At 49.4% G+C, this 255,863-nt stretch overlaps 1 protein-coding gene and 1 pseudogene across 2 annotated transcripts; both read right to left on the reverse strand.

The window, feature by feature from the left end:
* Positions 1–77,228: 77,228 nt before the first annotated feature.
* Positions 77,229–77,466, reverse strand: LOC139279632 (U2 spliceosomal RNA; annotated as a pseudogene).
* Positions 77,467–143,360: 65,894 nt separating this feature from the next.
* LOC139274824 (UDP-glucuronosyltransferase 3A1-like) lies at positions 143,361–235,397 on the reverse strand. 2 transcript variants are annotated; one of them, XM_070891632.1, is made up of 8 exons: positions 235,312–235,397; positions 193,106–193,274; positions 179,672–179,773; positions 176,129–176,249; positions 163,224–163,758; positions 158,562–158,793; positions 151,151–151,370; positions 143,361–144,017 (listed from the first exon to the last, which is right to left on the reverse strand). In XM_070891632.1, exons 2-8 carry the CDS (start codon positions 193,197–193,199, stop codon positions 143,741–143,743), a joined length of 1,581 nt encoding a protein of 526 aa, XP_070747733.1. In that variant the 5' UTR covers positions 193,200–193,274; positions 235,312–235,397; the 3' UTR covers positions 143,361–143,740. The 2 variants fall into 2 exon arrangements, with proteins under 2 accessions (XP_070747733.1, XP_070747656.1); XM_070891555.1 differs by having other exon boundaries at positions 193,106–193,277; positions 235,312–235,390.
* Positions 235,398–255,863: the final 20,466 nt, after the last annotated feature.

Consider the following 255,863-nt stretch of genomic DNA (forward strand, 5'->3'; position numbering starts at 1 on the left):
CTCAGAGCACTCTCCAGACCACGCCTGCGCACTGGGCTCCTATAGGCATTGATAGGACATAAAAACATAAGAATTAGGAACAGGAGTAGGCCATCTAGCCCCTTGAGCCTGCTCCGCCATTCAACAAGATCATGGCTGATCTGGCCATGGACTCAGCTCCACTTACCCGCCCGCTCCCCGTAACCCTTAATTCCCTTATTGGTTAAAAATCTATCTATCTATGACTTGAATACATTCAATGAGCTAGCCTCAACTGTTTCCTTGGGCAGAGAATTCCACAGATTCACAACCCTCTGGGAGAAGAAATTCCTTCTCAACTCGGTTTTAAATTGGCTCCCCCGTATTTTGAGGCTGTGCCCCCTAGTTCTAGTCTCCCCGACCAGTGGAAACAACCTCTCTGCCTCTATCTTGTCGATCCCTTTCATTATTTTACATGTTTCTATAAGATCCCCCCTCATCCTTCTGAACTCCAACGAGTAAAGACCCAGTCTACTCAATCTATCATCATAAGGTAACCCCCTCATCACCGGAATCAGCCGAGTGAATCATCTCTGGACCCACTCCAAAGCCAGTATATCCTTCCTTAAATAAGGTGACCAAAACTGCACGCAGTACTCCAGGTGCGGCCTCACCAATACCCGATACAGTTGCAGCAGGACCTCCCTGCTTTTGTACTCCATCCCTCTCGCAATGAAGGCCACCATTCCATTCGCCTTCCTGATTACCTGTTGCACCTGCAAACTAACTTTTTGGGATTCATGCACAAGGACCCCCAGGTCCCTCTGCACCGCAGCATGTTGTAATTTCTCCCCATTCAAATAATATTCACTTTTCCTGTTTTTTTTCCAAGGTGGATGACCTCACACTTTCCGACATTGTATTCCATCTGCCAAACCTTAGCCCATTCGCTTAACCTATCTAAATCTCTTTGCAGCCTCTCTGTGTCCTCTACACAACCCGCATTCCCACTAATCTTTGTGTCATCTGCAAATTTTGTTACACTACACTCTGTCCCCTCTTCCAGGTCATCTATGTATATTGTAAACAGTTGTGGTCCCAGCACCGATCCCTGTGGCACACCACTAACCACCGATTTCCAACCCGAAAAGGACCCATTTATCCCAACTCTCTGTTTTCTGTTCGCCAGCCAATTCTCTATCCATGCTAATACATTTCCTCTGACTCCGCGTACCTTTATCTTCTGTTGTACCCTTTTGTGTGGCACCTTATCGAATGCCTTTTGAAAATCTAAATACACCACATCCATCGGTACTCCTCTATCCACCATGCTCGTTATATCCTCAAAGAATTCCAGTAAATTAGTTAAACATGATTTCCCCTTCATGAATCCATGCTGCGTCTGCTTGATTGCACTATTGCTATCTAGATGTCCGGCTATTTCTTCCTTAATGATAGCTTCAAGCATTTTCCCCACTACAGATGTTAAACTAACCGACCTACAGTTACCTGCCTTTTGTCTGCCCCCTTTTTTAAACAGAGGTGTTACATTAGCTGCTTTCCAATCCGCTGGTACTTCCCCAGAGTCCAGAGAACTTTGGTAGATTATAACGAATGCATCTGCTATAACTTCCGCCATTTCTTTTAATACCCTGGGATGCATTTCATCAGGACCAGGGGACTTGTCTACCTTGAGTCCCATTAGCCTGTCCAGCACTACCCCCCTAGTGATATTGATTGTCTCAAGGTCCTCCCTTCCCACATTCCTGTGACCAGCAATTTCTGGCATGGTTTCTGTGTCTTCCAATGTGAAGACCGGAGCAAAATAATTGTTTAAAGTCTAAGCCATTTCCACATTTCCCATTATTAAATCACCCTTCTCATCTTCTAAGCGACCAACATTTACTTTGGTCACTCTTTTCCGTTTTATATATCTGTAAAAGCTTTTACTATCCGTTTTTATGTTTTGCGCAAGTTTACCTTCGTAATCTATCTTTCCTTTCTTTATTGCTTTCTTTGTCATTCTTTGCTGTTGTTTAAAATTTTCCCAATCTTCTATTTTCCCATTAACCTTGGCCACCTTATACGCATTGGTTTTTAATTTGATACTCTTCTTTATTTCCTTGGTTATCCACGGCTGGTTATCCCTTCTCTTACTGCCCTTCTTTTTCACTGGAATATATTTTTGTTGAGAGCTCCTTAAAAGTCCTCCACTGTTCCTCAATTGTGCCACCGTTTAGTCTGTGTTTCCAGTCTACTTTAGCCAACTCTGCCCTCATCCCACTGTAGTCCCCTTTGTTTCAGCATAGTACGCTCGTTTGAGACACTACTTCCTCACCCTCAATCTGTATCACAAATTCAACCATACTGTGATCACTCATTCCGAGAGGATCTTTTACGAGCAGATCGTTTATTATTCCTGTCTCATTACACAGGACCAGATCTAAGATAGCTTGCTCCCTTGTAGGTTCTGTAACATACTGTTCTAAGAAACAATCCCGTATGCATTCTATGAATTCCTCCTCAAGGCTACCCCGTGCGATTTGATTTGACCAATCGATGTGTAGGTTGAAATCCCCCATGATTACTGCCATTCCTTTTTCACATGCCTCTATTATTTCCTTGATTATTGTCCGCCCCACCATGAAGTTATTATTTGGGGCCTATAAACTACACCCACCAGTGACTTTTTCCCCTTACTATCTCTAATCTCCACCCACAATGATTCAACATTTTGTTCATTAGAGCCAATATCGTCTCTCACAACTGCCCTGATATCATCCTTTATTAACAGAGCTACCCCACCTCCTTTCCCTTCTTGTCTATCTTTCCGAATTGTCAGATACCCCTGTATGTTTAATTCCCAGTCTTGGCCACCCTGCAACCATGTTTCTATAATGGCCACCAAATCATACCCATTTGTAGTGATTTGTGCCGTCAACTCATTTACTTTATTTCGAATGCTGCGTGCATTTAGGTAGAGTGTTTTATTACTCGTTTTTAAACCATGATTTTTAGTTTTGACCCTTCCTGCAGCCCCTTTACATTCAGTGGGCCTTTTTGTTTTTTGCCTTGGGTTTCTCTGCCTTCCACTTTTACTCATCTCCCTTCTGTCTTTGCTTTTGTCTCCTTTTTGTTTCCCTCTGTCTCCCTGCATTGGTTCCCATCCCCCTGCCATATTAGTTTAACTCCTCCCCAACAGCACGAGCAAACACTCCACCTAGGACATTGGTTCCGGTCCTGCCTAGGTGCAGACCGTCCAGTTTGTACTGGTCCCACCTCCCCCAGAACCGGTTCTAATGCCCCAGGAATTTGAATCCCTCCCTGCTGCACCACTGCTCAAGCCACGTATTCATCTGAGCTATCCTGCGATTCCTACTCTGACTAGCACGTGGCACTGGTAGCAATCCTGAGATTACTACTTTTGAGGTCCTATATTTTAATTTAGCTCCTAGCTCCTTAAATTCGTCTCGTAGGACCTCATCCCTTTTTTTACCGATATCGTTGGTACCAATGTGCACCACGACAACTGGCTGTTCACCCTCCCTTTTCAGAATGTCCTGCACCCGCTCCGAGACATCCTTGACCCTTGCACCAGGGAGGCAACATACCATCCTGGAGTCTCGGTTGCGGCCGCAGAAACGCCTATGTATTCCCCTTACAATCGAATCCCCTATCACTATCGCTCTCCCACTCTTTTTCCTGCCCTCCTGTGCCCTGAACTTGGCTGCTGCTGCCCTCCCCTGATGAGTCATCCCCCTCAACAGTACTCAAAACAGTGTATCTGTTTTGCAGGGGGATGACCGCAGGGGACCACTGCACTACCTTCCTTGCACTGCTCTCCCTGCTGGTCTTCCATTCCCTAGCTGGCTGTGGACCCTTCACCTGCGGTAAGACCAACTCACTAAACGTGCTATTCACGTCATTCTCAGCATTGTGAATGTTCCAGAGTGAATCCACCCTCAGCTCCAATTCTGCAACGCGGTCTGTCAGGAGCTGGAGGCGGATACACTTCGCGCACACGTAGTCGTCAGGGACACCGGAAGTGTCCCTGAGTTCCCACATGGTACAGGAGGAGCATAACACATGACCGAGCTCTCCTGCCATGACTTAACCCTTAGATACACTTAAATTGGCAACAACAATGCCAAAGTTTACTCACTGTTATAGAAGAGAAAAAAGAAAAACTACTCACCAATCACCAGCCAATCACTTACCCCCTTGGCTGTGACATCACCTTTCTGTTTCTTTCTACTTCTTTTTTGGACACTTTCTTTCCCGTGGGGGATCCTGGGTAACACTACTGCCATTGAAAACCCCGCAGATCATTCACTGGTTCAGATTGGGCCTGTCTTCACGACCTATTGGGGCTGGCAATAAATTGTCCCAGTGTCATCAAACGGCAACCCAAACCATTAAGGCAAGTGACGTAGCTCAACAGATTAGGAAAAGGGGAGGTGCAACGAGACCTGGGTGTCATGGTACATCAGTCATTGAAGGTTGGCATGCAGGTACAGCAGGCGGTTAAGAAATCAAATGGCATGTTGGCCTTCATAGCGAGGGGATTTGAGTACAGGGGCAGGGAGGTGTTACTACAGTTGTACAGGGCCTTGGTGAGGCCACAGCTTTGGTCTCCTAACTTGAGGAAGGACATTCTTGCTATTTAGGGAGTGCAGCGAAGGTTCACCAGACTGATTCCCGGGATGGCGGGACTGACATATCAAGAAAGACTGGATCTTGTATTCACTGGAGTTCAGAAGAATGAGAGGGGATCTCATAGAAACATTTAAAATTCTGACGGGTTTAGACAGGTTAGATGCAGGAAGAATGTTTCCAATGTTGGGGATGTCCAGAACCAGGGGTCACAGTCTAAGGATAAGGGGTAAGCCATTTAGGACCAAGATGAGGAGAAACTTCTTCACCAAGTGAGTGGTGAACCTGTGGAATTCTCTCCCGCAGAAAGTTGTTGAGGCCAATTCACTAAATATATTCAAAAAGGAGTTGGATATAGTCCTTACTACTAGGGGGATCAAGGAGTATGGCGAGAAAGCAGGAATGGGGTACTGAAGTTGCATGTTCAGCCATGAACTCATTGAATAGCGGTGCAGGCTCGAAGGACCGAATGGCCCACTCCTGCACCTATTTTCTATGTTTCTAACACACGTCCAATAATAAGTATGTACAAAGAGTGACACACGCTAATAATAATTCAATCATTATGTGATTGTGAGGATGATTATCACCTCTCTAACCTGCGGTACCCACCGGTCGAGGAAGATATCAAGTGTATCGGTGGACATCAGATTCTCCCTCTCCAGGGCCATCTGGGCATGGACAAGACTGCGAAAGAGAGGCATGCAGCCAGATCCACCCCCACTCCATGGGCCCTGGCCATCCTGGACCATCAAATTGCTGTTTCGGCCAAGCCCAGAGGGCCAGGAGAAGATCTCCAACCTTACCCACACCCCTCTGTACCGGGCGGCCTAAGATTAGGAGCATGGGGCTCAAATATAATTAGGAGTTGAGGAACAGGCACTTCAGGGTAATAATAAAGGGGCTGCAATCTCTCACACTGAAAATATATATAGCCTGTGGGCTGCTGTCACTCGTAAAAAACACCTGTGGCCTCAGAGTCCGGAAGGGCGATCTATGCAATACTTTCCAGCCAGATCACCAAAGGTGCAGAGAAGGGCTCCCACACGTAGAGGCATCCTTTGGGAACCCCTGCTTCCGCCGGTCACCAAGATCACCCGCCTGTCCGATTCAGCTTACATAGAAACATAGAAAATAGGTGCAGGAGTAGGTCATTCGGCCCTTCGAGCCTGCCCAACATTCAATAAGATCATGGCTGATCATTCAGATCAGTACCCCTAACCTACTTTCTCTCCATACTCCTTGATCCCCTTAGCTGTAAGGGCCATATCTAACTCCCTCTTGAATACATCCAATGAACTGGCATCAACAACTCTCTGCAGCAGGGAATTCCACAGGTTAACAACTCTCTGAGTGAAGAAGTTTCTCCTCATCTCAGTCCTAAATGGCCAACCCCTTATCCTAAGACTGTGTCCCCTGGTTCTGGACTTCCCCAACATCGGGAACATTCTTCCCGCATCTAACCTGTCCATCCCTGTCAGAATCTTATACGTTTCTATAAGATCCTCTCTCATCCTTCTAAACTCCAATGTATAAAGGCCCAGTTGATCCAGTCTCTCCTCATATGTCAGTCCAACCATCCCTGGAATCAGTCTGGTGAACCTTTGCTACACTCCTCAATAGCAAGAACATCCTTCCTCAGATTAGGAGACCAAAACTGAACACAATATTCCAGGTGAGGCCTCACTAAGGCCCTGTGTAACTGCAGTAAGACCTCCCTGCTCCTATACTCAAATCCCCTAGCTATGAAGGCCAACATGCCATTTGCCTTCTTCACCGCCTGCTGTACCTGCATGCCAACTTTCAATGACTGATGAACCATGACACCCAGGTCTCATTGCCTCTCCCCTTTTCCTAATCTGCCGCCATCCAGATAATATTCTGCCTTCGTGTTTTTGCCCCCAAAGTGAATAACCTCACATTTATCCATATTATACTGCATCTGCCATGCATTTGCCCACTCACCTAACCTGTCCAAGTCACCCTGCAGCCTCTTAGCATCCTCCTCACAGCTCACACCGCCACCCAGTTTAGTGTCATCTGAAAACTTAAGCAATAAACTGAATGATTAAATAAAGCGTACAGAAACCTGAGAGCCCGGGTCCTCTGCCCTGGTGTGAAGCACGCTGGCCACCACTTTTCCATTACTAACTCACACCTCAGGCCTCGCCCAATCTGATTAAACTGCTAAATGTTTTCTAACTGTGTTTTCTAACATGACTGAAGGGCTGTCATTCTGAGAGAAACTTACGATGCTTCATTATTTGTCTGTCCCACCCCAGAGGCTTTCAATGTCTGTAATAAACTGGCAACAAGAATATTTTAAATGGAAACGGTAAAAAATGCCACGAGTGATGCTTCAAACACACGGGACAGAGACATCCATTTCACCAGCCCTCCTGCCACAGGTCTCAATATCCAGCCCCATCATTGGCACACTGTGCCTGAAGTATGTACTATCTTACAAGATGACCAATGTCAGGCCTTGTGGAGTTAAAGGCCGGGTCGCAGAATGGATTTTTTTTTAATTGCAAAATATATACTTTATTGATATAAAAATGTGCACTATACATTGGAGGCAGTTCAGTACATTTGGACGTGGTCAGCAATTCCATACAATCAATACATTTGGATGCTGACGGCAGTTCCGTTCAATACATTTGCTTGCTTTACATTTCGAGGTACAATTCAGTACAATCCAGGATACATTGTAATACAGTCATCAAATTACGTTACATGTGCCACTATACAGTACACGGAACGGGTGAAGGTACAGCTACATTTCTTTACAACATGCATTACTAAACAGTTGCTGAACTTGCATTATACATAGCTCTGGTGTTTTCAGATCATGGTGCTCTATGTATACAAAGGTTTACAGCCCAAGAATGGATGGCAAGTTGGCAACAATCCTTCCTTAACTCCAACTTTCTGATTTATGTTTTGTCGCCATCTGTCCATCCATTCTGCTGCCTGGCCCTTCACTCCACACGGCCCAAACTTGGTCAGCTTCTAGATTGTACACACTGTTATAGATAGCAAGCTGGTTACAAAACAGAAAACAGAGTGTAGCGAGGCAGACTGGCAAAAGGTGGGAAGTGATGTTCCACAAGGATCGGTGCTGGGAGCACTGCTGTTCACAATCTACATAAACCACATGGACTCGGGAATCGGAAGTAGCATTTCAACATTTGTCGATGACACCAGATTGGGAGGTACGGTTAATACTGAGGAAGTCTGTGACAAAATTCAGTGAGACATTAATACACTTGGAGACTAGGAGAGTAATTGGCACCTGAATATCAATGTAGACAAGTGTGAGTCAAGTGTCAGCTCACCTTACCATCCAGAATGTCTCTGCTAGCTTTGGTATCCAGGGAAATTATCAGTAACATGCCCACCTCCCTCCACACACACACACACATCCCCCACCCCCCCATCACACACACACACACACATCCCCCCTCACACACACACACACACACACCGCCCCCCCCCGTCACACACACAGCTCCCCTCCCACACACACACACATCCCCCCCTCACACACACAGCTCCCCTCCCACACACACACACATCCCCCCCTCACACACATCCCCCCCTTCACACACACATCTACCCCCTCACACACACATCTACCCCCTCACACACACATCTCCCCCCTCACACACACATCCCCCCCTCACACACATCCCCCCCTTCACACACACATCTACCCCCTCACACACACATCTCCCCCCTCACACACACATAAACTCCCCCCACACACACACAAACTCCCCCCACACACACACACTCCCCCCCCCCCCACACACACACACTACCCCACACACACACACACTACCCTCCACACTGACACACACATCACCCCCCGTCACACACACACACACACACACACACTCCCCCCCGTCACACACACACACACACACACACTCCCCCCCCCCACACACACACACACTCCCCCCCGTCACACACACACACACACATACACACACACTCCCCCCCCCCACACACACACACACTCCCCCCCCACACACACACACTACCCCCCCACACACACACACTCCCCTCACACACACACACTCCCCCCCCCCCACACACACACACTACCCCACACACACACACACTACCCTCCACACTGACACACACACCACCCCCCTCACGCACACACACACTGACACACTCACTCACACACACACTAACACACACACACCACCCCACCGACCCCCCTCACACACACACACACACACTGATGCACACACACACACACCACACCACCCCCCTCACACAGACACACTGACACACACACTCACTCACTCACTCACACACACACCACACCCCTCACACAGACACACTGACACACACACACACTCACTCACTCACACACACCACACCACCTCCCCTCACACACAAACACCGAGTGACACACACACACACACACTCACACACACCACACCACCTCTCCTCACACACAAACACCGAGTGACACACACACTCACTCACACACACCACACCACCTCCCCTCACACACAAACACCGAGTGACACACACACACTCACACACACCACACCACCTCTCCTCACACACAAACACCGAGTGACACACACACTCACTCACACACACCACACCACCTCCCCTCACACACAAACACCGAGTGACACACACTCACACACACCACACCACCTCCCCTCACACACAAACACCGAGTGACACACACACACACACTCACACACACCACACCACCTCCCCTCACACACAAACACCAAGTGACACACACTCACTCACTCACACACACCACACCACCTCCCCTCACACACAAACACCGAGTGACACACTCACACACACCACACCACCTCCCCTCACACACAAACACCGAGTGACACACACTCACACACACCGCACCACCCCCCTCACACACAAACACCGAGTGACACACACTCACACACACACACACACACACCACGATGACACAGCTTCAGTCCCCGGTCTGTGCTGAGTTAGTTAGCCTCAGGCAGAGTGCCTGTAGGGGCGCGACACTTAGCCTCAGTGCCCCAGGGTGGGAGACCTGAGGACCCAGCCCGGCTTGCTGATCCTGACTGCCACCTAGTGACCCCCATTGGAAAGATGCCTGTGTGTGGAGAAAAGAGGAGGGAGCGAGGATGAAGACGTGCTATGAAGCAGGAACAGTTGGACATTGTGTTCAGACTTTAAACAAGTTGAGCAATGGGCTTTCTGCAGCACTGCCACCTGGCGGTAGCCAAGTGCACTGCATGGATGGCTCTGTTTTCCCGGCGAGGGAAACACAGGCTCCTGAAAGACAAGGGAGCAAGCTGCTGGTTGCCCGCGGTTACCACCCACTGCATCGACCACCTTAAAAGCCCAATTCTCCGCTTGTGCCAACTCTCCCACACAACCCACGGTGAGGATGCCATCCTTGTAAAGTTGCTCCACCGCTGCGCACAGCTCCACGGCAGGATGGGTCGGCTGCTCCACCAGGACAGCATCACCTTGGTCCTCCTGGTCAGTCAGGTCCTGGTGGTGAGTGTTTACCGCGTCACGCCCCATCTTCTCCTTCCAACTGCTCAGCTCCACCGACAGGAGGCACAACAGCAGCGACACACATCGAGAAGGAAGGAAGGGCCGAGGGCTGCAATCCCAAGGGCTACAAGTTGTGCTGCAGTTATAGAAAGCTCGGCTCTGGGCCCACCTGGAGTCACTGCACTCAGTTCTGGGCTCCGTGCCTCAGGAAGGACAGATCGGCCTCGGAGAGGGTGCCGCACGGATTCACCGGAATGTTACCGGGAGCTGAAAGGGCTCAATGACGGGGACAGGCTGCACAGACTGGGCTTGTAATCCCTCGAGTAGAGAAGATTGAGGGGCCATCTAACCGAGGTGTTTCTGATCATTACAAGATTGGACAGCGCAGATAGAGATAAACTATTTCCAGAACAAGGGGGCATCACCTTCAAATCAGAGCCAGCTTTGTTCAGGGTGATGTCAGGAAACACTTCTTCACACAAAGGGCAGTGGCTGTTCATTCCCTCAGTACCCATTCCCTGCTTTCTCTCCATACCCATTGATCCCTTTAGCCGTAAGGGCCACATCTAACTCCCTTTTGAATATATCTAACGAACTGGCCTCAACAATTTTCTGTGGTAGAGAATTCCACAAGTTCACAATTCTCTGAGTGAAGAAGTTTCTCCTCATCCCGGTCCTAAATGGCTTAGCCCTTATCCTTAGACTGTGACCCCTGGTTCTGGACTTCCCCAACATCGGGAACATTCTTCCTGCATCTAACCTGTCGAAACCCGTCAGAATGTTATATATTTCTATGAGATCCAGTCTTTCTTCATATGTCAGTCCTGCCATCCCAAGAATCAGTCTGGTGATTCACTGCACTCCCTCAATACCAAGAATGTCCTTCCTCAGATTAGGAGACCAAAACTGCACACAAGGTGTGCTCTCACCAGGGCCCTATACAACTGCAGACAACACTTCCCTGCCCCTGTACTCAAATCCTCTCGCTATGAAGGCCAACATGCCATTTGCTTTCTTTACTGCCTGCTGTACCGATATGCCTACTTTCAATGACTGATGTACCATGACACCCAGGTCTCGTTGCACCTCCCCTTTTACTAATCTGTCACCATTCAGATAATAATCTGCCTTCCTGCCACCAAAGTGGATAACCTCACACATCCACATCTGCCATGCATTTGCCAACTCACCTAACCTGTCCAAGTCACCCTGCAGCCTCATAACATCCTCCTCACAGCTCACACTGACACCCAACTTAGTGTCATCTGCAAACTTGGAGATATTACACTCAATTCCTTCATCCAAATCATTAATATATATTGTAAATAGCTGGGGTCCCAGCACTGAACCTTGCGATACTCCACTAGTCACTGCCTGCCATTCTGAAAAGGACCCACTTATTCCCACTCTCTGCTTCCTGTCAGCCAACTAGTTCTTTATCCACATCAGTACATTACCCCCAATCCCATGAGCCTTAATAGTGCACACTAATCTCTTGTGTGGGACCTTGTCAAAAGCCTTTTGAAAGTCCAAATACACCACATCCACTGGTTCTCCCTTGTCCACTCTACTAGTTACAGACTCAAAAAGTTCTAGAAGATTTGTCAAGCATGATTTCCCTTTCATAAATGCATGCTGACTTGGACTGATCCTGTCACTGCTTTCCAAATGCGCTGCTATTACATCTTTAATAATCGATTTCAGCATTTTCCCCACCACCAATGTCAGGCTAACTGGTCTATAATTCCCCGTTTTCTCTCTCCTTTTTTAAAAAGTGGGGTTACATTAGCTACCCTCCAATCCATAGGAACTGATCCAGAGTCCAAGGAATGTTGGAAAATGACCACCAATGCATCTAGTATTTCTAGGGCCACTTCCTTAAGTACTCTGGCCCTAGACTATCAGGCCCTGGGGATTTATCGGCCTTCAATCCCCTCAATTTTCCTAACACCATTTCCTGCCAAATAAGGATTTCCGTCAGTTCCTCCTTCTCGCTAGACCCTCGGTCCTCTTGTATTTTCGGGAGGTTATTTGTGTCTTCCTTAGTGAAGACTGAACCAAAGTATTTGTTTAATTGGTCTGCCATTTCCTTATTCCCCATTATGAATTGACCTGATTCTGACTGCAAGGGACCTATATTAGTCTTCACTAATCTTTTTCTCTTCACATATCTATAGAAGCTTTTGCAGTCAGTTTTTATGTGCCCTGCAAGCTTACTCTCGTACTCTATTTTCCCCCACCTAATTAAGAGAACTGCACAAGTCAAAAATGTTCCTTTTAATATTATTAAACCATCATTCCTGTACCAGCTCTCTGAAAGACCTATCTAATGAATCCCACTCCACCTGCTCTGCCCCCATAGCCCGGCAATATTTTCCCTTCAAGTATTTATCGAATTCCCTTTCGAACTTTACTGGTCATTTGCTTCCAGGCCTTTTCAGGCAGTGTATTCAACATCACAACAACTCACTGCGTGAACAATGTTCCTCATGTCACCTCTGATTCTTCTGTCCACCTCCTCTGCTCTGAGCAGAATGATCCCGGCTTCTGCAATCTCTCCACCGAACTGAATTCCTCATCCGTCTCATCCATCACGTAAATCTCTCGAAGGCCTTGACTTACATAAGAACATAAGAATTCGGAGCAGGAGTAGGCCATCCAGCCCCTCGAGCCTGCTCCGCCATTCAACAAGATCATGGTTGATCTGGCCGTGGACTCAGCTCCACTTACCCGCCCGCTCCCCGTAACCCTTAATTCCCTTATTGGTTAAAAATCTATCTATCTATGATTTGAATACATTCAACGAGCTAGCCTCAACTGCTTCCCTGGGCAGAGAATTCCACAGATTCACAACCCTCTGGGAGAAGAAATTCCTTCTCAAATCGGTTTTAAATTGGCTCCCCCGTATTTTGAGGCTGTGCCCCCTAGTTCTAGTCTCCCCGACCAGTGGAAACAACCTCTCTGCCTGTATCTTGTCTATCCCTTTCATTATTTTAAATGTTTCTATAAGATCACCCCTCATCCTTCTGAACTCCAACGAGTAAAGACCCAGTCTATTCAATCTATCATCATAAGGTAACCCCCTCATCTCTGGAATCAGCCTAATGAATCGTCTCTGTACCCCCTCCAAAGCTAGTATATCCTTCCTTAAGTAAGGTGACCAAAACTGCATGCAGTACTCCAGGTGCGGCCTCACCAATACCCTGTACAGTTGCAGCAGGACCTCCCTGCTTTTGTACTCCATCCCTCTCGCAATGAAGGCCAACATTCCATTCGCCTTCCTGATTACCTGCTGCACCTGCAAACTAACTTTTTGGGATTCATGCACAAGGGCCCCCAGGTCCCTCTGCACCGCAGCATGTTGTAATTTCTCCCCATTCAAATAATATTCCCTTTTACTGTTTTTTTTCTAAGGTGGATGACCTCACATTTTCCGACATTGTATTCCATCTGCCAAATCTTAGCCCATTCGCTTAACCTATCCAAATCTCTGTGTCCTCTACACAACCCGCTTTCGCACTAATCTTTGTGTCATCTGCAAATTTTGTTACACTACACTCCGTCCCCTCTTCCAGGTCATCTATGTATATTGTAAACAGTTGTGGTCCCAGCACCGATCCCTGTGGCTCACCACTAACCACCGATTTCCAACCCGAAAAGGACCCATTTATCCCGACTCTCTGCTTTCTGTTCGCCAGCCAATTCTCTATCCATGCTAATACATTTCCTCTAACTCCGCGTACCTTTATCTTCTGCAGTAACCTTTTGTGTGGCACCTTATCGAATGCCTTTTGGAAATCTAAATACACCACATCCATCGGTACACCTCTATCCACCATGCTCGTTATATCCTCAAAGAATTCCAGTAAATTAGTTAAACACGATTTCCCCTTCATGAATCCATGTTGCGTCTGCTTGATTGCACTATTCCTATCTAGATGTCCCGCTATTTCTTCCTTAATGATAGCTTCAAGCATTTTCCCCACTACAGATGTTAAACTAACCGGCCTATAGTTACCTGTCGTTTGTCTGCCCCATTTTTAAAAAAAGGCGTTACATTAGCTGCTTTCCAATCCGCTGGTACCTTCCCAGAATCCAGAGAATTTTGGTAGATTATAACGAATGCATCTGCTATAACTTCTGTCATCTCTTTTAATACCCTGGGATGCATTTCATCAGGACCAGGGGACTTGTCTACCTTGAGTCCCATTAGCCTGTCCAGCACTACACTCCTAGTGATAGTGATTGTCTCAAGGTCCTCCCTTCCCACATTCCCATGACCAGCAATTTTGGGCATGGTTTTTGTGTCTTCCACTGTGAAGACCGAAGCAAAATAATTGCTTAAGTTCTCAGCCATTTCCACATTTCCCATTATTAAATCCCCCTTCTCATCTTCTAAGGGACCAACATTTACTTTCGTCACTCTCTTCCGTTTTATATATCGGTAAAAGCTTTTACTATCTGTTTTTATGTTTTGTGCAAGTTTACTTTCATAATCTATCTTTCCTTTCTTTATTGCTTTCTTAGTCATTCTTTGCTGTCGTTTAAAATTTTCCCAATCTTCTCGTTTCCCACTAACCTTGGCCATCTTCTACGCATTGGTTTTTAATTTGATACTCTCCTTTATTTCCTTGGTTATCCACGGCTGGTTATCCCTTCTCTTACCGCCCTTCCTTTTCACTGGGATATATTTTTGTTGAGCACTATGAAAGAGCTCCTTAAAAGTCCTCCACTGTTCCTCAGTTGTGCCACCGTTTAGTCTGTGTTTCCAGTCTACTTCAGCCAACTCTGCCCTCATCCCACTGTAGTCCCCTTTGTTTAAGCATAGTACGCTTATTTGAGACACTACTTCCTCACCCTCAATCTGTATTACAAATTCAACCATACTGTGATCACTCATTCTGAGAGGATCTTTTACTCGGAAATAATTTATTATTCCTGTCTCATTACACAGGACCAGATCTAAGATCGCTTGCTCCCTTGTAGGTTCTGTAACATACTGTTCTAAGAAACAATCCCGTATGCATTCTATGAATTCCTCCTCAAGGCTACCCCGTGCGATTTGACTTGACCAATCGATATGTAGGTTAAAATCCCCCATGATTACTGCCGTTCCTTTTTCACATGCCTCCATTATTCCCTTGATTATTGTCCACCCCACCGTGAAGTGATTATTTGGGGGCCTATAAACTACGCCCACCAGTGACTTTTTTCCCTTACTATCTCTAATCTCCACCCACAATGGTTCAACATTTTGTTCATTAGAGCCAATATCGTCTCTCACAACTGCCCTGATATCATCCTTTATTAACAGAGCTACCCCACCTCCTTTCTCTTCTTGTCTATCTTTCCGAATTGTCAGATACCCCTGTATGTTTAATTCCCAGTCTTAGCCACCCTGCAACCACGTTTCTGTAATGACCACCAAATCATACCCATTTGTAATGATTTATGCCGTCAACTCATTTACTTTATTTCGAATGCTGCGTGCGTTTAGGTAGAGTGTTTTCATACTAGTTTTTAAACCATGATTTTTAGTTTTGACCCCTCCTGCAGCCCCTTTATATTCATACATATTGTCCCTTCCTATCACCTTGTGGTTTACACTTACCCCAGTGCTACTCTGCTCTGTTGCCTCCTGCCTTTTGCATTCTTTCGTCTGAGCTCTCACCCACTCTAACTAGCTCAGAGCCCTCTCCTGGGTTCCGAATACTCCTCGCATTGAGGCACCGAACTTTCATGCTTGCCTTTTTCTGACACTTTGACCCTTTAGAATTTTGCTGTACAGTGGCTCTTTTTGTTTTTTGCCTTGGGTTTCTCTGCCCTCCACTTTTACTCATCTCCTTTCTGTCTTTTGCTTCTTAACTCCATCTGGTTTCCCTCTGTCTCCCTGCATTGGTTCCCATCCCCCTACCATATTAGTTTAACTTCTCCCCAACAGCACTAACATAACACTCCCCGTAGGACATTGGTTCCGGTCCTGCCCAGGTGCAGACCGTCCGGTTTGTACTGGTCCCACCTCCCCCAGAACCGTTTTCAATGTCCCAGGAATTTGAATCCCTCCCTTTTGCACCACTGCTCAAGCCACGTATTCATCTGAGCTATCCTGCGATTCCTACTCTGACTAGCACTGGTAGCAATCCCGAGATTACTACTTTTGAGGTCCTACGTTTTAATTTAGCTCCTAGTTCCTTCAATTTGTCTCGTCGGACCTCATCCCTTTTTTTACCTATATCTTTGGTACCAATGTGCACCATGACAACCGGCTGTTCACCCTCCCTTTTCAGAATGTCCTGCACCCGCTCCGAGACATCCTTGACCCTTGCACCAGGGAGGTAACATACCATCCTGGAGTCTCGGTTGCGGCCGCAGAAACGCCTATCTATTCTCCTTGCAATTGAATCCCCTATCACTATTCCTCCCTAAAGTGTGGTGCCCTGAGTACTCCAGCTGAGCCTAACCAGCGATTTAGAAAAGTTTGCATTACTTATTTGCTGTTGTAGTCCAGGCCTCCAGAAATAAGGCCAAGGATTTTATCACAGTGTTTTTGTAGTGTGGTGGTTATCACGTTCAGCCAACATGTGCAAAACCCCCAGTTCGAAACGGCGGAAACTTTTTGAAAACTTGTTCAATTAAATATTTGAAAATATTAAATAAGTCACGTTTGTGGTTAATATTTAATAAAGTAAATATTTGAAGTACAAATATAACAATGTACAAGGGGCAGTACTGAGGGAGTGCTACACTGTCAGAGGAGCGGTATGGAGGGAGTGCTGCACTGTTGGTAGGGCAGTACTGAGGGAGTGCTGCACTATCAGAGGGGCAGTACTGAGGGAGTGCCGCACTGTCGGAGGGACAGAACTGAGGGAGCCCCGCACTGTCGGAGGGGCAGTACTGAGGGTGTACCGCACTGTCGCAGGGACAGAACTGAGGGAGCCCCACACTGTCGGAGGGGCAGTACTGAGGGTGTACCGCACTGTCGCAGGGACAGAACTGAGGGAGCCCCACACTGTCGGAGGGGCAGTACTGAGGGTGTACCGCACTGTCGGAGGGGAAGTGCTGAGGGAGTGCCGCACTGTCGCAGGGACAGAACTGAAGGAGCGCTGCATTGTTGGAGGGGCAGGACTGAGGGAGCAGCGCACTGTCGGAGGGGCGATGTTCCCAATGTTGGGGAAGTCCAGAACCAGGGGTCACAGTCTAAGGATAAGGGGTAAGCCATTTAGGACTTTAATGAGGAGAAACTTCTTCACTCAGAGAATTGTGAACCTGTGGAATTCTCTACCACAGAAAGTTGTTGAGGCCAGTTCGTTAGATATATTCAAGAGGGAGTTAGATGTGGCCCTTACGGCTAAAGAGATCAAGGGATATAGAGAGAAAGCAGGAATGGGGTACTGAAGTTGCATGATCAGCCATTATCATAATGAAAGGTGGTGCAGGCTCGAAGGGCCGAATGGCCTACTCCTGCACCTACTTTCTATGTTTCTATGTAAGTCAGGAGTGTGATGGAATACTCTCTACTTTCCTGGATGAGTGCAGCTCCTATAACACTCGAAGTGTGACACTATCCAGGACAAAGCATCCCGCTTGATTGGCACCCCATCCAGTACTTTAAACATTCACTCCCTCCACCACTGGCGCCCCCTGGCTGCAGTGTGCACCGTCTAAAAGGTACACTGCAGCAACTCGCGAAGGCTTCTTCGGCAGCACCTCCCAAACCCGCGACCTCTACCGCCTAGAAGGACAAGGGCAGCAGGCACATGGGAACACCATCAGCTCCACGTTCCCCTCCCAGTCACACACCACCCTGACTTGGAAATATATCACCGTTCCTTCATCGTCGCTGGGTTATAAATCCTGGAACTCCCTCCCTAACAGCTCTGTGGGAGTACCTTCACCACACGGACTGCAGCGGTTCAAGAAGGCGGCTCACCATCACCTTCTCAAGGGGCAATTAGGGATGGGCAATAAATGCCGGCCTTGCCAGCGACGCTCACATCCCATGAATTAATATTTTTTAGAAACACTGTATTTTAGGAGTCTGGTTCAAAATGTTCATTGCTGATGACACCAGGAATCTGGGGCAACCGTTGTCAAATTGAACAGGACCGGTTATTCCTACCGTGCACAGAAAATAGAATCAGTAGTGAAGATAAAATCCCACGGCGCTGATTTTAAGATTCAACACAGTAAGATTTGAAATAAGGAGAAAGAAGTTGACAGTGAAAAGATTTGGTTTGAAGTGTTACTTGTATTTGTGTATTTAATGACACTTTGTGACGGCTGTCTCCCGTGCATGTCTCTTCTTGCTGTGCTGAATAAGAAAGGGGGGTTTGATGTTGAGCACACTGCACTGCCCCTGATAGTTGTGAGCTGAGTGGTTATATTGAGTGGTTTCTCTCCCTATGATCAGTGCCAGCTTTAGCTCAGCGGTTACTTCGCAGCACCAACTTCAGGAGAAGTTCCACTCTGTCTCACTGCGGGCGCTGCCTGGTGCTTTTATTGTCATGTTCAATCAACTTTTACACCCAAACAAGTTTTAATCGTGTTTTTAAATTAGCAGTGCGAGATATTTAAAGGGCACATTTAAACGATTCCCAAAACCATTCTGATGATTGCAGCGACCCGGGTTCGATTCCCGGTTTGGGAAGTAATTTTGATATCAACGTTTTAAATTGAAGTGAAGTAATGTGATGAGTCACATGGATGTTCCAAAGCCCCACACAGTGCTGGCAAAACAAATAGGTTCCTCATTTAAAATAAGGAATGTCAGATTGGAACCCACACCTCCAGAGGAGACTGAGCTGAACACAGAGCCTTTTTATATTAATATTTATTGAACATTAAGAACATTTACAACATTGTGATCATTCCACTGTTTCACACAAATCCATCCCGCCCCTCTGCACAGCCGTTCCTCCAACACAGATTAACATCACAGCCTGAAGTTTAATTTGTCTCCTGTAACATATAATAATCTATTGTCCTTTAATGTGTTTCCTTGTTGTTTAGAGGTTCGGTGCCCGCAGAGGGAGCCCAGGTTCAGAAAGTAAGATTGAAAATGTAAAATATTTTAAAATAATTGCATGCAAGTAATTAAACGCTGATGGGGAAAGGATTAATTAATATGCATTAACCGATAGCGCTGTTTAGCAGAATGAAAGAAATGCTAACCTGGTTACTGAGGGAAACTTCAACAACTGAACTTTAATCATTTGTGAAAGTTTAATCATTGATAAAGATCTATCCCCTATCTGATTTTACACACTCTGTATTTTTGGAGACTGATTTAAAATGTTCATTGCTCATGCGACAAGGAACCTGGGGTACTTTGTACACAGGGCCCTTGGCTTCATAAATCGTGAAATAGAGTACAACAGTGAAGAAGTTGTGCCGTACCTGGGCCTCAGTTGGGGAACAGTTTCCAGTTCAGGGCACCACAATTTAGAAGCGATATCGAGGTATTTGATATAAAGGAAAGATTTTCTGTTTTTGTTGACGACACAAAAACGGGCTTTCGTTGAGAATCAGCCTGCAGGTAGCAACAAACTGATTGAAGAGAGCCAGAGAGACCGGCAGAATCGGGAAACACCGGCAAATAGAACACGAGACATTGACAAGGACTGACAGTGTTTTGTGACCAGAAAATTGCCAGAACCCCTGTGGTTTATGAAAGGGCTTTTAATGTTTGATTTCCTTACACACCTTGGAATTCAGGAGAACCTGGGCCGCGGTTTGGAGAAATACTACCTTTAAATTATTTTCTGAGCCTTATAATGAAATTTTAGATAATATTTAATGTACTATTTTAGGTTTATTCTCCTCCCCTTACACCGCTCAGCTCCTGACTGTTAAGGATTTTAATTGCAACTTATCTCTTCCGCATGTTCAGTGTTGCTGGAAGATTTTGGTCCATACGTTTGTATCAGTCTTTATTGTAGAGGACACAAACAATATCCCAACAGTGGATAGTCAAGGGGCTATAAAGGCCTTTGACACTGTCAACCGCGAGGGTCTATGGAGCGTCCTCTTCCATTTCGGATGTCCCCAAAAGTTCGTCAACATCCTCCGCCTGCTCCACGATGACATGCCAGCCGTGATCCTTACCAAATGATCCATTACAGACCCCAATCCACGTCCGGACCGAGGTCAAGCAGGGCTGTGTCATCGCTCCAACCCTCTTCTCAAACTTCCTCGCTGCCATGCTCCACCTCACAGTAAACAAGCTCTCTGCTGGAATGGAACTAAACTACAGAACCAGTGGCAACCGGTTCAACCTTCTTCGTCTCCAGGCCAGGTCCAAGACAACCCCAACCTCTGTCATCGAGCTACAGTACGCGGACGACGCCTGCGTATGCGCACATACAGAGGCTCAAACTCCAAGTCAGCGTCAACGTATTTACTGAGGCATACGAAAGCATGGGCCTTACGCTAAATAGCCATAAGACAAAGGTCCTCCACCAGCCTGTCCTTACCGCACAGCACTGTCTCCCCAGTCATCAAGATCCACGGCGCGGCCCTGGACACCGTGGACCATTTCCCATACCTCGGGAGCCTCTTATCAACAAGAGGAGACATTGATGACAAGATTCAACACTGCCTCCAGTGCGCCAGTGCAGCCTTCGGCCACCTGAGGAACAGAGTGTTTGAAGACCAGGCCCTCAAATCTGCCACCAAGCTCATGGTCTACAGGGCTGTAGTGATACCCGTCCTCCTGTATGGCTCAGAGACATGGATCATGTACAGGAGACACCTCAAGTCGCTGGAGGAATACCACCAATGATGTCTCCACAAGATCCTACAAATCCCCTGGGTGGACAGACGCACCAACGTTAGTGTCCTCGACCAGGCCAACATCCCCAGTGTCGCAGCACAGACCACACTTGATCAGCTACGCTGGGCAGGCCACATTGTTAGCATGCCAGACACGAGACTCCCAAAGCAAACGCTCTACTCGGAACTCCTTCACAGCAAAGAAGCCAAAGGTGGGCAGAGGAAACGTTACAAGGCCTCCCTGATAAAGTGCAATATACACACTGAAATCTGGGAGTCCCTGGCCAAAGACCGCTCTAAGTTTAGGAAGTATCCAAAACGGAAGAGGACGCTCCATAAGCCCTCACGGTTGACAGTGTCAAAGGCCTTTGTAAGATCGAAAAAGGCCATGTATAAGGGCTGGTGCTGCTCCCTGCATTTTTCCTGCAGCTGTTGCGCTGCAAAGATCATTTCCGTTGTGGCCCGTAGGGGATGAAATCCGCACTGTGATTCCGGGGGAGGAGCTCTTTGGCCACAGGGAGAAGACAGTTGAGGAGAACTCCAGCGACTACCTTCCCAGTGGCTGAGAGCAGGGAGATTCCCCTGTAGTTGCCGCAGTCGGACATGTCCCCCTTTTTAAGGATGGTCGCGATCACTGCATCTCTGAGATCTCCCGGCATGCTCTCATCCCTCCAAATGAGAGAGATGAGGTCATATATCCGCGCCAACAGCGCCTCTCCACCATACTTTAGCCCCTCAGCAGGAATTCCATCCGCACCTGCAGCCTTGTTATTCTTGAGCAGTTTTATGGCTTTGCCTAACTCCTGCAGCATTGGGGTTTCACTGAGTTGGTTGTGGGTTGCATGCTGCAGGATGTAGTTGAGAACACTCGAGTCAAAGGCAGAGTCTCGGTTGAGGAGATCTTCAAAGTGCTCCATCCAGCGGGCCCTGACAGCCTCAGTGTCCTTGATGAGTGTTTCCCCGTTTTTGGCCAGGAGTGGGGTAGGGCCTTGGAAGTTTGGACCGTAGGTGGCCTTGACTGCGATGAAGAATCCTCACATATCATGGCTGTCGGCCAGTTGTTGTATCTCCTGTGCTTTCTCCATCCACCACCTGTTCTTTAGGTCCTGGGTTTTTTGTTGGACCTCAGCCTTGAGCCGTCTGTAATGTTGCTCTGCAGCTCCAGAGTTGGATTGTTGCTTGAGACTCAGAAATACTCTGCGCTTACGATGTATTAGTTCTTGGATCTCCTGATCATTTTCATCAAACCAGTCTTGGTGTTTTCTGGTTGAGTAACCAAGTGTCTCGTCACAGATACTGATTATGGAGAGCTGGAGGGCAGACCAAGTGCTGTGGGCATTCAGCATCTCAGGGTCATCAAGGCACGCCAGAGTAGCTGTGAGGCGCTGGCTGTATAGGGCTCTCTTAGTTGGATCTTTAAGTGCCCCGGCATTAACTTTTTTGCGGCACTGCTTCTGCTGTCCCCTCTGCTTTGGGGCTATGTTAATATTGATGACGGATTGGATTAGGTGATGGTCCGCCCAGCAGTCATCAGCTCCTGTCATGGCGCGGGTGATGCGCACATCCTTGCAATCCCTGGCTCGGACGATGACATAGTCGAGCAGGTGCCAGTGTTTGGAGCGAGGGTGTTGCCACAATGCCTTATATTTGTCCCTCTGGCGGAGCAGGGTGTTGGTGATGAGGAGTTCATGTTCTTGTCAGAGTAGGGTGCCATTGGAGTTGGATTTCCCTACCCCCTCTCTGCCAATCACACCTCCCCAGAGGGCTGTGTCTTTGTCGACCCTGGCATTAAAGTCACCTAGGATGATCAATTTGTCACCCGTGGGGTCGCGGATGTATCGAGGTTGGAATAAAAACCCTCATCCGTTGCATCGAATGTTGGGGCGCACACACTGATGACTGTGGTGCATTGGTTCCGGGATAAGGTAAGGTGAAGAGTCACGAGGCGTTCATTAACCCCGCAGGGGGAGTCTTTGAGGCGGCCGACCAGTTCATTTTTGATTCCAAAGCCGACTCCATGAAGGCGGCGTTCTTCGTCTGGTTTTCCTTTCCAGAAAAAGGTGTAACCTCCACCATGTTCCTTGAGCTGGCCTTCCCCTGCCCACCGGGTCTCGCTTAGGGCGGCGATGTCGATGTCAAAGCATCTAAGTTCCCGGGCAACTATAGCGGTGCGGCGTTCCGGCCGGTCGCTGTTGGAGTTGTCCATTAGCGTCCTGATGTTCCAGGTCCCGAACTTCATATTAGATGAGTGGAAGATGCCTGTGCATGAGTTCTTTTAACGTGGGGTGGTAACCACATGGGCTTAGCTGAGCAAGGTCTTGGTCCAGTGGCAAGGGAGTGCAAGACGACCGGGGATCAGGCACTGCTATATGAGCCGAGTTGCCGATGGCGAGATGTTGGCCGCAGGCTCGGCGTTGAGTAGCGCCCTTAATGGCAGGTGGTCTGCTGCTTGGTTGGGGGCAGGCATTGGAGTTCAGTGTGGAAGGTCAGGGTGGTCACAGCCATGGTACACACCACGTGCTGGGGGAGAAGAGGCCAGGTCATCAGCGGGGAAGGAGAGGCCCAATCGTCGCTGAAGAGGAGGAGGCCCAATTGCTGCCGTCGCTTGAGAAGTCCCAATCGCCGCTGGAGGGGGCCCGGTCGTCATTGGGAATGGTCCGATCGTCGTTGGGAATGGTCCGATCGTCGTTGGGAATGGTCCGATCGTCGTTGGGAATGGTCCGATCATCGTTGGGAATGGTCCGATCGTCGTTGGGAATGGTCCGATCGTCGTTGGGAATGGTCCGATCATCGTTGGGAATGGTCCGATCGTCGTTGGGAATGGTCCGATCGTCGTTGGGAATGGTCCGATCGTCGTTGGGAATGGTCCGATCGTCGTTGGGAATGGTCCGATCGTCGTTGGGAATGGTCCGATCGTCGTTGGGAATGGTCCGATCGTCGTTGGGAATGACCCGATCGTCGTTGGGAATGGTCCGATCGTCGTTGGGAATGGTCCGATCGTCGTTGGGAATGACCCGATCGTCGTTGGGAATGGTCCGATCGTCGTTGGGAATGGTCCGATCGTCGTTGGGAATGGTCCGATCGTCGTTGGGAATGGTCCGATCGTCGTTGGGAATGGTCCGATCGTCGTTGGGAATGGTCCGATCGTCGTTGGGAATGACCCGATCGTCGTTGGGAATGGTCCGATCGTCGTTGGGAATGACCCGATCGTCGTTGGGAATGGTCCGATCGTCGTTGGGAATGGTCCGATCGTCGTTGGGAATGACCCGATCGTCGTTGGGAATGGTCCGATCGTCGTTGGGAATGGTCCGATCGTCGTTGGGAATGGCCCGATCGTCGTTGGGAATGGTCCGATCGTCGTTGGGAATGGTCCGATCGTCGTTGGGAATGGTCCGATCGTCGTTGGGAATGGTCCGATCGTCGTTGGGAATGGTCCGATCGTCGTTGGGAATGGTCCGATCGTCGTTGAAGGGGAGGCGCCCGTTCTCCGCTGGAGAGGCCCAATCGCCTGGTCAGAGACTGACTTGGTTCATCAGACATCGAGGATCGTCATTACTTGTAGTTGTGTGGGGAGGCCCAGCTGCACCGTTGGGAGGGGCCCAATCGCCTGGTCAGAGGCTGACTTGGTTCATCAGACATCGAGGATCGTCATTACTTGTAGTTGTGTGGGGAGGCCCAGCTGCACCGTTGGGAGGGGCCCAATCGCCTGGTCAGAGGCTGACTTGGTTCATCAGACATCGAGGATCATCATTACTTGTAGTTGTGTGGGGAGGCCCAGCTGCACCGTTGGGAGAGGCCCAATCGCCTGGTCGGAGACTCACTTGGTTCATCAGACATCGAGGATCGTCATTACTTGTAGTTGTGTGGGGAGGCCCAGCTGCACCGTTGGGAGAGGCCCAATCGCCTGGTCAGAGACTCACTTGGTTCATCAGACATCGAGGATCGTCATTACTTGTAGTTGTGGAGGAGAGGCCCAGCTGCACCGTTGGGAGGGGGCCCGTTCGCCGCTGGAGGAGATCCGATCGTGGTTAGAGGGGTGGATGCCCGATCGACTGGTCGGAGGCTCACCTGGCTCGCCGGCATCGTCGAGGATCGAGGATCCAGTGGGGCACCTGAGTAAACGTTGAAGAAAGAGGTCCAGGTCCAGGTCGCCGTTGCAGGAGGCTTGGTCGTTGGTAGTCTGGTCATTGTCACCGGTGAGAGGTGTGGCCGTTTGGAGGGGAGGTTCACGACTGAGGTAGGCCCAAATTTGTGGGATTTGTAGGATTAGGATGTGAAGTGAAGTATTAAGAAAAATGCACCCTGTATTAGGGTCTATTAGGGCCAGGGAAAGTTTAGACAGTGGGATGCGGGAGGTTGAGGGTTAAAATTGGCGGATGGTGGGAGATGACGAAGGTAAAGTTGTTTTGGTCGGGGAGCTCCCTAGGGAGCTGCCATCCCGGCGGCCACCTTTTCCATAATGGCCTATATGTGACTCCAGACCCACAGCAATGTGGACTCTTAACTGCCCTCGGAAATGGTCCAGCACCCAGTCAGTTGTAACAAACCGCCCCGAAAAACAATAATAAGAATAAAACCGGACGGACCACCCGGCATCGAACTCAGCATCCACTTCAGACATGACAATGGCACATCCAGCCCAGTCAACACTGCAAATTCCTCCTCACTAACATCTGGCACTTGTGCCTCAATTGCGAGAGCTGTCCCACTGACCAGTCAAGCAACAGGCTGACATGGTCATACTCACACAATCATACCTTTCAACCAATGTCCCAGACTCCTCCATCACCATCCCTGGGTATGTCCTTTCCCACCGGCAGGACAGACCCACCCGAGGTGGTGGCTCAGTGGGAAGGAGTGGCCCTGGGAGTCCTCAACATTGACTCCGGACCCCATGAGGTCTCATGGCTTCAGGTCTAGCATGGGCACGGAAACCTCCTGCTGATTCCTGTAAAGTCCTTACACAATACCACAAACCCACACGAGGCACATTCTATGGACAAGGTCACTCCATGACCTGAACCTTTATTCACAGGACCAAGAAGTGATGACCCTGCATGGGACCTCCCTTTATATACCTGGCTGACCAGGTGAGGAGTGTCTCCCACAAGTTCACCCCCTGTGGTCAAGGTGTGCATTTCTTACGTATATACAGTATTACAGTGTTGTTACATAAAGGTTACATACATGACATCACCTCCCCCTCAAAATCTTATTGGGATCACAGGTTAAGTCTCTCGGGTGGTCTGCGCTCTCTCGTGGAGTGCCGCAGTTGAGGCTCTGGTTGTTGAGCCTTGGCGTGAGTGTCTGTCCCCTGTGGTGATTCCGGCCTGTCCGGGCTGACCGCAGGGACTGTGCATGCTGCTGAATGTTCTTGTTGCTCCTTCACTGGCGGTGGTGTGAATACCATCCCATGATCTTCCTCAGGTTCCTCAGTGTCCACGCTGAACCTTTTTTTTAAGTTGGTTCAGATGCTTGCGGCATACCTGCCCATTGTTAAGTTTAACCACTATGACCCTATTCCCCTCTTTCTCTATTACAGTACCCTCGAGCTATTTGGGCCCCACGGCGTGATTGAGAACAAATACGGGGTCATCAATTTCTATACATCTCCCCCTTGAGTTTCACGGTACTCGTTTTGGAACTGCCGCTTGCCCTCAACAATGTCGGACAGGACTGGATGAATGAGGGACAGCCGAGTTTTGAGTGTTCGTTTCATGAGTAGCTCCGCGGGCGGGACCCCCGTGTGCGAGTGCGGTCGGGACCGATAGGCCAGCAGGAGGCGCGATAGGCGGCATTGAAGGGAGGGTCCTTGAATCCGGAGCATGCCTTGTTTTATGAGTTCGACCGCACGTTCCGCCTGGCCATTGGAGGCCGGCTTGAACGGTGCTATCCTGACATGGTTAATGCCATTACCCGGCATGAACTCCCGGAATTCGTAGCTTGTGAAACATGGGCCATTATCGCTAACAAGGATGTCCAGCAAGCCGTGGGTTGCAAAGACCGCGCGATGACTCTCCGCGGTGGTGGATGTCGTGCACAAATTCAAAATGATGCACTCGATCCACTTCGAGTACGCATCAACCACAATGAGAAACATTTTTCCCATGAACAGGCCCGCATAGTCTATGTGAATACGTGACCATGGCCTGGTGGGCCAGGGCCACGGGCTGAGCGGGGCCTCCCTGGGGGCATTACCTAGCTGGGCACACATCGTGCACCTGCGAACACAGTGTTCCAGATCTGCAACAATTCCCGGCCACCACACATGTGACCGGGCAATGGCCTTCATCAGCACGATGCCTGGGTGCTCGCTGTGGAGTTCCCTGATGAATGCTTCCCTGCCTCTCTGGGGCATGACTACCCGGCTGCCCCATAGTAGGCAGTCGGCTTGGATGGAGAGCTCATCCATCCGTCTGTGAAACGGCCTGACCTCCTCAGGGCATGCTCCGTGTGCGGGCGCCCAATCCCCAGTCAGGACACATTTCTTAATCAAAGATAGGAGGTGATCTCTGTTCGTCCAGATTTTGATCTGGCGGGCTGTGATGGGGGAGCCTGTGCTGTCAAAGGCATCGACAGCCATGACCATCTCAGCGCTTTGCTCCGCTGCCCCCTCAGTGGTGGCCAGTGGAAGCCTGCTGAGCACGTCAGTGCAGTTTTCAGTGCCGGGCCGGTGCCAGATGGTGTAGTCATACACAGCCAGCGTGAGAGCCCATCGCTGTATGAGAGCTGATGCATTGGCGTTGACGGCCTTGCTGTCTGACAGCAGGGATGTTAACGGCTTGTGGTCCGTTACTAATTCGAACCTCCTGCCAAAAAGGTACTGATGCATCTTTTTCACCCCATAGACACATGCGAGTGCTTCCTTGTCAAGCATCCCATATCCCCATTCAGCTTGAGAGAGCGACCTGGAGGCATAAGCCACAGGTTGTAGTTGCCCTCAGCGTTACCCTGCTGCAACACGCACCCAACCCCATATGACGATGCATCATATATCAGAATCAATTTCTTACGGGGGTCGTACAACTTATTTGAACAAAGTAGGTTCCGCGCCCGATTGAAAGCCCATTCCTGACAGTCCCCCAAAAACCAATCACAACCCTTACGCAGGAGCATGTGTAGCGGCTCCAACAATGTGCTTAAGTTCGGCAGAAAGTTCCCAAAATAGTTCAAGAGTCCCAGAAATGAACGCAACTCCGACGTGTTGCAGGGTCTGGGCTCTCGTCGAATCGCCTCCGTGTTGGATTCGGTGGGCCGAGTCCCATCTGCAGCAACCCCCCTGCCCAGAAACTCGACCTCGGGAGCTAAAAACACACACTTAGATTTCTTGAGTCGCTGGCCTACCCGGTCCAGTCGGCGTAGCACCTCCTCCAGGTTGTGGAGGTGTTCCTCAGTGTCACGACCCGTGATGAGGATGTCGTCCTGAAATACGATTGTTCAGGAATGGATTTGTGCAGGCTTTCCATGTTTCTTTGAACATAAGAACATAAGAACATAAGAATTAGAAACAGGAGTAGGCCATCCAGCCCCTCGAGCCTGCTCCGCCATTCAACAAGATCATGGCTGATCTGGCCGTGGACTCAGCTCCACTTACCCGCCCGCTCCCCATAACCCTTAATTCCCTTATTAGTTAAAAATCTATCTATCTGTGATTTGAATACATTCAATGAGCTAGCCTCAACTGCTTCCTTGGGCAGAGAATTCCACAGATTCACAACCCTCTGGGAGAAGAAATTCCTTCTCAACTCGGTTTTAAATTGGCTCCCCCGTATTTTGAGGCTGTGCCCCCTAGTTCTAGTCTCCCCGACCAGTGGAAACAACCTCTCTGCCTCTATCTTGTCTATCCCTTTCATTATTTTAAATGTTTCTATAAGATCACCCCTCATCCTTCTGAAATCCGACGAGTAAAGACCCAGTCTACTCAATCTATCATCATAAGGTAACACCCTCGGGAATCAGCCTAGTGAATCGTCTCTGCACCCCCTCCAAAGCTAGTATATCCTTCCTTAAGTAAGGTGACCAAAACTGCACGCAGTACTCCAGGTGCGGCCTCACCAATACTCTACACAGTTGCAGCAGGACCTCCCTGCTTTTGTACTCCATCCCTCTCGCAATGAAGGCCAACATTCCATTCGCCTTCCTGATTACCTGCTGCACCTGCAAACTAACCTTTTGGGATTCATGCACAAGGAATGTTTATGTTTTTCAGGTAAACTCAAAAGAGTTTCATGCACAAGGACCCCCAGGTCCCTCTGCACCGCGGCATGTTGTAATTTCTCCCCATTCAAATAATATTCCCTTTTACTGTTTTTTTTCTAAGGTGGATGACCTCACATTTTCCGACATTGTATTCCATCTGCCAAACCTTAGCCCATTCGCTTAACCTATCTAAATATCTTTGCAGCCTCTCTGTGTCCTCTACACAACCCGCTTTCCCACTAATCTTTGTGTCATCTGCAAATTTTGTTACACTACACTCTGTCCTCTCTTCCAGGTCATCTATGTATATAGTAAACAGTTGTGGTCCCAGCACCGATCCCTGTGGCACACCACTAACCACCGATTTCCAACCCGAAAAGGACCCATTTATCCCGACTCTCTGCTTTCTGTCAGCCAGCCAATTCTCTATCCATACTAATACATTTCCTCTGACTCCGCGTACCTTTATCTTCTGCAGTAACCTTTTGTGTGGCACCTTATCGAATGCCTTTTGGAAATCTAAATACACCACATCCATCGGTACACCTCTATCCACTATGCTCGTTATATCCTCAAAGAATTCCAGTAAATTAGTTAAACATGATTTCCCCTTCATGAATCCATGTTCCTATCTAGATGTCTCGCTATTTCTTCCTTAATGATAGCTTCAAGCATTTTCCCCACGACAGATGTTAAACTAACCGGCCTTTACTTACCTGCCTTTTGTCTGCCCCCTTTTTTAAACATCGCAGCCGCTGATCGAATGCCGAACGGACACCTGTTGTAAACAAACAGTCCCTTGTGCGTAGTGATGGTGGTCAGTAGTTTAGATTCGTTGGCCAGTTCTTGGGTCATGTAGGCTGAAGTGAGATCCAACTTGGGAAACAGCTTGCCGCCTGACAGCATGGCAAAAAGGTCCTCCGCTCTCGGGAGCGGGTATTGGTCTTGTAGGGACACTCGGTTGATAGTGGCCTTGTAGTCGCCACAGATCCAGACCGAGCCATCCGCTTTTAGGATGGGAACGATGGGGGTCGCCCAGTCGCTGAATTCAATGGGCGAGATGATGCCCTCTCTCAGCAACCGGACCAACTCACTCTCAATTTTCTCCCGTATCACATACGGCACAGCTCTGGCTTTGTGGTGCACTGGTGTGGCATCCGGGATGATGCGTATCACTACTTTGGTACCTTTGAACATCCCGACGCCAGGTTGACTCAAATTGCTGTAGGACTTGTGAGCATGAACTTCACTCCACAGATGACATGGCGTGCACATCCCATCATTTCCAGTTCATCTCAACTAACCAGCTCCTCCCCAACAGTGTGGGACCATTGCCCGGGACAATCCAGAGCAGCAGCCGGTTCACCGATCCATTGTCTGTGACCGCCAACATTGCACTGCCTAGCACTGGAATGATTTCTTTGGTGTACATCCGTAATTGCGTCTCAATGCATTCTAGTTGAGTCTGCTGGCTTTGAGTGGCCACAGCTTTTCGAATTCTTGAACACTCATGAGTGACTGGCTGGCCCCCGTGTCTATCTCCATGCATATAGGGATGCCGTTTAATAGGACTTTCATCATCATAGGTGGCGTTTTCGTATATGAGCTGTGAATGTTTGCCACATGAACCCGCTGAACTTCAGCATCCAATGATTTGCCCCAAGCGTATACCTGCCTCACAGACCCCTCATATGGTTCATCCGCCTCGTATATTGGCCTGGTTACAGGCTTTCTGCACATTCTGGCTCAATAGCCACCGAAGTTACAATTTCTGCAGACGAACTGTTGAAACCTGCAAGTCCTGGCAGTATGTTTGCCCCCACACCTCCAGCATGAACTGAGATTCCCATTGTTGTGAACAAAACAGCTGTTACCAGGCATTCCTCGCTGATTGTCCCTTTGACTGCTCTTGAGCACCCTGTTAGTGGGTGTTAATGGCCCCATCCCGGGCCGCATTGTCCACTGGGGGGCTGTAAATGTCCGTTCAGCCTGCCATTGTCCCTGTTGGAGACTCACTCTTGGGTCTATTGCTGCCTGGGGTGTGTCGAACTGCCCTTGCCTGCCTGCGGGGCTCTGTGTCGTGTTTATGATATTGACTCCCTGATCCATCGCCACGTTGGAGGCAGAATTGCGCGCGTATATTATCTTGGTTTCCTCCTCCCCCGCCAAAAATGTCTGAGCCATCAACGCCGCCGCTTCCAAGGTTAAGTCCTTGGTCTCAATTAGCTTTCTGATGATCCCAGCATGACCGATGCCCTCAATAAAGAAATCCCTTAGCATCTCCCCCCTGCAGGCATCTGTGAACTTACAGAGGCTGGCCAATCGCCGGAGGTCCGCAACGAAATCCGGTATGCTCTGTCCTTCCCGATATCGGTGTGTATAGAATCTGTGTCGGGCCATATGTACACTGCTCGCCGGTTTGAGGTGCTCACCGATTAGTTTGCTGAGCTCTTCAAAGGTTTTGTCCGCAGGCTTCTTGGGTGCTAGCAGGTCTTTCATGAGCGCGTAAGTCTTAGGTCCACAGCTGGTCAGTAGATGAGTCCTTCACTTGTCGGCCGCTGCGTCTCCCAGCCAGTCCTTTGTGACAAAACTCTGCTGGAGCCTCTCAATGAAATCATCCCAGTCCTCACCAACATAGTACCGTACCTCTGTGCTACCCGTGGCCATTCTCGTGGGTCGTTGATTCCCGTTTCTCGTCGCCAATGTAAAGTCCTTACACAATACCACAAACCCACACGAGGCACATTCTATGGACAAGGTCACTCCATGACCTGAACCTTTATCCACAGGACCAAGCAGTGATGGCCTTGCGTGGGACCTCCCTTTATAGACCTGGGTGACCAGGTGAGGAGTGTCTCCCACAAGTTCACCCCCTGTGGTCAAGGTGTGCATTTCTTATGTACATTACAGTCTTGCAGTGTTGTTACAAAACGGTTACATACATGACAATTCCCACCTACCGCCCTCTCTCAGCTGATGAATCAGTTCTCCTCTATGTTCACCACCACTTGGAAGAAGCACTGAGGGTAGCAGGGAGATAGATAGATTTCTAGAAACAAAAGACATCAAGGGGTATGGGGAAATGCGGGAATATGGTGTTGAGATAGAGGATCAGCCATGATCATACTGAATGGCGGTACAGATTCGAAAGGCGGATAACCGGACCAGGTGAGTTCAGGTGCGTGCTTCTCCTGGGTCCGTGCAAGGTCAGGGGTGCACATCTTCCGGTGCCAGCCTGTCTTTTAAGCTGCTCAAGGGCTCGCTGCATTGAAGGCGCTCAGTACATTGTAATCTGAGCGTGTCCATGGTTTCAGAGCCACTCTTGTATCATTCACAGTGCAAGTTATTTCGTACTGTCGATAAGTGTCTGTTTGCACAGGTTTCACACCATGTTTAAAATGCACCTCTTCAAACAGAAGAGAAGTTTGCTGTCGCAACACCTTCCCACTGAAAGAGGGCAGCAGTGCGCTGAAAAAGCTGAATTCATCCCAAGTCTGCAGCACATGGTGAATGAACCCTTCACTCCAGGACACTCGAAAGGCTGTGAATGAAAAAGTAAGGGGTAAAAAATAGCACAGGAGTACCATCAGGTACAGCCTGACACAGACAACATTCAGGAAGGATAGAATAAAAGGAAAAGGAGGTGGGGTAGCATTGCTGGTTAAGGAGGAGATTAAGGCAATAGTTAGGAAGGACATTAGCTTGGATGATGTGGAATCTATATGGGTAGAGCTGCAGAACACCAAAGGGCAAAAAACGTTAGTGGGAGTTGTGTACAGACCTCCAAACAGTAGTAGTGATGTTGGGGAGGGCATCAAACAGGAAATTAGGGGTGCGTGCAATAAAGGTGCAGCAGTTATAATGGGTGACTTTAATATGCACATAGATTGGGCTAACCAAACTGGAAGCAATACGGTGGAGGAGGATTTTCTGGAGTGCATAAGGGATGGTTTTTTAGACCAATATGTCGAGGAACCAACTAGGGGGGAGGCCATCTTAGACTGGGTGTTATGTAATGAGAAAGGATTAATTAGCAATCTCGTTGTGCGAGGCCCCTTGGGGAAGAGTGACCATAATATGGTGGAATTCTGCATTAGGATGGAGAATGAAACAGTTAATTCAGAGACCATGGTCCAGAACTTAAAGAAGGCTAACTTTGAAGGTATGAGGCGTGAATTGGCTGAGATGGATTGGCGAATGATACTTAAGGGGTTGACTGTGGATGGGCAATGGCAGACATTTAGAGACCGCATGGATGAACTACAACAATTGTACATTCCTGTCTGGCATAGAAATAAAAAAGGGAAGGTGGCTCAACCGTGGCTATCAAGGGAAATCAGGGATAGTATTAAAGCCAAGGAAGTGGCATACAAATTGGCCAGAAATAGCAGCGAACCTGGGGACTGGGAGAAATTTAGAACTCAGCAGAGGAGGACAAAGGGTTTGATTAGGGCAGGGAAAATGGAGTATGAGAAGAAGCTTGCAGGGAACATTAAGACGGATTGCAAAAGTTTCTATAGATATGTAAAGAGAAAAAGGTTAGTAAAGACAAACGTAGGTCCCCTGCAGTCAGAATCAGGGGAAGTCATAACGGGGAACAAAGAAATGGCGGACCAATTGAACAAGTACTTTGGTTCGGTATTCACGAAGGAGGACACGAACAACCTTCCGGTTATAAAAGGGGTCGGGGGGTCTAGTAAGGAGGAGGAACTGAGGGAAATCCTTATTAGCCGGGAAATTGTGTTGGGGAAATTGATGGGATTGAAGGCCGATAAATCCCCAGGGCCTGATGGACTGCATCCCAGAGTACTTAAGGAGGTGGCCTTGGAAATAGTGGATGCGTTGACAGTCATTTTCCAACATTCCATTGACTCTGGATCAGTTCCTATGGAGTGGAGGGTAGCCAATGTAACCCCACTTTTTAAAAAAGGAGGGAGAGAGAAAACAGGGAATTATAGACCGGTCAGCCTGACATCGGTAGTGGGTAAAATGATGGAATCAATTATTAAGGATGTCATAGCAGTGCATTTGGAAAGAGGTGACATGATAGGTCCAAGTCAGCATGGATTTGTGAAAGGGAAATCATGCTTGACAAATCTTCTGGAATTTTTTGAGGATGTTTCCAGTAGAGTGGATAAGGGAGAACCAGTTGATGTGGTATATTTGGACTTTCAGAAGGCGTTCGACAAGGTCCCACACAAGAGATTGATGTGCAAAGTTAGAGCACATGGGATTGGGGGTAGTGTACTGACATGGATTGAGAACTGGTTGTCAGACAGGAAGCAAAGAGTAGGAGTAAATGGGTACTTTTCAGAATGGCAGGCAGTGACTAGTGGGGTTCCGCAGGGTTCTGTGCTGGGGCCCCAGCTGTTTACACTGTACATTAATGATTTAGATGAGGGGATTGAGTGTAGTATCTCCAAGTTTGCGGATGACACTAAGTTGGGTGGCAGTGTGAGCTGCGAGGAGGATGCTGTGAGGCTGCAGAGCGACTTGGATAGGTTAGGTGAATGGGCAAATGCATGGCAGATGAAGTATAATGTGGATAAATGTGAGGTTATCCACTTTGGTGGTAAAAACAGAGAGACAGACTATTATCTGAATGGTGACAGATTAGGAAAAGGGGAGGTGCAAAGAGACCTGGGTGTCATGGTACATCAGTCATTGAAGGTTGGCATGCAGGTGCAGCAGGCGGTTAAGAAAGCAAATGGCATGTTGGCCTTCATAGCAAGGGGATTTGAGTACAGGGGCAGGGAGGTGTTGCTACAGTTGTACAGGGCATTGGTGAGGCCACACCTGGAGTATTGTGTACAGTTTTGGTCTCCTAACCTGAGGAAGGACATTCTTGCTATTGAGGGAGTGCAGCGAAGGTTCACCAGACTGATTCCCGGGATGGCGGGACTGACCTATCAAGAAAGACTGGATCAACTGGGCTTGTATTCACTGGAGTTCAGAAGAATGAGAGGGGACCTCATAGAAACATATAAAATTCTGACGGGGTTAGACAGGTTAGATGCAGGAAGAATGTTCCCAATGTTGGGGAAGTCCAGAACCAGGGGTCACAGTCTAAGGATAAGGGGTAAGCCATTTAGGACCGAGATGCGGAGGAACTTCTTCACCCAGAGAGTGGTGAACCTGTGGAATTCTCTACCACAGAAAGTTGTTGAGGCCAATTCACTAAATATATTCAAAAAGGAGTTAGATGAGGTCCTTACTGCTAGGGGGATCAAGGGGTATGGCGAGAAAGCAGGAATGGGGTACTGAAGTTGAATGTTCAGCCATGAACTCATTGAATGGCGGTGCAGGCTAGAAGGGCCGAATGGCCTACTCCTGCACCTATTTTCTATGTTTCTATGTAACATAGAAACATAGAAACATAGAAAATAGGTGCAGGAGTAGGCCCTTCTAGCCTGCACCGCCATTCAATGAGTTCATGGCTGAATATACAACTTCAGTATGCCATTCCTGCTTTCTCACCATACCCCTTGATCCCCCCAGTAGTAAGGACTACATCTAACTCCTTTTTGAATATATTTAGTGAATTGGCCTCAACAACTTTCTGTGGTAGAGAATTCCACAGGTTCACCACTCTCTGGGTGAAAATGTTTCTCCTCATCTCGGTCCTAAATGGCTTACCCCTTATACTTAGACTGTGACACCTGGTTCTGGACTTCCCCAACATTGGGAACATTCTTCCTGCATCTAACCTGTCTAAACCCGTCAGAATTTTAAACGTTTCTATGAGATCCCCTCTCATTCTTCTGAACTCCAGTGAATACAAGCCCAGTTGATCCAGTCTTTCTTGATATGTCAGTCCCGCCATCCCGGGAATCAGTCTGGTGAACCTTCGCTGCACTCCCTCAATAGCAAGAATGTCCTTCCTCAAGTTAGGAGACCAAAACTGTACACAATACTCCAGGTGTGGCCTCACCAAGGCCCTGTACAACTGTAGTAACACCTCCCTGCCCCTGTACTCAAATCCTCTCACTATGAAGGCCAACATGCCATTTGCTTTCTTAACCGCCTGCTGTACCTGCAGGCGGTTAAGAAAATCCTTCACTTTTGTGTCTAGGGCGGGGTTGAAATGGTCGCACCATCTGGCTATCAGAATACAATACCACACGACACAAACCCCAGGGTGGAACCCAGGATTATCCCCCTATTACTATCCCAGTCTTTATCAGGATAGCTGAAGTCCCCCATTATTACTACTCTATAGTTCTTGCAGCTCTCTATAATTTCTCTGTAAATTTGCTCCTCCATATCTTTCCCACTATTTGAGGTCTATAGAATAAACCGAGTGGTGTAATGGTACCTCGACTATTCCTTAACTCTAGCTATATAGATTCTGTCCTTGACCCCTCCAGGACCCTCCCTCTCCAGCACTGTAACATTCTCCTCAACCAATACTGCCACACCACCTCCTATCTTTCCCTCCCTATCTTTCCTGAACAGCTTATAACCAGGAATATTTCATCCCCAATCCTGCCCTTTCCTGAACCAGGTCTCAGTTAATGCCACAACATCCTATTCCCCTGCGGCTATTTGTGCCTGTAGCTCACTGACCTTGTTTACTACGCTTCATGCGTTCACATACATACACTGGAAGGCCAGCTTAGACCATCCTGTGTTCTCTCTGAGGTGGCCCCCATCTCCCCATCCCCTGATCCACAAGGGCACCGTCTGATTTGGGAGATGTTTGACTGTCCATGTGGCCTCAAGACACACTGCTTTTGATTACTCCACGATCAACTTGACCTTCCTCATCGTTGCGATTGAGTTTACTTCAGTGTCCAGGACACATCGAACCCGCCATTGGTTGCTGCTGGGCTTGTCCCAGTATCTGAGACACATTGAACCTCCTCATGGCTGGGGCTATTTCACCACACACTTTCTCTTTACCTCTTTATTACAATCCCTACGTGTTTCCTCTGCCCCGGTGAACGGAGGCGAGGATTCCAGTCTCCAAATCCTGGGTTGATGTCCAGCGAGGTCCTGTTGCCGATGGGAGCGGACTGTCAACCAACATTCCCTGGATTCTGGGGTGGTCCCAGCAGATTGGAAAACCACAAATGTAAACGCCCCTATTTAAAAAAGGAGGCAGACAAAAAGTAGGAAACTATATACCAGTTAGCCTAACGTCTGTCGTTGGGAAAATGCTGCTGCTTCATCCAACTTCTTCCCAGCATCGTTGGACCATCGTTGGCAACAATCCACAGTGGGAGCTTGTTCATCACGCCGCCCTGGGAGACCTGGACACCCACGCTGCCAACGACTGGGATGGTGCCTTTGGTGTAGGTGAGCAGTTTTGCCTGGACAGGAGACAGTTTTGGTCGTTTGACGGGATTGAACCAAAGTTTTTCAAATGTCATCTAGCTCATCAAAGACTGGCTCATCCCTGTGTCGATCTCCATCAAAATTGGAACTCCGTTGATGTCCACTTCCATCTTCCACAGGGAACTCTTGGTGGAGCAGGTATAAATTCCATATTCTTCTTCCAGAGGTTGAACAGCTTCACCTTCATCAATGTCGGAGCCCAGGTGATCAGCCAACTCTTCAGCGGTGAGTAAAGCTTTTTCTGCACATTCTCTGAAGGTGACCTTTCACGTTGCAGCCTTTCACTTTGTAGCGGCACTGATGGGCCCTGTGATTTCCTCCACAGCGCAGCATGGGGCTAGCCGGCTGGCCCCATGTGACAGACTCAGGGTTGCGGGACTCGGGGCAACATTTCTGCCTTTGAAATTTGCCACTCTATTCACTGCGCTCGTCGGTTTAGACTCCTGGGTGTGGGTCATCATTCGTTTGGAGTCGCCGACCGAAATCATGTCGGCCTGGCTCACTTTAATTGCCTTCTGCAAGGTGACTGTGATGTCTGCAGAGAGCAGTTTGTGGAGGAGGCCCTCGTGGCCGATTCCAATAACAAATATGTCCCTTAGCGCTTCAGTCAGCTGGTCGCCAAAATCACACGGTGCAGCCAACCTTCTTAAATCTGCAGAGTACTTAGCAAATGTTTGGCCTTCGGGTCGCCGGTGAGTGTCAAACCAGTGCCTGGCTATGAGGGTGGTCTCTTTGGGTTTCAGTTGCTCTTGCATTAGGGTTAAGCGCTCGCCATAGCTCTTGGTTGTTGTCTTCGCTGGGGCTAGTAGGTCCCTGATGAGGCCTTGGATCGTGGGCCCACAACTGCTAAATAGGATGGCCCTGCGGTTCGCCAGTGTGGCCGGTGAGTCCCCATCCAGGTCGTTGGCAATGAAGAAGCGTTCTAACCTTGCCATGAAGGCGTCCCAATCTTCCCCATCGGTGATTTGTTGGACATTGCTGAGATTCGACATGTTGTGCCCTCGTCGCCAGTTATTGTGTATGTAGGCACTCTGTTAATGACTCCACGAGGCAGGGGTATGGCACTTGAACTGTACAGACTGCAGTCCTTTATTGCAGCTGCTAAAGTGAGGACACCAAGAGGTGAGCTCCCTTTTATACTGGGTTACCTGCAGTGTACAGGTGACCCTTGGGTCTGCAGCAGCAGCACCCTCTGGTGTACAGGTGTGGTATATACAGGGTGAAGGTACATTCAGATCTAGTGTTACAGTACATCATTACATCATTGGCATGCATACATAACAGTAACGAGCAGGGTGGATACGGGGGAACCAGTGGATGTGGTGTATTTGGATTTCCAGAAAGACATTCGATAAGGTGCCACATAAGAGGTTACTGCACAAGATAAAAGCTCACAGGGTTGGGGGTAATATATCAGCATGGATAGAGGATTGGCTAACTAACAAAAAACAGAGGGTCGGGGTAAATGGATCATTTTCCAGGTGACAAATAGTGACTAGTGGGGTGCCGCAGGGATCGGTGCTGGGTCCTCAACTATTTACAATCTGTATTAACGACTTGGATGAAGGGACCGAGTGTAATGTTGCCAAGTTTCCTGATGATGCAAACATGGGTGGGAAAGCAAATTGTGAGAAGGACACAACATTTCTGCAAAGGGATAGAGACAGGCTAAGTGAGTGGGAAAAAATTTGGCAAATGGAGTATAATGTGCGAAAATGTAAGGTTATCCACTTTGGCAGAAATAATAGAAAAGAAAATTATAATATAAATGGACAAAAATTGCAAAGTGCTTCAGTACAGAGAGACCTGGGGTCCTTGTGCATGAAACACAAAAACGTTAGTATGCAGGTACAGCAAGTGATCAGGAAGGCAAATGGAATGTTGGTCTTTATTGCAAAGGGGATAGAGTATAAAAGCAGAGAAGTCCTGCTACAACTGAACAGGGTATAGGTGAGGCCACACCTGGAGTACTGCGTGCAGTTTTGGTCTCCGTATTAAAGGAAAGATATACTTGCATTGGAGGCTACAGCTATATTATATTGATCAGTTATGGATAAACAAAACCTGATGAGATTTAATGTGAAATTATTGCTCGATGTTGTGTTGTGTAGAAAAAACTGAATTTCGCCCATCGCAGATAAGGCCGTGTACGAGCACTTCCTCGTATCACTCTCCACCACATCCCCCTACCGCGCCCTGTCCCCCCAACCCTACTTTCTCCTGTATCTGCCCTTGGAAAAAACTCACTCCTGGCTCTCATATCATCATAGGCAGTCCCTCAGAATCGAGGAAGACTTGCTTCCAGTCCTGAAGTGAGTTCTTCGGTGGCTGAACAGTCCAATACGAGAGCCACAGACTTTGTCACAGGTGGGACAGACAGACGTTGTGGGAAGGGTTTGCCGCACGCTCCTTCCGCTGCCTGCACTTGATTTCTGCATGCTCCCAGCGTTGAGACTCCAGGTGCTCAGCGCCCTCCCGGATGCACTTCTTCCACTTCGGGTGATCTTTGGTCAGGTGTCAGTGGGAACGTCGCACTTTATCAGGGAGGCTTTGAGGGTGTCCTTGCAACATTTCCGCTGCCCACCTTTGGCTCATTTGCCATGAAGGAGCTCAGAGTAGAGCGCTTGCTTTGGGAGTCTCGTGTCTGGCATGCAAACTATGTGGCCTGCCCAGCGGAGCTGATCAAGTGTGGTCAGTGCTTCAATGCTGGGGATGTTAGCCAGGATAAGGACACTGATGTTGGTGCGTCTGTCCTCCCAGGGGATTTGTAGGATCTTGCGGAGACATCGTTGGTGATATTTTTCCAGCGACTTGAGGTGTCTACTGTACATGGTCCATGTCTCTGAGTCATACAGGAGGGCGGGTATTACTACAGCCCTGTAGACCATGAGCTTGGTGGCAGTTTTGAGAGCCTGGTCTTCAAACACTCTTTTCCTCAGGCGGCTGAAGGCTGCACTAGCGGACTGGAGGCGGTGTTGGATCTCGCCATCAATGCCTGCTCTTCTTGATAGGAGGCTCCCGAGATATGGAAAGTGGTCCACGGTGTCCAGGGCTGTGCCGTGGATCTTGATGACTGGGGGGCAGTGCTGTGCCGTGAGGACAGGCTGGTGGAGGACCTTTGTCTTACGGTTGTTTAGCGTAAGGCCCATGCTTTCGTACGCCTCGGTAAATACGTCAACTATGTCCTGGAGTTCAGTCTCTGTATGTGCGTCCTGTTGCTCGACGACAGAGGTTGGGGTGGTCTTGGACCTGGGCCGGATTCTGGTTCTGTAGTTTAGTTCCACTCCAGCGAGGAGCTTGTTGACTGTGAGGTGGAGCATGGCAATGAGAAAGATTGAGAAGAGGGGTCGATGATGCAGCCCTGTTTGACCCCGGTCCGGACGTGGATTGGGTCTGTGATGGATCCGTTGGTAAGGATCACGGCCTGCATGTCGTCATGAAGCAGGCGGAGGATGGTGACAAACTTTTGGGGGCATCTAAAACGGAGGAGGACGCTCCATAGACCCTCGCGGTTGACAGTGCCAAAGGCCTTTGTAAGGTTGAAGCAGGCCATGTATAAGGGCTGGCGCAGTGCCCTGCATTTTTCCTGTAGCTGTCGCGCTGCAAAAATCATATCCATCGTGTCCTGTAGGGGACGAAATCCGCTCTGTGATTCCAGGAGGAGTTCCTCGGCTACGGGAAGAAGACGGTTGAGGAGGACTCCAGTAACTGCGCTTATGAATCTGAGCAGTCTTTGGACCTCCATTCGCCATGACATTTCTACAGCTAGCAATCTGTTCAATCACATCCTAACAATACCTTTGCTCGAGTCCCGATTAAAACTATTACTCTCTCTCACCCTGGCCGTTTCCCCTGCTACAGCCCTCATCTTCATTCCCATAAGCCCAAGGGTCGCAGACTTGAACAGATATGGCGGAGAACTGGTTTAGCCATTCATCGCCAGATCTGGCTGGAGCACGTAAAGCATTATCGGGTCCTGCTCTCGTCTGCCAAGAACTGCTCACTATTCCAGAATCATTCTGGAATGCAAAGATAAACCCCGGTTACTATTCTCCACTGCTAACCGTCTTCTTAAACCCCTCTCCCCTGTCTCCACCACACTCACCTCCAACAAGTGTGAGGAGCTCATGGACTTCTTTGTCTCAGAGATTGACACCATTTGATCAGCTGCCTCTGTGAGTTCCCTTCCTTCCCCTAGCCCACCGGGCCAAACTTCTTCTGAGGCTCCCCCCTCCCCTAACCCACTGGGTCAAACTACCTCTGAGGCTCCCCCCTCCCCTAGCCCACCGGGCCAAACTTCTTCTGAGGCTCCCCCCTCCCCTAACCCACTGGGTCAAACTACCTCTGAGGCTCCCCCCTCCCCTAACCCACTGGGCCAAACTTCCTCTGAGGCTCCCCCCTCCCCTAGCCCACCGGGCCAAACTTCTTCTGAGGCTCCCCCCTCCCCTAACCCACTGGGTCAAACTACCTCTGAGGCTCCCCCCTCCCCTAACCCACTGGGCCAAACTTCCTCTGAGGCTCCCCCCTCCCCTAACCCACCGGGTCAAACTTCTTCTGAGGCTCCCCCCTCCCCTAACCCACTGGGTCAAACTACCTCTGAGGCTCCCCCCTCCCCTAACCCACTGGGCCAAACTACCTCTGAGGCTCCCCCCTCCCCTAACCCACTGGGCCAAACTTCCTCTGAGGCTCCCCCCTCCCCTAACCCACCGGGTCAAACTACCTCTGAGGCTCCCCCCTCCCCTAGCCCACTGGGCCAAACTTCTTCTGAGGCTCCCCCCTCCCCTAACCCACTGGGTCAAACTACCTCTGAGGCTCCCCCCTCCCCTAGCCCACTGGGCCAAACTACCTCTGAGGCTCCCCCCTCCCCTAACCCACTGGGCCAAACTACCTCTGAGGCTCCCCCCTCCCCTAACCCACTGGGTCAAACTACCTCTGAGGCTCCCCCCTCCCCTAGCCCACTGGGTCAAACTACCTCTGAGGCTCCCCCCTCCCCTAGCCCACTGGGCCAAACTACCTCTGAGGCTCCCTCCTCCCCTAGCCCACTGGGCCAAACTTCCTCTGCGGCTCCCCCCTCTCCTAACCCACTGGGCCAAACTTCCTCTGAGGCTCCCCCCTCCCCTAACCCACTGGGTCAAACTACCTCTGAGGCTCCCCCCTCCCCTAGCCCACTGGGCCAAACTTCTTCTGCGGCTCCCCCCTCCCCTAGCCCACTGGGCCAAACTTCCTCTGCGGCTCCCCCCTCCCCTAACCCACTGGGCCAAACTTCCTCTGAGGCTCCCCCCTCCCCTAACCCACTGGGTCAAACTACCTCTGAGGCTCCCCCCTCCCCTAGCCCACTGGGCCAAACTTCTTCTGCGGCTCCCCCCTCCCCTAGCCCACTGGGCCAAACTACCTCTGAGGCTCCCCCCTCCCCTAGCCCACTGGGCCAAACTTCCTCTGCGGCTCCCCCCTCCCCTAACCCACTGGGCCAAACTTCCTCTGCGGCTCCCCCCTCCCCTAACCCACTGGGCCAAATTTCCTCTGAGGCTCCCCCCTCCCCTAACCCACTGGGCCAAACTTCCTCTGAGGCTCCCCCCTCCCCTAACCCACTGGGTCAAACTACCTCTGAGGCTCACCCCTCCCCTAGCCCACTGGGTCAAACTACCTCTGAGGCTCCCCCCTCCCCTAGCCCACTGGGCCAAACATCCTCTGAGGCTCCCCCCTCCCCTAACCCACTGGGTCAAACTACCTCTGAGGCTCCCCACTCCCCTAACCCACTGGGCCAAACTACCTCTGAGGCTCCCTCCTCCCCTAACCCACTGGGTCAAACTACCTCTGAGGCTCCCCACTCCCCTAGCCCACTGGGTCAAACTACCTCTGAGGCTCCCCCCTCCCCTAGCCCACCGGGCCAAACTACCTCTGAGGCTCCCCCCTCCCCTAGCCCACTGGGTCAAACTACCTCTGAGGCTCCCCCCTCCCCTAGCCCACTGGGTCAAACTTCCTCTGAGGCTCCCCCCTCCCCTAACCCACTGGGCCAAACTACCTCTGAGGCTCCCCCCTCCCCTAGCCCACTGGGTCAAACTACCTCTGAGGCTCCCCCCTCCCCTAACCCACTGGGCCAAACTACCTCTGAGGCTCCCCCCTCCCCTAACCCACTGGGCCAAACTTCCTCTGAGGCTCCCCCACTCCCCTAGCCCACTGGGCCAAGCTTTCTCTGAGGCTCCCCCCTTCCCCTAGCCCTGAACTTGCATCTTTCTCCAGTTTCTCTCCGATCTCCCCTCATGACCTTTCCGAGCTCATCCTGCCCATGAGACCCACTTCCTGCTCACTTGACCCTATTCCCACCAAAATGCTCACCACCCAACTTCCATTTCTGGCTCCCATGTTAGCTGATATTGTTGTCAGTTCACTCTCCTCAGGTACTGTCTCCCTCTCCCTCATATCTGCTGTCATCAATCACCCCTCCTCAAAGAACTAAACCTTTCCCCCTCTGTCCTTGCAAGCTACTGCCGACCTCCCTTTCCTTTCCAAAGTCCTTGAATGTGTTGTCACCTCCCAAATACATGCCCATCTTTCCTGCAACTCCATGTTCGAATCCCTCCAATCAGATATCCGCCCCTGTCACAGTACCGAAACCGCTGTCATCAAAGTCACAAATGACATCCTGTGTGACTGTGACTGTGGTAAACTCTCCCTCCTCGTCCTTCTCGACCTGTCTGCAGCCTTTGACACAGCTGACCACTCCACCTTCCTCCAACGCCTCTCCACCATCGTCCAGCTGGGTGGGACTGCACTCGCCTGGTTCCATTCTTATCCATCTAATCATAGCCAGAGAATCTCCTGCAATGGCTTCTCTTCCCACTCCCACATCATTACCTCTGGTGCCCCCCCGCCAAGGATCTATCCTTGGCCCCCTCCTATTTCTCATCTACATGCTGCCCCTTGGCAACATCATCCGAAAACACGGAGTCAGTTTCCACATGTACGCTGATCACACTCAGCTCTACCTCGCCCCCTCCTCGGTCTCTAAATTGTCAGATTGTTTGTCCGACATCCAGTACTGGATGAGCAGAAATGTTCTCCAATTAAATATTGGGAAGACCGAAGCCGTTGTTTTTGGTCCCCGCCACAAACTCTGTTCCCTAGCCACTGACTCCATCCCACTCCCCAACCTTTGTCTGAGGCTGAAACAGACTGTTCGCAACCTTGGTGTCATATTTGACCCTAAAATGAGCTTCTGACCACAAATCCGCAGCATAACTAAGACGGTCTATTACCACCTCCATGAAATCTCCTGTCTCCACCCCTGCCAAGCTCACCCGCTACTTAAACCCTCAGCCATGCCTACACTAGACTTGACTCTTCCAATGCACTCCTGGCTGGCTGGTTCTCATGACTCAACATAACCTTAAGTCATCCAAAACTCGGCTGCCCGTGTCTTAACTCGCACGTAGTCCAGTTCAGCCATCACCCTTGTGCTCACTGACCTACATTCGGTTAAGCAACGCCTCTATTTCAAAATTCTCATCTTTGTTTACAAATCCCTCTATGGCCCTCGCCCCTCCCTATCTCTGTAATCTCCTCCAGCCCCACAACCCCCCGAGATATCTGCACTCCTCAAATTCTGCCCTCTTGGGCATCCCTGATTATAATCGCTCAACCATCGGTGGCCGTGCCTTCTGTTGCCTGGGCCCCAAGCTCTGGAAGTCCCTGCCTAAACCTCTCCGCCTCTCTACCTCTCTTTCCTCCTTCAAGACGCCCATTAAAACCTATCTCTTTGACCAAGCTTTTAGTCACCTGTGCTAATTTCTACTTATGTGGCTCGGTGTCAGTTTTTAATCGCATAAAACTCCTGTGAAGCTACGTTAAAGGCGCTATATAAATACAAGTTGTTAATCTGAAATCATTGTTTGACGTTGTATTGTGTAGAACAAACTTTGAATTTCATCCATAAAAACAGATTGCTATTGTTCCCGTTTCACTTCACTTATTTTAGATAGCAGTTCTCACTCTGTGATCCTGACCCATTCCCTAGCAGTAGGCTGTGTCACCATTATCTGGGAGCTATCTCTTTACTGTAGCCTGCATTTACAGAGCAGCATGGACTGCAAGGTTAATAATGACCCAATGTGTAATAAGCTGCAGACTGAATGAGCTGTAGTCTCCCAGTGCAACATTGCTTCAGAAATGGCAGAATATTGAACTGAGGAAAAGGTTTTTAAAAAGATGCTGAATTGACTAAAATATATTTACAGGTATTTATAATTTATTAATACCATGAAGCAGAAAATATTTATCTAAAAACTAGAGATACAACACAACACAGAAATATAATGAGCAAGGTTCATAATGAATGAAATGATCCTTTAGAGCACAGCCTCTGGGAAATGAAGTCCCTGCCTTGGCAACATTTGCCTGCCTGTGTCCTTTTAGTGTTAGTGTGAAATGGAACAGAATTCTGATGTATGGAACACAAGCCGCACATTATTACACATTGACGGGCAGGAAAAGACCAGCCGGTCCATCAAGCCTGGCCCACACCATGATGGCCAGAGCATCAATGACTGACCACTCCTTCCGTCCCTCACCCCCACACCACCACCATGTAATCTCCTGGGGACCATCATTTGTTTCAAAGGCTCCAGGCTAAGTGCTTCCTGCCCAATGCTGTGGGGCAAGGGGATATAAAATTGAACAATGACAAGTCCTGCCAGTCCCACAATATTGTTCTCTGGATTTGGGATAAGTTTGAAATGATAAAATAAACAAAAATGCATTGCTGACTTGGCCCAAGTTGGGAATGAACTCTTATGTTTTACAGGTTGATGATAATATTGTGTTGGACAGTAAAGTTCCTCCAGAGCTCAGGAATGAGACAAAATGGTAATTAATGGATTGAGTAAAATGGTGTGAGAGGCAGTGATTGACGGTGTGTGATGGAAGCAGAGAAAGTGCCCCACCAAATGGGGTCTCGGGGCATTGTCCTCGGTGACTGACAGACGTGTGAGAGCACCTACGGGTACATTATAGTGAGAGGCAGGAAAGTGCAGGAGAGAATTGTTAATTGGCAGCTTTCTCTTGGAGATGTTTGTGTCCTTGCCTGTACTGAACAATGAGAACAACGCATTAGAGAGCCTGGTCACTACTGGAGATATCGGGACCACACAGGAGGACATAAGCACAGACTTGCAGAAACCCCCCGATCTTCCCAGATAACCTGGAGAGATAAAACCTTTCAATCAATACACAACAATAATAACTTGCATTTATAAAGCGCGTTTAACGTAGCAAAATGCCCCACTGTACGAAAAGGAGACATCTACTCTTGGGAACCAAGCATGGTGGGAGATGGTTTACAACACAGCTCAGCATCCAGAGCTAGAATAATATCAGTGAGTTTTGTCACAGCCCAGATAATTATCCTTATCATTCGAATTGGTGCAGGGTGTCTGTTCAAACCGTTCATTCAGAGACTTTTACAGAAAAGCTAGAACCTGGAATTGGCTGCTTTGATTAAATGATGAGGGAGACTTCGAACATTCATAAGACATAAGAACATAAGAAACTGGACCAGGAGTTGGCCATCTGGCCCCTCGAACCTGCTCCACCATTCAATAAGATCATGGCTGATCTGATCATGGACTCAGCTCCACTTACCTGCCCTCTGCCCATAACCCTTGACTCCCTCATCAGTCAGACATCTGTCTATCTCCACCTTAAATATATTCAATAACCCAGCCTGCACAGCTCCCTGGGGTAGAGAATTCCAAAGATTCACAACTCTCTGAGAGCAGAAATTCTTCCTCATTTACATTTTAAATGGGCGACCTCTTATTCTGAAACTATACCCCCTAGTTCTAGATTCCCCCTCGAGGGGAAACATCCTCTCTGCATCTACCCTGTTGAGCCTCCTCATAATCTTATATGTTTCAATAAGATCACCTGTCAGTCTTCTAAACTCCAATAGGTATCGGCCCAACCTGCTTAACCTTTCTTCATATGACAACTCCGATATCTCAGGAGTCAACCTCGTTAACCTTCTCTGAATTGCCTCCAATGCAAGTGTATCTCTACTTAAATTAGATCGAAACTGTACGCAGTACTCCAGCTGTAGTCTCACCAGTGCCCTGAACAGTTGTTGCAGGACTTCTCTGCTTTTATACTCCATCCCCCTTGCAATAAAGGCCAACATTCCATTTGCCTTCTTGATTACTTGCTGAACCTGCATACTCACTTTTTGTGTTTCATGTACAAGGACCCCCAGATCCTTCGGAGACAGAGACAGAGAGAGAGCCAGAGAGAGAGACATTCACAGAGACAGAGAACGAGAGATACTCACACACACACACACACACAGACTGTCTCCCTGAGAGGAAGAAGACACGGATAAGAGCCTTTGATCGATGCAGCGAATCTTATTTCTGAGCAATGGCCGTTATTCGGACAGCAGTTTTACAGGGTCGGGGGTTGCGGGGCCTACACAATCAAACGGAGCCTGAATTAAAGTTAGCTTTTGTGGGGAACCTCGGTCACTTCTATTGTGTTCCTAACACAGATGAGACTGCACACAGGGAGGTTAAAGTAACAGTGACCTCAGTCTTTAATAAGACACTCTAGAGTGAGGAACAGGCCTTAGAGGATGGCTTATTTACAGTGCTCTCAAGTGATGCTGGGATCCCTTGGGACTTCAGGGGATGAGCTCCCTAGTGACGGAACATGGGAGTGCATGCTTTACAGATACACAACATCACCCGCACCCCCCAAAGTCAAAGTGAAAACTATTTACAAGGTGAAGCGGTCGGGAGCCTTTCTTTCCCTGGTGGACCGCCTCGGTACAAATGTCTGTTCTGGTGTGTTGGCTGTGCCCTCGCTGGGCTGGCGTGTTGTTGGCCCTGCAGGGCTGCTGGGTGAGCCTGGCCTTGCAGGGCTGTTGGGCGTGATGGGTTTGATTTCCTGGTCCGTGGTGGTGTCGTTGATTCTTTGGATGTGTGTTGTGGGCTCGAAAAAGGTGGTGTCTGCTGTGGGTTGTTCAGAACAGTCTGTGAACCGCAGCCTCGTTTGGTCCAGGTGCTTTCTGCAAATTTGTCCATTGTCTAGTTTGACTACAAACACCCTACTCCCTTCTTTAGCTATCACCGTGCCCGCGATCCACTTGGGACCATGTCCATAGTTTAGCACATACGCAGGGTCATTCAGATCAATTTCCCGTGACACAGTGGGCGCGACCATCGTTTACATTTTGTTGCTGCCGCCTGCTCTCTACCTGATCATGCAGGTTGGGGTGAACCAGCGAGAGTCTGGTTTTAAGTGTCCTTTTTATGAGTAGCTCAGCCGGGGGCACCCTTGTGAGTGAGTGGGGTCCCGTGCGTTAGCTGAGCAGTACTCGGGACAGGCGGGTTTGGAGTGAGCCTTCTGTGACTCGTTTAAGGCTCTGTTTGATTGTTTGTACTGCCCACACTGCCTGCCCATTGGAGGCTGGTTTAAACGGGGCTGAGGTGACATGTTTGATCCCATTGCGGGTCATGAATTCTTTATATTCGGCACTGGTGAAACATGGCCCGCTGTCACTGACCAGTATGTCAGGCAGGCCATGGGTGGCAAACATGGCCCTCAGGCTTTCAATGGTGGCGGTGGCAGTGCTTCCCGACATTATTTCACATTCAATCCATTTTAAAAAAGCATCCACCACCACCAGGAACATTTTACCGAGAAACGGGCCCGCATAGTCGACATGGATCCTCGACCATGGTCTGGAGGGCCAGGACCACAAACTTAGTGGTGCCTCTCTGGGCGCATTGCTCAACTGAGCACATACGCTGCATTGTCGTACACAGGACTCTAAATCAGAGTCGATACCGGGCCACCACACGTGGGATCTGGCTATCGCTTTCATCATTACTATACCCGGGTGTGTGCTGTGGAGATCCAAGACGAACGTCTCCCTGCCCTTTTTGGGTAGCACTACGCGGTTACCCCACAACAGGCAGTCTGCCTGAATGGACAGCTCGTCCTTTCGTCGCTGGAACGGCTTGATTGGCTTTTGAATTTCAACAGGGATGCTGGCCCAGTTCCCATGCAGTACACAGTTTTTTACTCGGGACATCAGAGGATCTTGGCTGGTCCAAGTCCTAATCTGGCCGGCCGTGACAGGTGATTTATCATTTTCAAATGCTTCCATGACCATCAACAAGTCTGCGGGCAGCGCCACCATCAACAAGTTTTCAGGCTGCGCCATTTCCACCCCCGTGGTGGGCAATGGTAGCCGACTGAGAGCATCCGCACAGTTCTCGGTGCCTGGCCTGTGGCGGCTGGTATAGTTATAGGCTGATAGTGTGAGTGCCCTACTTTGTATGCAGGCTGAGGCATTAGTATTTATCCCCTTGTTTTCAGCGAACAGGGATGTGAGGGGCTTGTAATCGGTTTCCAGCTCAAATTTGATGCCAAACAGTTTCTGATGCATTTTCTTTACCCCGAACATACACGCTAATGCCTCTTTCTCAATCATGCTATCGGCCCTCTTGGCCTTAGGGAAGCTCCTGGAGGCATAGGCAACAGTTTGCAACTTCCCTGCAACGTTAGCTTGTTGTAATACACACCCGACTCCGTACGACGATGCATCACATGCTAGCACAAGTCTTTTACACGGGTTATACAACACAAGCAGCTTGTTGGAGCATAAAATGTTTCTGGCTTTCTCAAAAGCAATTACTTGGTTTTTTCCCCATACCCAGTTCTCACCTTTGCGCAATATCACATGTAAGGGCTCTAAAAGGGTGCTTAACCCCGGTAAGAAGTTACCAAAATAGTTGAAGAATCCCAGGAACGACCGCAGCTCCGTGATGTTCTGTGGCCCAGACGCGTTCCTGATAGCCTCTGTCTTGGCGTCTGTGGGCTGAATGCCATCCACCGCGATCTTTCTCCCCAAAAACTCCACTTCTGTTGCCATGAAGGCGCATTTCGACCTCTTCAGCCGCAGCCCTACACGATCCAGTTGCTGGAGGACCTCCTCCAGGTTTTGTAGGTGCTCGGCGGTGTCCCGACCAGTGACCAATATGTCGTCCTGAAAGACCACCGTGTGTGGTACCGACTTGAGTCGGCTCTCCATGTTTCTCTGGAAGATCGCTACAGCCGACCGAATTCCAAACGGGCATCTGTTACAGATGAACAATCCCTTGTGAGTGTTGATGCAGGTGAGGCCCTTCGAAGACTCCTCCAGCTCCTGCGTCATATAGGCCGAAGTCAGGTCGAGCTTGGTGAACATCTTGCCCCCTGCCAGCGTCGCAAATCGATCGTCTGCCCTAGGTAGCGGGTATTGGTCCTGTAGCGAGAAACAATTAATAGTTACTTTATAATCGCTGCAAATCCTGACCGTGTCATCACTTTTGAGTACTGGAACAATCGGGCTGGCCCACTCGCTGAATTCCACTGGGGAGATGATGCCCTCGCGTTGCAGCCTGTCCAGCTCGATTTCCACTCTCTCCCTCATCATGTGAGGTACCGCTCGTGCCTTGTGGTGAATGGGTCATGCCTCTGGGACCAAGTGGATCCGCACCTTCGCCCCAGAAAAGTTTCCAATGCCTGGCTAAAAAAGTGAAGGAAATTTGTGAAGAACCTCGGTACATGAGGCCTCATTGACATGTGATAGTGCTCGGATGTCATCCCAGTTCCAGCAGATTTTGCCCAGCCAGCTCCTTCCAAGCAGTGTGGGGCCATCGCCCGGGACAATTCAGAGTGGCAGTTCGTGCACAGTGCCCTCGTAGGTGACCTTGACCATGGCGCTGCCCAGGACAGTGATAAGCTCTTTGGTGTACATTCTCAGTTTCGTGTGGATGGGGCTCAGGGCTGGTCTGAATGCCTTGTTACACCACAGTTTCTCAAACATCTTTTTACTCGAATGGATTGGCTAGCGCCAGTGTCCAGTTCCATGGCTACGGGTAAGCCATTCAATTTTACGTTTAGCATTATAGGTGGACATTTCATCGAAAATGTGTGCACCCCATGTACTTCAGCATCTGCCTCCTCTCTCTGAGGCTCGAAATTGCTTTGATCCACCATGGACCGATTTTCCTCTGCCACATGGTGGTTCGCAGGTTTTGCAGAGCTTGCAGCTCACTTGCAAGCTCGTTGCAGGTGCCCCATTGTTCCACAGCTCTTGCAAACATACCCTTTGAAGTGGCATGAATAGGCTGAATGGAAGCCTCCACAATGCCAACAAGGTGTGAATTGCCTTGCATTCATCCTTTGTTGGGGATTCTGAGTCATCTGGGTCACCTGAGGCCTGCTGGCACTTGCAGACTCGTGGGTTCTGCCCTGTACATTTCTGCTCGCAAACACAGTTCCAGTTAATTTATGAACATTGCTAGCACTTGTGTGCTGAGAGATTTGTTTGGTGTTAACACTGATGGACATAAACGCCTGTGCTATCGCAATGGCCTTACTGAGGGTCGGTGTCTCTATAGTCAAAAGTTTTCATCGGATGGTCTCGTGGCCAATGCCCAGTACAAAAAAGTCTCTGAGCATTTGCTCCAGGTAGCCATCAAACTCACATTGCCCTGCAAGTCGCCTTAGCTCGGCGACATAGCTCGCCACTTCCTGACCTTCAGATCGCTGGCACGTGTAGAACTGATACCTCGCCATCAGCACGCTCTCCCTCGGGTTAAGATGCTCCTGAACCAGTGTACACAGCTCCTCATACGACTTATCTGTGGGTTTCACTGGAGCCAGAAGATTCTTCATGAGGCTGTAGGTCGGTGCCCCGCAGACTGTGAGGAGGACTGCTCTCCTTTTTGCAGCGCTTCCTTCTCCATCCAGCTCGTTGGCTACAAAATATATAGGCTTTCCAGTCCTCACCCTCCGAGAACTTCTCCAAGATGCCCACAGTTTGCTGCGTCTTTGCGTTGGATTCGTATACTCGTCGCCAGTTGTTGTGTTCCTAACATAGATGAGGCTGCACACAGGGAGGTTAAAGTAACAGTGACCTCAGTCTTTAATGAGACACTCCAGAGTGAGGAACAGGCCTTAGGGGCCGGCTTATATACAGTGCTCCCAAGGGATGCTGGGATCCCTTGGGACTTCAGGGGATGAGCTCCCTAGTGGCAGAAAATGGGAGTGCATGTTTTACAGATACACAACAGGTTCCAGCAGAGGGATTAATGGCTGACCATTCATTTCCTTTCACTCTGGGATGCAGCAGCTGAAAGCCCAGGGACACAGGCCCCTTACATCTCTCTCAGTCGGCTTACAAAAAATGCTGCTGCTGCACACACCTCCAGCCTGAAATCCAGAAAGGATGAATTGATTAATCCATAGGTCTGTGGGGGGAAAGAGGGAGAAGAGCAGAAAACATGCCAAGCCGAGTCTGTCAGTGTTGCACTCACAGCGGGAGTGTTACAGACTGCTCCAGAGAAGTAACACAGGAACAGGAGGAGGCCATTCAGCCCCTCGAGCCTGCTCCGCCATTCACTGAGGTCATGGCTGATCTGCGACCTAACTCCATCGACCCGCCTTTGGCCCATATCCCTCAGTATCTTTGATTAACAGAAAGCTATCAATCTCCGATTTAAAATTAACAATTGAACTGGCACCAATTGCATTTTGCGGAAGAAAGTTATAAACTTTTACCACCCTTTGTGGGTAGAAGTGTTTCCGAACTTCACTCCGGAAAGGTTTGGCTCTAATTTTTAGACACCCCCGCCCCAACCAGCAGAACAGTTTCTCTCTATCTACTCTGTCTGTTCCCCTTAATGGGCTCAAGTTTTGGGCCCCCGCTAGAACGGCGCACATCGGAGCGGCTCGCCTAATTTGTAGAACAGAAATTGCGCCGAATACTGACCTCGCGATCCTCCGATAGCTGTCGGCCCGTTTCCAGCCCGGCGCGGCACAGCAGGAGCTGCTGGGGACGGTGCTACAGCCCTGCGCCAAAAACAGTGCCGGCAACTGTGCGCGTGCGCGGTAGCTCCCGGCCCTCCCAGCGCGTCCTGTCTCCAGCCGATGGTCTTATCCCTGGCCGAAGGGACGTCACCCCTATCCCCGGCCGAGTACTTACCTCATCGGCGGCAGGACCCGCCCACCCGGCATCTCGCTGGGGGCGGGCCCCGCCCGAAAAGTCGGTGGTGACGGTGGCCCGGCAGCTGCCTGAAGTCTTCGGCGGGTTCGGCTTCTTCGTTTCTTCTCCTCCTCCTCCCCCCAACCCCCGCCCATCTCTCCATCCCTTCGCCTGATTTCTAAGTGTAGGCAAGGTTTTTCTGAGCGTACAAAAATCTACACTTACTCCATTCTAAGTTAGTTTGGAGTAAGTTTTCACTGCCTAAACTTGCAACACAGGCGTAAGTGGCTGGACACGCCCCCTTTTGAAAAAAAAATCTGTTCTGAAATGGAACGATTCTAACTCACTAGAACTGGAGCAAACTAAATACCGAGAATTGCAATTTCTAAACTAGTTGCTCCAAAAAAATAGGAGCAACTCAGGCCGAAACATGAGCCCAATATCCTGAAAACTATGATCAGATTCCCCCCTTAACCTTTTGAATTCCAGGGAATACAACCCTAAGTTGTCTAATCTCTCCTCGTAACTTAACCCTTGAAGTCCAGGTATCATTCTGGTGAGCCTACGCTGCGCTCCCTCCAAGGCCAATATATCCTCCCGAAGGTGTGGTGCAGGGTTTGTACAGCTGCAGCATAACTTCATGTACTCAAGTTCTCCAGATATAAAGGCCCGCATTCCATTAGCCTTTTTGATTATTTTCCATACCTGTTCATGACATTTTAATCATCTCTGTACCTGAACCCTCAGACAGAGAGAGAGAGACCGAGAGGGCAGGTACATCACAGTGTTAGATACAAAGTAAAGCTCCCTGTAACTGTTCCATCAAACACTCCCAGGGCAGGTACAGCACGGGGTTAGATACAAAGTAAAGCTCCCTGTAACTGTTCCATCAAACACTCCCCGGGCAGGTACAGCACGGGGTTAGATACAAAGTAAAGCTCCCTGTAACTGTTCCATCAAACACTCCCCGGGCAGTTACAGCACGGGGTTAGATACAGAGTAAAGCTCCCTCTACACTGTCCCATCAAACACTCCCTGGGCAGGTACAGCACGGGGTTAGATACAGAGTAAAGCTCCCTGTAACTGCCCCATCAAACACTCCCCGGGCAGTTACAGCACGGGGTTAGATACAGAGTAAAGCTCCCTCTACACTGCCCCATCAAACACTCCCAGGGCAAGTACAGCACGGGGTTAGATACAGAGTAAAGCTCCCTGTAACTGTCCCATCAAACACTCCCAGGGCAGGTATCGCACCAAGTGCCCATTCTGAGGAAAATGGTGAGCTTGAACCATTTAATGTGATGATATAGTTTTGCAAGTACAAATACAAATGGATCATACAAGCTCTTGTTGTTGAAACGGAAAGATAGTTTAGTTTTTTAAACCCCAGATTGAGTTGTTATTTTGTAAATATTCAGCTGGAAAAATTGTTTGAATGGTGTGAGAATGAAAGAGTGTGGCTGTGATGTAGCGAGAATGGGAAGTGTTTACAGTAAAGAAGCTGAGACAATTAAATTGTGAAGCAATGTCTGCCAGTGTGCCCTGGGGGTGTTGATAGTCCTGAAAGACAAGCGGGAGATGGGAAAAGATAGATCCATCATCATCATCCTAGGCAGTCTCTTGGAATCGAGGAAGACTCTTAAAAATAAGTCCCTAGGTAACTGAACAGTCCAATACGAGAGCCACAGTCCCTGTCACAGGTGGGACAGATAGGTTGGATGAGTGGGCAAATGCATGGCAGATGAAGTATAATGTGGATAAATGTGAGGTTATCCACTTTGGTGGTAAAAACAGAGAGACAGACTATTATCTGAATGGTGACAGATTAGGAAAAGGGGAGGTGCAAAGAGACCTGGGTGTCATGGTACATCAGTCATTGAAGGTTGGCATGCAGGTGCAGCAGGCGGTTAAGAAAGCAAATGGCATGTTGGCCTTCATAGCAAGGGGATTTGAGTACAGGGGCAGGGAGGTGTTGCTACAGTTGTACAGGGCATTGGTGAGGCCACACCTGGAGTATTGTGTACAGTTTTGGTCTCCTAACCTGAGGAAGGACATTCTTGCTATTGAGGGAGTGCAGCGAAGGTTCACCAGACTGATTCCCGGGATGGCGGGACTGACCTATCAAGAAAGACTGGATCAACTGGGCTTGTATTCACTGGAGTTCAGAAGAATGAGAGGGGACCTCATAGAAACATATAAAATTCTGACAGGGTTAGACAGGTTAGATGCAGGAAGAATGTTCCCAATGTTGGGGAAGTCCAGAACCAGGGGTCACAGTCTAAGGATAAGGGGTAAGCCATTTAGGACCGAGATGCGGAGGAACTTCTTCACCCAGAGAGTGGTGAACCTGTGGAATTCTCTACCACAGAAAGTTGTTGAGGCCAATTCACTAAATATATTCAAAAAGGAGTTAGATGAGGTCCTTACTGCTAGGGGGATCAAGGGGTATGGCGAGAAAGCAGGAATGGGGTACTGAAGTTGAATGTTCAGCCATGAACTCATTGAATGGCGGTGCAGGCTAGAAGGGCCGAATGGCCTACTCCTGCACCTATTTTCTATGTTTCTATGTTTCTATGGTTGAGGGAAGGGGAGGGTGGGACAGGTTTGCCGCACGCTCCTTCCGCTGCCTGCGCTTGGTTTCTGCATGCTCTCGGCGATGAGACTCGAGGTGCTCAGCGCCCTCCCGGATGCTCTTCCTCCACTGAGGGCGGTCTTTGGCCAGGGACTCCCAGGTGTCGGTGGGGATGTTGCACTTTATCAGGGAGGCTTTGAGGGTGTCCTTGTAACATTTCCTCTGCCCACCTGTGGCTTGTTTGCCATGAAGGAGTTCCGAGTAGAGCGCTTGCTTTGGAAGTCTCGTGTCCAGCATGCGTGTTTGTGCATCTCTTGGGTATGTTTATTGACATCCCAGACTGTGTCAGATGTGTTGGTGTTGTGGTGATGTTACCAGAGGTGTGATCAACCTGCATTAGTTCTGTGAAGTTCAAATCCCAGCTTGGGCTCTTGTAAAGCTGAATTTTTTTAAATACTAAATAAATCTGGTATTAAAAAAACAAAGCAATTTTCCCTCTCGGTCTTTCTCTCTATTCCTCTCTCTGGGCTGGAAATTCCATAGCTGTACCTGGCCTGGGAGATATCTGTACACTGTTTGGTGTACCCTCTCTCGGAGAAATGTCTGTACACTGACTGGTATCTCTCAGTCCCTCTCCCTCAGGAATATCTGTACACTGACTGCTGTGTCTCAATACCCTCTCTCTCGGGAACATGTCTGTACACTGACTGGTGTCTCTCAGTCCCTCTCCCTCGGGGAGATATCTGTGAAGCAACAGAGGGCTATCGGGAGAGAGTGGGGCAGTAGGATTAGTTTGAGATTGATACAGAGCTATGCGGAGAGAGCGGGGCAGTGGACTTAGGTTTTGGCAGACACTGATATATGGGGAGAGTATGGGGCAGTGGGATTAGTTTGGGATTGATACAGGGCTATGGGAAGAGAGCGGGACAGCGGGATTAGTTTGGGATTGATACAGGGTTATGGGGAGAGAGCGGGGCAGTGGGATTAGTTTGGGATTGATACAGGGTTATGGGGAGAGAGCGGGGCAGTGGGATTAGTTTGGAATTGATACAGGGCCATGGGGAGAGAGCGGGACAGCGGGATTAGTTTGGGATTGATACAAGGCTATGGGCAGAGAGTGGGATAGCGGGATTAGTTTGGGATTGACATAGGGCATGTGAAGAGAGCGGGTCAGTGGGATGAGGGTTGTACCAGGGGTAACGGAGAGCGTATTATTTTTAATAGGGACTAGGGAATCAAAGGTGGTGGTGGTGGTGTGGTTGAGCAGATCGGTGGCTGCAGAAATGCCATTGTTAAAAGAGGGCCAAAGATTGGACCGTTTTGAGTTGATAAGTGCAGTTGTAAGAGAGTTTGGAGAGAGTTTTTTTTCCAGGGACTGATGCAGAAGGAAGTAGGTTTGTCTTGGGGAAGGTAGGTGTGGGTCTAGAGCGATACAAGGTAATGGTCAGAGATGGCCTCATCTATAATTGACACTGTTGGAGTAACAAGGCAAGGAGAGATTGCAAGGTCAAGGAGGTGTCCATGAATATGGGTTGAGGAATTTACATGGAGGGAGTGATTGAGGGAGGACAGGAGGGTCATGAACTCAGAGTGAGTGTGAGATCATATGGTGAGTGTGGGCTCACTACAGACCTTTAAAAGGGGAAGTTGAAAAGTTTCTGAGAGGACATTGCCAGTTACAGGGAGTAAGTGGACACTTTAGATTGTGATGTTACCGGAGCAACAGTGCTCTCCCTGGAGCCTCAGAAAGTTGGAGAGCAATTGCCCGGAGGCTTTTCCTGAATTGGCCACGTTTCTTTGTATGTTCTGAGAGATAGTGTTACTGGAAGGTGGGACAGGAACATGCGAGGTTATTCTGTCAGAGTCTTTCTCTACTGATAGTCTTTTTGTACATTTGTATGTACAGACTGGGAATTGTCTCTGGGACCTGCCTGGTGTGTGGCTCAGAGAGTTCACCCAGTCAATAACTGAGCCCAAGGACAATCCCCAGTCAGAAGCTGGCAAGATGGTGCAGTTTATTGATTGGATCTGGCGCTGGCTCCCATGGAATACACTCACTTTGATCAATTTGTCCTGGGGGCCAGAGATTCTGTTCCCTTGCAGGGTCCGCCCTTCTCACCCTAAATTCCAGTTGGACAATGGACAAAATGTTGGAATGAAAAATAAAGATTGCCTAAAAAATGTAAGCTCGTCTTTAATCTTCAAATGACTCCTGTGAGCTTCTGAAGTCAGACCGATGACCTCCCCCCCCCCCGCCCCCCACACACCCTTTTTACCCCCCCTCCTTTCTGTCTTGGCTAAAAATCCTATATCCTGTAACCAGGAATCTTGATCTGCCAAACCTGCCCCTCTTTCAGCCATGTTTCTGTAATAGCTATAATGTCATACTCCCAAGTGTCTACCTGTGCTCTTATCTCATCTGCCTTAATCACTATACTCCTTGTATTAAAGTATATACCATTTAGCACAGGAAGACCTACTTGATTATTACTTAGTAACCCTTGTTTCCTCTGCCTTACAGATTCGCTTTCTAAATTCTTGCTATCCAATTTCTGCTTTACTTCCTTCCCTATTGAATGTGTTCTCAGGTTCCCAACCCCCTGCCAAGCTAGTTTAAACTCGTAAAGTGGAAAAACTCTATCTGCATCCGGTCTATCAAAACCTTTCATAATTTTAAAGACCTCTATCAGGTTACTCCACAGCCTTTTATCAAGCAAAAAGAGACCCAGCCTGTTCATCCTTTCCTAATAGGTATACCCTCACATTTCTCGTATCATCCTTGTAAATCTTCTCTGAACCCTCTCCAGTGCCTCTAAATCTTTCTATAATAAGGTGGCCAGAATTGTATGCAGTATTCCAAGTGTGTTCTAACTAAGCTTCGATACAAGTTTAGCACAACTTCAATACTTTTAAATTCTATCCCTCTGGAAATAAACCCTAGTGCTTGGTTTGCTTTTTTTTAATGGCCTTGTTAACTTGTGTTGCTACTGTTAGCAGTTTGTGTATGTGTACTCCAAGATCCCTTTGTTCCTCTACCCCACCCAGACTCCAAGTAATAAGTGGCCTCCCTATTCTTCTTACCAAAATGTAATACCTCACATTTAACTGTGTTGAAATTCATTTGCCAATTAGATGCCCATTCTACAAGTTTATTAATGCTTTCCTGTAATTTGTTGTAGTCCTCCTCAGAATTGACTACCCTGCCAATTTGGTGTCATCGGCAAATTTAGAAATTGTGTTTTTGATTCCAATGTCTAAATGGTTAATATAAATTGTGAACAGCAGTGGTGCTAGCACCGATCCTTGTGGAACACCATTCCCCTCCTTCTGACACTCTCTGTTTTCTGTCTTGAAGCCAGCTAGCTACCCATTCTGCTACTTGTCGCCTGACCGCATTCTCTGACCTTGTTCATCAGTCTATTTTGTGGTACCTTATCGAAGGCCTTTTGATAATCTAGAATCATAGAATCATAGAAGTTTACAGCACGGAAGGAGGCCATTTCAGCCCATCGTGTCCGCGCCGGCCAACAAAGAGGCTATCCAGCCAAATCCCACTTTCCAGCTTTTGGTCCATAGCCCTGCAGGTTACGGCACTTCAGGTGCACATCCAAATACTTTTCAAATGTGGTGAGGGTTTCTGCCTCTACCACCCTTTCAGGCTGTGAGTTCCAGACCCCACAACCCTCTGTGAAGACATTTCCCCTCAAATCCTCTCTAAACCTTCTACCAATTACTTTAATTTTATGGTCCTGGTTGTTGACCCCTTTGCTAAGGGAAGTAGGCCCTTTCTATCCACTCTATCTAGGCCCCTCATAATTTTATACACCTCAATGACCTGATTGAGGATTGTGAATCATTAGCTCTTGCATTCCTGTTGGGATGAAACTGAATTGTTCCTCAGCGAACTTCTGTAGTATTTCTTGTTGCTTCACTATCAATGCGCTTTCCAATTTTTTCTTCTGTGCAAGTGCAATCATACCCTCAACCTCCTCTGTTCCAAGGAAAACAGACCCCAGCCTATCCAATCTGTCCTCATAGCTAAGACTCTCCAGTCCCGGCAACATCCTCGACAATCTCCTCTGTACCCTCTCCAGTGCAATCACGTCCTTCCTGTAATGTGTTGACCAGAACTGCACGCAGTACTCCAGCTGTGGCCTAACCAGTGTTTTATACAGTTCAAGCATAACCCACCTGCTCTTATATTCTATGCCTCAGCTAATAAAGGTAAGCATTCTGTATGCCTTCTTAACCACCTTGGTCCCGATATGGACCATCTCTCCCCAGAATGCCCTGCAGCCGCTCAGTGATATCCTTGACACCGGCACCAGGGAGGTGGCATCACGCCTGCGGCCGCAGAAACACCTGTCTGCTCCCCTGACTATCGAATCCCCTAACACTATAGTTCTTCCATTCTTCTTCCTTCCCGCCCTGTGCAGCTGAGCCACCCATGGTGCCGTGGACTTAGCTCTGGCTGCACTCCACAGAGACACCACCGGTACTCAGATGGTCCCGGTGGTGTGGACTGGAATGGCAGAGACTGGCTGGCTGGTGGCCTTAACCAACCTGTCCCACTCTACACCATCGGGGCAACAACCAGAGCGTCCACTCATGAGACTTTCCTGTTTAGTCCCAAGGTGGACCTCTGGCCAGCATTGCTTGGAGATGACTGCACAGACTGGGCTTTGCCCAGTGCCAGTGCTGTTAACTCAAAGCAGTGCCGAACTGAGCCTGGAGTTGGAGCAGGGTTGGTGCTTGATGCCGATGCAGGGACATGAGGACTAGATGGGTCTGTGGAGGTGGTGGGGGGGGGGGTGAAAGGGTGGGGGCGCATATTGGTTATTGGTCAAATTAAAAACAAATGATCGGATGTAGAGTTGGCACTGAGAAATGGATGGGACACAGAGGGATGGTGTGAGGAGAGTTTCAGTTGCATTGTTCCCCTTTTGGACTGTACAGCCACCTAAGAACTCATGCTAAGAGTGGAAGCAAGTTTTCCTCGATTCCGAAGGACTGCCTATGATGATGATGTTCCCCTTTTGTGGTATCTCTGCTGGCTTTGATTTGATTTCTGTCACAATGTGCTCTCTCTTGTGTATCTGATCCACTTGTCTTTGTGGTTTCATTACTCACAACTTTTGACTGTAAGTACTTTGATGAAATCATCTATTTCCGCTCTCTCATTCTGACGCCAACCGTGTACCTCTAGCAGAAGAAGAAATTACAGATTTAAAAAACCTCTCAACATCGCAAAAAACAACTACAGGTACTCTAGAGCTACCCTTGTATAGTAAACCATTTAAACTGTAAATGCTTACAAGAGATTCTGGGTGCAAAAGCCCAACTTGTTTCTTTTCATGTAATGTTACTGGTCACACATTCTGATGCCACCTGAGTATTAAAGGTTCTGGAGTTGGGCAATGTTCACCTTCAGAATCCGCGAGATGGTCCAGAATGGGTGCAATGCCATCAGGTGAACCAGCATGACTGCCACAACGAGCTTCTCTGACACCATCGGAGGGATTTTGGTGGCAGTACCTGAGCCAGCTGACCTAGGAGGAGGTCCTTGGCAAGGATCCAGGGATTGGCAAGATCAGAGGACACCAGTCACACCTGGGATAAGACTTCCTCATTGAGTCCTTGTCCCACAGATTATCCCAGGGTCTGGGACCAGCTGATCAGATGCACCGTCTACAAGATGCACTGCAGCAACTCGCCAAGGCTTCTTCGGCAGCACCTCCCAAACCCGCGGCCTCTACCACCTAGAAGGACAAGGGCAGCAGGAGCATGGGAACACCACCACCTCCACGTTCCCCTCCAAGTCACACACCATCCTGATATGGAAGCATATCGCTGTTCATTCATCGTCGCTGGATCAAAATCCTGGAACCCCCTCCCTAACAGCACTGTGGGATAACCTTCACCACACGGACTGCAGCGGTTCAAGAAGGCGGCTCACCACCACCTTCTCAAGGGGCAATTAGGGATGGGCAATAAATGCTGATTTTGCCAGCGACGCCCACATCCAATGAACGAATTTTAAAAAATCAGAACAATGAACGTGCACTGATCTGGTTTTAGTTTGCAGGATTTGAGCATTGATGTCTGCACGGTCACTGCAGTGGACTATGCTGTTACATACTCTGACTTTAATGGGGAATTATACAAGCTGGAATAAACAAACTTTCTATACCAACAGCCTTCTGACTGTCAGCTGGTTGGCCATGATTCCATTGTTCACGCTCCCTTCACCAGGTCTTCTAGCCGGCCACATTCACTCCTAGAGAGATCACAGTCAGTGCAGCTCGCTTTCCTTCACTTAAACTGGTGGTGCCTCAAGTTACCGCTTTTAACAAACCTATTGTGAGGTCTGATCTCACTGTGATGCACAGTGTAGGGTCAGGCTTACCCTGTGATGTACGGATTGACCCATCCAGTTAAAGGGGCCCAACCTTGATGCAACTGTGTTTGGCAAAAACCCTTTGGCTTTAGGTTACAATGATTGGATGGGCTAGTTTGCAATAACAGGTTTGCACACGGTTACGACCCAGAGAAGAGGGTGCAGGGCGATGGGCAGGGATGGCATTGTTTGCCTTCTCCGTGTCCCCATCTCTGGGTGGAGGATGATTCCAGCGCTCTAATCTCCTTCTGAAGCAGCGTTTGTGTTTCTTGGGTTTGGAGCGCTGTAGAGCTGGACGCTCAAATCAAGAGTGGTGCAGCACAGCATTGATCAGGACACACTGATGCTGTGTCGGTGCCAGGGAGATGGAGGAGCTGGGGGGGGGGAAGCTTTATATGGAGCTGAGACCAATTCTTGCTGGACTCTGTGTTGCTGGAGCCAGGGCTTTTCAATTAGACTTGCCAGAGAGAAAGGTCACGGGGGATGAACCAGTTCCTTTAATCTCTGTTGTGTAGTTGCAGGTAGCTGGGAGTGAATGTCTGTCTGGGACTTTAGAGTGGGTCCCAGTAAGGATTTGTGACTATTGCTCATCTGCCAGACTATGCTGAGCAATGCCATGGGAGATGGACCAATGATAAGTGGTTGTCTACATTTTCAGAGCAGAGAGAGAGAGCACGCAGTGATGGATCTGAGAGTGGGGCTCAGTAACCAGGCTGCAGGCCCCAGACTACCTATGAGCAATGCCAGGGATAATCTACCAACAACAAAATGAACTATTTCATCCTACTGTGCATCAGTATTACTGTATCTGTTAAACTGTTCATATTGCTCATTCTGACTTTCACAAAACATGATACAAGATCAATAGGTTAATACCAACCTTTCAAAGCTCACAACCTTCTCTCTAATCTGCTGGTTGATGTTTTCATTGTGTTCCCTTCATGAAGCAAAGATGTTGAGATATTGCAGCCGGCCACATTCACTCCGAGATAGATCAGCCAGTTAGTCACAGTGCAGCTCACTTTCCTTCACTTAAACTGATGGTGGAGCGCCTGGCACCTCAACTTACCCCTGTTTACAAACCTGTTGTGAGGTTTGATCTCACTGTGATGCGCTGTGTGAGGGTCAGGCTTGCCCTGTGATGTCACGGTTTGAGCCATCCCATTAAAGGGGCCATACCTCAGTGAGGCTGTCTTTGCCTTGGGCTTTATTTCGGTAACAATGATTTGATGCACTGGAATGCAATAACAGGCTTCCATGACGTTATGAGCCAGAGAACAGATGTATGTGTGATGGGCAGTGGTGGGATTGTTTGCCTTTTACCAATGATGTTAAGTACTTGTGTACATTTACAGTAACAGGAGTAGGCCATTCAGCCCCTCGAGCTTGCTCCACTATTAAATTGGATCATGGCTGATCTGTACTTCAACTCCAATTACCTTCTTTGATCCAAATCCCTTGATTAACTCAGGAACGTAGGAATGGGCCATTCAGCCCCTCGAGCCTCTTCCACTATTCAATCAGATCATGTTTAGTCTATAAAAGACATTACCATAGACCTTATTTAGTCTTATCAAACCCCTTCAGGATTAGGAGCACCTCTATCAAATCTCTTAATCTTTTTTGCTCTAAGGAGAATAACTTTTCTAGTCTCTCCATGTAACTAAGTTGCCCTTTTGGTGAGTCCACACCTGGAATACTACGTACAGTTTTGGTTTCCATATTTACGAAAGGATATACTTGCTTTGGAGGCACTTCAGAGAAGGTTCACTCGGTTGATTCCGGAGATGAGGGGGTTGACTTATGAGGAAAGGTTGAATAGATTGGGTCTTTACTCATTGGAATTCAGAAGAATGAGAGGTGATCTTATTGAAACGTATAAGATAATGAGGGGGCTCAACAAGGTGGATGCGGAGAGGATATTTGCACTCACAGGGGAAACTAAAACTAGGGGACATAGTCTTAGAATAAGGAGCCGCCCAATTAAAACTAAGATGAGGAAATATTTCTTCTCTCAGAGGATTGTAAATCTGTGGAATTCTCTGCCCCAGAGAGTTGTGGAGGCTGGGTCATTGTCTATCTCCAGCTTAAATATAGTCAGAGTTTTGAGCAATAAGGGAATAAAGGGTTATGGGGAACGGGCAGGGGAGTGGAGCTGAGCCCATGATCAGATCAGCCATGATCTTATTGAATGGCGGAGCAGGCTCGAGGGGCCAGCTGGCCTACTCAAAGTCTCTGAACTGGAGTGTCTCAAGTCAAAGAACTGTGCACAGTGCCCCAATTGTGATCTAACCAAGATATATGAAGATCAGAACTGTGCACAGTGCTCCAAGTGTGGTCTAACCAAAGTATATGGAGACCAGAACTGTGCACAGTGCTCCAAGTGTGGTCTAACCAAGGTATATGGAGACCAGAACTGTGCACAGTGCTCCAAGTGTGGTCTAACCAAGGTATATGGAGACCAGAACTGTGCACAGTGCTCCAAGTGTGGTCTAACCCAGGTATATGGAGACCAGAACTGTGCACAGCGCTCCAAGTGTGGTCTAACCAAGGTATATGGAGACCAGAACTGTGCACAGCGCTCCAAGTGTGGTCTAACCAAGGTATATGGAGACCAGAACTGTGCACAGCGCTCCAAGTGTGGTCTAACCAAGGTATATGGAGACCAGAACTGTGCACAGTGCTCCAAGTGTGGTCTAACCCAGGTATATGGAGACCAGAACTGTGCACAGCGCTCCAAGTGTGGTCTAACCAAGGTATATGGAGACCAGAACTGTGCACAGCGCTCCAAGTGTGGTCTAACCAAGGTATATGGAGACCAGAACTGTGCACAGCGCTCCAAGTGTGGTCTAACCAAGGTATATGGAGACCAGAACTGTGCACAGTGCTCCAAGTGTGGTCTAACCCAGGTATATGGAGACCAGAACTGTGCACAGTGCTCCAAGTGTGGTCTAACCCAGGTATATGGAGACCAGAACTGTGCACAGTGCTCCAAGTGTGGTCTAACCCAGGTATATTGAGACCAGAACTGTGCACAGTGCTCCAAGTGTGGTCTAACCAAGGTATATGGAGACCAGAACTCCGTCCACCCACCCCCCGCCTTTTTGTTAGGCAAGGGTATTAAGGGTAACGGAAGCAAAGCGGGTAGATGGAGCTAATATATAGATCAGCCATGATCTAATTGAAAGGTGGAACAGGCTCGAGGGACTGAATGGCCTCCTCCTGTTCCTATCAATGCTGCTACAGATTGGCTACTGAGAGATGTACTGACCTGTTACTGAACGCTGTCGTCTATGTTGCTCTTCTGCAATGGTGGGCTGCACCAATACCAGGGCACCAAGCAACACGAACAGTGCCTTTATTATCTTCAACTGCCCCCGAGAGTCAGGATGAGACGGCTGGAGTGCAGGAGCTCTTTCTATGGAGCTGGAGAGTATTCTGCAGTTAATAGTCTCACACACACACACACACACACACACACACACAGGGCGGGTGGGAATTGGCTCCACCTTGGGCATTCTAAAGGGGCAGTCCGCTAACGAAGACCAACAGTAACTGGAATCAAGGCGTCAGTGTGTCTCACCTGCAGTTTTTTATTAATAAATGGAACACCAATCTGAGTAATGATTGAGCGGGTGAATGTTTGAAGGAATTCTTTGTTGTGAGTAAAGTAAGAATCGTACAGCAGAGAGGGAGGCCATTTGGCCCATTGTGCCTGTGCCGGCTCTTTGAAAGAGTGATCCAATTCGCCCCACTCTCCCGCTCTTTTCCCACTGCCCTGCAGATTTTTCCTTTTCCAGTATTTGTCCAAGTCCTCTTTAGAAAAGTCACTATTTGCTCATCGCCCGTCTAGTTCAATTGCCAATTATCTTAAATCTGTTTCCCCTGGTTACCTAATCTAGCACCCTCATGAGCAGGGGCGAGTTCTCCCCGGTGTCCTTTGGCCAATATTTATCCCTTATCCATCGTCACTGAAATTGATTTGGGAATTCCAATAAGCGAGAGTCTAACCACTGCCCCTTGGCATTACCATCGCCGAATTCCCCAATATCAACATCCTGGGAGGATCATCATTGACCAGAAACTTAACCGGACCAGCCACATAAATACTGTGGCAATAAGAGCGGGTCAGAGACTGGGTATTCTACGGTGAGTGTCTCACCTCCTGACTCCCCAAAGCCTTTCCACTATTTACAAGGCACAATTTAGGAGTGTGATGGACTACAGATGGGTGCAGCTCCAACAACACTCGAGAAGCTCAACACCATCCAGAACAAAGCAGCCCACTTGATAGGCACCCCATCCACCACCTTCAACATTCACTCCCTCCACTACTGGCTGCAGTGTGTACCATCTACAAGATGCACTGCAGCAACTCACCAAATCTTCTTCGGCAGCACCTCCCAAACCCACGACCTCTACCGTCTAGAAGGACAAGGGCAGTAGGCGCATGGGAACACCACCCACCTCCACGTTCCCCTCCGAATCACACACTATCCTGACTTGGAAATATATCACTGTTCCTTCATTGTCGGGTCAAAGTCCTGGAACTCCCTAACAGCACTGTGGGAGCACCTTCAACATACGGACTGCAGCGGTTCAAGAAAGCGGCTCACCACCACCTTCTCATGGACAATTAGGGATGGGCAATAAATGCCAGCCTTGCCAGCGACGCCCACATCTAGGGAATTCATTTAAAAAAGAAATAGGAACAGAGGAGGCCATTTAGCCCCTCGAGCCTGTTCCACCATTGAATGAGATCACAGTTGATCTGGGACCTAACTCTATATACTCATCTTTGGCCCATATTCCATAATAACTCTGATAACAAGAATCCCTGAGGGTGAAAGTCAATATCAGCCCGTTTGGGAGCGGGAACTTTTGAAAGCTGGGAAACATAGCGCCAGACACTGATGCTTTCCAGCTTTCCAAAAATGGGCTTCAGTGCTCCAGGAAGGAAGTGGAGTGCTGAATCAAGCGTTGTGCTTCTTCCTGTGTCTCCGCAAGATCCTGCAAATCCCCTAGGAGGCCAGGCGCAACAACATCAGTGTCCTTGTCCAGGCTAACATCCCCAGTATTGAAACACTTAAGCAGCTTTGATGGGCAGGCCTCGTAGTTCGCATGCCAGATACGAGACTCCCTTAGCAAATGCTTTATGCGGAGCTCCTTCATGGTAAATGAGCTAAAAGTGGGCAGAGGAAACATTACAAGGACACCCTCAAAGCCTCCCTGGTAAAGTGCGACATCACCACTGACACCTGGGAGACCCTGGCCGAAGACCGCCCGAGGTGAAGGAAGTGCATCCGGGAGGGCGTTGAGCTCTTTGCGTCTTAAGAGCATGAAGAGGTCAAGCGTAGGCAGTGGAAGGAGCGTGCGGCAAACCAGTCCCACCCACCCCTTCCCTCGACGAATGTCTGTCCCACCTGTGATAGAGTCTGTGGCTCTCGTATCGGACTGTTCAGCCATCAAAGAACTCAATTTGGGAGCGGAAGCAAGTCTTCCTCGATTCCGAGGGACTGCCTATGATGATGATGATGCTTCTTCCTTGGGGCGCTAAAGGACGCAAGCAGGATGGAGACTTCAGCTGGAGACACTGGGCCGTGCAGAGCTGCCACGTGCAAAGGGCCCTTCCCTCCCTGAAACATTAACTCTGTTTCTCTCTCCACAGATGCTGCCTGACCTGCTGAGTATTTCCAGCATTTTCTGCTTTTATTTCAGATTTACAGCATCTGCAGTATTTTGCTTTTGTAGTAACGAAGTCTGGCTCCAATTGTGCAGGGCTTTGGTGAGAGCGCACCTTGAGCACTGCACACAGTTTTGGTCTCCTTCTCTGAGGAAGGATATACTTGCTTTAGAGGCAGTACAACAAATTTCACTTAGCTGTTTCCAGGGATGAGAGGGTTGTGCTACGAGGAGAGATTGAGTAGGTTTTACCGTACTCTCTGGAGTTTAGAAGAATGAGAGGTGATCTCTTTGAAACATACAAGATACTGAGGGGGATTGACAGGGTAGATGTGCTGAGAGATTTTTTTCCCCCTGGCTGGAGAGTCTAGAACAGGGGGCAGAGTATCAGGATAAGGGGTCGGCCATTTAAGACTGAGATGAGGAGGAATTTCTTCACTCAGAGGGTTGTGAATCATTGGAATTCTCTGCCCCAGAGGGCTGTGGATGCTGAATCGTTGAGTATATTCAAGGCATGATAGATTTTTGGACTCTCGGGGAATCAAGGGATATGGGGATCGGGCAGGAAAGAGGAGTTGCGGTCAAAGATCAGCCATGATCTCATTGAATGGCGGAGCAGGCTTGAGGGGCAGTATGGCCTACTCTTGCTCCTAATTCTTTAGTTCTCATGTTGTTAAGTTCCCTCTCTTATCTTTATTCAATAGCAGAGTTACATGTGCAATTTTCCAATGTAAAGGAACGGTTCCTGAATCGAGAGAACTTTAGAAGATTATAGGTAGGGCATTCTGCAATGTTCTCACCTACTTTCATTAAAACCCGAGTGATTTGTCACTCTTAATACCATTAAAGCAATTGTCTGTACATTATAACATTGCTCTTTGTGGGAGCTTGCTGTGCGCAAATTGGCTGTGGCGTTTCCTCAACTGCAACAGTGACACGTCAAAAGGTACTTTATTGGCTGTAAAGCTCTTTGGGACATCCTGAGGTGTGAAAGGTGCAGTAGGAATACAAGGCTTTCTTTTCACCTCTCCCGTTCTCCCTCCCCCTCTCTCTATCTGTCTCCCCTCTCATTCCCCATCACTCACACTCTTGTCTCTCCTCTCACTCCTCTCACACCCCCTCTTCCCCTCTCTCTCCACCTCTCATCCCTCTCTCCCACTCTCTCTCCACCTCTCACTCTCCTGCTCCTCTCCATCTCTCCCCTTTCTCTCCCTCTCTCACCCCCTCTCACAATCTTTGCCCCCTCTCTCTCCCCATCACTAACACTCACTCCTGCTCGTCCTCTCTCTCCCTCTCTCATACCCCTCTCCCCCACCACTCACACTCTATCGCTCTCTCTGCCTCTCTCCCCCCACTTTCTCCCCCTCTCACCACCCTCTCCTTCTCCCTCTTTCTCTCTCCCTCTCTTGCCTTCCTCTCTCCCCCTCTCCTTCTCCCCCTCCCCCTCTCTCGCATCCTCCCCCTCTCTCTCCCTCCATCACTCTCTCCGGCCCCCCTCTCTCACTCCCTCTCTCTCTCTCTCTCCTTCCCCCTCTTTCTCTCTCTGCCCCTCCCTCTCTTGCTCTCTCTGCATCCACCCCTCTCACTCCCTCTCTCTCCCCATCACTAACACTCACTCCTGCTCGCCCTCTCTCTCCCTCTCTCATACCCCTCTCCCCCACCACTCACACTCTATCGCTCTCTCCGCCTCTCTCCCCCCACTTTCTCCCCCTCTCACCACCCTCTCCTTCTCCCTCTTTCTCTCTCCCTCTCTTGCCTTCCTCTCTCCCCCTCTCCTTCTCCCCCTCCCCCTCTCTCGCATCCTCCCCCTCTCTCTCCCTCCATCACTCTCTCCGGCCCCCCTCTCTCACTCCCTCTCTCTCTCTCCTTCCCCCTCTTTCTCTCTCTGCCCCTCCCTCTCTTGCTCTCTCTGCATCCACCCCTCTCACTCCCTCTCTCTCCTCCCCCTGTCTGTGTCCCGATTTCTATCACTTGCTCTACCTCGCTCTGTTCCACTCTCTTATCATTTGTGTCACTTGCTTCCACCCACTCCTTCTCCATCTTTATTTCATGCTATGTCTACGTGTCTCTCTCACCCTGCCTTATCCTTCTGCCCAGCTGGTTAAATATTTCTAACTTTAAGCAGTTTGTTGATCCGTTAAATATTTTCCTCAGAAACGGAACTAGCCCATTACCAGTTGCGTCCTGTCTGATATCCTTGAATAAGGTGCGAGAATCTGCCAGTGATGAATTGTCCCTGAACAGGAGCCAACAGCTCACTGCCTGTCTGTGTGGACAATGCTCAGGCCCTCAACTGCTGAGTGTCCACATATCACCAGGTTAAATTAGGGTGACCATACTTTCTAAACCCAATCTGGGGACACACTGGATGGGAGGGAGCAGGGCAAAGTATCCAGGACGGAAAAGCTCGGTTGTGTGGTGGGGGCAGAACTGCTGCACCAGGCGTTAGAAGTCCCGGCCCCAGAAGGTCACCGCCCCCAATCGGGTCGCAGGGCAATTTGGCCCCCTTGTTTTACCCAAACTAGACAAGTTGCAATCAAAGATTAAAAGCACACCGAGCAGTGAGGCCACATTGGGCCAAAGGCAGTGTGTGTGAAGATGGGCGCTGGGCTGGAGCGGGATTGTATTATTGGATGGCCAATTATTGGGGAATCGATGGCAGCAAAGGGCAGAATGAGGCCTTGTTGAGGAGCCTTTTAACTGAAATCTCCTGATGGATGGGAGCTGGGATTCCCAGCCCGGCCTGAAGCCCTCACTTGTTCATACAATCAGGGAAAGCTCATTAGGATCGTTCATTGGATTACAGGGCTTGTCACACATTTCAATAATGAATGCTCAGAAGTACAGAGAAGTTCTGTAAGTTGGAGGCGTGACAAACAATGAACATTTTCACATTGCACACAGCACATTGTTCTAATCATCATAGGCAGTCCTCGAAGACGAGGAAGACTTGCTTCCACTCCAAAAGTGAGTTCTCAGGTGACTGAACAGTCCAATACGGGAAAAAGTTGAGGTAAGGGTGGGTGGGACAGGTTTGCCGCACGCTCCTTCCGCTGCCTGCGCTTGGTTTCTGCATGCTCTCGGCGACGAGACTCGAGGTGCTCAGCGCCCTCCCGGATGCACTTCCTCCACTTTGGTCGGTCTTTGGCCAGGGACTCCCAGGTGTCGGTGGGAATGTTGTGCTTTCTCAAGAAGGCTTTGAGGGTGTCCTTGTTATTGTGTATGTAAGCGCTCTAGTAATTACTCCACGAGGTAAGGTATTGCACTAGATCTGTTGTGACCTTAGTCCATTTATTACAGCTCCTAAGTGGGGGTACAGTGTGGTGAGCTCCCTTTTATACCTGGTTACCTGCAGTGTGCAGGTGACCCCTAGGTCTCCACCTGTTGCACCCTCTGGTGGTACAGGCATCGTGTATACAGTGTGATGATACATTCAGTGGTCTTATGTAACTGTACATTGAGTGTACAGGGTATGTACTTATATTATACATACACAACATCACTCCCCCCTAAGTCTTGTGCCACTGGCCTTTGCACTGTTTGCTCTGACCCTCGACTTGAGTGCCCAAAGCCCTTGCACCTTGTTTGTGCTTGGGGCTGGCTCTCTCTCTGCAGACCCCCAAGTCCTTATTGCCACAACATTGGGAACTGGTCAGCAGTGGACGGTTGAAGGTTGCAGTGAGGTTTGTGTGGGTTCTGGGTGTGATCCAATTGTGTCCATGGCTACATACATCCATTCACCCCCCCACCCCCCCCCCCCCACCACCATACATAGACCATTTGTGTGGCTCAACACCTCAATTTGCATACATGTACAGAGAAAAAGAAATCGGATTAGTTACATCACTGTTTGGGTTTAGCAGTAGTGGAACAAGCACATTTTACAGGTAAGGTACATACGTGGTGTTACAGTCTTGTCCCTGGAGTGTAAGTGCAGGTGGGTGAGGACGCTAGTTCCAGAGTGCCCGGACTGTGTCCAGGTTGTCCGATGGCGGCGCTGTGCCTCCTGCCAGCTGGGTTGGTTCGGATCGCTCACCTGGCTGGGTCTCAGGGCCTTTGGCATTGCCTAGTGGTGGGCAGAGCCACAGGAATGTGTGGCCTCCCTGTCCTCCTTGGAGGGCTGCAGTGTCTCCCTGCTGCCCTTCGGCGGTAGTGGGAGCCTGGTCATCCCAGGTCCCGTTGGGAGGGCTAGAGGGTGCTAGCCTCTTGCTCCCGGTATTAGCCCTGGTGGTCAGAGAGGGAGGGCTGATCTGGGGCAGGCTGCCAGTAGTGGTGCCTTTGCCATCCGCTGATCGCTGGCTCGGAAGTGGGATGCTCCCTCTGTCTATGGCCACACTCCATGGGGCATCACATTGGTCTCGGAGGCACAGGCTACATGATCGGGTAGCCCACTGGACCTGGGTGCTTCCAACGGGAGGTTGCCCTTGGTTTTGTCGGCGTACATTTTGCCGGCATCACACATCATTTCTTCACTTACAGTCATGATACATTGGCTCCGACCGCAATCACCCGTTTCAACATTGTTGGTTGTCTTTACATATTCGCATTTGTCACTTACATCTTCGCATTTGTCAATTACATCTTTTCCCTGTGTACTACTGGCATCGCTGTACAATGTTACATTTAGTACTTGCATTTGTTAATTACATCTTTTACATGTGTATCACCAGCATCGCTGTACAAAGAGTGGAACTGTCCTTTTAATTGTGCTGGGTTGCCGGTCTCCTTTAAGAGGGCCTTGCAATCTTTACCCCAATCCGGTTCACTGCTCGGCATCACGTGTTGCTCCCTCAACGCTGCCCCTCGTGGTCTGGTTGTGGCCATCTTGACTTCAGGTGCTGCACCTCATGGTGCGGCCGCCATCTTGTTTCTCTCCACGAGGTCGGCTGTGGTGATCCTTTTCTCCCCAGATTCTGCCATGGGAACAGGGAAGTTATCTTCTGCCCTGATCTTCTGCCTCCGGAGTCCTGCCACTGGAGCCTGGAAGGTGAGGTCTGGTCGTTTGGGTTGGATCATCTCGCCGTTGAGCGGTCTGTGTCGTCGCTGCTCAGTCGAGTTGGATGGTTGGACTTTCAGGTGCTGTGATGGATCCAAATTTGGGGCCGCATAGGACATCGATCGCCAGGGCCTGGAGGCTTTCCCAGCTCCAGCGGATTTGGATTTATTTCATCCATCTTCTTCCTAGCAGCATTGGACCATCACGAGCAACGTTCCACAAAGGTAGCTTGTGCATCGCCGTGGGACACCTGGACATCCACGCTGCCAACGACTGGGATGGTGTCGTTTGTGCAGGTGAGCAGCTTCACCTGGATCGGGATCATTTTAGGACGTTCAATTGGATTGTCCCAGAGTTTCTCGAAGGCCGCCTGATTCATCAGTGATTGGCTCGCCCCTGTGTCGACCTCCATCGAGACTGGGACACCGTTGATTTCAACTTCCATTTTCAACGGAGAACTCTCAGTGGAGCAGGTAAACACTCGGTACACCTCTTCCTGGGGCTGAGCTGCCTTCTGGACTCTCTCTGCATCAGCACTGGAGCCCGGGTGATCGGCTAACTCTTCAGCAACTCGGAGAGTAAAATTTCTCTTACACATTTGCTGGAGATGGCCTTTCACGTTTCAGCCTTTGCAAGTATCGTCTTTGTAGCGGCACTGGTGGGCCCTGTGATTTCCACCACAGCGCCGGCATGGGGCTGGTCGGTTGGCCCCATGTGACAGACTCAGGGTTGTGGGACTCGAGTTAGCAGTCTTGCCTCTAAAGGGCGCCAGTCAGTTGGGTTAGAGTCCTGGGGGTGAGTCATCATCCTCTTGGAATCGCAGGCCGAGGCCATGAACGCCTGGCTGATGTTAATTGCCTGCTGCAGGGTGACCGTGGTGTCTGCAGAGAGCAGCTTGTGGAGGAGGCCCTCGTGGCCGATTCCAATAACAAAGATGTCCCTCAGTGCTTCGGTGAGGTGGTCACCAAAATCACACGGTGCAGCCAATCGTCTCAGGTCTGCAGTATATTTTGCGATTTCTTGGCCTTCAGGCCGCCGATGGGTGTAGAACCGGTGTCTGGCTGTGAGGATGCTCTCTTTAGGTTTGAGCTGTTCCTGTATTATTGTTACAAGCTCCGTGTACGTTTTGGTTGTCGTCCTCGCTGGGGCTAGCAAGTCCCTGACGAGGCCATGGACAGTGGGCCCACAACTGCTGAGCAGGATAGCTCTGCGCTTATCAGCCAGCGAGGTCAGTGTGTCTCCCGCCAGGTCGTTCGCGATGAAAAAATGTTCGCGCCTTTGCACAAAGGCATCCCAATCTTCTCCATCAGCAAATTGTTGAAAGTTGCCAAGGTTAGCCATTTTTCACGTGGAAATTCGTAATCTCGTCGCCAGTTATTGTGTGTGCAAGCACTCTAGTAATGACTCCATGAGGTAAGGTATTGCACTTGAACTGTTGTGACCTTAGTCCATTTATTGCAGCTCCTGAATGAGGGGACAGTGAGGTGAGCTCCCTTTTAAACCTGGTTACCTGCAGTGTACAGGTGACCCCGAGGTGCACCCTCTGGTGGTACAGGCATAGTGTATACAGTGCGAAGATACATTCAGTGGTCTTATGTAACTGTACATTGAGTGTACAGGGTATATACTTATATTGTACATACACAACAGTTGTAACGTTTCCTCTACCCACCTGCGGCTCACTTGCCGTGTCGGAGTTCCGAGTAGAGCGCTTGCTGATACCAACGGAGCTGATCGAGTGTGGTCAGTGTTTCGATGCTGGGGATGTTGGCCCAATCGAGAACACTGACGTTGGTGCGTCTGTCCTCCCAGGGGATTTGCAGGATCTTGTGGAGGCGCCGTTGGTGGTATTTCTCCAGTGATTTGAGGTGTCTCCTGTATATATTCTGAGTGACTGCTGGCAACATGCACGGCATATGTTGTTTATCTGTAAAGCATGCACTCCCATGTTCCGCCACCAGGGACAGCATCCCCTGAAGTACCAAGAGATCCCAGCATCCCTTGGGAGCACTATATATAAACCGGCCCCTAAGGCCTGTTCCTCACTCTGGAGTGTCTTAATAAAGACTGAGGTCACTGTTATTTTAACCTCCCTGTGTGTAGTCTCATCTGTGTTAGGAACACAATAACTGGCGACGAGTTTACGAATCCAACGCAAAGATGCAGCAAACTGTGGGCATCCTGGCGAAGTTCTTGGAGGGTGAGGACTGGGAAGCCTACATCGAACGGTTAGACCAGTACTTTGTAGCCAACGAGCTGGATGGAGAAGGAAGCGCTGCAAAAAGGAGAGCGGTCCTCCTCACAGTCTGCGGAGCACCAACCTACAGCCTCATGAAGAATCTTCTGGCTCCGGTGATACCCACAGATAAGTCGTATGAGGAGCTGTGTACACTGGTTCAGGAGCATCTTAACCCGAGGGAGAGTGTGCTGATGGCGATGTACCAAGGAGGGAGAGAGAAAACAGGGAATTATAGACCGGTCAGCCTGACCTCAGTAGTGGGTAAAATGATGGAATCAATTATTAAGGATGTCACAGCAGCGCATTTGGAAAACGGTGACATGATAGGTCCAAGTCAGCATGGATTTGTGAAAGGGAAATCATGCTTGACAAATCTTCTGGAATTTTTTGAGGATGTTTCCAGTAAAGTGGACAAGGGAGAACCAGTTGATGTGGTATATTTGGACTTTCAGAAGGCTTTCGACAAGGTCCCACACAAGAGATTAATGTGCAAAGTTAAAGCACATGGGATTGGGGGTAGTGTGCTGACGTGGATTGAGAACTGGTTGTCAGACAGGAAGCAAAGTGTAGGAGTAAATGGGTACTTTTCAGAATGGCAGGCAGTGACTAGTGGGGTACCACAAGGTTCTGTGCTGGGGCCCCAGCTGTTTACATTGTACATTAATGATTTAGACGAGGGGATTAAATGTAGTATCTCCAAATTTGCGGATGACACTAAGTTGGGTGGCAGTGTGAGCTGTGAGGAGGATGCTATGAGGCTGCAGAGTGACTTGGATAGGTTAGGTGAGTGGGAAAATGCATGGCAGATGAAGTATAATGTGGATAAATGTGAGGTTATCCACTTTGGTGGTAAAAACAGAGAGACAGACTATTATCTGAATGGTGACAGATTAGGAAAAGGGAAGGTGCAACGAGACCTGGGTGTCATGGTACATCAGTCATTGAAGGTTGGCATGCAGGTACAGCAGGCGGTTAAGAAAGCAAATGGCATGTTGGCCTTCATAGCGAGGGGATTTGAGTACAGGGGCAGGGAGGTGTTGCTACAGTTGTACAGGGCCTTGGTGAGGCCACACCTGGAGTATTGTGTACAGTTTTGGTCTCCTAACTTGAGGAAGGACATTCTTGCTATTGAGGGAGTGCAGCGAAGATTCACCAGACTGATTCCCGGGATGGTGGGACTGACCTATCAAGAAAGACTGGGCTTGTATCCACTGGAGTTCAGAAGAATGAGAGGGGACCTCATAGAAACGTTTAAAATTCTGACGGGTTGAGACAGGTTAGATGCAGGAAGAATGTTCCCAATGTTGGGGAAGTCCAGAACCAGAGGTCACAGTCTAAGGATAAGGGGTAAGCCATTTAGGACCGAGATGAGGAGAAACTTCTTCACCCAGAGAGTGGTGAACCTGTGGAATTCTCTACCACAGAAAGTAGTTGAGGCCAATTCACTAAGTATATTCAAAATGGAGTTAGATGAAGTCCTTACTCCTCGGGGGATCAAGGGGTATGGCGAGAAAGCAGGAAGGGGGTACTGAAGTTGCATGTTCAGCCATGAACTCATTGAATGGCGGTGCAGGCTAGAAGGGCTGAATGGCCTACTCCTGCAACTATTTTCTATGTTTCTATGTTTCTGTGTATCGGTTCTATACGTACCAGCGATCTGAAGGTCAGGAAGTGGCGAGCTACGTTGCCGAGCTAAGGCAACTTGCAGGACAATATGAGTTTGATTGCTACCTGGAGCAGATTTTTTTTTTTTTTTTTTTCGTTGCCAATCTTTCCAATTCTTTGTCAAATCACAAACGCCAGAGGTCACCTTGCACACATCAAGGATCACTCTGCGCCAATGCTCTTAGCCAAAAGGCCTAGAGCCACTGCACCGTTCCTGGAAGTACTGCAATACCAGGTTCGTGCCATGGAGGTGGATGGGTCAGGCCCCCCACACACCTCCGTGGAGGTGGATGGGTCAATCCACCCCACCCACCTCCTATTTCCAAAAAGCATAGGAGAACCACCTTCCTGATCCAGGGAGAACCACTTTGGGGTCATGGTTACTCCCCTGTCAGGTCAGTTACGCATGATCTTAGCCAAAAGACCGAGAAGCGATGGAGCAGATTTTTTTTTTTTTTTTTTATTCGTAGCCAATCGTTCCAATTCTTTGTCAAATCACAAACGCCAGAGGTCACCTTGGGCCCATTCAAGGATCACTCTGCGCCAATGCTCTTAGCCAAAAGGCCTAGAGCCACTGCACCGTTCCTGGAAGTACTGCAATACCAGGTTCGTGCCATGGAGGTGGATGGGTCAGGTCCCCCACACACCTCCGTGGAGGTGGATGGGTCAAGCCACCCCACCCACCTCCTAGCGATGGAGCAGATGCTCCGGGACTTTATTGTACTGGGCATTGGCCATGAGACCATCCTACGAAAACTTTTGACTGTAGAGACACTGACCCTCAGTAAGGCCATTGCGATAGCGCAGGCATTTATGTCCACCAGTGATAACACCAAACAAATCTCTCAGCACACAAGTGCTAGCAATGTTCATAAATTAACTGGAACTGTGTTTGCGAGCAGAAATGTACAGGGCAGACCCCACGAGTCTGCAACTGCCAGCGGCCTCAGGTGACCCAGATGACTCAGAGTCCACAACAAAGGATGACTGCAAGGCAATTCACACCTTGTTGGCGTTGTGGAGGCTTCCATTCAGCCTATTCATGCCGTTTTAAAGCGTATGTTTGCAAGAGCTGTGGAACAATGGGGCACTTCCAACGAGCTTGCACACGAGCTGCAAGCTCTGCAAAACCTGCTAACCACCACGTGGCAGAGAAAGATCGGTCCATGATGGATCAAAGCAATTTCAAGCCTCAGAGAGAGGAGGCAGATGCTGAAGTACACGGGGTACACACATTTTCAACGAAATGTCCACCTATAATGCTCAATGTAAAATTGAATGGCTTACCCATAGTCATGGAACTGGACACTGGCGCTAGCCAATCCATCATGAGTAAAAAGATGTTTGAGAGACTGTGGTGCAACAAGGCATTCAGACCAGCCGTGAGTCCCATCCACACGAAACTGAGAACGTACACCAAAGAGCTTATCACTGTCCTGGGCAGCGCCATGGTCAAGGTCACCTACGAGGGCACGGTGCATGAACTGCTACTCTGGATTGTCCCGAGCGATGGCCCCGCACTGCTTGGAAGGAGCTGGCTGGGCAAAATCCACTGGAACTGGGATGACATCCGAGCACTATCACATGTCGATGATGCCTCATGTACCCAGGTTCTGAACAAATTTCCTTCCCTTTTCGAGCCAGGCATTGGAAACTTTTCTGGGGTGAAGGTGCGGATCCACTTAGTCCCAGAGGTACAACCCATTCACCACAAGGCTCGAGCAGTACCTCACATGATGAGGGAGAGTGTGGAAATCGAGCTGGACAGGCTGCAACGTGAGGACATCATCTCCCCAGTGGAATTCAGTGAGTGGGCCAGCCCGATTGTTCCAGTACTCAAAAGTGATGGCAGGGTCAGGATTTGCGGCGATTATAAAGTAACTATTAATCATTTCTCGCTACAGGACCAGTACGCGCTACCTAAGGCAGACGACCTATTTGCGACGCTGGCAGGAGGCAAGACGTTCACCAAGCTTGACCTGACTTCGGTCTACATGACGCAGGGGCTGGAGGAGTCTTCGAAGGGCCTCAGCTGCATCAACACGCACAAGGGACTGTTCATCTACAACAGATGCCTGTTTGGAATTAGGTCGGCTGCAGTGATCTTCCAGAGAAACATGGAGAGCCTACTCAAGTTGGTACCACGCACGGTGGTTTTTCAGGACGACATATTGGTTACGGGTCAGGACACCGTCGAGCACCTACAAAACCTGGAGGAGGTCCTCCAGTGACTGGATTGCGTAGGGCTGCGGCTGAAGTGGTCAAAATGAGTCTTCATGGCAACAGAAGTGGAGTTTTTGGGGAGAAAGATCGTGGCGGACGGCATTCGGCCCACAGACGCCAAGACATAGGCTATCAGGAACGTGCCCAGGCCACAGAACGTCACGGAGCTGTGGTCGTTCCTGGGATTCCTCAACTATTTTGGTAACTTCCTACCGGGGTTAAGCACCTTTTTAGAGCCCCTACATGTGTTATTGTGTAAACGTGAGAACTGGTTATGGGGAAAAAAAACAAGTAATTGCTTTTGAGAAAGCCAGAAACATTTTATGTTCCAACAAGCTGCTTGTATTGTATAACCCGTGTAAAAGACTTGTGCTAGCATGTGATGCATCGTCGTACGGAGTCAGGTGTGTATTACAACAAGCTAACGTTGCGGGGAAGTTGCAACCTGTCGCCTATGCTCCCAGGAACTTGTCTAAGGCCGAGAGGGCCTACAGCATGATTGAGAAAGAGACATTAGCGTGTGTGTTCGGGGTGAAGAAAATGCATCAGTACCTGTTTGGCATCAAATTTGAGCTGGAAACCGATCACAAGCCCCTCATATCCCTGTTCGCTGAAAACAAGGGGATAAACACTAATGCCTCAGCCCGCATATAAAGGTGGGCTCTCGCGCTATCAGCATATAACTATACCATCCGCCACAGGCCAGGCACTGAGAACGGTACGGATGCTCTCAGTCGACTACCATTGCCCACCACGGGGGTGGAAATGGCGCAGCCTGCAAACTTGTTGATGGTGGCGCAGCCCGCAGACTTGTTGATGGTCATGGAAGCATTCGAAAATGATAAATCACCTGTCACGGCCCGCCAGATTAGGACTTGGACCAGCCAAGATCCTCTGCTGTCCCTAGTAAAAAACTGTGTACTGCCTGGGAGCTGAGCCAGCATTCCCGTTGAAATGCAAGAGCCAATCAAGCCGTTCCAGCCGCGAAAGGACGAGCTGTCCATTCAGGCAGACTGCCTGTTGTGGGGTAACCACGTAGTGCTACCCAAAAATGGCAGGGAGACGTTCATCTCGGATCCCCACGGCACACACCCGGGTATAGTAATGATGAAAGCGATAGCCAGATCCCACGTGTGGTGGCCCGGTATCGACTCTGATTTAGAGTCTAGTGTACGGCAATGCAGCCTGTGTGCTCAGTTGAGCAACGCACCCAGAGAGGCACCACTAAGTTTGTGGTCCTGGCCCTCCAGACCATGGTCGAGGATCCATGTCGACTATGTGGGCCTGTTTCTCTGTAAAATGTTCCTGGTGGTGGTGGATGCTTTTTCAAAATGGATTGAATGTGAAATAATGTCGGGAAGCACCGCCACCGCCACCATTGAAAGCCTGAGGGCCATGTTTGCCACCCATGGCCTGCCTGACATACTGGTCAGTGACAACGGGCCATGTTTCACCAGTGCCGAATTTAAAGAATTTATGACCCGCAATGGGATCAAACATGTCACCTCGGCCCCGTTTAAACCAGCCTCCAATGGGCAGGCAGAGCGGGCAGTACAAACAATCAAACAGAGCCTCAAACGAGTCACAGAAGGCTCACTCCAAACCCGCCTGTCCCTAGTACTGCTCAGCTACCGCACGAGACCCCACTCGCTCACAGGGGTGCCCCCGGCTGAGCTACTCATGAAAAGGACACTTAAAACCAGACTCTCGCTGGTTCACCCCAACCTGCATGATCAGGTAGAGAGCAGGCGGCAGCAACAAAATGTAAACGATGGTCGCGCCACTGTGTCACGGGAAATTGATCTGAATGACTCTGTGTATGTGCTAAACTATGGACATGGTCCCAAGTGGATCGCGGGTATGGTGATAGCTAAAGAAGCGAATAGGGTGTTTGTAGTCAAACTAGACAATGGACAAATTTGCAGAAAGCACCTGGACCAAACGAGGCTGCGGTTCACAGACTGCCCTGAACAACCCACAGCACACACCACCTTTTTCGAGCTCACAACACACACCCAAAGAATCAACGACACGACCACGGACCAGGAAACTGAACCCATCACACCCAACAGTCCAGCAAGGCCAGGCTCACCCAACAGCCCTGCAGGGCCAACAACACTCCAGCCCAGCGAGGGCACAGCCAACACACCAGAACAGACATTTGTACCGAGGCGGTCCACCAGGGAAAGAAAGGCTCCTGACTGCCTCACCTTGTAAATAGTTTTCACTTTGACTTTGGAGGGGGGAGTGATGTTGTGTATCTGTAAAGCATGCACTCCCATGTTCTGCCACCAGGGAGCGCATCCTCTGAAGTCCCAAGAGATCCCAGCATCCCTTGGGAGCACTGTATATAAGCCGGCCCCTAAGGCCTGTTCCTCACTCTGGAGTGTCTTAATAAAGACTGAGGTCACTGTTACTTTAACCTCCCTGTGTGCAGTCTCATCTGTGTTCGGAACACAATAGCATATATGTTGGAATCAGTCCCATTGCTGCTAACCTGTGGGGTCCTTTATTGGGTAAGAGCGAGGCAGTGATCTTTCTTATTAATCAGCATGGCTGTGTTTGTGTTGAGATGTGGTCTCATTTATCAAATAATGGGGGAGAGAGACGTGTACAGACAGCACAACTTTCTAAAGATGTATTAGACCTATAATGATCACCGATACATTAGTGTAGAGGGTGGGACTGCAGCCCAATGAAACATGAGAAGCTCGAACAGCAGCAGAGAGAACCAGTCCAGCTGGTTAAATAGTGTGGGTACAAACACAGGCAGCAAAGGCAAAGGTTCTGCTTACAGACAGCTGCGTAGCGACTGCAGGAAACAGAATCATTTTACCTTGTAATGTTAGGCCAAGAAACAGCCCAGAATGGACAGGATCACAGCCCTGGGACTGGTGATCTAAGGATCACAGCCCAGAATGGACAGGATCACAGCCCTGGGACTGGTGATCTAAGGATCACAGCCCAGAATGGACAGGATCACAGCCCTGGGACTGGTGATATAAGAGGGTCACAGCCCAGAATGGACAGGATCACAGCCCTGGGGCTGGTGATCTAAGGATCACAGCCCAGAATGGACAGGATCACAGCCCTGGGATTGGTGATATAAGAGGGTCACAGCCCAGAATGGACAGGATCACAGCCCTGGGACTGGTGATCTAAGGATCACAGCCCAGAATGGACAGGATCACAGCCCTGGGACTGGTGATATAAGAGGATCACAGCCCAGAATGGACAGGATCACAGTCCTGGGACTGGTGATATAAGAGGGTCACAGCCCAGAATGGACAGGATCACAGCCCTGGGACTGGTGATATAAGAGGATCACAGCCCAGAATGGACAGGATCACAGCCCTGGGACTGGTGATATAACAGGGTCACAGCCCAGAATGGACAGGATCACAGCCCTGGGGCTGGTGATCTAAGGATCACAGCCCAGAATGGACAGGATCACAGCCCTGGGACTGGTGATATAAGAGGGTCACAGGCGGCTGTGACAGGAGGGGGAGGATTGTTCAGGTGGCAGTCCATCAGATAGATTTTCCCTTCCCTTTAAGCTCAGAAATGCCAACACGGCAACCTGGAAGACCAGGAAAAGCTGACCAGCAACTTCAAAAAAGCTGTCGGAGCCTGAGAAGACTGAGCGTTCAGGAACGGGCCGAATTACAGCCCCTGACATGTGGAAATAAGGGTGTGTAACCAAATAACACAATGTAGGAAACGCAGTGGCCAATTCACCAGACAACCTGTTTTAAAATTCTCATCCTTGTGTTTAAATCCCTCCTTGGCCTGCCCCCTTCCTACCTCTGTAATCTCCTCCAGCTCCACAGCCCTCCAAGATATCTGCACTCCTCTAATTCTGGCCTATACCCCGATTTCAATCGTTCCACCATTGGTGGCCATGCCTTCAGCTGCCAAGGCCCTGAGCTCTGGAATTCCCTCCCTAAACCTCTCCACCAATCTTTCCTCCGTTAATACGCTTCTTAAAATCTACCTCCTCTGCCCCAATATCTCCTCATGTGGTTCAGTGACAGATTTTGTTTTATAACCCTCCTGTGAAGAACCTTGAGATGTTTGACTACATCAAAGGCACTATATAAATACAAGTTGTTGTTGTGCTGATGTTGGTTGAATGCTCGTTATTGGCCAGAATACCAGGGTGAACTCCCCTGCTCTTCTTCGTGGGATCTTTCCATCAACATGAGAGGGCAGCTGGGACTTTGGTTTAACATCTCATCAGAAAGACGGCACCTCCGACAGGGCAGAACTCCCTCAGTGCTGCACTGGAGTGTTAACCTGGATTATATGCTCAAGTTTCTGGAGTGGGACATGAACCCACACCCTTCTGACCCAGAGGCGAGACTGCCACCCATAGAGCAATAGCGAATGCCTTAACCAGTAAACATAGAGTAGAACAAAAATAGTCAACATTTCCAAGCTGAGGAGACAGGAAAAGAAATGGTAAGGCACATGCCGACCTGCCGCCCGGAGAGAAAGGGCCCCTCCCCCACAATGAGCAAATTAGGACAGTTATATCGCCCTCTAGCGGACTACTACACCGAGTGGACTACTGATGTAATAATAAAGCCACGTGCTTGGCACAGTTCTACCCGGGAGCCATGTTTGTGCAAGTGTGTGTGTTTACCGTGTCTCAAGATATCACTGGGACAACACTTGCTACTAGTTGCAGGGAAATGCATCACCCATCCAACCCACACAGACACTGGGACCAAAACCCACACAGACACTGGGACTGAAACCCACATAGACACTGGGACTCTGACCCACACAGACACTGGGACTGAAACCCACACAGACACTGGGACTGAAACCCACACAGACACTGGGACTGAAACCCACACAGACACTGGGACTGAAGCCCACACAGACACTGGACTGAAACCCACACAGACACTGGGACTCTGACCCACACAGATACTGGGACTGAAACCCACACAAACACTGGGACTGAAACCCACACAGACACTGGGACTGAAACCCACACAAACACTGGGACTAAAGCCCACACAGACACTGGGACTGAAACCCACACAGACACTGGGACTCTGACCCACACAGACACTGGGACTGAAACCCACACAGACACTGGGACTGAAACCCACACAGACACTGGGACTCTGAACCACACAGACACTGGGACTGAAACCCACACAGACACTGGGACTGAAACCCACACAGACACTGAGACCAAAACCCACACAGACACTGGGACTCTGACCCACACAGACACTGGGACTGAAACCCACACAGACACTGGGACTCTGACCCACACAGACACTGGGACTGAAACCCACACAGACACTGGGACTCTGACCCACACAGACACTGGGACTGAAACCCACACAGACACTGGGACTCTGACCCACACAGACACTGGGACTGAAACCCACACAGACACTGGGACTCTGACCCACACAGACACTGGGACTGAAACCCACACAGACACTGGGACTCTGACCCACACAGACACTGGGACTGAAACCCACACAGACACTGGGACTGAAACCCACACAGACACTGGGACTCTGAACCACACAGACACTGGGACTGAAACCCACACAGACACTGGGACTGAAACCCACACAGACACTGAGACCAAAACCCACACAGACACTGGGACTCTGACCCACACAGACACTGGGACTGAAACCCACACAGACACTGGGACTCTGACCCACACAGACACTGGGACTGAAACCCACACAGACACTGGGACTCTGACCCACACAGACACTGGGACTGAAACCCACACAGACACTGGGACTCTGACCCACACAGACACTGGGACTGAAACCCACACAGACACTGGGACCGAAACCCACACAGACACTGGGACTGAAACCCAACAGACACTGGGACTCTGACCCACACAGACACTGGGACTGAAACCCACACAGACACTGGGACTCTGACCCACACAGACTCTGGGACTGAAACCCACACAGACACTGGGACCGAAACCCACACAGACACTGGGACTGAAACCCAACAGACACTGGGACTGAAACCCACACAGACACTGGGACTGAAGCCCACACAGACACTGGGACTGAAACCCACACAGACACTGGGACTCTGACCCACACAGACACTGGGATTCTGACCCACACAGACACTGGGACTGAAACCCACACAGACACTGGGACCGAAACCCATACAGACACTGGGACTGAAACCCACACAGACACTGGGACTGAAACCCACACAGACACTGGGACTGAAACCCACACAGACACTGGGACTGAAACCCACACAGACACTGGGACTGAAACCCACACAGACACTGAGACCAAAACCCACACAGACACTGGAACTCTGACCCACACAGACACTGGGACTGAAACCCACACAGACACTGGGACTCTGACACACACAGACACTGGGACTGAAACCCACACAGACACTGGGACTCTGACCCACACAGACACTGGGACTGAAACCCACACAGACACTGGGACTGAAACCCACACAGACACTGGGACTCTGACCCACACAGACACTGGGACTGAAACCCACACAGACACTGGGACCGAAACCCACACAGACACTGGGACTGAAACCCACACAGACACTGGGACTGAAACCCACACAGACACTGGGACTCTGACCCACACAGACACTGGGACTGAAACCCACACAGACACTGGGACTGAAACCCACACAGACACTGGGACTCTGACCCACACAGACACTGGGACTGAAACCCACACAGACACTGGGACTGAAACCCACACAGACACTGGGACTCTGAACCACACAGACACAGGGACTGAAACCCACACAGACACTGGGACTGAAACCCACACAGACACTGGGACTGAAACCCACACAGACACTGGGACTGAAACCCACACAGACACTGAGACCAAAACCCACACAGACACTGGGACTCTGACCCACACAGACACTGGGACTGAAACCCACACAGACACTGGGACTCTGACCCACACAGACACTGGGACTGAAACCCACACAGATACTGGGACTCTGACCCACACAGACACTGGGACTGAAACCCACACAGACACTGGGACTGAAACCCACACAGACACTGGGACTCTGAACCACACAGACACTGGGACTGAAACCCACACAGACACTGGGACTGAAACCCACACAGACACTGGGACCGAAACCCACACAGACACTGGGACTCTGACCCACACAGACACTCGGACTCTGACCCACACAGACACTGGGACCGAAACCCATTCAGACACTGGGACTGAAACCCACACAGACACTGGGACTGAAACCCACACAGACACTGGGACCGAAACCCACACAGACACTGGGACTGAAACCCACACAGACACTGGGATTGAAACCCACACAGACACTGGGACACTGACCCACACAGACACTGGGACTCTGACCCACACGGACACTGGGACCGAAACCCACACAGACACTGGGACTGAAACCCACACAGACACTGGGACTGAAGCCCACACAGACACTGGGACTGAAACCCACACAGACACTGGGACTCTGACCCACACAGACACTGGGACTGAAACCCACACAGACACTGGGACTGAAACCCACACAGACACTGGGACTCTGAACCACACAGACACTGGGACTGAAACCCACACAGACACTGGGACTGAAACCCACACAGACACTGAGACCAAAACCCACACAGACACTGGGACTCTGACCCACACAGACACTGGGACTGAAACCCACACAGACACTGGGACTCTGACCCACACAGACACTGAGACTGAAACCCACACAGACACTGGGACTCTGACCCACACAGACACTGGGACTGAAACCCACACAGACACTGGGACTCTGACCCACACAGACACTGGGACTGAAACCCACACAGACACTGGGACCGAAACCCACACAGACACTGGGACTGAAACCCAACAGACACTGGGACTCTGACCCACACAGACACTGGGACTGAAACCCACACAGACACTGGGACTCTGACCCACACAGACACTGGGACTGAAACCCACACAGACACTGGGACCGAAACCCACACAGACACTGGGACTGAAACCCAACAGACACTGGGACTGAAACCCACACAGACACTGGGACTGAAGCCCACACAGACACTGGGACTGAAACCCACACAGACACTGGAACTCTGACCCACACAGACACTGGGATTCTGACCCACACAGACACTGGGACTGAAACCCACACAGACACTGGGACCGAAACCCATACAGACACTGGGACTGAAACCCACACAGACACTGGGACTGAAACCCACACAGACACTGGGACTGAAACCCACACAGACACTGGGACTCTGACCCACACAGACACTGGGACTGAAACCCACACAGACACTGGGACCGAAACCCACACAGACACTGGGACTGAAACCCACACAGACACTGGGACTGAAACCCACACAGACACTGGGACTCTGACCCACACAGACACTGGGACTGAAACCCACACAGACACTGGGACTCTGACCCACACAGACACTGGGACTGAAACCCACACAGACACTGGGACTGAAACCCACACAGACACTGGGACTCTGAACCACACAGACACAGGGACTGAAACCCACACAGACACTGGAACTCTGACCCACACAGACACTGGGACTGAAACCCACACAGACACTGGGACTCTGACCCACACAGACACTGGGACTGAAACCCACACAGACACTGGGACTGAAACCCACACAGACACTGGGACTGAAACCCACACAGACACTGAGACCAAAACCCACACAGACACTGGAACTCTGACCCACACAGACACTGGGACTGAAACCCACACAGACACTGGGACTCTGACACACACAGACACTGGGACTGAAACCCACACAGACACTGGGACTCTGACCCACACAGACACTGGGACTGAAACCCACACAGACACTGGGACTCTGACCCACACAGACACTGGGACAGAAACCCACACAGACACTGGGACTGAAACCCACACAGACACTGGGACTGAAACCCACACAGACACTGGGACTCTAACCCACACAGACACTGGGACACTGACCCACACAGACACTGGGACTGAAACCCACACAGACACTGGGACTGAAACCCACACAGACACTGGGACTGAAGCCCACACAGACACTGGGACTGAAACCCACACAGACACTGGGACTGAAACCCACACAGACACTGTGACCGAAACCCATACAGACACTGGGACTGAAACCCACACAGACACTGGGACTCTGACCCACACAGACACTGGGACTGAAACCCACACAGATACTGGGACTCTGACCCACACAGACACTGGGACTGAAACCCACACAGACACTGGGACTGAAACCCACACAGACACTGGGACTCTGAACCACACAGACACTGGGACTGAAACCCACACAGACACTGGGACTGAAACCCACACAGACACTGGGACCGAAACCCACACAGACACTGGGACTCTGACCCACACAGACACTCGGACTCTGACCCACACAGACTCTGGGACCGAAACCCATTCAGACACTGGGACTGAAACCCACACAGACACTGGGACTGAAACCCACACAGACACTGGGACCGAAACCCACACAGACACTGGGACTGAAACCCACACAGACACTGGGATTGAAACCCACACTGACACTGGGACACTGACCCACACAGACACTGGGACTCTGACCCACACGGACACTGGGACCGAAACCCACACAGACACTGGGACTGAAACCCACACAGACACTGGGACTGAAACCCACACAGACACTGGGACTCTGACCCACACAGACACTGGGACTCTGAACCACACAGACACTGGGACTGAAACTCACACAGACACTGGGACTCTGACACACACAGACACTGGGACTCTGACCCACACAGACACTGGGACTCTGACCCACACAGACTCTGGGACTGAAACCCACACAGACACTGGGACTGAAACCCACACAGACACTGGGACTCTGACCCACACAGACACTGGGACTGAAACCCACACAGACACTGGGACTGAAACCCACACAGACATTGGGACTCTGACCCACACAGACACTGGGACTGAAACCCACACAGACACTGGGACTCTGACCCACACAGACACTGGGACCGAAACCCATACAGACACTGGGACTGAAACCCACACAGACACTGGGACTGAAACCCACACAGACACTGGGACTGAAACCCACACAGACATTGGGACTCTGACCCACACAGACACTGGGACTGAAACCCACACAGACACTGGGACTCTGACCCACACAGACACTGGGACCGAAACCCATACAGACACTGGGACTGAAACCCACACAGACACTGGGACTCTGACCCACACAGACACTGGGACTGAAACCCACACAGACACTGGGACTCTGAACCACACAGACACTGGGACTCTGAACCACACAGACACTGGGACTCTGACCCACACAGACACTGGGACTGAAACCCACGCAGACACTGGGACTGAAACCCACGTAGACATAAACCCCTTGCTCCTCCTTCCATCACTTGTCCCAACACAATTTCACTCCCCCCTTAGTCGCCATTATCCATCGGTGCGAGTCGTTCTTCAATCTTTCCCAATTCGTGGATTCATTCCCCTGTCTGTCTTCCGTAGCCACTGCCATCTTCCATGGAGATACTTCCCCAGTATTCTCGGCATACTCGCCTTCACCAGGACCTTTTTCGTGGTGATATTGAAATTGGGGCAGGACATTGATACCTCCCCAAGTGTGTTCCCGATTTGCTTTGAGTACTTGGTCGAATTTAACCCTTGCCATCCTGGCCAACTTCCAGCGTGAGCGTAGGCACTTGTACCCTTATTACTCCGTATTTCCCCCCACCTCCTGAGTTACGGTGTGGCCGCTTCTTCCCAGATACACATATGTAAGGAATGTCTCGGTAGCTCCCCGATCTCCCACACTGCTTTCATCAGGATCATCCACAGGCTCAGCCGCCAAGTACACCTCATCGCGTGTCCTCCACTCGATTCGCTTCTATAAAAACAAAATAAAAGAATAGCAGTGCTCTGTGACGGGTCTCCCCTTCACAGGTCCCACTTAAATTACACACATATTATACAGGCTGCAATTACTGCAATCGCCGCGTCCCTTTTCCCTTTCTATCCTTACATTTCTGATAAATTTCCCTTCCCGATTGCTTGGGCAGCAACTCATATCAACTTAGCTCAGTCAGTTTTAATTTCCCAGAACCTTATGTGCAGCCTTTGTGATGTAACCTTACTGGAGTTCACACAGCACTATCCCATCAAAGTTCAAGTTCGTTAACACCTCGCGATCATTTCCATATTAAAGGAGCTCTTTCGGTATTCAACACTCCTGCTTAGAAGAAAAGAAAAGCACACATTGTGGCTTTCCTGCCGGCCCAATGGGTTCATTCATCAATTCTCATCCCCTTTCTGTTACCGAGGGAAACATCCACTCCAATGCCAAACTTAACATTTTCTTAATTAAAAAAAATGCTGTAAATATTTACATTCAACTCTCACAAGGTGTTGCTTCCTGAAGTCTTGTACAGAGAGTTACCTTCCTTTATTTCCACACTTTAAAAGTTGACAGACACAGTCCATTACTCATTACAATCATTCTGTAAAGCATTCCGCGCATACCAACTGCATTCGCCTTTTCCCCCCTGGTCTGGTCAAAAATGTTTTTATTTTTAAAATACCAAATGTTATGTGATTGCCTCATGTCCAGAACTAAAGGTTTCGCACACAATTTACACCAACCAGGATTTCACCTCATCATCATAGGCAGTCCCTCGGAATCGAGGAAGACTTGCTCCCGCTCTAAAAATGAGTCCTTAGGTGACTGAACAGTCCGATACGAGAACCACAGTCCCTGTCACAGGTGGGACAGATCATCACAGGCACTCCCTCGAAGCGAGGGTGACTTGCTTCCACGCCAAAAAAGGGATGAGTTCGCAGGTGTTTCAATGAAGGACCTAATATTCCAGGTCCTGAACTACATCCTGAAGGGTGGAAGATGCCTGTGCGTAGATTTTATTAACGTGGGGTGGCCATTGGAAATCAGCCACCACACGGGGCTTGACAGAGCTAGGTCTTGGTCCAGTGGCAAGGGTTATCCAAGGAGTCGTTGAGGGAAAGGGTTGAGGGACAGATGGTCATTGAGGGAAAGGATAGCTGGGACTGGTTTGCCGCACGCTCTCTCCGCTGCCTGCGCTTGATTTCTGCATGCTCTCGGCGTTAAGACTCGAGGTGCTCAGTGCTCTCCCGGATGCTCTTCCTCCACTTAGGGCGGTCTTTGGCCAGGGACTCCCAGGTGTCAGTGGGGATGTTGCACTTTATCAGGGAGGCTTTGAGGGTGTCCTTGTAACGTTTCCTCTGCCCACCTGGGGCTCGCTTGCCGTGAAGGAGTTCCGAGTAGAGCGCTTGCTTTGGAAGACTCGTGTCTGGCATGCGAACAATGCGGAGCTGATCGAGTGTGGTCAGTGCTTCAATGCTGGGGATGTTGGCCTGGTCAAGGATGCTAATGCTGGTGCATCTGTCCTCCCAGGGGATTTGTAGGATCTTGTGGAGACATCGTTGGTGGTATTTCTCCAGCAACTTGCGGTGTCTACAGTACATGGTCCATGTCTCTGAGCCATACAGGAGGGCAGGTATCACTACAGCCCTGTAGACCATGAGCTTGGTGGCAGATTTGTGGGCCTGGTCTTCAAACACTCTTTTCCTCAGGCGGCCGAAGGCTGCACTGGCGCACTGGAGGCAGTGTTGAATCTCGTCATCAATGTCTGCTCTTGTTGATAAGAGGCTCCCGAGGTATGGGAAATGGTCCACGGTGTCCAGGGCCACGCCATACATACTGATGACTGGGGGCAATGCTGTGCGGCGAGGACAGGCTGGTGGAGGACCTTTGTCTTATGGATGTTTAGCCTAAGGCCCATGCTTTCGTACGCCTCAGTAAATAGATTGACTGTGACTTGGAGTTCAGCCTCTATATGTGCGCAGACGCAGGCGTCGTCCGCGTACTGTAGCTCGACATGGCCATAATAAAAGTCTGGTTTTCACAGGTTAATTAACCTCAATATTATGCTTCCTTTGATAGACGGTGGGGTAGCAGCTCCCTAGGGAGCTCCCCTGCTAGTCAGTTCCTCGGCCCTCAACCTCCCCCCCTTCCACTGCTTAAACTTCTCCAAGCCCCAGCCCTAGCCCTAATAGACCCCAACAGGGGGTCTTAAAGACGTAAATCCCCACCCTAACCCCTAACCCCAACCCCACGATTCCCAAAAGTTCGGGCCTACCTCAGGCCCTCTGCCACACCGCACATCGGCGTTTCCCGACTGGACCTCCTGCGGCGACTCGATGTGACCTGGGCCTCCTGGCTGGACCTCCTGCAGCGACTGGGCGGCCGGACCTGGCTATCGGGCTTCCACCTCCTCCCCCTGGACCTCTCTTTCCCCACTGATGGCCTGGCCTCCTCTCCTCCTCCAGCATGTGGTGAGTACAATGGCAGTGACCCCCCCCCCCTGCCCCCCTCATTCTGAACCCCAGTGCACCGCTGGCCCCCCCCAATGCCTGCCTCCAACCAAGCCTTGGACCACCTACCATCAAGGGGGCTACCCAGTGCCGAGCCTGCGGCCAACATCTCGCTGTGGGCAATTAGGCCCATACAGCAGTGCCTGGTCTCCAGCCGTCCTGGACCCCCTTGCCACTGGATCAAGACCTCGCTCAGCTAAGCCCGTGTGGTTGCCGGTGTGCAACGATCACCCCACGTTAAAAGAACTCACGCACAGGGCATCTTCCACTCCTCTAACATGAAGTTCAGGACCTGGAACATCAGGACCCTCATGGACAACCCCAACAGCGACCGGCCGGAACGCCGCACCGCCATAGTTGCCCGGGAACTTAGACACTTTGATATCGACATCGCAGCCCTAAGCGAGACCCGGCAGGCAGGGGAAGGACAGCTCAAGGAACAAGGTGGAGGTTACACCTTCTTCTGGAAAGGGAAACCAGAGGCAGAACGCCGCCTTCACGGAGTCGGCTTCGCCATCAAAAACGAGCTGGTCGACCGCCTCAAAGACTCCTCCTGCGGGACTAACGAACGCTTCATGACTCTTCGACTCACCCTATCCTGGAACCAGTGCGCCACAGTCATCAGTGCTTATGCCCCAACACTCGATGCAACAGATGAGGCCAAAGAGGGTTTTTACTCCAACCTCAAAAAATCCCTGAGCTGCGTCCCCACGGGCGACAAACTGATCCTCCTCGGTGACTTCAACGCCAGGGTCGGCAGGGACACAGACCTCTGGGGATTGGCAGAGAGGGGGTAGGGAAAGCCAACTCCAGCAGTACCCTACTCCTAACAAAATGTCTAGAGCATGAACTTGTCATCACCAACACCTTGTTCCGCCAGAGAGACAAATACAAGGCATCGTGGCAACACCCTCGCTCCAAACACTGGCACCTGCTCGACGATGTGATCGTCTGAGCCAGGGATCGCAAGGATGTGCACATCAACCGCGCCATGACAGGAGCTGATGACTGCTGGACAGACCATCGCCTAATCGGATCCATCATTGACATCAACATAGCCCCAAAATGAAGAGGGCAGCAGAAGCAGCGTCGCACAAAAGTCAATGCCGGGGCGTGTAAGGACCCAGCTAAGAGAGCCCTTTACAGACAGCGCCTCACAGCTGACCTGGCATGCCTTGATGACCCAGAGACGCAGAATGTCCACAGCGCTTGGTCTGCCCTCCAGGCCTCCATAACCAGTGCCTGCAAGGAGACGCTCAGTCACTCAACCAGAAAACACCAGGACTGGTTTGATGAGAATGATCAGGAGATCCAAGAAATAATAGACTGCAAGCGCAGGGCATTTCTGAGCCTTAAACAGCATCCCAACTCGGGAGCAGCAAAGCAACATTACAGACGGCTAAAGGCTAAGGTCCAACAAAAAACCCGGGACCTAAAGAACAGGTGGTGGATGGAGAAAGCACAGGAGACACAGCAGCTGGCCGACAGCCATGATGTGTGAGGATTCTTCACCGCAGTCAAGGCCACCTACGGTCCAAACTCCCAAGGCCCCACCCCACTCCTGGCCAAGAACAGGGAAACACTCATCAAGGACACCCAGGCAGTCAGGGCCTGATGGATGGAACACTTCGAAGATCTCCTCCACTGAGACTCTGCCTTTGACTCGAGTGTTCTCGACTCCATTCCCCAGCATGCTACCCACCACCACCTCAGTGAGACCCCAACACTGCATGAGGGAGAAAAGGCCATAAGACCGCTCAAAAACAAGACTACCGGAGCGGATGGAATCCTTGCTGAGGCACTGAAGTATGGCGGAGAGGCACTACTGGCGTGAATACAGGACCTCATCTCTTTTATCTGGAAGGAGGAGAGCATGCCGGGAGATCTTAGAGATGCAGTGATCGTGACCATCTTTAAAAAAGGGGACAAGTCCGACTGCGGCAACGACAGAGGAATCTCCCTGCTATCAACCACTGGGAAAGTCGTCGCTAGAGTCCTCCTCAACCGTCTTCTCCCCGTGGCTGAGGAGTTCCTCCCGGAGTCGCAGTGCGGATTTCGTCCCCTCCGGGGCATAGAAACATAGACATAGAAAATAGGTGCAGGAGTAGGTCATTCTGCCCTTCGAGCCTGCACCGCCATTCGATAAGATCATGGCTGATCATTCACCTCAGTACCCCTTTCCTGCTTTCTCTCCATACCCCTTGATCCCTTTAGCCGTAAGGGCCATATCTAACTCCCTCTTGAATATATCCAGTGAACCGGCATCAACAACTCTCTGCGGCAGGGAATTCCACAGGTTAACAACTCTCTGAGTGAAGAAGTTTCTCCTCATCTCAGTCCTAAATGACCTACGCCTTATCCTAAGACTGTGTCCCCTGGTTCTGGTCTTCCCCAACATCGGGAACAATCTACCCGCATCTAACCTGTCCAGTCCCGTCAGAATTTTGTATGTTTCTATGAGATCCCCGCTCATCCTTCTAAACTCCAGTGAATAAAGGCCCAGTTGATCCAGTCTCTCCTCATATGTCAGTCCAGCCATCCCTGGAATCAGTCTGGTGAACCTTCGCTGCACTCCCTCAATAGCAAGAACGTCCTTCCTCAGATTAGGAGACCAAAACTGAACACAATATTCCAGGTGAGGTCTCACCAAGGCCCTGTACAACTGCAGTAAGACCTCCCTGTTCCTATACTCAAATCCCCTAGCTATGAAGGCCAACATACTATTTGCCTTCTTCACCACCTGCTGTACCTGCATGCCAACCTTCAATAACTGATGAACCATGACCCCCAGGTCTCGTTGCACCTCCCCTTTTCCTAATCTGCCACCATTCAGATATATTCTGTCTTCGTGTTTTTGCCCCCAAAGTGGATAACCTCACATTTATCCACATTATACTGCATCTGCCATGCATTTGCCCACTCACCTAACCTGTCCAAGTCACCCTGCAGCCTCTTAGCGTCCCCCTCACAGCTCACACCGCCACCCAGTTTAGTGTCATCTGCAAACTTGGAGATATTACACTCAATTCCTTCATCCAAATCACAACGGACATGATTTTTGCAGCGCGACAGCTGCAGGAAAAATGCAGGGAACAGCGCCAGCCCTTATACATGGCCTTCTTCGGCCTTACAAAGGCCTTTGACACCGTCAACCGCGAGGGTCTATGGAGCGTCCTCCTCCATTTCGGATGCCCCCAAAAGTACGTCACCATACTCTGCCTGCTCCATGACGATATGCTGGCCGTGATCCTTACCAACAGATCCATCACAGACCCAACCCACATCTGGACTGGGATCAAGCAGGGCTGCGTCATCGCCCCAACCCTCTTCTCAATCTTCCTCGCTGCCATGCTCCACCTCACAGTTGATAAGCTCCCGGCTGGAGTGGAACTAAACCACAGAACCAGTAGGAAACTTTTCAACCTACGCCGTCTCCAGGCCAGGTCCAAGACCACCCCAACCTCTGTCGTCGAGCTACAGTACGCGGACGACGCCTGCGGCTGTGCACACACAGAGGCTGAACTCCAGGACATAGTCGACGTATTTACCGAGACGTATGAAAGCATGGGCCTTACGCTAAACATTAGTAAGACAAAGGTCCTACACCAGCCTGTTCTCGCCGCACAGCACTGCCCCCCAAACATCAAGATCCACGGCGTGGCCCTGGACAACGTGGACCACTTCCCTTATCTCGGGAGCCTTATACCAACAAGAGCAGGCATTGATGATGAGATCCAACACCGCCTCCAGTTCGCCAGTGCAGCCTTCGGCCGCCTGAGGAAAAGAGTGTTTGAAGATCAGTCCCTCAAAACTGTCACCAAGCTCATGGTCTACAGGGCCGTAGTAATACCCTCCCTCCTGTACGGCTCAGAGACATGGACCATGTACAGTAGACACCTCAAGTCGCTGGAGAAATATCACCAATGATGTCTCCGCAAGATCCTACAAATCCCCTGGGAGGACAGACGCACCAACGTTAGCGTCCTCGACCAGGCCAACATCCCCAGCATTGAAGCACAGACCACACTTGATCAGCTCCGTTGGGCAGGCCATAGTTCGCATGCCAGACACGAGACTCCCAAAGCAAGCGCTCTACTCGGAACTCCTTCACGGCAAACGAGCCAAAGGTGGGCAGAGGAAACGTTACAAGGACACCCTCAAAGCCTCCCTGATAAAGTGCGGTATCCCCACTGACACCTGGTCCTTGTTCGTAGACCACCCTAAGTAGAGGCTTTGAGGGTGTCCTTGTAACGTTTTCTCTGCCCGCCTTTGGCTCGTTTACCGTGGACGAGTTCCGAGTAGAGCGCTTGCTTTGGGAGTCTCGAGTTCCGAGTAGAGCGCTTGCATTCAGGAGGGCGCTGAGCACCTCGAGTATCGTCGCCGAGAGCATGCAGAAAGCAAGCGCAGGCAGCGGAAGGAGCGAGCGGCAAACCAGTCCCACCCACCCTTTCCCTCAACGATGATCTGTCCCACCTGTGACAGAAACTGTGGTTCTCGTATTGGACTGTTCAGCCACCCAAGAACTCATGTTAAGAGTGGAAGCAAGTCTTCCTCGATCGCGAGGGACTGCCTCTGATGATGAACCTCAATAACTCCCAATTAATTCAAACCAATCTCAAACTAAACAATGTCAGTTGAAAAAAACTACAGACACACAAAGACAAATAAAACATCCACATGCTTTTTTTTAAACTTTTACATTCACCCTGAAACATCAAAGACAACCATTTGTTTTTATACAGACAGGCTTTCACACACAACACATTCCATGACTTCTCAAACATCCATAGTGTTATGTATGGAGAAAGAGTCAGACTGAACACTGTGAGCTCCCTTAGTCTTTTATTGCAGGTCTCCAGAGTGCCTCTCCAACCTGTGAGGCCTCCTTAAATACCTGTGCTCCCAAGGGATTATGGGATCCCTTGGGACTCCAGGGGATGAGCCCTCTGGTGGCTGTACAGAGTAAATGCAAGTTTACATATATAACACATAGTAGCAAATTTTATGTTTTATTTCTTTCGGCACAAAAGTTAGAAGCTTAAATGTTAGTTTCACCTTCTTAGAATCACAGAAATTCTTTATTTTTTCCGTCTTTTAAACATTCGGCTTACTACAGTAAATACAATGCTTCGCTTTAGCCTGCCATGCTTTGAACTTCCTTTTGGATTCCGCAGGGTCCTTCTGCCCACCTTGTTTCAACTTTTTCTGCATCACCTTAATGGCAGCTTTCAAATTTCTAAAACTGCTGTTGAGCTACTGAGGAGGATTTGCTTTTAAAGTCCACATCCTCCAATTCTGGGCGACCCTCTCCTAAAATCCGGCCAGCATCTATTAACATCCAGCGGACTATCCATGGAGTTAATGGAGCCGATGTCCCGGCTCAATGCTCCCAATTCGTTCTCATCACAGTTATTGATCGGTCCCGGTGCTTCTGGAGCCGGCTGACCCTCACTACTGGGTCCCATCATGGGGCTCCTTTCCTCTCCTCATCCCAGTCGACCCCAACTTCCCCCGGTGCCATACCCCTGGCCCCGGCTAATGCTCGGGTCAGCTTACGAATCTTCCCACTACAGAGCCCGTGACCAGCCTCTTCATGTGCCCGATTTTGAGCTACCCTGCATGCCAGCTTGATATCCTTCAACTGTCCCTCAGTGTTGTCAGCTCTCTCACAGTTTGTAGGGAGAGGGGGGTAGGGAAAAAGGGGTAAGGAGAGGGGGGTAGGGAGAGGGGGGAAGGGATAGGGGCTTAGGGAGAGGGGCGCAGGAAGAAGTGGGGAAGGGAGAGGGGGGAAGGGAGAGGGGGATAGGGAGAGGAGGAAGGGGGAAGGAAGGGGGAAAGGAGAGGGGGAGAGGGGGCATGGGAGAGGGGGGCTGGGAAAGGGGGCAGGGAGAGGGAGTAGGGAGAGTGGGGATGGGAGAGGGGGGCAGGGAGAGGGGAAAGGAAGAGGGAGTAGGGAGAGGGGGGATGGGAGAGGGGGGCAGGGAGAGGGGGGGACGGGAGAGGGGACGGGAGGGGGGAAGGGCAAGGGGGGCAGGGAGAGGGAATGGGAGAGGGGGGAAGGGAGTAGGGAGAGGGGAGAAGGGGGGAAAGGAGGAGGAGAAAGGTAGAGAGGGTAGGGAGAGTGGGGAAGGCATAGGAACATAGAAAATAGGTGCAGGAGTAGGCCCTTCGAGCCTGCACCACCATTCAATAAGATCATGCATTTCAGTACCCCATTCCTGCTTTCCCTCCATACGTCTTGATCCCTTTAGTCGTGAGGGCCACATCTAACTCCCTTTTGAATATGTCTAAGGAACTGGCCTCAACAACTTTCTGTGGTAGAGAATTCCACAGCTTCACAATTCTCTGAGTGAAGAAGTTTCTCCTCATCTCGGTCCTAAATGGCTTACCCCTTATCCTTAGACTGTGACCCCTGGTTCTGGACTTCCCCAACATCGGGAACATTCTTCCTGCATCTAACCTGTCCAATCCCGTCAGAATTTTAAATGCTTCTATGAGATCCCCTCTCATTTTTCTAAATTCCAGCCTAGTCGATCCAGTCTTTCTTCATATGTCAGTCCTGCCATCCCAGGAATCAGTCTGGTGAACCTTTGCTGCACTCTCTCAATAGCAAGAATGTCCTTCCTCAGATTAGGAGACCAAAACTGCACACAATAATCAAGGTGTGGTCTCACCAAGGCCTTGTTACAACTGCAGCAAGACCTCCCTGCTCCTATACTCAAATCCCCTCGCTATGAAGGCCAACATTCCATTTGCTTTCTTCACCGCCTGCTGTACCTGCATGCCAACTTTCAGTGACTGATGTACCATGACACCCAGGTCTCGTTTCACCTCCCCTTTTACGAATCTGTCACCATTCAGATAATAATCTGCCTTCCTGTTTTTGCCACCAAAATGGATAACCTCACATTTATCCACATTATACTGCATCTGCCATGCATTTGCCCACTCACCTAATCTGTCCAAGTCACCCTGAAGCCTCTTAGCATCCTCCTCACAGCTCACACTGCCACCCAGCTTAGTGTCCTCTGCAAACTTGGAGATATTACATTCAATTCCTTCATCTAAATCATTAATGTATATTGTAAATAGCTGGTGTCCCAGCACTGAACCTTGCGGTACCCCACTAGTCACTGCCTGCCATTCTGAAAAGGACCCGTTTATTCCCACTCTTTGCTTCCTGTCTGCCAACCAGTTCTCTATCCACATCAATACATTACCCCCAATACCATGTGCCTTAATTTTGCACACTAATCTCTTGTGTGGGACCTTGCCAAAAGCCTTTTGAAAGTCCAAATACACCACATCCACTGGTTCTCCCTTATCCACTCTACTAGTTACATCCTCAAAAAATTCTAGAAGATTTGTCGAGCATGATTTCCCTTTCATAAATCCACGCTGACTTGGAGTGATCCTGTCACTGCTTTACAAATGCGCTGCTATTACATCTTTAATAATTGATTCCAGCATTTTCCCTACTACCGATGTCAGGCTATACGGTCTGTAATTCCCTGTTTCCTCTGTCCCTCCTTTTTTAAAAAGTGGGATTACATTAGCTACCCTCCAATCCATACGAACTGATCCAGAGTCCATGGAATGTTGGAAAATGACCACCAATGCATCTACTATTTCTAGGGCCATTTCCTTAAGTACTCTGGGATGCAGACAATCAGGCCCTGGGGATTTATCGGTCTTCAATCACATCAATTTCCCGAACTCCATTTCCTGACAATAGAAACATAGAAACATAGAAAATAGGTGCAGGAGTAGGCCATTCGGCCATTCGAGCCTGCACCACCATTCAATAAGATCATGGCTGATCATTCCCTCAGTACCCCTTTCCTGCTTTCTCTCCATACCCCTTGATCTCTTTAGCCGTAAGGGCCATATCTAACTCCCTCTTGAATATATCCAATGAACTGGCATCAACAACTCTCTGCGGCAGGGAATTCCACAGGTTAACAACTCTCTGAGTGAAGAAGTTTCTCCTCATTTAAGTCCAAAATGGCCTACCCCTTATCCTAAGACTATGTCCCCTGGTTCTGGACTTCCCCAACATGGGGAACATTCTTCCCGCATCTAACCTGTCCAGTCCCGTCAGAATCTTACACTTTTCTATGAGATCCCCTCTCAGCCATTTAAACTTCAGTGAATAAAGGCCCAGTTGATCCAGTCTCTCCTCATATGTCAGTCCAGCCATCCCGGGAATCAGTCTGGTGAACCTTCGCTGTACTCCCTCAATAGCAAGAACATCCTTCCTCAGATTGGGAGACCAAAACTGAACACAATATTCCAGGTGTGGCCTCACCAAGACCCTGTACAACTGCAGTAAGACCTCCCTGCTCCTATACTCAAATCCCCTAGCTATGAAGGCCAACATGCCATTTGCCTTCTTCACCGCCTGCTGCACTTGTATGCCAATTTTCAATGACTGATGTACCATGACACCCAGGTCTCGTTGCACCTCCCCTTTTCCTAATCTGCCACCATGCAGATAATATTTCCCTTAGTTCCATCAGTTGCTCCTTCTCGCTAAAACCTCGGTCCTCAATATTTCCGAGAGGTTATTCGTGTCTTCCTTAGTGAAGACAGAACCAAAGTATTTGTTCAATTGGTCTGCCATTTCCTTGTTCCCCTTTATGAATTCACTTGATTCTGACTGCAAGGGACCTATGTTTGTCTTCACTAATCTTTTTCTCTTCACAAAGCTATCGAAGCTTTTGCAGTCAGTTTTTATGTTCCCTGCAAGCGGGGGGCGGGGAGTGGGGGTCGGGAGAGGGGAGTATGGAGAAGGGGGAACATAAGAACATAAGAACATAAGAATTAGGAACAGGAGTAGGCCATCTAGCCCCTCGAGCCTGCTCCGCCATTCAACAAGATCATGGCTGATCTGGCCGTGGACTCAGCTCCACTTACCCGCCCGCTCCCCATAACCCTTAATTTCCTTATTGGTTAAAAATCTATCTATCTGTGATTTGAATACATTCAATGAGCTAGCCTCAACTGCTTCCTTGGGCAGAGAATTCCACAGATTCACAACCCTCTGGGAGAAGAAATTCCTTCTCAACTCGGTTTTAAATTGGCTCCCCCGTATTTTGAGGCTGTGCCCCCTAGTTCTAGTCTCCCCGACCAGTGGAAACAACCTCTCTGCCTCTATCTTGTCTATCCCTTTCATTATTTTAAATGTTTCTATAAGATCCCCCCTCATCCTTCTGAACTCCAACGAGCAAAGACCCAGTCTACTCAATCTATCATCATAAGGTAACCCCTTCATCTCCGGAATCAGCCTAGTGAATCGTCTCTGTACCCCCTCCAAAGCTAGTATATCCTTCCTTAAGTAAGGTGACCAAAACTGCACGCAGTACTCCAGGTGCGGCCTCACCAATACCCTATACAGTTGCAGCAGGACCTCCCTGCTTTTGTACTCCATTCCTCTCACAATGAAGGCCAACATTCCATTCGCCTTCCTGATTACCTGCTGCACCTGCAAACTAACTTTTTGGGATTCATGCACAAGGACCCCCAGGTCCCTCTGCACCTCAGCATGTTGTAATTTCTCCCCATTCAAGTAATATTCCCTTTTACTGTTTTTTTTCCCAAGGTGGATGACCTCACACTTTCACCACATAAGAACGTAAAAACATAAGAACATAAGAATTAGGAACAGGAGTAGGCCATCTAGCCCCTCGAGCCTGCTCCGCCATTCAACAAGATCATGGCTGATCTGGCCGTGGACTCAGCTCCACTTACCCGCCCGCTCCCCGTAACCCTTAATTCCCTTATTGGTTAAAAATCTATCTGTCTGTGATTTGAATACATTCAATGAACTAGCCTCAACTGCTTCCTTGGGCAGAGAATTCCACAGATTCACAACCCTCTGGGAGAAGAAATTCCTTCTCAATTCAGTTTTAAGTGAGAGGGGGAAGGGAGAGGGTATAAGGGAGAGAGGGCTGGGAGAGGAGGGCAGGGATAAGGGGGTAGGGAGAAGGTGATAGGGAGACTGGAGAAGGGAGGGGGTAGCGAGACGGGGGAAGGGAGGGGAAAAGAGAGATGGGGTAGGGAGAGGGGTAGGAAAAAGGGGGAAGGGAGAGGTGGATAGGGAGAAAGGGAAGGAAGAGGAGGGAAAGGAGAGAGGGGGGTAGGGAGAAATTGGTAGGGAGAGCGGGGTAGGGAGCGGGGGTAAGGTGAGGTGGGGAAGGGAGAGGGGAGAAGGGAGAGGGGGGACAGGAGAGTGGGGTTGGGAGAGGGGGGAACTGGAGCGGGAGAAGGGAGTTGGGGAAGGGAGAGGGGTGTAGGGAAAGATGGGTAGGGAGAGGGGATAGGGAGAAGGGGGAAGGGAGAGGAGGGAAGAGAGAGGAAGGAAGGGAGGGGGAGGGGAGAAGGGAGAAGTGGGAAGGGAAAGGAGGGTATAGAGTCGGGTTAATGTCGGATTGGAGAAGGGGGGAAGGGAGAAGGATGGAAGGGAGGGGGGGTAAGGGAGTGGGGCGCAGGGAGAGGAGATATGGAGAAGGTGGAAGGGAGAGGAGTCGGGAGAGGTGTGAAGTGGGCAGGGAGAAGGGGGGATAGGAGAGGGGGTAGGGAGAGGGGGTTAGGGAAAAGGGGGAAGGGAGCAGGTGGAAGGGAGAGGGGAAGGGGTTGGGAGAGGGGGCAGGGAGAAGGAGGAAGGGAGAGGCGGGAAGGTAGAGGGGTGGACGGAGTGGGTTAGGGAGAGGGGGTAGGGAGAGGGGAGGAAAGGAGAGGGGGGAAACGAGAGGGGGGATGGAGGAGGGGGCTGGAAGGGGGACTGGGAGAGGAGGGGTAGGGAGAAAGGAGAAAGGGGCAGGGGGCAGGGTGAAGGAATGGTGTGAAGGGAGAGGGGGTAGCGAGATCGGTTAGGGAGAGGGGGAAGGGAGAGAAGGGAATGGGTTAGGTGACTGAACAGTCCAATACGAGAGCCACAATCCCTGTCACAGGTTGGACAGACAGTCGTTGAGGGAAGGGGTGGGTGGGACTGGTTTGCCGCATGCTCCTTCTGCTGCCTGCGCTTGTTTTCAACACCGCCTCCAGTGCGCCAGCGCAGCCTTCGGTCACCTGAGGAAGAGCGTGTTCAAAGACCAGACCCTCAAATCTGGCACCAAGCTCATGGTCTACAGGGCTGTAGTAATACCTGCCCTCCTATATGGCTCAGAGACATGGACCATGTACAGTAGACACCTCAAGTCGCTGGAGAAATACCACCAACAATATCTCCACAAGATCTGGAATTGGAGCTGAGGGTGGATTCACTCTGGAGCATCCACGATGCTGAGAATGACGTGAGTATCACGTGTAGTGAGTTGGTCTTACCGCATGAGAAGGATCCACAGCCAGCGAGGGAATGGAAGACCAGCAAGGAAGAGTAGTGCAAGGAAGGTAGTGCAGGGATCCCATCTGGTCATCCCCCTGCAAAACAGATACACTGCTTTGAGTGCTGTTGAGGGAGATGACTCATCAGGGGAGAGCAGCAGCAGCCAAGTTCATGGCACCGTGGCTGGCTCTGTTGTACAGGAGGGCATGAAAAAGAGTGGGAGAACGATAGTGATAGGGGATTCAATCATAAGGGGAATAGATAGGTGTTTCTGCGGCCGCAACCGAGACTCCAGGATGGTATGTTGCCTCCCTGGTGCAAGGGTCAAGGATGTCTCGGAGCTGGTGCAGGACATTCTAAAAAGGGAGGGAGAACAGCCAGTTGTCGTGGTGCACATTGGTACCAACGACATAGGTAAAAAAAGGGATGAGGTCCTACGAGACAAATTTAAGGAGCTAGGAGCTAAATTAAAAAGTAGGACCTCAAAAGTAGTAATCTCGGGATTGCTACCAGTGCCACGTGCTAGTCAGAGTAGGAATCGCAGGATAGCGCAGCTGAATACGTGGCTTGAGCAGTGGTGCAGCAGGGAGGGATTCAAATTCTTGGGGCATTGGAACCGGTTCTGGGGGAGGTGGGACCAGTACAAACCGGACGGTCTGCACTTGGACAGGACCGGAACCAATGTCCTAGGGGGAGTGTTTGCCAGTGCTGTTGGGGAGGAGTTAAACTAATATGGCAGGGAGATGGGAACCAATACAGGGAGACAGAGGGAAATAAAAAGGAGACAAAAACAAAAGACAGAAAAGAGATGAGTAAAAGTGGAGGGCAGAGAAACCAAAGGCAAGAAACAAAAAGGGCCACTGAATATAAAAGGGCTGCAGGAGGGGTCAAAACTAAAAATCATGGTTTAAAAACTGGGATGAAAACACTCTACCTAAATGCACGCAGCATTCGAAATAAAGTAAATGAGTTGACGGCACAAATCATTACAAATGGGTATGATTTGGTGGCCATTACAGAAACATGGTTGCAAGGTGGCCAAGACTGGGAATTAAACGTACAGGGGTATCTGACGATTCAGAAAGATAGGCAAGAAGGAAAAGGAGGTGGGGTAGCTCTGTTAATAAAGGATGATATCAGGGCAGTTGTGAGAGATGATATTGGCTCCAATGAACAAAATGTTGAATCATTGTGGGTGGAGATTAGAGATAGTAAGGGGAAAAAGTCACTGGTCGGCGTAGTTTATAGGTCCCCAAATAATAACTTCACGGTGGGGCGGACAATAATCAAGGGAATAATGGAGGCATGTGAAAAAGGAACGACAGTAATCATGGGGGATTTTAACCTACATATCGATTGGTCAAATCAAATCGCAGGGGGTAGCCTGGAGGAGGAATTCATAGAATGCATACGGGATTGTTTCTTAGAACAGTATGTTACAGAACCTACAAGGGAGCAAGCTATCTTAGATCTGGTCCTGTGTAATGAGACAGGAAAAATAAACGATCTCCTAGTAAAAGATCCTCTCGGAATGAGTGATCACAATATGGTTGAATTTGTAATACAGATTGAGGATGAGGAAGTTGTGTCAGAAACAAGCGTACTATGCTTAAACAAAGGGGACTACAGTGGGATGAGGGCAGAGTTGGCTAAAGTAGACTGGAAACAAGGACTAAATGGTGGCACAATTGAGGAACAGTGGAGGACTTTTAAGGAGCTCTTTCATAGTGCGCAACAAAAATATATTCCAGTGAAAAAGAATGGCGGTAAGAGAAGGGATAACCAGCCGTGGATAACCAAGGAAATAAAGGAAAGTATCAAATCAAAGACCAATGCGTATAAGGTGGCCAAGGTTAGTGGAAAACTAGAGGATTGGGAAAATTTTAAGCAACAGCAAAGAATGACTAAAAAAGCAATAAAGAAAGGGAAGATAGATTACAAAGGTAAACTTGCGCAAAACATAAAAACAGATAGCAAAAGCTTTTACAGATATATAAAATGGAAAAGAGTGACTAAAGTAAATGTTGGTCCCTTAGAAGATGAAAAGGGGGATTTAATAATGGGAAATGTGGAAATGGCTGAGACCTTAAACAATTATTTTGCTTCCGTCTTCACAGTGGAAGACACAAAAACCATGCCAAAAATTGCTGGTCACGGGAATGTGGGAAGGGAGGACCTTGAGACAATCACTATCACTCGGGAGGTAGTGCTGGACAGGCTAATGGGACTCAAGGTAGACAAGTCCCCTGGTCCTGATGAAATGCATCCCAGGGTATTAAAAGAGATGGCGGAAGTTAGAGCAGATGCATTCGTTATAATCTACCAAAATTCTCTGGACTCTGGGGAGGTACCAGCGGATTGGAAAGCAGCTAATGTAACGCCTCTGTTTAAAAAAGGGGGCAGGAGGCAGGCAAAAGGCAGGAAACTATAGGCCGGTTAGTTTAACATCTGTAGTGGGGAAAATGTTTGAAACTATCATTAAGGAAGAAATAGCGGGACATCTGGATAGGAATAGTGCAATCAACCAGACGCAGCATGGATTCATGAAAGGGAAATCATGTTTAACTAATTTACTGGAATTCTTTGAGGATATAACGAGCATGGTGGATAGAGGTGTACCGATGGATGTGGTGTATTTAGATTTCCAAAAGGCATTCGATAAGGTGCCACACAAAAGGTTACTGCAGAAGATAAAGGTAAGCGGAGTCAGAGGAAATGTATTAGCATGGATAGAGAATTGGCTGGCGAACAGAAAGCAGAGAGTCAGGATAAATGGGTCCTTTTCCGGTTGGAAATCAGTGGTTAGTGGTGTGCCACAGGGATCGGTGCTGGGACCACAACTGTTTACAATATACATAGATGACCTGGAAGAGGGGACAGAGTGTAGTGCAACAAAATTTGCAGATGACACTAAGATTAGTGGGAAAGCGGGTTGTGTAGAAGACTCAGAGAGGCTGCAAAGAGATTTAGATAGGTTAAGCGAATGGGCTAAGGTTTGGCAGATGGAATACAAGGTCAGAATGTGTGAGGTCATCCACCTTGGGAAAAAAAAACAGTAAAAGGGAATATTATTTGAATGGGGAGAAATTCCAACATGCTGTGGTGCAGAGGGACCTGGGGCCCTTGTGCATGAATCCCAAAAAGTTAGTTTGCAGGTGCAGCAGGTAATCAGGAAGGCGAATGGAATGTTGGCCTTCATTGCGAGAGGGATGGAGTACAAAAGCAGGGAGGTCCTGCTGCAACTGTATCGGGTATTGGTGAGGCTGCACCTGGAGTACTGCGTGCAGTTTTGGTCACCTTACTTCAGGAAGGATATACTGGCTTTGGATGGGGTACAGAGACGGTTCACTAGGCTGATTCCAGAAATGAGGTGGTTACCTTATGATGATAGATTGAGTAGACTGGGTCTTTACTCATTGGAGTTCAGAAGGATGAGGGGTGATCTTATAGAAACATTTAAAATCATGAAAGGGATAGACAAGATAGAGGCAGAGAGGTTGTTTCCACTGGTATGGGAGACTAGAACTAGGGGGCACAGCCTCAAAATACGGAGGAGCCAATTTGAAACCGATCTGAGAAGGAATTTCTTCTCCCAGAGGGTTGTGAATCTGTGGAATTCTCTGCCCAAGGAAGCAGTTGAGGCTAGCTCATTGAATGTATTCAAATCACAGATAGATAGATTTTTAACCAATAAGGGAATTAAGGGTTACGGGGAGAGGGCGGGTAAGTGGAGCTGAGTCCACGACCAGATCAGCCATGATCTTATTGAATGGCGGAGCAGGCTCGAGGGGCTAGATGGCCTACTCCTGTTCCTAATTCTTCTGTTCTTATGTTCTTATTATCCTGCAAATCCCCTGAGAGGACAGACGCACCAACGTCAGTGTTCTCAATCAGGCCAACATCCCCAGCACTGAAGCACTGACCACACTCGACCCGCTCCGCTAGGCAGGCCACATCGTCCGCATGCCTGACACGAGATGCAGACGCAAATGTTGTCCGCGCACTGTAGTTTGATAACAGAGGATGGGATGGTCTTGGATCTAGCCTCGAGGCAACGAAGGTTGAACAGGTTCCCACTGGTTCTATAGTTTAATTCCACTCCAGCGGGGAGCTTGTTGAGCATGAGATGGAGCATTGCAGCGTGGAAGATCGAGAAGAGGGTTGGAGCGATGACGCAGCCGTGCTTGACCCTGGACCGGATGTGGATTGGGTCTGTGGTGGATCTGTTGGTCAGGATCACGGCTTGTATGTCGATGTGGAACAGGCAGAGGATGGTGACGTACTTTTGGGGGCAGCCGAAACGGAGGACACTCCATAGTCCCTCGCAGTTAACAGTGTCAAAGGTCTTTGTGAGTTCAAAGGCGGCCATGTACAAGGGTTGGTGCTGTTCCCTGCATTTCTCTTGCAGTTGTCGCGCCGTGAAGATCATGTCCGTTGTACTCCGTAGTGGACGGAATCCGCATTATGACTCTTGGAGGAGCTCTTTAGTCACAGGGAGAAGACGGCTGAGGAGGATTCTAGCGATGACTTTCCCAGTGGCCAACAGCAGGGAGATTCCTCTGTAGTTGCCGCAGTCGGACTTGTCCTCTTTTTTGAAGATGGTCATGATTACAGCATCTCTGAGACTCCTGGCATGCTCTCCTCCTTCCAGATGAGAGAGATGAGATCATGCATTTGCGCCAGTAGTGCCTCTCTGCTATACTTTAGTGCCTCAGCGGGGATTCCATCTGCTCCCATAGCCTTGTTGTTCTTGAGCTGACGGATGGCCTTTTCTATCTCGTGCAGGGCTGGGGTTTTGCTGAGATGGTGGCGGGTAGCATGCCGTGGGATGGAGTCGAGGACACTCGAGTCAAAGGCAGAGCCTCGATTAAGGAGCTCTTCAAAGTGCTCCTTCCAGCGGGCCCTGACTTCCTCATTGTCCTTGATGAGTGTCTCCCCATTCTTGGCCAGCAGTGGGGTGGGGCCTCGGGTGCTTGGGCCTTAGGTGGACTTGATTGCGGTGAAGAATCCTCGCATAATTAACATAAGTACATAAGAATTAGGAGCAGGCCCCTCGAGCCTGCTTCGCCATTCAATAAGATCATGGCTGATCTTCTACCTCAATTCCACTTTCCCACCCGATCCCCATATTCCTTGATTCCCTTAATATCCAAAAATCTATCGATCTCTGTCTCGAATATACTCAAAGACTGAGCCTCCACAGCCCTCTGGGGTAGAGAATTCCAAAGATTCACCACCCTCTTTAAGGAAGCACAGAATGATCCAGAGGAGGAAGCGAGTATAAGGGAATGAAAAGGTCCCTATGAGGCAAGTTAGGAATGGGAGGAGCCAGCATAACAATTGGTTGGAATGCCCCATCAGTTAAGGCATTGGAAAGTCAGGGAGACAAATGATAAAATATACCCAGAGAGGATATTTGGGCAGTGGGGAGATAGCACATGACATCATTGGACTGACTCTGGGAGAAATATAGACTATTACGGACTTAAAAACTCTGGCCAATATAGAATTACATCGAATATATAGCACAGAAACAGGTCATTCGGCCCAACCAGTCCATGCCGGCGTTTATGGTTCACTCGAGCCTCCTCCCGTCTTTCCTCATCTAAATCTATCAGCATAACCCTCTATTCCTTTCTCCCTCATATGCTTATCTAGCCTCTCCTTAAATGCATCAATACTATTTGCCTCAACCACTCCCTGTGGCAGCGAGTTCCACATTCTCACCACTCTCTGGGTAAAGAAGTTTCTTCTGAATTCCCTCTTGGATTTCTTGGTGACGATCTTAAATTGATAGCCTCTAGTTTTTCTCTTCCCCCAAAGTGGCAACATTCCCTCTGTGTCTACCCTTTCATAATTCTAAGGCCTCCGTTAGGTCCTCCCTCAGCCGTCTCTTTTCACGAGAAGAATGGCCCAGGCAGTTCACCCTTTCCTGATGGTTATAACTGAGACACAAATAGATGCAATCAATTGAATGCCTCGAGACCATGTACACCGAGTGTGTCAACAACACATAGCAAATAGTTTAATCAGATCATTGAAACAAATAATAACGGGATGCCTCCGTGTAGATCTATTCCATAATATAACCATCCAAGTCCAGTATTGCCAAAGTCACTAACGTGACGGAAAGAATACAGAGTCAAGATATGGCTCCAGTTGGGGTGGAGTGCAGAATGTTTCAGTGTCAGGGGTGTCGCAGTTGTGTGGGGCAGACTGGTTGGGCTGGGTGCTCTTTACCTTTCTGCCATTGCGTATTGTCAATGTTGATAAGAGGCTCCCAAGGTATGGGAAATGGTCCACGTTATTCAGGGCCGCGCCGTGGATCTTGATGACTGGGGGGCAGTGCCGTGCAACGGGGACAGGCTGGTGGAGGACCTTTGTCTTACAGATGTTTAGTGTAAGGCCCATGCTTTCGTACGCCTCAGTGAAGATGTTGACTATGACTTGGAGTTCAGCCTGAGGAAAAGAGTGTTCAAAGATCAGGCCCTCAAATCTGCCACCAAGCTCATGGTCTACAGGGCTGTAGTAATACCCGCCCCGCTGTATGGCTCAGAGACATGGACCATATACAGTAGACACCTCAAATCGCTGGAGAAATACCACCAATGATGTCGCTGCAAGATCCTGCAGATCCTGGGAGTACAGACGCACCAATGTTAGCGTCCTCGACCAGGCCAACATCCCCAGCATTGAAGCACTGACCACACTTGATCAGCTCCACTGGGCAGGCCACATTGTTTGCATGCCAGACACGAGACTCCCAAAGCAAGCGCTCTACTCAGAACTCCTTCACGGCAAATGAGCCAAAGGTGGGCAGAGGAAACGTTTCAAGGACACCCTTCAAAGCAGGAAACTATAGACCAGTTAGCCTAACATCTGTGGTTGGGAAAATGTTGGAGTCCATTATTAAAGAAACAGGAACAGGACATTTGGGAAAGCAAAATTTGGTCAGGCAAAGTTGGTCAGGCATGGATTTATGAAAAGGAAGTCATGTTTGACTAATTTGCTGGAATTCTTTGAGGATGTAACGAACAGGGTGGATAAAGGGGAACCAGTGGATGTGATGTATTTAGACTTCCAGAAGGCATTTGACAAGGTGCCACACAAAAGGTTACTGCACAAGAAAAAGTACATGAGGTTGGGGGTAATATATTAGCATGGATAGAAGATTGGCTGACAAACAAAAACAGAGAGTCAGGATAAATGGTTCATACTCTGGTTGGCAATCAGTAACGAGTGGGATGCCGCAGGGATCAGTGCTGGGACCCCAACTATTTACAATCTATATTAACGACTTGGAAGAGAGGACTGAATGTAATGTAGCCAGGTTTGCTGACGATACAAAGATGGGATGAAGGGCAATGTGTGAGGAGGACATTAAGAGGCTGCAGGAGGCCATAGACAGACTAAGTGAGTGGGCAAAAATTTGACAGATGGAGTATAATGTTGGAAAGTGAGGTCAAAGAGCAAATTATTATTTAAATGGAGAAAGATTGCAAAGCGCTGCAGTACAGCGGGACCTGGGGGTACTTGTGCATGAAACACAAAAGGTTAGTATGCAGGTACAGCAAGTGATCAGGAAGGCCAATGGAATCTTGGCCTTTATTGCAAAGGGGATGGAGTATAAAAGCAGGGAAGTCTTGTTACAGCTGTACAGGGTATTGGTGAGGCCACACCTGGAATAGAAACATAGAAACATAGAAAATAGGTGCAGGAGTAGGCCATTCAGCCCTTCTAGCCTGCACCGCCATTCAATGAGTTCATGGCTGAACATGAAACTTCAGTACCCCCTTCCTGCTTTCTCGCCATACCCCTTGATCCCCCGAGTAGTAAGGACTTCATCTAACTCCCTTTTGAATATATTTAGTGAATTGGCCTCAACTACTTTCTGTGGTAGAGAATTCCACAGGTTCACCACTCTCTGGGTGAAGAAGTTTCTCCTCATCTCGGTCCTAAATGGCTTACCCCTTATCCTTAGACTGTGACCCCTGGTTCTGGACTTCCCCAACATTGGGAACATTCTTCCTGCATCTAACCTGTCTAAACCCGTCAGAATTTTAAACGTTTCTATGAGGTCCCCTCTCATTCTTCTGAACTCCAGTGGATACAAGCCCAGTTGATCCAGTCTTTCTTGATAGGTCAGTCCCACCATCCCGGGAATCAGTCTGGTAAATCTTCGCTGCACTCCCTCAATAGCAAGAATGTCCTTCCTCAAGTTAGGAGACCAAAACTGTACACAATACTCCAGGTGTGGCCTCACCAAGGCCCTGTACAACTATGGCAACACCTCCCTGCCCCTGTATTCAAATCCCCTCGCTATGAAGGCCAACATGCCATTTGCTTTCTTAACCGCCTGCTGTACCTGCATGCCAACCTTCAATGACTGATGTACCATGACACCCAGGTCTCGTTGCACCTCCCCTTTTCCTAATCTGTCACCATTCAGATAATAGTCTGTTTCTCTTTTTTTACCACCAAAGTGGATAACCTCACATTTATCCACATTATACTTCATCTGCCATGCATTTGCCCACTCACCTAACCTATCCAAGTCACTCTGCAGCCTCATAGCATCCTCGCAGCTCACACTGCCACCCAACTTAGTGTAATCCGCAAATTTGGAGATACTACATTTAATCCCCTCGTCTAAATCATTAATGTACAGTGTAAACAGCTGGGGCCCCAGCATAGAACCTTGCGGTACCCCACTAGTCACTGCCTGCCATTCTGAAAAGTACCCATTTACTCCTACTCTTTGCTTCCTGTCTGACAACCAGTTCTCAATCCACGTCAGCACACTACCCCCAATCCCATGTGCTTTAACTTTGCACATTAATCTCTTGTGTGGGACCTTGTCGAAAGCCTTCTGAAAGTCCAAATATACCACATCAACTGGTTCTCCCTTGTCCACTCTACTGGAAACATCCTCAAAAAATTCCAGAAGATTTGTCAAGCATGATTTCCCTTTCACAAATCCATGCTGACTTGGACCTATCATGTCACCATTTTCCAAATGCGCTGCTATGACATCCTTAATAATTGATTCCATCATTTTACCCACTACTGAGGTCAGGCTGACCGGTCTATAATTTCCTGTTTTCTCTCTCCCTCCTTTTTTAAAACTGCGTGCAGTTTTGGTTTCCATATTTACGAAACGATATACTTGCTGTGGAGGCAGTTCAGAGAAGGTTCACTAGGTTGATCCCAGGGATGAGGGGGTTGACTTATGAGGAATGGTTGAGTAGGTTGGTTATATGTCTCTACCAATCTGTAGAATAACTCCTCGAGGCCTAGTGCTGTGCTTGAACTGCTGTGACCTTCAGCTCTTTATTGTCTCCCTGAGTGAGGCAGCAATGTGGTACCCAGTCTTTTATACAGTCGCTGCAAGGGCCTCCCACAGTTGCACCCTCTAGTGGTACCAGCATAGTATGTACAGAGTATACATATATGATAACATCCCCCCCAAAGTCTCTGATGCGTGTTAGCTACAGGTTGAGGCGATTCCTGGTTGATCGTCTGAGGGTCACTTCTGGCATGGGTGAATTGGTCGGGTCACTGTGGTCTTGCAGCACTGTTGGTCTGACTGGACTGTTGTAGATGGTGGGATCATCCTCATGGTTGGCAGCTAGGTCTGTTGCTGATTGGGTGTGTGTAGGTGGAACATTTAAAATTCTGACGGGGTTAGACAGGTTAGATGCAGGAAGAATGTTCCCAATGTTGGGGAAGTCCAGAACCAGAGGTCACAATCTAAGGATAAAGGGTAAGCCATTTAGGACCGAGATGCGGAGGAATTTCTTCACCCAGAGAGTGGTGGACCTGTGGAATTCTCTACCACAGAAAGTTGTTGAGGCCAATTCACTAAATATATTCAAAAAGGAGTTAGATGAGGTCCTTACTACTAGGGGGATCAAGGGGTATGGCGAGAAAGCAGGAATGGGGTACTGAAGTTGCATGTTCAGCCATGAACTCATTGAATGGCGGTGCAGGCTAGAAGGGCCGAATGGCCTACTCCTGCACCTATTTTCTATGTTTCTATGTTTCTATGTTTCCCGGTAGGTCCTGGTTACCTGTAAATCGCAATTTGGTCTGGTCCAAATGCTTTCTGCACGTTTGTCCGTCAAGCAGTTTGACAACAAACACTCTATTCCCCTCCTTAGCTAAAACAGTGCCCGCGATCCATGACCATGATTCAGCACAAACACCGGGTCGTTTACATTGATGTCGCATGATACAGCCGTGCGATCATTGTATATGTTTTGCCGATAACACCTGATTTCCACCTGATCGTAAAGGTCAGGGTGGACTAAGGAGAGCCTGGTTTTGAGTGCACGTTTCATTAGTAACTCTGCAGGGGGGACCCCGATAAGAGAATCGGGTCGTGTCCTGTAATTCATCAGCACCCGGGATAGGCGGGTTTGGAAAGCAGTGACAGGATCGGTCCACGTCAGCATGGATTTATGAAACGGAAATCATGCTTGATGAACCTTCTGGAATTTTTTGAGGATGTAACTAGCAGAGTGGACAAGGGAGAACAAGTGGATGTGGTGTATTTGGACTTTCAAAAGGCTTTTAACAAGATCCCACACAAGAGATTGGTGTGCAAAATCAAAGCACATAGTATTGGGGGTAATGTACTGACGTGGATAGAGAACTGGTTGGCAGACAGGAAGCAGAGAGTTGTGATAAACGGGTCCTTTTCAGAATGGCAGGCAGTGACTAGTGGGGTGTTGAAGGGCTCAGTGCTGGGACCCCAGCTCTTTACAATATACATTAACGATTTAGATGAAGGAATTGAGTGTAATATCTCGAAGTTTGCAGATGACACTAAACTAGGTGGTGGTGTTAGCTGTGAGGAGTGTCATGTATTCAACTGTCATTGTAATTCATGTATAAACTGACCTAAGTTGTACACCGTGAGAACACTGACCACTAAGTGGTGAACTTGTGGGAGACACTTCTAACCTGGACTTTCAGGTATAAAAGGGGAAGCTCCACCCACCTTCATTACTTCAGTGCTGGCTAATAAAGGTTACTGGTCACGGAATGACCTTCCCTCCACTATGGGCCTCGTGTGCATTTATACTGTATAGTAAGGACATAGTATTGGCGACGAGAAACTGGGATTTAAACCACGCGAGCATGGCCACTAGCAGCACAGACGGGAGGTATTGTGTTGGTGATGATTGGGACGATTTTATTGAGAGACTAAAGCAAAGTTTCATCACTAAGGAGTGACTGGAACAGGATTCGGCCGACAAACGCAGGGCTCATCTCCTGACGGTTTGTGGATCCAGAACGTACTCCCTGATGAAGGACCTTCTAGCGCCAGAGAAGCCGGCGGACAAGACTTTTGAAGCGCATAGTAAGTTGATCTGGGAACACCTTAAACCGGCGAGCAGCATGCACATGGCGAGACACCGGTTTTACATGCACCGGCGGCGAGAAGGGCAAAGCGTTCCAGGCTTCGTGGCAGACCTCCGGCGACTGGCGAGCCTATGTAAGTTCCCAGATGCATGCAGAGCTGCGAGACTTTTTTATTGAGGGCATCGGGCACGCTGGGGTTTTCAGGAAACTGATTGAGACCAAAGACTTGACCCTGGAAACGGTGGCTTTGATGGCCCAGACATTTATCTCAGGGGAGAAAGAGACCAGAATGATGTTTGACAAAAATCTTGGTTTAAATGCAGCTAGTGGACAGGGAGTCAGGGAGTCAACATTGTTAACGCGGCACACAGTTCTCCAGGCAGACAAGGGCAATCGGACATGCCCCAGCATGTAGTCGAACCCAAAGGGGGAATTCATCAGAGACAATGGTTAGCTGAACGGCGATTCATGCCATCGCAATGGACAATGCGGCCAGTAATGGGGCCATCAACACCTGTTAATGGTGCATTTAAGGACAGTTACAGAGACAGTCAGAGACGATCGACTTGTAATGGACCTTTTGTTTCCAACAACGGCTCATGTTGGAGGTGTGGAGGCAAACACACAGCCAGAGCTTGCAGGTATCAGCAATATACTTGCAGAAATTGCAAAGTCAGCGGTCACTTGGCGCGTATGTGTAAGAAGCCTGCAGCCAGGTTGATGTACAAGGAGGACGGGCTCGATGTAAGCCCTACGAGGCCAAATGAACGCTGGGGGAAATCGCTGGAAGCTGAAGTTCAGCGAGTTCATGTGGAGCACATATACAGTTCATACACCAGGATGCCACTGATAATGATGAAAGTGCTCCTCAATGGCATCCCAGTATCAATGGAGCTAGACACGGGGGCCAGCCAGTCCCTGATGAGTATCAAGCAGTTTGACAAGTTGTGGGTGTCCAAGGCAAGGAGGCCAAAATTATTGCCGATTGACACACAGCTATGGACATATACAAAGGAGATCATTCCGGTGCTAGGCAGCGCCACGGTAATCATGACCCACAAAGACTCGGAGAACAGGTTGCCACTCTGGATTGTCCCGGGGGATGGTCCCGCACTGCTGGGGAGGAGTTGGCTTGCTGTCATGAATTGGAAATGGGGCGATGTCAATGTAATTTCTTCTGTGGAGCGAATCTCATGCTCACAGGTCCTGGACAAATTTGACTCACTATTTCAACCTGGCATTGCCACTTTCATGGGGACCAAGGTAGTGATTCACATGAGCCCGGACGCCAGGCCAGTACACCACAAGGCCAGAGCGGTGCCATACGCAATGCGGGAAAAGATAGAAGGCGAATTGGACTGCCTGCTGAGGGAAGGCATCATCTCGCCAGTCGAATTCAGCTCAAGGCGGATGGGTCGGTCAGAATATGGAAGGCGAATGGAATGTTGGCCTTCATTGCGAGAAGGATGGAGTACAAAAATAGGGAGGTCCTGCTGCAACTGTATAAGGTATTGGTGAGGCCGCAGCTAGAGTACTGCGTGCAGTTTTGGTCACCTTACTTAAGGAAGGATAAACTAGCTTTGGAGGAGGTACAGAGACTATTCACTAGACTGATACTGGAGATGAGGGGGTTACCTTATGATGATAGATTGAGTAGACTGGGTCTTTACTCGTTGGAGTTCAGAAGGATGAGGGGTGATCTTATAGAAACATTTAAAATAATGAAAGGGATAGACAAGATAGAGGCAGAGAGGTTGTTTCCACTGGTCGGGGAGACAAGAATTAGGGGGCATAGTCTCAAAATACGGGGGAGCCAATTTAAAACTGAGTTGAGAAGGAATTTCTTCTCCCAGAGGGTTGTGAATCTGTGGAATTCTCTGCCCAAGGAAGCAGTTGAGGCTAGCTCATTGAATGTATTCAAATCACAGATAGATAGATTTTTAACCAATAAGGGAATTAAGGGTTATGGGGAGCGGGCGGGAAAGTGGAGCTGAGTCCACGGCCAGATCAGCCATGATCTTGTTGAATGGCGGAGCAGGCTCGAGGGGCTAGATGGCCTACTCCTGTTCCTAATTCTTATGTTCTTATGTTCTGACGTTCTTATGTGGTGATTACAAGGCCACCATCAATCGGGTGTCACTCCAAGACCAGTACCCGCTACCGAAAGCGGAGGACCTCTTTGCGACGCTATCCGGTGGCAAACCTTTTTCAAAATTGGACCTGACAGCTTACATGACCCAGGAGCTGGCGAGTGAGTCGAAGAAGCTGACCACCATCACAACACACAAGGGGTTGTGTGAGTACAACAAATGTCCATTCGGGATTCGCTCGGCCGCCGCGATCTTTCAACGAAACATGGAAAGTCTCCTCAAGTCGATTCCAAGGACAGTGGTTTTTCAAGACGGCAGCCTCATCATGGTTTGCGATACTGAAGAACACCTCCACAACCTGGAGGAGGTGCTACGCAGACTGGACCGGGTAGGACTGCGATTGAAAAAGGCGAAGTGCGTCTTCCTAGCTCCAGAGGTAGAATTCTTGGGGATGAGGGTAGCAGCAGACGGGATCAGTCCTACTGCGTCCAAGATCCGATCCAGAGAGCACCCAGACCCCGTAACATGATGGAGCTGCATTCGTTCCTGGGGCTCCTGAACTATTTTGGTAAGTTTCTTCCCAAATTGAGCACGCTGCTAGAGCCGCTACACGTGCTCCTACGCAAAGGTCGCGAATGGGTCTGGGGAGACAGCCAGGGAAGGGCTTTTGATAGAGCACGCAATTTGTTATGCTCCAACAAACTGTTAACATTCTATGACCCGTGTAAGAAACTTGTTTTAACGTGTGATGCGTCGTCCTATGGGGTCGGGTTTGTGTTGCAGCATGTCAATGTCAAGGGTCAGTTACAGCCGGTAGCTCATGCCTCCAGAAGTCTGTTCCAGGCAGAAAGGGGCTACGGGATGGTAGAAAAGGAAGCGCTTGCATGTGTATATGCAGTAAAAAAAATGCACCAGTACCTGATTGGCAGGAAATTTGAGCTGGAGACAGATCACAAACCCCTAACGTCCCTTTTGGCCGACAACAAGGCCATAAATGCAAATGCATCGGCCCGCATACAGAGGTGGGCACTCACATTAGCCGCCTATGACTATACAATTCGGCACAGACTGGGCACTGAAAACTGCGCCGATGCACTCAGCAGGCTCCCACTAGCCACCACTGAGGGGGCTACCGAGCATGGTGCTGAGATGGTCATGGCTGTTGAAGCTTTCGAAAGCGAAGGCTCACCCATGATAGCCCGTCAGATCAAAGTCTGGACAAATAAAGACCCGCTACTGTCTTTAGTCAAGAAATGTGTCCTGAATGGGGACTGGGCAGCCACATACGAGGCATGCCCTGAGGAATTTAAACCATTTCACAGGCGCAAGGATGAACTCTTGATTCAGGCCGATTGTCTACTATGGGGAAACCGAGTAGTCATGCTCCAGATGGGCAGAGAGGTGTTCATCCGAGAACTCCACAATGAGCACCCGGGCATTGTCATGATGAAGGCAATTGCCAGGTCACACGTTTGGTGGCCAGGGATAGATGCAGACCTGGAACTTTGTGTTCGCAAGTGCAACACGTGTGCTCAGCTGGGCAGTGCGCCCAGGGAAGCCCCCCTTAGCCCTTGGTCCTGGCCCGCCAAGCCATGGTCACACATCCATGGGGACTACGCTGGTCCTTTCATGGGAAAAATGTTTTTGGTTGTAGTGGACGCCTACTCCAAATGGATCGAGTGTGACATTCTCAATTCAAGACATCCTCTGCCACGGTAGAAAGTCTACAGGCAATGTTCGCCGCCCATGGTCTACCGGACATTTTGGTCAGCGACAATGGCCCGTGCTTTACAAGCATTGAGTTCCAGGACTTCATGGCAGAAAATGGTATCAACCATGTCAGAATGGCACCATTCAAGCCGGCCTCAAACGACCAGGTGGAATGAGCAGCGCAGATAATCAAACAGGGGATACTCAGAATCCAAGGGGGTTCCCTACAAAGGCGCTTATCACGCCTCCTGTTGGCCAATAGATCCCGACTACACTCGCTCACAGGGGTTCCACCCGCAGAGCTGCTAATGAAAAGGACGTTCAAAACCAGATTATTCCTCATACACCCCACCATGAAATAAATTGTTGAGAGCAGGCGCCGGTCACAATGTAACTACCATGACAGGAATGCGAGGGCGCGATGTATTGATGTAAATGACCCTGTCTTTGTCCTCAACTACGCTGCAGGGCCCAAGTGGCTCACAGGCACTGTGATTGCCAAAGAGGGGAATAGGATTCTGGTAGTTATACTTACCAATGGACAAATCTGCCGCAAACATGTGGATCAAACTAAAAGGAGGTTCAGCAACCCCATAGAAGAAGCAGAGGAAGAACACGATATAGAGCTCACTCCACCACAGGTGACCGAACACCGGAACCAAGTGGAGGAGAGCCCAATCACTGTGGGCAGTCCGGACAGGCCTGAGGCACCACAAACAGCAGACACTCAGGCCAGCGCCCAACAACCGGAGCCCCAACTCAGGCGCTCTACAAGGGAGCGTAAATCACCAGAGAGACTTAACATGTGATCCCAATAAGACTTTGGGGGGGAGGTGATGTCATGTATTCAACTGTCATTGTAACCCATGAAAAAGCTGACCTAAGTTGTACACCGTGAGAACACTGACCACTAGGTGGTGAACTTGTGGGAGACACTCCTAACCTGGACTTTCAGGTATAAAAGAGGAAGCTCCACCTGCCTTCATCACTTCAATTCTGGCTTATAAAGGTTACTGGTCACAGAGTGACCTTCTCTCTAGTATGGGCCTCGTGTGCATTTGTACTGTACAGTAAGGACATATTAAGGAGGACGCTAAGAGGCTGCAGGGTGACTGGGACAGGTTAGTTGAGTGGGCAAATGCATGGCAGATGCAGTATAATGTGGATAAATGTGAGGTTATCCATTTTGGGGGCAAAAACACGAAGGCAGAATATTATCTGAATGGCGGCAGATTAGGAAAAGGGGAGGTGCAACAAGACCTGGGTGTCATTGAAAGTTGGCATGCAGGTACAGCAGGCGGTGAAGAAGGCAAATGGTATGTTGGCCTTCATAGCTAGGGGATTTGAGTATAGGAGCAGGGAGATCTTACTGCAGTTGTACAGGGCCTTGGTGAGGCCTCACCTGGAATATTGTGTTCAGTTTTGGTCTCCTAATCTGAGGAAGGACGTTCTTGCTATTGAGGGAGTGCAGCGAAGGTTCACCAGACTGATTCCCGGGATGGCTGGACTGACATATGAGGAGAGACTGGATCAACTGGGCCTTTATTCACTGGAGTTTAGAAGGATGAGAGGGGCTCTCATAGAAACATGTAAGATTCTGACGGGACTGGACAGGTTAGATGCGGGAAGAATGTTCCCCATGTTAGGGGAAGTCTAGAACCAGGGGACATAGTCTTAGGATAAGTGGTAGGCCATTTAGGACTGAGATGAGAAGAAACTTCTTCACTCAGAGAGTTGTTAACCTGTGGAATTCCCTGCTGCAGAGAGTTGTTGATGCCAGTTCATTGGATTTATTCAAGAGGGAGTTAGATATGGCGCTTACGGCTAAAGAGATCAAGGGGTATGGAGAGAAAGCAGGAAAGGGGTACTGAGGGAATGATCAGCCATGATCTTATTGAATGACGTAGCAGGCTCGAAGGGCCGAATAGCCTACTCCTGCACCTATTTTCTATGTTTGTAAGGAGCCTTCCGTGACGTGTTTCAAGCTGTGCTTTATGGTTTGGCCTGCCCGCTCCGCTTGGCCATTGGATGCCGGTTTGAACGGGGCCGACCTGATATGCTTGATGCCATTGCGGGTCATGAATTCATTGAATTCTGAGCTGGTGAAACACGGACCATTGTCGCTGACCAGAATGTCGGGCAAGCCATGGGTGGCGAACATGGGCCTGAGGCTTTCAATAGTGACGGTGGATGTGCTGGACGCCATTATTACTCATTCGATCCACTTAGATTAGGCGTCCACTACAACGAAGAACATTTTTCCTCGAAAGGGGCCTGCACAATCTACGTGGATCCTGGACTATGGTTTTGAGGGCCTGGACCACAGACTAAGTGGAGCCTCCCTGGGGGCATTGCTCAATTGTGAGCAAGTGTTACATGGCGCACGCACGACTCCAAGTCCGAGGCAATGCCGGGCCACCAGACGTGGGACCTGGCGATTGCCTTCATCATGACTATGCCTGGGTGGACACTGTGTAGGTCGCGTATGAAGGTTGCCCTGCCTTTTTTTGGCAGGACGACGCGGTTGCCCCATAAGAGGCAATCCGATTGGATGGACATTTCGTCTTTACGACGGTGAAACGGCTTTATCTCGTCTTGCATTTCTCTTGGGAGCGCTGACCAACCCCCATTGAGGACGTAACTTTTTACAAGAGATAACACGGGGTCCTGGTTAGTCCATGTCCTGATCTGGCAAGCCGTTACAGGTGACCCTTCGCTTTCGAAGAAGTCCATGACCAGGCACAGGTCTGCGGGCTGCGCCATTTCCACCCTGGTGGTGGGCAACGGTAGCCGACTGATGGCATCAGCGCAGTTCTCAGTGCCTGGCCTGTGGCGGATCGTATAATCGTAGGCCGACAGTGTTACTGCCCATCTTTGGATTCGCGATGAAGCATTGGTGTTTATGCCTTTGCTTTCCAAAAACAGTGAGATTAGGGGCTTGTGGTCGGTTTCTAACTCGAACCTGAGTCCGAACAAATACTGGTGCATTTTTTTTAACCCCATAAACACAGGCCAAAGCCTCCTTCTCGACTGTACTGTATGCTCTTTCGGCCTTGGATAGACTTCTAGACGCATGTGCAACCGGTTGGAGTTTGCCCGCTATATTTGCTTGCTGTAAAACACACCCAACACATGCTAAAACTTGTTCGAACACAGCAAGTTTCTGGCCTTTTTGAAGGCGGCCTCTGGATTTTGACCCCAAACCCAGTCCCTTGCGTAGCAACTTGTGCAACGGTTCGAGCAAGGTGCTCAACCCTGGAAAAAAGTTACCGAAATAGTTGAGGAGTCCCAGGAACAAGTGCAGCTCCGTGGTCTGGGCGCATTCTTGATGGCCCCTGTATTCGAGTCCGTGGGTCTGATGCTGTCTGCCACAATCGTCCTCCCCAGGAATTCTACCTCTGGCGCCAGGAAGACACACTTGGATCGCTTCAACCAGAGTCCGACTCTGTTTAGTCGACTTAAAACCTCTTGCAGGTTGTGCAGGTGTTCGGAGGTGTCGCGACCAGTGATTAGGATGTCATCCTGAAATACAACGGTGCGTGGAACTGATTTCAACAGACTCTCCATGTTCCTTTGGAAGATGGTTGCAGCTGAGCGGACCCCGAATGGGCACCTGTGGTACACGAACAGTCCCTTGTGTGTGTTAATACATGTTAATTTTTTCAACGACTCAGCCAGCTCCTGGGTCATGTAAGCGGAGGTTAGATCCAGCTTGGTGAACACCTTTCCCCCTGCTAATGTCACAAAGAAATCATCAGCTTTGGGTAGCGGGTACTGGTCCTGTAATGAAACTCGGTTGATCGTTACCTTGTAGTCGCCGCAGATTCTGACCGTGCCATCGCTCTTAAGTACCGGAACAATCGGGCTGGCCCAGTCGTTGAATTCGACTGGCGATATGATTCCCTCGCGTTGAATTCTGTCCAATTCAATCTCCACTTTCGCCCTCATCATGTAAGGGACCGCTCGAGCCCTGTGATGAACAGGCCGTGCACTTTGGCGCCTGTGAAGTTGCCGACGCCTGGTTCAAATAGGGATGGGAACTTGCTCAGCACTTGAGCACAGGCAGCATCGTCCACTGAAGATAGTGCTTTGACGTCTTCCCAGTTCCACCGAATGATGATTTTCCCTGCCCTCGTGATTCAACAACCACAACCACAAGCCTCTCGACACTGAAGGAAACCCAGTGTCCGAAGACACCGAAGATAGAAGAAACAAACCACCAGACTGCGGAAGGCACAGTAGAGGACTTGGCACACAATCAGAGGGAAACATCATGTTGCAAACCCTGACTCCAATGGAGGACACCACCATTGACATTATTGGCAGAGGGAGGACACTCAGCACTAGAGATGACATGACCTGTCAAAAGCCCAGCGGGAGATCGAGAGCCAGCAGCAGTTGGTGAGAAGGGAGCGACCTGTCAAAAGCCCAGCGGGAGATCGAGAGCCAGCGTACTGGTGCAGCTACAGCGGGAGAGAAAGCAAAATAGAAGTAGAAAGTAATCAAAAAGTGACGTCACAGCCAATGGGGTAAGTGATTGGCTGGTGATTGGTGAGTAGCTTTTCTTTTATTTTTTATATCAGTAAGTGAACTATAACATTGTTATTACCAATTTAAGGGTATCTAAGGTTAAGACATGGCAGGAGAGCTCGGTCATGTGATATGCTCCTCCTGTACCATGTGGGAACTCGGGGACACTTCCGGTGTCCCTGACGACTACGTGTGTGGGAAGTGTATCCGCCTCGAGCTCTTGACGGTCCGCGTTGCGGAATTGGAGCTGAAGGTGGATTCACTCTGGAGCATCCACGATGCTGAGAATGACGTGAGTATCACGTGTAGTGAGTTGGTCTTACCGCAGGAGAAGGGTCCACAGCCAGATAGGGAATGGAAGACCAACAGGAAGAGCAGTGCAAGAAAGATAGTGCAGGAGTCCCCTGTGGTCATCCCCCTGCAAAACAGATACACTGCTTTGAGTAGTGTTGGGGAGGATGACTCATCAGGGGAGGGCAGCAGCAGCCAAGTTCATGGCACCGTAGGTGGCTCTGCTGCAAAGGAGGGCAGGAAAAAGAGTGGGAGCGCGATAGTGATAGGGGATTCGATGGTGAGGGGAATAGATAGGCGTTTCTGCGGACACAACCGAGACTCCAGGATGGTATGTTGCCTCCCTGGTGCAAGGGTCAAGGATGTCTCGGAGCGGGTGCAGGACATTCTGAAATGGGAGGGAGAACAGCCAGTTGTCGTGGTGCACATTGGTACCAACGACATAGGTAAAAAAAGGGATGAGGTCCTACGAAAAGAATTTAAGGAGCTAGGAGCTAAATTAAAAAGTAGGACCTCAAAAGTAGTAATCTCGGGATTGCTACCAGTGCCACGTGCTAGTCAGAGTAGGAATCGCAGGATAGCGCAGATGAATACATGGCTTGAGCAGTGGTGCAGCAGGGAGGGATTCAAATTCTTGGGGCATTGGAACCGGTTCTGGGGGAGGTGGGACCAGTACAAACCGGACGGTCTGCACCTGGGCAGGTCCGGAACCAATGTCCTAGGGGGAGTGTTTGCTAGTGCTGTTGGGGAGGAGTTAAACTAATATTGCAGGGGGATGGGAACCTATACAGGGAGACAGAGGGAGACAAAAAGGAAGCAAAAGCAAAAGACAGAAAGGAGATGAGGAAAAGTGGAGGGCAGAGAAACCCAAGGCAAAGAACAAAAAGGGCCACTGTACAGCAAAATTCTAAAAGGACAAAGGGTGTTAAAAAAGCAAGCCTGAAGGCTTTGTGTCTTAATGCAAGGAGTATCCGCAATAAGGTGGATGAATTAATTGTGCAAATAGATGTTAACAAATATGATGTGATTGGGATTACGGAGACGTGGCTCCAGGATGATCAGGGCTGGGAACTCAACATCCAGGGGTATTCAACATTCAGGAAGGATAGAATAAAAGGAAAAGGAGGTGGGGTAGCATTGCTGGTTAAAGAGGAGATTAATGCAATAGTTAGGAAAGACATTAGCTTGGATGATGTGGAATCTATATGGGTAGAGCTGCAGAACACTAAAGGGCAAAAATCGTTAGTGGGAGTTGTGTACAGACCTCCAAACAGTAGTAGTGATGTTGGGGAGGGCATCAAACAGGAAATTAGGAGTGCATGCAATAAAGGTGCAGCAGTTATAATGGGTGACTTTAATATGCACATAGATTGGGCTAGCCAAACTGGAAGCAATACGGTGGAGGAGGATTTCCTGGAATGCATAAGGGATGGTTTTCTAGACCAATATGTCGAGGAACCAACTAGGGGGGAGGCCATCTTAGACTGGGTGTTGTGTAATGAGAGAGGATTAATTAGCAATCTCATTGTGCGAGGTCCCTTGGGGAAGAGTGACCATAATATGGTGGAATTCTGCATTAGGATGGAGAATGAAACAGTTAATTCAGAGACCATGGTCCAGAACTTAAAGAAGGGTAACTTTGAAGGTATGAGGCATGAATTGGCTAAGATAGATTGGCTAATGATACTTAAGGGGTTGACTGTGGATGGGCAATGGCAGACATTTAGAGAACGCATGGATGAATTACAACAATTGTACATTCCTGTCTGGCGTAAAAATAAAAAAGGGAAGGTGGCTCAACCGTGGCTATCTAGGGAAATCAGGGATAGTATTAAAGCCAAGGAAGTGGCATACAAATTGGCCAGAAATAGCAGCGAACCTGGGGACTGGGAGAAATTTAGAACTCAGCAGAGGAGGACAAAGGGTTTGATTAGGGTAGGGAAAATGGAGTACGAGAAGAAGCTTGCAGGGAACATTAAGGCGGATTGCAAAAGTTTCTATAGGTATGTAAAGAGAAAGAGGTTAGTAAAGACAAACGTAGGTCCCCTGCAGTCAGAATCAGGGGAAGTCATAACGGGGAACAAAGAAATGGCAGACCAATTGAACAAGTACTTTGGTTCAGTATTCACTAAGGAGGACACAAACAACCTTCCGGATATAAAAGTGGTCAGAGGGTCTATTAAGGAGGAGGAACTGAGGGAAATCTTTATTAGTCGGGAAATTGTGTTGGGGAAATTGATGGGATTGAAGGCCGATAAATCCCCAGGGCCTGATGGACTGCATCCCAGAGTACTTAAGGAGGTGGCCTTGGAAATAGCGGATGCATTGACAGTCATTTTCCAACATTCCATTGACTCTGGATCAGTTCCTATCGAGTGGAGGGTAGCCAATGTAACCCCACTTTTTAAAAAAGGAGGGAGAGAGAAAGCAGGGAATTATAGACCGGTCAGCCTGACCTCAGTAGTGGGTAAAATGATGGAATCAATTATTAAGGATGTCATAGCAGCGCATTTGGAAAATGGTGACATGATAGGTCCAAGTCAGCATGGATTTGTAAAAGGGAGATCATGCTTGACAAATCTTCTGGAATTTTTTGAGGATGTTTCCAATAAAGTGGACAAAGGAGTACCAGTTGATGTGGTATATTTGGACTTTCAGAAGGCTTTCGACAAGGTCCCACACAGGAGATTAATGTGCAAAGTTAAAGCACATGGGATTGGGGGTAGTGTGCTGACGTGGATTGAGAACTGGTTGTCAGACAGGAAGCAAAGAGTAGGAGTAAATGGGTACTTTTCGGAATGGCAGGCAGTGACTAGTGGGGTACCGCAGGGTTCTGTGCTGGGGCCCCAGCTGTTTACATTGTACATTAATGATTTAGACGAGGGGATTAAATGTAGTATCTCCAAATTTGCGGATGACACTAAGTTGGGTGGCAGTGTGAGCTGCAAGGAGGATGCTATGAGGCTACAGAGTGACTTGGATAGGTTAGGTGAGTGGGCAAATGCGTGGCAGATGAAGTATAATGTGGATAAATGTGAGGTTATCCACTTTGGTGGTAAAAACAGAGAGACAGACTATTATCTGAATGGTGACAGATTAGGAAAAGGGAAGGTGCAACGAGACCTGGGTGCCATGGTACATCAGTCATTGAAGGTTGGCATGCAGGTACAGCAGGCGGTTAAGAAAGCAAATGGCATGTTGGCCTTCATAGCGAGGGGATTTGAGTACAGGGGCAGGGAGGTGTTGCTACAGTTGTACAGGGCCTTGGTGAGGCCACACCTGGAGTATTGTGTACAGTTTTGGTCTCCTAACTTGAGGAAGGACATACTTGCTGTTGAGGGAGTGCAGCGAAGATTCACCAGACTGATTCCCGGGATGGTGGGACTGACCTATCAAGAAAGACTGAATCAACTGGGCTTGTATTCACTGGAGTTCAGAAGAGTGAGAGGGGACCTCATAGAAACGTTTAAAATTCTGACGGGTTTGGACAGGTTGGATGCAGGAAGAATGTTCCCAATGTTGGGGAAGTCCAGAACCAGGGGTCACAGTCTAAGGATAAGGGGTAAGCCATTTAGGACCGAGATAAGGAGAAACTTCTTCACCCAGAGAGTGGTGAACCTGTGGAATTCTCTACCACAGGAAGTAGTTGAGGCCAATTCACTAAATATATTCAAAAGGGAGTTAGATGAAGTCCTTACTACTCGGGGGATCAAGGGGTATGGCGTGAAAGCAGGAAGTGGGTACTGAAGTTTCATGTTCAGCCATGAACTCGTTGAATGGCGGTGCAGGCTAGAAGGGCTGAATGGCCTGCTCCTGCACCTATTTTCTATGTTTCTATGTTTCTATCCAGCTTCTGCCAAGCAATGTTGGCCCGTCGCCTGGTATAACCCACAGTGGCAATTCGTGTATCTCTCCATCGTAGGAGACCTTTACATTCGCACTGCCGATAACTGGGATCAGTTCCTTGGTGTAAGTGCGCAGCTTTGTCTGAATCGGGCTCAGCTTGGGTCTTCGTTCTTTGTTGCCCCACAGCCTCTCAAATGCCTTCTGGCTCATAAGTGACTGACTCGCCCCCGTGTCCAACTCCATAGAAACAGGAATGTCATTTATCTTGACTTTCATCATCATGGGGGGATTTTTGGTAGTGGGTGGCCCTTTTGGCCGCAGCCTTTGCACACGTAGTGTCTGAATCGACACAGGTGGACCCGATGGTTACCCCCGCAACGCCAGCATGTTAAACAATTCACATTTACACCCCTTGGCAGACTCTGAGTCGGGCTAATTCGTTGATCAACAGTTATTTTCGGCACAGTACTTGCCAGTGAGTTTTGATTCTGGGAGAATCTCAACGTTGAGCTCGGGAACGCCTGGCTTAAGGTGATGGTCCGCTTCACGTCCCGCCCCGTCGCGAAAACGTCCCGCAACACATTGTTGAGGAGTTCGCCAAATTGGCACGGTTCAGCGAGCCTTCGTAGGTCTGCAACATATTCCGCTAAATCCTGGCCCTCGGTGTGGTGGTGTGGGTAGAAGCGATACCTGGCCAGCGAAACCCGAGTAAAGGCTTCACCCGCTGTAAACTTTTCTAAACTACCAACGGCAGCCATCTCTGGTGCAAGTCCGTGATCTGTTCTCGTCGCCAGTTTATATGTCTCTACCTATCTGTAGAATAACTCCACGAGGCCGAGTGCTGTGCTTGAACTGCTGTGACCTTCAGCTCTTTATTGTTTCCCAGAGTGAGGCAGCAATGTGGTACCCAGTCATTAATACAGCCGCCGCCTGGGCCTCCCACAGTTGCACCCTCTAGTGGTACCAGCATAGTATGTACGGAGTATACATATATAACAGTTGGGCCTCTACTCATTGGAATTCAAGAGAATGAGAGGTGATCTTATCGAAACGTATAAGATTATGAGGGGGCTTGACAAGGTGATGCAGAGAGGATGTTTCCACTGATCGGGGAGACTGGAACTAGGGGGCATAATCTTAGAATAAGGGGCCTCCCATTTAAAACTGAGATGAGGAGAAATTTCTTCTCTCAGAGGGTTGTAAATCTGTGGAATTCGCTGCCTCAGAGAGCTGTGGAAGCCGGGACATTAAATAAATTTATGACAGAAATAGACAGTTTGTTAAACGATAAAGGGATAAGGGGTTATGGAGAGCAGGCAGGGAATTGGAGCTGAGTCCATGATCGGATCAGCCATGATCTTATTAAATGGCGGAGCAGGCTCGAGGGGCCTTATGGCCTACTCCTGCTCCTATTTCTTATGTTCTTATATAAAGCCTCCCTGATAAAGTGCAATATCCCCCACTGACACCTGGGAGTCCTTGGCCATAGATCGCTCTAAGTAGAGGAAGTGCATCTGGGAGGGTTCTGAGCACCTCGAGTCTCGTCGCCAAGAGCATGCAGAAAACAAGCGCAGACAGCGGAAGGAGAGTGCGGCAAACCAGATTCCCCACCCACCCTTTCCCTCAACGACTGTGACAGAGACTGTAATTCTTGTAGGTTTATATGTAACCTTCAGGGCTGCTGACCGAGGGCCGTGTGGCTCTTTGTCGGCCGGCGCGGGTTCGATGGGCTGAAATGGTCTCCTTCTGTGCTGTAAATTTCTATGTTTCTAATATAAACCTCCATCTTCTTTGTGATTGTGGGCAAGTTGTACCGGTTATACAGGAATACAACTTATAAATAATCCAAAAAACAGGCCCATCCCCTCTGAAATCCTGCCCTCACCCCGAAAATGATGGTATATCTGTCCATTTACAATTGAAATGTTAGTGCTACTCCCTGAGCAGGACGTGATTTATCACAGCCACTCGCGTGTGAATGTTGGACGTCGTGATAAGAAAAACATAAAGGAATGCCCACCCAGGTTACATTGTCTCTGTTGAAGTAGCAGAAGGTTTGAGGGAACTAAAGACAGGATTTCACTTCTGTTATTAATTAATATATCACACAATGAAAACCCATACATATAAATAATGTTTCGAAGGACAGACTTTCAGTGGTCACCAAATGAGTGATAGTGTACTCATATTGTAGGAGCGTGGGTGCAGCAGGGTGCTGGGTGTATGGGCACTGTGGGTGCAGCAGGGTGCTGAGTGTATGGGCACTGTGGGTGCAGCAGGGTGCTGGGTGTATGGACACTGTGGGTGCAGCAGGGTGCTGGGTGTATGGACACTGTGGGTGCAGCAGGGTGCTGGGTGTATGGACACTGTGGGTACAGGAGGGTGCTGGGTGTATGGACACTGTGGGTGCAGCAGGATGCTGGGTGTATGGACACTGTGGGTGCAGCAGGGTGCTGGGTGTATGGACACTGTGGGTGCAGCAGGGTGCTGGGTGTATGGGCACTGTGGGTGCAGCAGGATGCTGAGTGTATGGACACTGTGGGTGCAGCAGGGTGCTGAGTGTATGGACACTGTGGGTGCAGCAGGGTGCTGGGTGTATGGAAACTGTGGGTGCAGCAAGGTGCTGGGTGTATGGACACTATGGGTACAGCAGGGTGCTGGGTGTATGGACAGTGTGGGTGCAGCAGGGTGCTGGGTGTATGGAAACTGTGAGTGCAGCAGGGTGCTGGGTGTATGGACACTGTGGGTGCAGTGTAGTGGAGTATTTAAAATAAACACTCAACACCAGGTCTGGGTTCGAAGATTCAAGTAGTCTGTATATTTGCTTGCAAGGGAGTATCGAGTCTGCAGTTAACCTGTTGCTGAGCTATCCTCATTCGCGCTCCCTGAAGAAAGAAAACACAGGGTTTTTATACAGTTACTTGGCCTATAATGGCCGGACATTCAATACATGAAACATACATTGATTTGAATGGTCAAAACCCTTGTCACTCAAAGTAAAGGTACGATCCAGACCACACTTGTCCGCAGTACTTTTCCACAAACTTCACTGTGTCCCACGAGTGCATTAGCACATTGGAATGTTATCTTATTTCTCTTTCCCTGACCAGGTGGAGTTTTTCCAATGTGTTACTTCTGACCCCTTGCCCTGTTTAGTTGCCCCTCTCGGCTTCATGTGGTTCAACAGTTGGGCTTCCTGTAATTGTCCTCAGGTTACACAGCTTGTAACAATTAATCATTCCCACATGTTACTTCCCTTGAAACACCTTTAGAAAGTTCACCACTGCAAAAGCCTATGTCATCTCATCTTAGTTCTGAGATCCATTCTTAACCCTTTAATTATAACAGAGCTCGCTAGCTCCACTTCATGCAGCAGGGTGCTGCGTGTATGAACACTGTGGGTACAGCAGGGTGCTGGGTGTATGGACACTGTGGGTGCAGCAGGGTGCTGGGTGTATGGACACCATGGATGCAGCAGGGTGCTGAGTGTATGGACACTGTGGGTGCAGCAGGGTGCTGGGTGTATGGACACTGTGGGTGCAGCAGGGTGCTGGGTGTATGGGCACTGTGGGTACAGCAAGGTGCTGCTTGTGTGGGCACTGTGGGTGCAGCAGGGTGCTGGGTGTTTGGACACTGTGGGTGCAGCAGGGTGCTGAGTGTATGAACACTGTGGGTGCAGCAGGGTGCTGGGTGTATGGACACTGTGGGTGCAGCAGGGTGCTGAGTGTATGAACACTGTGGGTGCAGCAGGGTGCTGGGTGTATGGGCACTGTGGGTGCAGCAGGGTGCTGGGCGTATGAACACTGTGGGTGCAGCAGGGTGCTGGGTGTATGGGCACTGTGGGTGCAGCAGGGTGCTGGGTGTATGGACACTGTGGGTGCAGCAGGGTGCTGGGTGTATGGACACTGTGGGTGCAGCATGGGGCAAAAGACTCGTGTATCTGATTGCGATGACGAGGGGCATTAACGTCACACCTGTGGTTGACAGTATTGTACAATGAGATATCGGTCAGCGAGGGTCCATCCTAAACATAATGCACTGACTGCTTACAGAGTGCTGAGAACCGCTGTGCTCGAGAGAATACCTAACGGCAGACCCACATTTGTAACATAGATCTTTGGAAGAGAGGCATACAGGATTGGAGTTACTGAGCTCCCAGAGTACAAAGGGCCAGACGGCCTCCTCCTGTGCTAGAATTTCTTTGAATGTCTTATAGAACATAAGAAATAGGAGCAGGAGTAGGCCATACGGCCCCTCGAGCCTGCTCCGCCATTTAATACGATCATGGCTGATCCAATCATGGACTCAGGTCCACTTCCCCGCCCGCTCCCCATAACCCCTTATTCCCTTATCGTTTAAGAAACTGTCTATCTCTGTCTTTAAATATATTCAATGACCCAGCTTCCACAGCTCTCTGAGGCAGCGAATTCCACAGATTTACAACCCTTTGAGAGAAGAAATTCCTCCTCATCTCAGTTTTAAATGGGCGGCCCCTTATTCTAAGATTCTGTCCCCTAGTTCTAGTCTCCCCCATCAGTGGAAACATCCTTATTGTAATGACCTGGGGAGGTTATCTGTAGTGGGCTATGGGAGGTTGTGGTGAGGGTTGTGTGTGTGCCAGATGTGACCCCTGTGCTTGAGGTTGGCCTCACACATTTCCCCCCCCCCCCCTTCACACACAGACCATGTGGGTGTTACTGCTGTGGGATCCCTCAGTGGGGTAGCCATTGCAGCAGTGGGTAGGGTGCATACTCTGTGATGTGGGTAGTTGTTTGGTGGTGGACAGGGCAGGGCCACAGGACTGCGTGGGCTCCTTGTCCTCCAATTGGAATGAGAGTCTGGTCATCCCAGGGTTTGCCAGGAAAGCTGGAGGGTATTGGCCTCTCGCTCCTGGTGTTGGCCCTGGTGGCCAGGGGGTGTAAGGCTGGTCTGGGGCAGGTTGTCAGTGGTGGTGGCTGTGCTGCCCATTGACCACTGTCCCTGTCGTGGGTCTGCTCCCACTGGGTGTGTGTGTGTCCTTCCTGGGGCATCACATTAGTTCCAAAGGTCCAGGCTACATGGTCTGGTAGCCAGCTGGACCTGGGGGTCTCCCACGGGGGGATTCCTCTAGCATTTGCATGGTCCCTGTAGAACCCAGTGTCCTTTAACAGTGTTCTACCTGTATACATGACACCACGGTTCTGGTCAAACATAGTCGAGTCTACATTATTGACCGCCTTTACATTGTTCCTAACAGCATTTGCATCATTTTTTGGTATCATGATCTCACCAGACATGGTTACAATAGGCATTTCAAACTCTGTGTCATAATCATCACACATACCAAGCTTGTTCTTAACCTTACTTACGCAAGCATTCATTTCATTTTTCACATTAGTTACACCAGCATCACAATTCATGGTTACATTATCATTCTTGCATCCTTTTACTGCATTTTTAACTTTAAAGTCCCTGACATATTTAAGTTGACACTGCCCCTTTAAATGTTTTTGGTTACTGGTCTCCTTTAAGGGAGCCTTCAAATCCGATTGGCCGCTCGGTGTCACGTGTCACTCCTCCATGCTCACTCGTGGTATGGCTGCGGCCATTTTGATTTGAGGTTTTTCTCCTCGTGGTGTGGCAGCCATCTTCTGGCTCCTCTCCTTCAGGTAGGCTGTGGTGATCTTTACTTCCTCAGGTTCGGCCATGAAGGATGGGAATCCACTTCTTTCGATGATGTTCACCTCTTGGAATCCTGCCCCGGCCCGGAAGATGGAGTTTGGGTTTTCGGTTCTGGAGATTTTGCCGTGCAGTCGAGCTGGGCAGTGGGATCTCCAGATGCAGCGATGGATCCATGTTCAATGTTGATTGCTGGAGCCCGGAGGCTGTCTCCACTTCGACTGATTTGGACCAAGGTTCATCCAATTCCTTCCCAGCAGCGTGGGACCGTCTCCGGCAACGATCCACAGGGGGAGTTTGTTCAACATGCCGCCTTGGGACACCTTGGGACGTCCACGCTGCCAACGATTTGGATTTTATCTTTGGTATCGGTGAGCAGCTGCGCCTGGACAGGAGACAGTTTTGGTCGAGTGGCGGGATTCATTCTAATTTTTTCAAAGGTCATTTGGCTCATCACAGACTGGCTCGCCCTGAGAGCCAGCGAGACCAGCAGCTCGGGGAGTCGGAGAGGCGGGAGTTCGGGCGGCAGATCGGTGAGAGGCCTATATAGGCCGACTGGGGCAGCTGCAGCGGGGAGAGAAGGCAAAAAAGTAGAAAGAAATCGAAAGGTGACGTCACAGCCAAGGGGGTAAGTGATTGGTAAGTAGTTTTTCTTTTTCTTTTCTTTATCAGTAAGTAACCTTTAGCACTGTTGCCAAATTAAGTGTATCTAAGGGTTAAGTCATGGCAGGAGAGCTCAGACACGTGTTATGCTCCTCCTGTAATATGTGGGAAATCAGGGACGCTTCCGGTGTACGGGAAGTGTATCCGCCTCCAGCTCCTGACAGACCGCATTGCGGCACTGGAGCTGCGGGTGGATTCACTCTGGAGCATCCACGATGCTGAGAATGACGTGAATAGCACGTTTAGCGAGTTGGTCTTACCGCAGGAAAAGGGTACACAGCCAGATAGGGAATGGAAGACCGACAGGAAGAGCAGTGCAAGGAAGGTAATGCAGGGGTCCCTTGCGGTCATCCCCCTGCAAAACAGATACACCGCTTTGGGTACTGTTCAGGGGATGACTCATCAGGGGAGAGCAACAGCAGCCAAGTTCAGGGCACCAGGGGTGGCTCTGCTGCACAGGAGGGCAGGAAAAAGAGTGGGAGAGCAATAGTGATAGGGGATTCGATTGTAAGTGGAATAGATAGACAATTCTCTGGCCGCAACCGAGACTCCAGGACGGTATGGATGAATACGTGGTTTGAGCAGTGGTTCAGAAGGGAGGGATTCAAATTCCTGGGGCATTGGAACCGGTTCTGGGGGAGGTGGGACCAGTACAAACTGGACGGTCTGCACCTGGGCAGGACCGGAACCAATGTCCCAGGTGGAGTGTTTACTCGTGCTGTTTGGGAGGAGTTAAACTAATATGGCAGGGGGATGGGAACCTATGCAGGAAGACAAAGGGAAACAAAATGGAGACAGAAGCAAAAGATAGAAAGGAGAATAGTAAAACTGGAGGGCAGAGAAACCCAAGGCAAAAAACAAAAAGGGCCACTTTACAACAAAATTCTAAAGGGTCAAACTGTGTTAAAAAGACAAGCCTGAAGGCTCTGTGCCTCAATGCGAGGAGTATTCGGAATAAGGTGGATGAATTAACTGCGCAGATAGCAGTTAATGGATACGATGTGATTGGCATCACGGAGAAATGGCTCCAGGGTGACCAAGGCTGGGAACTCAACATCCAGGGGTATTCAGCATTTAGGAAGGACAGACAGAAAGGAAAAGGAGGCGGGGTGGCGTTGCTGGTTTAAGAGGAGATTAACGCAATTGTAAGGAAGGACATTAGCCTGGATGATGTGGAATCGGTATGGATGGAGCTACAGAATACCAAAGGGCAGAAAACACTAGTGGGAGTTGTGTACAGGCCACCAAATAGTAGTAGTGAGGTTGGGGACAGCATCAAACAAGAAATAAGGGATGTATGCAATAAAGGTACAGCAGTAATCATGGGCGACTTTAATCTATATATTGATTGGGCTAACCTAACTGGTAGCAATGCGGTGGAGGAGGATTTCCTGGAGTGTATTAGGGATGGTTTTCTCGACCAATATGTCGAGGAACCAACCAGAGAGCTGGCCATCCTAGACTGAGTGATGTGTAATGAGAAGGGACTAATTAGCAATCTTGTTGTGCGAGATGTTTGTGGCATATCTGCCCATTGTTAAGTCTGACCACTATGACCCTATTCCCCTCTTTGCCAATTACAGTACCCTCAAGCCACTTGGGTCCCAAAGCATGATTGCAAACAAATACAGGGTCATCAATTTCTATGCATCTCCCCACTGAGTTGCGGTCATGGCACTCGATTTGGGACTGGCGCCTGCCCTCAACAATGTCTGACAGGTCTGGGTGAATGAGGGACAGCCGCGTTTTAAGCATGCGTTTCATGAGTAGTTCCGCGGGCGGGAATCCCGTGAGCGAATGCGGGCGGGACCTATAGGCCAGCAGGAGGCGCGATAAGCAGTACTGAAGGGAGGGTCCTTGAATCCGGAGAATGCCCTGTTTTATGATTTGAACCGCACGTTCTGCCTGGCCATTGGAAGCCGGCTTGAACGGTGCTGTCCTGACGTGCTTGATACCATTACCCGACATAAACTCCTGGAATTCATAGCTAGTGAAACACGGGCCATTATCGCTAACCAGGATGTCCGGCAAGCCGTGGGTCGCAAAGACCATACGCAGACTCTCCACAGTGGTGGATGTCGTGCACAAATTCAATATGATGTACTCGATCCATTTCGAGTATGCATCGACAACAGTGAGGAACATTTTTCCCATGAACGGGCCCGCGTAGTCTACGTGAATACGTGACCATTGCTGGTGGGCCAGGGCCATGGACTGAGTGGGACCTCCCTGGGGGCATTTCCCAGCTGAGAACACGTCGTGCACCTGCGAACCCAGTGTTCCAGGTCTGCATCAATTCCCGGCCACCACACATGTGACCGGGCAATGGCCTTCATTAGCACGATGCCTGGGTGCTCGCTGTGGAGTTCCCTGATGAATGCTTTCCTTCTTTTCTGGGGCATGACTACCCGGCTGCCCCATAGCAGGCAGTCGGCTTGGATGGAGAGCTCGTCCATCCGTCTGTGAAATGGCCTGACCTCCTCGGGACACGCTCCGTGTGCGGGCGCCCAATCCCCAGTCAGGACACATTTCTTTATCAGGGATAGGAGGGGATCTCTGTTGGTCCAGATTTTGATCTGGCGGGCTGTGATGGGGGAGCCTGCGGTGTCAAAAGCCTCAACGGCCATGACCATCTCAGCACTTTGTTCCGACGCCCCCTTGGTGGTCGCCAGTGGGAGTCTGCTGAGCACGTCAGTGCAATTTTCGGTGCCTGGCCGGTGCCGTATGGTGTAGTCATACGCAGCCAGTGTGAGGGCCCATCGCTGTATGCGAGCTGACGCATTGGCATTGACAGCCTTGCTGTCAGACAACAGGGATGTTAACGGTTTGAGGTCCGTTTCTAACTCGAACCTTCTGCCGAAAAGGTACTGGTGCATCTTTTTCACCCCGTAGACACATGCGAGTGCTTCCTTTTCAACCATCCCATATCCCAGTTCTGCCTGGGAGAGCGATCTGGAGGCATAAGCCACAGGTTGAGTTGCCCCTCATCATTGCTCTGCTGCAACACGCACCCAACCCCACAGGATGATGCATCACACGTTAAAACCAATTTCTTACAGGGGTTGTACAAGGTCAACAGCTTGTTAAAACAAAGCAGGTTCCGCGCTCGATTGAAAGCCCGTTCTTGACAGTCCCCCCAAAACCATTCACAACCCTTACGCAGGAGCACGTGAAGCGGCTGCAATAACGTGCTCATGTTCGGCAGAAAGTTCCCAAAGTAGTTCAATAGTCCCAGAAATGACCGCAACTCCGATGTGTTGCCGGGCCTGGGCGCGCGACGGATCGCCTCCGTTTTGGATTCGGTCGGCCGGATCCCGTCTGTGGCAACCCTCCTGCCCAAAAACTCGACCTCTGGGGCCAAAAACACACACTTGGACTTCTTTAGTCGCAGGCCTACCCGGTCCAGTCGGCGTAGCACCTCCTCCAGGTTGTGGAGGTGTTCCTCGGTGTCTCGACCCGTGATAAGTATGTCATCTTGGAATAAGATTGTTCCAGGGATGGATTTAAGCAAGCTTTCCATGTTCCTCTGGAAGATAGCGGCCGCTGACTGAATACCAAACGGACATCTGTTGTAAACGAATAGCCCCTTGTGCGTAGTGATGGTGGTCAGTAGCTTGGATTCTTCAGCCAGTTCCTGAGTCATGTAGGCCGAAGTGAGGTCCAACTTGGTGAACAGCTTGCCACCTGCCAGCGTGGCAAAAAGGTCCTCCGCTCTCAGAAGCGGGTATTGGTCCTGCAGTGTCACTCGGTTGATGGTGGCCTTGTAGTCGCCACAAATCCTGACCGAGCCATCCGCTTTGAGAACAGGAATGATGGAACTTGCCCAGTCGCTGAATTCAACAGGCGAAATTATGCTCTCTCTTAGCAGCCTGTCCAACTCATTCTCAATTCTCTCATGCATCACATACGGCACGGTTCTGGCTTTGTGGTGCACTGGTCTGGCGTCCGGGGTGATGCGTATCACTACTTTGGTGCCCTTAAAGGTCCCGACACCTGGTTGAAAAAGTGGCTCGAATTTCTGGAGGACCTGTGAGCATCAACTTCGCTCCACAGATGAAATGGCGGGCACATCCCCCGCATTTCCAGTTCATCTCAGCTAGCCAGCTCCTCAACAAGAGCGCAGGACCATTCCCCGGGACAATCCAGAGTGGCAGCCGGTTCTCCGATCCATTGTGTGTGACCACCAAGTTTGCACTGCCTAGTACTAGAATGATCTCTCTGGTGTACGTCCGTAGCTGCCTGTCAATGCGTTCCAGTTTGGGCCTGCTAGCTCTGTGTGGCCATAGTCTCTCAAATTGTTGGGCACTCATGAGTGACAGGCTGGCTCCTGTGTCCAGCTCCATGCGTACCGGGATGCCATTTAATAGAACTTTCATCATCATAGGTGGCGTTTTGGTATACGAGCTGTGAACGTCTGCCACATGAACCCGCTGGACTTCAGCATCCATAGCTTTGCCCCAAGCATCACCCTGCCTTGCAGACCCCTCGTCTGGTTCCTCTGCCTCATAAACTAGCCTCACTACGGGCTTTCTGCACATTCTGGCCAGATGTCCACTGAAGTTACAGTTTCTACAGATAAATTGTTGAAACCTATAGGTTCTCGCAGCATGTCTGCCACCACACCTCCAGCAGGAGCTGAGATTGTTGTGAACGAAGGAACTGTTAAAAGGTATTCCTCTCTGATTGTCTCTTTGATTACTCCTGAGCACTCTGTTAGTGAGTGTCAATGGTCCCATCCCGGGATGTATTGTCCCTTATGATGGGGTGAATTGCCGATCCCCCTGCCATTGTCTCTGTTGCTGGCCCACCCTAGAGCCTGTTGCTGCCTGGGCGGCATCGAATTGCCCTTGCCTGCCTGCGGGGTTCTGTGTCTCGTTTACAATGTTAACTCCCTGGTCCACGTTGGAACCAGGGCTGCGCTCGTAAATTATCTTGGTCTCCTCTTTCCCTGCCATGAAGGTCTGAGCTATCAGTGTTGCCCTTTCCAAAGTCAAGTCCTTGGTCTCAATAAGCTTCCTGAGCTCTTCAAACGACTTGTCCGCCGGCTTCTCGGGTGCGGGCAGGTCTTTCATCAGTGCGTACGTCTTGGATCCACAGCTGGTCAGTAGATGCGCCCTCCGTTTGCCAGCCGCTTCCTCTCCCAGCCAGTCCTTCATGACAAAGCTCAGCTGGAGCCTCTCAACGAAATCGTCCCAGTCCTCACCAACACAGTACCGTTCCTCTGTGCTACCGGTGGTCATCCTCGTGGGTCATTGATTCCCGTTTCTCGTCGCCAAATGTAGTGTCCTTACACCTTACTATAGAATCACACGAGGCATGTACTGCAGACAAGGTCACTACATGACCTGAACCTTTATTCCCAGGACCAAGAAGTCTTGACCCTGCGTGGGACCTCCCTTTATATACCTGGATGACCAGGTGAGGAGTGTCTCCCACAAGTTCACCCCCTGTGGTCAAGGTGTGCATTACATAAAGGTTACAGTTATGTGAAGGTTACAAACATGACAATCTGAATGGCTGCAGGTTAGGAAAAGGGGAGGTGCAGTGAGACCTGGGTGTCATGGTTCATCTGTCCTTGAAAGTTGGCATGCAGGTACAGCAGGCGGTGAAGGCGGCAAATGGTATGTTGGCCTTCATAGCAAGGGGATTTGAGTATTTGAGCAGGGAAGTCTTAATGCAGTTGTACAGGGCCTTGGTGAGGCCCCACCTGGAATATTGTGTTCAGTTTTGGTCTCCTAATCTGAGGAAAGACGTTCTTGCTATTGAGGGAGTGCAGTGAAGGTTCACCAGACTGATTCCAGGGATGGCTGGACTGACATATGAGGAGGGACTGGATCAACTGGGCCTTTATACACTGGAGTTTAGAAGGATGAGAGGGGATCTCATAGAAACATATAAGATTCTGACGGGACTGGACAGGTTAGATGCGGGAAGAATGTTCCCGATGTTGGGGAAGTCCAGAACCAGGGGTCACAGTCTTAGGATAAGGGGCAGGCCATTTAGGACTGAGATGAGGAGAAACTTCTTCACTCAGAGAGTTGTTGACCTGTGGAATTCCCTGCCGCAGAGAGTTGTTGATGCCAGTTCATTGGATATATTCAAGAGGGAGTTAGATATGGCCCTTACGGCTAAAGGGATCAAGGGGTATGGAGAGAAAGCAGGAAAGGGGTACTGAAGGAATGATCAGCCATGATTTTGTTGAATGGTGGTGCAGGCTCGAAGGGCCAAATGGCCTACTCCTGCACCTATTTTCTATGTTTCTATGTTTCTGTGTCGACCTCCATGGAAACTGGGACCCCGTCGATGTCTTACTTCCATTGTCCATGGAGAACTTTTGGTGCAGCAGGGTTTGAGCAGCTTCATCTTCATCAGTGTCGGAGCTCCGGTGATCAGCCAGCCCTTCAGTGACGCGGTGAGTAAAGCTTTTTCTGCACATTCTCTGAAGGTGACCTTTTTCTTTGCAGCTTTTGCAGGTATAGTCTTTGCCGCGGCACTGGTGGGCCCTGTGGTTTCCTCCACAGCGCCAGCACGGGGCCATCCGGTTTGCCCCATGTGGCGGACTCAGGGTTGTGAGACTCGGGGCAGCATTTCTGCCTTTAGAAGTAGCCATGTGGTGCACTTCGTTTGACGGTTTAGCGTCCTGGGTCAGTATTCGCCTGGAGTCGCCGGCCGAAGCCATGTAGGCCTGGCTCACTTGAATTGCTTTCTGCAGGGCGATTATGATGTCAGCAGAGATCAATTTGTGTAGGTGGCCCTCGTGGCTGATTCCGATGATAAATATGTCCCTTAGGGCTTCAGTAAGGTGATCTCCAAAATCACATGGTGCAGCTAATCTTCTTAAATGTGCAGCATACTTAGTAATTTCTTGGCCTTCGGGTCGCTGGTAAGTGTAGATCGGTGCCTGGCTGTGAGGACGCTTTCTTTTGGTTTTCGTTGCTCATGTATTAGTGTTACCAGTTCCTCATAGCTCTTGGTGGTTGTCTTCTCCGCGGCTAGCAAGTCCCTGACAAGAGAATGAATGGTGGGCCCACAACTGCTAAGCAGGACGACCTTGCGCTTTTTTGGCCGTGTAGCCAGTGTGTTCCCATCCAGGTCGTTGGCTATGAAGAAATGTTCCAATCTTTCTACAAAAGTGTCCCAATCTTCCCCATCGGTAAATTGCTGAAAGTTGCTGAAATTCGACATGCTGCGCGTGTAGTTCGTGACCTCATCGCCAGTTGTAGTGTATGCAGGCACCTTTGGTAATGACTCCACAAGGCAGGGTATGGTACTTAAACTGTGTAGACTGTAGTCCTTTATTTACAGCTCCTTGAGTGAGGACACCAAGCTGTGAGCTTCCTTTTATACTGGGTTACCCACAGTGTGTAGGTAACCCTTAGGTCTCCAGCAGCAGCACCCTCTGGTGTACAGTAAGTTGTGTACAGTGTAAGGTACATTCAGTGTTACAAACATCATATAACAATACAAGCAAGTATACATAACAGTGGCCTTGACTGCGATGAAGAATCGTCGCATATCGTGGCTGTCGTCCAGTTGTTGTATCTCCTGTGCTTTTTGTTGGACCTCAGCCTTGAGCCGTCTGTAATGCTGCTTTGCTGCTCCCGAGTTGGGTTGTTGCTTGAGGCTCAGAAATGCTCTGCGCTTGCAATCTATTAGTTCTTGGATCTCCTGATCATTTTCATCAAACCAGTCCTGGTGTTTTCTGGTTGAGTGATCAAGTGTCTCTTCACAGGTACTGGTTATGGAGACCTGGAGGGCAGACCAAGCACTGTGAGCATTCAGCATCTCAGGGTCATCAAGGCACGCCAGGTTAGCTGTGAAGCAGTGGTTGTATAGGGCTCGCTTAGCTGGGTCTTTAAGTGCCTCGGCATTGACTTTTTTGCGGCACTGCTTCTGCTGCCCCCTCCACTTTGGGGCTATGTTAATATCGATGATGGTTCGGATTAGGCGATGGACTATTCAGCAGTCGTCAGCTCCTGTCATGGCGCGAGTGATGCGCACATCCTTGCGATCCCTGGCTCGGACGATGATATAGTCGAGCAGGTGCCAGTGTTTGGAGCGAGGGTGTTGCCACAAAGCCTTGTATTTGTCCCTCTCGCGGAACAGGGTGTTGGTGATGAGAAGTTCATGTTCTAGACATTTTGTCAGGAGTAGGGTATCGCTGGAGTTGGCTTTCCCTACCCCCTCTCTGCCAATCATGCCTCCCCAGAGGGCTGTGTCTTTGCCGACCCTGGTGTTGAACTCACCTGGGAGGATCAGTTTGTCGTCCGCGGGGACGCGGGAGAGGGATGTTTCGAGGTTGGAATAAAAACCCTCTTTGGTCTCATCCATTGCATCAAGTGTTGGGGCATACGCACTGCTAACTGTGGCGCATTGATTCCTGGATAGGATGAGTCGAAGAGACATGAGGCGTTCGTTAGCCCTGCAGGGGGAGTCTTTGAGGCGGTCGACCAGCTCATGTTTGATGGCAAAGCCGACTCGGTGAAGGCGGCGTTCTTCCTCTGGTTTTCCTTTCCAGAAAAAGGTGTAACCTCCACCTTGTTCCTTGAGCTGACCTTCCCATACCTGCCGGGTCTCGCTGAGAGCGGCGATCTCGATGTGAAAGTGTCTAAATTCCCGGGGAACTATGGCAATGCGGCATTCCGGCCTGTCGCTGTTGGAGTTGTCCATGAGGGTCCTGACGTTCCAGGTCCCGAACTTCATGTTAACGGAGCAGAAGATGCCTGTGCGCGAGTTCTTTTAACGTGGGGTGGTCGTTGCACACCGGCCACCACACGGGCTTAGCTGAGCAAGGTCTTGTTCCAGTGGCAAGGGGGTCTAAGACAACTGGAGACCAGGCACTGCTGCACGGCGAGGTGTTGGCCACAAGCTTGGTGCCGAGTAGCGCCCTTGACAGTAGATGGCCCAAGGCTTGGTTGGGGGGCAGGCATTAGGAAGGTCAGCTGTCCGCTGGAGTTCCGGGTGGGCCTATGATGATGATGTTGACAGTAGGCTCCCAAGGTATGGAAAGTGGTCCACATTGTCCAAGGCCTCGTCGTGGATCTTGATAACCTGTGTGTGTGTGTGGGGGGGGGGGGGCGGGGATAGGTTAATAGAGGACCTTTGTCTTACGGATGTTTAGTGTAAGGACCATACTGCTTTTATATATATATTTTTTTAATCCAATAAGAACACCCTGACATTGACAAGGAGTTAAAGAGCACTGAACAAACATTTTTTGTAAAATAATTCACTTGTAGGTAGAGTTATATATATTTCCCGGAAAATGTACAAACAATATAGCTCTCACCAGTGTACTCGGTGTGTAACAGTTCACACATTGCTGTACTGCTGGGTGAGTTTTTCACAGTTCAATCACATTTAGTAAAAACTAGACCCTCCCACCATTATACGTTAATTAAATCCCGGTGCGCTACAAAAGCACCTTAAAAATGAAATTAAAAGATTAAACTTGAAAACAAAAAAAAGTCCATATCTGACACAAGCCCTTGAGTTGATTGGTCGGTAACTAGGTCACTTCAAGCTTCTTTAACTTTCCCTCCCCTGCGCAGGCAGCCCACGGCAATCCTCAGGACCTTGGTTACGATGTACGTCGCCAGGGAAATGGTGGCCAGGAGGAACAGGATGACATCGATGAGGTATTCCTGGTACCAGGGCAGCTGGAGGCCGAAAGCTCGAAGGTGTTCTCCTCCCCCGAGCTGCACGATATGATCCACCCAGCGCACCAAGCGCTGACCTGGGGGGAATGGGTGTGAGCGATGGACGCGACTCAGGGCCAGTGTCGAGGCTTTGTACCTGTTTCAGAGAGAATATACATGAGTCTGTTTTTTTCCTTCTATTTCTGGAACTTTTAAACATATTCATCTCTCTCTCCCTGGGCCTGTGGGACACTTCCCAGCCACCAGCGAACCCATATATACTTATCCTCGGGATGTGGGTGACTCTGGCAAGCCTACATTTATATGTTGGCCTCGTCGAGGATACTAACATAAGAACATAAGAAATAGGAGCAGGAGTAGGCCATACGGCCCCTCGAGCCTGCTCCGCCATTTAATAAGATCATGGCTGATCCGATCATGGACTCATCCGATCATGGACTCAGGTCCACTTCCCTGCCCGCTCCCCATAACCCCTTATTCTCTTATCGTTTAAGAAACTGTTTATTTCTATCTTAAATTTATTCAATGTCCCAGCTTCCACAGCTCTCTGAGGCAGCGACTTCCACAGATTTACAACTCTCAGAGAAGAAATTCCTCCTCATCTCAGTTTTAAATGGGCGGCCCCTTATTCTAAGATTATGTCCCCTAGTTCTAGTCTCCCCCATCAGTGGAAGCATCCTCTCTGCATCCACCTTGTCAAGCCCCCTCATAATCTTATACGTTTCATTAAGCATAGGCAGTCCCTTGGAATTGAGGAAGACTTGCTTCCACTCTATAAATGTGTCCTTAGGCAGCTGAACAGTCCAATACGAGAATTACAGTCTCTGTCACAGGTGAGATATATAGTCATTGAAAGAAAGGGTGGGTGGGACTGGTTTGCCGCACGCTCCTTCCGCTGCCTGCGCTTGATTTCTGTATGCTCTCGGCGATGAGACTCGGGGTGCTCAGCGCCCTCCCGGATGCACTTCCTTCACTTAGGGCGGACTGGTCTTTGGCCAGGGACTCCCAGGTGTCGGCTGGGTTGTTGCACTTTATCAGGGAGGCTTTGAGGGTGCCCTTGTAATATTTCCTCTGCCCACCTTTGGCTCGTTTGCTGTGAAGGAGTTCCGAGTAGAGCGCTTGCCTTGGGAGTCTCGTGTCCGGCATGCAAACAATGTGGCCTGCCCAGCGGAGCTGATCAAGTGTGGTCAGTGCTTCAATGCTGGGGATGTTGAATTTAGGGAGCTAGGAGTTAAATTAAAATGTAGCACCTCAAAGGTAGTAATCGCAGGATTGCTACCAGTGCCACATGCTAGCCAGAGTAGAAATAGCAGGATAGTGAAGATAAATATGTGGCTTGAGGAATGGTGCAAGAGGGAGGGATTCAAATTCCTGGGACATTGGAACCGGTTCTGGGGGAGGTGGGTCCAGTACAAACCGGACAGTGTGTACCTGGGCAGGACCGTAACCGATGTCCTAGGGGGAGCGTTTGCTAGTGCTGTTGGGAAGGGGTTAAACTAATATGGCAGGGGGATGGGAATCTATGCAGGGAGACAGAGGGAAATAAATGGGGGCAGAAGCAAAAGGTAGAAAGGAGAAAAGTAAAAGTGGAGGGCAGAGAAATCCAAGGCAAAAATCAAAACGGGCCACATTACAGCAAAATTCCAAAGGGTCAAAGAGTGCTAAAAAGTGTTAAAAAGACAAGCCTGAAGGCTCTGTGTCTAAAAGCAACGAGTATTCGGAATAAGGTGGACGAATTAACAGCGCAGGCAACAAACAACGAATATGATATAATTGGGATTATGGAGAAATGGCTCCATGGTGACCAAGGCTGGGAACTCAACATTCAGGAAGGATAGACAGAAAGAAAAGGAGGTGGGGTAGCATTGCTGGTTAAAGAGGAAATTAATGCAATAGTACGGAAGGACATTAGCTTGGATGATGTGGAATCTGTATGGGTGGAGCTGCGGAATACTAAAGGGCAGAAAACGCTAGTGGGAGTTGTGTACAGACCACCAAACAGTAGTAGTAAGGTTGGAGAGGGCATCAAACAAGAAATAAGGGATGCGTGCAATAAAGGTACAGCAGTTATCATGGGCGACTTTAATCTACATATAGATTGGGCTAACCAAACTGGTAACAATACGATGGAGGAGGATTTCCTGGAGTGTATAAGGGATGATTTTCTAGACCCTTATATGTCGAAACATAGAAACATAGAAAATAGGTGCAGGAGCAGGCCATTCAGCATCTCGAGCCTGCACCACCATTCAATATGATCATGGCTGATCCTGCAACCTCAGTACCCCACCCCTGCCTTCTCTCCATACCCCCTAATCCCTTTAGCTGTAAGGGCCATATCCAACTCCCTTTTGAATATGGCCAATGAACTGGACTCAACAACTTTCTGTGGCAGAGAATTCCACAGGTTCACAACTCACTGGGTGAAGAAGTTGCTCCTCATTTCAGTCCTATATGGCTTACCTCTTATCCTTAGACTGTGTCCCCTGGTTCTGGACTTCCCCAACACCGGGAACATTCTTCCTGCATCTAACCTGTCCAATCCCGTCAGAATTATATACGTTTCTATGAGATCCCCTCACATTCTTCTAAATTCCAGTGAGTATAAGCCTAGCCGATCCAGTCTTTCCTCAGTCCTGCCATCCCCGAAATCAGTCTGGTGAACCTTCCCTGCGCTCCCTCAATAGCAAGCACATCCTTCCTCAAATTAGGAGACCAAAACTGCACACAATTCTCAAGGTATGGTCTCACCAAGGCCCTGTCCAACTGCTGCAAGACCTCCCTGCTCCTATACTCAAATCCCCTCGCTATGAAGGCCAGCATGCCATTTGCTTTCTTTACTGCCTGCAGTACCTGCATGCCTACCTTCAATGACTGATCTACCATGACACCCAGGTCTTGTTGTAACCCCTGGTTCTGGACTTCCCCAACATTGGGAACATTCTTCCTGCATCTAATCTTTCTAAACCATCAGAATTTTAAACGTTTCTATGAGATCCCCTCTCATTCTTCTGAACTCCAGTGAATACAAGCCCAGTTGATCCAGTCTTTCTTGATATGTCAGTCCCACCATCCCGGGAATCAGTCTGGTGAACCTTCGCTGCACTCCCTCAATAGCAAGAATGTCCTTCCTCAAGTTAGGAGACCAAAACTGTACACAATACTCCAGGTGTGGCCTCACCAAGGCCCTGTACAACTGTAGTAACATCTCCCTGCCCCTGTACTCAAATCCCCTCGCTATGAAGGCCAACATGCCATTTGCTTTCTTAACCGCTTGTTTTACCTGCATGCCAACCTTCAATGACTGATGTACCATGACACCCAGGTCTCGTTGCACCTCCCCTTTTCCTAATCTGTCACCATTCAGATAATAGTCTGTCTCTCTGTTTTTACCACCTCACATTTATCCACATTATACTTCATCTGCCATGCATTTGCCCACTCACCTAACCTATCCAAGTCACTCTGCAGCCTCATAGCATCCTCCTCGCAGCTCACACAGCCACCCAACTTAGTGTCATCCGCAAATTTGGAGATACTACATTTAATCCCCTCGTCTAAATCATTAATGAACAATGTAAACAGCTGGGGCCCCAGCACAGAACCTTGTGGTACCCCACTAGTCACTGCCTGCCATTCTGAAAAGTACCCATTTACTCCGGCTCTTTGCTTCCTGTCTGACAACCAGTTCTCAATCCACATCAGCACACTACCCCCAATCCCATGTGCTTTAACTTTGCACATTAATCTCTTGTGTGGGACCTTGTCGAAAGCCTTCTGAAAGTCCAAGTACACCACATCAACTGGTTCTCCCTTGTCCACTCTACTGGAATCATCCTCAAAAAACTCCAGAAGATTTGTCAAGCATGATTTCCCTTTCACAAATCCATGCTGACTTGGACCTATCATGTCACCTCTTTCCAAATGCGCTGCTGTGACATCCTTAATAATTGATTCCATCATTTTACCCACTACTGATGTCAGGCTGACCGGTCTATAATTCCGTTTTCTCTCTCCCTCCTTTTTTAAAAAGTGGGGTTACATTGACTACCCTCCACATCGATAGGAACTGATCCAGAGTCTATGGAATGTTGGAAAATGACTGTCAATGCATCCGCTATTTCCAAGGCCACCTCCTTAAGTACTCTGGGATGCAGTCCATCAGGCCCTGGGGATTTATCGGCCTTCAATCCCATCAATTTCCCCAACTCAATTTCCTGATTAATAAGGATTTCCCTCAGTTCCTCCTCCTTACTACACCCTCTGACCCCTTTTATATCTGGAAGGTTATTTGTGTCCTCCTTAGTGAATACCGAACCAAAGTACTTGTTCAATTGGTCTGCCATTTCTTTGTTCCCCGTTATGACTTCCCCTGATTCTGACTGCAGGGGACCTACGTTTGTCTTTACTAACCTTTTTCTCTTTACATATCTATAGAAACATTTGCAGTCCATCTTAATATTCCTTGCAAGCTTCCTCTCGTACTCCATTTTCCCTGCCCTAATCAAACCCTTTGTCCTCCTCTGCTGAGTTCTAAATTTCTCCCAGTCCCTGGGTTCACTGCTATTTCTGGCCAATTTGTATGCCACTTCCTTGGCTTTAATACTATCCCTGATTTCCCTTGATAGCCACGGTTGAGCCACCTTCCCTTTTTTATTTTTACTCCAGACAGGGATGTACAATTGTTGTAGTTCATCCATGCGGTCTCTAAATGCCTGCCATTGCCCATCCACAGTCAACCCCTTAAGTATCATTTGCCAATCTATCCTAGCCAATTCACGCCTCATACCTTCAAAGTTACCCTTCTTTAAGTTCTGATCCATGTAAGCGTCTACTATTGGCCTGTGATGCTTAATTATATGGGGATGGCTGCGTGCTTCAACAAGCTAATGAGTCGGGTAAACTGCAACCTGTTGCGTATGCTTCGAAAAGTTTGTCAAAGGCGGAAAGTGCCTACAGCATGGTAGAAAAAGCTGTATGGGGTAAAAAAAGATGCATCAGTCCCTGTTTGGTCTTAGTTTTGAACTCGAAACGGATCACAAGCCACTCATTTCATTGTTTTCGGAAAACAAAGGTATCAATACCAATGCATTGTCCCGCATCCAGAGGTGGGCACTGACATTATCTGCCTATGATTATGTCATTCGCCATAGATCTGGCACCGAGAATTGTGCCGATGCACTGAGCCGTCTGCCTTTGCCCATACCGGAGGTGGAGATGCCACAACCTGAGAGTGAAGGAACCCCTGTCACTGCTCAACAAGTTAGGACCTGGACCAGACAGGACCCGATCTTATTGATTGTAAAACGTTGTGTCCTTAGTGGTGATTGGTCTGCTATACCTATAGAAATGTGTGATGAGACCAAACCTTACCACCATCGCAAAGACGCTCTATCCATTCAGTCAGATTGTTTATTGTGGGGTAATTGTGTTGTTATGCCGAAGAAAGGCAGAGAGAAATTTGTACATGATCTACACAGCACTCATCCCAGCATTGTCATGATGAAAGCCATTGCCAGGTCTCATGTATGGTGGCCTGGAATTGACTCTGATCTGAAATCATGCATGCATCAGTGCAACACTTGCATGCAGCTAAGCAAAGTACCAGCGGAATCTCCGCTGAGTCTGTGGTCGTGGCCATCCAAACCATGGTCGAGGATCCACATCGACTTTGCGGGTCCTTTCCTGGGTAAGATGTTTTTTGTTCCAAGTGGATAGAGTGTATAATCATGTCATCCAGTACATTCATAGCTACCATTGAGAGCCTTCGTGTCATGTTTGCTACTCATGATCTGCCCGACATCGTTATGAGCGACAAAGGATCTTGCTTCACAAGTCTGGAGGTTCAAGAGTTTATGAAACTCAATGGTATTAAACATGTGAGGTCAGCGCCATTCAAATCTGCTTCTAATGGTCAAGCAGAGCGTGCTGTCCAAACAATCAAGCAGAGTATGAAACGTGTAACTCAGGGTTCACTGCAGACTCGCTTGTCATGCATATTGCTTAGTTACAGGACAAGACTCCACACACTTACTGGGGTCTCCCCTGCTAAACTATTGATGAAGAGAGGTCTCAAGACCAAGCTCTTTCTCGTTCATCCTGACTTGGACGATCGTGTTGAAAACAGACGTCAACGTCAGCAGTGGTATCATGATCGCGCTGCTGTGTCACGCGACATCTCTGTTAACGAACCTGTGTATGTGCTAAATTATGGTCAAGGTCCCAAGTGGGTCGCCGGTACTGTTACGGCCAAGGAGGGTAACAGAGTGTTTGTCATGCTCAAAAATGGGCAAACATGCAGGAAACATGTTGATCAGATAAAGCTGTGGCACACGGATGAACTGGAACAAGTTGAGTAAGATACGATCAGTGACCAACCAACCTATATTCATTCATCAGAGGACTCCGCCGTCATCAGTGAATCTGGACTTTCAATCCCTGACATGGTCATTGCCACTCCCATCAAATCGGCCCCAGCCCCCAGTCATAACTGACTCAGAACGCTCGCCCAAGGCTGGAGTTGAACTGAGACGATCAATTCGTGAGCGGAAAGCTCCGGACCGTCTTAACTTGTAAAAAGACTGATACTGAGATCTTGAAGGGGGATGTTGTCATGTGTGTATGCTTGGGGTTACTAGCCACCAGGGGGCACCCCTGTCGGAGGTCATTGGGATGTACGCACGGGTGTGCGGGCCAGGTATATAAAGCAAGCCACTATGTAATGTGGGCACTCGGGGCCCGAATAAAGTTGAGCCAGGTTTGCACCTGAGTGAGTTTACAATATTCAGTCTATCGAGTTATTACATACATAACAGTATTAATGGCGGAGCAGGCTCGAGGGGCTGTATGGCCTACTCCTGCTCCTATTCCTTATGTTCTTATTATACCTCAACTCCACCTTCCTGCACTATTCATATCCCTTGATTCCCTTAATATTCAAAAATTTATCAATCTCAGCCTTGAATATATTCAAAGACTGGGTTTCCACTGCCCTCTGGGGCCAAGAATTACAAAGATTCAGCATCCTCTGAGTGAAGACATTTCTCCTCATCTCAGTCCTAAATGGCCAACTCCTTATTCTGAGACTGTGACCCCTGGTTCTAGACTCCCCAACCAGAGGAAACATTCTCCCTGCATCTAACTTGTCAAGCCCTGGAAGGGTCCCAGAATACGTGAATAAGAAACATAAGAAAACTAAGCAGGAGTAGACCATTTGGCCCCTCACGCATGCTCTGCAATGCACGCGCGCACACTCAAAGCTACACCTACCTTTTGTCCCCTATAACTGTTGCCATGGCCTGGCTAAACCCACGGGCGTGCAGCTGGTTGACCTGGATGGTCACACCCAGGCCCTTTGCCTCCACTCTGACCATGTTATCGAACTGATCTCCAAACAGTGGGATTCCGATCACCGGCACCCCGTGGTACACTGCTTCCATCAGGCTGTTGTGCCCCCCATGCGTCACCAAGAGACGAGCCTTTGGGTGTCCTATCAGTTCACAAAGGGTTAACACAGCATCACAAGAGAGGTCCCAGCCTTATAGCTACACCAGACGGGGCTTTTCAACACCACTGGCCCATTGTACAATCACAGAATGGTTACAGCACAGACACAGGCACTCACACACTGCTCTGGTGGCAAGCAATTCTTCCCACAGCAAGCTCCCAGGTGCAGCCATTGGATAAAAGATCAGTTGATGGGTTTCTTTAGCTGATGGATTGCCCCGAGGGTGGCTGCATTGGGCTCACTGCTGGTCATGCGCATGCCAGATCGGCTCAGTGGAACACTTTGGGCCGGAAGGTCGTGGGTTCAAACAGTGTGCGACGGCCCAGCCCGGAAATCGGCACGGTCCCGGCCTGCAGTACCATCAGCGGGCCGGGGCCATTGGAGGGAGCAATATGTGGCAGCCCGGCCTGGAAATCAGCATGGTCCCGGCCTGCAAGACCATCAGCGGGCCGGGGCCATTGGAGGGAGCAGCATGAGGCGGCATACCACTGCAGGGAGAGGGATGGCTGACTGCAGTGTGGGCAGGTACAGCAGGAGCGGCGAGGTCGGGGCGAAGGAGCGGCGAGAGATTGTAGAGGGATGTGATCGGGGCCCAGGAGAGGCGAGGGCCCAGGGGCGGCGAGGGCCCAGGGGCAGCACGGGCCTAGCCCACACTGCGATATGTGTGCGCACTGGGTCCGTGCAGCAGAGCAGGTCTCCAGTCGTCCTGGTTAACTCTTGCCACTGGACCAAGACCCAGCTCTGTCAAGCCCGTGTGGTGGCTGGTGTGCAACGGTCATCCCACGTTAAAAAAATCCACGCACAGGCATCTTCCACCCTTCAGGATGTAGTTCGGGATCTGGAATATTAGGTCCTTCATTGAAAAACTTGTCAATTCATCCCTTTTCGGCGTGGAAGCAAGTCATTCTCGCTTTGAGGGACTGCCTATGATGCTGACAGCACAGAACAAGGCCATTCGGCCTCTCGAGCCCATGCCGGCTCTCAGCGAGTCCCGCTCCCCCGCCAGTTTTATTCTCCAATTAGAAACATATATATATATAGTGGACAAATCAACACCAGATTAATTATCAGAATTAAACCTCAGTGGAAATACACTGGAAATCTAGGGTCATTCTGACCAGAACTGGACACAGGGCTCAAGGTGGATCTGACCAGAACAGGACACAGTGCTCAAGGTGAGACTGACCAGAACTGGACACAGGGCTCAAGGTTGGTCTGACCAGAACTGGACACAGGGCTCAAGGTGGGTCTGACCAGAACTGGACATGGTGCTCAAGGTCAGTCTGACCAGAACTGGACACGGTGCTCAAGGTCAGTCTGACCAGAACTGGACACAGTGCTCAAGGTGGGTCTGACCAGAACTGGACACGGTGCTCAAGGTCAGTCTGACCAGGACTGGACACAGTGCTCAAGGTGGGTCTGACCAGAACTGGACACAGGGCTCAAGGTTGGTCTGACCAGAACTGGACACTGGGCTCAAGGAGGGTCTGACCAGAACTGGACAGTGGGCTCAAGGTGGGTCTGACCAGTGCATTGGAGAGTTTATGTAAGAACATAAGAAATAGCAGGAGTAGGCCACCTGGCCCCTTGAGCCATTTACACCATGGAATAAAAGGGACAGGGGCAGCATGGATACGGAATTGGCTCAGTGACAGGAAACAGAGGGTAGTGGTGAACGGTTGTTTTTGGGACTGGAGGAAGGTATATAGTGATGTTCCCCAGAGGTCGGTACTGGGACCACTGCTTTTCTTGATATATATTAATGACTTGGATGTAGGTGTACAGGTGATTTTTTTGATTCGCAACTTTCCTCTCGCTGATTCTATTCTATGGTTACCCAGCCTTTTATCTGTGAGGGCCATTAAGAAAGAAAGACTTGCATTTATATAGCGCCTTTCACAACCACTGGACGTCTCAAAGCAGCCAATGAAGTCCTTTTTGCAGTGTGGTCACTGTTGTGAGGTGGGAAAGGTTACTGGACCATCAATCCTGTGTGTGTGGGAAGGGCGATGAACAAGGCGCGTGTCATCGAGCGCAGAGAGCAGCGAAAGCGCGACCTTTTGAGTGAAGCTAAGGTCCTCGAGCGTGCAGGTGTGTGTCTCGCACACCCCGATGGTTAGTGATGACTTTGCCTTTTGTCTCACTGAGACCTGGTGCTGTCGACGGCCCCCTGACCCCCGCCCCCCCACCGCCGCGAGCGCCCAGCGGAAAAGGCAGGTGACATTTCACACATTCCATGAAAGCTATAAATAAAACCCCACAAAAAACCCATGCCGGCTCCCTCGGTGCCTGTGAAGTGCAAGAGTCAAGTCAGCATGTCAGGGGGCAGGTCTGTTGTTGAAAGGGAACGTGCTCCTCAGTCGCTGACCCGCCGGTTATACTGGAGTCTTGCTGTGCATCCCCAGATTTTTCACTTCCCATTCCCAGTATCTGCCAAATTTTGTTTTCCCCTAATTGGGCTGGATTTTCAACTTTTAGGATTTCGGGACGTTAAAGGTGGGGCGGTCCTGATACCACCTGCAAAACGTTAGAGCCTCAGTCAGCAAAATTGGTTAGCTGGGCCCGGAGTGTGGGGCAGGGCACTAAGGGAGGCGTTACACACCTCTCTCAGAGCGCTTGGCCAGCTGAGCATGTGAAAACAAATCCCCAGCTAAACAGCCGGCCAACGAAGTGCTCTGAGAGGGGCCTGGAGGGGTGAAAAAAACACCAAAAACATTCCCAATAAATAGCCCACACCATCACAACATAAATCGCCCCAAAATATAAAATAAAAACCAATCACACTGAGCTGAGGTGAACATGACTGACCTCACTGCAGCCGCTACAGCTCGGGCCGCCCGCTTTCACAGGCGGCCCTCTGCGGGCCACGACGGATCGGGCGGGAGCCAAAGGTTGAGCCAGTGTCGCAACCAGGGGTGTTACACGCCGGCTCGCCTCTTCCGGGCGGTAATACTCCGCGCCCCACCCAAACCAGCACTGAATGTCCCAGCGGGACGCTGGCTGCCTGCCCAGAACAGCTCATTGCCACACCTCCAGGGCGAAAACAGAGGCGGACATGACCAGAAAATCCAGTCCTTTATCTTTCCGAAACTTGATTTGTCCCTGAAACCCCCCCGCCCCCCCCCCCACGCCCCGCAGGCTCCCACCCTCGCCCTCCCGCCCAATCCCCACCTCCGCAACCTTTCCTTTCAGCCCCCAGATGAATGGATATATTTCACTTATTTTCCTTAAAAAGGTCTAACGCGAACAATATTGTTTTTCGGGTTGGAGCTGCGCTGCATCCTAAAGAGGGTCGAATTTTCATTCCTTTCTCAGTCTGAAGAAATATTTTGTGTCTGCGTGCAGTGAATGTTGTCACTGGCAAGGCATGAAATCGTGGGCCACCCCGACCTATGAGAACACCACCGCAGGTCGGGGCTATAAATAGAGCTGGAGCGCTGGGCCCTGGAACATCGGGGCGGAGGTGCAGCGAATGAGGGTACGTACGGGGCCCAGAAGAGCTAAGGGCACAGGGGCAGCACGGGCCAGCCCACACTGTGCGATATGTGTGCGCATTGGGTCCGTGCAACAGAGCTGGTCTCCAGTCGTCCTGGTTAACCCTTGCCACTGGACCAAGACCTAGCTCTGTCAAGCCCCGTGTGGTGGCTGGTTTGCAACGGCCACCCCACGTTAAAAAAATCCACACACAGGCATCTTCCACCCACTCAATTGGAGATCAGGACTGGAACATCGGGTCCTTCATTGAAACATCTGTGAACTCTTCTGAGAACAAGTCATCCTCGTTTGAGGGACCGGCTATGATGACAGGGCATAATTTTAAAATTTGCAGATGACACAAAACTTGGAAGTATAGTGAACAGTGACAAGGATGTTGAAACACTGCAAGAGGACATAGATAGACTGGTGGAATAGTTGGACACATAGCAGATAAATTTAATGCAGAAAAGTGGTACATTTTGGTAAAAAGAATGAGAAGAGGGGGTTCAGGAGCAGAGAGACCTGGGGGTATATGTGCACAAATCATTGAAGATGGCAGGGCAGGTTGAGAAAATGGTTAAAAAGCTTCCTGGATTCTGGGCTTCATGAATAGAGGTGCAGAGTACAAAAGCGTGGAAATTATGATGGACCTGTATAAAACACTGGTTTGGCCTCAACCAAGTACTGTGTCCCAGTGGATTGGAAAATCCCAAATGTAACGCCTCTATTTAAAAAAGGAGGCAGACAGAAAGCAGGAAACTATAGACCAGTTAGTCTAACATCTGTCGTTGGGAAAATGATGAAGGCCATTATTAAGGAAGCAGTAGCAGGACATTTGGAAAAGCATGATTCAATCAAGCAGAGTCAGCATGGATTTATGAAAGCGAAATCGTGTTTGACGAATTTGCTGGAGTTCTTTGAGGATGTAACGAGCAGAGTGGATAAAGGGGAACCAGTGGATATGGTGTATTTGGATTTCCAGAAGGCATAAAAGGTTACTGCACAAGATAAAAGTTCACGGGGTTGGGGGTAATATATTAGCATGGATAGAGGATTGGCTAACTAACAGAAAACAGAGAGTCAGAATAAATAAGTTGGCAAGCGGTAACTAGTGGGGTGCCGCAAGGATCAGGGCTGGGACACCAACTATTTACAATCTATATTAATGACTTGGATGAAGGGACCGAGTGTAATATAGCCAAGTTTGCTGATGATACAAAGATGGATGGGAAAGCAAATTGTGAAGATTCAAAAAATCAGGCTGTGTGTGTGGGCAAACATTTGGCAGATGGAATATAATGTGAGAAAATGTGAGGTTATCCACTTTGGTAGGAAAAATAAAAAAGCAATTATTATTTAAATGGAGAGAGATTACAAGATGCTGCAGTACAGAGGGACCTGTGGTCCTTGTATTGTGCATGAAACACAAAAAGTTAGTATGCAGGTACAGCAAGTAATTAGGAAGGTAAATGGAATGTTGGCCTTTATTGCAAGAGTATAAAAGTAGTGAAGTCCTGTAACAACTGTACAGGGTATTGGTGAGGCCACACCTGGAGTACTGCGTACAGTTTTGGTCTCCGTATTTAAGGAGGGATATACTTGCATTGGAGGAACTTCAGAGAAGGTTCACTAGGTTGATTCCGGAGATGAGGGGGTTGTTTTATGAAGAAAGGTTGAGCAGGTTGGGCCTATACTCATTAGAGTTTACAAGAATGTGAGGTGATCTTATTGAAATGTATAAGATTCTGAGTGGGCTTGACAAAGTAGATGCAGAGAGGATGTTTCCCCTTGTGGGGGAATCGAGAACTAGGGGACATAGTCTCAGAATAAGGGGCCGCCCATTTAAAACAGAAATGAGGAGGAATATCTTCTCTCAGAGGGTTGTGAATCTTTGGAATTCTCTACCCCAGAGAGCTGTGAAGGCTGGGTCATTGAATATATTTAAAGTAGAGACAGACAGATTTTTGAACGATAAGGGATTCAAGGAGCGGGCGGGGTAGCGGGGTCCATGATCAGATCAGTTATGATCTTATTGAATGGCGGAGCAGGTTCGAGGGGCCAAATGGCCGACTCCTGCTCCTATTTCTTATGTTCTTATGACATATCCTGTCCCTTTGTAATGTGAGGCAGGAAACATCAGGTTAATTTGATTAGCAGTTAAACCATCGAGATGGCCGTTATGTCAAGGTCTGGAGATTTGGTGGGAAAGAACCTCACTTCAATATACATTCTGGGCATCGTGTGATATGACTCACATTAAAGGGGAAGGTTCTTTGAGGATGCATGGAAGGTCTTTGGACAAGAGCAATGGGGGAAGAGAGGTACATAAGAATGGTTAGGAGCCATCTTGTAGTTATAGCTCACGGGACAGCTAGAAGCCCAACACCGACGGAAGCCCAGCTTCATCATCTTGGGTCTGCAGCAAACCAGGTTGTATGAGTCGATTGTATAACCGTAATAGTTATTATGGTGACTGAGTAATAAACTTGCATTTGTACGATACGTTGAAGCCTGAACCGCGAGGTTCAGTTGAGTTGAAGCGGATTTCGTTGCACTGCCTCAGCACCAGCTCAGGTCCATCCCTCCCGCGGGCAGATTCTTCAGTAGAAACGGTGGTGGAAAGTGGAGGAGGGATGGGAACATCCTGTCCAGCTCCAACCTGCTCCCAACCAGCTCCCATCCAAGGTTCCTGTTCTCAAGGTCTCGGGACCTGCATTATAAAGAAGGATGAATTCTAAAAACAGGAGCAGGTTCAGTCAGTGGGCAACAGCTGAATGCCATTGCGGAGAAGTCCACAGACTGCGTCAGTACAGAGCTGCCAACCTTGGATCGCTTCACAGCATAATCTAGAACACGTACGGTAGACACCTCAAGTCGCTGGAGAAATACCACCAATGATGTCTCCGCAAGATCCTACAAATCCCCTGGGAGGACAGACGCACCAATATTAGCGTCCTCGACCAGGCCAACATCCCCAGCATCGAAGCACAGACCACACTCGATCAGCTCCACTGGGCAGGCCACATTGTTCGTATGCCTGACACAAGACTCCCAAAGCAAGCGCTCTACTCGGAACTCCTTCATGGCAAGCGAGCCCCAGGTGGGCAGAGGAAACGTTACAAGGACATCCTCAAAGCCTCCCTGATAAAAGTGCAACATCCCCACTGACACCTGGGAGTCCCTGGCCAAAGACCAGTCCACCCTAAGTGGAGGAAGTGCATCCGGGAGGGCGCTGAGCACCTCGAGTCTCATCGCCGAGAGCATGCAGAAATCAAGTGCAGGCAGCGGAAGGAGCGTGCGGCAAACTTGTCCCACCCACCCCTTCCCTCAACGACTATCTGTCCCACCTGTGACAGGGACTGTGGTTCCCGTATTGGACTGTTCAGCCACCTAAGGACTCATTCTAAGAGTGGAAGCAAGTCGTCCTCGATTCCGAGGGACTGCCTATGATGACAATGAATCTAGACGGATTGGTGCTGCACTACAGGAGGTGTCGTCCCTCAGACCCGACGTTAAAACAATGCGGGGTCCATGGGGGCACTAGCTGTAGAGGAGCAGGGAGTTGTCCCAGTAGCCTGGCCCCAGATTTATCCTTCCACCAACAATCCTAAGCACAGCTTTCGGAGAAACCGGCCACAACCTCCTCTCACACAAAGCCAACGCCAATCGGTATGGGCCGCGGGCATAATGTCTCACCAAGCAGGTCATTCTGAGGGAGCCAATCCACCAGCTTGACGTTGGGGGCGGGACGGACATCACTGGGCCAATGATGGTGCACGTGTCGCCAGATGACCACCTGTGGCAGCTGTGAGAAGGCCGTATTCATCTCCCTCAGCACCGCGAGCATATTGACGGATGACAGCATGGACCCGAGAGTCACCACCACAAAGCCACTCTCTCCGGCAGCCAAAATGAAATCTTCCAGTTCCTAGTAAGAATGAGGACAGGTCAACATTCTGCACAGCAAATATAGAGGATTGGCTAACTAACAGAAAACAGAGAGTCAGGATAAATGGTTCATTCTCAGGTTGGCAACCAGTAACTAGTGGAGTGCCACAGGGATCAGTGCTGGGACCCCAACTATTTACAATCTATATTAACGACTTGGAAGAAGGAACCGAGTGTAACGTAGCCAAGTTTGCTGACGATACAAAGATGGGAGGAAAAGCAATGTGTGAGGAGGTCACAAAAAATCTGCAAAAGGACATAGACATACTAAGTGAGTGGGCAAAAATTTGGCAGATGGAGTATAATGTTGGACAGTGTGAGGTCATGCACTTTGGCAGAAAAAAATCAAAGAGCAAGTTATTATTGAAATGGAGAAAGATTGTAAAGTGCTGCAGTACAGCGGGACCTGGGGGTACTTGTGTATGAAACACAAAAAGATAGTATGCAGGTACAGCAAGTGATCAGGAAGGCCAATGGAATCTTGCCCTTTATTGCAAAGGGGATGGAGTTCAAAAGCAGGGAAGTCTTGTTACAGCTGTACAGGGTATTAGTGAGGCCACATCTGCGCGCATATTTACGAAAGGATATACTTATTTTGGAGGCAGTTCAGAGAAGGTTCACTCGGTTGGTTCCGGGGATGAGGGGGTTGACTTATGAGGAAAGGTTGAGTAGGTTGGGCCTGTACTCATTGGAATTCAGAAGAATGAGAGGTGATCTTATCGAAACATCTAAGATTATGAGGGGGCTTGACAAGGTGGATGCAGAGAGGATGTTTCCACTGATGGGGGAGACTAGAACTAGGGGACATAATCTTAGAATAAGGGTCCGCCCATTTAAAACTGAGATGAGGAGAAATTTCTTCTCTCAGAGGGTTGTAAATCTGTGGAATTCGCTGCTTCAGAGAGCTGTGGAGGATGGGTCATTGAATGGATGTAAGACAGAAATAGACAGTTCCTTAAACGATAAGGGAATAAGGGGTTATGAGGAGCGGGCAGGGAAGTGGAGCTGAGTCCATGATCGGATCAGCCATGATCGTATTAAATGGCGGAGCAGTTCTATGGGCAGTATGGCCTATTCCTGCTCCTATTTCTTATGTTCTTATGTTCAAACACAGCCAGCTACAGCTGCAAGATATCGAAGTCTTCATACATTTGTGTCGGCTCGCGCTGAAAACTGCAGTGGCTCACTCCAGCTCTTTTTATAGCCCGGCCTGCGGAGATGTCATCAGGACCCAGGTCGCCGTTTGGAACGTGGGCAGGAGCATCAGCGGGGCCTGGTACAGCAGAGGAGCGGGAAGGTCAGGGCGAACTTGCGATGAATGATCGGGGCGGAGGAGCGATGAGGGATCGTGGCTGAGATTTGGTGAGTGATCGTGACGGAGGTTCGGCGAATGTTTGGTGCGGAGGAGCGGCGGGAGATCGCGGCGGAAGTGCGACGTGTGTTTTTGTGCCGGAGGAGCGGTGAAGGATCGTGGTGGAGGTGCGGCGAATGTTTGTGGTGGAGGAGCGGTGAGAGATCGTGGTGGAGGAGCGGTGAGAGATCGTGGCGGAGGAGCAGTGTGAGATCGTGGCGGAGGAGCGGTGAGAGATCGTGGTGGAGGAGCGGTGAGAGATCGTGGTGGAGGAGCGGTGAGAGATCGTGGCGGAGGAGCAGTGAGAGATCGTGGCGGAGGAGCGGTGAGAGATCGTGGTGGAGGAGCGGTGAGAGATCGTGGTGGAGGAGCGGTGAGAGATCGTGGCGGAGGAGCAGTGGGAGCGGTGAGAGATCGTGGCGGAGGAGCAGTGAGAGATCGTGGCGGAGGAGCGGTGAGAGATCGTGGCGGAGGAGCGGTGAGAGATCGTGGCGGAGGAGCGGTGAGAGATCGTGGCGGAGGAGCGGTGAGAGATCGTGGCGGAGGAGCGGTGAGAGATCGTGGCGGAGGAGCGGTGAGAGATCGTGGCGGAGGAGCGGTGAGAGATCGTGGCGGAGGAGCGGTGAGAGATCGTGGCGGAGGAGCGGTGAGAGATCGTGGTGGAGGAGCGGTGAGAGATCGTGGCGGAGGAGCGGTGAGAGATCGTGGTGGAGGAGCGGTGAGAGATCGTGGCGGAGGTGCGGCGAATGTTTGTGGTGGAGGAGCGGTGAGAGATCGTGGCGGAGGAGCGGTGAGAGATCGTGGCGAGCATACAGGGCCCAGGGGCAGCACGGGCCCAGCCCACACTGCGATATGTGCGCACTGGGTCCGTGCAGCAGAGCAGGTCTCCAGTCGTCCTGGTTAACCCTTGCCACTGGATAAAGGCCTAGTTCTGCCGAGCCCGTGTGATGGCTGGTGTGCAACGGTCACCACACGTTAAAAAATTCCACGCACAGGCATCTTCCATCCCTTCAATTGGAGTTCAGGACTAGAACACGGGTCCTTCATTGAAACAGCTGTGAACTCATAGAAACATAGAAAATAGGTGCAGGAGTAGGCCATTCGGCCCTTCGGGCCTGCACCACCATTCAATAAGATCATGGCTGATCATTCCCTCAGTACCCCTTTCCTGCTTTCTCTCCATACCCCTTGATCCCTTTAGCCGTAAGGGCCATATCTAACTCCCTCTTGAATATATCCAATGAACTGGCATCAACAACTCTCTGTGATAGGGAATTCCACAGGTTAACAACTCCCTGAGTGAAGAAGTTTCTCCTCATCTCAGTCCTAAATTGCTTACCCCTTATCCTTAGACTGTGTCCCCTGGTTCTGGACATCCCCAACATCGGGAACATTCTTCCTGCATCTAACCTGTCCAGTCCCGTCAGAATTTTATATGTTCCTATGAGATCCCTTCTCATCCTTCTAAACTCCAGTGAATAAGGGCCCAGTCGATCCAGTCTCTCCTCATATGTCAATCCTGCCATCCTGGGAATCAGTCTGGTGAACCTTCGCTACACTCCCTCAATAGCAAGGACGTCCTTCCTCAGATTAGGAGACCAAAACCGAACACAATATTCCAGGTGAAGCCTCACCAAGGCCCTGTACAACTGCAGTAAGACCTCCCTGCTCCTATACTCAAATCCCCTCGCTATGAAGGCCAACATGCCATTTGCCGCCTTCACCGCCTGCTGTACCTGCATGCCAACTTTCAATGACTGATGAACCATGACACCCAGGTCTCGTTGCACCTCCCCCTTTTCCTAATCTGCCGCCATTCAGATAATATTCTGCCTTTGTGTCTCTGCCCCCAAAGTGGATAACCTCACATTTATCCACATTATACTGCATCTGCCATGCATTTGCCCACTCACCTAACCTGTCCAAGTCACTCTGCAGCCTCTTAGCATCCTCCTCACAGCTCACACCGCCACCCAGTTTAGTGTCATCTGCAAACTTGGAACATGTGGAACCAAGTCATCCTCGTCTGAGGGACCGCCGATGATGATGAGTAGATATGAGGCATGTTACACGATGAGCCCAAAGAGATGCAACTGCAGCCAGGACCAATTACTATAATTAGGGAGATCCCACACATCCAAGGCACACGGATCTCCCAGAACTAACCCAATTACAGACAAAAATCACAGCTGGAGAGAGGGCCCATTGGAGCAGGGTAACATGCAGATCACCAGCAGGAGTCTCCAATAGACAGGTACATGACTATAACCAGAGAGACTGACTGGGACCCAGGGCTTCGAGATAGAGAAACACACAGAGATTGGAGATAGAGAGAGAGAGATGCAGAGATTGGAGAGAGAGAGAGAGAGACAGAGACACACAGAGAGATTGGAGATAGAGAGAGAGAGGGACACAGAGATTGGAGATGGAGAGAGAGTGGAGAGAGAGAGAGAGAGAGAGAGAGAGAGAGAGATTGGAGAGAGGGAGATTGGAGAGAGAGAGAAACACAGAGAGAGTGGAGATAGAGAGAGAGAGATATTGGAGAGAAAGAGAGACACAGAGAGATTGGAAAGAGAGAGAGACACAGAGAGATTGGAGATAGAGAGAGACACAGAGATTGGAGATAGAGATACAGAGATTGGAGATAGAGAGAAACACACAGAGAGATTGGATAGAGAGAGACACAGAGAGATTGGAGATAGAGAGAGACACAGAGATTGGAGATAGAGAGAGAGAGATATTGGAGAGAGGGAGATTGGAGAGAGAGAGAAACACAGAGAGATTGGAGATAGAGAGAGAGATATTGGAGAGAAAGAGAGAGAAAGAGAGACACAGAGAGATTGGAAAGAGAGAGAGACACAGAGAGATTGGAGATAGAGAGAGACACAGAGATTGGAGATAGAGAGAGACACAGATATTGGAGATAGAGAGAAACACACAGAGAGATTGGATAGAGAGAGACAGTGAGAGATAGGAGAGAGAAACACAGAGATAGATTGGAGATAGTATAAATGCAATGAGAAACTGGAAGTCGCAAATTCAATGACCTTGGCACTTACCTGGGAGACTGGTTTCGCTGGTTTTGAAAGTAATCCGCCAATATATACTACATTAGGGAGCAGTGGCCTTGGAAACTCGATGCTAAAATCCGTATTATACATGATCAACTCTGCCCTTCGGTACAGTTCAGAGAGACTGGGCTCAGATCCAGCTGGGAAGCGAGCCTTGATGGCTCTCTCAAACCGTGCTTGGATCATCCCTTCCACCACAAATGAGCTCAGGAACATCATAGAGTTCTTCAGCCTGCCCCAGAAGTCCATGCGATCTGTGAGCAGGGACCGATATACAGGGACATAGGACGGAGGGCTGGGCAGCCCGATCTGGTTCCCATTCCAGAAGTTCCCCGAATGGACAGCCACAAACTGCAAACTGAGCTTCTCTGCCACCAGGAAGGTGCAAGGGTTGAAGGCATCGATCACCGCGATGTCAAAGTGTTCGCCTGTTAAAGAGTTCATGAGATCGATGTCACCCAATATCCACTCGCACTGCAGCGCCAAATGGCCGATAAAATCCAGATACCCACTCAAAGTTTCTCTGAAAAAACGAAAGGAAGGATTGGTTACAGTCCGTGCGAGTACAGGAAGGAAAGAAAGAATCACGAGCATTTATATAGCGCCTTTGACGACCACCAGTCGTCTCAAAGAACTTTAGCCAATGAAGTGATTTTGGAATGTAATCACTGTTGAAATGTGGGAAATGCCAACTTGCGCTTAACAAGCTCCCACAGACAGCAATGTGATAATGATCAGATAATCTGTTTTTTTGTTATGTTGATTGAGAGATAAATATTCACCAGGAAACTGCGGATAACTCCCCTGCTCTTCTTCGAAATAGTGCCGTGGGATCTTTTTACGTCCAGCTGAGAGGGCAGACATCTCTTCCAAAAGATGGCATCTCCGACAGTGTAGCACTCCCTCAGTACAGCCCCTCCGACAGTGCGGCTCTCCCTTAGTACTGCCCCTTCGACAATGCGGCACTCCCTCAGTACTGCCCCTCCGACAGTGCGGCACTCCCTCAGTACTGCCCCTCCGACAGTGTAGCACTCCCTCAGTACTGCCCCTCCGACAGTGCGGCACTCCCTCAGTACTGCCCCTCTGACAGTGCAGCACTCCCTCAGTACTGCCCCTCCGACAGTGTGGCACTCCCTCAGTACTGCCCATCCGACAGTGTGGCACTCCCTCAGTACTGCCCCTCCGACAGTGCGGCTCTCCCTCAGTACTGCCCCTCCAACAGTGCTGCACTCCCTCACTACTGCCCCTCCGACAGTGTAGCACTCCCTCAGTACTGCCCCTCCGACAGTGCGGCACTCCCTCAGTACTGCCCCTCCGACAGTGCGGCGCTCCCTCAGTACTGCCCCTCCGACAGTGCGGCACTCCCTCAGTACTGCCCCTCCGACAGTGCGGCGCTCCCTCAGCACTGCCCCTCCGATAGTGCGGCACTCCCTCAGTACTGCCCCTCCGACAGTGCGGCGCTCCCTCAGCACTGCACTGGAGTATCAGCCTAGATCTGGAGTGGGACTTAAATCCACAACCTTCTGACTCAGAGGAAGAAGGGGGGAGAAGATATCACAGCCCCATTAAAGTTTGTCGTTCCAACAGTCTCCCTCATTATAGTTTCCAGCTCCATCGCCTTTCTCTTCCCCTCCACTCCCCAGCAAATGATTCCCAAAATGTTGTTTATCCTTGTACCTGCTCTTAGCGTGACAGGCGCCTGGAGGGATGTGCTGGTTTTCCTGCAGGATTCTGTGAACTAGATTCCCGGATAATTCTGGACCATAACATAGGAACATGGGAACAGGAGGCCCATTCAGCCCCTCGAGCCTGTTACACAGGGACAGGAGGTGGCCATTCAGCCCCTCGAGCCTGTTACATAGGAACAGGAGGAGGCCATTCAGCCCCTGGAGCCTGTTACATAGGAACAGGAGGAGGCCCATTCAGCCCCTGGAGCCTGTTACATAGGAACAGGAGGAGGCCATTCAGCCCATGGAGCCTGTTACATAGGAACAGGAGGAGGCCCATTCAGCCCCTGGAGCCTGTTACATAGGAACAGGAGGAGGCCCATTCAGTCCCTGGAGCCTGTTACACAGGGACAGGAGGAGGCCCATTCAGCCCCTCGAGCCTGTTACACAGGAACAGGAGGAGGCCATTCAGCCCCTGGAGCCTGTTACACAGGGATAGGAGGAGGCCCATTCAGCCCCTCGAGCCTGTTACACAGGGACAGGAGGAGGCCCATTCAGCCCCTCGAGCCTGTTACACAGGGACAGGAGGAGGCCCATTCAGCCCCTCGAGCCTGTTACACAGGAACAGAAGGAGGCCATTCAGCCCCTGGAGCCTGTTACACAGGGACAGGAGGAGGCCATTCAGCCCCTGGAGCCTGTTACACAGAAACAGGAGGAGGCCATTCAGCCCCTCGAGCCTGTTACACAGGAACAGGAGGAGGCCATTCAGCCCCTCGAGCCTGTTACACAGGAACAGGAGGAGGCTATTTAGCCCCTCGAGCCTGTTACACAGGAACCAGAGGAGGCCCCTCGAGCCTGTTACACAGGAACAGGAGGAGGCCATTCAGCCTCTCGAGCCTGTTACACAGGAACAGGAGGAGGCTATTTAGCCCCTCGAGTCTGTTACACAGGAACCAGAGGAGGCCCCTCGAGCCTGTTACACAGGAACAGGAGGAGGCTATTTAGCTCCTCGAGCCTGTTACACAGGAACCAGAGGAGGCCCCTCGAGCCTGTTACACAGGAACAGGAGGAGTCCATTCAGCCCCTTGAGCCTGTAACACAGGAACAGGAGGCCCATTCAGCCCCTTGAACCTGTTACACAGGAACCGGAGGAGGCCCATTCAGCTCCTCGAGCCTGTTACACTGGGCCTCCTCCTGTTCCTGTGTAAAAGACTCGAGGGGCTGCATGGGCCTCCTCCTGTTCCTTTCAGCCCCTCGAGCCTGTTACACAGGAACAGGAGGAGGCTATTGTTTGACAAATTTGCTGGAATTCTTTGAGCATGGAACAAACAGGGTGGATAAAGGGGAACCAGTGGATGTGGTGTCTTTGGACTTCCAGAACGCATTTCACAAGGTGCCACACAAAAGGTTACTGCACGAAGTAAAAGTTCACGGAGTTGGGGGTAATATATTAGAATGGATTGGCTAACTAACAGAAAACAGAGAGTCGGGATAAATGGTTCATTCTCTGGTTGGCAATCAGTAACTAATAGGGTGCCGCAAGGATCAGTGCTGAGACCCCAACTATTTACAATTTATATTAACGACTTGGAAGAAGGGACTGAGTGTAACGTAGCCAAGTTTGCTGACGATACAAAGATGGGAGGAAAAGCAATGTGTGAGGAGGACACAAAAAATCTGCAAAAGGGCATAGACAGGCTAAGTGAGTGGGCAAAAATTTGACAGATGGAGTATAATGTTGGAAAGTGTGAGGTCATGCACTTTGGCAGATGAAATCAAAGAGCAAGTTATTATTTAAATGGAGAAAGATTGCAAAGTGCCGCAGTACAGCGGGACCTGGGGGTACTTGTGCATAAAACACAAAAGGTTAGTATGCAGGTACAGCAAGTGATCAGGAAGGCCAATGGAATCTTGGCCTTTACTGCAAAGGGGATGGAGTATAAAAGCAGCGAAGTCTTGCTACAGTTATACAGGGTGTTGGTGAGGCCACACCTGGAATACTGCATGCAGTTTTGGTTTCCATATTTACGAAAGGATATACTTGCTTTGGAGACAGTCAGAGAAGGTTCACTCAGTTGATTCCGGAGATTAGAGGGTTGACTTATGAGGAAAGATTGAGTAGGTTAGGCCTCTACTCATTGGAATTCAGAAGAATGAGAGGTGATCTTATCGAAACGTATATGATTATGAGGGGGCTTGACAAGGTGGATGCAGAGAGGATGTTACCACTGATAGGGATGATTAGAACTAGGGGGCATAATCTTAAAATAAGGGGCCGCCCATTTAAAACTGAGATGAGGAGGAATTTCTTCTCTCAGAGGGTTGTAAATCTGTGGAATTCGCTGCCTCAGAGAGCTGTGGAAGCTGGTTCATTGAATGGATGTAAGACAGAGATGGACAGTTTCTTAACCAATAAGGGAATAAGGGGTTATGGGGAGCGGGCAGGGAAGTGGACCTGAGTCCATGATGGGATCAGCCCTGATCGTATTAAATGGCGGAGCATGCTCGAGAGGCCGTATGGCCTACTCCTGCTCCTATTTCTTATTAGCTTATATTCTTATTCCATGGATCTCTCCTATTGAATCCCTTTATCATTTTAAACACCTCGATCAGATCACCCCTTAGTCTTCTGAACTCAGGAATACAAGCCCAGTCTGTGCAAACTGTCTTCGTAATTTAACCCCTAAAACTGTGGGATCATTCTGGTCAATCTACGCTGCAATAAATATTGCTCGAGGTGCACTGCCCAGAACTGAACACAGTTCTCCAGATAGGGTCTAACCAATGTTCTATTCAACTGAAGCACCACTTCTTCACTTGTGAATTCCAATTCCAACTAATGTCTTCAAAAGATGTTTTATAAATAAAGAAACAATTAATTAAAGAAACAATTTCAACTGTGAGGAGGGAGGATATGTTATAAGGATCATCAAATGAGGCTATATGGGTTGAACTGAAGAACAAAAAAGGGGCGATCACACTGCTGGGCGTGTACTATAGACCCCCAAACAGTCAGAGGGAGGTAGAAGAGCAAATATGCAGACACATTTCTGAGAAGTGCAACAATTATAGGGCAATAATAGTAGGGGATTTCAACTGCCCTAATATTAATTGGGATCGAATTAGTGTGAAGGGTATAGAGGGAACAAAATTCTTAAAATGCATTCAGGAGAACTTATTTAACCAGGATGTAACAAGTCCAATGGTTCTGGACTTGGTTTTTGGGAATGCAGCTGGGCAGGGGGGAGGGTTATCAGTGGGAGAGCATTTAGGTGCTAATGATCATAATTCAGTTAGATTTGGAGTAGTTATGGAAAAGGACAATGATAGACCAGGAATAAAAGTTCTCAATTGGGGAAAAGCTAATTTTACTAAACTGAAATGTGATTTAGCCAAAGTGGGCTGGAAACAGCTAGTTGAAGGTAAATCGGTATCAGAGCAGTGGGAGGCATTCAAGGAGGAGATAGTGAGGGTTCAGAGCAAGTATGCTCCCATAAAGAAAATGGGTGGGACTAACAAATCTAGAGCCCCCTGGATGTCAAAGGGCATACAGAGGATAAAGATAAAAATGGAAGCTTATGACAGATACCGAGAACTCAAAACTGCAGAAACTCTAGAGAAGTATAGAAAATCCAGGGGTGCAATTAAAAAGGAAATTAGGAATACAAAAAGAGGGCATAAAAAATATTGGCAAGTAAGATCAAGGAAAACCCAAAGATGTTTTATAAATACATTAAGAGCAAGAGGATAACTAAAGAAAGGATAGGGCCTATTAGAGACAATGAGGGTAACCTGTGTGTGGAGGCGAAAGATGTGGCTATGGTTCTTAATGAATGCTTTGCGTCTGTTTTCAGAAAAGAGAGGTTGGTAATGAAGACGAAAGCTGTGGGCTGCAGGAAGATATCAAATATCTGGTCAGGTGGGCAGAACAGTGGCAAATGGAATTCAATCCGGAGAAGTGTTTGGGGAAGGCTAACAAGGCAAGGGAATACACATTAAATGGTAGGTCACTGAGAAGTATAGAAGAACAGAGGGACCTTGGAGTGCATGTCCATAGATCCCTGAAAGTAGCAGGACACATCGATAAAGTATTTAAGAAGGCACATGGGAATCTTGGCTTCATTAGCTGAGGCATAGAATACAAGAGTAGGGAGGTTATGCTTGAACTGCATAAAACATTAGTTAGGCCACAGCTAGAGTACCGTGTGCAGTTCTGGTCACCACATTACAGGAAAGATGTGATTACACTAGAGGGGGTACAGAGGAGATTTATGAGAATGTTGCCTGGACTGGACAATTTTAGCTATGAGGACAGATTGGATAGGCTGGGGTTGATTTCTTTGGAACAGAGGAGGCAGAGGGGAGACCTTATTGAGGTGTATAAAATTATGAGGGGCCTGGACAGAGTGGATAGGAAGGACCTATTTCCCTTAGGAGAGGGGTCAATAACCAGGGGGCATAGATTTAAAGTAAGTGTTAGGAGGTTTAGAGGGGATTTGTGAAGAATATTTTTCAGCCAGAGGGTGGTGGGGGTCTGGAATTCACTGTATAGGTACAGCAAGTGATCAGGAAGGCAAATGGAATGTTAGTCTTTATTGCAAGGGGGATAGAGTATAAAAGCAGAGAAGTCCTGCTTTTGGTATTGGTGAGACCACACCTGGAGTACTGCGTACAGTTTTGGATTCCGTATTTAAGGAAGGATATACTTGCATTGGAGGCTGTTCAGAGAAGGTTCACTCGGTTGATTCCAGAGATGAGTGGGTTGACTTATGAGGATGGGTTGAGGAGGTTGGGCCTATACTCATTGGAGTTCAGAAGAATGAGAGGTAATCGAATCATAGAAACATAGAAAATAGGTGCAGGAGTAGGCTATTCAGCCCTTCGAGCCTGCTCCGCCATTCAATAAGATCATGGCTGATCGAAACATATATGATAATGGGGGAGCTCGACAAGGTGGATGCAGAGATGATATTTCCACTCATAGGAGAAATCAAAACTAGGGGACATAATCTCAGTTTTAAATAGGCAGCCCCTTATTCTGAGACTATGAGAAATTTCTTCTCTCAGAGGGTTGTAAATCTGTGGAATTCTCTGCCCCAGAGAGCTGTGGAGGCTGGGTCATTGAATATATTTAAAGCGGGGATAGACAGATTTTTGAGCAATAAGGAAGTAAAGGATTATGAGGAGCGGACAGGGAAGTGGAGCTGAGTCCATGATCAGATCAGCCATGATACTGAATTGCGGAGCAGGCTCGAGGAGCCAAATGGCCTATTCCTGCTCCTATTTCTTATGCCCTAAAGGGTGGTAGTGGTAGAAATCTTCACCACATTTACAATGAACTTGGATTTGCATTTGAAGTGCCGTAACCTACAGGGCTACAGACGAAGGGATGGAAAGTGGGAGTAGGCTGGATAGCTCTTTGTTGGCTGACGTGGACACGATGGGCCGAAATGGCTTCCTTCCCTGCTGTAAATTTCTATGGTTTCTATGATTAACTCAACTTAGTATATTCCACACCTCTATAAAGGTGACCACTCATTTACCTCCTTTGATGTCTGAAATGTTTTTAACCTCTTCTCAACACCAGGGGCTAAACTTTCACCTTCATTTGCGACGATTTTCTCAGCGTTACAGCTGTTTTTGCTCGACAATCTGCCCGGCAAGTTTCCCCCCTTACTTTTTGAATGGTACCGCCCAAATCTCAAAACGCCCGCCGGGACCAAGCCGCCGATGGGCACCGCCGAGAAAATTGCCAGGGCGCAGTTTCGACCTCAACGGAAGCCCGTCCAGATCGCTGAGGGAACCGCCCTGTGAAAGCTGCTTAAACAGGGCGGTAGGTGAGCAAGTGCTCCACTCGGAACTCCTTCACGGCAAACGAGCCAAAGGTGGGCAGAGGAAACGTTACAATGGACACCCTCAAAGCCTCCCTGATAAAGTGCAACATCCCCACTGACACCTGGGAGTCCCTGGCCAAAGACCGCACTAAGTGGAGGAAGTGCATCCGGGAGGGCGCTGAGCACCTCGAGTCTCGTCGCCGAGAGCATGCAGAAATCAAGCGCAGGCAGCGGAAGGAGCGTGCGGCAAACCAGTCCCACCCTCCCCTTCCCCCAACCACTATCTGTCCCACCTGTGACAGGGACTGTGGTTCCCGTATTGGACTGTTCAGCCACCTAAGGACTCATTTTTAGAGTGGAAGCAAGTAATCCTTGATTCCAAGGGACTGCCTATGATGATGAGTTGAGTACTCTGCAAAGAAAGGTAAGTTAAAGGTTATTTATTTATTTATTTTTAATTGTAAAATGGCGATTAACTGTAAAACTATCTTGGGAATGTTTTTTTACTTTTTATTATTTTTTAGTGAAAAAATTTTTTTGAAACGTTTTCCCCCTCCCTAGGCCCAACTGCAGCCTTGGACTAAATTTGTATTCTGATTTTAAGAACCGCCCGTTTCACTTAGTTTCGCCTTTAACCGCCGAGAATACTGGTTCAAGATCCATTTTCTCGATTATTTTTAACTTAAAAATGGAAATTCTCGCCAAGCTCATGGTCTACAGGGCTGTAGTAATACCCGCCCTCCTGTATGGCTCAGAGACATGGACCGTGTACAGTAGACACCTCAAGTCGCTGGAGAAATACCACCAACGATGTCTCCGCAAGATCCGTCAAATCCCCTGGGAGGACAGACGCACCAACGTTAATGTCCTCGGCCAGGCCAACATCCCCAGCATTGAAGCACTGACCACACTCGATCAGCTCCGCTGGGCAGGCCACATTGTCCGCATGCCAGTCACGAGACTCCCAAAGCAAGCGCTCTACTCGGAACTCCTTCACGGCAAACAAGCCATGTTACTTACAAAACATTAGCGTTTTTGCTGGGCGGGCGATCAGGCGTTGAGGGGCTCTCGGGAAAGTCTAGCCCGTAGATTGGGAAGTAACTTTTTAAAGATTCACAGAGTTCACAGTACAGAAGGAGGCCATTCGGCCCTTTGTGCTGGTTGATCTGCTGTGAACCGATTAATTACTTCAATCCCACCACCTTCCTTTTTCCTGCATCCCTTAAATTTATTTTCCAAATCCTTCTCTAATTCCTTTTTAACTGATGTTACAGTCTGTGCCTTAACCATCATTTGTGGTAAAGAACTCCCTGTTCTAATAACCCTCTGTGTAAAAACATTTCTTCTACCTGCCCCTTCATTCTGCTATTGATAATCTTTTTTCAGTCTCTGCTCCCTAGCTAGCAATTCCCCAAATCAGTGGGAGCAATTTCTCACTATTTACGCTCTCAAAACCTTTTAGAAGTTTGAGAACTTGTATTAGAACCCCCACCCATGAATCCCCCCCGCCCACCATTGCCCCCCCCCCCCCACTCATCCCCCACCCCGCCGCCCAGCCCACCGTCGTCCCCCTGCCCACGCACCCCCCCCGCCCACCATTACCCCCGTCCCTCCTTCGCCTCCCTTCCCCCTGCCCACTCATCCCCTCCCCGCCCCCCGCCGTCCAGCCCACCATCACCCCCCCACCCATGCATGCCCCCCGCCCATCATCATCCCCCCCACCGCCCCCTTCCCCCTGCCTACTCATCCCCCCCCCAACCAACAACCTTCTCCCCCCCATCCACCCACCACATCCCCCCCCACCTCGTCCCCCCACCCACCCATCATCACCCCCACCCCCCCCCCCCCCCCGAGCATCTCTGTTCCAGTAAAGCCTTTCTCTATAAATACAACTTGTCTTCCAGATATAATTCAAGTCAATCTTCGCTGTCCCCTTCCATGGCTCTAATATCCTTCCTATAATCAAGTGTCCAGAATGACACACAACCTTCCAGCTATGTCCTAACTAATGGTTCTCTGTATCTGTAACCTCACATCACAATTAGGAGCAAAAGCAGGCCATTAGGTCCCTCGTGCCTGCTCCACCATTCAATGAGATCACAGCTAATCTTCTACCTCAACTCCACTTTCCTGCACTGTCCCCATATCCCTTGATTCCCTTGCCTTTCTCTTCAATGCTCCCGTGTAGAAAACCCAGGATCAATGTTCCCCCTATAAAATGTTTGGTGCGCGGGCCCCTTTAATAGACTGCAGGCCCCTTCGACAGGCTGCGCGGCCCCTTTAACAGACTGCAGGCCCCTTCGACAGACTGCAGGCCCCTTTAACAGACTGCAGGCCCCTTCGACAGACTGCAGGCCCCTTCGACAGGCTGCGCGGCCCCTTTAACAGACTGCAGGCCCCTTTAACAGACTGCAGGCCCCTTCGACAGGCTGAGCGGCCCCTGTAACAGGCTGTGTGCACCTTTAGCAGGTTTCGGGCCCCTATATCAGGCTGAGCGGCCCCTGTAACAAGCTGCCCAGGATATCATTTGCATTTTTATGATGTTTTCGAGCTACAGTCCAGCTTCTGACAGTGCCTCCTCTCCCTCATCCCCAAACTCCTGCAGTATTCTGGACCTGGGGACTTTTGCAACTTCAGTCCCGTTACCTTTAAAATTGTTTCCTTTTGATTATTGTCTCCCACAGAAGTGCTCCTACACCCTCCTCAGCAACTCTTGATTAAAACCCTTTCCATTCCCCTTTATATCGCCTGTCAACCTTCTTTCAAATGTCCTTAGCTTTCCTTTTACTTCTAAATATATTTCTTGCGCTGTTTCAGACAACAGAGGAATAGAGTACAAAAGCTATGCTAAACCTGTATAAATTTTGAGTGTTGTGTTCAATTCTAGGCACCACATTTTAGGAAGGATGCAAAGGCCTCAGGAAGAGCGCAGATAAGACTTACTACAATGGTACGAGGGATGAGGGACTTCAGTTACGTGGAGAAACTGGAGATATATTGAGAACAGATCACCTGTGTATATTATCGAGAATAGCAGCCCCTGTGTACATTATAGAGAACAGCAGCCCCTGTGTATATTATAGAGAATAGTGCCCCCTGTGTACATTATAGAGAATAGCAGCCCCTGTGTATATTATAGAGAATAGTGCCCTCTGTGTATATTATAGAGACTAGCAGCCCCTGTGGACATTATAGAGAATAGCAGCCCCTGTGTATATTGTAGAGAATAGTGCCCCCTGTGTATATTATAGAGAACAGCAGCCCCTGTGTATATTATAGAGAATAGTGCCCCCTGTGTACATTATAGAGAATAGCAGCCCCTGTGTATATTATAGAGAATAGTGCCCCCTGTGTATATTATAGAGAATAGTGCCCCTTGTGTATATTATAAACAATAGCAGCCCGTGTATATTATAGAGAATAGTGCCCCCTGTGTATATTATAGAGAATAGCAGCCCCTGTGTATATTATAGAGAATAGTGCCTCCTGTGTATATTATAGAGACTAGCAGCCCCTGTGTATATTATAGAGAATAGTGCCCCCTGTGTATATTATAGAGAATAGCAGCCCCTGTGTATATTATAGAGAATAGTGCCCCCTGTGTATATTGCAGAGAATAGCAGCCCCTGTGTATATGATAGAGAATAGTGCCCCTGTGTATATTATAGAGAATAGCAGCCCTTGTGTATATTATAGACAATAGCAGCCCCTGTGTATATTACAGAGAATAGCAGCCCCTGTGTATATTATAGAGAATAGTGCCCTCTGTGTATATTGCAGAGAATAGCAGCCCCTGTGTATATTGTACGAGAATAGTGCCGCTGTGTATATTACAGATAATAGCAGCCCCTGTGTATATTATAGAGAATAGCAGCCCCTGTGTTTATTATAGAGAATAGCAACCCCCTGTGTAGATTAGAGAATAGTGCCCCTGTATATATTATAGAGAACAGCAGCCCCTGTGTATATTAGAGAATAGCATCCCCTGTGTATATTAGAGAATAGCAGCCCCTGTGTATATTAGAGAATCGTGCCCCCTGTATGTTATAGAGAATAGCATCCCCTGTGTATATTAGAGAATAGCAGACCCTGTATATATTATAGAGAATAGCATCCCCTGTGTATATTAGAGAATAGCAGCCCCTGTGTATATTATAGAGAATAGCAACCCCCTGTGTAGATTAGAGAATAGTGCCCCTGTATATATTATAGAGAACAGCAGCCCCTGTGTATATTAGAGAATAGCATCCCCTGTGTATATTAGAGAATAGTGCCCCTGTATATATTATAGAGAACAGCAGCCCCTGTGTATATTAGAGAATAGCATCCCCTGTGTATATTAGAGAATAGCAGACCCTGTGTATATTAGAGAATAGTGCCCCCTGTATGTTATAGAGAACAGCAACCCCTGTGCATATTATAGAGAATAATAATAACAACTTGGATTTATATAGCGCCTTTGACATAGTAAAATGTCCCAAGGCGCTTCACAGCAAAGACAAAACAGATAAATTTGACACCGAGCCACAAAATTAGAAATTATGGCAGATGACCAAAAGCTTGTTTAAAGAGAAAGGTTTTAAGGAGCGTCAAGGAGGAAAGAGAGTTAGAGAGGCGGAGAGGTTTAGGGAGGGAGTTCCAGAGCTTGGGGCCCAAACAGCTGAAGGCACGGCCACCGATGGTTGAGCGATTATAATCAGGGATATTCAAGAGGCCAGAATTTGAGGAGCGCAGACATTTCGGGGGGGGTGTGAGGCTGACAAAAATGACAGAGATAGGGAGGGGCGAGACCATGGAGGGATTTGTAAACAAGGATTAGAATTTTGAAATCGAGGCGTTGTTTAACTGGGAGCCAATGTAGGTCAGAAAGCACAGGGGGTGATGGGTGCTCGTGACTTGGTGCGAGTTAGGACATGGGCTGCCAAGTTTTGGATGACTTCAAGTTTATGTAGTGTAGAATGTGGAAGGTCGGCCAGGAGTGAGTTGGAGTAGTCAAGTCTGGAGGTAACAAAGGCATGGATGAGGGTTTCAGCAGTAGAAGAGCTGAGGCAGGGGCAGAGGCAGGCAATGTTATGAAGGTGGAAAAAGGTGACTAATATAGAGAATAGCAGCCCCTGTGTATATTGGAGAGAATAGTGCCCCCTGTGTATATTATAGACAATAGTGCCCCCTGGGTACATTATAGAGAATAGTGCCCCCTAGGTATACTATAGAGAATAGCAGCTCCTGTGTATATTATAGAGAATAGCACCCTGTGTGTATTATAGAGAATAGCGCCCCCTGGGTACATTATAGAGAATAATACCACCTCTGTATATTGTAGAGAATAGCAGCCCCTGGGTATATTAGAGAGAATAGTGTCCCCTGTGTATATTATTAAGAACAGCCATACCTGCCCTGAAGGAACAATGTCTGCTGTTCCAGAAACCATTTGTTGTAGTTGTACAGGTATTCATCGCTCGCAGACCATGGCGTAATTCGGTAACTGTTGTTTCTCCCAGTATAGCTTAAACCTGTCACAATTAGAAAAATGCAGAAATCAGACAACAGTTATAGGTGTGACTCGAGTACAGGTACAGGTGGGACTGGTACACAGGTACAGGTGAGATTGGTATACAGGTACAGGTATGACTGGAGTCCAGGTACAGATAAGACTAGTGCACAGGTATAGGTAGGACTGGTGCACAAATACAGGTGGGACTGGTACACAGGTAAAGGTGAGATTGGTATACAGGTATAGGTATGACTGGAGTCCAGGTACAGATAAGACTGGTGCACAGGTACAGGTGTGACTGGTGCACAGGTACAGGTAGGACTGGTACACAGGTACAGGTGAGATTGGTGTACAGATACAGGTATGACTGGAGTCCAGGTACAGATAAGACTGGTGTACAGGTACAGCTGTGACTGGTGTACAGGTGCAGCTGTGACTGGTGTACAGGTGCAGCTGTGACTGGTGTACAGGTATAGGTGTGACTGGTGTACAGGTACAGGCCTGACTGATGTACAGGCACAGGTGAGATTGGTGTACAGGTACAGGTGTGACTGGTGTACAGGTACAGGTGGGACTGGTGTACAGGTACAGGTGAGACTGGAGAACTGGCACAGGTATGCCACTGTGAGGGAGGATTCTGAGGAACCCATGCAGCATGACAGGTCGGTCAGGCATTCACACCTCATAATGGGGGTGGTGGGGTTCAGGTGAGCAGAAATTTTAAAAGTCAAAGAACAAGGAAAAGGCAATAGAGCAGGGTAGCACTGGAGGAAATGAAAACCAGAGCGTGACAGGAAGGGACAGCATGTATAAACATTAAATGTATCAGAAAGTGGGGTCAAAGCAGGAAAAAAATAGTTTGAAACGCTCTTTATCTGAATGTGTACAGCATTTGTAACCATCATTGACAGTCCCTCGGATTCGAGGAAGACTTGCTATCACTCGAAAAATGAGCCCTTAGGTGACTAAACAGTTCAATACGAGAACCACAGTCCCTGTCACAGACGGGACAGACTGTCACTGAAGGAAAGGTTGGGTGGGACTGGTTTGCTGCACGCTCCTTCCGCTGCCTGCGTTTGATTTCTGCATGCTCTCGGCAATGAAACTCGAGGTGTTCAGCGCCCTCCCAGATGCACTTCCTCCACTTAGGGCAGTCTTTGGCCAGGGATTCCCAGGTATTGGTGGACATTTTATCAGGGAGGCTTTGAGGGTGTCCTTGAAAAGTTTCCTCTGCCCACCTTGGGCTCGCTTGCCGTGAAGGAGTTCCGAGTAGAGCGCTTGCTTTGGGTCTTGTGTCTGGCATGCAAACTATGTGGCCTGCCCAGCGGAGCTGATCAAGTGTGGTCAGTGCTTCAATGCTGGGGATGTTGGCCTGGTCGAGGACGCAAATGTTGGTGTGCCTGTCCTCCCAGGGGATTTGCAGGATCTTGCGGAGACATCGCTGGTGGTATTTCTCCGGCGATTTGAGGTGTCTACTATATATGGTCCACGTCTCTGAGCCATACAGGAGGGCGGGTATCATTACAGCCCTGTAGACCATGAGCATGGTGGAAGGTTTGAGGGCCTGATCTTCGAACAATCTCTTCCTCAGGCAGCCGAAGGCTACACTGGCGCACTGGAGGCGGTGTTGAATCTCGCCTTGTTGATAAGAGGCTCCCGAGGTATGGAAAGTAGTCCTCGTTGTCCAGGGCCGCGCCATGGATCTTGATGACTAGGGGGTAATGCAGTGTGGCGGAGTCAGGTTGGTGGAGGACCTTTGTCTGACGGATGTTTAGTGTAAGGCCCATGCTTTCGTACACCTCAGTGAAGATGTTGACTTATGACTTGGAATTCAGTCTCTGAACAGATTTAAAACAGAACTAAAAAAACATATTTCGCAACAAAATTCGGAACAAAATAGATGAGTTGACGCCACAAATAGTTACAAATGGGACATTTGGAAAAGCGTGATACCATCAAGCAGAGTCAGCATGGTTTTATGAAAGGGAAATCATGTTTGACAAAGTTGCTGGAGCTCTTTGAGGATGTAACGAACAGGGTGAATAAGGGGGAACCAGTGGATGTGGTGTATTTGGATTTCCAGAAGGCATTTGACAAGGTACCACACAAAAGGTTACTGCACAAGATAAAAGCTCACGGGATTGCGGGTAATATATTAGCGTGGATAGAGGATTGGCTAACTAACAGAAAACAGAGAGTCAGGATAAATGGGTAATTTTCCGGTTGGGAAACAGTGACTAGTGGGGTACCACAGGGATCAGTGCTGGGATCCCAACTATTTACAATTTATATTTATGACTTGGATGAAGGGACCGAGTGTAATGTAGCCAAGTTTGTTGATGATACAAAGATGGGTGGGAAAGCAAATTGTGAGGAGGACACAAAAAATCTGCAAAGGAATATAGATAGGCTAAGTGAGTGGGCAAACATTTGGCAGATGGAGTAAAATGTGGGAAAGTTTGAGATTATCCACTTTGGCAGAAATAATAGAAAATAAAATTATAATTTAAATGGAGAAAAATTGCACAGTGCTGCAATACAGCGAGACCCACGGGTTCTTGTGAAACACAAAAGGATAGTATGCAGGTACAGCAAGTGATCAGGAAGGCCAATGGAATGTTGGCCTTTATTGCAAAGGGGGATGGAGTATAAAAGCAGAGAAGTCCTGCTACAACTGCACAGGGTATTGGTGAGGTCACACCTGGAATATTGCGTAGTTTTGGATATACTTGCTTTGGAGGCAGTTCAGAGAAGGTTCACTCGGTTGATTCCGGGGATGAGGGGATTGACTTATGAGGAAAGGTTGAGTAGGTTGGGCCTCTACTCATTGGAAATCAGAAGAATGAGAGGCGATCTTATCAAAACGTATAAGATTATGAGGGGGCTTGACAAGGTGGATGCAGAGAGGATGTTTCCACTGATCGGGGAGACGAGAACAAGGGGGCATAATTTTAAAATAAGGGGCCGCCCATTTAAAACTGAGATGAGGAGACATTTTTCTCTCTCAGAGGGTTGTAAATCTGTGGAATTTGCTGCCTCAGAGAGCTGTGGAAGCCGGGACATTGAATACATTTAAGACAGAGATAGACAGTTTCTTAACCGATAGGGAATAAGGGGTTATGGGGAGCGGGCAGGGAAGTGGACCTGAGTCCATGATCGGATCAGCCATGATCGTAGTAAATGGCGGAGCAGGCTCGAGGGGCTGTATGGCCTACTCCTGCTCCTATTTCTTGTGTTCTTATCTTATGAGCCAGAAAGAAAGATTTGAGAGGAGTGAAACTCTCTGGGAGCTGAGCCTTGCTGGAAGATCCTGGTAACTTATTTTGGTGTAAGCTGCACCATTCCAAAGGCTTTGGAGAAGTCCGAGACATCGACGGATGATTTGTCCTGGAGCTGTGCAATGCCATGTCAGGACAATGGTGCGTGCGGAACTACACCTACCTTTGATTCTAGGGGTGCCGATCTGCACCAACATGTTCACATCGTGCCCACTCTCGTGAAGCACGTGTGAAATTTCATCGAACAGTAGGTAGTGGCTTCCTCCTGCAGACAGAGCAAGGGGACAGTTCAGACACACGGAGCCCAAGTGAACTGTTTGGTTAGATCCCCACCACTCATTATTTCCCCGTTTGTGCAAAGATAGAGGACTCTCCCATCTGCTTTTTACACTGATAACTGAAGAGCACAGAATTCCATTGTGTCCTGCAAGTCTCCATTATCACTGCCCCAGTGGGCTGGCCGGGACTAAGTCTCACCTTTACCTGTACCCCATCTCTCACCTTTACCTGTACCTCATCTCTCACCTTTACCTGTACTCCCATCTGCCACCTTTACCTGTACTCCCATCTCCCACCTTTACCTGTACCCCATCTCTCACCTTTACCTGTACCCCATCTCCCACCTTTACCTGTACCCCATCTCTCACCTTTACCTGTACCCCATCTCTCACCTTTACCTGTACCCCATCTCTCACCTTTACCTGTACCTCATCTCTCACCTTTACCTGTATCCCATCTCTCACCTTTACCTGTACCCCATCTCTCACCTTTACCCCATCTCTCACCTTTACCTGTACCCCATCTCTCACCTTTACCTTTACCCCATCTCTCACCTTTACCTGTACCCCATCTCTCACCTTTACCTGTACCTCATCTCTCACATTTACCTGTACCCCATCTCTCACCTTTACCTGTACTCCCATCTCCCACCTTTACCTGTACCCCATCTCTCAGCTTTACCTGTACCCCATCTCTCACCTTTACCTGTACCTCATCTCTCACCTTTACCTGTATCCCATCTCTCACCTTTACCTGTACACCATCTCTCACCTTTACCCCATCTCTCACCTTTACCTGTACCCCATCTCTCACCTTTACCTTTACCCCATCTCTCACCTTTACCTGTACCCCATCTCTCACCTTTACCTGTATCCCCATCTCTCACCTTTACCAGTATTCCCACCTGTCACCTTTACCTGTACCCCCATCTCTCACCTTTACCTGTACCCCATCTCTCACCTTTACCTGTATCCCCATCTCTCACCTTTACCAGTATTCCCACCTGTCACCTTTACCTGTACCCCCATCTCTCACCTTTACCTGTACCCCCATCTCTCACCTTTACCTGTACTCCCATCTCTCACCTTTACCTGTACCCCCATCTCTCATCTTTACCAGTATCCCCATCTCTCACCTTTACCTGTACCCCCATCTCTCACCTTTAACTGTATTCTCACCTCTCACCTTTACCAGTACCCCCATCACTCACCTTTACATGTATTCCCACCTCTCTGTGTACAGTTATGGGCATAACATCTTAGAAGGATCATAGAATGGTTACAGCATGGAAGGTGGCCATTCGACCGGTCGAGCCCGTGCCGGCTCTCTGCAAGAACACCTCAGCTAGTCCCACTCCCCGCCCTTTCCCTGTAGCCCTGCAAAATAAAATGTTCCGGTACTTTTAAAACTCTCTTTTAAAAGCCGTGATTGAGTCTGCCTCCACCACCCTCTCAGGCAGTGCATTCCAGATCCTAACCACTCGCTGCGTAAAAAGGTTTATCCTCATGTCGCCTTTGGTTCTTTTGCCAATCACCTTAAATCTGTGTCCTCTGGGTCTCAACCCTTCCGCAATGAGAACAGTTTCTCTCGATCTACCCTGTCTAGACCCCTCATGATTTTGAACACCTCGATCAAATTTCCTCTCAATCTTCTCTGCTCCAAGGAGAACAACCCCAGCTTCTCCAGTCTATCCCCGTAACTGGAGTGCCTCAGCCCTGGAAACATTTTCATAAATCTTTTCTGCACCCTCTCTAAGGCCTTCACATTCTTCCTAAAGTGTGGTGCCCAGAATTGGACACAGTACTCCAGTTGAGGCCGAACCACTGTTTTATACAGGTTCATTATAATTTCCACGCTTATGTACTCTGTGCCTCTATTTATGGATCCCAGGATCCCATACGCTTTTTTTTAACAACTTTCTCAACCTGCCCTGCCACCTTCAACGATTTGTGCCCATATACCCCCAGGTCTCTCTGTTCATGCACCCACTTTAGGATTGTACCCCTTAGTTTATATTGCCTCTCCTCATCCTTCCTACCAAAATGTATCACTTCACATTTGTCTGCGTTAAATTTCATCTGCCACGTGTCCACCCATTCCACCAGCCTGTCTATGTCCTCTTGAAGTCTGTCACAATCCTCCTCACTGTTCACTGTACTTTCAAGTTTTGTGTCATCTGTAGATTGTGAAATTGTGCCCTGTACACCCAAGTCTAAGTCATTAATGTTATGTATGCAACCCATGTAACCAGCATTCTACCGTCACCAGAGGGCATATCGGTTGGAGTCCCAAGGGATCCCAGCATCCCTTGGGAGCACTGTATATAAGCAGCACTCTGGAGTTAGAATAAAGAGACTACGGTCACACTTACGTCTACAGCACTCAATCACTTTACTTTATTAAGGACATAACAACTGCCGGCGATATAACGAACCATCACGCAAAAATGCAGAGAACTGTTGGTATCCTGGAGAAATTCTCAGAAGGGGATGATTGGGAGGTCTTCGTGGAGCGACTTGACCAATACTTCGTGGCCAACGAGCTGGAAGGGGATGGGAACACTGCCAAACGAAGGGCGATCCTCCTCACTGTCTGCGGGGCAACAACCTATGGCCTCATGAAGAATCTTCTTCCTCCGGTGAAACCAACAACCAAATCGTCTGAAGAATTGTGTACGCTGGTCTGGGAGCACCTAAATCCGAAGGAGAGCGTTCTGATGGCAAGGTATCGATTTTACACATGTCAACGGTTTGAAGGCCAGGAAGTGGCGAGCTACGTCGCCGAACTAAGGCATCTTGCAGAACATTGCGAATTTGATGGATTCCTGGAGCAAATGTTAAGAGACTTTTTTGTGCTTGGCATTGGCCATGAGGTTATCCTTCGCAAACTATTGACTGCTGAAACACCAAACCTGAGCAAAGCAATAACTGTTATATATGTGGACTTGTATTTAGTTGTGGACTTGTATTTAGTCTGTACAGCCACCAGAGGGCTCATCCCCTGGAGTCCCAAGGGATCCCATAATCCCTTGGAAGCACAGGTATTTAAGGAGGCTTCACAGGTTGGAGAGGCACTCTGGAGACCTGCAATAAAAGACTAAGGTCACACTTTACTTTGAGCTCACAGTGTTCAGTCTGACTCTTTCTCCATACACAACAACTGGCGACAAGATACAGATCCCAAAGATGCAGAGAACAGTGGGCATCCTGGAGAAATTCTCGGAGGGAGATGATTGGGAAACTTTTGTGGAGCGACTCGACCAATACTTCGTGGCCAACGAGCTAGATGGGGAAGAGAGCGCTGCCAAACATAGAGTGATCCTCCTCACCGTCTGTGGGGCACCAACGTATGGCCTCATGAAGAATCTGATCACTCCAGCGAAACCCGCGGAGAACACGTACAACGATTTGTGCACACTGGTCTGAGAGCATTTGAACCCGAAGGAAAGCATTCTGATGGCGAGGTACCGGTTCTACACCTACAAAAGGTCTGAAGGCCAGGAAGTGGCGAGTTATGTCGCCGAGCTAAGACGCCTTGCAGAACATTGCGAATTTGAAGGACATTTGGAGCACATGCTCAGAGACTTTTGCGTACTTGGCATTGGCCACAAAGTCATACTTCGCAAACTTTTGACTGTAGAGACCCCAACCTTGAGTAAGGCCATAGCGATAGCCCAGGCATTCATTGCCACCAGTGACAATACGAAGCAAATCTCTCAGCACACAAGTGCTGCTACAAGTACTGTGAACAAAGTGATGTTGTTTTCGAATCGTAATACACAGAGCAAGTCACACATACCTGCACGTCCACAGATGTCTCAGAGTCCACCATCAAGGGTGATGAATGCAAGGCCATTAACACCTTGTTGGCGCTGCGGGGGTGATCATCGTTTCCATTCATGTCGATTCAAAGAGTACGTTTGCAAGGGCTGTGGAACAATGGGATACCTCCAACGAGTGTGCAGGAGAGCTGCTAAGCCTGTTAAACCTGAAAACCACCCTGTTGCAGAGGAGGACAGATGCACGGAGGATCACGATGAACCAGAGCCTCAGATAGAGGAGGCAGAGGTACATGGGGTGCACACATTCACCACAAATTGTCCCTCGATAATGCTGAATGTTGAATTAAGTGGACTCCCGGTGTCAGTGGAGCTGGACACGGGCGCGAGCCAGTCCATCATGGGCAAAAAGACTTTCGAAAGGTTGTGGTGCAACAAGGCCTCAAGGCCAGTCTTAACTCCAGTTCACACAAAGCTAAGAATTTACATGAAAGAACTGATTCCTGTAATCGGCAGTGCTACCATAAAGGTCTCCTACGATGGAGCGGTGCACAAGCTACCACTCTGGGTGGTACCGGGCGATGGTCCCACGCTGCTCAGCAGGAGCTGGCTGGGAAAGATACGCTGGAACTGGGACGACGTCCGAGCTATCACCCGTTGGCGACACTTCGTGTGCCCAGGTCTCAAACAAATTTCCTTCGCTGTTCGAACCAGGCATTGGAAAATTCCAAGGAGCAAAAGTGCAGTTCCACCTAATTCCGGGGGCGCAACCCATCCATCACAAGGCGAGAGCATTACCGTACATGATGAGAGAAAGGGTAGAGATCGAGCTAGACTGGCTGCAAAGAAATGGCGCAGCCCGCAGATCTAGCCATGGTTATGGAAGCATTTGAGAGTGAGCAATCACCCGTCACTGCCCGGCAGATCAAAACCTGGACAAGTCAGGACCCCTTATTATCTCTAATCAAAAGCTGTGTGCTTCACGGGAGCTGGTCCAGTGCCCCAGTGGAAATGCAGGAAGAGATAAAGCTGCAAAACTGAAATGACTGTACAGGCAGACTGCCTTCCGTGGGGCAATCGAGTAGTGGTCCCCAAGAAGAGCAGAGGCACCTTCATCAGTGAACTCCACAGTACCCACCCAGGGATCGTAATGATGAAAGCGATAGCCAGATCCCACGTGTGGTGGCCCGGTATCGATGCGGACTTGGAATCCTACGTTCACAGATGTAACACATGCTCGCAGCTAAGCAATGTACCCAGGGAGACGCTGCTAAGTTTATGGTCTTGGCCCTCCAAACCGTGGTCTAGGGTACGCGTTGACTATGCAGGCCTGTTGTTGGTTAAAATGTTCTTGTGGTTGTAGACGCGTACTCCAAGTGGATTGAATGTGAGATAATGTCGGCTAGCACGTCCGCTGCCACTACTGAAAGCCTGTGGGCCATGTTTGCCACACACGGTTTACCCGATGTCCTGGTGAGCGACAACGGGCCATGTTTTACCAGTGCTGAGTTCAAAGAATTCATGACCCGTAACGGGATCAAACATGTCACATCTGCCTCATTTAAACCAGCGTCCAATGTTCAGGTAGAACCTCAAGTAGGACCTCAAAAGTAGTAATCTCGGGATTGCTACCAGTGCCACGTGATAGTCAGAGAAGGAATCGCAGGATAGCGCAGATGAATACGTGGCTTGAGCAGTGGTGCAGCAGGGAGGGATTCAAATTCCTGGGGCATTGGAACCGGTTCTGGGGGAGGTGGGACCAGTACAAACCGGACGGTCTGCACCTGGGCAGGACCGGAACCAATGTCCTAGGGGGAGTGTTTGCTAGTGCTGTTGGGGAGGATTTAAACTAATATGGCAGGGGGATGGGAACCAATGCAGGGAGACAGAGGGAAACAAAAAGGAGGCAAAAGCAAAAGACAGAAAGGAGATGAGGAAAAGTGGAGGGCAGAGAAACCCAAGGCAAAGAACAAAAATGGCCACTGTACAGCAAAATTCTAAAAGGACAAAGGGTGTTAAAAAAACAAGCCTGAAGGCTTTGTGTCTTAATGCAAGGAGTATCCGCAATAAGGTGGATGAATTAACTGTGCAAATAGATGTTAACAAATATGATGTGATTGGGATTACGGAGACGTGGCTCCAGGATGATCAGGGCTGGGAACTCAACATCCAGGGTTTTTCAACATTCAGGGAAGATAGAATAAAAGGAAAAGGAGGTGGGGTAGCATTGCTGGTTAAGGAGGAAATTAAGGCAATAGTTCGAAAGGACATTAGCTTGGATGATGTGGAATCTATATGGGTAGAGCTGCAGAATACCAAAGGGCAAAAAACGTTAGTGGGAGTTGTGTACAGACCTCCAAACAGTAGTAGTGATGTTGGGGAGGGCATCAAACATGAAATTAGGGGTGCGTGCAATAAAGGTGCAGCAGTTATAATGGGTGACTTTAATATGCACATAGATTGGGTTAACCAAACTGGAAGCAATACGGTGGAGGAGGATTTCCTGGAGTGCATAAGGGATGGTTTTTTAGACCAATATGTCGAGGAACCAACTAGGGGGGAGGCCATCTTAGACTGGGTGTTGTGTAATGAGAGAGGATTAATTAGCAATCTCGTTGTGCGAGGCCCCTTGGGGAAGAGTGACCATAATATGGTGGAATTCTGCATTAGGATGGAGAATGAAACAGTTAATTCAGAGACCATGGTCCAGAACTTAAAGAAGGGTAACTTTGAAGGTATGAGGCGTGAATTGGCTAGGATAGATTGGCGAATGATACTGAAGGGGTTGACTGTGGTTGGGCAATGGCAGACATTTAGAGACCGCATGGATGAACTACAACAATTGTACATTCCTGTCTGGCGTAAAAATAAAAAAGGGAAGGTGGCTCAACCGTGGCTATCAAGGGAAATCAGGGATAGTATTAAAGCCAAGGAAGTGGCATACAAATTGGCCAGAAATAGCAGCGAACCCGGGGACTGGGAGAAATTTAGAACTCAGCAGAGGAGGACAAAGGGTTTGATTAGGGCAGGGAAAATGGAGTACGAGAAGAAGCTTGCAGGGAACATTAAGACGGATTGCAAAAGTTTCTATAGATATGTAAAGAGAAAAAGGTTAGTAAAGACAAACGTAGGTCCCCTGCAGTCAGAATCAGGGGAAGTCATAACGGGGAACAAAGAAATGGCGGACCAATTGAACAAGTACTTTGGTTCGGTATTCACTGAGGAGGACACAAACAACCTTCCGGATATAAAAGGGGTCGGAGGGTCTAGTAAGGAGGAGGAACTGAGGGAAATCCTTATTAGTCGGGAAATTGTGTTGGGGAAATTGATGGGATTGAAGGCCGATAAATCCCCAGGGCCTGATGGACTGCATCCCAGAGTACTTAAGGAGGTGGCCTTGGAAATAATGGATGCATTGACAGTCATTTTCCAACATTCCATTGACTCTGGATCAGTTCCTATGGAGTGGAGGGTAGCCAATGTAACCCCACTTTTTAAAAAAGGAGGGAGAGAGAAAACAGGGAATTATAGACCGGTCAGCCTGACATCGGTAGTGGGTAAAATGATGGAATCAATTATTAAGGATGTCATAGCAGTGCATTTGGAAAGAGGTGATATGATAGGTCCAAGTCAGCATGGATTTGTGAAAGGGAAATCATGTTTGACAAATCTTCTGGAATTTTTTGAGGATGTTTCCAGTAGAGTGGACAAGGGAGAACCAGTTGATGTGGTATATTTGGACTTTCAGAAGGCTTTCGACAAGGTCCCACACAAGAGATTAATGTGCAAAGTTAAAGCACATGGGATTGGGGGTAGTGTGCTGACATGGATTGAGAACTGGTTGTCAGACAGGAAGCAAAGAGCCGGAGTAAATGGGTACTTTTCAGAATGGCAGGCAGTGACTAGTGGGGTACCGCAAGGTTCTGTGCTGGGGCCTCAGCTGTTTACACTGTACATTAATGATTTCGACGAGGGGATTAAATGTAGTATCTCCAAATTTGCAGATGACACTAAGTTGGGTGGCAGTGTGAGCTGCGAGGAGGATGCTATGAGGCTGCAGAGCGACTTGGATAGGTTAGGTGAGTGGGCAAATGCATGGCAGATGAAGTATAATGTGGATAAATGTGAGGTTATCCACTTTGGTGGTAAAAACAGAGAGACAGACTATTATCTGAATGGTGACAGATTCGGAAAAGAGGAGGTGCAAAGAGACCTGGGTGTCATGGTACATCAGTCATTGAAGGTTGGCATGCAGTTACAGCAGGCGGTTAAGAAAGCAAATGGCATGTTGGCCTTCATTGCGAGGGGATTTGAGTACAGGGGCAGGAAGGTGTTGCTACAGTTGTACAGGTCCTTGGTCAGGCCACACCTGGAGTACTGTGTACAGTTTTGGTCTCCTAACCTGAGGAAGGACATTCTTGCTATTGAGGGCGTGCAGCGAAGGTTCACCAGACTGATTCCCGGGATGGCGGGACTGACCTATCAAGAAAGACTGGATCAACTGGGCTTGTATTCACTGGAGTTCAGAAGAATGAGAGGGGACCTCATAGAAATGTTTAAAATTCTGACGGGGTTAGACAGGTTAGATGCAGGAAGAATGTTCCCAATGTTGGGGAAGTCCAGAACCAGGGGACACAGTCTAAGGATAAGGGGGAAGCCATTTAGGACCGAGATGAGGAGGAATTTCTTCACCCAGAGAGTGGTGAACCTGTGGAATTCTCTACCACAGAAAGTTGTTGAGGCCAATTCACTAAATATATTCAAAAAGGAGTTAGATGAAGTCCTTACTACTAGGGGAATCAAGGGGTATGGTGAGAAAGCAGGAATGGGGTACTGAAGTTGCATGTTCAGCCATGAACTCATTGAATGGCGGTGCAGGCTCGAAGAGCCGAATGGCCCACTCCTGCACCTATTTTCTATGTTTCTATGTTTCTAGAGAGAGCAGTGCAAACCATCAAGCAAGGCTTGAAGAGGGTAACTGAAGGCTCACTGCAGACTCGCCTATCCCGAGTCCTGCTTAGCTACCGCACGAGACCACACTCACTCACTGGGATCCCACCTGCTGAACTGCTCATGAAAAGAGCACTTAAGACAAGGCTCTCGTTAGTTCACCCTGATCTACATGAACAGGTAGAGAGCAGGTGGCTTCAACAAAGTGCATACCATGATAGCGCAAATGTGTCAGGCGAGATTGAAATCAATGATTCTGTATTTGTATTAAATTATGGACAAGGTCCCAAGTGGCTTCCCAGCACTGTCGTGGCCAAAGAGGGGAGCAGGGTGTTTTGGGTCAAACTTTCAAATGGACTCATTCACCGGAAACACTTGGACCAAATCAAACTCAGATTCGCGGACTATCCTGAGCAACGCACCTTGGACCCTACCTTTTTTGATCCTCCAACATACACACCAGTGGCAACCGGCACCACGGTTGACCACGAAGCAGAACCCATCATCCACAGCAGCCCAGCAGGGCCCAATACACCAGGCAGCCCAGCAAGGCCAGCTGCACAGCAGCCCAGCGAGGGCCCAACAAATGATTCAACAACACCAGCTTTCACACCGAGACGATCAACCAGGGCAAGAAGGGCCCCAGATCGACTCACATTGTAAATAGTTACACTGTTGACTTTGAAGGGGGTGGCGGGGGTGGGTCGGGGCGGGGCGGGGGAGTGTTGTTATATATGCGGACTTGTATTTACTCTGTACAGCCACCAGAGGGCTCAACCCCTGTAGTCCCAAGGGATCCCATAATACTTTGGGAGCATAGGTATTTAAGGAGGCTTCACAGGTTGGAGAGGCACTCTGGAGACCTGCAATAACAGACTACGGTCACACTTAACTTTGAGCTCAAAGTGTTCAATCTGACTCTCCATACACAACAATAATGATAGCCCAGGCATTTATGTCCACCAGCAATACACCAAACAAATTTCACAGCATAAAGATGTTTCGGCAAGTACGTCGTTTTCAGGCAGGAATGCATATGGCAGAACGCCTGCAGCTGCACGACCTGAGATGACTCAGAGACCGCCATCAAGCATGAATGCGAGGCAGTTAACACCTTGTTGACACTGTGGAGGTGATCATCGAGCCCATCAATACCGCTTCAAACACTATGCGTGCAAAGGCTGTGGAACAATGGGACACCTCCAGCGAATGCGCACACAGGCCCAAGCTGAGCCCCATTCACACCAAGCTGCGAACTTACACTAAGGAGCTGCAAACCACCACGTTGCAGAAGAAGACCGACCCATGGCAGATCAAACTGAACTAGAGACAAACCGAGGAGGCAGAAGTGTACGGGGTACACACCTTCACCACGAAATGTCCACCGATCATGTTAAAAGTTGAACTGAACGGAATTCCAGTATCGATGGAATTGGACACGGGTGCGAGTCAGTCCATCATGAGCAAAATGGCCTTCGACAGGCTGTGGTGCAACAAGGCACACAGGCCCAAGCTCAGCCCCATTCACACCAAGCTGAGAACTTACACTAAAGAGCTGATCCCTGTAATTGGCAGTGCAGCAGTAAAAGTCTCCTATGATGGAGTGGTGCACGAACTCCCACTATGGATAGTACCAGGGGATGACCCCACACTGTTCGGCAGAAAGCTGGCTGGGAAAAATCTGCTGGAACTGGGACGACATCCGAGCGCTCTCGTTCGTCGACGTCACCTCATGTGCCCAGGTTCTGAGCAAGTTTCCGTCGTTATTTGAGCCAGGCATCGGAAGTTTCTCAGGGGCGAAGGTGCAGATCCACAGAATTCCCGGTACATGATCCATCCACCACAAGGCACCGCCGGCAGTGCCATATATGATGCGAGAGAAAGTGAAGATCGAGCTAGACAGGCTGCAACGCGAGGACATCATCACGCCAGTGGAGTTCAACGAGTGGGCCAGTCCGATTGTTCCGGTTCTCAAGGGCAATGGCACGGTCAGAATTTGCGGGGACTGTAAAGTAACGATTAACCGTTTTTCGCTGCAGGACCAGTACCCGCTACCCAAGGCAGACGACCTATTTGCAGGAGGAAGGACATTCACCAAGTTGGACCTGACCTCGGCCGACATGACGCAGGAGCTGGTGGAATCTTCGAAAGGCCTCACCTGCATCAACTCGCACAGAGGTCTGTTCATCTACAATAGATGCCCGTTTGGGATTCGATCGGCCGCGGCTATTTTTCAAAGGACCATGGAGAGTCTGCTAAAGTCGCTTCCGCGCACCATGGTTTTCCAGGACGACAAACTGGTCACAGGTCGGGACACCATCGAACAGTTGCAGAACCTGGAAGAGATTCTAAGTTGGCTCGATCACGTGGGACTCAGGTTGAAACACTCAAAATGTGTTTTCCTGGTGCCAAAGGTCAAGTTCTTAGGGAGAAGAATCACAGCAGACGACATCGGACCCACCGACGCCAAGATGGAGGCCATCAAGAATGTGCCGAGACCACAGAACGTGACGGAGCTGTGGTCGTTCCTGGGACTCTTCAATTATTTTGATAATTTCCTACCCAGGTTAAGCTCCTTGCTAGAACCTCTGCATGTGTTGCTACGCAAGGGAGAGGACTGGGTATGGGGGAAATCACAAGAGACAGCTTTTGAGAAAGCCCGAAATCAGTTATGTTCCAACAAACTGCCTGTCCTGTATGATCCTCGTAAACGTTTAGTGCTAGCTTGCAATGCGTCTTCACACGGGGTCGGTTACAACAAGCAAATGAATCGGGAACATTGCAACCGGTCGCTAATGCGTCCAGGAGCTTGTCCAAGGCGGAAAGGGCCTACAGCTTGATTGAAAAAGCTCTCGCTTGTGTTTACGGGGGGAAAAAAATGCATCAGTATCTGTTTCGGCTTAAGTTCAAGTTAGAAACTGATCATAAGCCGCTCATATTGCTATTTTCAGAGAGCAGAGGTATCAATACCAATGCCTCTGCTCACATCCAAAGATGGGCACTTACGCTGTTTGCATACAACTATGTAATTCGCACAGGCCAGGCACAGAGAACTGCACTGATTCTCTCAGTCGGCTATCATTGCCCACCACCGGGGTAGAACTGGCACAGCCTGCAGACTTGCTCTTGGTGATGGATGCATTTGAAAACGAAAAGTCACCCGTTACGGCCCGCCAGATCAGGACCTGGACCAGCCAGGATCCTTTACTGTCCCGAGTAAAAAACTGTGTCCTCCATGGGAGCTGGTCCAGTGTCCCAGCGGAGATACATGAAGAGATCAAGCCGTTCCAGCAACGTAAAGACGAAATGTCCATACAGGCAGACTGTCTTTTGTGGGGTAATCATGTGGTTTTGCCCAAGAAAGGCAGGGAAACGTTCATACGCGACATACAGAGTACACACCCAGGCATAGTGATGATAAAAGCTATAGCCAGATCCCATGTGTGATGGCCCGGCATCGACTCAGATTTGGCAGACTTGCGTGCGCCAATGCAACGCCAATGCACTCAACTGAGCAATGCACCCAGGGAGGTACCGCTAAATTTGTGGTCATGGCCCTCCAAACCGTGGTCTAGGATCCATGTTGACTTCGCTGGCCTGTTTCTAGACAAAATGACGCACCAACATTAGTGTCCTCGACCAGGCCAACATCCCCAGCATTGAAGCACTGACCACACTTGATCAGCTCCGCTGGGCAGGCCACATTGTTCACATGTCAGACACGAGACTCCCAAAGTAAGCGTTCTACTCGGAATTACTTCACGGCAAACAAGCCAAAGGTGGGCAGAGGAAAGTTACAAGGACACCCTCAAAGCCTCCCTGATAAAGTGCAACATCCCACTGACACCTGGAAGTCCCTGGCCAAAGACCGCCCTAAGTGGAGGAAGTGCATCCGGGAGGGCGCTGAGCACCTCGAGTCTCGTCGCCGAGAGCATGCAGAAACCAAGCGCAGGCAGCGGAAGGAGCGTGCGGCAAACCAGTCCCACCCACCCCTTCCCTCAACGTCTGTCTGTCCCACCTGTGACAGGGACTGTGGTTCTCTCTCGTATTGGACTGTTCAGCCACCTAAGGACTCATTTTAAAAGTGGAAGCAAGTCTTCCTCGCTTCCGAGAGACTGCCTATGATGATGATGATGACCTCTCTCAGAGCTGCGATGCGGTATCGCAGATGCTATCGCCCAACAGACAGCCTTACATTTCAATCAACACAGCATTGGCACTTCCCTTTAAGGGAGGGAGGCAGCCTGAAAAAACCGGCAGCACTTGCCCCGAACATTGCTCAGAGCCCTGCCCACACCGCCCTTCTCACTCCCTTCAGCGCTTGAAGGGAAGTGGTAGTGCTTGATTTACTGCTCCATTTCCCTCTCAGAGCGCAAAACCGGAAGTTCCCGGCAGAAGCAAATGTTTCACGCCCGGTTATACTCTTGCCCTCCCGCCAAAGTTATCGCCTCAGACGGGATGCCACGCAATTTCTAGCCCGAAGAAGTTGAAATGTCACAATGTGAATCAGTCCTGTGCGAATTACGAACACATTGTTAAAACCAATCAGATGACACAGTTACACATTCATTGCTTCAATCTGTAACTTACCAATCAGGCCGATTGTCAGGATCTTGGCGGATTCTAAAGATGTCAGAAGTACAGCTACGAAAGCCAACAGGATAAATCTGCTTCTCTCCACCATGGTACAGCTCTCGGGCTGTTGGCTGAAAGGTTCCAACTTTCACATTTAGTTACAGTGCTTTGCGAATGTTTTCTGCTGCTAAGACAAGATTGAGAAAGGAGATTGTGACTTCAGTCGAGAAACTCCAAGACAGGGAGAAACATAGAAACAGTAGTAGGCAATTCAGCCCTTCGAGTCTGCACCCCCATTCAATATGATCATGGCTGATCCTCTATCTCAACAGCATATTCCTGCTTTTCCCCCATACCTCTTGATGCCTTTTGTTTCTAGAAATCTATCTATCTCCCTCTTAGAAAACATAGAAAATAGGTACAGGAGCACTCCATTCGGTCCTTCGAGCCTGCACCATCGTTCAATATGATCATGGCTGATCATGCAACTGCACACAATACTCAAGGTGTGGTCTCACCAAGGCCCTGTAACTTGGATGATGTGGAATCTGTATGGGTGGAGCTAGGGAATACCAAAGGGCAGAAAACGCTGGTGGGAGTTGTGTACAGACTACCCAACAATAGGAATGAGGATGGGGACAGCATCAAACAAGAAATTAGGGATGCGTGCAATAAAGGTACAGCAGTTATCATGGGCGACTTTAATCTACACTCTTGCCTTCTCTCCATACCCCTTGATCCCTTTAGCCGTAAGGGCCACATCTAACTCCCTTTTGAATATATCCAATGAACTGGACTCAACAACTGTCTGTGGTGGAGAATTCCACAGGTTCACAATTCTCTGGGTGAAAAAGTTCCTCCTCATCTCGCTCCTATATGGCTTACCCCTTATCCTTAGACCCCTGGGTCTGGACTTCCCCAACATCGGGAACATTCTTCCTGCATCGAACCTGTCCAATCCCATCAGAATTTTATATGCTTCTATGAGATCTCCTCTCATTCTTCTAAATTCCAGTGAATATAAGCCTAGTCGATCCAGTCTTTCTTTATATGTCAGTCCTGCCATCCCAGGAATCAGTATGGTGAACCTTCGCTGAACTCCCTCAACAGCAAGAATGTCCTTCCTCAGATTAGGAGACCAAAACTGCAGGCAATACTCAAAGGTGTGGTCTCACCAAGGCCCTGTAGCTTGGATGATGTGAAATCTGTATGGGTGGAGCTACGGAATACCAAAGGGCAGAAAACGCTAGTGGGAGTTGTGTACTGACCACCCAACAGTAGTAATGAGGATGGGGACAGCATCAAACAAGAAATTAGAGATGCGTGCAATAAAGGTACAGCAGTTATCATGGGCGACTTTAATCTACATATTGACTGGGCTAACCAAACTGGTAGCAATGCGGTGGAGGAGGATTTCCTGGTGTGTATTAGGGATGGCTTTCTAGACCAATATATTGAGGAACCAACGAGAGGGCTGGCCATCCGAGACTGGGTGATGTGTAATGAGAAAGGACTAATTAATAATCTTGTTGTGCGAGGCTCCTTGGGGAAGAGTGACCATAATATGGTAGAATTCTTTATTAAGATGGAGAATGACACAGTTAATTCAGAGACTAGGGTCCTGAACTTGGGGAAAGCTAACTTCGACGGTATGAGACGTGAATTGGCTAGAATAGACTGGCGAGTGATACTTAAAGGGTTGACGGTGGATAGGCAATGGCAAACATTTAAAGATCACATGGATGAACTTCAACAATTGTACATCCCTGTCTGGAGTCAAAACGGGGAAGGTCACTCAACCGTGGCTAACAAGGGAAATTAAGGATAGTGTTAAATCTGAGGAAGAGGCATATAAATTGGCCAGCAAACCTGAGGACTGGGAGAATTTTGTAATACAGCAGAGGAGGACAAAGGATTTAATTAAGAGGGGGAAAATAGAGTATGAGAGGAAGCTTGCTGGGAACATAAAAACTGACTGCAAAAGTTTCTATAGATATGTGAGGAGAAAAAGATTAGTGAAAACAAACATAGGTCCCTTGCAGTCAGATTCAGGTGAATTTATAATGGGGAACAAAGAAATGGCGGACCAGTTAAACAAATACTTTGGTTCTGTTTTCACGAAGGAAGACACAAATAACCATTCAGAAATACTAGGGGACCGATGGTCTCGTGAGAAAGAGGAACTGAAGGATATCCTTATAAAGCAGGAAATTGTGTTTGGGAAATTGATGGGATTGAAGGCCGATAAATCCCCGGGGCCTGATAGTCTGCATCCCAGAGTACTTAAGGAAGTGGCCATAGAAATAGTGGATGCATTGGTGATAATTTTCCAACAGTCTATCGACTCTGGATCAGTTCCTGTGGACTAGAGGGTAGCTAATGTAACACTACTGTTTAAAAAAGGAGGGAGAGAGAAAACGGGTAATGATAGACCGGTTAGCCTGACATCAGTAGTGGGGAAAATATTGGAATTAATTATTAAAGATGAAATAGCAGCGCATTTGAAAAGCAGTGACAGGATCGGTCCAAGTCAGCATAGATTTATGAAAGGGAAATCATGCTTGACAGATCTTCTGGAATTTTTTGAGGATGTAACTAGTAGAGTGGACAAGGGAGAACCAGTGCATGTGATGTATTTGGATTATCAAAAGGCTTTTGACAAGTCCCACACAAAAGATTGGTGTGCAAAAAAAAAGCGCATGGTATTGGGGGTAATGTACTGACATGGATAGAGAACTGGTTGGCAGACAGGAAGCACAGAGTCAGGATAAACGGGTCCTTTTCAGAATGGCAGGCAGTGACTAGTGGGGTGCCGCAGGGCTCAGTGCTGGGACACCAGCTATTTACAATATACATTAATGATTTAGATGAAGGAATTGAGTGTAATATCTCCAAGTTTGCGGATGACACTAAACTGGGTGGCGGTGTGAGCTGTGAGGAGGACGCTAAAAGGTTGCAGGGTGACTTGGACAGGTTAGGTGAGTGGGCAAATGCATGGCAGATGCAGTATAATGTGGATAAATATGAGGTTATCCACTTTGGGGGCAAAAACACGAAGGCAGAATATTATCTGAATGGCGGCAGATTAGGAAAGGGGGAGGTGCAACGAGACCTGGGGGTCATGGTACATCAGTCATTGAAAGTTGGCATGCAAGTACAGCAGGCGGTGAAGAAGGCAAATGGTATGTTGGCCTTCATAGCTAGGGAATTTGATTATTGGAGCAGGGAGGTCTTACTGCAGTTGTACAGGGCCTTGGTGAGGATTCACCTGGAATATTGCGTTCAGCTTTGGTCTCCTAATCTGAGGAAGGACATTCTTGCTATTGAGGCAGTGCAGCGAAGGTTCACCAGACTGATTCCCGGGATGGCGGGACTGACATATGAGGAGAGACTGGATCAACCGGGCCTTTATACACTGGAGTTTAGAAGGCTGAGAGGGGATCTCATAGAAACTTATAAAATTCTGATGGGACTAGATAGGTTAGATGCGGCAAGAATGTTCCCGATATTGGGGAAGTTCAGAACCAGGGGACGCAGTCTTCGGTTAAGTGGTAGGCCATTTAGGACTGAGATGAGGGGAAACTTCTTCACTCAGAGGGTTGTTAACCTGTGGAATTCCCTACCGCAGAGAGTTGTTGATGCCAGTTCATTGGATATATTCAAGAGGGGGTTAGATATGGCCCTTACGGCTAAAGGGATCAAGAGGTATGGAGAGAAAGCAGGAAAGGGGTACTGAGGGAATGATCAGCCATGATCTTATTGAATGGTGGTGCAGGCTCGAAGGGCCGAATGGCCTACTCCTGCACCTATTTTCTATGTTTCCATGTTTCTGTACAACTGCAGCAAGACCTCCCTGCTCCTATACTCAAATCCTCTCGCTATGAAGGCCAACATGCCATTTGCTTTCTTAACTGCCTGCTGTACCTGCATGCCTACTTTCAATGACTGATGTACCATGACACCCTGGTCTCATTGCACCTCCCCTTTTACTAATCTGTCACTGTTCAGATAATAATCTACCTTCCTGTTTTTGCCACCAAAGTGGATAACCTCACACTTATCCACATTATATCGCATCTGCCATGCATTTACCCACTCACCTAACCTATCCAAGTCACCCTGCAGCCTCTTAGTGTCATCTGCAAACTTGGAGGTATTACACTCAATTCCTTCATCCAAATTATTGATGTATATTGTAAATAGCTGGGGTCCCAGCACTGAACCTTGCGGTAGCCCACTAGTCACTGCCTGCCATTCTGAAAAGGACCCGTTTATTCCCACTCTTTGCTTCCTGTCTGCCAACCAGTTCTCTATCCACATCAATACATTATCCCCAATCCCATGTGCCTTGATTTTCCACACTAATCTCTTGTGTGGGACCTTGTCAAAAGCCTTTTGAAAGTCCAAATACACCACATCCACTCTACTAGTTACATCCTCAAAAAATTCTGGAAGATTTGACAAGCATGATTTCCCTTTCATAAATCCATCCTGACTTGGACCGATCCTGTCACTGCTTTCCAAATGCGCTGCTATTACATCTTTAATAATTGATTCCAGCATTTTCTCCACTACCTATGTCAGGTTAACCGGTCTATAATTCCCTGTTTTCTCTCTCCCTCCTTTTTTAAAAAGTGGGGTTACATTAGCTACCCTCGAATCCAAAGGAACTGATCCAGAGTTGATAGACTGCTGGAAAATGATCACCAATGCATCCACTATTTCTAGAGCCACTCCCTTAAGTACTCTGGGATGCAGACTATCAGGCCCTGGGGATTTATCGGCCTTCAATCCCATCAATTTCCCTATCACAATTTCATGACTAATAAGGATTTCCCTCAGTTCCTCCTTCTCGCTAGACCCTCTGTCCCCTAGTATTTTCGGGAGGTTATTTGTGTCTTCCTTAGTGAAGACAGAACCAAAGTATGTGTTCAATTGGTCTGCCATTTCATTGTTCCCCATTATAAATTCACCTGATTCTGACCACAAGGGACCTACATTATTCTGCACTAATCTTTTTGTCTTCACATATCTATCGAAGCTTTTGCAGTCAGTTTTTATGTTCCCTGCAAGCTTCCTCTCATACTCTATTTTCCCCCTCCTAATTGAACCCTCCCCAGCCAAAGTGCCTTATGGCAGAGGTCGGAGCGGAGCAGGTTGGGAGCAGTGAGGCCAATAAAAAGGGCCCAGAAGGCGGGGACGGCAGCTGGTACAGAGGCAGAGGCAAAAAGAAATCTAAGTGTGCCGTCACAGCCAAGCAGGTAAGTGATTGGCTGGTGGATTGGTGAGTATTTAATCTTTTTCTTTTCTAATCAGTAAGAAACCTTTGGCGTTGTTACCAATTAAGTAATTTAAGGGTTAAGTCATGGCAGGAGAGCCCAGACCCGTGCCATGCTCCTCCTGGGTTATGTGGGTAGTCAGGGACGCTTCCAGTGTGCAGGTGCAGGAAGTGTATCCAGCTGCAGCTCCTGACAGACCGCATTGCGGCACTGGAGCTGCGAATGGATTCACTGTAGAGCATCCGCGATGCTGAGGATGTCATGAATAGCAGGTTTAGTGAGTTGGTCACACCGCAGATAAAGGTTACACAGCCAGATAGGGAATGGGTGACCATCAGGCAGAGCAGTGGAAGGAAGGTAGTGCAGGGTTCCCCTGAGGTCATCTCCTTCCAAAACAGATACACCACCTTGGGTACTGTTGGGGGAGATGACTCATCAGGGGAGGGCAGCAGCAGCCAAGTCCATGGCACCAGGGGTGGCTTTGCTGCACAGGAGGGCAGGAAAAAGAGTGAGAGAGCTATAGTGAAAGGGGATTCTGTTGTTAGGGGATTAGATAGGTGTTTCTGCGGCCGCAAACGAGACTCCAGGATAGTATGTTGCCTCCCTGGTGTAAGGGTCAAGGATGTCTCGGAGCGGCTGCAGTGCATTCTGGAGGGGGAGGGTGAACAGCCAGCTGTCGTGGTACATATAGGTACCAACAATATAGGTATAAAATGGGTGAGGTTCTACAAGCTGAATTTAGGGAGCTAGGAGTTAAATTAAAAAGTAGGACCTCAAAGGCAGAAATCTCAGGATTGCTACCAGTGCCACGAATAGGAATTGCAGGGTAGCTCAGATGAATACGTGGCTTGAGGAATGGTGCAAGGGGAAGGGATTCAAATTCCTGGGACATTGGAACCTGTTCTGGGGGAGGTGGGACCGTACAAATTAGATGGCCTGCACCTGGGCAGGATCAGAACCAATGTCCTAGGCGGAGTGTTTGCTCGTGCTGTTGGGGAGGGTGTAAACTAAAATGGCAGGGGGATGGGAATCTATGCAGGGAGACAGAGGGAAGTAAAAAGGGGGCAGAAGCAAAAGGTAGGAAGGAGAAAAGCAAGAGTGGAGGGCAGAGAAATCAAGGGCAAAAATCAAAAAGGGCCACATTACAACATAATTCAAAAAGGACAAAGAGTGTTAAAAAAACAAGCCTGAAGGCTCTGAGTCTCAATGCAAGGAGCATTCGTAATAAGGTGGATGAATTGACTGCGCAGATTTGACTTGACTTCGTGTGCCCAGGTCGTAAACAAAATTCCGTCGCTGTTCGAACCAGGCATTAAAAAATTCCAAGGAGCAAAAGTGCAGATCCACCTAATTCCGGGGGCGCGTCCCATCCATCACAAGGCGAGAGCAGTACCGTACATGATGAGAGAAAGGGTAGAGATCGAGCTAGACCGGCTGCAAAGAGAGGGCATCATTTCACCGATTGAGTTTAACGAGTGGGCCAGTCCTATTGTCCCAGTCCTCAAGGGAGATGGCATCGTCAGAATCTGTGGCGATTACAAAGTAACTATCAATCGTTTCTCCCTGCAGGACCAATACCCACTACCAAAGGCCAACGACCTCTTTGCAACGTTGGCGGGAGGAAAGACGTTCACGAAGCTGGATCCGACTTCAGCCTACATGACGCAGGAACTGGAGGAATCATCGAAGGGCCTCACCTGCATCAATACGCACAAAGGTCTTTTTATTTATAACAGATGCCCGTTTAGAATTCGATCAGCGGCGGCATTATTCCAGAGAAACTTGGAAAGCTTAGTGAAGTCGTTCCCGCACACCGTGGTCTTCCAGGACACCATCTTGGTCACAGGTTGGAACACAGTCGAGCACCTGCAGAACCTGGAGGAGGTTCTTAGTCGACTCAACCACGTGGGGCTCAGGTTAAAATGCTCGAAGTGCGTTTTTCTGGCGCGTGAAGTGGAGTTCTTGAGAAGGACGATTGCGGCGGACAACATCAGGCCCACCAACGTGAAGACAGAAGCAATCAAGAACGCACCGAGGCCACAGAACGTGACGGAGCTGCGGTAGTTTCTAGGACTCTTGAACTACTTTGGTAACTTCTTACCGGGTCTCGGCACACCTTTAAAACCACTGCATGTCTTACTGAGAAAAGGGGACAAATGGGCATGGGGCAAAAAGCCAAGAAAATGCCTTTGCAAAAGCTAGGAAATTGTTATGCTTAAACAAATTGTTTGTATTGTATGATCCATGTAAGCATTTGGTACTAGCATGTGATGCATCGTCATATGGCGTCGGGTGTGTATTGCAACAAGCTAATGATTTTGCAACCGGTTGCTTATGCATCCAGGAGTCTGTCTAAGGCTGAGAGAGGCTACAGCATGATTGAAAAAGAAGCGTTAGCGTGTGTCTATGGGGTAAAGAAAATGCATCAATACCTGTTTGGGCTAAAATTCAAATTGGAAACTGACCATAAGCCACTCATATCCCTGTTTTCCAAGAGTAAAGGAATAAATACCAACGCATCGGCCCGCATCCAGAGATGGGCGCTCACGTTGTCCGCATACAACTACACCATCCGCCACAGGTCAGGCACAGAAAACTGCACCGATGCTCTCAGCCGACTGCCATTGCCCACCACGGGGGTGGAAATGGCGCTGGCCGCAGATTTAGCCATGGTTATGGAAGCATTCGAGAGTGAGCAATCACTGCCCAGCAGATCAAAACCTGGACGAGCCAGGACCTCTTATTGTCCCTTGTCAAAAACTGTGTGCTCCACAGGAGCTGGTCCAGTGTCTCTGTAGAAATGCAGGAAGAGATAAAGCCGTTCCAGCGGTGCAAAGATGAAATGTCTATATATGCAGACTGCCTTCTGTGGGGAAATCGTGTAGTGGTTCCCAAGAAGGGCAGAGACACCTTCATCAGTTAACTCCACAGTACCTACCCAGGCATCGTAATGATGAAAGTGATAGTCAGATCCCATGAGTGGAGGCCCGGTATTGATGCGGACTTAGAGTCCTACGTGCACAGATGTAATACATGCTGCAGTTAAGCAACGGACCCAGGTAGGCGTTGCTAAGTTTATGGTCTTGGCCCTCCAAACCGTGTTCTAGGGTACATGTCGACTATGGCCCGTTCTTGGGTAAAATGTTCCTTGTGGTTGTAGATGCATACTCCAAGTGGACTGAATGTGATATAATGTTGGCTAGCACCACTACTGAAAGCCTGCGGGCCATGTTTGCCACACACGGCCTACCGATGTCCTGGTGAGTGAAGATGGGCCATGTTTTACCAGTGTCGAGTTCAAAGAATTCATGACCCGCAACGGGATCAAACATGTCACATCTGCCCCGTTTAAATCAGCGTCCAATGGTCAGGCAGAGAGAGCAGTGCAAACCAAGTAGGGCTTGAAGAGGGTAACTGAAGGCTCACTGCAGACTCGCCTATCCCGAGTCCTGCTTAGCTACCGCACGAGACCCCACTCACTCACTGGGATCCCACCTGCTGAACAGCTCATGAAAAGAGCACTTAAGTCAAGGCTCTCGTTAGTTCACCCTGATCTACATGAACAGGTAGAGAGCAGGCGGCTTCAACAAAGTACATACCATGATAGCGCAAATGTGTCAAGCGAGATTGAAATCAATGATCCTGTATTTATGTTGAATTATGGACAAGGTCCCAAGTGGCTTCCCGGCACTGTCGTGGCCAAAGAGGGGAGCAGGGTGTTTTGGGTCAAACTTTCAAATGGACTCCTTCACCGGAAACACTTGGACCAAATCAAATTCAGATTCACAGACTATCCTGAGCAACCCACTTTGGACCCTATCTTCTTTGACCCCCCAACATACACACCAGTGGCAAATGGCACTATCATGTTTGTAACCTTCACATAACTGTAACCTTATGTAACAACACTGTACACACCTGAGAAATGCACACCTTGACTACAGGGGGTGAACTTGTGGGAGACACTCCTTACCTGGTCATCCAGGTATATAAAGGGAGGTCCCACGCAGGGTCATCACTTCTTGGTCCTGTGAATAAAGGTACAGGTCACAGAGTGCCTCGTGTTGATTTGTTGTAGTGTGTAAGGACACAACATTTGGCGATGAGAAACGGGAATCAACGACTCAAGAGAATGGCCACCGGTAGCACGGAGGAACGGTACTGTGTTGGTGAGGACTGGGACGATTTCATTGAGAGGCTCCAGCAGAGTTTTGTCATGAAGGACTGGCTGGGAGCAGCAACGGCTGACAAGTGGAGGGCGCACCTACTGACCAGCTGTGGACGTAAGACGTACGCGCTGATGAAAGACCTGCTCACACCCGAGAAGCCAGCGAACAAGACCTTTGAGGAGCTCAGTAAACTGATCGGTGAGCACCTCAAACCGGCGAGCAGTAAACACATGGCCCGACACCGATTCTATACACACCGACGTCGGGAAGGGCAGAGCATACCAGACTTCGTTGCGGACCTTCGGCGCTTGGCCAGCCTCTGTAAGTTCACAGACACCTGCAGGGGAGAGATGTTACGGGCTTTCTTCATTGAGGGCATTAGTCATGCCGGGATTTTTAGGAAGCTAATTGAGCCCAAGGATTTGAGCTTGGAAGCAGCTGCGTTGATGGCTCAGACCTTCATGGCGGGGGAGGAGGAAACCAAGATCATATATGCGTGCAACTCTGCTCCCAACATGGTGATGGAGCAGGGAGTTAACATGGTAAACGCGACTCAGAACCCCGCAGGCAGGCAAGGGCAATTCAACACCAATCAGGCAGTAACAGACTCTAGGGTGGGTCCGCAACAGAGACAATGGCAGGTTGAACGGCCATTTACACCATCACAACAGACAATACATCCCGGGAGGGACCATTGACACCCACAAACAGAGTTCTCAAGAGTAATCAAAGAGACAATCAGAGAGGAATGCCTGGTAACAGCTCTTTTGTTCACAACAATCTCAGCTCATGCTGGAGGTGTGGGGGCAAACATGCTGCGAAAACCTGCTGGTTCCAACAATTCATGTGCAGAAATTGTAACTTGAGTGGACATTTAGCCAGGGTGTGCAGGAGGCCCGCAACACGGCTGGTTTACGAAGTGGATGAACCACAAGAGTGGTCTGCAAGGCAGGGGTATGCCTGGGAAACAGCAATGGACACTAAAGTTCAGTGGGTTCAGGTGGCAAACATCCACAGCTCATACACAAGAACACCACTTATGATGATGAGAGTACTGTTAAACGGCATCCTGGTACGCATGGAGCTGGACACAGGAGCCAGCCAGTCTCTTATGAGTGTCCAACAATTCGAGAAACTGTGGCCACTCAGAGCTAGCAGACCCAAACTTGAACGCATTGACACGCAATTATGGACGTACACCAAAGAGATCATCCCAGTGCTAGGCAGTGCAATGTTGGTGGTCACACATAATGGGTCTCAGAACCGGCTGCCACTCTGGATTGTCCCGGGAAATGGTCCCGTGCTCTTGGGGAGGAGCTGGCTAGCCGAAATGAACTGGAAATGGGAGGATGTGCATGCCATTTCATCTGTGGAGCGAAGTTCCTGCTCACAGGTCCTACAAAAGTTCGAGTCATTATTTCAACCTGGCGTCGGGACTTTCAAAGGCGCCAAAGTGGTGATACGCATCACCCCGGACGCCACACCAGTGCACCACAAAGCCAGAGCTGTGCCGTATGTGATGCGTGAGAAAATTGAGAATGAGTTGGACAGGTTGCTAAGAGAGGGCATAATTTCGCCCGTTGAATTCAGCGACTGGGCAAGCCCCATCGTCCCTGTTTTAAAAACGGATGGCTCAGTCAGGATCTGTGGCGACTACAAGGCCATCAACCGAGTGTCACTACAAGACCAATACCCGCTTCCGAGAGCGGAGGATCTTTTTGCCACGCTGGCAGGTGGCAAGCTGTTCACCAAGTTGGACCTCACTTCGCCCGACATGACCCAGGAACTGGCTGAAGAATCCAAGCTACTGACCACCATCACCACGCACAAGGGGCTGTTTGTCTACAACAGGTGTCCGTTTGGCATTCGTTCAGCAGTCGCGATCTTTCAGAGGAACATGGAAAGCCTGCTCAAATCCATCCCCGGAACAATCGTATTTCAAGACGACATTCTTATCACGGGTCGGGACACCGAGGAACACCTCCACAACCTGAAGGAGGTGCTACACCGACTGGACCGGGTAGGCCTGCGACTAGAAGTCCAAGTGTGTGTTTCTGGCCCCAGAGGTCAAGTTTTTGGGCAGGAGGGTTGCCACAGATGGGATCCAGCCTACCGAATCCAAAGGAGGCGATCCATCACGTGCCCAGGCCCGGCAACACATCGGAGTTGCGTTCATTTCTGGGACTATTGAATTATTTCGGGAACTTTCTGCCGAACTTAAGTACATTGTTGGAGCCGCTGCACGTGCTCCTGCGTAAGGGTTGCGATTGGTTTTGGGGGGACTGTCAGGAACGGGCTTTCAATCAGGCGCGGAACCTGCTTTGTTCAAATAAGTTATTGACCCTGTACGACCCCTGTAAGCAATTGGTTTTGACATGTGATGCATCATCCTATGGGGTTGGGTGTGTGTTGCAACAGAGTAATGGTGAGGGCCAACTCTAACCTGTGGCTTATGCTTCCAGGTCGCTTTCCCAAGCAGAAAGGGGGTATGAAATGGTTGAAAAGGAGGTACTCACATGTGTCTACGGGTGAAAAAGATGCATCAGTACCTTTTTGGCAGAAGGTTCGAGTTAGAAATGGATCACAAGCCATTAACATCCCTGTTGTCCGACAGCAAGGCCGTCAACTCCAATGCGTCAGCTCGCATACAGCGATGGGCTCTCATGCTGGCTGTGTATGACGGCACCATACGGCACCAACCAGGCACGAAAATTGCGCTGACGCGCTCAGCAGGCTTTCACTGGCCACCACTGAGGGGGCAGCGGAGCAAAGCGCTGAGATGGTCATGGCTGTCGATGCCTTTGACAGCGCAGGCTCCCCCATCACAGCCCGCCAGATCAAAATCTGGACAAACAGACAGAGATCCCCTCCTATCTCTGATTAAGAAATGTGTCCTGACTGGGGATTGGGCGCCCGCACACAGAGCATGCCCTGAAGAGGTCAGACCGTTGCACAGAAGGATGGATGAACTCTCCATCCAAGCCGACTGCCTACTATGGGGCAACTGGGTAGTCATGCCCCAGAAGGGAAGGGAAGCATTCATCAGGGAACTCCACAGCGAGCTCTCAGGTATCGTGCTAATGAAGGCCATTGCCCGGTCACATGTTTGGTGGCCGGGAATTGATGCAGACCTGGAACACTGTGTTCACAGGTGCACGACGTGTGCCCAGCTGAGCAATGCCCCCAGGGAGGCCCCACTCAGCCCGTGGCCCTGGCCCACCAAGCCATGGTCATGTATTCACGTAGACTACACGGGCCCACTCATGGGAAAAATGTTCCTCGTTGTCGTTGATGCATACTCGAAATGGATCGAGTGCATCATATTGAATTCGTACACGACATCCACCACAGTGGAGAGTCTGCGCGCGGTCTTTGCGACCCACGGTTTGCCGGACATCCTAGTTAGCAACAACGGCCCGTGTTTCACTAGCTATTAATTCCGGGAGTTCATGTCGGGTAATGGCATTAAACTTGTCAGGACAGGTTCAAACCGGCTTCCAATGGCTAGGCGGAACGTGTGGTCCAAATCATAAAGCAAGGCATGCTCTGGATTCAAGGACCCTCCCTTCAATACCGTCTATCGCGCCTCCTGCTGGCCTATAGGTCCCGACCGCACTCGCTCACGGGAGTCCCGCCAGCGGAACTACTCATGAAACGTACACTTAAAACTCGGCTGTCCCTCATTCATCCAGTCCTGTCAGACATTGTTGAGGGCAAGCGCCAGTCCCAAAATGAATGCCACGACTGTAACTCAAAGGGGAGATGGATAGAAATCGATGACCCGGTATTTGTTCTCAATCACGCCGTGGGGCCCAAGTGGCTCGAGGGTACTGTGGTTGGTAAAGAGGGGAATAGGTTCATAGTGGTCAGGCTCAACAATGGGCAAATATGCCGCAACCATCTGGACCAAGTAAAAAAAAGGTTCAGCATGGACACTGAGGAACCTGAGGAACATCATGAGATGCTGCCCACACCACTGCCAGAGAACGAGCAACAAGAACATTCAGCAGCATGCACAGTCCCTGCGGTCAGCCCGGACAGGCCGGAATCACCACAGGTGACAAAGACGCATGCCAAAGCTCAACAACCAGAGCCCCAACTGCGGCGCTCCACGAGAGCGCGTCGACCGCCTGAAAGACTCAATCTTTGACCCAAAGACGTTTGGGGGGAGGTGATGTCATGTTTGTAACCTTCACATAACTGTAACCTTATGTAACAACACTGTACACACTTGAGAAATGCACACCTTGACCACAGGGGGTGAATTTATGGGAGACACTCCTCACCTGGTCATCCAGGTATATAAAGGGAGGTCCCACGCAGGGTCATCACTTCTTGGTCCTGTGAATAAAGATATAGGTCACAGAGTGACCTTGGCTCCAGTATGTGCCTCGTGTTGATTTGCTGTAGTGTGTAAGGACACAACCGGCACCACGTTTGACCACGAAGCAGAACCCATCATCCACAGCAGCCCAGCAGGGTCCAACACACCAGGCAGCCCAGCAAGGCCAGCTGTACAGCAGCCAAGCAAGGTCCCAACAATTGATTCTCCAATACCAGCTTTCACACCGAGATGATCAACCAGGGCAAGAAGGGCCCCAGATCGACTCACATTGTAAACAGTTACACTATTGACTTAGGGGGAGGGGGGGGAAAGTGTTATATATGTATACTTGTATATACTCTGTATAGCCACCAGAGGGCTCGTCCCCTGGAGTCCCAAGGGATCCCATAATCCCTTGGAAGCACAGGTATTTAAGGAGGCTTCACAGGTTGGAGAGGCACTCTGGAGACCTGCAATAAAAGACTAAGGTCACACTTTACTTTAAGCTCACAGTGTTCAGTCTGACTCTTTCTCCATACATAACACATACAATCATAGAAATTTACAGCACGGAAGGAGGCCATTTTGGCCCATTGTGTCTGTGCCGGCTGACAAAAAGCTATCCAGCCTAATCCCACTTTCCAGCTCTTGGTCCGTAGACCTGCAGGTTACGGCACTTTGGCCCCAAGTTTCCACATGATTTGCTCCTGATTTTTAGGAGCAACTGGTGGAGAACGGAATATCTTAGAAATCGGAATTCTCCACATTTAAGTTTTCTGCAGTTCTAGTCAGGTAGAACAGTTTCACTTTTGAACAGAATTTTTTTTTCAAAAGGGGGCGTGTCCGGCCACTGACGCCTGATTTGAAAGTTTCCACAGTGAAAACGTACTCCAAACTAACTTAGAATGGAGCAAGTGAAGATTTTTGTAGGCTTGAAAAAACCTTGTCCACACATTACAAAATCAGGTGCAGGTTACAAATTAGGCGTCGGGAACGAGGTGGGGGGGAGGGGGGGAAGGGAAGTCATTAAATTCTACAATCAATCCTTAGTTATACTTACACAAATATTATACAAATAAATCCAACCTGAATAAAAATTTATAAGCAAAGAAAAGATTAAATAAACCATCTTCCTACCTGTGTGAAAGTGCTTCAGGCAGGCCTTTCAGGCAGTGGTTTGCCGTCGGGACCGACTGACGGCAGGGGGAGGGAGGGAGGGAGAAGGCTGCAGGAAGCCTCAATACTTGAGGCAGCCGTTTGCCGTCAGGCCTGACAGACGGCAGGGGGAGAAAGCTGCAAGAAGCCTCAGTGCTGATCATGGAAGGGCAATGTGGTTTTATTTAAAAATGTTAAAAATTGAACAGCTACAAAGAATTTGAATAGTCTCAAACAAGTGCATGTGTCCCGTTTATCACAGTCTATCTTTAATTACAGAATGCACTCCCTCACCTTCACACACAGAAATATCAAGAAAATTAAAATGCAAGCCTTTGCAAGGGTTCAATAAACAAATTTTCACTTTTTCTGCAGCACTTTTTAAAATGGCCGAGTGCCAATGTTTACTTCAGACTGCGCATGCGCAAACGCTCCAACGCGCACGCGCAGGGTTGCCGGCACGAAAAAAACTCATTTAAATTGTACCCGCCCCCTCCTACTTACAAAATCGGCGCGAGTGGTAGGCTCCGCCCCCTGTGCGCCGCGCCAAGCTGACATCGAGCTGCAAGGCGCTCGAGAATAGCGCGTTTTTTTCAGGCGCCGTTTTCGGCGCGAAAAACGGGCGCCCAGCTCGGAGGGGTGCCTGTTTTGCCGCTTGTGGAAACTTGGGGCCTATAAATGCACATCTAAGCACTTTTTAAATGTAGTGAGGGTCCACATTTTTTCAGCCGGCGCGGACACATTGGGCCGAAATGGCCTCCTTCCGTGCTGTAAATTTCTATGATTGTATGATTCTATGACTAGATGTGGCAGGACTGCAGAGCTTTGATCTGATCCATTGATTGTAGGATCGCTTAGCTCTGTATATCACCCTTTCAGAAAGTGAGTTCCAGATCCCCACCACCCTCTGGGTGAAGAAATTTCCCCTCAAATCCCCTCTAAATTTTTTACCAATTACTTTAAATACTATACCCCCTGGTTGTTGACCCCTCTGCTAAGGGAAATAGGCCCTTCCTATCCACTCTATCAAGGCCCCTCATAATTGTATGCACCTCAATCGAGTCTCCCCTCAGCCTCCTCTGTTCCAAAGAAAACAAACCCAGCCTATCCAATCTTCCCTCATAGCTAAAATTCTCCAGTCCAGGCAACAGTCTCGTAAATCTCCTCCAGCACAATCACATCTTTCCTGTATGTGGTGACCAGAACTGCACACAGTACTCCAGCTTCGACCGAGCATAAAATTCTATGCCTCGGCTGATAAAGGCAAGCATTCCGTATGCCTTCTTAACTACCTGGCCTGCTGCCTTCAGGGATCTGTGACCTGCACTCCAAGGTCCCTTTGTTCCTCTACACTTCTCAGTGTCCTACCATTTAATGTCTATTCCCTTGACTTGTTAGCCCTCCCCAAATGCATTACCCACACTTCTCTGGATTGAATTCCATTTGCCACTGTTCTGCACACCTGACCAGTTCACTGATATCTTCCTGCAGTCCGCAGCTTTCTTCTTAATTTTCTGCTTGGCAACCAGTAACTAGTGGGATCAGTGCTGGGACCCCAACTATTTACAATCTATATTAACAACTTGGAAGAAGGACTGAGTGTAACGTAGCCAAGTTTGCTGATGATACAAAGATGGCAGGAAAAGCAATGTATGAGGAGGACACACAAAATCTGCAAAAGGACATAGACAGGCTAAGTGAGTGGGCAAAAATTTGATAGATGGAGTATAATGTCGGAAAGTGTGAGGTCATGCACTTTGGCAGAAAAAAATCAAAGAGCAAGTTATTATTTAAATGGAGAAAGATTGCAAAGTGCCGCAGTACAGCGGGACCTGGGGGTACTTGTGCATAAAACACAAAAGGATACAGGTACAGCAAGTGATCAGGAAGGCCAATGGTGTCTTGGCCTTTATTGCAAAGGGGATGGAGTATAAAAGCAGGAAGTCTTGCTACAGTTATACCGGGTATTGGTGAGGCCACACCTGGAATACTGCGTGTAGTTTTGGTTTCCATATTTACGAAAGAATACACTTGCTTTGGAGGCATTTTGGAGAAGGTTCACTCGGTTGATTCTGGGGATGATGAAAGGTTGAGTAGGTTGGGCCTCTACTCATTGGAATTCAGAAGAATGAGAGATGATCTTATCGAAACGTATAAGATTATAAGGGGGCTTGATAAGGTGGATGCCGAGAGAATGTTTCCACTGATGGGGGAGACTAGAACTAGGGGGCATGATATTAGAATAAGGGGCCGCCCATTTAAAAAGCGATGAGGAGGAATTTCTTCTCTCAGAGGGTTGTAAATCTGTGGAATTCGCTGTCTCAGAGAGCTGTGGAAGCTGGGACATTGAATAAATTTAAGACAGTTTCTTAAATGATAAGGGATAAGGGGTTATGGTGAGCGGGCGGGGAAGTGGAGCTGAGTCCATGATCAGATCAGCCATGATCGTATTGAATGGCGGAGCAGGCTGGAGGGGCCGTATGGCTTACGCCTGTTCCTATTTCTTATGCTCTTATTATCAACCATATCAGCCGATTTTTCTCTCATCTGCAAATGTCTTGCTCATACCCCTTAATTCAGGTTTAAATCATTGCTATATGCCACAAAAAGCAAGGGTCCTAGTACTGAGCCCTGCTTGAAACAGCCTTCCAGTCACAAAACACCCATCAACCATTACGATTTGCTTCCTTCCTCTGAGGCAATTTTGGAGCTAACTTGCCACTTTGCCCTGGATCCCATGGGCTTTTACTTCCATGACCAGTTTGCCATGTGGGACTTTATCAAAAGCTTTGCTAAAATCCCTATACACTACATCATACGCACTGCCCTCATCGATCCTCTGTTACATAAGGACATCAATTAGTCGGACCCGCCCTTCCATTCACAAATCCATGCTGACTGTCCTTGATTAATCCGTGTCTTTCTAAATGAAGATTTATCCTGTTCCTCAGTCCTCCAGCACCACACCTGTAGCCAGCAAGGATTAGAAAATGATGGTCAGCGCCTCATAAGAACATAGGAAATAGGAGCAAGAGTAGGCCCGATGACCCCTCGAGCCTGCTCCGCCATTTAATAAGATCATGGCTGATCATCGACCTCAACTCCACTTTCCTGCCCGATCTCCATATCCCTTGATTCCCCTCTACTCCAAAAATCCATCGATCTCGGCCTTGAATATTGTCAGAGACTCAGCAGCCACAGCCCTCTGGGGCAGAGAATTCCAGAGATTCACAACCCTCTGAGTAAAGAAATTCCTCCTCATTTCTGTCTTAAATGGCCGACCCCTTATCCCGAGACTGTGTCCCCTGGTTCTAGACACTCCAGCCAGGGGAAACAACCTCTCAGCATCTACCCTGTCAATCCCCCTCAGAATCTTGTATGTTTCAATGACATCACCTCTCATTCCTCTAAACTCCAGAGAGTATAGGCCCATCCTACACAATCGCTCATCATAGGAGAGCCCTCTCATCCCAGGAATCAATCAAGTGAATCTCCGTTGTACCACCTGCAAGGCAAGTATATCCTTCCATAGATGAGGAGACCAGAACTGTGCACAGTACTCCAGGTGTGGTCTCACCAAGGCCCTGTACAATTGTAGCAAGACTTGGTGAGGCCTCACCTGGAATATTGTGTTCAGTTTTGGTCTCCTAATCTGAGGAAGGATGTTCTTGCTATTGAGGGAGTGCAGCGAAGGTTCACCAGACTGATTCCCGGGATGGCAGGACTGACATATGGGGAGAGACTGGATCGACTGGGCCTGTATTCACTGGAGTTTAGAAGAATGAGAGGGGATCTCATAGAAACACATAACATTCTGATGGGATTGGACAGGTTAGATGCAGGAAGAATGTTCCCGATACTGGGGAAGTTCAGAACCAGGGGGTCACAGTCTAAGGATAAGGGGTAAGCCATTTAAGACTGAGATGAGGAGAAACTTCTTCATTCAGAGAGTTGTTAACCTGTGGCATTCTCTACCACAGAAAGTTGTTGAGGCTAGTTCGTTAGATATATTCAAAAGAGAGTTAGATATGGCCCTTACTGCTAAAGGGATCAAGGGGTATGGAGAGAAAGCAGGAAAGGGGTACTGAGGTGGTGCATGATCTTATTGAATGGTGATGCAGGCTCGAAGGGCCAAATGGCCCACCCATGCATCTATTTTCTATGTTTCGATGTTTCCTTACTCTTATACTCCAACCCCCTTGCAATAAATGACAACATGCCATTTGCCTTCCTTATTGCTTGCTGTACCTGCACGCTAACTTTCTGTGATTCTTGCACAAGGACACCCAAATCTCTCTGAACATTTAAAAGTTTCACACTACTTTAAAAATATTCTGTTTCTATTCTTCTGACCAACATGAATAACCTCACATTTCCCTCCATTATACTCCATCTGCCACCATACTGCCCACTCACTTAGTCTATCTATATCCCTTTGCAGACACTTTGTGTTCACCTCACAGCTTACTGTCCCACCTAGCTTTGTATCGTCAGCAAACTTGGATACATTACACTCGGTCCCTTCATCTACGTCATTTGTATAGATTGTGAATAGCTGAGGCCCCAGCACTGATCCTTGCGGCACCCCACTAGTTACAGCCTGCCAACCAGAAAATGACCCGTTTATCCCTACTCTGTTTTCTGTCCGTTAACCAATCTTCTGTCCATGCTGATACATTACCCCCAATTCCATGAGCCCTTATCTTGTGTAATAATCTTTTATGTAGCACCTTATCGAATGCCTTTTGAAAATCCAAATATACTACATCTACTGGTTCCCCTTTATCTACCCTGCTAGTTACATCCTCAAAAAACATCTAATACATTTATCGTTGTCGGCGAGAGACGGAGCGAGGTGATCGAGGCAGAGTTCGTTGTCAGCGAGAGACGGAGCGAGGTGATCGAGGCAGAGTTCGTTGTCAGCGAGAGGTGGAGCGAGGTGATCGAGGCAGAGTTCGTTGTCAGCGAGAGGTGGAGCGAGGTGATCGAGGCAGAGTTCGTTGTCAGCGAGAGATGGAGCGGGGTGATCGAGGCAGAGTTCGTTGTCAGCGAGAGACGGAGCGAGGTGATCGAGGCAGAGTTCGTTGTCAGCGAGAGACGGAGCGAGGTGATCGAGGCAGAGTTCGTTGTCAGCGAGAGGTGGAGCGAGGTGATCGAGGCAGAGTTCGTTGTCAGCGAGAGACGGAGCGAGGTGATCGAGGCAGAGTTCGTTGTCAGCGAGAGGTGGAGCGAGGTGATCGAGGCAGAGTTCGTTGTCAGCGAGAGGTGGAGCGAGGTGATCGAGGCAGAGTTCGTTGTCAGCGAGAGACGGAGCGGGGTGATCGAGGCAGAGTTCGTTGTCAGCGAGAGACGGAGCGAGGTGATCGAGGCAGAGTTCGTTGTTGGCGAGAGACGGAGCGAGGTGATCGAGGCAGAGTTCGTTGTCGGCGAGAGACGGAGCGAGGTGATCGAGGCAGAGTTCGTTGTCAGCGAGAGACGGAGCGAGGTGATCGAGGCAGAGTTCGTTGTCAGCGAGAGGTGGAGCGGGGTGATCGAGGCAGAGTTCGTTGTCAGCGAGAGGTGGAGCGAGGTGATCGAGGCAGAGTTCGTTGTCAGCGAGAGGTGGAGCGAGGTGATCGAGGCAGAGTTCGTTGTCAGCGAGAGGTGGAGCGAGGTGATCGAGGCAGAGTTCGTTGTCAGCGAGAGACGGAGCGAGGTGATCGAGGCAGAGTTCGTTGTCAGCGAGAGGTGGAGCGAGGTGATCGAGGCAGAGTTCGTTGTCGGTGAGAGGTGGAGCGAGGTGATCGAGGCAGAGTTCGTTGTCAGCGAGAGGTGGAGCGAGGTGATCGAGGCAAAGTTCGTTGTCAGCGAGAGACGGAGCGAGGTGATCGAGGCAGAGTTCGTTGTCAGCGAGAGACGGAGCGGGGTGATCGAGGCAGAGTTCGTTGTCAGCGAGAGGTGGAGCGAGGTGATCGAGGCAGAGTTCGTTGTCGGTGAGAGGTGGAGCGAGGTGATCGAGGCAGAGTTCGTTGTCAGCGAGAGGTGGAGCGGGGTGATCGAGGCAGAGTTCGTTGTCAGCGAGAGGTGGAGCGAGGTGATCGAGGCAGAGTTCGTTGTCGGTGAGAGGTGGAGCGAGGTGATCGAGGCAGAGTTCGTTGTCAGCGAGAGGTGGAGCGAGGTGATCGAGGCAGAGTTCGTTGTCAGCGAGAGACGGAGCGAGGTGATCGAGGCAGAGTTCGTTGTCAGCGAGAGACGGAGCGAGGTGATCGAGGCAGAGTTCGTTGTCAGCGAGAGGTGGAGCGGGGTGATTGAGGCAGAGTTCGTTGTCAGCGAGAGACGGAGCGAGGTGATCGAGGCAGAGTTCGTTGTCAGCGAGAGACGGAGCGAGGTGATCGAGGCAGAGTTCGTTGTCAGCGAGAGACGGAGCGAGGTGATCGAGGCAGAGTTCGTTGTCAGCGAGAGGTGGAGCGGGGTGATCGAGGCAGAGTTCGTTGTTGGCGAGAGGCGGAGCGAGGTGATCGAGGCAGAGTTCGTTGTCAGCGAGAGGTGGAGCGAGGTGATCGAGGCAGAGTTCGTTGTCAGCGAGAGACGGAGCGAGGTGATCGAGGCAGAGTTCGTTGTTGGCGAGAGGTGGAGCGGGGTGATCGAGGCAGAGTTCGTTGTTGGCGAGAGACGGAGCGAGGTGATCGAGGCAGAGTTCGTTGTCAGCGAGAGACGGAGCGAGGTGATCGAGGCAGAGTTCGTTGTTGGCGAGAGGTGGAGCGAGGTGATCGAGGCAGAGTTCGTTGTCAGCGAGAGACGGAGCGAGGTGATCGAGGCAGAGTTCGTTGTCAGCGAGAGGTGGAGCGAGGTGATCGAGGCAGAGTTCGTTGTCAGCGAGAGACGGAGCGAGGTGATCGAGGCAGAGTTCGTTGTCAGCGAGAGACGGAGCGAGGTGATCGAGGCAGAGTTCGTTGTAGGCGAGAGACGGAGCGAGGTGATCGAGGCAGAGTTCGTTGTCGGCGAGAGACAGAGCGAGGTGATCGAGGCAGAGTTCGTTGTCAGCGAGAGACGGAGCGAGGTGATCGAGGCAGAGTTCGTTGTCAGCGAGAGACGGAGCGAGGTGATCGAGGCAGAGTTCGTTGTCAGCGAGAGACGGAGCGAGGTGATCGAGGCAGAGTTCGTTGTCAGCGAGAGACAGAGCGAGGTGATCGAGGCAGAGTTCGTTGTCAGCGAGAGACGGAGCGAGGTGATCGAGGCAGAGTTCGTTGTTGGCGAGAGACGGAGCGAGGTGATCGAGGCAGAGTTCGTTGTCGGCGAGAGGCCCTACTGGTCTAACTCCAGGACTAATTTTAAGAGTGGAAGCAAGACTTCCTCGATTCTGAGGGACTGCTTATGATGATGGATGATGATGATGATGGTACCTCCGCTGGGCATAGAGGCAGTCACTCACTGTGGGTACCGTCTTGTTCCGTTGCCTCGGCTGCTGTGGACGCCCTTTACCCAGACCTGTTCCGACGTTGCCTCACAAAATTATACCCGAACTACTACACCAGGTGGCGGCCTGACTGACTCCCTCCCTCCCTCCCTCCATCGCCACCACAAATCACCGCCCTGCCACCCCTCACACCCGCCCAACAACATCAACCCACACCTTATCCTCCTCCCTGTCGACATAAGTTTAAAAACACCGAACATGGCGTATAAAAGCAGGGAAGATGGTGTATAAAAGCAGGGCAGTCTTGCTACAATTCTACAGGGTATTGATGAGGCTACACCTGGAATACTGTGTGCAGTTTTGGTTTCCATATTTACGAAAAGATCATCATCATAGGCGGTCCCTCGAAGTGAGGATGACTTGCTTCCACACAAAAAAGGGATGAGTTCACAAGTGTTTCAATGAAGGACCTAATATTCCGGATCCCGAACTACATCCTGAAGGGTGGAAGATGCCTGTGCGTGGATTTTTTTAACGTGGGGTGACCGTTGCACACCAGCCACCACACGGGGCTTGACAGAGCTAGGTCTTGGTCCAGTGGCAAGGGTTAACCAAGGCGACTGGAGACCTGCTCTGCTGCATGGACCTAGGGCCCACACATATCACAGTATGCACAATCCAATACAGTGCACACAATCCAAGGAGCGATACACTGGAAGCAGGCTGGTCAAGCCAAATACTTTTTTTCCCTCATTCCATACTTCACGTTTAATGTAAAGGAAGGACTGTACGACTCAGCTCTTTGAAATGGAGCTGTGCTGCTGTACGAACAGATTCAATCGGAACCCCAAAGGCAAGCGATGTAACGTGCAATCAGAGGGACTGCTGAAACCCACACCTGTAGAGTCGGCATTCCATTATAATGTAAACACCTGAGTCATCATATCATTATCATTGGCGGTCCCTTGAACGAGGATAATTTGCTTCCACACCAAAAAAAGATGAGTTCATAGGTGTTTCAATGAAGGACCCGATGTTCCAGTCCTGAACTCCAATTGAAGGGTGGAAGATGCCTGTGGGTGGATTTTTTTAACGTGGGGTGGCCGTTGCAAACCAGCCACCACACGGGCTTGACAGAGCCAGGTCTTGGTCCAGTGGCAAGGGTTAACCAAGACGACTGGAGACCAGTTCTGCTGCACGGACCTAGTGCGCGCACACATATCGCAGTGTGGGCTGGGCCCGTGCTGCCCTGAGGCCCTCAGCTCTTGCCAAACATGAGACTCCCAAAGCAAGCGCTCTACTCGGAACTCCTTCACGGCAAGCGAGCCAAAGGTGGCAGAGGAAACGTTACAAGGACACCCTCAAAGCCTCCCTGATAAAGTGCAACATCCCCATCGACACCTGGGAGTCCCTGGCCCAAGACCGCCCTAAGTGGAGGAAGTGCATCCGGGAGGGCGCTGAGCACCTCGAGTCTCATCACCGAGAGCATGCAGAAACCAAGCGCAGGCAGCGGAAAGAGCGTGCGGCAAACCAGTCCCACCCACCCCTTCCCTCAACGACTATCTGTCCCACCTGTGACAGGGACTGTGGTTCTCATATTGGACTGTTCAACCACCAAAGGACTAATTTCAAGAGTGGAAGCAAGTCTTCCTCGATTCCAAGGAACTGCCTATGATAATGATTGACATAAGGTTCACCAGACTGATTCCGGGGATGGCGGGACTGACATATCAAGAAAGACTGGATCAACTGAGCTTGTATTCACTGGAGTTCAGAAGAATGAGAGGGGACCTCATCGAAACGTTTAAAATTCTGACGGGTTTAGACAGGTTAGATGCAGGAAGAATGTTCCCAATGTTGGGGAAGTCCAGAACCAGGGGTCACAGTCTAAGGATAAGGGGTAAGCCATTTAGGACTGAGATGAGGAGAAACTTCTTCACCCAGAGAGTGGTGAACCTGTGGAATCCTCTACCACAGAAAGTTGTTGAGGCCAATTCACTAAATATATTCAAAAAGGAGTTAGATGTAGTCCTTACTACTAGAGGGATCAAGGGGTATGGTGAGAAAGCAGGAATTGGGTACTGAAGTTGCATGTTCAGCCATGAACTCATTGAATGGCAGTGCAGGCTCGAAGGGCCGAATGGCCTACTCCTGCACCTATTTTCTACGTTTCTATAAGTTTAAAAACAGCACCGAAAACACACCCTCCTTCCTGGCTACGGACAATGATGCAACCCCATTGGCAGACTTAATGTACCACCACAAATCAGCCCCTGCCCCCCAGCCCACCGCCCCTGCACTGCACCATCTTCATACCTTCACAATAAAACCTCTGATCCCCACACAACAAGCTCAGTTCACACCATTCCCTCAGCCCTATCGACATTCGCGACCTTCCAAATCGCTAAGACCGTTCTAGAATTGAGGGAATTTTGAAATATCAAAACCCATGCATCCACTATTTCTGCAGCCACCTCTTTTTGGACCCAAAGATGTAGGCCATCAGGTCCAGGAGATTTGTCGGCTTTTAGTCCCATTACTTTCTCTAGTACTTTTTCTTTACTTATTTTAATTACATTAAGTTCCTCACCCCCATTAAAACCATGGTTCCCCTCTGTTATGTATGAATAAAGAGTTTGACTGGTTACTGTGAGCTCAAAGTAAAGTGTGACCTTAGTCTTTTATTGCAGGTCTCCAGAGTGCCTCTCCTGCCTGTGAACATAAGAACATAAGAATTAGGAACAGGAGTAGGCCATCTAGCCCCTCGAGCCTGCTCCGCCACTCAACAAGATCATAGCTGATCTGGCCGTGGACTCAGCTCCACTTACCCGCCCGCTCCCCATAACCCTTAATTTCCTTATTGGTTAAAAATCTATCTGTGATTTGAATACATTCAATGAGCCAGCCTCAACTGCTTCCCTGGGCAGAGAATTACACAGATTCACAACCCACTGGGAGAAGAAATTTCTTCTCAACTCGGTTTTAAATTGGCTTCCCCGTATTTTGAGGCTGTGCCCCCTAGTTCTAGTCTCCCCGACCAGTGGAAACAACCTCTCTGCCTGTATCTTGTCTATCCCTTTCATTATTTTAAATGTTTCTATAAGATCACCCCTCATCCTTCTGAACTCCAACGAGTAAAGACCCAGTCTACTCAATCTATCATCATAAGGTAACCCCATCATCTCCGGAATCAGCCTAGTGAATCGTCTCTGTACCCCCTCCAAAGCCAGTATATCCTTCCTTAAGTAAGGTGATGAAACCTGCACGCAGTACTCCAGGTGCGGCCTCACCAATACCCTGTACAGTTGCAGCAGGACCTCCCTGCTTTTGTACTCCATCCCTCTCGCAATGAAGGCCAACATTCCATTTGCCTTCCTGATTACCTGCTGCACCTGCAAACTAACTTTTTGGGATTCATGCACAAGGACCCCCAGGTCCCTCTGCACCGCAGCATGTTGTAATTTCTCCCCAATCAAATAATATTCCCCTTTACTGTTTTTTTTCCAAGGTGGATGGCCTCACATTTTCCGACATTGTATTCCATCTGCCAAACCTTAGCCCATTCGCTTAACCTATCTAAATCTCTTTGCAGCCTCTCTGTGTCCTCTACACAACCCACTTTCCCACTAATCTTTGTGTCATCTGCAAATTTTGTTACACTACACTTTGTCCCCTCTTCCAGGTCATCTATGTATATTGTAAACAGTTGTGGTCCCAGCACCGATCCCTGTGGCACACCACTAACCACCGATTTCCAACCCGAAAAGGACCCATTTATCCCAGCTCTCTGCTTTCTGTTAGCCAGCCAATTCTCTATCCATGCTAATACATTTCCTCTGACTCCGCGTACCTTTATCTTCTGCAGTAATCTTTTGTGTGGCACCTTATCGAATGCCTTTTGGAAATCTAAATACACCACATCCATCGGTACAACTCTATCCACCATGCTCGTTATTTCCTCAAAGAATTCCAGTAAATTAGTTAAACATGATTTCCCCTTCATGAATCCATGTTGAGTCTGCTTGATTGCACTGTTCCTATCTAGATGTCCCGCTATTTCTTCCTTAATGATTGCTTCAAACATTTTCCCCACTATAGATGTTAAACTAACCGGCCGGTAGTTACCTGCCTTTTGCCTGCCCCCTTTTTTAAACAGAGGCGTTACATTAGCTGCTTTCCAATCCGCTGGTACCTCCCCAGAGTCCAGAGAATTTTGGTAGATTATAACGAATGCATCTGCTATAACTTCCGCCATCTCTTTTAATACCCTGGGATGCATTTCATCAGGACCAGGGGACTTGTCTACCCATAAGCCTGTCCAACACTACCCCTAGTGATAGTGATTGTCTCAAGGTCCTCCCTTCCCACATTCCCGTGACCAGCAATTTTTGGCATGGTTTTTGTGTCTTCCACTGTGAAGACTGAAGCAAAATAATTGTTTAAGGTCTCAGCCATTTCCACATTTCCCATTCTTAAATCCCCCTTCTCATCTTCCAAGGGACCAACATTTACTTTAGTCACTCTTTTTCATTTTATATATCAGTAAAAGCTTTTACTATCTGTTTTTATGTTTTGCGCAAGTTTACTTTCGTAATCTATCTTTCCTTTCTTTATTGCTTTCTTAGTCATTCTTTGCTGTCGTTTAAAATTTTCCCAATCTTCTAGTTTCCCACTAACCTTGGCCACCTTATACGCATTGGTTTTTAATTTGATACTCTCCTTTATTTTCTTGGTTGTCCACGGCTGGTTATCCCTTCTCTTACCGCCCTTCTTTTTCACTGGAAGATATTTTTGTTGAGCACTATGAAAGAGCTCCTTAAAAGTCCTCCACTGTTCCTCAATTGTGCCACCGTTTAGTCTGTGTTCCCAGTCTACTTTAGCCAACTCTGCCCTCATCCCACTGTAGTCCCCTTTGTTTAAGCATAGTACGCTCGTTTGAGACACTACTTCCTCACCCTCAATCTGTATTACAAATTCAACCATACTGTGATCACTCATTCCGAGAGGATCTTTTACTGGGAGATCGTTTACTATTCCTGTCTCATTACACAGGACCAGATCTAAGATAGCCTGCTCCCTTGTCGATTCTGTAACATACTGTTCTAAGAAACAATCCCGTATGCATTTTATGAATTCCTCCTCAAGGCTACCCCGTGCGATTTGATTTGACCAATCGATATGTAGGGTAAAATCCCCCTTGATTACTGCCGTTCCTTTTTCCAGTGCCGCCATTATTCTCTTGAATATTGTCTGCCCCACCGTGAAGTTATTATTTGGGGGCCTATAAACTATGCCCACCAGTGACTTTTTCCTCTTACTATCTCTAATCTCCACCCACAATGATGAGGCCTCCTTAAGTATGTGTGCTCTCAAGGGATTGTGGGATCCCTTGGGACTCCACGGGATGAGCCCTCTGGTGGCCATACAAGGGTATATACAAGTTTACATAGAAAACAACACTCCCCCCCCCCCCCCAGCCCCCCCAAAGTCAACAGTGTAACTATTTACAAGGTGAGTTGTTCTGGGGCCTTTCTTTCCCTGGTTGATCGTCTCGGTGCAAATGCTGGTTTGGGTGAATTGTTTGTTGGGCCCTCGCTGGGCTGCCTGGTGTGGTGAGTCCTGCTGGGCTGCTGCGGTTGATGGGTTTTGCTTCGTGGCCAACGCGGTGCCGATTGCCACTGGTGTGTATGTTGAGGGGTCAAAGAAGGTAGGGTCCAAAATGGATTGCTCAGGATAGTCTGTGAATCTGAGTTTGATTTGGTCCAAGTGTTTCCGGTGAATGAGTCCATTTGAAAGTTTGACCCGAAACATCCTGCTCCCCTCTTTGGCCGGGAAGCCACTTGGGACCTTGTCCATAATTCAACACAAATACAGGATCATTGATTTCAATCTCGTGTGACACATTTGCGCTATCATGATATGTACTTTGTTGAAACAGCCTGCTCTCTACCTGTTCATGTAGATCAGGGTGAACTAACGAGAGCCTTGTCTTAAGTGCCCTTTTCATGAGCAGTTCAGCAGGTGGGATTCCAGTGAGTGAGTGGGGTCTCGTGCGGTAGCTAAGCAGGACTCGGGATAGGCGAGTCTGCAGTGAGCCTTCAGTTACCCTCTTCAAGCCCTGCTTGATAGTTTGCACTGTTCTCTCTGCCTGATCATTGGATGTTGGGTTGAAAAGGGCAGATGTAACATGTTTGATCCCATTACGGGTAATGAACGCTTTGAACTCGGCACTGGTGAAACATGGCCCGTTGTCGCTCACAAGGACATCGGGAAGACTGTGCGTGGCAAACATGGCCTGCAGGCTTTCTGTGCTGGCAGCGGACGTGCTTGCCGACATTATCTCACATTCAATCCATTTGGAGTACGCATCTACAACCACAAGGAACATTTTACCCCAAAACGGGCCTGCATAGTCGACATGGACCCTGGACCAAAGTTTGGAGGGCCAAGTCCATAAACTTAGTGGCGCCTCCCTGAGTGCATTGCTTAACTGTGAGCATGTGTTACATCTGTGCACGCAGGACTCTAAGTTCGCATTGATACCAGGCCACCACACGTGGGATCTGGCTATCGCTTTCATCATTACAATGACTGGATGAGTGCTGTGGAGGTCACTGATGAAAGTGTCCCTGCCCTTCTTAGGGACCACTACCCGATTACCCCTCAGAAGGCAGTCTGCCTGTATAGACATTTCATCCTTGCGCCACTGGTATGGCTTTATCTCTTCTTTCATTTCCACTGGGACACTGGACCAGCTCCCGTGAAGCACGCAATTTTTTACTCGGGACAGTAAGGGGTCCTGGTTCGTCCAGGTTCTAATCTGTCGGGCTGTGAAGGGTGACTCTCGAATGCTTCCATAACCATGGCTAAATCTGCGGGCTGTGCCATTTCCACCCCCGTGGTGGGCAATGGTAGCCTACTGAGAGCATCGGCACAGTTTTCTGTGCCTGGCCTGTGGCAGATAGCATAGTTGTATGCGGACAATGTGAGCGCCCATCTCTGGATGCGGGCCGATGCATTAATATTTATCCGCTTACTTTCGGAAAACAGGGATATAAGTGGCTTATGGTCAGTTTCCAATTCAAATTTGAGCCCAAATAGATATTGATGCATTTTCTTTACCGCATAAATACACACTAACGCTTCTTTTTCAATCATGCTGTAGGCTCTCCCAGCCTTAGACAGACTTCTGGATGCATAAGCAACCGGTTTCAGTTTCCCAAAATCATTAGCTTGTTGCAATACACACTCGACGCCATATGACGACACATCACATGCTAGTACCAAACGCTTACATGGATCATACAACACAAGCAATTTGTTTGAGCATAACAATTTTCTAGCTTTTACAAAGGCATTTTCTTGGCTTTTGCCCCATACCCATTCGTCTCCTTTATACAGTAAGGCGTGCAGTGGTTCTAACAATGTGCTGAGACCCGGTAAGAAGTTACCAAAATAGTTCAGGAGTCCTAGAAACGACTGCAGCTCCGTCATGTTCTGTGGTCTCGGTGTGTTCTCGATTGCCACCGTCTTCGAACCGGTGGGTCTGATGCCGTCCGCCACAATTCTTCTCCCCAGGAACTCCACTTCAGGCGCCAGGAAAATGTACTTCGAGCATTTTAATCTGAGCCCCACGCGGTTGAGTCAACTAAGAACCTCCTCCAGGTTCTGCAGATGCTCGACTGTGTCCCGATCTGTAACCAAGATGTCATCCTGGAAGACCACCGTGTGTGGGACCGACTTCAGTAAGCTTTCCATGTTTCTCTGGAATATCGCCGCGGCTGATCGAATTCCAAACAGGCATCAGTTATAAATGAAGAGACCTTTGTGTGTGTTGATGCAGGTGAGGCCCTTCGATGATTCCTCCAGCTCCTGCATCATGTAGGCTGAGGTCAAGTCCAGCTTCATGAAGGTTTTTCCTCCCGCCAGCGTAGCAAAAAGGTCATCTGCCTTTGGTAGTGGATATTGATCCTGCAGGGAGAAACGATTGATAGTTAATTTGTAATCACCGCAGATTCTAACAGTGCCGTCTACCTTGAGGACTGGAACAGTCGGACTGGCCCACTCATCGAATTCGATCGGCGAAATGATGCCCTCTCCTTGCAGCCGGTCCAGCTCGATCTCTACCCTTTCTCTCATCATGTACGGTACTGCTCTCGCCTTGTGATGGATGGGTCGCGCCCCCGGAATTAGGTGGATCTGCACTTTTGCTCCTTGGAACTTCCCAATGCCTGGTTCGAACAGCGAAGGGAAACACAGAATCATAGAAACATAGAAAATAGGAGCAGGAGTAGGCCATTCGCCCATTGAGCCTGCACCACCATTCGATAAGATCATGGCTGATCATTTACCTCAGTACCCCTTTCCTGCTTTCTCTCCATACCTCTTGATCCCTTTAGCTGTAAGGGCCATATCTAACTCCCTCTTGAATATATCCAATGAACTTGTTTAAGACCTGGGCACACGAAATGTCGTCAGCGGGCGATAGCGCTCGGACATCGTCCCAGTTCCAGCGTATCTTTCCCGGCCAGCTCCTGCTGAGCAGCGTGGGACCATCGCCCGGTACCACCCAGAGTGGTAACTTGTGCATCGCTCCATCGTAGAAGACCTTTACAGTAGCATTGCCGATTACGGCAATCAGTTCCTTTGTGTAAGTTCTCAGTTTCGTGTGAATGGGAGTCAAGACTGGCCTTGAGACCTTGCTGCACCACAATTTATCGAAAATCATTTTGCTCATAATAGACTGGCTCGCGCCCGTGTCCAGCTGCATTGACACCGGGAATCCACTTAATTCAACCTTCAGCATTATCGGGGGACACTTTGTGGTAAATGTGTGCACCCCATGTACCTCTGCCTCCTCGGCCTGAGGCTCTGGTTCGTCGTGATCCGCCGTGGATCTGTCCTCCTCTGCAACATGGTGGTTTGCAGGTTTAACAGGATTTGCAGCTCGCCTGCACACTCGTTGGAGGTGTCCCATTGTTCCACAGCCTTTGCAAACGTACCCTTTGAAGCGGCATGAATGGAAATGATGATCACCCCCGCAGTGCCAACAAGGTGTTAATGGCCTTGCATTCAACACTCTTGATGGTGGACTCAGACATCTGCAGACGTGCAGCTGCAGGTATGTGGGGCCTGCCCTGTACGTTGCAATTTGAAAACAACATCACTTTGTTCACAGTACTTGTAGCAGCACTCGTGTGCTGAGAGATTTGCTTAGTATAGTCACTGATGGAAATGAATGCCTGGGCTATCGCTATGGCTTTACTCAAGGTTGGGGTCTCTACAGTCAAAAGTTTGCAAAGTATCTCTTTATGGCCAGTGCCAAGTATGAAAAAGTCTCTGAGCATGTGCTCCAAATGTCCTGCAAGGCGTCTTAGCTTGGCGACATAACTCACCACTTCCTGGCCTTCAGACCTTTTGTAGGTGTAGAACCGGTACCTCGCCATCAGAACGCTTTCCTTCGGGTTCAGATGCTCCCAGACCAGTGTGCACAAACCATCGTACGATTTCTCTGTGGGTTTCGCTGGAGCGAGCAGATTTTTCATGAGGCCATACGTTGGTGCCCCGCAAATGGTGAGGAGGATCGCCCTTCATTTGGCAGCGTTCACTTCTCCTTCCAGCTCCTTGGCCACGAAGTATTGGTCGAGTCGCTCCACGGAGGTTTCCCAATCATCTCCCTCCGAGAATTTCTCCAGAATGCCCAGTCTTCTGCATCGTTGGATTCGTCATCTGTATCTCGTTGCCACTTATGTATGAAGAAAGAGTCAGACTGGATACTGTGAGCTCAAAGTAAAGTGTGACCGTAGTCTTTTATTGCAGGTCTCCAGAGTGCCTCTCCAGCCTGTGAGGCCTCCTTAAGTACCTGTGCTCCCAAGGAATTGTGGGATCCTCTGGGACTCCAGGGGATGAGCCCTCTGGTGGCTACAGAAGGTATATAGAAGTTTACATATATAACACCCACCATTTTAGGTTTGCTTTTTGCGTCTTCTACTGTGAACAAAATATTTATTTAACGTTTCTGCCATTTCCTTATTCCCCATAATAATTTCACCTGCCTCGGTCTCTGAGAGACCAATGTTTACTTTAGCTACTCTCTTCCTTTTTACATACTTGTAGAAGCTCTTAAAATCTGTTTTTATATTTCTTGTTAGTTTTCTCTCAGAGTCTATGTTTTCCCTTTTAATCAATTTTTTGGTCATCCTTTGCTGGTGTCTGAAACTCTCCCAATCCTCAGGCTTACTACTATTCTTAACAACATTATAAGCTTCTTCTATCAATCTAATTTCAGAGGAGGTTCACTGTTGTGTATCGATAAAACATGCACTCCCATGTTTCGCCACCAGGGAGCGCATCCCCTGAAGTCCCAAGGGATCCCAGCATCCCTTGGGAGCACTGTATATAAGCCGGCCCCTAAGGCCTGTTCCTCACTCTGGTGTGTCTTATTAAAGACTGAGGTCACTGTTACTTTAACCTCCCTGTGTGCAGCCTCATCTGTGTTAGGAACACAATAACTGGCGATGAGTATACGAATCCAACGCAAAGATGCAGCAAACTGTGGGCATCCTGGAGAAGTCCTAGGAGGGTGAGGACTGGGAAGCCTACGTCGAACAGCTAGACCAGTACTTTATAGTCAACGAGCTGGACAGAGAAGGAAGTGCTGCAAAAAGGAGAGCTGTCCTCCTCACAGTCTGCAGGGCACCGACCTACAGCCTCATAAAGAATCTTCTGGCTCCGGTAAAACCCACAGATAAGTCGTATGAGGAGCTGTGTACACTGGTTCGGGAGCATCTTAACCCGAGGGAGAGCGTGCTGATGACGAGGTATCTGTTCTACACGTGCCAGCGATCTGAAGGTCAGGAAGTGGCGAGCTACGTCGCCGAGCTAAGGCGACTTGCAGGACAATGTGAGTTTGATGGCTACCTGGAGCAGATGCTCAGAGACTTTTTTGTACTGGGCATTGGCCACAAGACCATCCTACGAAAACTTTTGACTGTAGAGACACCAACCCTCAGTAAGGCCATTGCGATAGCACAGGCGTTTATGTCCACCAGTGATAACACCAAACAAATCTCTCAGCAACAAGTGCTAGCAATGTTCATAACTTAACTGGAACTCTCTTTGCGAGCAGAAATGTACAGGGCAGAAACCATGAGTCTGCAATTGCCAGCAGGCCTCAGGTGACCCAGATTACTCAGAGTCCGCAACAAAGGATGAATGCAAGACAATTCACACCTTGTTGGCGTTGTGGAGGCTTCCATTTGGCCTATTCATGCCGCTTCAAAGGGTATGTTTGCAAGGGCTGTGGAACAATGGGGCACCTGCAACGAGCTTGCAGACAAGCTGCAAGCACTGCAAAACCTGCGAACCACCATGTGGCAGAGGAAGATCAGTCCATGGTGGATCAAAGCAATTTCAAGCCTCAGAGAGAGGAGGCAGATGCTGAAGTACACGGGGTGCACACATTTGAGACGAAATGTCCACCTACAATGCAAAACGTAAAATTGAATGGCTTAACCATAGCCATGGAACTGGACACTGGCGCTAGCCAATCCATCATAAGTAAAAAGATGTTTGAGAGACTGTGGTGCAACAAGGCACTCAGACCAGCCCCGAGTTCCATCCACACAAAACTGAGAACGTACACCAAAGAGCTCATCACTGTCCTGGGCAGAGCCATGGTCAAGGTCACCTACGAGGGCACGGTGCACGAACTGCCACTCTGGATTGTCCCAGGAGATGGCCCCACACTGCTTGGAAGGAGCTGGCTGGGCAAAATCCGCTGGAACTGGGATGACATCCGAGCGCTATCACATGTTGATGAGGTCTCATGTACCCAGGTTCTCAACAAATTTCCTTCCCTTTTTGAGCCAGGCATTGGAAACTTTTCCGGGGCGAAGGTGCAGATCCACTTGGTCCCAGAGGCACGACCCATTCATCACAAGGCACGAGCGGTAACTCACATGATGAGGGAGAGAATGGAAATCGAGCTGGACAGGCTGCAGCGCGAGGGCATCATCTCCCCAGTGGAATTCAGCGAGTGGGCCAGCCCGATTGTTCCAGTACTCAAAAGTGATGGCACGGTCAGGATTTGCGGCGATTATAAAGTAACTATTAATCGTTTCTCGCTGCAGGACCAGTACGCGCTACCTAGGCAGATGGCCTATTTGCGACGCTGGCAGGAGGCAAGATGTTCACCAAGCTCGACCTGACTTCGGCCCACATGACGCAGGAGCTGGAGGAGTCTTCGAAGGGCCTCACCTGCATCAACACGCACAAGGGACTGTTCATCTACAACAGATGCACATTTGGAATTCGGTCGGCTGCAGCGATCTTCCAGAGAAACATGGAGAGCCTACTCAAGTTGGTACCACGCACGGTGGTTTTTCAGGACGACATATTGGTCACGGGTCGGAACATCATCGAGCACCAACAAAACCTGGAGGAGGTCCTCCAGCGACTGGATCGCGTAGGGCTGCAGCTGAAGAGGTCAAAATGCGTCTTCATGGCAACAGAAGTGGAGTTTTTGGGGAGAAAGATCGTGGCGGATGGCATTCGGCCCACAGACGCCAAGACATAGGCTATCAGGAACGCGCCCAGGCCACAGAACGTCACGGAGCTGTGGTCGTTCCTGAGACTCCTCAACTATTTTGGTTAAGCACCCTCTTAGAGCCCCAACATGTGTTATTGTGTAAAGGTGAGAACTGGGTATGGGGAAAAAAAAACAAGTAATTGTTTTTGAGAAAGCCAGAAACATTTTATGCTCCAACAAGCTGCTTGTATTGTATAACCCGTGTAAAAGACATGTGCTAGCATGTGATGCATCATCGTATGGAGTCGGGTGTGTATTACAAGCTAACGTTGCGGGGAAGTTGCAACCTGTCGCCTATGCCTCCAGGAGTTTGTCTAAGGCCGAGAGGGCCTACAGCATGATTGAGAAAGAGACATTAGCGTGTGTGTTCGGTGAAAAGAAAATGCATCAGTACCTGTTTGGCCTCAAATTCGAGCTGGAAACCGATCACAAGCCCCTCATATCCTTGTTCGCTGAAAACAAGGGGATAAATACTAATGCCTCAGCCCACATACAAAGGTGGGCACTCGCGCTATCAGCGTATAACTATATCATCCACCACAGGCCAGGCACCAAGAACTGTGTGGATGCTCTCAGTCGGCTACCATTGCCCACCACGGGGGTGGAAATGGTGCAGCCTGCAAACTTGTTGATGGTGGCGCAGCCCGCAGACTTGTTGATGGTCATGGAAGCATTTGAAAATGATAAATCACGTGTCATGGCCCGCCAGATTAGGACTTGGACCAGCCAAGATCCTCTGCTGTCCCTAGTAAAAAAAACTGTGTACTGCATGGGAGCTGGGCCAGCATCCCCGTTGAAATGCAAGAGCTAATCAAGCCGTTCCAGCGGCGAAAGAACGAGCTGTCCATTCAGGCAGATTGCCTGTTGTGGGGTAACCGCGTAGTGCTACCCAAAAAAGGCAGGGAGACGTTCGTCTCGGATCTCCACAGCACACACCCGGGTATAGGAATGATGAAAGCGATAGCCAGATCCCATGTGTGGTGGCCCGGTATTGACTCTGACTTAGAGTCCTGTGTACGGCAATGCAGCGTATGTGCTCAGTTGAGCAACGCGCCCAGAGAGGCACCACTAAGTTTGTGGTCCTGGCCCTCCAGACCATGGTCGAGGATCCATGTCGACTATGTGGACCCGTTTCTTGGTAAAATGTTCCTGGTGGTGGTGGATGCTTTTTCAAAATGGATTGAATGTGAAATAATGTCAGGAAGCACCGCCACCATTGAAAGCCTGAGGGCCATGTTTGCCACCCACGGCCTGCCTGACATACTGGTCAGTGACAACGGGCCATGTTTCACCAGTGCCGAATTTAAAGAATTCATGACTCACAATGGGATCAAACATGTCACCTCGGCCCCGTTTAAACCAGCCTCCAATGGGCAGGCAGAACGGGCAGTACAAACAATCAAACAGAGCCTTAAACGAGTCACAGAAGGCTCACTCCAAACCCGCCTGTCCCGAGTACTGCTCAGCTACCACACGAGACCCCACTCGCTCACAGCGGTGCCCCCGGCTGAGCTACTCATGAAAAGGACACTTAAAACCAGACTCTCGCTGGTTCACCCCAACCTGCATGATCAGGTAGAGAGCAGGCGGCAGCAACAAAATGTAAACGATGGTCGCGCCACTGTGTCACGGGAAATTGATCTGAATGACCCTGTGTATGTGCTAAACTATGGACATGGTCCCAAGTGAATCGCGGGCACGGTGATAGCTAAAGAAGGGAGTAGGGTGTTTGTAGTCAAACTAGACAATGGACAAATTTGCAGAAAGCACCTGGACCAAACGAGGCTGCGATTCACAGACTGCCCTGAACAACCCACAGCAGACACCACCTTTTCCGAGCCCACAACACACACCCAAAGGATCAACGACACCACGCCGGACCAGGAAATTGAACCCGTCACGCCCAACAGCCCAGCCTCACCCAGCAGCCCTGCAGGGCCAACAACACGCCAGCCCAGCGAGGGCACAGCCAACACACCAGAACAGACATTTGTACCGAGGCGGTCCACCAGGGAAAGAAAGGCCCCCGACCGCCTCACCTTGTAAATAGTTTTTACTTTGACTTTGGGGGGGGCGGGGGGAGTGATGTTGTGTTTCTGTAAAAAAATGCAATCCCATGTTCTGCCACCAGGGAGCGCATCCTCTGAAGTCCCAAGGGATCCCAGCATCCCTTGGGAGCACTGTATATAAACGGGCCCCTAAGGCCTGTTCCGCACTCGGAGTGTCTTAATAAAGACTGAGGTCACTGTTACATTAACCTCCCTGTGTGCAGCCTCATCTGTGTTAGGAACACAATATTCACAAGGATGATTCTGGAGATGAGGGGGTTGACTTATGAGGAAAGGTTGAGGAGGTTGGGCCTCTACTCATTGGAATTCAGAAGAATGAGAGGTGATCTTATCGAAACATGTAAGATTATGAGAGGGTTTGACAAGGTGGATGCAGAGAGGATGCTTCCACTGATGGGGGAGACTAGAACTAGGGGGCATAATCTTAGAATAAGGGGCCGCCCATTTAAAACTGAGATGAGGAGGAATTTCTTCTCTCAGAGGGTTGTAAATCTGTGGAATTCACTGCCTCAGAGAGCTGTGGAAGCTGGGACATTGAATAAATTTAAGACAGAGATAGACAGTTTGTTAAACGATAAGAGTTTATGTGAAGCGGGCCGTGAAGTCCTGAGTCCATGATCAGATCAGCCATGATCATATTGAAATGCAGAGCAGGTTTGAGGGCCGTATGGCCTACTCCTGCTCCTATTTCTTATGTTCTTTGTTCTTATGTAATGCTATCCTTAACTTCTTGAGTTAACCATGAATGGATAACTTTTCCGAGAATTTTTGTTTCTCAATGGAATGTATTTTTGTTGAGAATTATGAAAAAATTATTTTGATGCTAGCCACTGCTTATCTATTGCCATACCTTTTAATCTATTTGTCCAATCCACCTTTGCCAACTCGCACTTCATACCTATGTAATTGTCTTTATTTCAGTTGAGGACTCTAGTTTCGGACTTAGGCAAGTCATTCTCAAATGTAATGTGAAGTTCTATCATATTATGATCACATTCGGCTCAAGGGGCTGAATGGCCTCCTCCAGTTCCTTTATAATATGCTTGAGGGGCTGAATGGCCTCCTCCTATTCCTGTGTAAAAGGCACGAGGGGCTGAATGGCCCACTCCTGGTTTGTGTAACAGGCTCGACGGGCTGAATGGCCTCATGTTCCTGGGTAACAGGCTCGAGGGGCTGAATGACGGCCTCCTGTTCCTGTACAACAGACCCGAGGGGCTGAATGGCCTCCTCCTGTTCCTGTGTAACAAGCTCGAGGGGCTGAATGACCTCCTCCTGTTCCTGTGTAACAGGCTCGAGGGGTTGAATGGCCGCCTCCTGTTCCTGTGTAACAGGCTCGAGTGGCTGAATGACGGCCTCCTGTTCCTATGTAACAGGGTCGAGGGGCTGAATGACCTCCTCCTGTTCCTGTGTAACAGGCTCGAGGGGTTGAATGGCCGCCTCCTGTTCCTGTGTAACAGGCTCGAGTGGCTGAATGACGGCCTCCTGTTCCTATGTAACAGGGTCGAGGGGCTGAATGGCCTCCTCCTGTTCCTGTGTAAAAGGCTCAAGGGGCTGAATGGCCTCCTCCTGTTCCTGTGTAACAGGAAAAAGGGTGTTAAAAAAACAAGCCTGAAGGCTTTGTGTCTTAATGAAAGGAGTATCCGTAATAAGGTGGATGAATTAACTGTGCAAATAGATGTTAACAGACATGATGTGATTGGGATTACAGAGACATGGCTCCAGGATGATCAGGGCTGGGAACTCAACATCCATGGGTATTCAACATTCAGGAAGGATAGAATAAAAGGAAAAGGAGGTGGGGTAGCATTGCTGGTTAAAGAGGAGATTAATGCAATAGTTAGGAAGGACATTAGCTTGGATGATGTGGAATCTATATGAGTAGAGCTGCAGAACACCAAAGGGCAAAAACATTAGTGGGAGTTGTATACAGACCTCCAAACAGTAGTAGTGATGTTGGGGAGGGCATCAAACAGGAAATTAGGGGTGCATGCAATAAAGGTGTAGCAGTTATCATGGGTGACTTTAATATGCACATAGATTGGGCTAACCAAACTGGAAGCAATACGGTGGAGGAAGATTTCCTGGAGTGCATAAGGGATGGTTTTCTAGACCAATATGTCGAGGAACCAACTAGGGGGGAGGCCATCTTAGACTGGGTGTTGTGTAATGAGAGAGGATTAATTAACAATCTCGTTGTGCGAGGCCCCTTGGGGAAGAGTGACCATAATATGGTGGAATTCTGCATTAGAATGGAGAAAGAAACAGTTAATTCAGAGACCATGGTCCAGAACTTAATGAAGGGTAATTTTGAAGGTATGAGGCGTGAATTGGCTAGGATTGATTGGCGAATGATACTTAAGGGGTTGACAGTGGATGGGCAATGGCAGACATTTAGAGACCGCATGGATGAACTACAACAATTGTACATCCCTGTCTGGCGTGAAAATAAAAAAGGGAAGGTGGCTCAACCGTGGCTATCAAGGGAAATCAGGGATAGTATTAAAGCCAAGGAAGTGGCATACAAATTGGCCAGAAATAGCAGCGAACCCGGGGACTGGGAGAAATTTAGAACTCAGCAGAGGAGGACAAAGGGTTTGATTAGGGCAGAGAAAATAGAATACGAGAGGAAGCTTGCAGGAAACATTAAGACGGACTGCAAAAGCTTCTATAGATATGTAAAGAGAAAAAGGTTAGTAAAGACAAACGTAGGTCCCCTGCAGTCAGAATCAGGGGAAGTCATAACGGGGAACAAAGAAATGGCAGACCAATTGAACAAGTACTTTGGTTCGGTATTCACTAAGGAGGACACAGACAACCTTCCGGATATAAAAAGGGTCAGAGGGTCTAGTAAGAAAGAGGAACTGAGGGAAATCCTTATTAGTCGGGAAATTGTGTTGGGGAAATTGATGGGATTGAAGGTCGATAAATCCCCAGGGCCTGATGGACTGCATTCCAGAGTACTTAAGGAGGTGGCCTTGGAAATAGCGGATGCATTGGCAGTCATTTTTCAACATTCCATTGACTCTGGATCAGTTCCTATGGAGTGGAGGGTAGCCAATGTAACCCCACTTTTTAAAAAAGGAGGGAGAGAAAACAGGCATTATAGACCGGTCAGCCTGACATCGGTAGTGGGTAAAATGATGGAATCAATTATTAAGGATGTCATAGCAGCGCATTTGGAAAGAGGTGACATGATAGGTGCAAGTCAGCATGGATTTGTGAAAGGGAAATCATGCTTGACAAATCTTCTGGAATTTTTTGAGGATGTTTCCAGTAGAGTGGATAAGGGAGAACCAGTTGATGTGGTGTATTTGGACTTTCAGAAGGCTTTCGACAAGGTCCCACACAAGAGATTAATGTGCAAAGTTAAAGCACATGGGATTGGGGGTAGTGTGCTGATGTGGATTGAGAACTGGTTGGCAGACAGGAAGCAAAGAGTAGGAGTAAATGGGTACTTTTCAGAATGGCAGGCAGTGACTAGTGGGGTACTGCAAGGTTCTGTGCTGGGGCCACAGCTGTTTACATTGTACATTAATGATTTAGACGAGGGGATTAAATGTAGTATCTCCAAATTTGCGGATGACACTAAGTTGGGTGGCAGTGTGAGCTGCGAGGAGGATGCTATGAGGCTGCAGAGTGACTTGGATAGGTTAGGTGAGTGGGCAAATGCATGGCAGATGAAGTATAATGTGGATAAATGTGAGGTTATCCACTTTGGTGGTAAAAACAGAGAGACAGACTATTATCTGAATGGTGACAGATTAGGAAAAGGGGAGGTGTAACGAGACCTGGGTGTCATGGTACATCAGTCATTGAAGGTTGGCATGCAGGTACAGCAGGCGGTTAAGAAATCAAATGGCATGTTGGCCTTCACAGCGAGGGGATTTGAGTATAGGGGCAGGGAGGTGTTGCTACAGTTGTACAGGGCCTTGGTGAGGCCACACCTGGAGTATTGTGTACAGTTTTGGTCTCCTAACTTGAGGAAGGACATTCTTGCTATTGAGGGAGTGCAGCGAAGGTTCACCAGACTGATTCCCGGGATGGCGGGACTGACATATCAAGAAAGACTGGATCAACTGGGCTTATATTCACTGGAGTTCAGAAGAATGAGAAGGGATCTCATAGAAACGTTTAAAATTCTGATGGGTTTGCACAGGTTAGATGCAGGAAGAATGTTCCCAATGTTGGGGAAGTCCACAACCAGGGGTCACAGTCTAAGGATAAGGGGATTTAGGACCCGAGATGAGGAGAAACTTCTTCACCCAGAGAGTGGTGAATCTGTGGAATTCTCTACCACAGAAAGTTGTTGAGACCAATTCTCTAAATATATTCAAAAAGGAGTTAGATGTAGTTCTTGCTACTAGGGGGATCAAGGGGTATGGCAAGAAAGCAGGAATGGGATACTGAAATTGCATGTTCAGTCATGAACTCATTGAATGGTGGTGCAGGCTCGAAGGGCCGAATGGCCTACTCCTGCACCTATTTTCTATGTTTTCTATGTTTAACAGGCTCGAGATGCTGAATGACCTCCTCCTGTTCCTGTGTAACAGGCTCGAGGGGCTGAATGGCAGCCTCCTGTTCCTATGCAACAGGCTCAAGGGGCTGAATGGCCTCCTCCTGTTCCTGTGTAACAGGCTCGAGGGGCTGAACGGCCCCCTCCTGTTCCTGTGTTACAGGCTCGAGGGGCTGAACAGCCTCCTCATGTTCCTGGGTAACAGGCTCCAGGGGCTGAATGGGCCTCCTCCTGTCCCTGTGTAACAGGCCCGAGAGGCTGAATGGCCTCCTCCTGTTCCTGTATAACAGTCTCAAGGAGCTGATTCGCCTCCTCCTGTTCCTATGCAGTTTATTCTCACAAAAGCTGAAGGAGAAACCACCCATTAGTCCTCGAACATGAACCCAATCCTTAACCCCGCCCCACTATAACACTAAAACTGGCCTTTACACAAACACTGGCACTGATACATTGACCCTTACATTATATTGCACACGGTTCCTCGGCACAAAACCCCACTCCCCTGGGATTTCTGATCCGACATTTGTGCAACTTCACTAAACTCAGCCAAAGGAAAGACTGGAAAGTGTTTTTCCACTAACTGTCGGTGGGTGGATCAGACGCAGTCCCGCAGCGATAGAAAGGGACTGGAATTCAGCACAAAAACACCCCGAGGAAAGCAGACACAGCACAATTAATGAGGAAATAGATATATATACACACATGCCCGTAACGGGCAAACACTCACTGCAAACCACAGCTCCTCGCTCCGGACCGAGAGGATTGGACTGTGTCCAGCGATCTCCGACCTCCTCCCACCGACCCTGTCCCCCCCACACTCTGTCCCACACCCTGTCTCTGTCTCACCGCCCTGTCCCTGCCCCACAGTCCCTCTCTGGATATGTAAAGAGTCGCGATCATTATCGCTCTCGCATTCTTTCAGATTCACACGCAACCGAGGTTGGGTGAAAGTGCTTACAGAATCCACAGCGAATAAGCAGCAGCGAGCACATAGTGCATTTATCAAACCGTGCAGCGGCACAAACCTCACTGAGGCCGCCCCGAACAACTCTCCTGACCCTTTTTAACTCATTACTCGTCCCTATTTTACGGGCGAGAACTGGGCTGAGGGTTAGAGTTAGACGTGGAGTCAGTATAGGGGTTAGGATTAGAGTTGGGTTTACATTTAGAATGAGGATTACAGTTGGATTTAGAATTACAGTTAAGTTTAGGGTTAGTATAGGGTTTAGGGTTAGAGTTAGTATAGGGATTAGGGTTAGAATTGGATTAGTTTAGGGTTAGGACAAGATTTAGGGTTAGGGTAAACCAGGGGTTTGGGTTAGATTTCAGGTTAGGGTTAGTGTAGGGGTTGGGGTTAGGGTTAAGGGTTAGATTTAGGGTGAGAACATGAAAACATAAAAAATAGAAGCAGGAGTAGGCCATTTGGCCCCTCAAGCCTGCTCCACTATTTAATAAGATCATGGCTGATCTGATCATGGGCTCAGCTCCCCATAACCCTTTAGTCCCTTATCGCTGAAAAATCTTTCGATCTCTGCCTTGAATATATTCAATGACCCAGCCTCCACAGCTCTCTGGGGCAGAGAAGTCCACAGATTTACAACCCTCAGAGAAGATACCTCCGCATCACAGTTTTAAATGGGCGGCCCCTTATTCTGAGACCATGGTCGGGTTGGATTTAGAAGTACAGTTAGGTTTAGGGTTAGTATAGGGTTTCGGGTTAGGGTTAGTATCAGGATTAGGGTTAGAATTGGATTAGTTTAGAGTTCGGGCTAGATTTAGGGTTCGGGTAATACAGGGGTTCAGGTTAGATTTCAGGTTAGGGTTAGTACAGGGGTTTGGGTTAGATTTAGGATTAGGGTTAGTACAGGGGTTCGGGTTAGATTTAGGGGTAGAACATGGGTTCGGGTTAGATTTAGGGTTAGTACATGGGTTCGGGTTCAATTTAGGGTTAGTACAGGGGTTAGGGTTCGATTTAGGGTTAGAACAGGGGTTAGGCTTTGATTTAGGGTTAGAGTTAGATGAGGGTTCGGGTTAGTACAGGGGTTAGGGTTAGATTGAGGGTTCGGGTTAGAACAGGGGTTAGGGTTAGATTGAGGGTTCGGGTTAGTACAGAGGTTAGGGTTAGATTTAGGTTTGGGGTTCATACAGGATTAGGGTTAGAGTTAGGGTTCGTACAGGGTTTAGCGTTGGATTTAGGGATAGTATAGCGTTTAGGGTTAGATTTCGGGTTAGTGTTCTGACAGGGTTTAGGGTTAGATTTAGAGTTAGTTTTCATACAGGAGTTAGGGTTAGATTAGCAGGTTTGGTCAGAAGGTGAATTGACCTTCCGTGTGTCTGCGTTGTGATCCGTTGCCGGATTGGGACCAGCCATTTCTATTTGGCCGGTGCTTTTCTTCCTTCTCGTCTGAGCTTTTGTTTCCAATGCGCCCTGGATTGCTGATGTGTGGGCTTGATTTGCACTTGATTGCAGTTCAACAAGTTGAGGTCGTTCTCACAAGAGTTGGGTGAGTTAGGGGTGAGACATTGGGACTTAGAGTTAGAGTTAGGTTTGGTGCATCTAGGTCAGGAGCAGGGAATAGGTTTACAAACATAGAAACATCGAAAATAGGTGCAGCAGTCGACCATTTGGCCCTTCAAGCCTGCACCACCATTCAATATGATCATGGCTGATCATGCCAATTCAGTACCCCATTCCTGCTTTCTCTCCATACCCCTTCATCCCTTTAGCCATAAGGACCACATCAAACTCCCTTTTGAATGTATCTAACGAACTGGCCTCAACAACTTTCTGTGGTATAGAATTCCACAGGTTCACAACTCTCTGAGTGAAGAAGTTTCTCCTCATCTCGCTCCTACATGGCTTACCCCTTATCCTTCGACTGTGACCCCTGGTTCTGGACTTCCCCAACATCAGGAACATTCTTCCTGCATCTAATCTGTCCAATCCCATCAGAATTTTATTTATTTCTTTGAAATCCCCTCTCATTCTTCTAAATTCCAGTTAATATAAGCCTAGTCGATCCAGTCTTTCTACATTTGTCAGTCCTGCCATGCCGGGAATCAGTCTGGTGAACCTTCGCTGCACTCCCTCAATAGCAAGAATATCCTTCCTCAGATTAGGAGATGAAAACTGTACACAATACTCAAGGTGTGGTCTCACCGAGGCCCTGTCCAACTGCAGTAAGATCTCCCTGCTCCTAAACTCAAGTCCCATTGCTCTGAAGTCCAGCATGCCATTTGCTTTCTTTACTGCCTGCTGTACCTGCATGCCTCCCTTCAATGACTGATGTACCATGACACCCAGGTGTCATTGCACCTCCCCTTTTACTAATCTGTCATCATTCAGATAATAATCTGCCTTCCTGTTTTTGGCACCAAAGTGGATAACCTCACATTTATCCACATTATACTGCATCTGCCATGCATTTGCCCATTCACCGAACCTGATCAAGTCCCCCTGCAGCCTCCTCGCATCCTCCTCGCAGCTCGTGCTGGCACCCAGCTTAGTGTCATCTGCAAACTTGGAGATATTACATTCAATTCCTTCATCTAAATCATTCATATATATTGTAAATAGCTGATGTCCCGGCACTGAACCTTGCGTCACTAGTCACTGCCTGCCATTCTAAAAAGAATCAATTGATTCCCACTCTTTGCTTCCTGTCTGCCAACCAGTTCTCTATCCACGTCAGTACATTACCCCCCATACCATGTGCTTTGATTTTGCACACCAATCTCTTGTGTGGGACCTTGTCAAAAGCCTTTTGAAAGTCCAAATACACCACATCCACTGGTTTTCCCTTATCCACTCTACTAGTTACATCCTCAAAAAACTCGAGAAGATTTGTCAAGCACAATTTTTCTTTCATAAATCCATGCTGACTTGGATTGTTCCAGTCACTGCATTCCAAATGCACTGCTATTACATCTTTAATAATTGATTCCAGCATTTTCGCCATCACAGATGTCAGGCTAACTGGTCGATCATTCCCTGTTTTCTCTCTCCCTCATTTTTTTAAAAGTGGAGTTACATTAACTATCCTCCAATCCATAGGAACTGATCCAGAGTCTATGGAATGTTGGAAAATGACCACCAATGCATCTATTATTTCTAGGGCCACTTCCTTAAGTACTCTGGGATGCAGACTATCAGGCCCTGGGGATTTATCGGCCTTCAGTCCCTTCAATTTTCCTAACACCATTTCCTGACTGATAAGGATTTCCCTCAGTTCCCCCTTCTCACTAGACTCTCGGTCTCCTAGTTTTTTCGGGAGGTTATTCGTGTCTTCCTTAGTGACCATGTACAGTAGACACCTCAAGTCGCTGGAGAAATACCACCAACGATGTCTCCGCAAGATCCTACAAATCCCCTGGGAGGACAGACGCACCAACGTTAGCGACCTCGACCAGGCCAACATCTCCAGCATTGAAGCACTGACCACACTCGATCAGCTCCGCTGGGCAGGCCACATTGTCCGCATGCCTGACACGAGACTCCCAAAGCAAGCGCTCTACTCGGAACTCGTCCACAGCAAACGAGTCAAAGGTGGGCAGAGGAAACGTTACAAGGACACCCTCAAAGCCTCCCTGATAAAGTGCGACATCCCCACTAACACCTGGGAGTCCCTGGCCAAAAACCACCCTAAGTAGAGGAAGAGCATCCGGGAGAGCGCCGAGCACCTCGAGTCTCATCGCCGAGAGCATGCAGAAAACAAGCGCAGGCAGCGGAAGGAGCGTGCGGCAAACCTGTCGCACACAGTCATTCCCTCAACGACTATCTGTCCCACCTGTGACAGGGACTGTGGTTCTCGTATTGGACTGTTCAGCCAACTAAGGACTCATTTCAAGAGTGGAAGCAAGTCTTCCTCAATTCCGAGGGACTGCCCATGATGATGATTGACATAAGGTTAAAAGCAGCACCGAAAACACACCCTCCTTCCTGGCTACGGACACTGATGCAACCCCATTGACAGGCTTAATATACCACCACAAATCAGCCCCTCCCCACTCCCTAGCTGCCCCTGCACTGCACCATCTTCATACCTTCACAATAAAACCTCTGATCCCCGCACAACAAGCTCAGCTCACACCCCTCCCTCAGCCGTATCGACATTCGCTACCTTCCAAACTGCTAGGACCGTTCTAGAATCGAGGGAATTTTGAAATATCAAAACCAATGCATCCACTATATCTGCATCCACCTCTTTAGGACCCGAGGATGTAGGCCATCAGGTCCAGGGGATTTGTCGGCTTTTAGTCCCATTAGTTTCTCTAGTACTTTTCCTCTACTTATATTAATTCCCCACCCTCATTAAACCCTTGGTTCCCCACCATTTTAGGTTTGCTTTTTGCGTCTTCTACTGTGAAGACAAACAAAATATTTATTAACGTTTCTGCCATTTCCTTATTCCACATAATCATTTCTCCTGCCTCGGTCTGTGAGGGAGCAATGTTTACTTTAGCTACTCTCTTTTTACATACTTGTAGAAGCTCTTACAATCTGTTTTTATATTTCTTGTTAGTTTTCTCTCAGAGTCTATTTTCCCTTTTTATCCATTTTTTGGTCATCCTTTGCTAGTTTCTGAAACTCTCCCAATCCTCAAGCTTACTCCTATTCTTCACAACATTATAAGCTTCTTCTTTCAATCTAATTTCAGAGAAGGTTCACTCGGTTGATTCCGGAGATGAGGGGTTGTCTTATGAGGAAAGGTTGAGTAGGTTGGGTCTCTACTCATTGGAATTCAGAAGATTGAGAGGTGTTCTTATTGAAACGTATAAGATTATGAGGAGGCTTGACAAGGTGGATGCAGAGAGGATGCTTCCACTGATGGGGAAGACTAGAACTAGGGGGCAGAATCTTAGAATAAGGGACCGCCCATTTAAAACTGAGATGAGGAGGAATTTCTTCTCTCAGAGGGTTGTAAATCTGTGGAATTCGCTGCCTCAGAGAGCTGTGGAAGCTGGGACATTGAATACATTTAAGACAGAAATAGACAGTTTCTTAAACGATAAGGGGATAAGAGTTTATGTGAAGCGGGCCGTGAAGTCCTGAGTCCATGATCAGATCAGCCATGATCGTATTGAAATGCGGAGCAGGTTTGAGGGCCGTATGGCCTACTCCTGCTCCTATTTCTTATGTTCTTTGTTCTTATGTAATGCTATCCTTAACTTCTTTAGTTAACCATGAATGGATAACTTTTCCGAGAATTTTTGTTTCTCAATGGAATGTATTTTTGTTGAGAATTATGAATGAATTATTTTGATGTTAGCCACTGCTTATCTATTGCTATACCCTTTAATATATTTGTCCAATCCACCTTTGCCAACTCGCCCTTCATACCTAAGTAATTGTCTTTATTTAAGTTTAAGACTCTAGTTTCGGATTTAGGCAAGTTACTCTCAAACGTAATGTGAAGTTCTATCATATTATGATCACATTCAGCTCAAGCGGCAGAATTGCCTCCTCCTGTTCCTGTGTAACAGGCTCGAGGGGCTGAATAGCCTCCTCCTGTTCATGTATAACAGCCTCGAGGGGCTGAATAGCCTCTTCCTGTTCCTGTCTAACAAGCTCAAGGGGCTGAATAGCTTCCTCCTGTTCATGTATAACAGCCTCGAGGGGCTGAATGGCCTCCTCCTGTTCCTGTGTAACAGGCATGAGGGGCTGAATGGCCTCCTCCTGTTCCTGTCTAACAGGCTCGAGGGGCTGAATGGCCTCCTCCTGTTCCTGTGTAATAGGCTGGAGAGGCTGAATGGCCTCCTCCTATTCTTGTGTAACAGGCCCGAGGGGCTGAATGGCCTCCTCCTGTTCCTAATCAGTTCATTCTCACAAAAGCTGAAGGAGAAACCACCCATTAGTCCTCGAACATGATCCCAATCCTTAACCCCGCCCCACTATAACACTAAAACTGGCCTTTACACAAACACTGGCACTGATACATTGACCCTTACATTATATTGCACACGGTTCCTCGGCACAAAACCCCACTCCCCTGGGATTTCTGATCCGACATTTGTGCAACTTCACTAAACTCAGCCAAAGGAAAGACTGGAAAGTGTTTTTCCACTAACTGTCGGTGGGTGGATCAGACGCAGTCCCGCAGCGATAGAAAGGGACTGGAATTCAGCACAAAAACACCCCGAGGAAAGCAGACACAGCACAATTAATGAGGAAATAGATATATATACACACATGCCCGTAACGGGCAAACACTCACTGCAAACCACAGCTCCTCGCTCCGGACCGAGAGGATTGGACTGTGTCCAGCGATCTCCGACCTCCTCCCACCGACCCTGTCCCCCCCACACTCTGTCCCACACCCTGTCTCTGTCTCTGTCTCACCGCCCTGTCCCTGCCCCACAGTCCCTCTCCGGATCTGTAAAGAGCCGCGATCATTATCGCTCTCGCATTCTTTCAGATTCACACGCAACCGAGGTTGGGTGAAAGTGTTTACAGTTCGGGATCAGAATCCACAGCGAATAAGCAGCAGCGAGCACATAGTGCATTTATCAAACCGTGCAGCGGCACAAACCTCACTGAGGCCGCCCCGAACAACTGCTGGCAAATGAGCAGACGCAGGATTTACCCCATCGGTATCTTCATCCCCTGCCCCTATTCTAATCCCAATCTCTTGACCCTTTTTAACCCATTACTCGTCCCTATATTACGGGTGAGAACTGGGCTGAAGGTTAGAGTGGAGCTCAGGGTTTGAGTTAGACGTGGAGTCAGTGTAGGGTTAGGATTAGAGTTGGGTTTACATTTAGAATGGGGGTTACAGTTGGATTTAGGGTTAGTATAGGGTTTAGGGTTAGGGCTAGTATAGGGATTAGGGTTAGAATTGGATTAGTTTCGGGTTAGGGCAAGATTTTGGGTTAGAGTAAACCAGGGGTTTGGGTTAGATTTCAGGTTAGGGTTATTATAGGGGTTGGGGGTAGGGTTAAGGGTTAGTCTAGGGGTTAGGGTTAGATTTAGGGTTAGTAGAGGGGTTAGGCTTAGATTTAGGGTGAGACCATAAAAACATAAGAAATAGGAGTAAGAGTAGGCCATTTGGCCCCTCGAGCCTGCTCCGCTATTTAATAAGATCATGGCCGATCTGATCATGGGCTCAGCTTCCCATAACCCTTTCGTCCCTTGTCGCTGAAAAATCTTTCTATCTCCGCCTTGAATATATTCAATGACCCAGCCTCCGCAGCTCTCTGGGGCAGAGAATTCCACAGATTTACAACCCTCTGAGAGAAGAGATCCCTCCTCATCACAGTTTTAAATGGGCGGCCCCTTATTCTGAGACCATGGTAGGGTTGGATTTACAAGTACAGTTAGGTTTCGGGTTAGTATAAGGTTTAGGGTTAGAGTTAGTGTAGGGATGAGGGTTAGAGTTGGATTAGTTTAGAGTTCGGGCTAGATTTAGGGTTAGGGTAATACAGGGGTTCAGGTTAGATTTCAGGTTCGGATTAGTATTGGGGTTAGGGTTAGTACATGGGTTCGGGTTAGATTTAGATTCGGGTTAGATTGAGGGTTCGGGTTAGTACATGGGTTCGGGTTAGATTTAGATTAGGGTTAGATTGAGGGTTCGGGTTAGTACAGGGGTTGGGGTTAGATTGAGGCGAAGGGTTAGTACAGGGGTTAGGGTTAGATTTTGGTTTTGGGTTCATACAGGGTTTAGCGTTAGATATAGGGATAGTATCGGGTTTCGGGTTCGTGTTCTTACAGGGTTTGGGGTTAGATTTAGGGTTAGTTTTCATACAGGGTTAGATTAGCAGGTTTGGGCAGAAGGTAAATTGACCCTCCATGTGTCTGCGTTGTGATCCATTGCCGGATTGGGACATGCCATTTCTATTTGGCCGATGCTTTTCTTCCTTCTCGTCTGAGGTTTTGTTTTCAATGCGCCCTGGATTGCTGACGTGTGGGCTTGATTTGCAGTCGATTACAGTTCAACAAGTTAAGGTCGTTCTCACAAGAGCTGGGTTAGTTAGGGGTGAGGCATTGGGACTTAGGGTTAGAGTTAGGTTAGGTTAGGGAATAGGTTTCGAAACATAGAAAATAGTTGCAGCAGTAGGCCATTCGGCCCTTCGAGCCTGCACCACCATTCAATATGATCATGGCTGATCATGCCAATTCAGTACCCCATTCCTGCTTTCTCTCCATACCCCTTCATCCCTTTAGCCATAAGGGCCATATCTAACTCCCTTTTGAATATATCTAACGAACTGGCGTCAACAACTTCCTGTGGTAGAGAATTTCACAGGTTCACAATTCTCTGAGTGAAGAAGTTTCTCCTCATCTCGCTCCTAAATGGCTTACCCCTTATCCTTAGACTGTAACCCCTGGTTCTGGACTTCCCCAACATCAGGAACATTCTTCCTGCATCTAATCTGTCCAATCCCATCAGAATTTTATATGTTTCTGTGAGATCCCCTCTCATTCTTCTAAATTCCAGTGAATATAAGCCTAGTTGATCCAGTCTTTCTACATTTGTCAGTCCTGCCATGCCGGGAATCAGTCTGGTGAACCTTTGCGGCACTCCCTCAATTGCAAGAATGCCCTTCCTCAGATTAGGAGATGAAACTGCACACAATACTCAAGGTGTGGTCTCACCAAGGCCCTGTACAATTGCAGTAAGACCTCCCTGCTCCTATACTCAAGTCCCATCGCTATGAAGGCCAGCATGCCATTTGCTTTCTTTTTTATTGCCTGCTGTACCTGCATGCCTACCTTCAATGACTGATGTACCATGACACCCAGGTGTCATTGCACCTCCCCTTTTACTAATCTGTCATCATTCAGATAATAATCTGCCTTCCTGTTTTTGCCACCAAAGTGGATAACCTCCACATTATACTGCATCTACCATGCATTTGCCCATGCACCTAACCTGTCCAAGTCCCCCTGCAACCTCCTAGCATCCACCTCGCAGCTCGCACTGCCACCCAGCTAGTGTCATCTGCAAACCTGGAGATATTACATTCAATTCCTTCGTATAAATCATTAATATATATTGTAAATAGCTGGGGTCCCAGCACTGAACCTTGCGGTACCCCACTAGTCATTGCCTGCCATTCTGAAAAGGACCCATTTATTCCCACTCTTTGCTTCCTGTCTGCCAACCAGTTCTCTATCCACGTCAATACATTACCCCCAATACCTTGTGCGTCAATTTTCCACGCGAATCTCTTGTGTGGGACCTTGTCAAAAGCCCTTTGAAAGTCCAAATACACCACATCCACTGGTTTTCCTTTATCCACTCTTCTAGTCACATCCTCAAAAAGCTCTATAAGATTTGTCAATGGTGATTTCCCTTTCATAAATCCATGCTGACTTGGACTGATCCTGTCACTGTGTTCCAAATGCGCTGCTATTACATCTTTAATAATTGATTCCAGCATTTTCCCCACTACCGATGTCAGGCTAACCGGACTATAATTCCCTATTTTCTCTCTCCCTCATTTTTTAAAAAGTGGGGTTACATTAACTATCCTCCAATCCATAGGAACTGATCCAGAGTCTATGGAATGTTGGAAAATGACCACCAATGCATCTATTATTTCTAGGGCCACTTCCTTAAGTACTGTGGGATGCAGACGATCAGGCCCTGGGGATTTATCGGCCTTTAGTCCCTTTAATTTCCCGAACACCATTTCCTGACTGATAAGGATTTCCCTCAGTTCCCACTTCTCGCTAGACACTCGGTCCCCGAGTATTTTCGGGAGGTTAGTAACATAGAAATTAGGTGCAGGAGTAGGCCATTCGGCCCTTCAAGCCTGCACCGCCATTCAATGAATTCATGGCTGAACATGCAACTTCAGTACCCCATTCCTGCTTTCTCGCCATACCCCTTGATCCCCCTAGTAGTAAGGACGACATATAACTCCTTTTTGAATATATTTAGTGAATTGGCCTCAACAACTTTCTGTGGTGGAGAATTCCACAGGTTCACCACTCTCTGGGTGAAGAAGTTTCTCCTCATCTCGGTCCTAAATGGCTTACCCCTTATCCTTAGACTGTGACCCCTGGTTCTGGACTTCCCCAACATTGGGAACATTCTTCCTGCATCTAACCTGTCTAAACCCGTCAGAATTTTAAACGTTTCAATGAGATCCCCTCTCATTCTTCTGAACTCCAGTGGATACAAGCCCAGTTGATCCAGTCTTTTTTGATATGTCAGTCCTGCCATCCCGGGAATCAGTCTGGTGAACCTTCGCTGCACTCCCTCAATAGCAAGAATGTCTTTCCTCAAGTTAGGAGAACAAAACTGAACATAATACTCCAGGTGTGGCCTCACCAAGGCCCTGTACAACTATAGTAACACCTCCCTGCCCCTGTACTCAAATCCCCTCGCTATGAAGGCCAACATGCCATTTGATTTCTTAACCGCCTGCTGTACCTGCATGCCAACCTTCAATGACTGATGTACCATGACACCCAGGTCTCGTTACACCTCCCCTTTTCCTAATCTGTCACCATTCAGATAATAGTCTGTCTCTCTGTTTTTACCACCAAAGTGGATAACCTCACATTTATCAACATTATACTTCATCTGCCATGCATTTGCCCACTCACCTAACCTATCCAAGTCACTCTGCAGCCTCATAGCATCCTCCTCACAGCTCACACTGCCACCCAACTTAGTGTCATCCGCAAATTTGGAGATACTACATTTAATTCCCTCGTCTAAATCATTAATGTACAATGTAAACAGCTGGGGCCCCAGCACAGAACCTTGCGATACCCTACTAGTCACTGCCTGCCATTCTGAAAAGTACCCATTTACTCCTACTCTTTGCTTCCTGTCTGACAACTAGTTCTCAATCCATGTCAGCACACTACCCCCAATCCCATGTGCTTTAACTTTGCACATTAATCTCTTGTGTGGGACCTTGTCGAAAGCCTTCTGAAAGTCCAAATACACCACATCAACTGGTTCTCCCTTGTCCACTCTACTGGAAACATCCTCAAAGAATTCCAGAAAATTTGTCAAGCATGATTTCCCTTTCACAAATCCATGCTGACTTGGACTTATCATGTCACCTCTTTCCAAATGCGCTGCGATGACATCCTTAATAATTGATTCCATCATTTTACCCACTACTGATGTCAGGCTGACCGGTCTATAATTCCGTTTTCTCTCTCCCTCCTTTTTTAAAAAGTGGGGTTATATTGGCTACCATCCACTCCATAGGAACTGATCCAGAGTCTATGGAATGTTGGAAAATGACTGTCAATGCATCCGCTATTTCCAAGGCCACCTCCTTAAGTACCCTGGGATGCAGACCATCAGGCCCTGGGGATTTATCGGCCTTCAATCCCATCAATTTCCCCAACACAATTTCCCGACTAATAAGGATTTCCCTCAGTTCCTCCTTCTTACTAGACCCTCTGGCCTCTTTTATATCCGGAAGGCTGTTTGTGTCCTCCTTAGTGTACTCCTTAGTGAATACCGAACCAAAGTCCTTGGTCAATTGGTCTGCCATTTCTTTGTTCCCCATTATGACTTCCCCTGATTCTGACTGCAGGGGACCTACATTAGTCTTCACTAATCTTTTTCTCTTCACATATCTATAGAAGCTTTTGCAGTCAGTTTTTATGTTCCCTGTAAGCTTACTCTCATACTCTATTTTCCCCCTCCTAATTAAACCTTTGGTCCTCCTCTGCTGAATTCTAAATTTCTCCCAGTCCTCAGGTTTGCTGCTTTTACTGACCAATTTATATGCCTCTTCCTTGGATTTCACACTTTCCCTAATTTCTCTTGATCGCCACTGTTGAGCCACCTTCCCTTTTTTATTCTTATGGAACACAGGGATGTAGAACTGTTGTAGTTCATCAATGTGATATTTAAATGTCTGCCATTGCCTATCCACCGTCAACCCTTTAAGTCTCATTCTCCAGTCTATCCTAGCCAATCCACGTCTCATACCGTCAAAGTTTCCTTTCTTTAAGTTCAGGACCCTAGTCTCTGAATTAACTGTGTCACTCTCCATCTTAATGAAGAATTCTACCATATTATGGTCACTCTTCCCCAAGGGGCCTCGCACGACCAGATTGCTAATTAATCCTCTCTCGTTACACAAGACCCAGTCTAGGATGGCCTGCTCTCTAGTTGGTTCCTTGACATATTGGTCTAGAAATCCATTCCTTATACACTCCAGAAAATCCTCCTCCACAGTATTGCTACCAGTTTGGTTAGCCCAATCAACATGTAGATTAAAGTCACCCATGATAACTGCTGTACCCTTATTGCACGCGTCTCTAATTTCCTGTTTGATGCCATCCCAACCTCCCTACTACTGTTTGGTGGTCTGTATTCTGCCCTTTGGTGTTTCACAACTCTTCCCATATAGATTCCACACCATCCACATTGATGTCCTTCCTTACTATTGCATTAATCTCCTCCTTAACCAGTAACGCTAGTCCGCCTCCTATTCCTTCCTGTCTGTCCTTCCTGAATATTGAATACCCCTGGATGTTGAGTTCCCAGCCTTGGTTACCTTGGACCCATGTCTCCGTATTCCCAATTACATCATATCCGTTAACAGCTATCTACGCAGTCAATTCATCCACCTTATTATGAATGCTCCTCACATTGAGGCTCAGAGCCTCCAGGCTTGTTTTTTTTAAACACTCTTTGTCCTTTTAGAATTATGTTTGATTTTTGCCCTTGATTTCTCTGCCCTCCACTCTTGCTTTTCTCCTTCCTACCTTTTGCTTCTGCCCCCTTTTTACTTCCCTCTGTCTCCCTGCATAGATTCCCATCCCCCTGCCATTTTAGTTTACACCCTCCCCAACAGCACGAGCAAACACTCCGCCTAGGACATCGATTCCGGTCCTGCCCAGGTGCAGACCGTTTGCACTGGTCCCACCTCCCCCAGAACCATTTCCAATGTTCCAGGAATTTGAATCCCTCCCCCTTGCACCATTCCTCGAGCCAGATATTCATCTGAGCTATCCTGCAATTCCTACTCTGATGAGCAATGGATGGGGTTAAACAGATGGGGGTTTAACGGTCAGGTCCTCACCGCACAGCACTGCCCCCCAAACATCAAGATCCACGGCATGGCCCTGGACAACGTGGACCACTTCCCTTATATCGGGAGCCTCCTATCAACAAGAGCAGGCATTGACGACGAGATCCAACACCGCCTCCAGTGCAGCCTTCTGCCGCCTGAGGAAAAAAGAGTGTTTGAAGACCAGGCACTCAAAACTGTCACCAAGCTCAAGGTCTACAGGGCCGTCATAATACCCGCCCTCCTGTTTGGTTCAGAGACATGGACCATGTACAGTAGACACCTCAAGTCGCTGGAGAAATACCACCAACGATGTCTCCGCAAGATCCTACAAATCCCCTGGGAGGAAGAATGCACCAACGTTAGTGACCTCGACCAGGCCAACATCCCCAGCATTGAAGCACTGACCACACTCGATCAGCAGCGAGCACATAGTGCATTTATCAAACCGTGCAGCGGCACAAACCTCACTGAGGCCGCCCCGAACAACTCTCCTGACCCTTTTTAACTCATTACTCGTCCCTATTTTACGGGCGAGAACTGGGCTGAGGGTTAGAGTTAGACGTGGAGTCAGTATAGGGGTTAGGATTAGAGTTGGGTTTACATTTAGAATGAGGATTACAGTTGGATTTAGAATTACAGTTAAGTTTAGGGTTAGTATAGGGTTTAGGGTTAGAGTTAGTATAGGGATTAGGGTTAGAATTGGATTAGTTTAGGGTTAGGGCAAGATTTAGGGTTAGGGTAAACTAGGGGTTTGGGTTAGATTTCAGGTTAGGGTTAGTATAGGCGTTGGGGTTCGATTTAGGGTTAGTATAGGGGTTAGGGTTCGAGTTAGTCGAGGGATTCGGGTTAGAATTGGATTAGTTTAGGGTTAGGGCTAGATTTTGCGTTAGGTTAATACAGGGGTTCAGATTAGATTTCAGGTTCGGGTTAGTATTGGGGTTAGGGTTAGATTTAGGATGAAAACATAAAAACATAATAGGAGCAGGAGTCGGCCATACGGCCCCTCGAGCCTGCTCCGCCATTTAATACGATCATGGCTGATCCGATCATGGACTCAGCTCCACTTTCCCGCCCGCTCCCCATAACCCTTTAGCCCCTTATCGCTCAAAAATCTCTCTATCTCCACCTTAAATATATTCAATGACCCAGCTCTCTGGGGCAGAAAATTCCACAGATTTACAACCCTCTGAGAGAAGAAATTCCTCCTCATCTCAGTTTTAAATGGACAGCCCCTTATTTTGAGACCATGGTAGGGTTGGATTTAGAAGTACAGTTAATTTTAGGGTTAGTATAGGGTTTAGGGTTAGGGTTAGTTTTGGGATTAGGGTTAGAATTGGATTAGTTTAGGGTTAGGGCTAGATTTAGGATTCGGGTAATACAGGGGTTCGGGTTAGATTTCAGGTTCGGCTTAGTACAGGGGTTTGGGTTAGATTTAGGGCTAGTACAGCGGTTAGGGTTAGATTTAGTGTTAGCACAGGGGTTAGGGTTAGTACAGGGGTTAGGGTTAGATTTAGTGTTAGCACAGGGGTTAGGGTTAGATTTAGGGCTAGTACAGCGGTTAGGGTTAGATTTAGTATTAGCACAGGGGTTCGGGTTAGATTTAGGGCTAGTACAGCGGTTAGGGTTAGATTTAGGGTTAGTACAAGGGTTAGGGTTAGATTTAGTGTTAGCACAGGGGTTAGGGTTAGATTTAGGGTTAGGGTTAGTACAGGGGTTAGGGTTAGTACAGGGGTTAGGGTTTGTACAGGGGTTAGGGTTAGATTTAGGGTTAGTACAGGGGTTAGGGTTGGATTTAGGATTCGGGTTAGTGCAGGGTTTAGGATTAGATTTAGGTTTGGATTTAGGGTTAGTACAGAGGTTAGATTTCATACAGAATTCGTGTTAGATTTAGGGATATTGTAGGGTTTAGGGTTCGATTTCAGGTTAGTATAGGGTTTAGGGCTAAATTTAGGGTTGATGTTCTTACAGGGGTTAGGGTTAGATTCGGAGGTTTGGGCAGAAGGTGAATTGACCCTCCGTGTGTTTGTGTTGTGATTCATTGCTGGATTAGGACCTGCCATTTTTATTGGGCTGATGCTTTTCTTCCTTTTCGTCTGTTCTTTTGTTGCCAACCCGGCCTGGATTGCTGATGTGTGGGCTTGATTTGCACTCAATTGCAGTTCAACAAATTAAGTTCAGTGTCACAAGAGCCGGGTTAGTTGGGGGTGAGGCATTGGGAATTAGGGTTAGAGTTAGGTGCATCTGGGTCGAGAACAGGGAATAGTTTTAGCGGATGGGGTTTAACAGATGGGGTTTAACTGTCAGGTGCTTGCCGCACAGCACTGCCCCCCAAAGATCCAAGATCCACGACCTCAAGTTGCTGGAGAAGTACCACCAACGATGTCTCTGCAAGATTATACAAATCCCCTGGGATTTGACGCACCAACATTAGTGTCCTCGTTCAGGCCAACATCCCCAGCATTGAAGCACTGACCACACTTGATCAGCTCCACTGGGCAGGCCACATAGTTTGCATGCCAGACACGAGACTCCCAAAGCAAGCGCTCTACTCGTGCACGGCAAATGAGCCGAACGTGGGCAGCGGAAACATTACAAGGACGCCCTCAAAGCCTCCCTGATAAAGTGCGACATCCCCACTGACACCTGGGAGTCCCTGGCCAAAGACCGCCCTCAGTGGAGGAAGTGCATTCGGGAGGGCGCTGAGCACCTCGAGTCTGATCACCGAGAGCATGCAGAAATCAGGCGCAGGCAGCGGAAAGAGCGTGCGGCAAACCAGTCCCACTCACCCTTACCTCCCACCAGTGACAGGGACTGTGGTTCTCGTATTGGACTGTTCAGCCACCTAAGAACTCATGCTAAGAGTGGAAGCAAGATTTCCTCAATTCCGAGGGACTGCCTATGATGGAACAGTTAGGTCTCAAAGGGCTTGAAGTCAGCCACTGTTGGTTTTAAGTCCTTTTGTGTCCCAATGGCCCTGAGGTGCCGTGTGTGTGTGGTTCTTCGACTTTTCCCTGTTTTCGCTGTACGGTTGAACCTCCCTTATCCGGAACCCTCAGGAGCTGGCCTGTTTTGGATAAGGGATTTTTCCGGACGAGGGGTGGTCACGTTAAATTGGATTATACTGAACAATGGGATATCAGGGCTGGCTGGGAGTGCACAGAGAGATCATGGGGGGGGGGGGGGGGGGCGGGGGGTGGATCGTGGGATCAGGCATGAGGGAGTGGGCACAGGGGGGGTGGGCACAGGGGGGGGGAGTGGGCATAGGGGAAGGGAGTGGGCACAGGGGGAGAGTGGGCACAGGGGGAGGGAGAGGGCACAGGGGGGGAGTGGGCACGGGGGGAGTGGGCACGGGGGGAGTGGGCACGGGGGGAGGGAGAGGGCACAGGGGGGAGTGGGCACGGGGGGGACTGGGCACAGGGGGGGGAGTGAGCACAGGGGAGGGAGTGGGCATAGGGGGAGGGAGTGGGCATAGGGGGAGAGTGGGCACAGGGGGGGAGTGGGCACAGGGGGGAGTGGGCACAGCGGGGAGTGGGCACGGGGGGGACTGGGCACAGGGGGACTGGGCACAGGGGGGGGAGTGAGCACAGGGGAGGGAGTGGGCATAGGGGGAGAGTGGGCACAGGGGGAGAGTGGGCACAGGGGGAGGGAGAGGGCACAGGGGGGGAGTGGGCACAGGGGGGGGAGTGGGCACAGGGGGAGTGGGCACGGGGGGAGAGTGGGCACAGGGGGAGGGAGAGGGCACAGGGGGGAGTGGGCACGGGGGGGACTGGGCACAGGGGGGGGAGTGAGCACAGGGGAGGGAGTGGGCATAGGGGGAGGGAGTGGGCACAGGGGGAGAGTGGGCACAGGGGGGGGCACAGGGGGGGAGTGGGCACAGGGGGGAGTGGGCACAGGGGGGAGTGGGCACGGGGGGGACTGGGCACAGGGGGGACTGGGCACAGGGGGGGAGTGAGCACAGGGGAGGGAGTGGGCATAGGGGGAGAGTGGGCACAGGGGGGCACAGGGGGGGAGTGGGCACAGGGGGGAGTGGGCACAGGGGGGGAGTGGGCACAGGGGGAGAGTGGGCACAGGGGGAGAGTGGGCATAGGGGGAGGGAGAGGGCACAGGGGGGAGTGGGCACAGGGGGGACTGGGCACAGGGGGGACTGGGCACAGGGGGGGACTGGGCACAGGGGGGGACTGGGCACCAGGGGGGGGAGTGAGCACAGGGGAGGGAGTGGGCACAGGGGGAGGGAGAGGGCACAGGGGGGAGTGGGCACAGGGGGGGAGTGGGCACAGGGGGGGGAGTGAGCACAGGGGAGGGAGTGGGCACAGGGGGAGGGAGTGGGCATAGGGGGAGGGAGAGGGCACAGGGGGAGGGAGAGGGCACAGGGGGGGAGTGGGCACAGGGGGGACTGGGCACAGGGGGGGACTGGGCACAGGGGGGGGACTGGGCACAGGGGGGGGTGAGCACAGGGGAGGGAGTGGGCACAGGGGGAGGGAGAGGGCACAGGGGGAGGGAGAGGGCACAGGGGGGGAGTGGGCACAGGGGGGGACTGGGCACAGGGGGGGAGTGAGCACAGGGGAGGGAGTGGGCACAGGGGGAGGGAGAGGGCACAGGGGGGGACTGGGCACAGGGGGGGGGTGAGCACAGGGGAGGGAGTGGGCACAGGGGGAGGGAGAGGGCACAGGGGGAGGGAGAGGGCACAGGGGGGGACTGGGCACAGGGGGGAGTGAGCACAGGGGAGGGAGTGGGCACAGGGGGAGGGAGTGGGCATAGGGGGAGGGAGTGGGTACAGGGGGGTGGGTCGTGGGGTCAGGCATGAGGGAGTGGGCACAGGGGGAGTGGGCACGGGGGAGGGAGTGGGCACATGGGGAGGGAGTGGGCACAGGGGGAGGGAGTGGGCACGGGGGGAGGGAGTGGGTACAGAGGAAGGGAGTGGGTACAGGGGGAGGGAGTGGGCACAGGGGGAGGGAGTGGGCACGGGGGAGGGAATGGGCACAGGGGGGAATGGGCACACGGGGGGATGGGCACAGGGGGATCGATCCCTGCCCCTGAAGATGGGTGCTGCAGACCCCAGCTGTGGGCCCGGGGGAAGGTTGCGAGGGCGGGATTAGGGTGATACGTCATTCCCCAATGCTTTTGGGACCACCTCCCAGTGGAAGGCCTCAAAATGTCTCCCATTATGTCCAAAACCCTCTGGATTGCTCCCTTTAAACCCCTCTGCCTTGCTGCACCATCAGTCTCCCACCTCTTGCCCCTCACCCTCCAATTTCCAAGGCACTGTGCCTGCAATCAGCTGGTGGTAAAGAGAGAGACAGTCGGGCTCAGACATGAGCAGCGGCCAGCTAGGTGCGGACAAGCAGCACTTAAAGAGCTGCGACATTAAAATACATCCGTGGGGTGACAGGAGGGGCTGATAAAAGGAGAGTAAACAGACTGAGCAGGAGTGACAATGTGCAATCGGTCAGAGTAAATGGAGGTGCAGTGGGTGAGAGCAGTTCAGATAGCAGTATTGCTGAAATTGTGAGTTCTTCCAGCAATGAAGAGCTGGGAAAGGCAGATAAACCTTTGAACATTAGCAGGGCCAGGGAGCACATTGGAACAAATTTGGGGGCAGATTCGCAATATTTAACTAGAGCTGTGAGGATAAGCAACACAACCGCTCTGATCTCTTACCCCTCCCCTCCCTACTGCCACCATCTCGCTGCTTGCACCCCCTCACCCACTTGCCCCCTCCAGCTTCTCTCACCCCTCTTGCCCCTCACCCACATCCCCCCTCTTACCCCTCACCCACATCCCCCCTCCCGCTTCTCTCACCCCTCTTGCCTCTCACCCACTTCCCCCCCCTCGCTTCTCTCACCCCTCTTGCCCCTTACCCACATCCCCCCTCTTGCCCCTCACCCACATCCCCCCCTCCTGCTTCTCTCACCCCTCTTGCCCCTCACCCACATCCCCCCTCTTGCCCCTCACCCGGTTCACTCATGCCCCCTCACCCACAGCCCTTTCACCCCTCACTTACTTCTCCCTCGCCCCTCCCGCTTCTCTCACCCCTCTTACGCTCCCCCCTCCCCCCACCTCATCTACTTTGCCCTTTGCCCCGTGCATCAGGTGAGTGAGCAGAAGGGATTTGGGTGAAAAGTGGTCCCAGAGTTTTGGACTCGGTCCGTTCAAGGGGTGAACAAAGGGCTGTAACACCGGGGTGGGGGAGTGGTGTAACCCGGGGGAGAAGGGCGGTAACCCTGGGGGGGATGTAACCCGGGGGGAAGGGGGCAACCGTGGGGGCGGGGGTTGTAACCCCGGGAGGGGGTGTAACCCGGGGGGATGTAACCCGGGGGGAAGGGGGTAACCCCGGGGGATGGGGGGTAACCCTGGGGGCGGGGCTGTAACCCCGGGAAGGGGGGTAACCCTGGGGGCGGGGCTGTAACCCCGGGGGGGTAACCCTGGGGGCGGGGCTGTAACCCCGGGGGGTAACCCTGGGGGCGGGGCTGTAACCCCGGGGGGAGGGGGGGTAACCCTGGGGGGATGTAACCCGGGGGGAGGGGGGTTAACCCTGGGGGCGGGGATGTAACCCGGGGGGATGGGGTGTAACCCTGGGGGCGGGGCTGTAACCCGGGGGGAGGGGGTAACCCTGGGGGCGGGGCTGTAACCCTGGGGGCGGGGGGGTAACCCTGGGGGGATGTAACCCGGAGGGAGGGGGGGGTAACCCTGGGGGGATGTAACCCGGGGGGAGGGGGGGTAACCCCGGGGGGAGGGGGGTAACCCTGGGGGCGGGGCTGTAACCCCGGGGGGGAAACCCTGGGGGTGGGGCTGTAACCCCGGGGGGAGGGGGGGTAACCCCAGGGGGAGGGGGGTTAACCCTGGGGGGATGTAACCCGGGGGGAGGGGGCTAACCCAGGGGGCGGGGCTGTAACCCGGGGGGAGGGGGGGTAACCCCGGGGGGAGGGGGGTAACCCTGGGGGGATGTAACCCGGGGGGAAGGGGGGGTAACCCCGGGGGGAAGGGGGGTAACCCTGGGGGCGGGGCTGTAACCCCGGGAAGGGGGGTAACCCTGGGGGGATGTAACCTGGGGGGAGGGGGGGTAACCCCGGGGGGAGGGGGGTAACCCTGGGGGCGGGCTGTAACCCCGGGGGGAGGGGTGTAACCCTGGGGGGATGTAACCCGGGGGATAACCCTGGGGGCGGGGCTGTAACCCCGGGGGGATAACCCTGGGGGATGTAACCCGGGGGGAGGGGGGTAACCCCGGGGGGAGGGGGGTAACCCTGGGGGCGGGGCTGTAACCCCGGGGGGAGGGGGGCTAAC

This window comes from Pristiophorus japonicus, chromosome 1, assembly GCF_044704955.1.
Source record: "Pristiophorus japonicus isolate sPriJap1 chromosome 1, sPriJap1.hap1, whole genome shotgun sequence".
NCBI classification, from domain to species: domain Eukaryota; kingdom Metazoa; phylum Chordata; class Chondrichthyes; family Pristiophoridae; genus Pristiophorus; species Pristiophorus japonicus.

Excerpts from the sequence above, each read along its gene's own strand:
- LOC139274824 (XM_070891632.1), bottom strand. The coding sequence starts at position 193,199 with ATGGTGGAGAGAAGCAGATTTATCCTGTTGGCTTTCGTAGCTGTACTT. Across the intron at positions 163,759-176,128 it reads ACATTGTTCCTTCAGGGCAG|AGAAACTTTGAGTGGGTATC; the intron begins GTATGGCTGTTC and ends TCGTTTTTTCAG. Across the intron at positions 144,018-151,150 it reads ACAGTTATAGGGGACAAAAG|GTACAAAGCCTCGACACTGG; the intron begins GTAGGTGTAGCT and ends TCTCTGAAACAG.